Raw genomic sequence first — 263431 nt, forward strand, 5'->3', positions numbered from 1 at the left:
GAAGGACAAGCTCTTCAGGGGACCACAGACTGTCTAAGGGGATGGAAATACCTGGAAAAGCCAATCATAGAAGCCACCCTGTGAGAAGTGTGAAGAGGGGGTGCAGATACAGCACTTCATACTAAAAGGCCGTTCAGTCCTGATGTGGACCTTAGCCTTGGGTTGGTTCACAGAGTCCAGGGAAAATGTAGCAAACAGGGTGTCTCTGATCCGAGGTGGCCGAAGTGAGGCAGAGATGCAGGGTTCTGTGTGTAAGTGAAGAAATTTAGATAGATAGATACTTTATTAATCCCAAGAGGAAATTCACATACTCCAGCATTTATTTAGTCGGGAGTGCATGGAACCGCTGAACAGCAAAGTGGCAATAGCGGCCGCTGAAGAAGCCAATAGTCCTTTCCAGAGCCACACACCACCCATCTGGTGTAAAGTGGTCGATTCCATTCCTCTGTCTCTTGCACCCTGGGGTCGTTCCAATATATTTAAGTGCATCTCTTGATTTCCTGGATGTCTGCTTCAGATTTATAACCACAATTGTGCACATTTGTTTCTGTTACGAGGTTTTAATCTCAGGGTTGATAGCCCCTCCGATCCAGAATGGCATCAAGCAGGTTTACTAACGCCTGGTTGGATCTGAAGTCAGGGCAGCACTCCTTTCAGGTAACAGCCAAACATCTGTCCACTTCACATGGTGCCACTGCAGCCTCAATAGGATAAGCAGATGGAAAGTCAAGTGACATCCAAACCGAAGTGACTTCTGATAAGCAGACCGCGGCATGAACGATTAGCGCTTTGCATCGCGGGCATTTTAGATAGCTTAAAAGGGGAGAACAATCCTGGTTTTATGACTTCACACGCACCACACATGGGAGTCGTAATTTCTAACCTCTTCACTTGTTAGTCGAGGTGAAGATAACCAGATTGAGACCCCCAGTCCTTACGGAAGAAAATTGCCTACTGGCTGCAAGCAAGGCAAACTTGTCGCCACGGCAGCCCTGCGGAACGGAGGTGAATCTCCTCTCCTTCTTCTTTTCCCACTTCTGTGTGGGGTCGATGTGCTTGATTCTCCTTCTCCATACAGCTCGAATCTGCATCTCCTCCATAGTCAAACCTTTTTTCTTTTAAATCTCCTTTTACTTTCTCCGTCCACCTCCACTTCGGTCCCCTGGCTTTCTCTTCCCCATTCCCATCACTCTTTTGCCCACATATTCCTGGTCTGTCCTAACACACGTCCATACCTTTTCAATTTACTTTCGTGGAAGACTTTCCCATTTTTGTTTTGTTGCACCTCTGATTCGCCTCTGCTCTCAATGAACTGACAATCCAAGCGGATTTTAAACCCCATTACGTCGCCGTCGTGCGCTTTTTCACTCTAAACACACCCACAAGCCTTCCAATCCGAACGCCGCCATTGGAAGAGACGACACCAGCACCCCGCCCACCTGTTGTGGATAAAAGCAAGCGCCACATGTGACCACACCCACGGTGACGTGTCTCAGCACACCCAATCCGCGCACACCTTACTGCGCTTGCGCTCAGAACCCAATGGCAGTCTACGTTATTCAGGGGTGGGCCTGGAAAGCAGGAAGGAGGAGGGGACGTTCTTGGAGAGTCAATGAGAAGGTTCGGCGCTGCGGACCGAAGAGCTGATTGTCGTCCTCCGACGCGCTCCAGCTGAGCTTTAGGGAGCCGCCGGTGCTTCCGCAGCTGCTGCCGCCTTCGTCACCCCCACCACTTAAGCCTGAGGCAGGCTGAAGAGCCGACGCCGGAGATTTGCTGGTGCAGACGCAGCCCGAAGGACTCCTCGTCCATGACAGGTAGGATTCCGTAGCGGAGGACTGAGCAGGGCGTCTCTTCCAAGGGTGCACCGGCGTGTTGATTATTCTACAGGGCTTGGCTGATGATTGCCACATCTTCGCGTCTTTGGTTACAGGTGTAGCCGTGTCGTCCATACCTGTCGCCAGGTTTACGCACAGGGTGACAGATGAGCTCACGTGTACATCCCGTGCCACGTATGGGCCTTTTAAACACCCCGAGTGTGGACACAAGCTGGCCAGTGCGTGCACTTGAAGAAGTAAAATGCGGTGGGGACTGGACGAGCCGCCTGAACCGCCTGAGTACGGTGGCTTCTCCGGCAGTGAAGCCCTGATTTGTACTCATAAACTGAGGACGCTCATTGACTTTGCAGTGTGGCACCTGTCTTTTCAGCCTCCACGTAGTGCTGTGCAGTCTGGGGGGAGCGGTAAACTGGGAGTCACGTGGAGCCAACTGGGCACGAAAAGGCTGTAATGGATGACGAGTGAGGAAGAGATGGGCAACCAAGGGGGCATACCAACAGCGGGCATGGGAAGATCAGCCAGTTGTTAGCAGGACTTCCAGATTCACTAGAGATGGTGACTTCGTTTGTACAAAATCTTAATATTGTAGCTGATGATTTGTATTTTTCCATTTTAGAAATGCTTTTATTTTCTTGGCATAACTTGTGAAATAATGCAAAGTAAATAGTCTTTATGTGGTGCCTGTCCTAGTGTTTACGCTGCAATGCACTTTGCAAAGCGGGTTACTTTTTCTCTCTAATTTGGCACAGAGTTAGCGAATGTGGCTCAAATGCAGGCAGCAAAAGGTAATGGTGAGGGGAACTTTATTTTAGATTTAGGTGCTTGCAAATGGTGGCCAGCAGAGGTCATTGCTGAGGCCGCTGCTCTTTTTAATATACAGTACACTCACTGTGCAAATTCTGTCCTAATACTGGGCAGGGTCTCTCTTTCCCCTCACTTCCTTGTTTGATGGACTCTGCAAGATGTCAGAAAGTTTCCTCTGAGATTCTGGACCATGCTGACATGATTGCATCACATGCTTTCAACAGATATGTCGGCTGCATGTTTATGCCACTAATTTCCAGTTCTGCCACATTCCAAAGGTGTTCTACTGGATTCAGATCTGGTGACCTGGAAGTTCATTGAACTCATTGTCTTGTTTGTGAAACCAGTTTGCGTTGTGGCATGGCGCATTATCATGCTACAAGAAGCCATTAGAAGATGGGTAAATTATGGCCATGATGGGATGCACATGGTCAGCAGCGATACTCCTTGGGCCGTGGGATTCAGGTGATGATTGGTTGGTATTTAATGGGCCCAAATTGTGCCAAGAAAACATTCCCACACCATGACACTGCCACCACCACCAGCCTGGACTGTTAACACAGAGCGGGATGGCTTTATAGATAACAACATTAATTTCTATACCACATTTTCATACAAACAATGTAACTCAAAGTGCTGTACATGATGAAGAAAGAGAAAAAAGACAAAATAGATAAGAATTAAAATAAGCGAACACTAATTAACATAGAATAAAAGTAAGGTCAGATGGCCAGGGAGGACAGAAAAAATCTGCAGGGGTTCCAGGCTACAAGACCACCCAACCCCCTCCAGGCATTCTACCTAACGTCAATGACCTCAATCAGTCCTCATTGTATTCAGGGTTCTCATGGAAGAACTTGATGATGTTGGTCATGTGGACTTCTGGCCATGTAATCCATCAATGTAAGGACATCACGGTGCTTTGAATAGGTGCTGGTGGCGCAGATCACCACCACAGAAAACCAGAAAAAGAACAGACGAGAGACAAGGGGTTAGTACAGATTTTGAATCCAATGAATAATAATGAATTAATTGAATATACAGAGCATCAGGATTAAACTAAAGTGAAGCTATGAGAAGCCATGTTAAAGTAATGTGTTCTCAGCAATGTTTTAATGTCCTCCACTGTGTCGCAGGTTATTCCAGACGTTAGGTGCATAACAGCAGAAGGCCACCCACCTCACCACTTCTTTTAAGTTTAGCTCTTGGCATTCTAAGCAGGCACTCATTTGAGGATCTAAGGTTACGATTTGGAGTGTAAGGTGTAAGACATTCTGAGATATAAGATGGAGCAGATTATTTAAGGCTTTGTAAACCATAAGCAGAATTTTAAAGTTATTTCTAAATGACACAGGTAACCAGTGTAGTGACGCTAAGACTGGTGTGATGTGCTTGGATTTTCTTTTCTGAGTTAAGCTTCTGGCAGCTGCATTCTGCACTTGTTGTAATCGATTGATGTCATTTTTTTGGGTAGTCCTGAGAGGAGAGCGTTACAGTAATCTAGCCGACTGAAAACAAAAGCGTGAACTAATTTCTCCGCATCTTGAAATTTTATAAGAGGTCTAACTTTTGCTATATTTCTTAAGTGAAAAAGGCGGAGTGGTGGCTCTGAGGCTCGGGATCTGCACTGGCAATCGGAAGGTTGCCGGTTCGAATCCCGTAAAATGCCAAAAGGGACTCTGCTCTGTTGGGCCCTTGAGCAGGGCCCTTAACCTACAATTGCTAAGCGCTTTGAGTAGTGAGAAAAGCGCTATATAAATGCAAAGAATTATTATTATTAAAAAATGCTGTTCTAGTAATCTGATTAATATGTGATTTAAAATTCAGGTCAGAGTCAATAGTTACCCCTAAAGTCTTTACCTCCGTCTTGACTTTTAATCCTAATGCAAGTTTATTTCTAATAACTTCATTATATCCATTTTTTGCCTATCACTAAAATTTCTGTTTTGTCTTTATTTAGTTTGAGAAAATTACTACCCATCCATTCAGAAACACAAGTGAGACATTGTGTCAGTGAATCAAGCGAGTCGGGGTCATCAGGCGCTATTGATAAGTATAGTTGTGTGTCATCAGCATAGCTGTGGTAGCTCACGTTATGCCTTGAGATAATCTGACCTAACGGAAGCATGTAAAGATTCATGCTGTTGGAGCAAACCATCCATGTGCCTCAGCAGAAATCAAGATTCCTCAGACCAGGCTACATTTTTAACTGTCGAGTGTTGGTGACCATGTGCCCACTGTAGCTTCAGCTTCTGTATTTGGCTGACAGGAGTGGAACCCGATGTGGTCTTCTGCTGTTGTAGTCCATCTGCCTCAAGGTGCGACATGTTGTGCATTCTGAGAAACATTTCAACTCCCCACAGTTGTACAGACTGATTATGTGAGTTACTGCAGCCTTTCTCTCAGCTCAGACTAGTCTGGCGATTCTCCTCTGACCTCTCATCAACAGAACTGACATTCACTCACTGACATTTTTGTTTTTCTCGCCTTTCTGAGTTAACTCTAGAGACTGTCATGCGTGAAAATCCCAGGAGATCAGCAGGTATAGAATTACTCGCACCAGCCTGTCTGGCACCAACAATCATGCCAAAGTTCAAAGCACCAAGATCACATTTTTCCTCAATTCTGGTGTTTGATGTGAACATGAACTGACACTCCTGATATACATCTGTGGTGTGAATGAACAGGTGTACAGGCGTTCCAAATAATTTGTTCAGTGAATGTAAATCAGCAGTCTGACAAGAATTTAATGAACAAGCTGGTTAAGTTCGCAGAGGATCCCATACTGAGTGGAAGAGCACATATTGGAGAATCTGCTAAACTGTTATAGAGGAACTTGGACAGCACATATCCTTGGATTGGGGTTAGTGAAGGATGACATTTGATGTAAGGAAATGCAAAGTATTGCACATAGGAAGTAGAAATGTTAGATTAGAATACACGGTGGGTGGTCTGACACTTTATAGTACCCCTTATGAGAAGGACCTGGGAGTCATAGTGGTCTGGTCACCATCTACAGTACATCCAGACAGTGGACAGAAGCGATCAAGAAAGCAAAATTGGTTGTTAAGGTATATAGCGCCTGGATGTGTGGAGTACAAAAAAGTTATAATGCACTAGTGAGGTCTCACCTGGAGTACTGTGTGCAGACCACCCAGGCTGATTCAGGGCTGGGCTGAGAGGTCTTGAGCTGTGAGGAGAGACTGAAGGAGGTAAGCTGTTTTGGCATAAGCAAACAGAGAATAGGAGTGGACATGATACAGTAGAAGTGTTCAAAATTACAAAGGGAATTAGTTCAGTGGATCAAGACGGTGACCTTAAAATGAGTTCAATAAGGTTGGAAACTTGTTAAGGATAAAATTCACACAAATGTTAGAAAGTTTTGTTTCATGCTAAGAACCACAGAATCTAGAATAAGTGCACAAATAGTAGGGCGGACAGGAGGACTTTAGAGACCTTCAAATCTCAATTACCGTATATACTCGGATAAGTCCGGCCTTGATTTTACTGTGTGATTTCCGGTATTTTATAATGTTGGTCGTATAAGTCCAATGCAGAAAACTCACTCACTATTTGTCCAGGAGATTACGATATGCTAACGGCCACTTGTGAGAGTCACTACAGAGCAAACTGCCTTTTTGTTCTATGTATTGTGCCTACGTGACCACACGGTGATACCCAAACTATTCCGAAGTGATGTTTGCACTGATTTGTGTTTTTGATATCTCACACACTCATACACCTTTAAGAGCATCCCTTATCTACGATGGAGCGTTCGATCAGAAGAAAATATGAAGCTGGTTTTCAATTAAAAGTTGTTGAAGTGGCGAAAGAAATTGGTAACAAAATTTGATGTGTCCGAGAAACTGGTGGGAGATTGGAGGAAGCAAGAAGTGCCATATTTTTTGAACGGGCGTATAAGTCGGGGTCTGATTTTTATGATCAATTTTTCAGGTTTTAAGACCTGAGTTATACGTGATGTCGCAATAACGAGACATCAGACAGAAAAAGGTTTGGGGCAGCCACCCGTATAATGAGGTATCCTGGCTGCAAAGTCGTATGATCAAATAAAGAGCACTGATGTGCTTACAACAGAGTCCACAACAAGACTGACACATAGGGAAAACGGTTAGACTTTTAAAGGGGAAGACAGGAAGTGAGGTCATATGGGTCTGGCTCAGGTTCATCTGCCATTGGTTCGAGCCCGGAGGTGTCATCACAGGGGCCGGAGCCGGTAAGGTCTTCTTCCATTGGCTTGGTCCCGGAAGTGACATCATGAGAGCCAGGTGAGATATCCTGGGATTGGTCTACAGGCAAGGGAAAAAAAGAATCGGTGCACTCTGCCACATCCCGACATGCCTCGGAACTGCCTTCCCTCGAGCCCTTTAGCTGCCTCCCATGCGCACGTGTGACAGTGAGTATATGCGGTAGATGTCCATCTTATTCACCTGATTATCCCAAATAACAAGTTCATTAGGCTGAAAGGCTGGTCCTTGTCACAAATTTTCTAATGTCCTCGTGTGGCCCTTCTTCATGTCTGATGCTGTCAGGAAAAGGTCCAGCCCTGTGATCTGAGCTGCATTAAGCAGGTTCAGTAATCAATGAGTAAAACACGTTTGGCTGACGCCTTTACTCAAGGCAACTTAAATATTTCAGATACAGTTGGTTCCATTTCTTTTGTTTTTCCAGTTAGAGCACAGGCAGGTGAAGTGACCTGCTGAGGGTCACACAGGGTCAGTAGTGGGATTTGAACCCACAGCCTCACACTGCCTGTCTGCCACTTGTTACTCACAATGTGCAAGTTACAGGTGATGAAAGGGTTAGGGAAGCCACAGTGTTAAATGAATGGTCTATGGCAGGGGTCACCAACTCTGGTCCTGGTGGACCACTGAGTGCCACTGACTTAATGAGTGCCCTGTTTGTGCTACTAATTAAGTTCTTGTGAAGTCATTTTAATTGAATTGCTTTTCCAATATTTATTCCTCTGAATTGCTTCATTTGTTTCCTTAAATGGCACCCAAACAGAAATGAAATATGACATGAGGGAGCTAACAGAAGACCAACTAAGTGAGGGCCTCAAACTCCAACCAATTTCACTCCAACCAGCTGCTTAATGATGTGCCAATTCTTGTTGTTAATTAAACCCTTTCTTTAATTCCATGGCTTGTTGCTCCTCTCATGGTGCATTAGCCTGGAGTCCTTCCATCCTTCTATCTACACTATATGGACAAAAGTTTTGGGACGCCTGACCATAACACCAACAGGAACTTTAATGACATTGCATTCAAGTAAAAAGACTTTGTAAGTAAATGGACGCTTGGTGGCGCTATTGCCCACCTTTTCCCCAACAGATAGATGCTCTGAACACACATTTAAAAGCACCAAGAAGTATTTTAATGTTCTTCTTAAATAGTGCCTCCAAAGCACCCAGCCACAACAAACAGGTAACACAATAATAAATCAACACAATACTTTTCCTCCTCTCCTCCCAGCAGCTCTGTCACACTCCGTCCCAACTCCGTCCCATAGACATAGAAGTACCAGACGCCTCATGACCAGCAGCATCGTACGTCAACATCGCCGCCATATTGCGAGTGGCACTGCTGTGTAGTGAAGTAATGGATAAAGATGCCTCACACATGTGCTGCTTGGGATTGTACAAACCGCTGTACGCTCCAAACCAGATTACAGGGATTACATTTCATAGTTCAGGCTGAGCAATTGCTTTGGTTATATTTGGCCATTAGAAAATCCTGTTTTATAATCTTAACTTTAGCTACGCCAGGCTAAGCTAGCAAAGCTATGCATTTATGTGCTCAACTAAGCCTCCAAACAACGTTTTGGCTAAACGTATTTAGTTACTAACTATGTAGATTGTTGTTAGCTGTTAACATTTCTCAAAGTTTGAAGGTTTCCCAAAGAAATCCACCTCAGGAAGCAGTGGGAGGTCAGGAAGCCCTTAGACGGGATTTTGAGAAAGCTGTCCTGGTGATGTGTGCCGTGCTAGTTTGGTAACAGATGCTGTACTGCCATCATATGATCAATGCTACCACTCGCTCACATTAAAAAACAAAGGAGGTTTGATGATTCCTTCTGAGGGTTCAGTCGAGGTGGTCAAAGTAGCTGAGCGTGTTATCCTACAGTCGACATTAGGACAAGCTGTCAGGGTATCTTTGATCAATCAGTTTGTTCGGGTTGAGATTGGTTCAGATGAAGGAGCACATTGAGGAAACACAGTTTGAAATTGACAACCATCATTTCATGCTACTGTCTTTAGTTGTGTCTGTCTTCCACAAACTAAGGCTGCACCAAATTGCCAGACTGAATACTCGCAAATTACAGAGTGGCAACACACGGAAAAAGCTACAGTGCATCCGGAAAGTATTCACAGCACATCACTTTTTCCACATTTTGTTATGTTACAGCCTTATTCCAAAATGGATTAAATTCATTTTTTTCCTCAGAATTCTACACACAACACCCCATAATGACAACGTGAAAAAAGTTTACTTGAGGTTTTTGCAAATTTATTAAAAATAAAAAAACTGAGAAATCCCATGTCCATAAGTATTCACAGCCTTTGCTCAATACTTTGTCGATGCCCCTTTGGCAGCAATTCCAGCCTCAAGTCTTGTTGAATATGATGCCACAAGCTTGGCACACCTATCCTTGGCCAGTTTGGCCCATTCCTCTTAGCAGCACCTCTCAGCTCCATCAGGTTGGATGGGAAGCGTCGGTGCACAGCCATTTTAAGATCTCTCCAGAGATGTTCAATCGGATTCAAGTCTGGGCTCTGGCTGGGCCACTCAAGGACATTCACAGAGTTGTCCTGAAGCCACTCCTTTGATATCTTGGCTGTGTGCTTAGGGTCGTTGTCCTGCTGAAAGATGAACTGTCGTCCCAGTCTGAGGTCAAGAGCGCTCTGGAGCAGGTTTTCATCCAGGATGTCTCTGTACATTGCTGCAGTCATCTTTCCCTTTATCCTGACTAGTCTCCCAGTCCTCATCCCCACAGTATGATGCTGCCACCACCATGCTTCACTGTAGGGATGGTATTGGCCTGGTGATGAGCGGTGCCTGGTTTCCTCCAAACGTGACGCCTGGCATTCACACCAAAGAGTTCAATCTTTGTCTCATCAGACCAGAGAATTTTCTTTCTCATGGTCTGAGAGTCCTTCAGGTGCCTTTTGGCAAACTCCAGGCGGGCTGCCATGTGCCTTTTACTAAGGAGTGGCTTCCGTCTGGCCACTCTACCATACATCCCTGATTGGTGGATTGCTGCAGAGATGGTTGTCCTTCTGGAAGGTTCCCCTCTCTCCACAGAGGACCTCTGGAGCTCTGACAGAGTGACCATCGGGTTCTTGGTCACCTCCCTGACTAAGGCCTTTCTCCCCCGATTGCTCAGTTTAGATGGCTGGCCAGCTCTAGGAAGAGTCCTGGTGGTTTCGAACTTCTTCCACTTACGGATGATGGAGGCCACTGTGCTCATTGGGACCTTCAAAGCAGCAGAAATTTTTCTGTAACCTTCCCCAGATTTGTGCCATGAGACAATCCTGTCTCGGAGGTCTACAGACAATTCCTTTGACTTCATGCTTGGTTTGTGCTGTGACATGAACTATCAACTGTGGGACCTTCTATAGACAGGTGTGTGCCTTTCCAAATCATGTCCAGTCAACTGAATTTACCACAGGTGGACTCCAATGAAGCTGCAGAAACATCTCAAGGATGAGCAGGGGAAACAGGATGCACCTGAGCTCAATTTTGAGCTTCATGGCAAAGGCTGTGAATACTTATGTACATGTGCTTTCTCAATTTTTTTCTCAACTTTTTCCAAGTTGTCATTATGGGGTGTTGTGTGTAGAATTCTGAGGAAAAAAATGAATTTAATCCATTTTGGAATAAGGCTGTAACATACCAAAATGTGGAAACAGTGCCCATTCATTCTGTAAAGCATTTATGAGGTCAGGCACTGTGATGTTGGACGAGATGGCCTGGCTCACGATCTCGGTCCACTCCAGTTCATTCCAAAGGTGTTTGATGGGGTTGAGGTCAGGGCTCTGTGTGGGCCACTCAAGTTCTTCCAGACCAAACTTGTCCCACCGTGTCTTTATGGACCTTACTTTATTTTCTGGGGCACAGCCATGTTGGGATAGAAAAGGACCTTCCCCAAACTGTTTTCACCAAATTGGAAGTATAGTGTTGTCCAAAATGTCTTGGTATGCTGAAGCATTAAGAGTGAGAGTAAGATGCCTGGCCCAAACCCTGAAAAACAGCCCACACCATTAGCCTTTCTACTCCAAATTTCACAGTTGGCAGAATACAGTCTGGTAGGTAACATTCTTCCAGCATCTGGCAAACCCAGACTCGCCCATCTGACTGCCAAATAGAGAAGCGCGATTCTTTACTCCATAGAACACGTTTCCACAACTCTATCCGACACTAGGCATTGGACTTGGAGATGTCAGGCTTGTGTGCAGCTGCTTGGCCATGGAAACCCGTTCCACAAAGCTCCTGCTGCTTTTATTAGTGCCAGTGGATGTTTGGAACTCTTCAGCTATGGAATCAGCAGGGCGTTGAAGACTTCTCAGTTGACCCTGCTTTGTGACTTTAGGTGGTCTTCCGCTTTGTGGCTGAGTTGCTGCTGTTAGTAAACACTTCCACTTTCCAATAAGACCACTCAAAGCTGACAGTGGAATATCCAGCAGGGATGAAATTTCACAAACCGGTGGCATCCTATCACAGTACCATGCTTGAAGTCGCTGAGCTCTTCAGAACGACCCATTTTGTTTCACAAGTGAGACTGCATGGCTAGCGGCTTGATGTTATACACCTGTGCCAATGGGTCTGATTGAAACGCCGGAATTCAGTAATTATGAGATGTGTCCCAATACTTTTGTTCATATACTGTATTTTGTAACATGGTTGTCCTCTCCATGGTCAGAAGCTGTCGGTGTCTCACAAAGGTGGATGTTGAGAGCCAACCACAGACAGGGAGGGTGCCAGGCCACAGCACGGCACCCTTAATACACTGGGCCTATTTAGTAAAGAGCTCTTGAGAAATGCAAATCCGTAGGGACCTGCGGTTCTTACATAACACAATGCCAGGTGGCCACTTAGGCCTCGTTACATTAATCACATGAAACACGGAGGAAGATTTGTAATAACAATAAGACTAATTAGCAAAGAAGTGATCATTCATACAGCCATTCATTCAAACATCTGGAGGCCCTGGCTTTCGATTTTCTTCTTCCTTCTCTTGTTGTGACAGGCTGAGCAGCTGGTTTTACTGTTTTTCTTGATTCTTTCAATATGGATGAAGGGTATGTTAATGGGCATCTCTTTTTTAACCTAGTGCCTTCAAGACGAACACTACCTCGGAAGGCTTTACATGCGCAGTGGGCAAGAAACTGAAATTCTGTCTATCATATAGTGCCTTTCACATCCACCCATCTGTTGATCAGTCGTTGTTTTCATAAGTTTACATACCCCTTTTAAAAATGAGTGGTCAGACAAAACCCCACTTTCTATTAAGGAACAGCGGTCAGATTCAGGTATTTATCGTCACAGAATTGTGTGTGTCCTTCAGTAATCGTCATGATAGCTAAAATCACGCAGATCTAAAGTTTAAATCCCCTTGAGCTTTTGGCCCGATAACATTACAGGAAGATGAAACATACGGGTTGTGACGGCTATGAGGAGTGCTGTAAGTATCGACACCTGTGCCTCGTTGGATTGTCATCGCTGGCTCTGTATAAAAACCGAGAGCCAGGCCTTTAATGACCTCGTGGGCATGGCCATCAGCAGTGTGTCTGTCTGCAGAGAGAGTGTCGACCTCGTCATTGAGGGGTTTACTTACCTGGGCAGTGACATTCATGTGACTCTTTCTATGAAGTCAGTAGATGGAGTGGGAGAGCATGGGGGGGGTCATGAGGTCACTGGAAAGGGGTGTGTGACGCTCCTGATATCTCAGCAAAAGGACGAAGGTCCAAGTCTTTAGTGTCCTGGTGTTTCCTGTCTTGCTATATGGTTGTGAGACATGGACGCTATCCAGTGACCTTTGAGCTGCATTATTTGTATGAAAATCCATCCATCCATTATCCAACCCGCTATATCCTAAGTACAGGGTCACGGGGGTCTGCTGGAGCCAATCCCAGCTAACACATGGCGCAAGGCAGGAAACAAACCCTGGGCAGGGCGCCAGCCCACCGCAGGGCACACACACACCAAGCACAATTTAGGATCGTCAGTGCACCTAAGCTGCATGTCTTTGGACGGTGGGAGGAAACCCATGCAGACACGGGGAGAACATGCAAACTCCACACACGGAAGCGAACCCAGGTCTCCTAACTGCGAGGCAGCAGCGCTACCCACTGTGCCACCGTGCCGCCCCTTGTATGAAAATGTGCTATATAAATAAATGTTGTTGTTGTTGAAGACTGGACCCCTGTGTCTCTCTGGAGAATCCTTGGGTACCATTGGTTTGACTTTGTGTTGCTCACGGAGTCCCGAGTGAGGCACATGACATGACGTGCACCGTGAGGGAGCGTCAGTTCCGGAACTACGGCCACGTGGCGCGTTTCCCCCAAGGGTGATCCAGCACATAGAATCCTTATTGTTGGGGACTCGAGTGGTTGGACCAGGCCAAGGGGACGCCCACATAACACCTGGCTGTGGAGGGTCATTTCCTGGCGGGTGGGACTGGACCGCGTGTCTCCTGGGAGGTTGCCAACCGGGATCCTGAGCTGATCCTGAACACACTGTAGCGGTGCATGCTCCCCAACTTGACTTGACTTGACTCTTGCCCTATGTGTATTCAGCACCTTTCCTCGGTGTCCTCACATATTTAAAGTTCTCTTCATTGCCACTCTGTCTCTCGAGCGAGTTCCCATAAAGCCTACTTCTCAGACTCTGTTGTTGTTTTTGCGGTGACTTTCTCGCCCGTTTGCTTTTATACTTTCCATCCTTGATGGTGACCCTCTCAGCGTGGCTCCCATGCTGTTTCTCCTCCTTGTGTGTCTCACACTCGCAAATCCTCTTTTGTGTCACCAAGTTGTGTCACCAAATTTAAATTAAGCAGTCGGACTGCACACACCTTAGTGTTTTATTATACAGTAGATAATCATGGATAATAGAGCCTTTGTTGTAAAGCACCATTGTGAGCAAGATCTTTTATTTTTTAAATGTACAGGAAATGCATAACTTTAGAAAACAAGTTAACACGGCAAGTGCACATTTACTAAGTTTGAGAAAGAAATAACTTGATACCGAACCCATCCTTTAAGTTCAGATTCTGATTCTCCGATATTCAAAGCATCGAGAAAAGGTTGATTTTAGCATGATGTCTGTATGTTTGTCTGTGGAAAATCAAAATTGATTTTTACATCTTAAAATTACAATTTTTTGTCAGAAAGCATGCTTTTTTTATTGCTTTATGTAGCGCCCCTGGATGACTACATCCTAGCAAAGAGATAATAATTTAGAACAAGTGATTTCAGAGATTTCCTCCCTGAATGCCGAGACCTACGTACAACAATACATTCTGAAGAAATTGACCCACCTCCTTCAATCAAGTCACATCATGTTTTTCTTGTTATGGGGTCCCAGTCCAATTGTTTTTAGTCCACTACTTATCTCCATATCCCTCAGAAACGGTTTGACCAATGTCCAACGATAACTTCCTCGGGGCGAAATGTTCAGTTTAACCAGGATTTTTGCAGTCTACTCCTTTCAGCCATGGGACCAGGCCTATTGATTTGCAGAATTTCTGCACATATCCATAAGAGAGACATCATTTATTTAAATGTCTGTTGTGAAAGATCAGCCCGGACATGGACAGAGTCGCAGACTCACAAGTCCCAAAGCACACGTTTATTCTTCTTTAAGGCTTTACAGCACCACACAATGCACAAATTACCAATCACGGCTCAGTCCTTTTTCTCTCTTCTCTTGCTGCCTCCCGACTCCGGCTCCTCAAATGGAGTGAGGTGACCCCTTTCATGTTATACCCGGATGTGCTCCCTGACGATCTTCCTGGTGTGGTGGAAGTGCTGCAGTCCAGGGTTCTGGGATTGTCCAGGCGCCCCCTGGCGGTGGCCTTGTGGCCCCACAGGGTTGAGTTTGTAAGCTCTGCTCCCATGGCCCTAACACCAACCAGGGTGGCTGCCCTCTCGTGTCCCAGGGGAGATATTGCTTCTCTCCGGTCCTTCCACTCTCCAGGCGTCCACCACAATGTGTACTGTACACACATATAGAGGCACATGCATACACTCAAAGTAATATACAGTGGAACCTCGGTTTGCGAGTAACTTGGTTTACGAGTGTTTTGCAAGACGAGCAAAAATTTTTAATAAATTTTGACTTGATAAACGAGCGATGTCTTGTAGTACGTATACGCTTTGTCTGCTGAGCGTCATGTGATCACAACTGAGCCAATGGTGGTTCTCTCTCTTTCTCACTGAGGGATTGTGGGGAATCGTCTCCTATTCTCCATCTGAGTCGGCATGCCTCACTCATATAGTCAACATCCGTATAAGCGTATACTGTTTACTACAGCATTAGCATTGTGACTGTGTGTGTGCGCGCGCGCGAGCGTTTGTGTGTGTGTGCTCGTGCGCGCGTGTGTCCTGTGATGTGCAAGTCCCCATCTTGCACCCTAAAACTCGAAGCTGAGTCTCAGTACTTTAGCAACACCAACTTTATTCATCCTGAAACAGCAACAGCGCGGTTATTTATTGTAGCGGAATCTGCCACTCTCCTAGACACAGCAGTCAGGCAGGGCCCTGCACATTTCTAATGTTTCTTGTTCCTTGTATCACCATCCATCGATGGCAGGCGCTTATAGCATGTCCGCGATCTTTTTGGATTCGGTTTTACAGCGAACTGCTACAGTGCTGGGAGACTGTGATTGCTTTGGGATTCTCTTCCGCGTGTCGTCCCGTTGGGTGGAATCCCACAAGAGTTTAGAAACTCACTCGCACCAGCCAGGATTCTTTTCAAAGGTAAAGTGTAGGTTAATTTGTTTTATGTATTTTTACTTTATATTTTGTATTAATCATTTTTATATGAATAGTTTTGGGTTGTGGAACAAATCATCTGAGTTTCCATTATTTCTTATGGGGAAATTCACTTTGATATACGAGTGCTTTGGACTCCGAGCACGTTTCTGGAACGAATTATGCTCGCAAACCGAGGTTCCACTGTATACATGAAGATAGCCGACAAGCTTGTTTGTCCTATGGGAGCACATGAAGACAAACAAATGAAAGCACACACCACAATAGATCTGTAAAGGTCGACATGCATTTATCCTTCCTGTACCAATCTGACCTTCCATGCATGGTGCAAATGTTAACTCAAAGTTTAAAGGGCCCTTGCTTCTTCTTCTTCTTTCGGCTGCTCCTGTTAGGGGTTGCCACAGCGGATCATCTTCTTCCATATCTTTCTGTCCTCGTCATCTTGTTCTGTCACACCCATCACCTGCATGTCCTCTCTCACCACATCCATAAACCTTCTCTTAGGCCTTCCTCGTTTCCTCTTCCCTGGCAGCTCTATCCTTGGCATCCTTCTCCTAATATAAGAGACAAAAAAACCTACGGGACCCTGTGAAGTAATAATAACAACAAAAGACTTATTACTGGTTACAGTTTACTATTTCTATCATCGTGATGGAAGAAACAAGTGCAAACCATCTGCACAGATCAGAAAAGGATGTGCCAGCAGCATGAAGCTCCATTTTTGGAAAAACTGCTGTGTGGCATGGCAACTTTATTAGAACTCTGGGAGCTCAATGGCATATTTTGTGGCCATTTGTTGGTGGCAACTTCAGTACAGAAAGTATGACAGCCGAGAAATGGCTACTTCTTCGGCTCCACTACCGCTTCTTTCACTGCTTCTGATGCTCTGTGTAAGAAAGGACAGAGCCGGTTATACTTCCTTAGAAGGCTGGCGTCCTTCAACATCTGTAATAAGATGCTGCAGATGTTCTATCAGACGGTTGTGGCGAGCGCCCTCTTCCACGCGGTGGTGTGCTGGGGAGGCAGCATAAAGAAGAAGGACGCCTCACGCCTGGACAAACTGGTGAGGAAGGCAGGCTCTATTGTAGGCACGGAGCTGGACAGTTTAACATCTGTGGCAGAGCGACGGGCGCTGAGCAGACTCCTGTCAATCATGGAGAATCCACTGAACAGGATCATCTCCAGACAGAGGAGCAGCTTCAGCGACAGACTGCTGTCACCGTCCTGCTCCACTGACAGACTGAGGAGATCGTTCCTCCATCAAACTATGCGACTCTTCAATTCCACCCGGGGGTTAAACGTTAACATTATACAAAGTTATTGTCTGTCTGTATACCTGTATTGTTAACAATCTTTAATTTAATATTGTTTTTTTGTATCAGTAAGGTGCTGCTGGAGTAAGTGAATTTCCCCTTGGGATTAATAAAGTATCTATCTCTCTCTCTATCTATCTGTCTATCTGTCTATCTATCTCGTTCTGTGGCTGGCAGTGCCGTCACAAGTATGTGATACACAAAAGGCATCTATCTGACCTTTGTGGCCTGTTTCGCAGTTTCCAGATCATTATTACCTTATATTTTCCTATAGTTCACTGCCTTAAGTATGAATGGTCTCAACTCGGTCAGCCATAAAGAGGCGCATAATGATATTAAATTTAGGGGGCAATCACTTTTTCACACGGGTGATACAGGTGTTGGTAAGCTTTTTGAAACTCATTTAAAAACTTTTGTGTTTACGCAGGTTGTCTTTTTTGTGTTCTATTAAATTTGTTTGGTGATGAGGACTAATTAAGTGTTATGAAGGAGCAACAATGGGGGGAATCAGGCAGGGGACAAATGCATTTTCACAGCACTGTGTTTGTCTCTCTGTTATTCAAACCGGTCTCATGTTCAGTCCATAATATCAGGCATTTTGTGATCTCCATGAAAAACATGGGATTCATTTTTTATTTTTTCTTAGCCATCACAACAAACCACGTGTGGTAAGTAACATTTTCAGGTGCAGCATTCCTTTACAGGGGTGGGCAAAGTCAGTCCTGGAGGGCCGCAGTGGCTGCAGGTTTTTGCTCCAACCCAGTTGCTTAATTAAAAAAACAATCTTTGCCAATAATTAAATTGCATGGCTTGTTGGTACTTTAACTCTGCCATGTCAGGCCATTCTCATATCCTAGATTTTTTTTCCTTTCTAAGGATATCATCCAAAGGATTTGAAGTCTAAAATGGACTCAGTCTTTCACTTTTTTCTCTTCACTTTCCTTTCAAATGTTTAATTAAACCAAATAGCGCATGATAAATAAACACAGGTGTAAATGGTAACAAGCTAAAAGGGGAAATGCTGGTTTCTTTTGTCATTGGCATCTTATTGCTAATAAGGCGCCATTAAAAACTAAGAAAACAGTTGTTTAAGACTAAAATAAGCAATAAGGGTTCAAAATCTTAACGACTGAGGCAACTAGAATGAAGCAGAAGTGTCACTTAAGCAATAAGGGCTTCTTATTAAGCAACTGGGTTGGAACAAAAACCTGCAGCCACTGCAGCCCTCCAGGACTGACTTTGCCCACCCCTGCTAGGATCTGCTTATTCTAACAGACAGCGTTCTGCGTAGTTCATTTTTGGAGCATTTTTGTAGTACCCAGAAGTAGAGCACAGATGGGACCCCCACAGGGTATTTCGCACACGCTGATGTGGACCCTCTCCCAGTAGCACCTCAGGCTGGATTGTCACTCCGCGTAGCGTGTAATGGGACTGGTGTGCTGGGCAAAGAAATGACCGCACCAGAGATGCTAACAGAAGACAGGTGTGGCAGCCTATAAAAGAAGTGACATGCAATAAAGGCAGGGACTTCGGGGACACAGATGACAAGAACCTGTCATCGGACTGGGAGCCACCAGATAGGGTGAGGCCAAGGAAGTTAGTTGTCATCCGAAACAGACTGTGGTACTTGGAAAATATTTGCTGAGAAAGCCATTCATCAAGTGTCCTGAGAAGAGGAGGACCAGCGGACAGAATGACGTGCGCAAGGTGGCAGCGAGAGTGACTCCTCCCCGCGGTGTGCTTCACCTGTGTGTTTACACGCGTGTCCGCGGCGATCGAGAACTTTCCAGACCGGAGCGGGCCGCGCGCGCGCTCGAGGTCTCCTATCCTCCAGTCACGTCTCGTCTTGTCACCCGCAGATTTGGCGCGCGCGGTTACTCATTTTGTGGCTGGCCGGTAAGCGCGCGAGCGAGTGGCGCGGCGCATGCTCCGTGCGGTCAGCTCTCGGGAAAAGTTCGCTTTGCCAGACTCGTTACATAAACGGCTCGTGCCGGCTCGTGAGCAGCTGCTGCTGCGGCAGTCGTGAGTCCGTGAAGGAGGAGGGAACGTGTGTGTGGGGGGTGCGTTCATACTGCTGCTGCTGCTGCGTCGTCATTGAAGTCCAATCCGCTGCTGTCGGAAGGAGAGCGAGCGAGGGAGCGCTGACGTCGGCGTGTCCGTAGAGGGGCAAAGAGGGGGCGAGCCAGGATTATGGAAGACCCGCTGGAAAAAGCCGAGGAGCCTGGAGGAACAGGTGAGGAGGACGCCCAGCACTCGGGGATGGTGTGGAGATGGCGGCACGAATGTCGCCTTTGGGGCGCAGGTGAAGCAAGAGGGTTCGCTGGAATCGAGGATGAAGGAGAAGCCTCGGTGCTCCGTGATTTGCCTGCGCTGCCCATCTGCCTCATTCGCGTTATCTGCTAGTCGCGCACGGTGTGAAGTCATTGGACTTTGAACCAACAACCTTGAGATTGAATTCCTGCCTGTCAACCCTGAGTGAGTCACTCGACATGCTTGAGCTCCAAAATAATCGGTAACTGTCGGGCTGTAAGTCGCATTGGATAAGCGTGTCAGTAACCCTAATTATTCGAACGAGGGGAGTCCCTCAGCCGTCAGCTCCTGTGTGTGTCATTTTCAAGAGCTTGACTTCTTTAAAGCCTTTGGTTTCATTTGAGTTCTTTCCCCAAACGTGACTTTTGTCATTTGCACAGGCCAGTTTATTCTTGTTGTGATGCTTTGCTGTTCATGATGCTCAGTGAAGTGAAGATTGATTTAATTGTTTGGCTGGCTGTTGGCTTGGGTTCACTTGTCTGAGGACAGTCAGTCAGTCATGGGTGTTTGGAACAGAAAGTGCAGAATGATCGGGTTCAAGGGGTGCATTGTGGTGGTGGTGGAAGGGATGGACTTGAGTGAAGATCTAAAAGCGGACAAGAAGAAGAAACCCATTCCTGTTAACTGAAACAACAACAAAAAGGGAAGTAGCTCAAAATGGAAATAGGTTAAAGAAAAATGAATTCGAAATTAATAGGTGTATGAATGAATACATGAAAAACCAAAACTTTATAGAAGTTGCATTTTAAACCATTTTAGTTTGGATTTCTGTTTTTTTGTTTGCTAATCACACAAAAATGACTGAGACAATTTTCACCAAATTTTGCATGTGCCTTGCTGTTGGTCCAACTTAAAACACAGGCTATGTGCCATTTTGGGGTAATGTGGGGGCAACTCAAACCACAACATTGCAAGGACTATAATTCCCATCAGGCAGCAGGAGCGATCTGGGATGAGGGTGTTGACTTGGGCACACACAAAGTTTTCTAGGGGCCAAAGCAGAAGGTACATAGTAGTTTTTAATGGTTTTATGTTTAACAGTGTTGAATTTCCAGAAGATAGTTTTCCCCCATTTATTTATACAGTGATACCATGGAACCCAAACTTAATCCATTCCAGAACCCTGTTCGAGTTCCAAGACAATTTTTCCCCTTTAAAATAATAGAAACTGAATGAATCCATTCCTGGGTCCCACAAACTCGAATTTTCAAAATGATTTTAACAGTAAATATACTGGATTTTAAGGTAAAAAAATTAACAAATAATAATACTATTTAAATATAAAATTTAATTAATAAATAAAAATATAAAAACCTGTATTTACCTTAAAAAGGAATGATGATGGCACATGTGGAAGCTGGAGGAGGAGAGAGATTATTGCTTGGAAGGCTTTCCTCTTACTCTTATTTTCCTCGCTATACTTTTTAGGACCCATGGCGAATGCACTAAGTTGTTATTATATATAAAAAATAACACAAAACAGGCACAAAAGCATAAAATTAGCAGTGAAAATCGCATGAGATGCTTTCACTACAGCTTCTGACAACAAACTGAACGACAAAGCATATGGGTGGCCCCAATCGCTGGGGAGACGTAAGCACAAACACACACAAACAACGTGTTGACCGTTCAGATTCTGGGGCAAAATTTGCTCAAATTTTTCGTTTGGATTCCAAGTTGTTCAAGTTCTGGGGCGTTCAGATTCCAGAGGCAATACTGTACTTGGTTAATGTCAGGTACTTTCACTAGTAGTAAATAAGAATAAATTCAAGTTCAAAAGATTTTAGCTTGCTCAATAAACAGAAGTGATTTGTCATTCTATTCTAGGATACTGTGGAAATGCAAAGACATTTTAAGCTGTGGAGCTCCATGCTTGACAAGAAACTTATGGCCTCCATGTGAGCTTGTTTTTGTCACATTGAGTGAGATGACACTCCCCAACTCTAAACTTAACTGTAATGTGACCATGTGCCTGATCTGAGTTGGCCAAAAACACAACCTTAGTCTTAACCATAGTCTCATCCGGCACATTGCAGAACATCACGATTTTGAGTGTGGAGGTCATGGTTCTAGTGTGGACCTTCAGACTTTCCATTGTACAGTGAATGTTTCCTGTCTAGTGTGGGGCTCCACACCTTGCAGTAGCTGCAGCCAGACACTCTTGGAAATGCACAAATGCCGACTTCTATATGGATGGTCCGGTGTCATTACACACATCTGACATTATGGGGAATTTTACAAACAAATGGCATGGAAACATCAGATGCTTTTGCTCTGAAATGGCAGGTCCCTGAGTAAAACAAAGATGCTGTTGTGGCATAAAGTTAAATATTTTCAGTTTTTTTCAGATGGTTATAAAACAAAAAAACAAATGTTATTTTTAGGTTCCTTGATTTCCAAATCCCCCCCAGAAAGATGCATACATTTAAAATTTTCTTTAATAATAATAATAATTCTTTGCATTTATATAGCGCTTTTCTCACTACTTATAGCGCTCAGCAATTGCAGGTTAACGGCGTTGCTCAAGGGCCCAAAAGAGCAGAGTCGCTATGGGCATTTACGGGATTCGAACCGGCAACCTTCCGATTGCCAGTGCAGATCCCTAGCCTCGGAGCCACCACTCTTTGAATGGAACCCACAAAAAAATTAACAAAAATTGCCGATGGTAACAGGTGGCACACCTAAGGTCAAAATCAACAAAAGTCACGGTGTGATAACAGAAAAAAAATAATAGGCACAAACATGAAGGGCAAAATAAATTAAATTCTATGTGGTTCAAAACTCTCAAATGATAACGTCTTGTACAGAATTAATATTCTATATATCTGAAAACGTTACTCCAATTAAAGAAAAACTTGGCTATAAATCCAAATTAAAGAAATTGAATGCAAGAATAAAAGAGGGCCAGTGTTTAGTATGGTGACAATCGGCACAACTGACAAAACCCAAATAAAAGACTTTAAAAGCAGGTTGTTGCTGCAAGATACGAGTGTGAAGAGAACTGAGATGGGACAAGGCGACGAGTTGACATCTCCTGTTTAATAGCAACAGAGCTAAATTAAGTTGAACAAAAAAGAGAAAGGAGAGGCCAAAATAGTTTGTGGCTTCCAAAGTGGGTGCTTCTGCGGGCTTGTGTCGCTTCAGTAGATCGGGGTCCGAATGTAGACTCTGATTTCTGGTCATCTTGTCCCTTTATATAGTGAAGCAACTGGATGAGGCAGGACATCAGGGGAGGTCCAGAAATGACGGTCTTGCTCTTCTCTGGGCTCATCCTCCACTCTAGGAAGACAAAGGGAGGTTAACAACCGCATTTCATCCGAAGCCTTTTGCCATTTCAGCTCTTGTGTAGACCCTCTAACAAACTCCCATTGCGCGTATGTGTGATACAAATTTGTAGGAAAAATAGGTAATGGAGATTCTTGCTTTGTTGTAAATTCAATTTCTATACTGATTTTTTTTCCCTGCATAAACAGATCATTGGGCAAAAATATGCACCTAATTTTTGTTTTTTTTATATGAAGACACCAATCACTCCACCCATCCTGTTTGTTTAGGTAACCATTACGGCAGACGATATGGCTTAAAGGCTGTGTGGCTGGACACACACACAACCTATAAAGTGCCTTGCTATACTAGAAGATCCCAAGATGATCCATAAGGGAAGTACATAAATGAATACAGTAGCGGGGGCAGTGTTTATAGTGGGCCAGCGCCTTTTTGATTTTGTCATTTTGAGTGCTGCGAGTTTTTCTTGTGTACCAACAGTGTTATTTTTTTGTCCTTCTCTAAAACTCCGTGCTGGCAGATCTCATAACCTCATGTTACTTTAATGCTTCAGTTGTTAATCACCTAGTAATGTAGCAAGGTGAACCTGGACAATCCTTGTTCTTTAATTCCATGCATTTTTCAGGCCGTTGGGGGGATCCATGAATCTTGAATCTATGGGTGTGCGATTATAATACGTGTCCATTCACCTCAGTTTGGCTTATGAAACATTAAAGTACTGAGTGCTGCCCAAGGTGGAATAAAGTGTAGCTACGGTCACAAAATAAATTTCCCAGGAGGATGTCTGGCAAAAAAAACCCCAAAAATTTACTTGCTAAAATCACTGTGGCGAGTCTACAAATGCCCCTGGGTATTTCCCTAATAAAATGCTGGTGCAGCCAAATTTCTGAATGAAACGTAGCCCGTGGTCATCCCATGTGCAAGTGGGGGAGCTGTGCAAAATTTGGTGCAGATTGGATTAATGATGTGGATTTGCATGCTGTGTACTGTATGAGGAAGTCGGGAGTTGCAGAGAGGTATGTGAGGGTGGTGCAGGATAGTGTGACTGCGGTGAGAAGTGTTGTAGGAATGACCGCCTGCTTCAGGGTGAGAGTGGCATTACATCAAGGATCGGCCTCGAAACCCTTAAATGTTTGCAATGGTGATGGACAGGTTGACAGAATTCAATTCAATTCTTTATTGTCATGTGTATAAGTACCATGTACAATGAAATGCTTGCTTGCTTGCATGTGCCCCTGCAGACAGTGAACATTGACCAAAAAAAAAAAAAACCCCACACACAATGAATAAAATAAGTAAATAAATAAAATCAGAATCCTAGGAATACAATAGGAGACAGTGGCAGAAGTATATGTGCAGGTAGCAGTGGAGGTGACACAAGGCTACTGATTGTTCACGAGTCTGATTGCAGTTGGGTAGAAACTGTTCCTGCACCTGGAGGTGCGCGTCCAAATAGACTTTATTTACTTCCCTGATGGGAGGAGGGTGAAAGTGACAGTGCAGGGTGGCTGGGGTCCTGCCTGATGCGGTTCACTTTCCTGAGACAGCATGTAGTGTGGATGTCCTGGGTCGGAGGGAGTTGTGTGCCCGTGATCTGCTGTGCTGTATTCACCACCCGCTGCAGACCTCTGCAGTCCTGAACTGAGCAGTTGCTGTACCAGGATGTGATGCATCCTGTCAGGATGGATTCCACAGTACACCTGTAGAATCTGCACAGGGTTGTGGGGGACATCCAGGCTTTACTCAGTCTCCTGAGGAAGTAGAGGCGCTGTTAGGCTTTCTTGACTACAACCGCAGTGTGACTTGACCATTTAAGGTCATCAGTGAGGGTGACACCGAGGAACCTAAAGCTGCTGACCTGCTTCACAGCCTCACCTCCGATGTAGATGGTGCTGTGCTCTGTTGCCTGTTTGTGGAAATCCACAATCATCTCCTTGGTTCTGCTAATGTTGAGGCAGATGAGGTCAGACAGGAGTCTCTGTGGACTGTGATGTTCGCTGATGACATTGTGAGCTGTAGTGAGAGTAGACAGCAGGTTGACATGAACCTGGAGAGGTGGAGGTACGCACTGGAGAGAAGGGGAATGAAAGTCAGTAGGAGTAAAACGGAGTACATGTGTGCGAATGAGAGGGAAGATGGTGGAAGGGTGTGACTGCAAGGAGCAGGGGTGGCGAAGGCTGACGAATTTAAATATTTGTCCAAAACGATGGAGAGTGTGGCAGAGAGGTGAAGAAGTGAGTGCAGGCAGGGTGGACTGTGTGGAGAAGACTGGCACAAGCGATTTGTGATAATAGAGTAACTGCAAAAGTGAAAGGGAAGGTCTATAAAACGATAGTGAGGCCAGCTATGTTGTATGGTTTGGAGACGGTGGAACAAGTTGAAGATGCCACGTTTTTCACTTGGAGTAACGAGGGTAGGCAGGATTAGGAGTAAGTATATTGGAGAGATAACACAGGAATGACAGTTTGGTGACAAAGTGAGAAAGGCGAGATTTCGATGGTTTGGACACATGCAGAGTAGAGATGATGGGTACATTGGGAAAAGAATGTCGGGGATGGAACCGCCAGGCAAGAGGAAAGGAGGAACGCTAAAGAGGAAGTTTATGGATGTGGTGAGGGAAGACATGAGAATGATGTAAAAGACAGGGATAGATGGAGATGGATGATCTGCTGTGCCGACCCCTAAATGGGAACAGCCGAAAGAAGATGATTTGCATCCTGCGCAGCCAAACACACACACACATCTCCATTTGTTATGAATTGATTTGGGGCTTTGTTAAGCAATGTGCTCCTGGGTAGGCAGGAAGTCCATGGTGGCTGTTGAACTGATTACCTTGCAGTTTAAAGTCTAAGGCCTAAGGTGCAGCCCCTGTCAACTTCATTACCTAACCAAACACGTTTGATGGATTGTATGATCTCCTGTTATACGGTTCCTTGTGTTTCTTGTAGTTCTTGAAGTTGTCCGTACACTCCCTGCCGCTAATTTACTGTGTAATTCGGAGAGATTTAACTTCTCGTGCTCTGTCGACTCTGTTATAAATTGTGAGACACTTTGTATGAAAATGTCAAGACAGTTAATAAATTTTATTAACTTTAGTGTAGATGTGTCACTCTGTCTCATTTAGCTAATTCATAAAATGAGCTGGGTGCCGTGTTTAGTTGTGTGACTGGCCATTTATTTCCAGATTTCAGTGCACACACTGGAGGCTCCCGTTTCAATTCCATGGTTTTTGCATTTCTGTTTTCCTGTTTTCTTCTAGTCGAGGATTTTAAATGGTGGTAGTCATCTGTCCAAACTACAGCTCCAGTAATAGCAGCTATCTTCCTTTAATCGCTTACATTAAGTGTCTTGAGCATGAGAAAGGTGTTATATAAATAAAGTTTATTATTATTATTATTGTTGTGGTTCATGCATGCAGGTGAACTTGCGTATGAAAGTCAGCCCTGCAGTGGCTCACGGCCCCATTCTGGGCTCTTCTCTGCCTTGTGGTTGATGTTGCTCCAGGCTTTGTCTTCAATTCAGCCACAGCTCTAAAATGAAAAGACAGGGATGGATGGCCACCAGGTAAGCGCCCCCTGCTGACCTCACCAGCACCCCTTCCGGCAGCAACCCAAACCTTTCTAAGATGGTCTCCCATCCAAGTAGTGGCTGAGCCTAAACAAGCTTAGCTTCAGGTGGCTGACCTGTTCTGAAGTGCTGGGTGCTACGGCTGCTGGCGTATTGTCTTCATGGTGTCACTTTAACATTGCTTACAAATTCTGTCACATTTGCAATATTTTAAGCCCATTTGACATCTGTTGACATAGTAACTCTTTCTCTGCCTATTGTTGTTTGATAGAAAGTCAGTGAAGTGTTTTAACAGCTCAGAAAAATTCACCTTTTTTTTGGTATTTTTTTGGATTGTAGAATATAACGAGGGCCGTACTGCTCCCCGAACCTGGATACAGACAGACGCTGGAGGCACAAGTGCAAAGTACACCCTTTCATTTTCCTCATGGGGCAGCTCTGAGTACAGTACACAATACAGAGCACTTAATACTGCTCAGTCCCTTCTTTCTTCTTCCTTCTTTTCTTCTCTCTCTTTTTTTTTTTTTTTTACAGCCTCCACACAAGCTTTATCTACCTTCCCACCCGACTCTGGCTCCCTGAATGGAGTGAGGCGGCCTCCTTTATAGTGTACCCGGAAGCACTCCAGGGTACTCTCTGATCCTCTTCTGGCAGCACTTCCGGATATGGCGGAAATGCTGCAGTCCAGGGCTCTGAAACTATCCAGGTGGCCACGGGCCTCATTGAGCTTCCAAGCACTAAGCCCACAGGCCCGATGCAATCCAGGGGGACTGCCCTCTCGTGTTCCGGGGAAGGCATTGCAGTGCACCTGTCCTCTCCCCTGGTCCTTTTATCACAGGAGTGCCCTGGCCATCCGCCCGCCACAGAATATTGAGTGTAATGTGTACTTATTTGTTTTAATGCTGTTCTGTAAGGCAGGTTTTTGTCTGTGTTGTGTTTATTTGAAATGAAACTACTGGGATTTGGTGTCCAAAGTGAACCAACAGCCTCCTCGTGCAGAGCCGTTTGTTAACAATAGAACACAATTACTGACGTGAGCATGGCTGCTTGGGTCTCTCCTACCCATAGCCTCCTTAGTGTTATATTTACCCCTGGAAAAACAAGGTGTAAGAGCCATTTCCTAGTTATATACGATTCATAAATATTTTATTAAGATGACAATGCATAATCTATGGGAGGTTCCTATAACCCCATAAGTAGAATTGTATTGGTATATTCTTGCCATTTCTAACAGCTCTGACTAAACATTATTCTTTGTTAGTGACCAGCCTTGCTACGTGTAAGGCGTAGAGGGCACAAGGTTTTAAACCATGCCCATGCCCACGGGCCTTTTGAGTGTGTGAAGTAACTCTTAAGATAACAGTGCTTATTTAAGTGCTGTGCTGTATGTTTAAAGCATACAGAAGAAGCTAAGAATCTTTAAATATAGAAGAAGTAAAGAACTTTTAAGTACAGAAATATCTCAAGAAAAGCTAAGTTTAGAGAAGATACATTTTTCCTTTTTTTTGTCTTCTACGTGTGTAACTACTTTTTTCTTTATTCTTGTGTGGATATTATTTGAATATTCACAATTTTTTTGCTGCATAAAGTTATTTCATCCACTAGATGGCAGCAGGATGTCATCTCGAATTATTTGGGCTTTACACCATAAAGGAGATCATTAAACGTCACCCTGACACTGACTTGGGGTTAACCCTGATAACACAGAACTTCCACACCCAGGCTTAACACCAAGGAGGTTAATGTTTGGGAAGGCAAGTAAATTATTCATTTCTAAGATCTTGAGAATCATTTTGATTGTGAGACAGTTGGTTTGAAGGTGAGCTCTGCAGCATATCGGAGAAAGTGACCTTGAGTTTGGCAGTGAGGGAGGACGAGGAGGGGAAGGCAGGGCGCCATTTGCTGCCTGATCTTTACAGTCTTAAGGCTGCAGTGTCCTTGAGTCCTCCTCTCTGGCTTCGACATCTTAGGTGGATGAAAGATGTCCTCCATGACAACAGCACTATCGAACTGCATGGCTTATGATGACGGCAGTGAATGTGTGTTCGTCTCTCCTCCCTCTTTGCACTGCTCTGTTTGCCTTTTCTCTGTTTATTTTTTTCTCTCTTGCTCTTTAGCATTTCCCACTCTGTCAAATAAAGAAAATGTATGAATTGTCAGAAAATTTATCATGCAGTTTCTGGGGAAAAGCAGGCCTGCCTGTCTGTGAACTGGTGAGAGTTGACTCTGTCTTTGTAACTCGTGGCACCCCTGATGCTAAGATACATTCAAACCTCACAAAAACGTCGAGAAATACGGTCAGAAAATGAGCAGGTTTTCACAGCAGCGTGGGTCCCGAGTGTTGGCTTTTTAAAAAAACAGAGATGCAGTCATATTTGGCAGCTCTCCTGCTTTGTTCTCGCTGTTGCACTTTGAACTCAATCCATTTTAGAAATGGAACTTGCATGCTTGTGTGTGCCAGGTGAGCCTTTCAGCATAGATTAGGCAAAACAGCCTTTGTGTCTCTGCCAATGTCGACAGTAGATGGCTGCAAGATTAATACACTCATGTTATGCAGGCAGGGTTAGTCAAAATGTGGTGAAGAACCTACAAGTACGCTGCAAAAATGGCTCTGATATCAAATGCCTGAATAAAGTCATCGGGTGGTAGGACTGGCCCTGGGCTTGCTGGAGGTGGCAGCAGAAAAGAGGGCAGAGGCAACGGTAACAACGACAGCTATGAGGACGTGTCGCACATTTTCATATGTGAAAGTAGCTCAAAGTGTTTTTAAATATGAATAGCTACAAGTGATTAATAAGACTCTCACCTATTCTGTTTCTCTTCTCGGTACTCAAACGTGGCACTTGGTGCCACGGCCCACCTGCCAAATTGTTTTGCCTGCCTAAGGTAAAGTGGTCTCTGATGGAGGATCGCAGGAATCGTGGGGTAGAGGGGTCCTTTCATCAGATTGGCTGGCCCAGCGCTGACTCAGCTGTGGAATGGCCAATAGAGGGAGGCAGCTTGATGGCTGAGGTCTCCAGGACTCTGAACAAATCCAAATCATATTATGGGATATCATCTACTATTAAATTCTGCTCCGTACTTGTAAAATTTTTATTTTTATACTGTATTGAGGATTTGTTCTGTTCTGTGTATTGTATTGTATTGTATTGACACGCCTTTTTCTTTTTGATACCCACTGCACGCCCAGCCTACCTGGTAAGGGGTCTGTCTTTGAACCACCTTTCCCGAGCTTTCTTCCATTTTTTCCCTATAAGGGTTTTTTTTTGGGAGTTTTTTTCCTTCTTAGAGAGTCAAGGCTGGGGGGCTGTCAAGAGGCAGGGCCTGTTAAAGCCCATTGCGGCACTTCTTGTGTGATTTTTGGGGTACACAAAAAATAAATTGTATTGTATTGTAAAGAATTGTTTTTTATGACACAAGAGACTCCTGACGTTCATTATCATTATAAACCATAGTCAGGTGGCCTTTGAGGACAGGAAGATAAACCCCAGTTGGTGGGATGTTGTAGAAATTAAACCTGTGGGGTTCCAGGGTCAAAAGGCTTCCCAGACCCCCCTGGTTATTGGTCTTCAGCCTGAAAACCATGAGAACGGATTTAGAGGATTTATGTTGGGTAGAACGCCCAGTGGGGGCTGGGTGGTCTCATGGCCTGGGAACCCCTGCAGATTTTGTTTTTTTTTTCTCCAGCCCTCTGGAGTTGTTTTTTTTTTTTTTTTTTGTTTTGTCCTCCCTGGCCATTGGACCTCACTTAATTCTTTGTTACTTAGTGTTGCCTAATCTTATTTTTATATTTTTCTGTTTTCTTTCTTCATCTTGTAAAGCACTTTGAGTTACAGCATTTGTATAAAAACGTGCTTTAGAAATAAATGTTGTTGTTGTTCTATAGTCCATAAACGTGTTAGAATTGACAGGATAGCATCTCGGGTGGCTACGGGGCACTTGGGCCAGGGGGCGGTGGGACATACTGTAGCACCACCAAGAGAGTACCGGAAATAAAGAAAGCGTGAGTAGCCTATAACATGGAAAATAGAATTGAATTTAACAACAAGAATCCACGTCGTCCTCCTCCTGTAAGCATGAAGCAGCATTGGTGACCACGGAAGTGAGATCAGAGAGCTGCATTGTCAGTAGTTTAGTATGTCAAATGCTGCCCATCTGTAATAATCTGGGTCTTTTTTTCCAATTTTTTTATAGACATTTCTTGGCCTTAAAGTAGATAGATAGACAGATAGATAGATACTTTATTAATCCCAAGGGGAAATGCACATACTCCAGCAGCAGCATACTGAGAAAGAACAATATTAAATTAAAGAGTGATAACAATGCAGATACACAGACAGACAATAACTTTGTATACAGTAATCCCTCGCTACTTCGCGGTTCACTTTTCGCGGATTCACAACTTCGCGGATTTTATATGTAAGCATATCTAAATATATAACACGGATTTTTCGCTGCTTTGCGGGTTTCTGTGGACAATGGGTCTTTTTACTTCTGGTATTTGCTTCCTCAGTTGGTTTGCCCAGTTGATTTCATACAAGAGATGCTTTTGGCGGATGGCTGAGAAGCTACCCAATCAGAGCACGCAGTTAAGTTCCTGTGTGCTGCTGATTGGCTCAGCGACGGAGTGCTGCATTAACCAGGAAATCTCATCTCGCTCATTCAGCATTAACGTGCTCTTGCTACTGCATTCAGGGGATTATCACCTTCATCGTCATCATTTTTACTGCGCAGCATATTCATCACCATCATCATGTCATATATAGCTACGTGTACTTCGCTATACAGTAAGTGTAAACTTATCTACCGATTTCATATTGCTTAATAACAGTATTGTCCCTGTTATTAATAGAGTAAAGGGTGGGTTGTAAACAATACAGGGAGGGTTTAAAAACGTCCAAATACACATTAAATAATTAAATAAATATGGTGTCCCTACTTCGCGGAAATTCAGTTATCGCGGTCGGCCTTGGAACCTATCTCCCGCGATAAGTGAGGGATTACTGTAATTTTTTATTACCCCGCTGGGTGGAATTGAAGAGTCGCATAGTGTGGCGGAGGAACGATCTCCTCAGTCTGTCAGTGGAGCAGGACGGTGACAGCAGTCTGTCACTGAAGCTGCTCTTCTGTCTGGAGATGATCCTGTTCAGTGGATGCAGTGGATTCTCCATGATTGACAGGAGTCTGCTCAGCGCCCGTCGCTCTGCCACAGATGTCCGACTGTCCAGCTCCGTGCCTACAATAGAGCCTGCCTTCCTCACCAGTTTGTCCAGGTGTGAGGCGTCCCTCTTCATTATGCTGCCACCCCAGCACAAAGTATTGTATTGAAGTATTGTTAAGCTGCAATTTTGGGGTTTCTGAGGTTGCAGAATTCCGTGGTTTCATTTGTTTTTCATTTTGATGTGTTTTTTCTGAGCATTTCTTTTATTTATTTATTTATTATTTTATTTCCTTGTCCCGCAACACCACATTGTTTTTTTTCTTATAAACACTGACATTTTTGTTGTGCAGTTGCTAGGCTTAATGATCCGATATGTGCATCTCATGAAATCATTCCTGTAACGTGCGTAACATTTCCGAATATTCAGATTACTTGCAAGAACTAGTTTGATCTCTTGGTTTTGACTTGTTTTTGGTTTCCTGTTTTCAAATCTTATCGCACATATTGGCTAATAAAAATTAATTGGCTTTCCTGGATCCTGACCTTCTTGCTGCTTCCTTTATGACCCTGATTTCTGCTTCACTGTTTGGGCTTTGTTTCAAATGCTCATTTCTTTTTACTCACTCACGTTGACCTTAGCTTGCTTTTCTGACTTCATCTCCTGTGCACAGTGTAGGAGGAAAATGGGCATCATGGCCAGGAGGGAGGACCCAGACAGGAGGCCCGAGTGGAACGTCAGATGGATTGGTGAGCTGGATGGAGAAGCAGCTTTGTGCCGGCCCGGTATAATATAGTGGATGGATAAGTAGAAGCCGAGAGTCTGGAGCTGTTCCATCCCCTATACGCCAGATGGTAGTGGTCCACATAGGGAAACCTGCAGGGGTGCTTGTGAGTTGGAGTCCAGATGTGCAGCTGTCTCAGGGTCCCTGGGTGATGATAGAAGGTGCTGTCAGGGGAGACATCTCCCTGCTTTGTGTATGGCCCAGAAGTGCTTCCAGGGAGACCCAATATATCACTGGAAGTATTCCTGGGTCTGGCGTAAAGGGAGCCCGCTGGCTCACATCAATGAGTCAGAGTAAGGAGGCATTGGGCAATACTCAATAGAGGACAGAAGGAGGAAGAATGGGCTTGATTTATTGTCATTTTGCATAATCTTTAAGAAGGGTGATTTTGTGAAGGTGTTGTGGATGAATAAATATCCTTTAGTTTATTCTACAAGTGTGTCGGATATTACTGTCTGTGGTTTGGGGCTCCGAGCCCCCTGGTGGTTACAACAGTCATTACACCTTCTTCTCCATTTTGTAATTGGCCTATAGCACCTGTAACCACTGACTCACTTCAGTAGGGTGTTCCAGAAAGCACTGTTGAGGCCTAAAGCCATCAGACTGTTTAAGGCCTTCCTTCTTCACACTAGCCAGGACACATTGGGACTGAGGACAATATCTGCTTCTTATCATTGTGTTGTGTTCAGTTCTGGGACTTATGCTTACGCATTTGCATTTGGTTGTACTGTTTTGTTTTGTCTTTGTTTTCTGTCTATCTGTACCTGCATCCAACTGTACTTCATGGGAAAGGCGCTATATAAATAAAACATTATTATCATCATATCTCTCTTATAGTCCAATTCATTTTAACAATTAAATGGCTTTCTGTTTACATGACATTGGAGGTTCAGATGAATTAATTGATTGTGTTAAAGGTAAAATGCGGCTATCCTGGGAAAACCCCTAAAATGGCTGCTAAGATGATGATGATGATGATGTTATAAGTGTTATGTCATTTTACAGCTTTGTCACACCTTGGCTCACACTACTAGCACACATGGGGGATTTATAAACATTGGTGCAGAAGAGTTTTAATTACGCCTGATTCAGGGGCTTCACCATGTGTGGGGACTTCCAAGCCTAGCTTAGTGCTGCCTCCCTGGCCTTGAATTCCAGTTCCACAAGTGTTTAGTATACCCTAGAGATGTAGTCTGCGTTTGAGCAAGTAGAGCTCTCTTACTTGTGTGGCTTCCTTTCTTTGACATTCTCTGTTTTAAAATGTCACTAGTGTGGCATCACCCAGGGCGGCACACCTACTCTCTCCCTGTCTATCTGGTTGTCCTCACTGAACCCAGGATGCTGGAATCAGAGCCGCTATTTCTTTTTCTTCTCAGCTTAAAAAGGATCTCTGCTAGCAAGTTGAAGATTTGGCTGTCGTATGTTATGTTAACTTGCTATCGGAGTATTTGGAGCTCTGAGTTGTGACGTTTCACCTTCTCATTTCAGTGCGTTCTTATGAGTTTGTGGTCGAGCTATTTGCAGAAATGTGAGGTTGCTGTTGATTTATTACCTGGACTATAAAAAACAATTTGAAGAATAAACTGTGTTGTGTCTCTCTCCAAGTGGAATTGAAAACCTAGCAGGCCCAAGCAGGGGCAGAAATAAAAGACAAAGAGTAGAAGACAAAGTAGAACGTTGTAAAGAGGTTCAAAAACATTGGCGTAATACACATGCAGAGCAAATTAGAGGCAATGAAAGTACTAAAATTCAAAGGTCTCAAAAAACTGATAGTAAAGATCGCATCGGCACTAACAAATGGAATTATTACTAGGTGAACAGAGGAAAGAGATCGAATATATGGACATGGGTGATATGACAGAGGTATGTAGATATTGTTTGGCTTTAAAGTTTAAGTCGGAGACTTGTAGATCGTCTAATTCGTGTTGTCATCAGGGAAAGTAGTGTTTCTTCCCAATGAAGAGGCGTATCTGCGAGAATTAAAAGTTTTGTTGTTTGGTGAAAGTGAAATCCACAAATATTAGATATTCGTTGATATTCGTGAAATCCACAAATGTTCCTCCCCCAAAATATGCGACTCTTCAATTCCACCCAGGGGGGTAAACGTTAACATTATATAAAGTTATTGTCTGTTTTTACCTGCATTATTATCAATCTTTAATTTTTTTTTTTTTTTTTTTGTATCAGTAAGGTGCTGCTGGAGTATGTGAATTTCCCCTTGGGATTAATAAAGTATCTATCTATCTAATCTATCTAATCTATCTATCTATCTATCTATCTATCTATACACGATTCAGGACCATATGCTATGAGAATCTGTAGTCCCGCAACAATTTAAGCTATGACAATTTTAATTTCAAAGAAACCACAATTCAGTCAGGTTTATATTTATGATCACAGAGAAGCGATGCAGCATGGAATCCAAAAAGTTAAACGATCGTATGTATTACAATTTCTAAAGCCAATAATGGATACAAATCCATACGTCCAAAAGTATCACACTTTACACAAAATGTCTGAAAAACACGGGCAAAGAAGTTTTCTTGGATTTCTATATGAATTGGAAAGATCACGCTCACATATATAATAAACCAACATGTGACGAATTGTCAGCGATAATAGTTTCGAAAGACGGAGATATCAAAGACAGAGTTGATATTCGTGTTTATCCAAAAGCACAGCACGATTCGTCACAAGCGACAGATCTGGGAAATGACTAGTGGGTAGGGCCCGCATCGGGGTTGCCGAGCAGGGGGCAGAGCCCCCTAGTATATATAAAATCTAATGTCTGTCTGTTTTTCGCGAGAGAACTACTTAGCAAATTTAGATTGTTTTTTTTCTATAATTTGCTTGAACATTCTGGTTGATTTTGTGATTTCTCTCATCACGTTAAGTATCATAGTTTGCTTGTAGGAGCGATTTATTTGCGGTAATCCGAGACTGCAGGCCAAGGGGAGTGGGAGGCATGACGTCAGGAGTGGGAAGGCGGGTGGGGCCAGCCTCTGTTCAAGTCACTGTTCCTCTCGCCACATTTTGGAGAATACCATGCGCACTCTGCCACCCCCTGGTCCAGCATGGAATTACCTTCCTTCTAGCCCTTTAGCTGCCTTCCATGATGTGCATGTGTGTGACAGTGGGTAAAGCCAAGATGATTGCCATCTTTATGCTCTAATCTTATTTTTATTTCATATAAACTTTTCTTCATCTTGTAAAGCCCTTTGAGCTACACCATTTGTATGAATATATGCTATAGAAATAAATGTTGTTGTCATAATAGAGGAGGTGTTGCTTTTAGATTCCTTACTGTTGACTTGGACCTGTCCTGCCATTATTGCTACTGGGTGAGTCTATATGGATCAGTGGAAGCAGTATAATCTCTATCATCTGTATACTGTGTGTTTAAAGTAATTGGTGACACTTTAATTTAGCTTGGGACGGATTATGGGAATAACATAGCGAAGAACAATTAGTAACGAGGATTTGAGAGAAAAGACTGGTCAGATGGCGCTAAGTGAAACGGGCATATCAAGAATGATAAGATGAGCAGGACACGTGTGGCTCATGGACGACTCAAAGACGGGAGGAAGAGTGGAAGGAGAAGAGCAGGAAGGCCAAGAAAGATAAGGAAACACACTTGTGGCCCGAAGGATAAATAAGCCATGACCCAGTCCTTCCAGGTGTCCCGGCCGGGTCTGACCCCGAGCCGCGTACTATATATATATATATATATATATATATATATATATATATATATATATATATATATATATATAATAATACACACAGTGGGGCAAAAAAGTATTTAGTCAGCCACCAATTGTGCAAGAGAGGCCTGTAATTTTCATCATAGGTATACCTCAACTATGAGAGACAAAATGAGAAAAAAAAATCCAGAAAATCACATTGTCTGATTTTTGAAGAATTTATTTGCAAATTATGGTGGAAAAAAAAGTATTTGGTCGATAACAAAAATTAATCTCAATACTTTGTTATATACCCTTGTTGGCAATGACAGAGGTCAAACGTTTTCTGTAAGTCTTCATAAGGTTTTCACACACTGTTGCTGGTATTTTGGCCCATTCCTCCATGCAGATCTCCTCTAGAGCAGTGATGTTTTGGGGCTGTCACTGGGCAACACGGACTTTCAACTCCCTCCAAAGATTTTCTATGGGGTTGAGATCTGGAGACTGGCTAGGCCACTCCAGGACCTTGAAATGCTTCTTACGAAGCCACTCCTTTGTTACCCGGGCGGTGTGTTTGGGATCATTGTCATGCTGAAAGACCCAGCCACGTTTCATCTTCAATGCCCTTGCTGATGGAAGGAGGTTTTCACTCAAAATCTGATGATACATGGCCCCATTCATTCTTTCCTTTACACGGATCAGTCGTCCTGGTCCCTTTGCAGAAAAACAGCCCCAAAGCATGATGTTTCCACCCCCTTGCTTTACAGTAGGTATGGTGTTCTTTGGATGCAACTCCGCATTCTTTCTCCTCCAAACATGACGAGTAGAGTTTTTTTCATCTGACCATATGACATTTTCCCAATCCTCTTCTGGATCATCCAAATGCTCTCTAGCAAACTTCAGACAGGCCTGCACATATACTGGCTTAAGCAGGGGGACACGTCTGGCACTGCAGGATTTGAGTCCCTGGCGGCGTAGTGTGTTACTGATGGTAGCCTTTGTTACTTTGGTCCCAGCTCTCTGCAGGTCATTCACTAGGTCCCCCCGTGTGGTTCTGGGATTTTTGCTGACCATTCTTGTGATCATTTTGACCCCATGGGGTGAGATCTTGCATGGAACCCCAGATCGAGGTTATCAGTGGTCTTGTATGTCTTCCACAGTTGATTTCTTCACACCAAGCTGCTTACCTATTGCAGATTCAGTCTTCCCAGCCTGGTGCAGGTCTACAATTTTGTTTCTGGTGTCATTTGACAGCTCTTTGGTCTTGGCCATAGTGGAGTTTGGAGTGTGACTGTTTGAGGTTGTGGACAGGTGTCTTTTATATTGATAACGAGTTCAAACAGGTGCCATTAATACAGGTAACGAGTGGAGGACAGAGGAGCCTCTTACAGAAGAAGTTACAGGTCTGTGAGAGCCAGAAGTCTTGCTTGTTTGTAGGTGACCAAATACTTATTTTCCACCATAATTTGCAAATAAATTCTTTAAAAATTAGACAATGTGATTTTCTTGATTTTTTTTCTCATTTTGTCTCTCATAATTGAGGTATACCTATGATGAAAATTACAGGCCTCTCTCATCTTTTTAAGTGGGAGAACTTGCACAATTGGTGGCTGACTAAATACTTTTTTGCCCCACTGTAGATAGATAGATATAGATATATATAGATATAGATATATAGATATAGATATAGATATATATATAATCTATATATATAATCTATAATCTATATATATATATATATAATCTATATATATATATATCGCAGTACTGATTAAATATATACTGTATTTAAATTTACAAACCTAAATACTTAAGAATGCAATACTGAGAGACCCGCGTTATTCTCACCCACTTATTGACGTACGCCACATTGTGTTTTTTTGTTTTGTTTTTTCTGTCCTCCTATCCATCTGACCGTACCTTGTATTCTTGTTACTTATTCTTTAATATTTTTGCCTAATCTTAGTTGTTTTTTTTTTTTCTTGTAACTTTCTCTTTGTCATCTTGCAGAGCACTTTGAGCTACATTGTTGTATGAAAATGTGCCATTAAATAAGTGGTTTTGTTTGCTGATGCTTTGTTAACGTCTTGTTACGTAACAGTGTGTGGCTAAAACCAGCGTTGCATTATAGGGGACACCGAAAGTGAAGTAAATAATCCCAATGTTTATGTGTATGCATTATGATATTAGGACTTTATAATCACATTTTACCTGTGGATTTTATTACAGCTCTCCAAGCTTGTAGTTCTTGAAGAGCGCTACACAAAAATACGGCAAATTGAATGGAGTTAAACTTCTAGAATGCAACGTCCACAAGCAGGATAAACGCAGTAAGAGCTAAGCACGTGGGGGCTGGACAGCATTTCTCTTGTAATAACCCGATTAAAGAGGAAAGAGAAATCATTAAATAGGCATGAATGCAAACAGTGTCAGAGTAATGGAGTGTTCGGCCAACAGGGGAGTTTGTAATCTGTTGTGCGTAGCCCCGTGCAGCACACTAATTGCAGCCGATTTTCTGCGTCTCTAATCTGTCATGGGAAACTTTAAGTCCCTGCACAGGCTCTTTCGAGTACACGCTCACGCTCGCTTCTAAAGATATCCCTGTATTACCGCATTTTCTGTTTATAATCTAATCATTGTAGTAAGATGAATCGGTGAGCCACTAGCCACTTCATACCCGCTGTTACTGCTGCATTCTGAAATGGCGCCTCAGTTAGAGGGGCTCTGTGTGAGGTGGCACGGACCGCTGCTCACAGCCGTGTGTGGGTTGTGCTCCAGCTGACTTAAACTACTGCTTGAAGTCGGAATTCAGCCTCATGTTGTGTTAAACAAGAGCATCCGAGGCCACAGTGAGCCACACTTGGCCATTTATATCACCCAGAGGGTGACGCATCTTTTTAAGATCCCCCTCTCAGTTCAGCGGAGCTACGGTTGCCTTCCTCAGTGTGGTTTGTGAAGCTTCATTTCCGACTCATCTGTTTGGCTGTTGATGCCATTTGCTACAAAGTCACTGTGCTCTTGTTCTATTATGACCCCCTTGGGATATTCCAACTTTCACCTGCTCACTGTTATGAGCTTCATAGGGGGGGAAAAAAAAAAGCTCATCCCGAACGGCAAAAAGGAAATGGACTGGGAAATGAAGAACAAGCCAGAGGGATAACAACAAGAACAGTCATGGGGCAAGCAAAGGGCAAAGAGGAAGATAAAAGGATTTTCACATTCAAAATGTTAAGCAAAAGTCTAAAGTCAAAGTAAAACTCCTGACGATTTTAAAGTTTGTTATCCTAAATAGCTGCAGAGCCTTTAAGTTTGAGATATTCCATCCATCCAATTGTCTGTCTTACTCGCTTATCCAGGGCAGGAACGAGGGGCAGGTGGAGCCAATCCCAGTAATCATAGGGCACAAGGCAGGAACAACACCTGGACGGGGTGCCAATCTGTCGCAAGGCGCACGCACACACACCGGGGCCAATTAAACAACACCAAGCCACCTAGACTGTATGTCTTTGGATTGTGAGAGGAAACCAACATGCAAACTCCATGGGAGGATTTGTTTTTCTTTTTTTAAGAAATAAATCCTAAAATGCCACTGGAGTAATACTGTGAGGGAAATCAGAAAAAATAAGAATGTGTGTGAATGAGAGGAGTGGTGAGGATGAGGGGAGTAGAGTTGGCGAAGGTGGATGGGTTTAAATACTTGGGATCAACAGTACAGAGTAACAGGGATTGTGGAAGAGAGGTGAAAAAGAGAGTGCAGGCAGGGTGGAGTGGGTGGAGAAGAGTGTCAGAAGTAATTTGTGACAGGGAAGGTCTACAGGACGGTAGTGAGACCAGCTATGTTATATGGGCTGGAGACGGTGGCACAGGAGACAGAGCTGGAGGTGGCAGAGGTAAAGATGTTAAGATTGGCATTGGGTGTGACGAGGATGGACAGGGGGAAATTCTTACCTGCTTGTTTCCCACAGAATGGTGAAGACAGTTTGATACCAACAGCAGACACTGAATACAACACCACATGTTAATGTCAGCTCTGCGTCTTTATTTACACACTTGGAAAGATGCAAGAAGGAAAATGTCTGGACTTGGTTTTCTTCAGCTCGTACAACAACAGGCAAAATTAACCAGACCTGCCATCCATAGTCATGTTGGTTCACAAGTGAGTGAGCGAGCGGTGTGGGTGGTGAGTGCAGTCAACTCTATGCATGGAGTGTGAGTTATGAAAATGCACAGACAGAAACCCCACAAACATCTGCCGTCATGACACGGTTGCTCCATCACAATTCCTGTGCGACTGCTTGAGGGGCGAATTTGAGTTGTTGGCCCGTTTTCTGCCAGGATGCCTAAGATGAGCTGTGCTTTGAAAATATAGGTAATTTGTGCATTTACACACTGCATGTCAGACACAAGCAAAACAGCACATCTCCGGATTTCTTGTTCCTTCCCTTCAGCTTTAACAGTGCGTCTTTGGGCAACTTAAGCCTTATTAACACTTACTCAACGCGCACACACAGACATTGACCAAAATGCATTTATACTTGTGGTGGCCCATTCATTTGGCGCATCAATGCAATACAATACACAATACAATACAATTTAGTTTTGTGCATCCCCAAATCACACAAGGAGTGCCGCAATGGGCTTTAACAGACCCTGCCTCTTGACAGCCCCCCAGCCTTGACTCTCTAAGAAAGACAAGGAGAAACTCCCAAAAAAAACCCTTGTAGGGAAAATATGGAAGAAACTTCCAGAAAGGCAGTTCAAACAGAGACCCCTTTCCAGGAAGGTTGGGGGTGCAGTGGGTGTCAAAAAGAAAAAGGGGGTCAATACAACACAATACACAGAACAGAAGTAATCCTCAATACAATATAAAAATAAAAATATTACAAGTACAGAGCAGAATTTAACAGTAGATGATATCACATAATAGGATTTGGATTTTCATCACTACATACATCAATACTCTCCTAGTCAGTAGGTGGCAGCGTTTGATCAGTGTCACATTCCTAATAAATTCAGAGCAGAGGAAGTGAATTGTTTACATGATTGTCCTGTAAAAGATGGCTGTGATCGATCAGACTGCTGATGGAAGAAGACTTGTGGCTGTTATTACTGGCTTATAAGCGGCGTATTGTAGGATGCGTGGCACCCACCAAGTTGGTTATTGGATTGGTCTTCTCTTGCACCTACAGCTTAACACACAGACACCCGATCCACACGAGGACGTGTGAGTGATACCTGCATGATGCCTACGTTACTAGCCACCCTCCGTGATCCGGTTTCTTTGCTGTGAACGACATGCAGTTGTGTCCAAAGATATAACTCAGCCCAAAATGAGGCTTTGGTCCCCAGGAATATCCTAGACGCACAAAGGCCGAGGCACCCTTTGGTTATGTGCTGCTTACTAGCCAACAATGTCTTAATTCTAAGGGCTTGTTTATACTTCACGCTCAGAATGCATACGTGCCTGCGTCATGGCTGCCACATGTTCCCAGCATTCATTTTGACATGTCCTCTGAGCAGGTCCTCAGAAATTAATAGGGGGGTTTCTCAGGGGCCTATATTACCTGAATTCTGCCATCAGCCTTTCCTCAAAATTCACCATTTTGGATACATGATGCCACATAGTCAAGAAAAATTCCAAATGCAGCACACGGCAAAACCCCCGAGTAGTAGTAGTAATAATAATAATCCATTTTATTTATATAGTGCCTTTCCCATGTTCAGTAGAGCCGTGTGAGGAGGTGTGTGTGTCCGTGTCTGATGAGGAGTTTGTGCAGTAAAATCGACGAGTATAAGCCAGGCTTGACTCTCTCATGCTGGCTTGTGTGTTGTCACACTCCATGCGGAGGTTTTCTCTTCTCGTACTTCGATGCTCCCTCCTGCCTTTTCTATCCCAATGATGTGTCTTGGAATGAGTGAAAAGCCACAGAAGTGTAGTTAAGATCATGAGGGTAAATGGGGGATTGGATGGCAAAAGAAAAATAGCAAGTACAGGGGTTATTCAAAATGAAAGAGCAGATTTCAAAAATGTATTTCAAACAAACTGTATAAGACAGGAACACATTCCGCACATCACTGGATAGAGGAAAGTTCAAAGTTAAAAGGCCGTCTAAAAGTACCAGTGAATGCCACCAAGCGTTGACTTCATTTTCATGCCCCGCCTCATTTCCACTTGGAGGTCCGACATCACCTGAACGACATCATTCCAGGACGATGGATTGGAAGAGGTGGACGATAAGATCTTGCTCATCATCGATGGCCTCCCAGGTCCCCAGATCTTAGCCCCTGTGATTTTTTTTTTTTATCTATGGGGGTACATTAAAGAGAGAATGTTTGCTCCACCTATGCTTGCTAATCTTTAAGATTTGCGACATTGAATTGAGAAAGCTATGAATTCAGTAACTAGGGACCAGTTGACTCGTGTGTGGCAAGAAATGGTCTACCATTTTGACATTTGTCTCGCTACACATGGTGCTCATGTTGAGAGCATGTGACCTCAAGGACCATAGGACCAAACTTTGAACTTTCCTCTATCCAGTGATGTGTGGAATGTGTTCTGTCTTATACAGTTTGAAATACATTTTTGAAATCTGCTCTTTCATTTTGAATAGCCCGGTATTTTATGGATCCCGGAAGGCAAGTTGTCTTGTTCCATCAACAGCACAAAACATAAAATGTACTGCAAAGCTGTAAAAAGGTGCAAGAACATGCAGTAATTAATGAACATTTAATGATAGTGGACAATCCAGATTACTGGGGGTTTTATCTCATCAAGGGTTCCTCCCCTGGCTGACGTTCAGATGTCTCATTTTTGTCTATATTTTCATGTTTTATGCTACCAGTGTGGATTATTTTGTTTTTGTGTGTCAATGTGTATTCTACTGTGCTCCTTGTGTTTTGAGGGTCGTTCCCTAAGAGGTGGGGTCACCTGTCCATCACCACACGGGACTGCTCTCAGCCCTATTAAAGCTGAGGAAACCCTACAGTCCCTTGCGGTTCATTGTGAATGCACTTGTGGTGTGGTGAGTATGTTTCTCTTGTGGTTTTTCTGGATATTTTGAATCTGAGCTCTGTTTTTTGACTACTCTTTGGATTTGTGATTGGGACTTGCTTGACTTGGATTACCTCTTTCCCTTTGTGTGACTCTTGGGGGTTTTGATGGGGGTACCCCTTCTAGCGGGCACTATGAGTATTTTTGGGACTTGAACTATTGTGAACTTGCGCTGGATCCATTGCTATAAAGGGCTGAGGCCCTACAAGACAGGCTTTACTGGCCAGGAGGCCTTCACCCTTCCTAGGCTTATGCCCCACTTCAGGTTTTTGGCCTAGCAGACCTTACAGGGTAAAGGCCCTTAACTGTTTCAATAACTTAACAACAAACAAGAGGGAAGTTTGACAGCATGCACTGATACAGCGTGTTGCAGCACCCACGATACGACAAACAAACTTGGGGTCCTAAATTAGGACCCAAGCGAAGAACTGTTAAAAACTTCGAGATTGTAACGGGGAGCCAAAGGAAATTTTAAAATGAAGGAATTATTAAACCGAATAAGAAAATAATATGAGAATCAGCACTAAAGAGCTAAAAGAGACAAAAAGGTATTGCCAGAAGGCGAACCGGGGCAAACAAATCCCAATATTTTAATCTTAAAACGACATCCTTAGTTCAAAGGAAAATGGTCAGCAAATCCAGAAATTCAAATGAAAAGAAAGCAATACTCACGAAAGCAGCACCAAACCACGAGAGCACAACGACTCTGCCGAGTGCTTCTTGACATTCCCACCTTTATAAAGGCCAATGGAGGACTCAGCAGCTGGTGAGGTCACGGTGGACCAGCCTGTTTTGGCTCCACCCAGAAAATACATGAAACCTAAGGAAATTTAAAGGGTCAGAACATAATTAATGAAATAACCGAAATAAAATAAAAATGACTTGTCGTAATTCATAATTAACAATAATACCTACGGTTTCTGAAGAATTCCCCACATGCGGTGGACGATCATTTCCGAGATTATTATGATGCCCTTGGTGTGTCTACCTGGTTTTTGCTCGCTCTAGTGTGCATTTTCGAGTATTTTGGAACGTGTGGGGTTGAAACCTCTTCAGTTCATAGCAAATGGAATTTGAAATAAGAAAAATAACACAAGTGGGTCCTTTGAGGCTGTTCATCTACTGAGGAAAGTTGGTGGTTAACAAAAATTCAAAATTTATCTGTAATTTAGCTTAGCAGCCTGTGCTGTTGGGAACGTATTGGAGGAGTGTGATGATGAGTTCACTGGACCCGATTCTTTTTATACCTTTACGATGTCCAGTGCATTTATCGTTTAAGCAATTGTCCTTAGTCACACAGGTCACATTGGTCCGCTGGAGTGTAAGCCATTTGGCTGACTTGCTCAGTTTAGGGTGTGCGTAGTTGCTACAAACCATTCCTTATTTTAAAGGGAATTTATACTAATCTGTAAGCATGGGAGTGAAGCGGCTCAGCCAGTTTGTTAAATTATCCTCTGTCACATTCATAGATATCGGTATCTTCAGGGCACACCAGCCATCTTAACAGAATCGCTCCATTTGGAAAGTGTGTGCACATTTAATTTTGTTAGGATGGCTGTCCTTACTTATTTCTATAAATCGATCCCTTGATTAATAGCCGGCAAGTTTATCGACCTGCTGGGGTAGCACTGCCGGTATCCCTGCACTCTGAGTTAATCTGCCTCTGATGTCACTTTAATGATCTTTCCATTTTGCCAGCATCCAAGGACAAGTAGAAAAATGAGAAGAGTGCACAATTGATTTTGTACAACTTCATGTCACTTTAAATATTGGGATTGCAGATCCTGTCTTTCCATAACGGTGCTTCCTGCTAGTAGAAGTACTTTTTTTAGAGGAAGAAATGGCAGGCCTCTTGACCTCCTGTGGTTTGAAAATATTTAGTGAAAGCGTAACCTGGAGCTTTCTTCCAAGGTGACCCTTACAAGGTTTTCCATATTTCTGCTTGTGTATATTGCACTGATAAAAAAAAGAAAAAATATATGCAAAAATTGCAATCTATAATATTATATATAGTAATTAAGCAATATATTAAAATATCAGCAATAATGAGAAAAATAGCTAAAAACAAGAAACATTTAACAAATAATAATTCAAAGCCAACACAAATATCAAATGAACAAAAAATGAACTTAGGCCAGGGCCGTAACCTGGGCTGAACCACTTTTTATGGGCTGAAGGGGCTCCAGGGGCCGAAATTCTCAGAGTCCGGGTACAGACTTACTCACCGTTATCATCGGCAGTGGATGTGGACGGGTGTCTTAGTCCTTCTTCCTGCTTAACTCTCTTTAACCATTTTGACAACCTCAGTCCACTCATAAACACTCTGCTTTTGGTAAAACACTTGCACGGACAGCCTTCTGTGAATTTTTGAACCTGGTATACTCTCAGCCCATAAAAAGAGGATCACTGCTCGCTGCTCTTCTTTGGTGCAGATGGAGTGCAGAGTGGTTGCTTATATGCCTAGAAAACAACAAGATGATTGAAGTGTTTAAAATTATGAAGGGAATTAGTCCAGTGGATCGAGACTGTGATTTTAAAATGAGTTCATCAAGAGCATGGGGACAGTTGGAAACTTGTTAAGGGTAAATTTCGCACAAATATCAGGACGTTTTTTTTTTTACACAAAGAACGATAAACACTTGGAATAAGCTACCAAGTCGTGTGGTGGACAGTAAAATTTTAGGGACTTTCAAAACTTTGTTTTGTTTTAGGAAGAAATAAGTGGATAGGACTGGAGAGCTTTGTTGGGCTGAATGGCCTGTTCTCGTCCAGATTGTTATAATGTTCTAAAGAGAATCTGACTGATTAAGGTTGAAGCTTTAGCACTGTGACCACAGACTCCCCATGTTTGAACAGGTGCACAGGGAAAGCTGTACAGCCAAACCTAGACTCTCGAGGTCAGACGTAATTCTCAAACAAGAATACACATCTGGGGGCAACTTGTTAAAAAAATTTGTAGTGAATAGCGTCACTGGAAAGGCTCAGTGCTCAGGGCTTGTTCCTAGAACACCTGCTCCCAATTCCTCCAGTCTGTGCACTTTAAACCACTGGGGTTGCAAGGAGAGAGCAAAAGAAACTGATAAAAAGACTTCACTCTGTGAGAAAATAAAAAGCTAAAATTGCTGTTATCCTTTCAGGAGCTCAGTAGTGCAAGGTAACTGAAGGTATTAAATAATCTGTACATGGTTGTGAGCGCGGTGACAAAAGAGACAGACACACGTAGACAACTGGAACTACCTGGCTCCACAAGTTTGAGATATGCTTCTGTCTGCTACAATATCTTTCTGTCATTTTGACTACTGCATCACTATATCACATAAGAGCAGCAAACAGAGTTTAGTTAAACATTGTGATCTATGTACACCGATCAGCCACTGCATTAAAACCAACTGCCTAATATTGTGTAGGCCCCCCTTGTGTCACCAAAGCATCTCTGAACTCCATAAGACCTTTGAAGGTATCCTGTGGTACCTGGCACCAAGATGTTAGCAGCAGAATTAAGTCCTGTAAGTTGTGAGGTGGGTCCTCCCATGGACCGAACTTGTTTGTATTTGTTTGATCAGAAGAAAATATGAAGCTGGCAAAAGAAATCGGTGACTGCGCTGCTGCAAAAAAATTCGATGTGTCGGAGAAACTTATGAGCCAGATTGGAGGAGGCAAGAAGATGAAAAAAAAAAAAAAAAAAAATTAAGTGTCGTATTTTTGAACCGGTGTATAATTCGGGGTCTGATTTTATGATTGATTTTTTGGGTTTCAAGACCCTACTTATACGCAAGTATATACAGTAATAAAAATGTTAATTTTTTAAAAATCAAATAAGATTTCATACACTGCGGTGGGTTGGCGCCCTGCCCAGGATTGGTTCCTGCCTTGCGCCCTGTGTTGGCTGGGATTGGCTCCAGCAGACCCCCATGACCCTGTGTTTGGATTCAGCGGGTTGGAAAATGGATGGATGGATTTCATACAAGCAAGTCAGGTTTAACAAAACTAGGTTCGAAACAAATCAACTTCCACCCCATGAGAGAGAGAGCTGGGCCAGCAGAGCAAAACTGTAATAATAGTTGAAATATGTAAATAAATAAATGAATCAAAATATACTATATATATATATATATATATATATATATATATATATATATATATATATATATATATATATATATAATATTCATGCCATTCGTAGTCTGAATCACAATCTGATTGTATGGGTGGTTACCTACCAGGTAACGCTTGTGTTTGGTCAGCAAGTTGGATAACATCTGCCACGAATGTCATGAATGTAATTACCCCGATCTACATGCTGTCAAATGAACGAACCACATGCCGTGGCGCAACGTTGGGGGCTTTGCCTCTAGCGCTGACGTCCGAGCTTCGATTCCCGAGAGGGAGTGCAGTGAGTGTGTACGCCTGATGAGCCCAGAATTAGGGCGAAACATGTGTCGTGTACTCTTTGCATTATTTGGCAGTAAAACTATTTTCAACCATTCTATGATCTGCTTCTCGCAACTGAAAGAGGGCCCCGTGGCAGATATTAGCCGGCTTGCTGACCAACCACAAGCGTTACCTGGTAGGTAATCACCCATACAATCAGATTGTGATTCAGACTACGAATGCCATGAATGTAATTACCCCGATCTACATGCTGTCAAATGAATGAACCACACGCCGTGGCGCAACATTAGGGGCTTTGCCTTTAGCGCTGACGTCCGAGGTTCGATTCCCGAGAGGGAGTGCAGTGAGTGTGTACGCCTGTTGAGCCCAGAATTAGGGCGAAACACGTGCCGCATACTCTTTGCATTATTTGACAGTAAAACTATATATATATATATATATATATATATATATATATATATATATATATATATATATAAAATACAGTGGAACCTCAGTTTGCGAGTAACTTGGTTTACGAGTGTTTTGCAGGACGAGCTAAAATTTTTAATAAATTTTGACTTGATAAACGGACGAGGTCTTGCAATACGAATAGTATGTATACGCTTTGTCTGCTGAGTGTCATGTGATCACAACTGAGCTGATGGTTGTTCTCTCTCTCTCACTGTGGGATTGTGGGCAATCGTCTCCTATTCTCCATCTGAGTCGGTGTGCCTCACTCATTAAGTCAACATCTATACGAGTGTATACTGTTTACTACAGCATTGTGGCTGTGTGTGTGTGTGCTGTGACGTGTGAGTCCCCGTCTTGCACCCCAAAACATGAAGCTGAGTTTCAGTTCTTTAGCAACACCAGCTTTATTCAGCTTGAAACAACAACAGCGCAGTTATTTACTGTAGCGGGATCTGCCACTCTCCTATTCACAGACACAGCAGTCAGGCAGGGCTGTGGCCAAGTAGTACTGTGCCCTGTGCATTTATAATGTTCCTTGTTCCCAGTGCAGGATTTACGTATAAGCTACACAAGCTATAGCTTAGGGCCCCCGCCTTCTTGGGGGCCCCCAAAACAAATTGTCCGAGTGAGCAATTGTCATATATACTTAAATATACTACAGCATTATTTGTCCCAATCAGGCCCGGCCTTAGGCATAGGCGAAGTAGGCGACCGCCTAGGGCTCCTTGGTCTAATTTTCACGCATTTCACAGAGCTTCCAGGGGGGCTCCGCCCCCCCTCAGGGGGCCCCTGGACCCCCCTTTCGCCTAGGGCCCCATAATACCTAAGACCGGGCCTGCTTGTTCCTTGTATCACCCATCGACAGCAGGCACTTATAGCATGTCCGCAATCTTTTCGGATTCGCTTTTTCGGCGACCTGCTACAGCACTGGGAGCCTGTGGCTGCTTTGGGACACTCTTCCGCGTGTCGTCCCGTTGGGTGGAATCCCACAAGAGTTTAGAAACTCACTCACACTAGCCATGATTCTTTTCAAAGGTAAAGTGCAGGTTAATTTGTTTTATGTATTTTTACTTTATATTTTGTATTAATCATTTTTATATGAATAGTTTTGTGTTGTGGAACAAATATCTGAGTTTCCATTATTTCTTATGGGGAAATTCACTTTGATATACAAGTGCTTTGGACTGCGAGCACGTTTCCAGAACGAATTATGCTCGCAAACCGAGGTTCCACTGTATATATAAAATCCTAAGCCTAAAAGTGCAATGATTTTGTGCAGTGATTTTATGTGACTTTTTTGTTATGCTTTTAAATCGGCCTTATTTTAAAACCTACAAATACAGTGGAACCTCTGGTCACGACCGTAATTCGTTCCAAAACACTGGTCGCGACCCAAACTAATTGCCCCCATAAGATTGTATGTAAATACAATTAATCCGTTACAGACCATACGAACTGTATGTAAATATATATTTTTTAAGATTTTTAAGCACAAAAATAGTTAATTATACCATAGAATGCACAGCGTAATAGTAAACTAAATGTAAAAACATTGAATAACACTTGAACAACAGAGAAAACTAACATTGCAAGAGTTCAAGAGTTTTAAGCACAGAGAAAAAAATGAAAATTTGAAAAATCCTTAATTTATACAAAAACTAACCATAAACAACCAAGAAAACTAACCTTGCATGAGGTAAATAATTTCTTTCTTTAGATTTCAGTTTTCTTCTAATCTTTCTTCTCACCAACACTACCACTCTTCACTTGCTTAGAGGCCATGGTTAATTGCAAAATTAACGCAAAAGCACACGAAATAGAGCACAGAGTTCACCGCGAATGCACGCACATCTGACTGAGAACAACGTACAGGGAGAGACTGAACACGTGCGGAAATCATCGGCGCGTACGAACCGGAAGAGAAACTGGCTGGCTGCCAGTGTTTTTGTTCACCACCCGAGTGTCTGCTCGTGAACAGATGTAAAAGTTTTGCGAAGTTTTTGATCGTAACCCAAATTGTACATGTTCCGAAACGTTCGTAACCAGAGGTTTTACATATATATGTTTGGTATCATTCTTTTCAGAATTTATCAAACTTTAATGTGATGATGTTAGATTTTCAGGTCCTTCTTCCATTTTTAAATTATAAACTAAAATATATCAAGAAAGTTGTGTTTTTTGATATCAAGAAAGTCGTGGTTTTTATTTTTGATCGAGTAAACTTCTTTCACAGGAACAAACTATAAAAAAAAAAACGATCTCTTCATAACATCAATGTTTGTATTTAGGTGATTTAGTTAGCTGAAGGCCAAGTTATGATGATCCATTACATACCACTTTAGGTTTCATGTGATTTTTTCCTGTTATTTAAATGAGTCATTTTTAAAAAAAGTTTTTTTTTTTATCTCTAAGAATGTCAGTTAAAACGAATGGATCGTTTATTTAGTCTCTTATAAATACTCAACGAGCATAGTGGACCTCAGTTTAACGGGAATACTCCAATTGGTAAAAGAATAAATATTTTATTCACATTTCATGATGTTTACTCCGTTAGATAAAAATTAATTTTTCTTTTACATATTTATAGAATTTCATGATTTTTGACTCCAATAATAATCATTTTTTCTTTTGTACATTTACAGATTTTACTAATATTCTGGCCACAACTGGGGGCCTTGCCTCCCTAGTAAACAGAATAAAAAAGAGGGGAGAGAATCCACGTCCTCAATTTAAATGCTTATTCTATAATTTTATTGATCAGATCCTGCCAGGTTTTGAAAATGTTTTGTACAGATCCTCTAAGTGAGAATTTGATTTTTTCCAATTTTAGATAATATGTAACATCAGTTACCTGCTGAAAAAAAAAAAAAAAAAAAAGAGTTAGGATTCTTCCAGGTGAGCAACACAAGTCTACGTGCCAATAGTGAAGTAAAGGCCATTACAGTTTGTTTGTCCTTCTCCTCTGTAAGCCCCTCTGTGAGCCCACTAAACACCAGCTGTTAGTGGGTTAGGTGGGATTGGGACGCCAAGGCTGTCTGATAGGCATTGAAAGGTTTTGGTCCAAAACAATGTTAACGAGATGTCTTATTTTCTTTTCTGTATATTTACTATTGCTCTTAAATAAAGCAGAAGTATTTCTTCTCCAATTGCTCGATTAATCGATGGAATACTCAGTAGAATACTTAAATAATCGAGTGCTGCAGCCCTAGACGCATCGTTTCCTTTGACTTCCTATCTTGCAGTTCCTATTGTCACAGCCGCCAATTCTTTCAGCTTTTCTCCGACTCTAAACACCAGAGAGCAGACACGGCACCCGTGACAACGCATCATTCACTCGTCCATTGATACTCTCAAATGCCAATGCACAATCTGATGTCACAGAAAGGTCAAAAAACTAAAAGCAACAAGAAGGTGCCAGCGCCTTGTTAGCTGAAGAGCTTCTAACCCTCAAGGAAAAGGAAGTACTTGAACCTGCTGGGTTACCAAAATCATACTTGCAGTGTTTCATTTTTCCTGTTGACCACCCCCCGCCCCCAGACATATTTTGTGAACATGTACTTTGCCAGCTCTACAGAAGGCAAGTGGGACTGGCCAACTGGTTTCACCAGATCACACATTTCTGAAGTGTCTGTCCACTTGCATATTTGTGTTTTTCCCGTCTGGCTTTCACACAATATGTCAGCTGAAGGAATCCTGTAGCTGTGATATTCTAGGAAAAAAAGCTGTCAAGTTTTTAAATTTTTTTTGACTCTTCTTCTCCATTCATTCTGCTGCCATTGCTGTCTGAGAGAGGATGGTGTTTTGTCTTGGTAGAGTAATATATATTGCTCTACTTTCCCCTATTGTATTATTAATATGTAGCCTTAGAATGCCTAATCTCACAGACTTACCACTGTTTATAAGGTATTATTGTATATAACTTATCCCCACCTTCCCTTCTATATCTATAACCTTAGGCAATTAGATGTAGGAAAAGACAAGCAGAAGTTAAGTTACAGTTTAAACAATGTATTAGTATTATTGATAATATTCATAAATAATAACAAAATGCAAAGTATATTTGAATATTGGCAACCATACAACCTGATTAAATGATGATATGTAGTTCAGGTGGCACACAGTCTTGTGGTTACTTAAATGTCTCTAGTTAAGGCATCATTGATGCTCAGCTTTCAGCCACATGTCTGTTCAAAATGGCTGCTGAGCTGTGCTGTTCATTGTGTTCTCTTCATCATCACAGGTTAGCAAGAGAGATGCTTCTTCATCATATGTTGGTTGGTAAGAGAGAGATACTGAAGTTAAACACATACATTTATAGATGTTCTGTCCAATCCCGAGAGCCAATAGGACATCATGGTACTTAAAGGTCTCTGAGACAAGCCAATTCCAAACAGCCATATCTCAGACCAATGGGGAAATAGAACATCTTAACACCTGCCACCCCCCAAACCATATGTTAAAGTACACCTTAGCCCATTTGCGGGGGTAGAAATGACTTTAGCAAGGAAACACTTGCCAAACTGGTTTAAAACACACATCCCCCAAATCCTGTCATAAAATTCAAACAGACCCATTCTTAAGGGGGGGGGGGGTAAACACTAAATTACATTGCTTTGTCTAAATTACAAATAAAGATATACAGTACAAAATATTCATCAAGTTATATGTAAAATCTCACATCACAACAGATGGTAAGAGACTCGGGTGGCAAAGCGCATGCCCCTTCATGCCAAGATCGATAAATCTGAGTTACCACCAAACCTGCAGGCCCGCCTCTGAAATGGAGGCTGATATCCCTTTAGCATTCCGCCTTCTCCGTTGAGTGTTGCCCACTGCCTATCGACTCTGACGCCCCTGATGTGAAGCAGTGGGCTCCTTTTAAGCCAGACCTGGGAATGCTTCTAGTGCTACGCTGTTTCTCCCTGGAAGCACTTCCATGCCATAAAGAAATGAGGGAGGTCCTTCCTTGATAGTGCCCTCTGTTGGTACCCAGGGAACCTGACAGAGTTGCACGTCCAGACTCAACTCCCAAGCACCCCTGCAGAAGTCCTGATTGGGATGCCACACAAGGACCACTGTTACCTGCTGTATGGGGGATTGGAACTGCTACCAAACTCCGGCTTCTGCTGGTCCATCCATTATTTTGGGTGGGCAAAAAGTTATCTCTTCATCCAGCTGGCCAGTCCACCTCTCTCTTCACCTTGTGCCTTATCTCCTTGTACTCTTGTCTGCTTTCTGCATCTCTCTGACTATCCCACTTCTTCTTTGCCATCCTCTTCCTCTGTATACTCTTCTTGTATTTCCCCATTCCACCACCAGGTTTCCTTTTCCTCCTTCCTCTTTCCAGATGTCACGCCAAGCACCCTTCTTGCTGTCCCCCTTACTACATCTGCTGTAGTTTCCCAGCTGGCTGGTGACTCTTCACTGTCACCCAGTGCCTGTCTCACCTCCTCCCTAAACTCAACCTTGCAGTCTTCCTTTTTCAACTTCCACCATTTGATCTTTGGCTCTGCCCTCACTCTCTTCCTCTTCTTGATCTCCAACATCATCCTACAGACCACCATCCTATGCTGTCTAACTACAGTTTCCCTTGCCACCACTTTGCAGTCTTCAATCTCCTTCGGATCAACTCTTCTGCATAGGATGTCATCTACCTGTGTGCATCTTCCTCCACTCTTGTACGTCACCCTATGTTCCTCCCTCTTCTTAAAATACATATTCACCACAGCCATGTCCATCCTTTTGGCAAAATCCACTATCCTCTGACCTTCTTCATTCCTCTCCTTGACACCATACCTACCCATCACCTTCTCGTCTCCTCAGTTCCCTTCACCAACATGTTCGTTGAAATCCACTCCAATCACCACTTTCTGTCCCTTGGGTACACTGTTCATCACTTCATCCAACTCACTCCAGAAATCTTCTTTCTCATCCATCACACACCCAACTTGCGGTGCATATGCACTAACAACATTCATCATCACACCTCCAATTTCCAGCTTCATAATCGTTACTCTGTCTGACACTCTTTTCACCTCCAAACACTCTTGACGTACTGTTCCTTCAGAATAACTCCTACTCCATTTCTCCTCCCATCCACACCATGATAGAACAATTTGAATCCACCGCCGATACACCTGGCCTTACTCCCCTTCCATTAAGTCTCTTCACGCACAATATATCAACCTTCCTTCTCTCCATCATATCAGCTAACTCTCTCCCCTTACCAGTCATACTGCCAACATTCAAAGTTCCTACCCTGAGTTCCACTCTCTTTACCTTCCTCCTGCCTCGTCTCCCCCCTCTTCTTTTCCTCCTCCTTCTTCTTCTTCGGCCAACAGTAGCCCAATTTCTGTGAGCACCCTGTTGGCTAACAGTACTGGTGACGGTCGTTGTTAACCCGGGGCTCAACCGATCCGGTATGGAAATCTGTATTGTTGTCCGCATATTGATTTGGCAAAATTTTACACATGAATGCCCTTCCTGATGTAACCCTCCCCATTTATCCGGCTTGGGACTGGCACAAAGAAGCACACTGGTTTGTGCATCCCCTATGGCTGGCTGAAGCCACTCATGAACCAAAAATCATATTACAGGTTAGTGGACTCTGAGGGCACAAGGAAAAAGATTTTGTGGTATAATGAGACAAAAATTGAACTCTTGGGGCAAAACTCCAAAATGTTATGTCTGATGAAGGTCAGAAACCACTCATCACCTGCATAGTACCATTCCTATGATGAAGCATGGTGGTGGAGGCAGCATCATGCTACTGTATGTGGGTGCAGGGACAGGGTGACTAGTCAGAATTGAAGGGAAGGATGAATGCAACCACATACAGAGAGGCCCCTGAATGAAAACCTGCTCCAGAGTGTACACCACCTCAGACTGGGGCGACGGTTCATCTGTCAGCCTACAGCCAAGACTTTGGGGCAAATCTTTGAGTGGTCCTGACAAAACTCAGACCTAAACCCCATAGAACATCACATGAAGAGACCTGAAGATGGCCACGCACAGTCGCTTCCCATCCAGTCTAACAGAGCTTTAGAGCATCAGCCAGGAAGAATGGGATAAACTGCGCAAATCTTGGTGTGCAAAGCTCGTGGAGACAAGAAGACTCAAAGCTGCAAATGAGGCTTTTACTGAAGAGCACTGAATGAAGGGCACAAATTCTTCTATGAAGGAAAGATTTGAGGTTTGAAGTTGAAAACCTTTCTGAAGACTTGTTTTCACATTTGTCTTTATGGGTGATGGAGTGAACATTTATTGGGGAAAAAATTTGCAAATGAACTGTACAACATAATCATGTGAGTGGAAAGTGAAGGGGTCTGAAGACTTTGTGAATCCGCTGTGTGTGTCTACTTTATGGATTTCCTGATATTGTTTTATTGTCAGATGTTCTGAGTAATCTTGACTTGACATTCATTTGATATTAAGAGGTGCTCTGTTTGCCAAGAAAACATGACAAGAAACCTTCCCTGTTGACACGAGAAAAGATGAATCCATGGGCTCATGCTGGTTATGCCATATGCTGACTTTGCCCTGTGCATTTTTTTTTATCAAATATTTTTATTCATTAGAACAGGCAACACATTTTTTCATTTGTCCAGTTTTGGAGATCATGAACTCCTCTGCACCCTTCCCATCCCCCTGTTGCTATTGCCCATCTGCTTCAAGGTCCAGCCCATGGTGCCTTTTGTAGCCCATTGCTGTAAAGAGCTGCCGTTTGTGCCTTTAACTGTTAAACCTTAGAAATGCTGATTTGCGTTCGGAAGGTGCGTTGTGTAGTGATGATGGATTCGTTGTTTTTGAAGAACGCTTTGACAGCGAAAGCACGGTGGGCACTGGACCAAGCCATGTTGCCAACTGAAAACTACAACGGATCGCCGATCAAAGGACTACTTGGCTGCCTCTACCTCACGCAATGATTTTGAGAAACCGGGTAGTTAATTTGGCTCACCCTGTATGATGTTTTGTAACTAACTCCAGGGACCGTGTGTTCCCCCAGCACACTGAGTGGCAGAATCCCTCTGGTGTACCACATGTTTGGACACATGCAGGGCTATGTGGGAGAAATGATGGATCGGTAATACACTTTGGACTTCAGTATTGATTCCTGCTGACCTCATTAACTATACCAGGGGTCTCCCAACACGTCGCCCGCAAGCTACCGGTACCTCTTAACCCCTTTCCAAGTAGCTCGCCAAAGGGTTAATGAATCCTACATAAATTTGAAAACTTGATTAGTCAAATTAGGTGTGGGCGATCTTTCCAAAAAATCATATCACAATCCCTTTAACACAAAATCACGATCTACAATCTGAATTATAATGTCTCTTTTCAACGTGGCAGACACTTAAGGGAATATCCGGACTTAAACTCATCAAGACCTAAGTAACACTTTATTTTAAATATCAAACAAAGTTGAATTCAATTGTTCTCTTGTTCACTAGCTAAGCAGAGTTAAGGACCATGCCCTAGAAACCTCAAACTACCTACACCTGAACACCAGCAAAACCAAGGAGCTGGTGGTGGATTTTAGGAGGACCAGGCCCCTCATGGACCCCGTGATCATCAGAGGTGACTGTGTGCAGAGGGTGCAGACCTATAAATACCTGGGAGTGCAGCTGGATGATAAACTGGACTGGACTGCCAATACTGATGCTCTGTGTAAGAGAGGACAGAGCCGACTATACTTCCTTAGTAGGCTGGTGTCCTTCAACATCTGCAATAAGATGCTGCAGATGTTCTATCAGACGGTTGTGGTGAGCGCCCTCTTCTATGCGGTGGTGTGCTGGGGAGGCAGCATAAAGAAGAAAGACGCCTCACGCCTATACAAACTGGTGAGGAAGGCAGGCTCTATTGTAGGCACGGAGATGGACAGTTTGACGTCTGTGGCAGAGCGACGGGTGCTGAGCAGACTCCTGTCAATCATGGAGAATCCACTGCATCCACTGAACAGGATCATCTCCAGACAGAGGAGCAGCTTCAGCGACAGACTGCTGTCACCGTCCTGCTACACTGACAGACTGAGGAGTTCATTCCTCCAACACACTATGCGACTCTTTAATTCCACCCGGGGGGTAAACGTTAACATTATACAAAGTTATTGTCTGTTTTTACCTGCATTGTTATCAATCTTTAATATTGTTTTTTGTATCAGTATGCTGCTGCTGGAGAATGTGAATTTCCCCTTGGGATTAATAAAGTATCTATTGATCGATTGATAGAAGCTGACGAGTGAGTGAGGAGAGACCCACCTCGGCCCACTGCGTGTCTCTTGGATTCGCGCAAATAACTCGGTTACCACAAGCAAACTCTGATACATACCGAAATGAGAGAAGTCGCAAAATCAACCGGAATGTTCAAGCAAATTCTAGAAAAAAACCTGATCTAAATCCGTGAAGCAGTCCTCTCGTGAAAAGTGGACAGACAGAGAGACATTGGATTTTCTATATTATATATTAGTAAACCTTCAAAATAATGTGCAGTTCAAGTCTCAACATCATTTCTGGAGCTTAGCAGAGCGAGATAACTATGAGAATTTTCACCAAGTTGCTGTGAAAATGTCTGCTTTGTTTGGGTGTCCATACCTCTGTGAGTCTGACATGAATGTCATGAAATCAAAGTTCAAAACACGACTGACAGACGAACATTTAAATGACTCCAGAAGAGTGAACCTGAGTGGCTCCACTCCACCACACACCTCAGTGCCAGTCATCTGACTAACTAAAAACACATCAGACATGCGACTGGACCTGTGAATAAAGTAACACAGTGACATGTGACAAAATGACTTATGAATATGTCATATCTGTGTGTTTGGAATTGCATTGTTTTGTTTTGATTCGATAGTGTGAGATACGCTAGAAAATGCAGACAGACGTACAAATTTTTTGTGATGTTTTAATGCAAAATGTGAGTTGTGGACACCAACTTTCTGTAAATGTTCAGGCAAAACGAGCTTACTCAGTTTGTTTGGGTTGAAATAAGTGATGAGAATAAACGTTAGAACACATGAGGAGCTCTCGGCCATTTTCATTTTGTAAAAGGAGCTCTCATGGGGGGAAAAAAGGTTGGAGACCCCTGCCCTACTCCAAAGTAGTAGTGAGGCAAATGATGGATAACTCCTGTCCCAGTCTCACTCTGACCTCCATGGTCTGCCATACGATTGTGCGCCTTCCTTCCCTGCCACACTGCGTCGTCAATACATGGAGTGGTTCTCTTTTGGAGTCCCCAGTGCTTTGAGGTGGTTTTTGTTGTTCAGGTGTGAAGTTGGTCTCCCCGCTGCCTGTGCCGTCTCCAGTAAGTTGGAAAACAGAAGAAGGAAGACCGGAGTACGATGTCTTTGAAAGTTATCGTACCGAAAATGCTGGTACCAGGCCATTTAAAAAAAAAAAATGTTGGTATGCCACACAACCCTCTCTATAGTTCTGAAGGGCAGCCTTGGTGAGGGTGCTGTTGGGAGGAGGCTTCTTTTACTACAGTGCTGATGCACAGAAAGTACTTCGAGATCTGGGTTTAAAGGAGCCCACCTCACCTAAGCAAGCCGCAATCTGGGAGGAGAAGGACAACATTTACTTGGGAAGAAGTGGTGGAGAAAAAAAAAGGAAAGGAAAGATAAAGATGTGTGGTTTTGAATTGGATAGATCAGGGGTGGGCAAACCTGTTGGCCCAGGGGCCACATTGACTTTTCAAATTTGACAGACGGGGGCCGGGCCAGCACTAGATGCATACATATCATACATAAACATAAAAAGGCATTACAGTGTTAATATTTACATTCACTTTTAGTGGGCACAGTGTTGTTGATCACCCTTTTTTGCAAGTGCATCGAAGTCTGGTGTTAGTTTTGTTGTGGCAATTCTCAGAACAGATCTGAGGTGTTCATCGCTCAACTGGGATCTGTTGGGTGCTTTGCTGGTGCTCATCACACTAAAAGTCTGTTCACACACATACATAGAGCCAAACAACACCAGCATCCTCTGTGCCATCTTCTGGATGTTTGGAAATCTGGCTGCGCTTAATGAAGCATAAAACTCATCCAGTTTAAGAGAGTTGAACTTCTCCTTTTAAGTCGGTGTCACATTGGAGATCAATCAGTTCCAACTGCAACTCCTCTGGTGCCGTTTCAGGGTCCTGTGTGAAGGGACATGACACCAGCTGAAGTGACTTGTAAATTTTTCCAAAATCAGAGTTCTCCAGTGATTTCCTGTATTTTTTCACAAGTCCAGGGGCCTCTTTCAGCGTAGCCAGTGTGGGGAAATGAGCGAATGAGTTGTTTGACATTTGCTTTGAGAATAAAGCTAGCTTGGTTTTGAAGGCTCTGACGTTTGTGTACATTTCATGCACAAATTGGTCTTTCCCTTGCAGCTTCACGTTCAGCTCATTCATGTGTGTCAGTATGTCCGCAGCAAAAGCTAAATCACAAAGCCAATCTGTGTCACTCAGCTCAGGAAAATCGTCAGCTTTCTCAAGTAGCTCCAAAAATGAGAGAATCTCCTGTTTGAGCTCCCACACTTGTTGACATGCTTTCCCCAAACTTAACCAGTGGACATTGGAGTGGTAAAGCAAGTCCTGGTGATCGGCGTCAATTTCTTCAAGAAACGTAATAAACTGACGATGCTGAAGTCCCCTCGCTCGAATAAAGTTAACGAGTTTTACAGCTGGCTTCACTACGTAGTCAAGCTGCAATACGGATTTACACGGTGCTTCCTGGTGGATTAGGCAGTGTAAGAAAATTACCTCCTGCTCAGGGTTGTCCTCCTTCACCCTCTCCTGGATTCTTTTGAGCAACCCAACGTTTTTTTCCAGTCAGATTTGGCGCTCCATCTGTGGTAACGTTGGTGAGCGTACTCCAAGGTAGCTTGTGCCTATTTATGACCCCCGACACGCTGTCATACAAGTCCTCTCCCCGCGTTTTCCCCTTTAGGGATTCCATGGCCAAAAACTCCTCCGTTATCTCAAAATTGTCATTAATCCCTCTGATAAAAATTAAAAGCTGAGCGGTGTCCTTTATGTCATTACTTTCATCCAGTGCCAAGTCGTCAGTGGGGCAAAAAAGTATTTAGTCAGCCACCAATGGTGCAAGTTCATCCCACTTAAAAAGATAAGAGAGGCCTGTAATTTTCATCATAGGTTTACCTCAACTATGAGAGACAAAATGAGAAAAAAAATCAAGAAAATCACATTGTCTGATTTTTGAAGAATTTATTTGCAAATTATGGTGGAAAAAAAGTATTTGGTCAATAACAAAAGTTCATCTCAATACTTTGTTATATACCCTTTGTTGGCAATGACAGAGGTCAGAGGTTTTCTGTAAGTCTTCACAAGGTTTTCACACACTGTTGCTGGTATTTTGGCCCATTCCTCCATGCAGATCTCCGCTAGAGCAGTGATGTTTTGGGGCTGTCGCTGGGCAACACGGACTTTCAACTCCCTCCAAAGATTTTCTATGGGGTTGAGATCTGGAGACTGGCTAGGCCACTCCAGGACCTTGAAATGCTTCTTACAAAGCCACTCCTTTGTTACCCGGGCGGTGTGTTTGGGATCATTGTCATGCTGAAAGACCCAGCCACGTTTCATCTTCAATGCCCTTGCTGATGGAAGGAGGTTTTCACTCAAAATCTGACGATACATGGCCCCATTCATTCTTTTCTTTACACGGATCAGTCGTCCTGGTCCCTTTGCAGAAAAACAGCCCCAAAGCATGATGTTTACACCCCCATGCTTTACAGTAGGTATGGTGTTCTTTGGATGCAACTCACGACGAGTAGAGTTTTTACCAAAAAGTTCTATTTTGGTTTCATCTGACCATATGACATTCTCCCAATCCTCTTCTGGATCATCCAAATGCTCTCTAGCAAACTTCAGACGGGCCTGCACATGTACTGGCTAAAGCAGGGGGACACGTCTGGCACTGCAGGATTTGAGTCCCTGGCGGCGTAGTGTGTTACTGATGGTAGCCTTTGTTACTTTGGTCCCAGCTCTCTGCAGGCCATTCATTAGGTCCCCCCCGTGTGGTTCTGGGATTTTTGCTCACCGTTCTTGTGATCATTTTGACCCCACGGGGTGAGATCTTGCGTGGAGCCCCAGATCGAGGGAGATTATCAGTGGTCTTGTATGTCTTCCATTTTCTAATAATTGCTCCCACAGTTGATTTCTTCACACCAAGCTGCTTACCAATTGCAGATTCAGTCTTCCCAGCCTGGTGCAGGTCTACAATTTTGTTTCTGGTGTCCTTTGACAGCTCTTTGGTCTTGGCCATAGTGGAGTTTGGAGTGTGACTGTTTGAGGTTGTGGACAGGTGTCTGTTATATTGATAACGAGTTCAAACAGGTGCCATTAATACAGGTAACGAGTGGAGGACAGAGGAGCCTCTTACAGAAGAAGTTACAGGTCTGTGAGAGCCAGAAATCTTGCTTGTTTGTAGGTGACCAAATACTTATTTTCCACCATAATTTGCAAATAAATTCTTTAAAAATCAGACAATGTGATTTTCTTGATTTTTTTTCTCATTTTGTCTCTCATAGTTGAAGTATACCTATGATAAAAATTACAGGCCTCTCTTATCTTTTTAAGTGGGGAGAACTTGCACAATTGGTGGCTGACTAAATACTTTTTTGCCCCACTGTAAATTACTGTAAATTACTCCGCTTTTTTGTTTAACTTGCTAGCTAAGGCTTCGTCAATTAGCTCAACACGGCGAGTCGCTGTCCTGCGTGATAAGCTAATTTTTTCAAATTTGTTCTTGCTCTCAGGACACAAGATACCTGCTGTCTCTACCATGCACTCTCTGAGAAACTTCCCTTCGGAGGAAGGCTTGCTGGTCTTTGCTAATTTGAATGCCAGCACATAACTTGCCTTCATGCTTGATTCTTGGATGGCAGTTTGTCGGAGCCTGCAGACTAGCTGCCAACGTTCTTGCGTTGACTGGTTGTTAACGTAATTAGCATGCTTGGTGGAAAAGTGACGGCTGATGTTGTATTCCTTTAAAACCGCAACGGTTTCTTGGCAAATAAGACATACAGCCTTTGACCGGACTTCAGTGAAAAAGTATTTGGTTGTCCATTCCTTATTAAACACTCGGCACTCACTGTTGACTTTTCTTTTCTTTGGCCCACTCATTGTTGCAGATGGGTTCAGAGCAGTAGCTGAATAATAAGAGAGAGTAACCCGTCAATGTATCACTGCGCCTAATGCGCCACCTGGTGGAATGCCAGGCATTACAGGACAAGGTCAAATGAATACAGTCATAATTATGATAAGATTTGATTTGGGCAATTTTGTACCAATCTTTGGCGGGCCGGATTAAAAAGACCAACGGGCTGGATGTGGCCCGCGGGCTGTAGTTTGCCCACCCCTGGGATAGATAGATACTTTATTAATCCCAACGGGAATTGTGGAAGAAACCTGTCACACAAGGGGTGTTAAGTAATACAAAAGTTAATTTGAACCCGGGACTGTCTTTTTGGCCTGGCTCTGTCTGTGGGTTTTGGGTTTCTGCTGCGGCCCCCACAGGCCACCCCTGATAACCTTGGACAAAGCAGGCAGTTTGACGGCAGCTGCACTCACTTGACCAATTTTAATGAAGGTGGTGACACCGCGCCAGGCACATTTGGTGTGGGCATTGCTCACAAACGTGGTGCCAGTCAGACACAAGTGGCGTAACGAGCCGGGTTTCTGCGGGGCTGGTTGATCTTTTCCGCTCGCTTTCCTTGATTGCTCCTTGATTTAATTTAAACCTGCTCATTTTGTTGTCAGCCCAACAGCTACTTGTTAGCTTTTCTTGTGCCAAGCTGCTCATTATGCGTTTACCTTCCTGCAATTGGGAGCTCAGCAGGGAGGCCCTTTTGCTCTTCAGAGAAGAATCTTCTTCTTGTTGTAAGCCCAAGGGGTGGATGTCGGCGAGGTCGGGGCCAGGCGTTGGCCACCCGGCTTTGCCAGTTGGTCGCTGGTTAGAATTGTTGGCAGCGCATCTGCTGTGCCAGCACCTCTCCGGTCGCCTATGTAGTTTACTCACCCTGAACCACCTTGTGTTTGCTTCGGCTTGCGTCTCCAGTCAGCGGCGGCTGGCCTTCCTGTCGAGTTCCATTCTTACACCATCGGCAGGAAATGAAACGACACTTTCTGTTCGTTTTCTGTCAAAGTTGAAGGAATTTGTGAAGACAAAACTGCGTAATCTCTGCCTCCTTCCTGTCATTGTTGTGCTGAGCCTTGTGTTGCACTTGCAGATGCTGAGGCGCCAAGATACAGCACACTTGAGGCGATTGCACGCCTGCTTCCTAATCCTCCAAGACGGCCCTCCAAGCATTGCATGATTTGCATTTCTGATGTGTCGGCAGCTTGCCAGGCCCATTATCTGAGCAGAATAAGCATCCGGGCTTATTTTTTAATGGCCCTTTTAACTCCATATCCTTAATCTCTGCTTTGGTATCAAAAAGGCTTTACGTTTTGATTTTTATCTGGCAGCAGGCAAATGAGATTTTAAAAAGCCAGAGAGCACTGGGCCCGTGCCGTGCAGGCTAATGTTGGCTCGGCGGCAAGAGATGGAGGGCCTCAAGTAGGTGACGCTTGACTGCTTTGTTGTCATTGGAGCGTATCGTCCTTCACGCCACTTGAGCCTCTCAGAGTGTGGGTTCCTCTTCTTCTATATTGTCATGATAATTAAATGTAGTCTTGATGTAGTGCCTTTCACAGCGAGTGCCACCACAGAAAGCTTCACATAGAAATTTTTGACACAGCCAGCGAGCATTGCTGTCTTGGTGACTCAAGGCCGTGGGGCCTCTCCAGGATTTGGATTAATGGAGTCTTTGGGTTTTCCTCTTCCCCATCCTCATCTGGCCATAGCTGTTAATAAACAGTGTGGCAAGCGGCTGGTGGTGGCACCCAGCTGGGATGCCCAGAAGGACCGGAGGAGGGATTACGCTTCCTCCAGACCATGAGGGGGTGACCACCTTGGTGGCTTTGGCGTCCACGGGAACTGAGCTTGGAAGCTCAACCCTATAGGGGCCCGTGGTCACCGTTGGTCGCGCCCCCTGGTCCTCAGACACCCGGAAGTGCTGGGGGGAAGACGACCAGGGACACCCAGAGTGCTTCCAGATGCGCAGCTGGTACTTCCGCCACATAGGGGAGTGCCGGCGGAAGATTATCGGGAGGCACCTGGAGCACATCCGGGTGTTTATTAAAGGGGCCGCCTCTCACCGTTCAGTGGCTGGAGTCGGGAGTGGAGGCGGTGAAGAAGGCAGTGTGAGAAAGGCCTGGACTTTTGGGGGAGTTTTGGGGTTGTGTGACCTTGTAAATAGAAATATATTGTAAATAAATGTGTGTGGGTTTGAACCAACGATGTCTGCCTATCTGTGTCCAGGCCGAGCTCCACAACAGTAAACTGATCACTCGGCCATATTGTCCCAGTCTTGTTTGTGCTGCATGTCTTATGAGGATCTGCTTCTCAAGGGGGGATGAGAGTAAAGGAGGCACCGAAAAAAATGGAAAGGCGACAGACAGGAGAAATACCAGAAGTAGTTTAGGAGAAAGGGAAGTAGATTGTGTCCCCCGAGTTAATCCGCGTGCGCAGCAAAGACGTACATCAGGCTCTGGATCAAGTAATTATTACTGGAGGACCTCTGTAACTCTTATGATGGAATTTTGCTGACATGGCGGTTGACACTGGGGATTATTTTGTACTGCCTTTTTACAGAAGTTAATTTTTACCGAGACGTGAACGCACAGTCCACGAAAAGTTACTGACATGGGAGAATTGGATGGGGCTAAAATTACAGAGGTTCTCTGGTAAAAAAATAAATGACTTTACCCCACCTCCTGGTGTAAAACTAATCCCGTTCAAATAGGACTTTAGTGCTGCAGCATCTACTCATCTTATTCGTTCTGGTTCTTCGTCACTTAATCACCTTCTCCAGTTTGATTGACACTCAGCAGGTGTTGCTGTTCTTCTTTTTCTTACTGCCATTATTATAACGTTAGAACAATCTACCGTATATACTCGCGTATTAGTTTGGTCTTGAAATCTGAAAAATCGATCATAAAATCAGACCCTGACTTATACGCCCATTCACTTCATTTTTTTTTTTGTCTTCACATCTTGTTGCCTCCTACAATCTTGCAACAGTTTCTCAGACACATTGAATTTTGTTGCAGTAGCCCAGTTACCAATTTCTTTCGCCACTTCAACGACTTTTAATTTAAAACCACCTTCATATTTTCAAAAGCTCCATCATGGATAAGGGATGCTCTTACGATAAAGGTGTATGAGGGTGTGAGATACAAAAAACACAAAACAGTGCAAATGTCACTTCGGAATAGTTAAGGGTATTACCGTGTGGTCACGTAGGCACAATACATAGGAAAAAAAAAAAAGGCCGTGTGCTCCGTGGTTAACGCTCTCTCAGGTGGACCAATAGCGCGAGTTTTCCGCATTCAACTTATACGACCGACATTATAAAATACCAGAAATTATACAGTAAAGTCAAGTCCCAACTTGTCCGTGGGAGAACTTAAACGCGAGTAGATATGGTAGTCAGCCCAACATAGCTCACCAGTCAAAATATCAGCAGCCCTGGCACTGCCCCCTGCTGGACATCACCTTTAACGTTAACCAATTCTGATAAGGTTCCTCGCACCCTCACCCTCTGCTTCCTGTTTCTGAGCCCATTCTGTACCCACCTACAAACACCGCCCTGAACTGCCACTTTTTCTAGTTTGATGCCAACCCTTTCATTGTGGCACCTCATCAAATGCTTTCTGAAAGTCCTGATAAATAATCTCATCTGCTCCACTCTGGTCGTATCGTTTTGTTGCTTCCTTGTGGAATTCCTGCATGTTAGTAAAACACAACCTCCCTCTTCTGAGCCCATGCTGACTGTTCCTAATAACCCCTGTCCTTATCATGTGCTCAGAGAGTACGGGGTACAAGGCTCGTTGCTACGTTGTTCCTGTACAGGAGGAGCAGGAGCTTTGGTCCACATTGCCGGTATTAAGTCGGACTTAATAATAATAATTCATTACATTTATATAGCGCTTTTCTCAGTACTCAAAGCGCTATCCACACAGGGAGGAACCGGGAAGTGAACCCACAATCTTCCACAGTCTCCTTACTGCAAAGCAGCAGCACTACCACTGCGCCACCTGTGAGGACTTGTTTCCTGTTGAGGTTGGACTCCGCCAGGACTGTGCCTTTGTCACCGATTCTGTTCATAAGTTTTACGGACAGAATTTCTAGGCGCAGCCAAGGAGCGGAGGGGGTCTGGTTCGGTGACCTCAGAATCTCGTCTCTGCTATTTGCGGATGACGTGGTTCTGTTGGCAGCACCTCTAAATCCGAGGCCATGGTTCTCAGCCGGAAAAGGGTGGAATGCTCTCTCCAGGTTGGGAACACATTACTGCCTCAAGTGGAGGAGTTCAAGAGTCGACAGATGGATTGGTGTGGCATCCGCAGTAATGCGGGCTCTGTAACGGTCCGTCATGGTGAAGGAAGAGAGAGCTGAGCCAAAAGGTGAGGCTGTCAATTTACCAGTCGATCTACGTTCCTACCCTCACCTATGGCCATGAGCTTTGGGTAGCGACCGAAAGAGCAAGATACAAGCAGCCAAAATGAGTTTTCTCCGCAGGGTGGCTGGACTTTCCCTTAGAGATAGGGTGAGGAGTTCAGTTATCCGGGAGAGACTTGGAGTAGAATCGCTGCTCTTCCACATTGAGAGGAGTCAGTTGAGGTGGTTCGGGCATCTAGTCAGGATGCCCCCTGGACACCTCCCTGGGGGTTGTTCCGGGCATGTCCCACTGGGAGAAGGCCACGGGGTAGACCCAGGACACGCTGGAGGGATTATATCTCCCGACTGGCCTGGGAAGGCCTTAGGGTCCCGCTGGAGGAGGTGGCTGGGGAGAGGGAGGTCTGGGCTTCCCTGCTTAGGCTGCTGCCCCCGCGACCCGACCTCGGATAAGCGGTGGATAATGGATGAAATGGATATCATGTGCTGCTCAATCTTCTCCTTAATAATTCCTTCCATTAATTTTCCTGTGGTACATGTTAAGCTTACTGGCCTATAGTTGCTCTGATCTGCCCTGTCACCCCTTTTATATGACAGGATGATATTTGCTATTTTCCAGTCCTTCAGAATCTCACCAGTGTGCAGTGACTTCCTAAATATGTGTCAAGGGTTTATATTTGTACTCGCTAACCTCCTTAAGAACTTGATCCTGGTGATTTGTTTGATTTCAGCCTGTTTAATCTGAGCTGCTCTTCTCCCTTTACAAATCTGGCTTTTTTTTTTTTTTGGCTTTAACCAAGTCTTTTCTTCTGAGTATTTTTGAAATGGTTTACGGAAAAGTCGCCCCTCACATTTCGCCCCCCGCCACATTTCGTCATCCACGATTTGCCCCCTGTACATAATGAGTAGGTTACAGAAATGTAAATCGTGCACCTATTTTTTATATCTTTTAATTTATTTTGGTTTAATAAATGTGCATGTTAAAATTATCAAAAAGTTAAACACACCGTTTGCAGGTGGAACGTTTTTCACAAACTCAGATTCCATGTTGTTCATCTACCGTTCTCTTTGAAAACACGTAAATGTGGTTGTCATCATCTCCCAGTTTTCTTTTGTCTCTTATTGACGGAACTGTCTTTGCCATTGTAAATCTTTATAATATTATACGTCGTAGTGTATATATTGATATTGCATTGTCTGCAATGTGCTGCTTGTTCTTTAGCATCGCAGATAGTCAGGCAGCGAAAACAGCAAACACGCTGTGTTCGGACGCATTCAATTGTGTAACGGTGCTGATGAAAAAACACTGTGAAATCCAGTAACTCCAGTTCTATGGAATGCTATTTCGATATCTCTCTATTATGAAAGGAAATCCTGAGACGAGACGTTTTCAGAGAGATAATTTCAAGTCCCATGAGACAAGACTTTGGCCATGATATTTTTCAAGTCACGCCCTCCTATCAACCATATTCACCCACACACACGGCCCTCTCATTCGTGTGGATACTTTTGACAGACATGAAGAATTTCATCACAAAGGGTTATCAACAGAAGAAATGAGTACACGGGCAATTTTAGCACCGAGAAACGATGAAGTCAAACAAATTGTCGATCGGTTACATGTCAGATTGGTTAAATGTGTATCAATAGACTCTTCTGAAACAGTTGGTGGTGACGGTGCGGAAGATAAAAACATCAACTTACAATATCACGAAGAATATCTACAAACGTTAACACCGTCTGGTCTTCCACCGGCTGAATTACTTTTTAACAGAAGGATGTATCCAAGAAAGGTAATGTAGTCCATCTTCAGGGGTAACATTAGACACCAAAGGAGATCTTTATATGCCATTCGTATTAAAATGTTTACAGTTTCCCAATAGAATAGCTTAGGCAAAGACAATAAGCAAATCATAGAGACAAACATTCGAAAAAGTCCGTTTATTTATTAGAGACAAAATAACGAAATTCACTCACAGGCAGTTATATGTTGCGTTGTCACGATGAAAATCCAAGCACACAATCAAAATTCAATGCGATATTGGCGAAAAGTTAATTCAAAAAATTGTTTTTACTGAAGTTTTACAATAAAAGTGTAAGTTTAAAAAGTTTTTTTGTGTTAATTTCAAATCCAAACAGAATGAAATCGTATAACGCAATGAATACCTCTAACGCAATATGAAACAATTTTCTTTTAGCTTATTATGTTTTACTATTTTTTGGTTAATTACTCACTGTAATGTGAAACAGTTAGTTCTTTTATCCATATGTAACAATTCCCATGTTTAAATTGTACATCCGCATCCCCATACATGAGCGGCTTGAACCGGAAAGGGGTTGGCGAGCGAAGCAGGCAGGGGGCAAAACCCCCTAGTTTTAAAATAAAATCAAAATTAAAAAAAAAAAAGAAAAAACAATAAAATACAAGTAATATTATTTTTTTAAAAAAGTTTAAATGATCCAGGTAGGTGATAGGAAAAATATCTGGGACAAAGTGTGAGGAGCGAAATTGTATGATTGGCGAAATGTGGGGGGCAACTTTTCCAGATCCCCTTTGTGATAGCCTTGCTACTCATCTAGCATCATAACATTGGCTTGACTTCAAACATGGCTGCTCTTAAAGTGTTATGCGTTATAATAGGAAATGGGGGTAACATTGAGAGATGGAGACCAGAGATCTGTCCCATTGTTCGTCAGAACAAAAATGCTAATCAAAGTATCATTGTCAGGAAAAGAGAAGCAATAAGACAGGAACTGAGAATTCTGAAACTCTTGAATTACACACACACTACACACACACACATACACAAGGCCATTTTTAAACTTGGATGATGACATATGTGATCTGCTGTTTTTGTAGTCTTGCATTGGTGACATTAATTGCATCACTTTGGAGACATACTCTGTAGCAACTGATACCATGCTGTGATGACGGCTTCTCAAAATGATGACAGAAACATTTCAATTTAACTTATCTTTATATATAAAATGCTAAGGGTTGTGTCTGTCACGTGATTACTCCCAGTCCACTGAGGCTGGCACCTTGCTCTTAGTGTTAATCGAGAGCTTATAACATAATACATGCTAGTGAAGCAAAAAATTGGGGTGGCTGCAACCTCTGCAAAGTGATCAGGGTTTGCGTCATTCTCATGGCAAACTGCTTGAAAGGGTGACATTATGGAAACAAAAGAAAAGAACAGTGGCGACATCTGCTGAGCATGAAGCGCATTGCTGAGGCTGATCATAGGAAAAACAACAGCAGCACCATCTGTTGAGTATCAAGAATGCACGTGTCTCAAAGACAGACAAACGCCTGAGCTCCTGCCCTGACTCCGAATTGTTCGTTCATGCTCGTAAAATGCAGATCTTCGCACCCTGGTGGTGTCGAAAAAGAAATGCAGTGGTGACATCTCCCGAGTGTCAAGCCAAAGACGGGACTGAGTGGCTGGCTCTTCGACATTCCAGACATACTGCATGATACAGAATGCAAGAATCTCCATGACAGGCAAATGTATGCCGACAAGTGAGGAGGTCATTAAATACTCTCAGCTTCTGCACATATGCAAACATCGCTTTACATCCTTATGTCACTGCCAGCTATGGAGCTCTACTTACGAAGGCTACATTGGCGATGCACTGACTGTGGGGCGGCATTTTTCATACTGAAAACGAATGTTCAGCTTGCTCTATACTAACCATCTTTATTTGAGGACCACGTGTACTGTTGCCCCTTTAAACCCAACAGACAGACACTCAGGTCACAAGGTAAAAGCATGAAGAAGTTCTTCTAATTATTTTCTTCACAGTGCTCTCCAGTCACCATAGCCACAATAAACAGGCAGATAAACAAGCACAACAATAATCCCAGTATTCTCTCTGTCTCTTTCCTCCTCCACACCTCCATCTCCTCCCGACTCCGGCTCGCTTGCTGGGTTCTACAACAGTCCTTTAAATAGTGCCCGACCTGGAAGTGCTTCTGTCCTTCGATCCACATGACTCGCCAGCACTTCCAGGTCAGATGGAGACCTTGAATTTTCTTCAGCCCGGAAGTACTTCTGTGACTTGGTAGTACTTCCGGGGTTTGAATAAGACATGACTCCACCCCCGTTCTCTTGCAGCATCCCCTCGGTACCCAGCAGGGCTGTGTTGTTAAACTACCTGTCCCATGGTGCCCTGTGGGAATTCGGGGCACCATGACACTGTAGGGAAGCTGCCATCTAACGTCTTGGGGAAAGTGGTTGCCTTCTCCTATCCTTCCACTCTGTATTCGTCCCGTCCATCTCTCTCAATAGTTAATAAATGAAAACAATATTAATGGTAAAGAATAAGTTCAAAATACTGTATGATGCAACACCTCAGGAAACCCAGAGTAGGAATAGCCGTAAATGAGAAGAAGCTGAAATGAAATGCTTTTAAAACACATAACTTGACGTTTATTTTTTTCTTTGTCTCCTTGAGGGCTGCACAATCTTTTCAACGTAATCCTCTGTATCTGCACAACTCTTGCTGGTGTGTTCTCCCATATTTTGCTTTGCTTTGTTTCCATGCAGATGAGACCCTCCTGGATACGAGGCCCCTGGACCTCCTTTTAGGAGTGACAACAGACGGCCCTCTCTTTGTGTTGTCACCGGCCTGGTAAAACCAGATTTACAAACCGCCAGAGGCAAAGCTGCTTTGTCGTTTTTTTTTCCATCCGAGTCGTGTCAAATGGGACGCGTTCCACCAGCGTCTCTCCGTAACTGTCCAGTGGATAAGTGGGGTGCTTCAGAGCATTCACGCCTCCAAGTGTTGAATCGCAGAGCGTTTGCTTCTCGGGATCACAGACGCCTACAGGTGGTGAGGGCTTCGTTCCACTTCGCTCCTCCGAGGTCGAGGTTTGTGGCCTGAAGGCCGGCCCGTGTTAATCAACCACGGTACATAGCAAGAGCTTTTCAATCCATGCCCAAAGCCCTTGTGAAATGTCACATTAGAGAGAGATGTGGATTTACATGTAAATACCAGGATGACGAGAATGAGGCCGGGGTTTTACAGTCCATGAGTGGTGCGGGGTGACTAATGCTGCTGTCATGTTTCACAGTCCTTCAATTGCGTCTTTCTGCCTGCAGGAAGCTAAACGGAGCACTCCAGGATGATGCTGGGGTCCGAGCGTGGAGTCGTGGAAGAATGGCTGTCAGAATTCAAGGTAAACCTGAGGCGCAGAATGGAAGGATTATTCTTTTACGAAATGCACGCTCTGCCTTGGCTCCCTTTCTAAGCGCCTCTGTCCATTTTATGCTTGCAGGTGTTACCTGAGTCTCAGATTTCCAGCTATGCTGCAACGCTTCATCACAAGAAGTCTCTAGTTCCTGCCCTGTATAAAATCATCCAGGACCCAAATAGTGAGGTAAGAATTGGAGTTCCGCTCTGGTGTCGGGTTGACAGGTGCGGCTCGCCCACTTCTGGCCAGTAAAGGGTGTGTTTGTATCGTTTGTGTGACCTCTGACCAGGAATGGCAGGGCTTGAGGTTAATGTCTTACCGAAAACAAGGAAATGCACCTTTTCATTTAGGGGTGCACTGAATTTTCGGCCTTTGAAAATATTCGGCCATAAATAGCAAAAACAAAGCGACCCATTTGAAGATGTAACAATGCTGAATTTTCTGGCCTGAATGTTCGATGCTGCTGGTTAATGCACATTACGTTCAGACAAGAACCCCCCCCCATATTCTGCTGAGTTTTGCTGTAGGGGTCAAATGCAAGAGAAGCAAAATGTGGCCGACCGAGCTGGCTGATCATCCTTCCACACGTCGGATTTTGCTGCCTTCATAGACAGAAATAGAAAATGCGGACGGACAGAATTAGGAAAATAAGGAAGAAATGATTGGAAGTGTAGGTTTGGTGAAAAGCATTTGTAAAAAATGACTGACAACAACAACAACATTTATTTATATAGCACATTTTCATACAAAAAGTAGCTCAAAGTGCTTTACATAATGAAGGAAAGAAAAATAAAAGACAAAATACAAAATTAAAATAAGACAACATTAGTTAACATAGAAAGGAGTAAGGTCCGATGGCCAGGGTGGACAGAAAAAACAAAAAAAAAACTCCAGACGGCTGGAGAAAAAAATAAAATCTGACGGTAGATTCAGAAAGTATTCAGACCCCTTTACTTTCACTCCTCCCACTTTAACCCACAATGACAATTTGCAAACAGGTTTTCGGAATGGTGTGCACATTTATTAAAATCAAAAACAAGACATTTCTCATTTCTAGAAGTATTCAGACCCTTGATTCAGTACTTTCTAGAAGCCCCATTGGCAGTCGTCTTGGGAAAGTCTCTACAAGCTTTGTACACCTGGATTGGGTCAGATTCTCCCATTCTTCCTGGCAGATACCTCTCAAGCACCGTTAGATTGGTTAAGAAGTGTCAGTAAACCGTCAATTTCCCGTCTTTACACACACGTTCTATGGGGCTCAAGGCTGGGCTTTGATAGGGGGCCGCTCAAGGACACTCAAAGACTTGTCCTCAATCCACTCCAGCATTGTTTTGGCTGTATGCTGAAAGATGAACAGTCTCCACAGTCTGAGGTGGTGTGCACTCTGGAGGAGCTTTTCTTCAAGGACCTCTCCATATTTGACTGCCCCTATCATTGAGCAGCACCCCTGTGTTTCTCAACCACTGAGTCGGGTCCCAGTGTTGGGTTCCATGCTGCTGCTGGTGGGTCACTAGTTGCTATTGTTTATAATGGTAGTTGGTCACAAGTGGGTTGCTCAGGTAATCAAACTCAATTTCCTCCGCTTAGATGATTGCAGTGGCTAACCTTCATTTTTGGGACCCTGAAGTTTGAACTGTTATGGAGGCCTTTCCCAACCAGCAATGATGTCTGGGTAACCACCATTCACTTCTTCAGCGGAGCAGTTCCATGTCAGATCACCAGAATTTTAAAAAAAATGTAATCGATACATCTCAGGTGTTGATTAAAATTCTTACATTGAATTACACTATGTTGTTAATAATATTAATATATTAATAGGGTTTGGCTCTGAGCCCTTTCTTATTTGCAATGGTGATGGACAGGTTGACAGACAAGATTAGAGTGGAGTCCCCATGGACTATGATGTTTGCTGATGACATTGTGATCTGTAGCAAGAGTAGGGAGCAGGTTGAGGAGACCCTGGAGAGGTGGAGATCTGCTCTGGAGTGGAGAGGAATGAAGGTCAGTAGGACCACCAGGACAGAATACATGTGTGAAAATGAGAGGGAGGTCAGTGAAATGGTGAGGATGCAAGGAGTAGAGTTGGCAAAAGTGGATGAGTTTAAATACTTGGGATCAACAATACAGAGTAATGGGGATTGTGGAAGAGAGTGCAGGCAGGGTGGAATGGGTGGAGAAGAGTGTCAGGAGTGATTTGTGACAGACGGGAATCAGCAAGAGTGAAAGGGAAGGTCTACAGGACGGTAGTGAGATCAGCTATGTTATATGGGTTGGAGATGGTGGCACTGACCAGAAAGCAGGAGACAGAGCTGGAGATGGCAGAGTTAAAGATGCTAAGATTTGCATTGGGTGTGACGAGGATGGACAGGATTAGAAATGAGGACATTAGAGCGTCAGCTCTGGTTGGACGGTTGGGAGACAAAGTCAGAGAGGCAAGATTGTGTTGGTTTGGACATGTGCAGAGGAGAGATGAGGGGTATATTGGGAGAAGGATGCTAAGGATAGAGCTGCCATGGAAGAGGAGAAGAGGAAGGCCGAAGAGAAGGTTTATGGATGTGGTGAGAGAGGACATGCAGGTGATGGGTGTGACAGAGCAAGATGACAAGGACAGGAGGATATGGAAGAAGATGATCTGCTGTGGCAGCCCCTAAAGGGAGCAGCCGAAAGAAGAAGAAGTTAATAATATTAATATAATAAAAATAATGTTTTTAAAACCTCTTCTCGTGGACACCCAAAACTTTTAGGAATGTGGACTGAAGTCTCTTCTAGGACCCCTCCAGGATTTTAATAGTATATTCACCCCTGGAAGACTTTGTTCGATTTACAAAGGGGGGACCACCTCATCCCCCACTCCTGGTGGGTCACAACACTAGAAAGGTTGACAAACACTGCCCTATAGCATGATGCCACCACCTCCAAGCATTGTCATTAAAATGGTATCAGGTTGAGTGCCTTCCTCAGACATAGTGCTTGGAGTTCTGCCCAAAGAGTTCAAATTTTATCTCTTCAGACTGCAGAATCTTTTTCCTCATGCTGTCAAGAGTCCTCTAAATGCCGTTGGCAGACTTGAAGCAGGAGTTCGCCACTCTACCATAAATGCTTGATTGATTGATTGAAATGTTGCTGAGATGGTCTGCCTTCTGACAGGCTCCCCCGTTTCAACATTGGAATTCAGAAGCTCTAGTAACGTTTTTGTTTTTGGTCGTTTCCCTGACCAAGGTCCTCCTTATCCAGTTACTGAGTTTGACTGGACAGCCAACTCCAGGAAGTCCTAGTAGTTCCCAGTTTCTTCTATTTCACAATTATTCAGGCCACTAGGCAGCCGTGCTCCTAGTAAAACTCAGAGCTTTAGAAATGGTTTGACCCCCTTGCCCTGATCTGTCCCTCACTACAAGTGTATCTGCGTGGACATCTTCAGACCTTTCCTTGGACTTCATGGCTTGGTTTGCAGTGTGAATTCTGAGACCTTCAGCTACACGTGTGACTTTCTAAATGATGTCCACTCAATTTAATTTGCCACAGGTGGACTTGGGTCAAGTTCTGAAAACCTCCATCCATCCATCCATCCTCTTCCGCTTATCCGAAGTCGGGTCGCAGGGGCAGCAGCTTGAGCAGAGATACCCAGACTTCCCTCTCCCCGGCCACTTCTTGTAGCTCTTCTGGGAGAATTCCGAGGCGTTCCCAGGCCAGCCGGGAGACCTAGTCCCTCCAGCGTGTCCTGGGTCTTCCCCGGGGCCTCCTCCCGGTTGGACGTGCCCGGAACACCTCACCAGGGAGGCGTCCAAGAGGCATCCTGATCAGATGCCTGAGCCACCTCATCTGACTCCTCTCGATGCGGAGGAGAAGCGGCTCTACTCTGAGCCCCTCCCGGATGACTGAGCTTCTCACGCTATCTTTAAGGGAGAGCCCAGACACCCTGCGGAGGAAACTCATTTCAGCCGCTTGTATTCGCGATCTCGTTCTTTCGGTCACTACCCATAGCTCATGACCATAGGTGAGGGTAGGAGCGTAGATCGACTGGTAAATTGAGAGCTTTGCCTTACGGCTCAGCTCCTTTTTCACCACGACAGACCGATGCAGAGCCCTCATCACTGCGGTCGCCGCACCGATCCGCCTGTCGATCTCACGCTCCATTCTTCCCTCACTTGTGAACAAGACCTCGGGATACTTGAACTCCTCCACTTGAGGCAGGACCATGGTCTTGTATTTGGAGGTGCTGATTCCCATCCCAGCCGATTCACACTCGGCTGCGAACCGATCCAGAGAGAGCTGAAGATCACGGCCTGATGAAGCAAACAGGACAACATCATCTGCAAAAAGCAGTGACCCAATCCTGAGTCCACCAAACCGGACCCCCTCAACACCCTGGCTGCGCCTAGAAATTCTGTCCATAAAAGTTATGAACAGAATCGGTGACAAAGGGCAGCCCTGGCGGAGTCCAACTCTCACTGTAAACGGGTTCGACTTACTGCCGGCAATGCGGACCAAGCTCTGACACCGGTTGTACAGGTACCGAACAGCCCTTATCAGGGGGTCCGGTACCCCATACTCCCGGAGCACCCCCCACAGGATTCCCCGAGGGACACGGTCGAATGCCTTTTCCAAGTCCACAAAACACATGTAGACTGGTTGGGCGAACTCCCATGCACCCTCCAGGACTCTGCTAAGGGTGTAGCGCTGGTCCACTGTTCCGCGACCAGAACGAAAACCACACTGTTCCTCCTGAATCCGAGGTTCGACTATCTGATGGACCCTCCTCTCCAGAACCCCCGAATAGACTTTTCCAGGGAGGCTGAGGAGTGTGATCCCTCTGTAGTTGGAACACACCCTCCGGTTCCCCTTCTTAAAGAGGGGGACCACCACCCCGGTCTGCCAATCCAGAGGCACTGTCCATGATGTCCATGCGATGTTGCAGAGACGTGTCAATCAAGACAGCCCTACAACATCCAGAACCTTGAGGAACTCCGGGCGTATCTCATCCACCCCCGGGGCCCTGCCACCAAGGAGTTTTTTGACCACCTCAGTGACCTCAGTCCCAGAGATGGGGGAGCCCACCTCCGAGTCCCCAGGCTCTGCTTCCTCATTGGAAGGCATGTTAATGGGATTGAGGAGGTCTTCAAAGTACTCCCCCCACCGACCCACAATGTCCCGAGTCGAGGTCAGCAGCTCACCATCCCCACCATATACAGTGTTGACACTGCACTGCTTCCCCCTCCTGAGACGCTGGACGGTGGACCAGAATTTCCTCGAAGCCGTCCGAAAGTCGTTCTCGATGGCCTCTCCAAACTCCTCCCATGCCCGAGTTTTTGCCTCAGCAACCACCGAAGCCGCATTCCGCTTGGCCTGCCGGTACCTATCAGCTGCCTCCAGAGTTCCACAGGACAAAAGGTTCTGGAAACCTCTCAAGGAGAATTCAAGCAAACAGGAGGCACCTGAGCACAATGTAAGAGTGTCACGGCAAAGGGTTTGAATACTTCCAAGAATTAGAGATAATCAGTTTTTGATTTTTAGTAAGTTTGCAAACCTTTCTGAACACATTTGTCATTAGGGGTTATTGAGTGTAAATTAGCATATTTATCTGTTTCAAGTTAAATGTATAACAAAATGAAGTGCAGACGGTGAAGCACCCGGGAAAACAGTTTTCTACTCTGGATTCAAATTTAAGATGAGTTTAGTCCGATTCCTGACACGTTTGAAATAACGTGTTGGTGTTAATATTAAAACACCTTAAAATTAAGTAAGCTGCTGTTCAAACATCAGAATAAGTTGGAATAACGTGAGTTTTGCAAAGAGATGTAAACTAAAATTAAATGACGAGCTACACAAGACTTTCAGGTATACAAAAACTGGATGCCATTCCTATAAGATTGTGGAGATTTTGTAACTTTAGAAACGGAAGCTCTTGAAGGAAAAGGAACTGCGCTTGCACGAGTCATAAGTTAAAGCTGCAAATGGACTTATTAATCATATATTTTTGTTTATATTATCATCAGATGAATGGTACTGGCCAAGTTCATTATTGGATTGGTCATCTCTTACACCTTAATAATAATAATAAGTTACATTTATAGAGCGCCTTTCATAAACCCCAGGTCGCTTTACATACAGAGTAAAAAAAAAAAACAAAACAAATTACACAGAAGACAAACGTTTATAGAAGAGGAAAGTTTTGAGTTGAGATATAAAGGTGGAGAAAGAGGAGCAAACTCGGAGAGACTGAGGAAGAGGGGCCATAACACTAAAGGAGCTGAGAATCTGCTGCTTGGGAAAGTAAGGAGATGACTGCGTGAGGACCTGAGAGAGCGACAAGGAGTGTATGGAGCTGAGTGAGGTAGAGGAGGGCAAAGGTTATGTAGGGCCTTGAAGGTGAGAAGCAGAATCTTGAATTTAACCCTTGAGGGAAGCGGTAACCAGTGAAGTTGGGAGAGAGCAGGGGAGATGTGAGCAGAACGCTGAGTTTGGCTGCGGAGTTCTGAACGTGCTGAAGCTTCTGTGTAGATTTTGCACGGTGGCCGATGAAGAGGGAATTACTGAAATCAATACGAGACATTCTGAAATATTGAACCAGAGTTTGAGCATCATTAAGGGAAAGAAATGGACGGAGGTGGGCAACACGACGGAGATGATAGAATGAAATTTTAGAAAGAGACCTAATGTGTAGCTCAAAGTTAAGTGATGAATCAAACAAAACACCAAGATGTCTGACAACAGGAGCGGGTGTGACAAGTGTGCCATCAATAGAAAGAGAGTTGTTGGATGCCTTAGTAGGTAGGGAGTTCAGGCCTATCAGTAACACTTCAGTTTTATTGGCATTAAGTTTGAGAAAGTTATTGTGCATCCATAGGTTAAGATCAGAGTTCATACACACACTCGGACTATCCACACAAATGTTGATTATAACTGATACTTGCACAGCCCATCACTTTTCACTTCACACAGGGACTCGCTTACGTCAGTGTCGACAGCAGGTGTTCTGGGATATAACCTAGAAGGTAAAGGCTACCTTGGTCCACGAGATTTATATACCTTGGTGAAAACCGTTTACCAACCAATGATGTTTTACTTCTACCGAACTGCTCCTCTATTGGGGTACTCCAATTATACCCGATAACCCTGAACGAAAAGAAAGTGGAAAACTCCCCTACAAAACGGTGCCCTGTGTTTCCTTAATATCTTCAGTCACTCTAGATGGAACGTGGAGACATGTCTCCAAAGCAACACACACAGCTGAAGCTCCCTACGCCAAGCGCACGGCAGCATGATTAAAGGTTATATGGTATGTTTCAAGCAACGGGGTAAAGCAGTGCAAAGAAATTTGAAGAGCAGCACTTCCACTCTGCCCTCTTTGTGTGGGGTGAGCAGTCACAGGAGTTCCATATTGTCCTTACGGCTTTCAGCAAATGAAGATGCGTATGAGGATTTTAAAAACGACGCTCTGGCCTGGTGCACACGCAGGGGTACGGAAGCTTAAAAAGAGAGCTCTGGGGGAGTGCCGGTTCTGTTTAGCCATAATTCAGTCCCCTGGCCAGGATTAGCCTGCTTTTATCCCATGTGTCTCCAGTTTCAAAGGATACACAGATGCCATTAAGTCATAAAGTTTGTCTGTTTACCTTGCCCCTTGTGAACTTTATGCCATCCATTTGGCTTCTGATCCTGTATGGCACATGTGTCCTTAAAATGTCCCTGGCCCCTTTCTTCATCTTTCAACGTTGTGATAAAGCTGTGCCCCACTTCTGTTATTATAAGACAGATGGCATTATTAGACTGGAAGCAGCACTAGAAGAGCTTGCAGAAAACTTTGAAGGGCAGCAACGTCCAGGCGACCCCATAAAAAAAGGATTAGCGGCACGAAGCAGAACTCTGTCTTCATGGCAGTGAAACGGTCTCAAGCCCTTCTTTGTTTACTGAATTGTGGAAATCGGTGAGTGCTTCAACATGGGATAAGGGCTGAAACACCAGAGCGCCTTAAAGGGAGGGTATTGGCATACTCTGGGACCGTTACACCAGAGCTCATTTGTTCACCCGCAGTACTGTTTGTGGTTCAAAAATGAGAAATTTGACTTCATCTACAAATGTGAGATTACTGTTGTAGTCAAATGTTTTCTAGGGGTGTGGGTCATAGAGTTGGGAGCCACTGGTTTAAGAGGAGAGCAACTACAGTCCATTCAAATGATCTGGATTCTAAAAAATAAACTGAAACCACAAATACTGAACCATTGATACCATTGGAAGAATGGGGTTAGGTTCTGGTGGGCCCTTTTCACCACACACTTTTGCCATCTGTTACCATAAACACACAACTTTGTGTACCAAAACTCAATGTGTTTGGGCTCAGCACCCCGCTTTCTTAGCACTATGCTTCATTGCCTTTATTGAAATTTAAGAAACTTATCTGATAAACAGCATAAAACACTGAGAACATGTGGGAGATTATCATAACTTTTAGAGCTTTTAACACAACAGACAGCAACAGATTGTGGGTGTTGTGAAGTGGGTCATGGAAGCAAATAATCAAATCCACTGGAATGGCATCCACGGATAGTGAAGATTTATTGTAGGCTGACTTGGGGCCACGGAGAGCAAGAAAGGAGGAACGACTGGGCCTGTTAGTTCAAGTAAATGACAAATATGAGGTGAACAGACTGAGATGTTTAAATTACGAGGGTGAGTCAAAAATTATCTGCACTCCGGCTGTAGAATTGATTTTAATCAACTTTCAGAAATGACAAATCTATCATTTATCGACATAATCTCCCTGCTTTTCAATACACTTTGTCCATCTGTCAGCAAGCTTTAGTGTTCCTTCATTAAAAAATGGTTTTAGGCTGAGCTGCGAGCCACGAGTGCACCACTGTCTTCACCTCTTCATCAGACGTGAATCTTCATCCTCGTAGGGCTTCTTTCAGGGAAATAAACAGGTGATAGTCCGATGGGGCGAGATCAGGAGTATAGGGAGGATGCTGTAACGCCTCAAAACAAAGTTTTTGCAGTGTCAGCAGTGTAGGCAGTGGTGTGCGGACGTGCATTTTGATACCAAAACACAATGTCCTTGGATAACAGTCCTTTCCGTTTTGCCTGAAGATTAGGCTTTAGCTCTTCAGTTGTTTCGGTACCCATTTCGCACAAACTTTTCAAAACCCAAGTCTGTCGTGGATTATTTCATAGGCAGAGTGCTCTTCACTTGGCTCTTCAACAGAATCATTTCACGTGCATGCTCAATGTTGTCATCTGTTTGTAGCGCACCCCCAATTTCTAGTGAGCATGGAGGTTGCCACCAGATTTACGTAGCAAGGAAACCGCTATGCTTTTAAAATGAGGGATGGATAGAATCGGGCCAACAGCTAAGACCAACCATATTTCCACCCTGCCACCCAAATATTAACAACACCCAGGAAAATGCCCATAAAGATTAAACACACCAAACACACAAATATATAAAATGTTCCTTATTTGCTAGAATAACTACTTACAAAAACAAAAAGTACTGAAGAAACCACCACACGACGATATTTACAGTCCTGAAAAAAGTCCTTACTGTAAGTGATGGAAGTGATTCTGGAAATGGAAACTATGGTTAAATGATGGAAAGAAGTGTGGAACGCTAACGTTCGATAAACTACTTCCCAGACCATGGATAGTGAAATACTGTCCTACCACCGGAGTCCAGAAGAATAGTCTTCGGAGGCGCACCTCTTCTCCAAGAGCATCCAAGGACTGGATTGTAAGGAAAAAGAACCCACCGCATCCTTAAATCTGGTGGCCAAACACCATCATTCTCCGCTGCTACGAGTGTCCAGTAACTGAAAGGTTTAGGAGCTGCTGTTGATTGGAAGATGGCACAATCAAAAAGTCCTGCCACATCCTTCTCTTCCGGTTTTATGAGTACAGTGCATACAAACCATAAACTACAAATCCCACAAACCCCTCCACTTCAGTACAAACCTGTTTAATGACACCAACCCCAGTTTACAAACAGGAAATGATGCAACCAGTGTTGTTATTGACATTTAACAATCACTCAACAGGACATGTTTACGTACAAATAAAACCCCCTGTGTGGCCCTGCTACAAGACATGGGTGGGTCTCCAGCCCCTTCTTCATGGCTGACACTTGTGCGACTTTCCTTGATCTTCCCTATGCATTCATACACACTTCTCCATACTGTCCACAAAGTCTTCGATAAGTAGCACACCCTCAGACTAGAAAAAAACAAATCACTGCACGTTCTCTTCTTTCAGGCAAGTTACAAGTGCGGCAGCCATTGTTTCTTGCACTGCAGTTACAAATGATCTGACGTAATACATTCACAGGGATCTCATACGGAAAGTGCTGATAAGACAGTGCTGCCAACTGAAGTTTTTATATAACCAGAGTGTGAATAATTTTGACTCACCCTCGTACAAAGTGGGTTTTGTGCAGTGGATCCCTGCTATCCATCCATCCATCCATCCATTATCCAACCCACTATTTCCTAACTACAGGGTCACGGGGGTCTGCTGGAGTCAATCCCAGCCAACACAGGGTGCATGGCAGGAAACAAACCCCGGGCAGGGTGCAAGCCTAACGCAGGACACCCACAACACACTAGGGACAATTTAGAATCGCCAGAATTTGGACTGTGGGAGGAAACCAGAGCACCCGGAGGAAACCCACGCAGACATGGGGAGAACATGCAAACTCCACGCAGGGAGTACCCGGAAAGCGAAGCCGGGTCTCCTAACTGCGAGGCAGCAGTGCTACCACTGTGCCGCCTGGATCCCTGCTATTATTTTAAATTTTACTGTATATGCTCACGTATAAGTCGGGTCTTGAAACCCGAAAAATCGACCATAAAATCAGAACCCGACTTATACGGGTGTTCAAAAATATGACACTTCTTTTTGCCACCTCCAGTCTCGCACCAGTTTCTCAGACACATCAAATTTTGTTGCAGCAGTGCAGTTACCAGTTTCTTTTGCTACTTCAACGACATTTAATTTAAAACCAGCATCATATTTTCTTCTGATCAAACGCACAATCGTAGATAAGGGATGCTCTTACGATAAAGGTGTATGAGGGTGTGAGATATACAAACGTTGCTTCGGAATAGTTCGGGTATTCGGGCACAATAGAGAGAAAGAGAGAGAGAGGTTAGGAGCACACGCTGATACAGCGAATTGCCGCACCCACATAGAAACAAAAGGCTGTGTGCTCCGTGGTTAACGCTCTCTCAGGTGGGTGTTAGCATATCATAATCTCATGGACCAATAGAGTGAGTTTTCCGCATTCGACTTATACGACCGACATTATAAAATACCAGAAATTATACTGTAAAATCAAGTCCCGACTTATCCATGGGAGGACTTATCTGCGAGTATATACGGTAATCCTGCTATTTAAACTCAGGAACACGGCCAAATTTCACACAAATTCTAGGAAGTTTTCTTCACATAAAGAACCACAGACCCATAGATTAAGTGACAAGGCAGTGTGGTGGACAGGGGGGCTTTAGGGTCCTCCACATCTTGATCCCCATGTTATATGTATAAGATTGGTGAGCTTGTTGGAATGAATGGCCTCTTTCTCATCAAAATTGTTCAAATAATCTGTTCAAGACCTAACTAAAAATGACAGTCCACACAAAGTCCTGAAATGAAATGAATCTAAACTCCGGTGACAAATAACATGCAACTACTTTGACTTTGTCATTAATTAAGAATCAAAAAGGTAAGGTGGTGTGCAGAAGTGTCGTTTTACTGTTTTGTACTGTTCCTTATGTTCTTTGTTGTTGCTGGATCAAGTGAGTTTCCCTCCAAGGATCAAGATTTTATGGATGTAGAAATCATGTGCAAAATAAGTAGTCCCCATGATTTATGAGAGACACATTTAACAGCATCATTTTCTCTGCTCATCTGGTATTGTATGAGGAAGTCGGGAGTGGCAGAGAAGTACGTAAGAGTTGTACAGGATATGTATGAGTGAAGTATGGCCGTGGTGAGGTCTGCAGTAGGAGTGATGTACAACATGGAGGTGGGATTACATCATGGATCGGCTCGGAGTCCTTTCTTATTTGCAATGGTGATGGACAAGCTGACAGATGAGATTAAACAGGAGTCCCTGTGGACTGTGATGTTTGCTGATGACATTGTGGTCTGTAGAGAGAGTAGGGAGCAGGTTGAGGAGACCCTGGAGAGGTGGAGATATGCTCTAGAGAGGAGAAGAATGAAGGTCAGTAGGAACAACACAGAATACATGTGTGTGAATGAGAGAAAGGTCAATGGAATGGTGAGGATGCAAGGAGTAGAGTTGGCAAAGGTGGATGAGTTTAAATACTTGGGATCAACAGTACAGAGTAACAGGGATTGTGGAAGAAAAGTGAAGAAGAGAGTGCAGGCAGGGTGGAGTGGGTGGAGAAGAGTTGTCAGGAGTAATTTGTGACAGACGGGTATCAGCAAGAGTGAAAGGGAAGGTCTACAGGACGGTAGAGAGACCAGCTATGTTATATGGGCTGGTGACAGTGGCACAGGAGACAGAGCTGGAAGTGGCAGAGTTAAAGATGCTAAGATTTGCATTGGGTGTGACGAGGATGGACAGGATTAGAAATGAGGACATTAGAGGGTCATCTCTGGTTGGACGGTTTGGAGACAAAGTCAGAGAGGCAAGATTGTGTTGGTTTAGATAGATAGATACTTTATTAATCCCAAGGGGAAATTCATAAATGGAATGTTTGGACATGTGCAGAGGAGAGATGAGGGGTATATTGGGAGAAGGATGCTAAGGATAGAGCTGCCAGGGAAGAGAAGAAGAGGAAGGCCTAAGAGAAGGTTTATGGATGTGGTGAGAGAGGACATGCAGGTGGTGGGTGTGACAGAGCAAGATGACGAGGATAGGAGGATATGGAAGAAGATGATCTGCTGTGGCGACCCCTAATGGGAGCAGCCGAAAGAAGATGATGATTTTCTCTGCTTGTCTTATTAATTGCATTGGAGGCAATGCAAGTACATGGTGACCACGTGTTTCAATAGGTTTATTCTTGGGTTTTCCTTTTTCCTCTCTCAATGTAACCAACTCCACTCTATCCACAGTTCTTGGAGCCAGTATGTCACCAGCTGTTTGAGCTGTACCGCAGTTTGGAAGTGAAACTCAAACGCTTTACCTTGCAATTCCTTCCGGAACTTATTTGGGTGTACCTGAGAGTTACCGCCAGCAGAGATCGTCAGAGTAATGGCTGCATTGAGGCGCTCTTGCTGGGTATCTACAATCTTGTAAGTATTGCATAGGGCTTTGAGCATCGGGCATCAGATACTGATGTTCAGTCTGTTTGAATTTAATGTTGTTCTCATCAGGAAATTGTGGACAAGGATGGAAATAACAAGATGCTGTCTTTCACAATCCCTTCGCTGTCCAAACCCTCAATATATCACGAGGTAAGCGGTGTTGCAGGTCCTTTTTTCCAGGCCTGCTTTGTTTTACTTTTGTTATTCAACATAAGTTATTATTATTTTTTTTTAATTTCAGTTCAAGCCATATTGTTATATCAAGTGTTAAATGTAAGTCAGAGACTGCAGGTGTAGCAACAAAGTATTCTTTTGCTTTATTCATAGTCACTCCAATGTGACAGAGGCAAGCATGGAGTGCCCCTAGAACCAGGGTTAGGTCCTCTCATTTTTCTCTCTGTACTTCTCCTCACTAGGCCCCGTCATCCAGTCCCATGGTTTCTCTTATCAGTGCCATGCCAATGATACGCAGCTGTGCTTGTCGTTCCCTCCAGAGGACCATGCCGTATCAGCTAGAATCTCTGCATGTCTCACTGATATTGGATACTGGGTGAAGGAGCACCATGTCCAGCTAAGTATAGGCAAAGATGGACCTCCTCGTTATCCCAGGTTGACTATATTCAACACCCCAGATCTGTTTAGCTTAAGTTATTATCGCTAACACCCACCATGTCAGTATCCAACCCTGCTGTAGTGATCCATGACCAGCCATCCTTCACTGACCATAATGCAACTGTCTGTCAGTCTCTGCAGATTCCTTTTGTATTCTTAACGCTGTATCTGATGGAGTATCCAGTGCAGCTCCTGGTCCAGACTTTGGTCTGGTCAGTTCTGGATTACTGCAACTCTCCACAGGCACAAATACTGGATGTTGCAGATGATTCAAAATGCAGTGGCACGTCTGGTGTTCATCGAGGTGAAGTGGGCACATGTCACTCCCCTTTTCACATCACTACATTGGCTCCCTGTATAGTAGCACATGTTAAATTCAAATGCTTGGTGCTTGCTTTCAGTCAGTGAGTCAGTACCTGTGTAGAGACTTGTAAGGTCCTCCGCTCCTTCTTGGCCACTCAGGTCTGCTGGTGAATGGCATCTGGTGATGTAAATCTCACTTCAGAGTATTTTGATACTGTAGATCCTAGCTGGTGGAATGAACCGCAACACCTCTATTCAAAGTTCTGACTCCCTCGGTGTGTTCAAGAAATGTTCAAAGACTTTTGTTTTGTGAATTTCTGTCTAACAGATTATGGATTGGATGTGGTGGTCTTAGTAGATAAGAAAATAGTAACTAGCCTTTGTGGTGTGGAGCTCTTCACTTGTGATGGTCATCTTTTCTCCTAAACAGTCTCCCAGGCTGATGTTCACTCAGTTATATTGTCCTCTTTTGTAAGTGGCTTGGGTTAAAAGCATCCACTAAGTGAATAAATGCAAAGGTAATGTAGGTGATTTCTTTCTTGTGTTTTCATTCCAGCCATCAAGTCTAGGGACCATGGCTTTGACTGAAGGTGCTCTGAGCCAACATGACCTCATTAAGGTGGTCTACAGCGATCTGCACCCCCAGAGGGAGACATTCACTGCTCAGAACAGGTACAATAATGCATATAGCCGGGCTTTCTTCATGTGATGCTATCCTTTAGACCGACTGGTGACTGCGTTCAGCTGGAAACCTGTCTGAGGTGGTAGGTAATTGCGGTGCCATGAAGAAGTATTTCCTCCTTTCCTACATTCTTTTGTTTTTGCTTACAGTATATTACACCATGAATGGCCTCAGACCTTTAGATAAAATGCAATATTAGTGAAAAGGAGCCTGAGTGACCACACAATGCACTTTCTAAATCGGGCTTTATTTGTTCAAGGAACAAAGTTATCTGCATCAAAAAATGTTCCCATAGTTTGAAAAGTTTAGCACCCTTTGCCACAATAAACAGGGCCTATAATTTGACCTTAGTCTTTCGTATTGCTGTTGAGGAATTTTATCTCACTCTTCTTGGCAGGACTGCTTTAATTTGGACACATTGGTAGGACTACTACCATGAACTGCTCGTTTCAGGTCCTGCCACAGGGTTCAAGTCAGGACTTTGACCAGGCCTCTCCACAACATCTGAGCCATTCAGATGTCGACTTGCTTTTGTGTTTTGGCACCTTGTCCTTCTGCATAACCCCAATGATGCTTCAGGTCAGGACAGATGACCTTTACAAGAATATTCTCAAGGAGAATATTTAAATTCCTGGTTCCTTTGATAATGGCAAGTCTTCCAAAGCATCCCCATACCATCACGTTTTCTTGTAGGTCTTGTGTTCTTGCTGTCGAACGACAGACATAGTGGGGGATGTCTCATCTACCTTTGACTTGTCTATCGTTATTCCAAAAGATGATGAGATCATTCTGGTGTTTCTATGCACTGATGTTTCTGTTGGATAGCAGAAGTTCCCCCCTTTGCTCCTCTCCCATTTGTTCTGTGTTTTTGTTTCTTATCATGGAGACCTGAACACTGACCTTAACTATGATTGCTCCTCTGGGATCCTCTGTGACTTGCTATGCCTGGGACTGGCTGATCTACCCTGAGAAGTTTTCCCACAGTTCCAAATGTCCTCCATGTTAACATAATGGCTCTCCATGTAATGCACTTGAATTCCAGAGTGTAAGAACTGGCTTTGTCACCTGATTGACAAGTTTGAACGTCATTTTTCCTCATCTCTTCAGGAATCTCCTTTGATCGAACGCCTCGTGTTCTTCTAGAAGCCTTGTGGTGATGACTGTCATGGTCAGCATCAGTATATGGTAAGGTGTAGAATCAACAGTGCTGGTTGTGTTCAGCCAACTGAGTCGACTTATCAATGAATTTGGGTCAGCTGTGTGAGGGGACTGTTACCTATTTACATGGTCATTCCATTTATTGAAACATATGAGGTGGCAGTTTAGAAATGGCGTTCTACTCTGTCTCGTATTACTTTTTGTCTAAAGATCTGAAGCCATTCGTTCAGACAAACTCATAAAAACAGAGGATATTAGGAAAGGGGAAAACACTTTTCCTTTGCACTTGTGAGGTGTGACGACAGCCCTTCTAGAAAAGCACAATATAAAATAAGTAGGCTTCATGTGCAAGTCTGAAGTTGTTCATGAGATGCTACTCTCTTGAGACTTTAGGCGTCTGCTTAAAGTTTATTTCTTTATGTCTTTTCTTGTTTAAGGTTTGATTGGTTGTTAACATAATTTAGTGCTTTCCTAGTGGACGGCCCTCCCTTGCAATGCTCTCCTTGGGCTCAATTGCATACAAGTTGACGATGTGTGTATCTCTCTTATGATCAGGTTTGAGGTGCTCTGTTTCCTGATGGTCTGCTACAACTCTGCCGTGATTTTCATGCCAGCCTCCTCACACCAGGCAGCATGTCGTATGTGCTCCAGGTAAGGCTCCATGTTTGGTGCGGCCATTTTAAAATCGCTCCACTTTATTTACAGCTTCATGGATGGCTGGGCTCATTGCTGTCCAGAGGCATTCACAGCCGTGCCTGCTGTTGTCTTTCTGTCGTAGACTCTGCGTGTGTGGATTCCCTCGACAGCAGCAGAAGTCCTGGAGTGAGGCTTGTGGTCGTGTCATCCTTGACCCAGAGTTCATGGTGCAGATGCTGACAGCTGTCTACCATGCAGTGTAAGTGTCCTAAATCTATGCTTACTTTGAGTACAGAGGCCTACTGGTGGGCTTCCTCTGCACACTAGTCATCTGCTCCTTACAAAGAGAAGCACTGCAGTTGACAACCCTGCCATTTTATGATAAAGCAAACATGACAGATTTATCTTGTTTCTCTTTTTGGAAGCATTTGCAAGCTCTTGTTTCCTCGACCAAACACAATTTTATGTTTTTAAATCTTGGTGCGTGTTATGATATGCAATTGTTCTTATTTTACCTGATTTGTTTTTATGTTTTTTTATTGCATTTTGTTCTGCTCTTTTATAGTTTTGAATTATTCCTAATCCAATTATGGAAATTGTATGCACCTGAATTCTAATTAATAGGTCTAAATATGATCACGTCTTCAGTGGTAGGCCTGCCATGTTTGTTTTGATACAGGGGCCAGCATTTTGTGGTTGTAACTGCAGCTTTGCTATGCATGGATGACCAGGAGTGTGTGATGAGTAAGGTCACCATCATGGCAGTACAGCACTCTGTGGACTTGGTGTTTTTGTTTTTGCTTTGAATGTTCCTGACTGTAAATCTTGTGCTCTTCGACAATGGTTTAGGTTTCTGTTTAGAGCATAGGTGTCGAACTCCAGGCCTGGAGGGCCGCAGTGGCTGCAGGTTTTTATTCTACCTGTTTCCTATCAGTGACCAGATTTCAATGTTAATTATCTTCTTTTCCCTTCATTCTAATAGCCCTGTTTTTAAGGATTCATTCCCTGGAATTGATTCTTTTCTTCATTAAACGACAGCCAAACAGAAATTAAACGTGAAACGTGCCGACAGATGACCAGCTAAATCAGGGCTTCAAACTCCAAGCAATTTCACTCCGAACAGTTTCTTAATGAGAAGCTGATTCTTGCTGTTAATTAAGCCCATTATTTCATTCAATGGCTTGTTGCTGCTCTCATTCTGCCACAGCAGACATTTCCAAAGCTGTTGATTTTCTGTGTTGTCTAATAACATTGTCCAATAATTTTGGTGACCTGAGAGATCAGCCTTACCAAGAACTTCACCTTTCTTTATTTTCAGATATTGTGTGACGGGCACAGGTGAGCTGGTCACGTGGCGGCTTGTTTTGTGTCTCATTCTTGTTTGGCTGCTAGTAAAGGAAAAAGAAATAACTAAGGGGCCTGAGTCAAGTTAATTAAAACTAAAGAAGTTAATTAGCAGAAAAAAAATGGTCCCTAATTAAGAGTTTGAATGAAAACCTGTAGCCACTGCGGCCATCCAGGGCCAGAGTTCGACACCCCAGGTTTAGAGCTTCACGCTTGGTTCATCTGTCTTTTCGGTGGCAGACTTTGGCTAGGCCTCTTGACAAGTATCTTATCTTTGGGTCCATTTATTTGTTAAACTGCTCTCTTCAAACTCAGGCAGAGCAGTACACTTGATTTATTTCTGTCTGTCATCGGAAGAAGATCAAATCTTGATATGTCCACATATGTTAAAAATGAAGCGATGATTTTTTTTTTCTTGTATAGCCCAAAATTACACACAAAATACCTCAGTGGGCTTTAACAGGCCCTGTTAGAGTAAAATAGAACATTTCATAGGGTGTACTTGCTAACTGTCAAAAACCCCCAGAAGAGGAGAGATTACTGGCAAACCCTGGTTCGTGAACATAAAGCCAACAAACGATCTCTATAAAACAAAGATTTAAAATTAAGCAAAAATGTTTAATAGAGCATAGAAAAGGCAAAAGGTTTTACCTAAAAAAACAATTTCAAATACACAAGCCAAAAAAAAATAATCAAAAAACCAAACTTCCAAACAGAAAACAATGCTTATCAATACTCAACAATAAATGAATGATCTTCGGCTCCTGAGCCTTCTCAGCTGACTTAAATAACCTGAGGAGGGGGGTCTCACGAGAGGTGATGTCAGAGTGGCCCTGCCTCCTGGAGTTCCACCCACAAAGAACAAGGAGCAGCAGAATGTTTCAAGAGACAATACATAAGTAACCAACAATAAATTAAATTAACATAAATAACAAATCTGAAAAACAGTAATGCGAAGACAAGAAAAACAACGATAAAACACATAAATGTCGACAGTCTGCCCAGGCTGTGATCTTCGTGAACAGACGGCCATCTGCTGTTGAGTTTCCTTTTTGCCGTGTTTTACCTCCCAATCAACTCCAGAGTGACCTGTGCCTACACATTTTCATTTTGCCTTCTCAGATTGTCCCGTTAGCCCTGACAGTACGCTGAGCAGACGATGCATTTCCGTAAGACAGAATTGGGATGGCTGTTAAACTTCTGTACAAAGCTGAGTGAAACCGTGCTAATCGGTGATGATAAATGTAATATTGGGATTAGGGGATCCTCATAATGGTGCATTAAAGTGCTCGACTGTGTATGTGTTGGGAGGCTTTTTAATGGGGATGTTTGCAAATAATCTTGACTGTGCCAGCTCATTTCAGGCTACACACTTGCCTTACATTTCCCAGTCAAACAAAGACGCTTCTCCATTTTTGTTTTGTCATTTTATCCATGGTAAAGACTTGGAGGTTTTTAATCCTACTTATGCATGAAAAGTCAGACTAAATTCTAAATTTCCAGCTTAGCTTTGGCTTAATACCAGAGTTAGTTGTGATATTCTACTTGTCTTTGTTTTTAGGCATTATATTCCATCCATCCATCCATCCATCCATTATCCAACCCGCTGAATCCAAACACAGGGTCACGGGGGTCTGCTGGAGCCAATCCCAGCCAACACAGGGCACAAGGCAGGGAACCAATCCCGGGCAGGGTGCCAACCCACCGCAGGACACACACAAACACACCCACACACCAAGCACACACTAGGGCCAATTTAAAATCACCAATCCACCTAACCTGCATGTCTTTGGACTGTGGGAGGAAACCGGAGCGCCCGGAGGAAACCCACGCAGACACGGGGAGAACATGCAAACTCCACGCAGGGAGGACCCGGGAAGTGAACCCAGGTCCTCAGGTCTCCCAACTGCGAGGCAGCAGCGCTACCCACTGCGCCACCGTGCCGCCCGCATTATATTCCAAATTATGAAAAAAAAAAAAAAAATTACGACACATAAATCAACAATCGAACCTGCCAAATTATTCAAAACATTAAAAAAAAAATCAAAGATCGACTATAAACAAGTCAGAAAATGTCCGCATGGCATTACATTTATGTGCATTCTAGGACTTAGTTGAATATTATGAAAGTTGGAGTATTTTTAATGTTTTTATTTACTTAATCAAACAACTAATTATCACCAAGGCCAGACAGTTTGGTGGTGTTCTGAAGGCTTTGGACCTCAAACCCTGAGGATGTGGGTTTGAAATCCCACTGCTGACACCATTGTATGACCCTGCACTCCAATTGGAAAAACAAAACCGATGGAACTGATTGTTTCTCAGATGTTGAAAGTCACCTTGAATAAAGGTGTCCACTAAAATGTGCACATGGAATTATACCTTTTTGTTTGTGACAATTTTTATGTAAATGTGTAGTGATATTAAAAAATAAAATGACAGCAATAATAGAATATACAGTGGAACCTCGGTTTGCGAGCATAATTCATTCCAGAAACGTGCTCGCAGTCCAAAGCACTCGTATATCAAAGTGAATTTCCCTATTAGAAATAATGGAAACTCAGATGATTCGTTCCACAACCCAAAACTATTCATATAAAAATGATTAATACAAAATATAAAGTAAAAATACATAAAATAAATTAACCTGCACTTTACCTTTGAAAAGAATCATGGCTGGTGTGAGTGAGTTTCGAAACTCTTGTGGGATTCCACCCAACGGGACGACACACGGAAGAGCGTCCCAAAACAATCGCAGTCTCCCAGCGCTGTAGCAGTTCTCCGTAAAAGCGAATCCGAAAAGATCGCCGACATGCTATAAGCGCCTGCCATTGATGGGTGATACAAGGAACAAGGAACATTATAAATGCGCAGGGCACAGTACTACTTGGCCACGACGCTGCCTGACTGCTGTGTCTTTGTATAGGAGAGTGGCAGATCCCACTACAATAAATAACCGCACTGTTGCTGTTTCAAGCTGAATAAAGCTGGTGTAGCTAAAGGACTGAGAGTCAGCTTAGTGTTTTGGGGTGCAAGATGGGAACTCGCATGTCACAGCACACACACACACACACACACAGAACAGTATATGCTCGTACGGATGTTGACTATATGAGTGAGGCACGCAGACTCAGATGGAGAATAGGAGACGATTGCCCACGATCCCGCAGCGAGAGAGAGAGAGAAGAACCATCAGCTCAGTTGTGATCACATGACGCTCAGCAGACAAAGTGTATACGTACTACTTGTACTGCAAGACCTCGCTCGTTTATCAAGTCAAACTTTATTAAAAATTTTAGCTCGTCTTGCAAAACGGTCGTAAACCAAGTTACTCACAAACCGAGGTTCCACTGTACTAGGATATGCCAATAATTATCTGGATGGTTGTGCTCATATTGTTTGGATTGGCTATCCCTGTGCACATGTGGAAACTGGGTGTGTTTGTGGTCGCGGTGGTAAAGCTTCAACTTTTATTTTGTAGGAGTAATGTGACTGCTGCACTCTCCATTTGCACCAAAGAAGACTGGTGATCAGTTATCTGCCTTTAATGGGCTGAAGGTGTAGCAGAGGCCGAAATCTTTAAAAAAAAAAAAAAAAAAAAAGGTTTTCTGCACAACATGGAAATGATATTTTACCATGGCAGAGTGTTTAAAAATAGATGGAGAAGATTAAAAAATGGACAGACAAGCGATAAGCCCAAAGAAAGAGAGGGACACCCATCTACATACATCCACTACCAGCGACAAAATTGAGCAAGTCCATGCCACGATTCCGACAAACTGACGAGGATTTAGTCCCCTGGTACACCCTCAGACCATAAGTTGCTTGCAACTCTTCTTTGGTGCATACGGAGTGAGGAGCGGCCATGTTTAATCCGGGAAAACAACACGCTAAACTGACTGATCAAGGTCGAAACTTTACCACTGGGACCACAAACACACCCTGTTTCCAAATGTGTACAGGGAAAGCTGAAACCCAAAGAAAATGATCACAAAATTGCTGATAATTATTGTCTTGACCTTGTAATTACATACGTTAGTAGAGAAGGTGAAGTGTATAGGTTTCAGTAGCATTATACACATCATGCAGTTAAAAATGAGCTTAAATGTGTAGCAGACAAAAACCCAGCTAAGATTCACACCGGCGATAGGACGGTGATTTATTTATTTTTAAGGTGGGGATCCCAGGAATGCTCCCTGGCGTTGGCCCGACTCACACACACTCCCTCGTAGAGACAAAAAAAGCAGCTGGTAATGAAATAGAAGACTGTATTAAACAATAATAAACAAAATATAACTACACACGCTACAACAATCCCACCCCAGTTCCCTTTACGGTGATATGCAATAAACATGAATTCAAGAATAACAAACCACTAACAAAAAGCACACACGATGAAGTCCATGAAAAACAGCAAATGATGAAATGAAATGATGGCGGTAGATGGTAAAGAGACCAGCTCGCTGTATGTGAATGTAAAGGTCAGTTTTACCGGGATTTCCTGATGAGATGGTGACATGTGAATGGGATCAGGATGACAACAAATCCTCAAACAGTCCTCATTCAGCAGGAAGACACCAGACAGTCCGTACACCCAAAACAGGAGACAATCCTCGACAAAACAAGAATCCACAGGTAGCCAAACGGGAAGGCAAACAAACAGGCAACTCCAGACACAAAACACACAAGACTTCTCCTTTCTCTTTAGAACTGGCCTTCTTTTAAATCTCACGCCGCCTCCTTGTCCCCAGCAACCTCTGCACTCTCAGCAGACGACCAATCAGAGCCACTGCAGGGACTGCTGGGAGTTGAAGTTTATTTACCCAGTAGCGCCGCTACAAATGGGCCTTTAGTGGCATGTGATGGCCCGGGTTGGCTGCAGCTACCATCACCTCCTTTGACGACGGGGCCATTGATAGCCCTGTATGATGATGAGCCAACCAATGAGGACATGTAATAAGCAGAGGCAGTGAAAAGTGCAAAAGTATGTTTTGTGTTTCTTCCAATAAATAAATAAATAATCTGATTAACACTAGAATTACCAGAGCCTACGAAAAAACTCGTAGATCCGGCCCACCTTAAATCGCTTCTTAAAACCGTTCTCACCTCTTCGCCAGCGTCTTTTGTCATCTAAATGTACTGATAAAGACATGCTGCCAGCAGCCGGCTATTCCATTCCCCCAACGACTTAGAACGTAAATGAGCTTTTCCCAGCTCATGCCTTGATTGATTATCTGGGAGTGAAGTGGAGTTTTAGAGTAGAAATAATAGATTGTTATTTGGAACACACGCATTTCATATGTGTTGCATTTCTACAGCAATCTGTGTAAACACATTGTTAAAACAGAAACGTTTTATATATTCTAGTAGCAAATGACAAAATGTAGGCATAAACTATATAATGTATGAAGCCTGAAGTCCAAATATCAAAGAAACACTTTCACAAAAGGTACAAAAAAAAAAGCCACCGCCAAAAAAAGCTGCCTTAGTGTGAGACATTGACACGCATTAGCTGTCACTGCTTCCGTGGCGCAACAGTATCAGTCGCTGCCTGGGAATCAGAAGGTCATGAGTTCGATCCTGCACAACTCCCTTTTGAGAAGTGTTCTTATTTTCACTATTTTAGAATAAAAAGATACATTTGATTTCAGTCTGTAACAGCCGGAGTAATTTATGATATTTGTAAAGGTTAGCTTTATTTTTTTTTTTTTAATTCACTTTTCATTGTCTCAGTCGCGTTCAGGATACTTCCCTACCGCCCCCCCACCTGACACTGCTGTTTTCACATAAAGACGCTCTATAGTTCTGCAGTGTATCACGATACATACGACCGCGTGTTTTTTCCCCCAATATTGCCAGTCCCCACGTGTTGCTGTATGCTGTTTCTTTTGTACTCCAGGACATGCAGAGGAAAGCATAGTAAAGAGCAGTAACTTCAGCGCTATATGCAATCATCAGACACTCCCCATCTGATACTGCTGTTTTCACATAAAGACTCGCTAAAGCTCTGCAGTGTACTTGTGGCTGCATTGTCGCACCAATGCTTGCGAACTGAAGTGTCTGCACGTACTTTTCGTGGCATTACACGTGTATTTTTTGAGTATGCCCATGTATCTCAAACACAGGAACATATGTTGATGTAAAAGTATAACAAAACAAGTGCACTTTTATTCAAGACTATAACCGAAGAAAAAAGAAAGCAAGTTACAGTAGGCGGTTGATATGACAGCTTGCGTGGTGCAATGCTAAGAACTGCTGATTTCCATTCTGTGCTATATAACTGTTAAAATTTGAATCTGATGATTGCATATAGCGCTGTCTTATTCAGTGTGCACAAGAACATGCAGGTGGCCAGTTGCTGAGTGCTACAACGCACATTTTTAAAAAAGAAAGAGACAAATATATGTGACGTTTTGAAGAAATCATTTTATGACGCGAATAGTACCAATAAGAAAACATCGTCGAAGTAATGCAATATTATTTGAAAACGAACAGCGTCAGATCGGGTGTGAAGTTATACTGGCTTTGTTTGAGTCAGATCAGAAGCTGAAAAAGCTCCTGTTCTGACTCTTAAGTAAAAAAGCATGAATTAATCAACAGAAATAACCGCGATTGACATTTTAAAGCTAACGATTTACAGTGCATACCAATTTATAAATTTAGTGTCCGTTTGAGGAAAAAAAAAACACTTTCTTCAAAGCTGAGAATCGAACTCAGGTCTCTGTAGCACGGTAGGGCAGCTGTGCTTCAAGTCAGCAAACCGTAGCGTTAAGCCACGGAAGCTGCTGTATCATCCTTGAACCTTTTGTGAAAGTGTTTATTTGATGTTTGGGCTTCAGGCTTCACATATTCTATAGTTTATGCCTACATTTTGTAACATTTATTACTAAAATATGAAAAAGTTTCTGTTTTAGCAATGTGTTTACACAGATTACTGTAGAAACTGAACACGCATGAAATGCATGTACAGTAATCCCTCCTCCATCGCGGGGGTTGCGTTCCAGAGCCACCCGCGAAATAAGAAAATCCGCGAAGTAGAAACCATATAGATAGATAGATATGTTTATATGGTTATTTTTATATTGTCATGCTTGGGTCACAGATTTGCGCAGAAACACAGGAGGTTGTAGAGCGACAGGAACGTTATTCAAACACTGCAAACAAACATTTGTCTCTTTTTCAAAAGTTTAAACTGTGCTCCATGACAAGACAGAGATGACAGTTCCGTCTCACAATTAAAAGAATGCAAACATATCTTCCTCTTCAAAGGAGTGCGCATCAGGAGCACAGAATGTCAGAAAGACAGAGGAAAGCAAACCAATCAATAGGGCTGTTTGGCTTTTAAGTATGCGAAGCACCGCGGCACAAAGCTGTTGAAGGCGGCAGCTCACACCCCCTCCGTCAGGAGCAGAGAGAGAGAGAGAGAGAGACAGACAGAGAAAAACTAACAGTCAAAAATCAATACATGCCCTTCGAGCTTTTAAGTATGCGAAGCACCGTGCAGCATGTCGCTTCATGAAGCAGCTGCACAGAAGGTAGCAACGTGAAGATAATGTTTCAGCATTTTTAGACGAGCGTCCCTATTGTCTAGGTGTGCGAACAGCCCCCCTGCTCACACCCCCTACGTCAGGATCAGAGAAAGTCAGCGCAAGAGAGAGAGAGAGAGAGAAAAGTAAGTTGGGTATCTTCTCAGCCATCTGCCAATAGCGTCCCTTGTATGAAATCAACTGGGCAAACCAACTGAGGAAGCATGTACCAGAAATTAAAAGACCCATTGTCCTCAGAAATCCGCGAACCAGCAAAAAATCCGTGATATATATTTAAATATGCTTACATATAAAATCCGCGATAGAGTGAAGCCGCGAAGCACGATATAGCGAGGGATCACTGTATTCCAAATAGCGATCTATTATTTCCACTCTAAAACTCCAGCAGTTCAGTCACTCCCAGATAATCAAACAAGGCATGAGCTGGGAAAACTTAGTGAACGTTCTGTGACGGTGGGGGATGGAATAGCCGGCTGCTCGCTGCTCCTCTTAATCGGCACATTTAGAAGACAAAAGAGAGGTGAGAACGGTTTTAAGGTGGGCCGGATCTACGAGTTTTTTCGTAGACTCTAGTAAGAGTAGTGTTAAGCAAGTGCTGAAGTGGTGGCCAATAAAAAGCAATAAATAATCCATAAGTAAAACGAGTTTTAAAAACACTGGAAGAAGTCATCCTTTTAAATGTAACACAAGCCACCATCCTTCCAGTTTAAAATTGCCATCTCCTCTGTGTACCCTTTGGGGTCCCTGCAGCGAGAGGAGACATCCGCTGATAGGTGCAGTCATCCATTATTTCTGGCATGGGTTCCTGCCACCATTCTGGGCATTCAGCTGCGAGCCCTGCTCCTCATTCCCACCACCTTCTCCCGGCCTTCAGCTGAGAGTCCACTCAGAGTGGTGGTCCCTCCTACACCTTGTATGCTCAGCAGGACTGACCTTGCCCCATTTATATAAAATACTAAAGGTTGTGTCTGTCGGTCTGTCACACGCGATTACTTGCGATCCACTGAAGATGGAACCTTGATCTTCATCTTAATAGAACACTTGTAAAAAAAAAAAAAAAAAAGTTGGCCAAGGGTCTCAGGTGGCCTAGCAAGCAGATGCAGGAGGCCAGGGGTGACGTGTAGTTATAAAGTTTTCCCTGAAATGCACTTCCTGCTACTAGACTTGCCAACTGTTATGAAATGGTGTGAGGCCTCCAAAATTAAGCCAAGAAGAAAGCCAGGATCATCACTAACCTGTCCAGAAGTGGCTCACCTGTACTCGGTCAAGCCCCAAAAACTACCTGCAGGCTCCTTATGGAGTAGGCCTCTAAAATGTAAAGCTAGCAAAACAACTGCAAATATACAACAATATAACCAAAGCCCCCACAAGAGGAGGGATTACTGCCAAACCCCGGTTCGTGAACATAAAATCCAAAAAACAAACAAAATTAAGCAAAAATGTTTAATAGAGCATAAAAAAGGCAAAATGTTTTACATAAAAAGGCAATCCATAAAATACAATTCCAAATACGCAAGCCAAAAAAAAAATGCAAGAAATAATCAAAAAATCTGCGGTGGGCTGGCGCCCTGCCAGGGATTTTTTCCTGCCTTGCGCCCTGTGCTGGCTGGGATTGGCTCCAGCAGACCCCTGTGACCCTGTGTTAGGATATAGTGGGTAAGAAAATGACTGACTGACTAATCAAAAAACCAAACTTCCAAACAGAAAACAATGCTTATGAATACTCAACAATAAATGAATGATCTTTGGCTCCTGAGTCTTCTCGGCTGACTTAAATAGCCTCACGAGTGGTGATGTCAGGGTGGCCCTGCCTCCTGGAGTTCATCCCAAAAAGAACAAGGAACAGCAGAATGACAATACATAAGTAAGCAACAATAAACTAAATTAACAGAAATAACATAAAAATATGAAAAACAATAATGCGAAGACAAGAAAAACAAAACGCATGAATTTTTCGATAGTCCGCCCAGGCTATGATCTTCGTGAACAGACTATCCTTCTGCCGTCGAGTTTCTTTTTTTGCCGTGTTTTACTTTCCAATCAACTCCAGAGTGCCCTGTGCCTATCTATACATTTTCATTTTGTCTTCACGTATTGCGCTGTCAGCCTTGACACTACACTGAGCAGACGATGCATTTACAAGAGACAGAAATGTCAGCAGACGTGATACACGCTGGTGAAGGAAAAAAAATGTGGCTATTAAGATAAAGGATGATGGAGTAGAGCCCTGTCCGGGGATTGTAACCGCCTGGTGCCCAGTGCTTACTGGGATGAGCTCCAGCTTCCCTGTGACTCTGCTCAGCATAAGTGAGTTCAAAAATGGATGCACAGATGGATGGATTTCTACTTTATTTTTCCTTTTTAAACAAATTCACTTTTACTGAATGTGAATGCTTGGATCCTGTTGCCCAGTAGTAGGCAAGGCAGATAATGAAGATGCACAAAGGCGCAGTACTTTGTGGCAACTAGAAATCCTTCCAAGCACGGCCTCTCGGCCTGAGAGATCACACCACGCTTCCTCGTATAATTCCTAAAAATAGCCTGATGTGTCTTCCCTGTCAGCACAGTGGAAGGTGCAAGCGTGCGATTATATGACTTGCTGTCATTGTCATCGTGTCATCAATTTTTAAAAACAGCCTGCTGATCAGAGATTTGATTCCATTTAATGGGGAACGAGTGTCTCTTTGACTAACCTGCTAACGTCAAGGGTGCATCAAGCTGTGGGAAGTGAAGTCTTAGAGGGTCTTCTGGGCAGCAAGTAGGGATTGTCGGGGGGGCTTTCTGTGTTCTTCTTACATATGGACGGTAAAACTCATTTCGTACTGAGCCTTTTCTTTCCCTGCAGTATGTGGTCATACAGACTCCATAGTACCACATTGCTTTGCCTGATAGCCAGAAATGAAGAATTCTTTGAAATCCATCTGAGTGGCATCTAGTACAGGGCTGCATCATTCTTGGGCACAATGAAGACCAGGGTAGGTGAGTCCATGTGAGCCTGAATTGAATGTGGAGTTATGAGATCACACTGCGTCGAGCCAGTCCTAGAAGTGCAGCTGTGGTCAATATTATCGACACCCTTGCATTTTTGGCCTCAGGCACACTAATGTCAGGAATAATTGCACACACACCAGTTTTTGTTGTCCATAATATTTAAATAGAAGGCATACAACAAAGCTATGGCTACTCAACGTACATCTAGAAATTGTGAATCTCACCTGGACAGTTGGAAACACAACCTACTCCCCCATCCAACCCCCTTCACTAGTACTTGGTTGCATAACCCTTGCCCATGATGATGGCCTTCAAACATTTCACGTAGCTACTTGATAGCTTCTTGCATTGTTATGCTAGTCGTTTCTCTCTTTCTTCATTTGAAATTTGTTCTCATTCTTGAATGTTAGCAAGATTCATTTTCTCAATTGCAGATTTCCCGTCTCCAAAGGTTTATAATCAGACTGATGTCAGGGTTCATTGCTGCCCGGCCTACCACCGTCAGTTTTGTGTTTTTTGTTGTTTTTGGGTTCCTATCCACCTGGAGGACTTCAGACCTTCAACCCACACCTTGTTCTGTCACACTGGGTAGCACACGCTACTTTAAAATGACGTAGTAATCTGACAGTTCCCTTTCACGATGTTATGTTTTTGAATTTTATTTCTTCTTGCAAAAGCTTCTTCCTGTTGTTGGGGGAGCGTGGTGCCTCAGTGGTGCCTGACTTTATCTGAGCTGCGGATTCAAAAAAACAAAGCCTTTGCTGAACCTATTGTATTCATTTCGTGTTTTTTGTGTTGATCTCTTGGGTTCCTGACTTTTGCTTTGTCACTCTGACCTCGGTTTGCATCTTGCTGTTTGGTTTTCTTGTTTCGTCACTTATCAATCTCCCGGTTTTGACCCTTTTCCTTTTTATATCCATCTCCTGGTTTGCCCTTTAAAAACCTTGTTGGTTTTCCGACACAACACATAAGTTCAAAATGTTCAGTACCAGAAGCAGCAACTCCGTCCCATAACATTATGTATTTCATTGGATGGAGTTTGTGCTGCTCTGCATTGTCAAAGAGCTCTACTTTGGTGTTGTTGGTCCACAAGACATATTTTCCCAGAAGGATTTTGGCTTCTCTGGGTAGGTTTGGATAAAGATCAGCTGTTTAGGTTTGGTCCTAAATGGTCCTCCTCACTTTAGTGTGCAGGTTAAGGTTGTGTGGCACACCAGGCCTGGAAAAGTACAGGAAAAGCCAAATTTTTAGATGGTGCGTTACCAGCATTTTGGGATATTCAGTACCAGAAATATACGTTAACTTTGCACTTAAAGTCCATCCCAGTCCCCCAACCCCTATCAGGTGGGAAGTGGTGCAAAGTGTGGCACACAATTGTCGGTGGACCAAGAAGGCTGGGGGGGTTTTGGAATTATCCATTATTAATTTGGAACTGTTTTGGTATCCTTATTAGGGTCTGAAAGCTGGTATGAAAATTTTAGTACCATTGCAACAATAGTGCAGAATGACTACAAATATTCATCTCTTAGAAGTCTTCACATTTCATTTAGCTTTTTGACACTGATCAACAGAAAGACTCTTTAATGTCAGTAAAAAAAACGATCACTGCAAAGTATAAAAATAATTGATAGCATTCACGACTTTTAATATGACAACCCTCTGTCTTCACTGGTGCAGCCCATTGGTTTTAAAATCCCATCATTAATTCAGTGGAGGTCTTTCCTGTCTGGGGTTTCCACTGATTGTATCTAGAGGGTCCAGCTTCTGGTGAATCCGTATGGTGGTCCAACCTACTCAATGAAGACAAAAGAAGACACCAAGCAACTCCATGAAAAGCTCAAATCAGGTGATGTGGACAAGAAAATATCCAAGCTGTAAATCTGCTAGAGCAGACCATTGACAAAAACTGATGATGATGAGTGAGGGATGCCATCAAGAGACCTCTGAGAACTGTGAAGGAGTGACGAGCTCCAGTGGTTGAGACTGAGCAGACAACAATGGTGCCCATGTTTTTCTCCAGTCGCACCTTTATGAGAAAGGTGTGGTGCAGGGTGACTCTCCTGATTCCTGTACGGCCGCCATTTGTTCAGTTTCGCCAAATTCAGAAGGATATACATATGTAGTCAGGTCATCAATTACCTTCATGAGTCTCAGAAACCTCAGAACTTGGGGCTTTTGGGTGTGTGGGTTTGGCTCCTGGAATGGTATTTTGCCTGTTTGGGCACCGTCATGAATCCAGAGACCTCAAAAGTCCAGAGTAGACTATTAGGCTGATTTGCCGTGCACTGGACTATGGGAGGTGACCTCTTGTTATGTCTGCACCTCAATGGAAGTCTGGATGGAAGATGTGGTGCCAGTGTTTTTTTAGTGAAGAAAAAGCTGCCATATTCAATGAGCCAACTGCTTTCTGCCAACTATGAATGTTCTATTGGGACTACAAAGGGTTTTCCAAACGTGTAGCCAGCTGTGTTCTGAGCCCCTGATCAGGTGACCCCATCGGTGAGGACAGTTATAATGGGAGTAACATGCATGTTCAGCAACCCATGTGGAAGAAGTGTGAGCAGATGGCCCACAGCTTTTATTTTATTATGTTTTCTTTTATTCCCAGTAGTTATTCATATGTGGGAAGTGGGGTATAATTTGATTAGCGCATGTGTGTTTGAACTCCCAGATGCCCTCTTGTGGTTAAAGCAGCAGGACAGTTCTGCATTGTTTAGAGGCCTGAAACTGGTAAATTGCTTCAAACCAGGAAGTTGGTTATCAAGTGATGTGTGAAAGGAAGATTCCTAAAGGCCACAGATATCATTTGGCCATGTTCATACTTACATGTTTACTGCAGCGGCGTCATGGAGGTCACCTGGAGCTAGTGATGAGACAGAGAGACCACAATTTACATTGCAGCGAGTTTTAATTTGTAACAATCGCCCGATACGGGACGTGATTACTACGCTTCATGAGTGGGAATTGGACAATGTTTGAACGATACAATGTGAATTTCCCCTTGGGATTAATAAAGATCTATCTATCTATCTATCTATCTATCTATCTGTCGGTCGGTCGGTCGGTCGGTCGGTCGGTCGGTCGGTCTGTCGGTCTGTCGGTCTGTCTGTCTGTCTGTCTGTCTGTCTGTCTGTCTGTCTGTCGGTCTGTCTGTCGGTCTGTCTGTCTGTCTGTCGGTCTGTCTGTCGGTCTGTCGGTCTGTCGGTCTGTCTGTCGGTCTGTCTGTCGGTCTGTCTGTCGGTCTGTCGGTCTGTCTGTCTGTCTGTCTGTCTGTCTGTCTGTCTGTCGGTCTGTCGGTCTGTCGGTCTGTCGGTCTGTCGGTCTGTCTGTCGGTCTGTCGGTCTGTCGGTCTGTCTGTCTGTCTGTCTGTCTGTCTGTCTGTCTGTCTGTCGGTCGGTCGGTCGGTCGGTCGGTCGGTCGGTCGGTCGGTCGGTCGGTCGGTCGGTCGGTCGGTCGGTCGGTCGGTCGGTCGGTCGGTCGGTCGGTCGGTCGGTCGGTCTGTCGGTCTGTCGGTCTGTCGGTCTGTCGGTCTGTCTGTCTGTCTGTCTGTCTGTCTGTCTGTCTGTCGGTCTGTCGGTCTGTCTGTCGGTCTGTCGGTCTGTCGGTCTGTCGGTCTGTCGGTCTGTCGGTCTGTCGGTCTGTCGGTCTGTCTGTCTGTCTGTCTGTCTGTCTGTCTGTCTGTCTGTCTGTCTGTCTGTCTGTCTGTCTGTCTGTCTGTCTGTCTGTCTGTCTGTCTGTCTGTCTGTCTGTCTGTCTGTCAGTCAGTCAGTCAGTCAGTCAATTAAAATATTTGGTCCTTGGCCCATCTTCTCCCCTGTACACTATCCCACCCCCCCTCCCCAAAACTTGAAAGAAATCAGACGGAATTTGTAATCCAACGTTGATACGTTTACATGCCTGGTGACTGAGTGCTCATTAGTGATCCCTTTTCCCCAGCTTCCCTACTACCAGCGGCCAAATCTTAATTCCTGGTTTGAAACACACATAAAGAAAAAAGATCTCAAAAAGAGAGAGATTAAACACAGTCCGTGAAATGGCGAAGAATCCTGTAGTACAGTTCTTACTATATGATGGAGGGAAATAAATAACAGTCCTCAGGCAAAAATGGCTTCCTGGCTGGCTATCCCAAAGAACGTAGACATGAGTCCAACTCACCAATGGGAGCACCCTGAGAACATCAGGTCCATATACCACAACCCCTGTGTTTTAGTTTGGGAAAATGGTTCAAAGGTTTTAACAGAAAATAAGCAGGCAGGAATCAGAGAGGAAAGGTCCAATACTTCAATTGTTTACTTGTTCAAATATAGTATCAGTTACATACAATATAATAGCAATATACATGCAAATATAGGAATTGTACTATTGACTTACAGTAATATATATATATATATATATATATATATATATATATATATATATATATATATATAAATTATACTATTGACTTACAGTAATATAGATATATGAATTATACTATTGACTTACAGTAATATCAGATATATGAATTATACTATACTTACAGTAATATCAAAAGATATATGATTTATACTATTGACTTACAGTAATACAGATATGTGAATTATACTATTGACTTACAGTAATATCAAAAGACCCAGAGCCATCATCCTAGACCAGTAGACTGAGGGAGCCCGCGTGTCAGTCTCGTCAGAGGATCAACTCGTGAGCCTGGTCCAATACCGGGCAGTGTGCACGTTCTCCACGGTTGAGCTTCCGAAGAAACTGAGGGCGGAACCTTCCCTTATATACTAATTAAGTGTCCTTACCCAAAATGGCTTACGTGTAAGCAGTGTATACAGAAGTGATCAGTTTCAGCACACACCCTTCCACGGGACGCGGCATTGTTTTTTTTCTACTTGGCCCTCACTGAGATGGTGCCTAGTATCAGAAGACACACAATAACAAGCGTTGCTTGCAATGAAGCCCCTCGAAGTGAAAAACAAGTACATAGCCTTGACTGTATTCCCATAACATTCTGAAACTCTTTATGAGAAACAAGTTTTTGCACATTCTTTCGCTATCATCCCAAACATTCCAATCTTTGTAGCTGGTTTTGCACTGAAGCGACCACCCCCCCCCCCCTCTTACTCCTTTATTTCATCCCTTCTCCTGTTACAGAGAAAACCTTTTTTATTACACCCTGGCATCTTCTCAGGGATTCGCCTCACTGTTTCAACTTCGGGGTGGCTATCCACAAATAGCAAACTTCCCAGGGTGAAGTCTGATCATGAGATTCTTTAAGTGTAGATATCCACGCTCCTTGCCTTCTGCTTTCACCTCCTCCTCCTCGATTCGCCATTCCCCTTCAAAAGAAAAGTTTCCCGCCGAAACATCCTTTCCCTGCTTTGATGTCATAGCAACATAACGCCGGTAACTGGCAACTGGAAACCTTATCGGATGGGGTCCTCCCAGAACTTGGTTGTCCACAATTGTGCCTGAAGAGATCTTTCTTAGACACCCTCCCAGCCATATAACAGAGTGACGGCCAGTCCAGAAAGCCAACCTGCTTGTCGTGTTATGTAGCCTTGCTACAACTTTGCAAAAAATGTTGTCAATCTTTGGTGGTTTAGCATCAGCAAAATTCTGAAGATTGCCACAAGAAGAAAAGGTGTTTAGTGCTTGTATGGGAACCTTCCCAGGCACCCTTGCAAGTGATATGACCATCCCCACTCAAGCCAATCCAATATGCCAGTCAACAAGGGTGAAGTGTAAATGCCCACTCTGTCCTTCAGTGGTGTGTCACATAATGCCTCCTTTGTTATGCCTTTAGTAATAAAGGCAGAAATGGTTTCAAACAGGAATCAGAACATGAAATCAAAGTGTAAAGTGAGCGAAAGTTCGTACCCAGAAGTCAATCCTATCCTTTAGCAAAGCCCAATATCAGAAATCAAAAAGCATAGGCTAGGAAAAAAAAGTCAAAATGAGTATAAAGCAAAGCACACCACATGAAACTTGAAAGTGTTTTTCACCAATTTTTGTAACACAACAGTTTTTTCAAAATCCATAAGAAAAGACGAATTTCATCTGTTATTCCAGATCAACTAGTATGTTGCCCACTACTACAGCATGTCGTATGCCCTGCGCTTCTGTGTGGTGATGTAAAAGGGAAGTCACAAAACTGAACTGATTTTACTGCTGTGTAGTGGATAGTGATGAGCAAAACAACAGAGATTAACTTCACATGAAGTTTTGAAGTTTGCAATCATGAAGCTCACTAAAAAGAGGACAAGATAATAGGAAGCAAGAAAAATAAATCACAGGAAAGTAGCGAACAGAAAGCATGGTCGATCAATTGGCTTTAAAGGTTTCTATTACCGTGAGATATGAAATTCAGGTACAAACCTGCATCTGATCCTATACTGTCAAACTGTCCGAAAGAGCGTATTCTCTTTAATTGAATCATCTCTAAATAGCAAAAACAAAGCCCAATCACTCACGACATGTTTAATTTGCTCTTTATTTTCACAAAAAATATACAAAATACAGTACATAAAAAAAAAGCCATTAAACAGACAAAGTTCGACTTCAAGCATTTCCCTGAAAATTAATTCACGTGAATGCACTCTTAAGTGGGAAGGAAAAATATCAAAACTCCGAGCTCCACCTACTTCAATAGCATGTGAATGCAGCATATCCAGGACAAGCTGGAGGTCATGACTTGTGATGTCACTGAATAGAGGGTACAAAGCAAAATGTGATTTTCTGTTGGTGTTTCTCTACCTAGATGGTCCCGTGGCCTAGTTTTGTGTTTTCAAGTTAATTAACAATTCACTACCTTCAGTTGCAGGCCTTTCCCATTGTTTTAAATGAGCACAATTGGACTCCTCCTCTGTGAAACTAGTGCGACTTATTGGCCCCTCAGTGAAAACAGCATATTTGAATAAGTTTGAGATCCCCCTTGGTGACACGAGCGTGATTTTTAGAGTGGAAAAGGAAAAAATGGATTGCACAATTGTGGGGGAAAAAAAGGCTTATTTACAAATGGGGGAACATGTCGCATAGCATTTTTGACCACTCTTGGCCCATCACTAACCACTTGCAAACCAATGACCGCAAATCCCAACCCATAAGTGGGCCATGACTTAGTGGTGGAGAAGCAGTCCCTTAAAGGTAATGCCTTTGTTTTTGATGTGGACAATAAGGGGCGTCACAGGCCTCAACCGCAGACTATAACCTTTAGGTCAAATGGTGCCCCCTTAGAATAATGACGTATGTCCTTGGCATCTCTCTCTGGCAGCACCAAGGACACCTAGCAGGGCTTCCCAATGGGTCTACTGGTTGTCCTGTGGGTGTGCACATGGGTGATGCTGCCACCACCCCATTGGAGGGAGAGTATTCAGCCCCCGTCCTTCCATTTCATGAACTCGTCCTGGGCATTAACTCAACTCTTCTTTTTCTTTTCTGTTACAGGTATAACGGTGAATGGGATTTAGGCAGGGAAGCACTGGAAGACATCATCTACAGAGCACAGCTGGAGCTATACTCCCAGCCTCTTCTGGTGAGTGTAGTGAGGCTCATCCTCCACTTGCTGTGGACAATGGGGTCAACAGAAGTGGAGGTGCATCATGGGAAGTGCGCGTCTGACAGGCTTTCACACTTCTTATTTCTGATTCATCCTTATTTTGTTCCACTTGTCATTTTTTGTCTTAATGTTGTTTGTACTGTTGGCTGAGAATATCTTTTTAATTGATTTCCTGGAAAAAGGAGATCACATAATTTCTGATACAATGCGATTCAATAGCTTGAAATACAGCAAACAATACTGAAACAACCGTGAACTATTGGTAACATGGTAACTAGTCAAATGTCACAATATCCAAAATGTGTGTTTTGGTCAAAACATTGTTAAATAAATCAATTCCAAACAGTGCTGTCATGCAGGACAGAGAGGTGTGTTCAGGTGGCATCAACCTGACTCCTCCTGCCTTCCTTCATTGGTCAGCCCTGCCCAGTTAAAGGTCATTTATTGGCTATCATGGCTCTTTGCATTATATCAGCACTGCTGAGTGCAGCCTGAGCAAGGTTTTCTGCGATATTTGCTCTGAGGATGTTGATGGAGAAGTTTAGAGAAGGCCAGGAGGAGTTGCATTGTGTTTTCGTGGACTTGGAGAAAGCAAATGACAGGGTGACTGAGAGGAGTTGTGGTATTGTATGAGGAAGTCGGGAGTGGCAGAAAAGTATGTAAGAGTTGTACAGGATATGTACGAGGGAAGTGTGACTATAGTGAGGTCTGCGGTAGGAATAACGGAGGTGGGATTACATTACAGATCGGCTCTGAGCCCTTTCTTATTTGCAGTGGTGAAGGACAGGCTGACAGACGAGATCAGACAGGAGTCCCCATGGACTGTGATGTTTGCTCATGACATTGTAATCTGTAGCGAGATTAGGGAGCAGGTTGAGGAGACCCTGGAGAGGTGGAGATATGAGAGGAGAGGAATGAAGGTCAGTAGGAACAAGTCAGAATACATGTGTGTGAATGAGAGGGAGGTCAGTGGAATGGTGAGGATGAGGGGAGTAGAGTTGGCGAAGGTGGATGAGTTTTAAATACTTGGGATCAACAGTACAGAGTAATGGGGGAGTGTGGAAGAGAAGTAAAAAAGAGAGTGCAGGGAGGGTGGAATGGGTGGAGAAGAGTGTCAGGAGTGATTTGTGACAGACGGGTGTCAGCAGGAGTGAAAGAGAAGGTCTACAGGACGGTAGTGAGACCAGCTATGTTATATGGGCTGGAGACGGTGGCACAGGAGACTGAGCTGGAGGTAGCAGAGCTAAAGATGTAAAGATTTGCATTGGGTGTGATGAAGATGGACATGATTAAAAATGAGGACATTAGAGGGTCAGCTCAGGTGGGACAATTGGGAGACAAAGTCAGAGAGGTGCGATTGCGTTGGTTTGGACATGTACAGAAGAGAGATCCTGGGTATATTGGGAGAAGGATGCTGAGGAAAAGAGCTGCCAGGTCAGTGGAGAAGAGGAAGGCCTAAAAGGAGGTTTATGGATGTGGTGAGAGAGGACATGCAGGTGATGGGTGTGACAGAGCGAAATGTAGAGGACAGGAAGATATGGAACAAGGTGATCCACAGTGGCAACCCCAAACGGGAGCAGCTGGAAGAAGAAGAAGAATTAATTTGAAAAACTTTTGAATTTCTCTCTGAAGACAAAGAAAGCATCCATCTGTCCATCCATCCAGCTGTGGTGAAAAATTAAAGAAAAGCAAGTGAAAACACGACCAGGTGGACAGTAGGCCTGTCAGTTTAGTGAAAAACCTGCAGGAGATGCAGTTGTGGCTTAATGGCTAATGAATGGGGTCGGAAGTGGTAGGGGGGATTTATTTTTTTTCCCCAATTCAGAAGCTTGATATCTGGTTGAATGTGCTTCTCTCTTGTGCACAACAGCGCTGACCCCTGTGTTTGGGTCTTAGTGATCATGCAACAGGATGCCTGATTGTTAAGGTTGACACTGAAATGTAACCAAAATAAATGGGGATGACCAGGAGAAGAGTCGTAAAACAAGGAAGGGATTGTAAGAAGAAGGCGATTAGAAAAATTTTACCGTAACCCAGAAGTTGTATTAGAATACAAAGTATATAAAAAAATACAAAAATGTGAAGGAAAAGTCAGAAACCAAGGGACCATTAGAATGTATATTTTTTTAAGAAGGAAAACTAGCAAAGGTTTGTTTGGGATCATTCAAACCTGAATAGTAACAGTTCTGTCACGGTGAAGACATACTGTAATTCTTGAAACTTACAGATGTATGATTTGCTGCTACGTCACAAAGTAGAGGAAACTGAAGGTGATTAATGAAATTAATGAACCATTTCAAAAATAAATAATATACCATATATCCTTGCATTTAAGTTCTCCCGCAGATAAGTCAGGACTTGATTTTACTGTATAATTTCCGCTATTTTATATTATGTCGCTCGTATAAGTCTAATTTGGAAAACTCACGCTATTGGTCCAAGAGATTACGATATGCTAATGCCCACCTGAGAGAGTAACCACTGATCACACTACTTTTTTGTTCTATGTATTGTGCCTATGTGACCACACGGTAATACCCGAACTATTCAGAAGCAACGTTTGCACTGATTTGTGTTTTTTGTATCTCACAACCTCATACACCTTTATCATAAGGGCATCCCTTATCTATGATGGAGCATTCGATCAGAAGAAAATATGAAGCTGGTTTTAAATTAAAAGTCGTTGAAGTGGTGAAAGAACTTGGTAACTGCTCGGCTGCAACAAAATTTGATGTGTCTGAGAAACTGATGTGAGATTGGAGGAGGCAAGAAGATGTTTTAAAAAAAAAGTCATATTTTTGAACGGGCGTCTGATTTTTATGATCGATTTTTCGGGTTTCAAGACCCGACTTGTACGCGAGTGTATATGGTACATATGTAGACGAAAAACTTAATATAAGGAAAAAATAAAAACATGAGCCTGTAAAAATCATGACACAGCATCTAAATGAAATGCAATGCTTTTCTCAGCCATCACTGCAAATAATGGAGGGTTAGAAATGGTAAATATCATTTTGGGTGAAATATTATTTAGACTAAAACATTGGCCTTCTTAGTAATGCCATTTACAACAATTTTAGTTCAAACAAAATGACTAAAATCAAATATATTTATCAAAACTGTTTTAGAGATAACTTTACTGATTGTTTTCTCTTGGTGTAGTTTGTTCCTCCTTCATCTCAATGCATGTGTATATTTGACTAAATGTTGACTCTGAACTGCACGGGGTGATTAAGTGTGCCCTGTAATGGCCTGGCACCCTGTCCAGGGTTGGTTCCTACTTTGTGCCTAAAGCTGCTGGGCTAGGAGCTCCCTCCCTGTGTTCAAGAAAACAGATCACCCAGGCCCACTAGTGAACACTTTGCTTAACCTCCTTAGCATTTTGAAATGAGACAAAAACACACATTTTTGTTAATAATAAAAAATGTTATTGCATAGAACAGAAACACGAAATGACCAAAACATCAACTTCAATTTTATTAGGGGCATGTTGAGTGTCCACGGCTGTACTGATGCAGATGTAGTACGCGTACTTTGTGTAATTTGTTTTCTGTCACCAGCACACAGTCTGACGGTTTCTTTCCATGCTTTTCTTATACATTTTTTTTCCCCTGATGATTGGAGATGAGAGAGTTGAGTGTCAGTACCTGACTCACCCGATCAGCACTGACCTTTGGGTTACAACCTACCAGGTTGTAAAAACATTAACAGTTGCTGCATTGTGAACACGTCTGGGGAGGCTAACATCTTTCTTGTCCTTCCTCTTGATTGCAGTCATTTTGCCTTTTTGCCACATGACCGAGTTAACCAGGCATATCACAGCGGTTCAGTTGTACAGTGCCATATGCATCAGTTTCACTGTATCAGCATCTGATGACAAACTCACATCATCATCTCCATCACTTGATTCAACGTATGGCTCATTTTCAGTTTGTCCTAAAACTGGCTTTGCAGCTTTTCAATTACATACCATTGTGTGTTTGAGTTGAAGGCTCTGCCCAACTCATGACTATTGATGACTTACCACAGAGTGGCAAAATGCAAAGAAATATTTATGATGCAGCATGATCTTATTTATTTTACCCACTAGATGGCAGCATTGTACATCAGATCGTTTTTTACTTTGAATTCCAAGCCCAGGAGCTGCTCTGAGTTAATGCCAAGGAGGTTAAGTGCTGTATTGAGTCATAAATGGGCTGGTGGTATTTGTATATCAAACAAACAATACAATAAAAATTAGCATGTGATACTACAACTGTATAGACAAAGGATTTCAAAGTTGAATTTCTACCTGCACAATCCAAGTTGTCACATCCAGCACTGAGCCACATTGACCACGTAACTTAGTGACAGCTTTCTCCCTTCCATAATAAACCTGCTCTTCAGACATTGGTGTGAATAACTGACTGTTCTTATTTATTACTTTTTGATTTTGTATTTTATTGTTATTGTTATTACAGTACATACAGTAGGTATAGAAAAGAACCCCCCTTTGAAAAATTCCCATTTTTTTTTTTGCTTTACAGCCTTAAATGAAAACTAACACAAAAAATATTTCTTCCCAACTTTACTTACTCAATGCGTCCTATAACATCCAAGTAAAAGATATCACAGCTACAGTTCAAAAAAATTATAAAAAATCAAAAACAAGACCTACTGAGATTAATAAAGGATCACCCCCCCCATGTGAATGTCATTTTGTTGACCCCCCCTTTTGCTTTAATGACAGCCTTGAGTCTGTTGGGATTCTTCTCTATCAGCTTTGCACATCTAGATTGTGTAATATTTGCCCCCCCACTCTTCTTTACAGTTTAACTGTTTAGGTTTAATCAAATTGGATGGTGAGCGTTGGTGGTCTGCTATCTTCAGATCTTTCCACAGATTTTCACTGTGATTTAGGTCTGGTCTCTGACTGGCCACACCAGGACATTCACTTTTTTCTCCTTCAGCCAATTTTGCTGTGTGTCGTCGTCGTATTGAAAGGTGAACATTCTGCCCAGAGGGCATCAGGTTTTCCTTCATATATTTGATGGTACTGTATTTTGCCCCATCCATTTTTCCTTCTACCCTAACTAGAGCCCCAGGCCCCCCACAACAGGATGCTGCCCCCTCCATGCTTTACTGTAGGTATGGTGTGATGGTGAGCTGCATTGGTGTACCGTTTGGTGTTGAGGCCAAATAGTTTGATTTTGGTCTCATCTGACCATAAGACCTTTTTCCACTTGGCATCAGAATCTTCAAGGTGCATTCTGGCAAAGCTCAAACGAGCCTTAATGTGGCCGTTCTTGAGAAGTGCGACCCTCCAGAACAAGCCACAATTGTGGAGATCTTGTGAAATTATTGTCACATGCACACAATGACCACTCTGTGCCATCAAATCCCGTAACTCCTTCAAAGTGGTCATTGGCCTCTTGGTATCCTCTCTTACCAGTTTCCTCCTTGCTCTTTCATCCAGTTTGGAGGGTCCTAGTAGTACCAAACACTTCTTTATGATGGACTTTACTGAGCTCCTTGGGATTGTTAAAGCCTTTGAGATGTTTTGGTCTCCATCTCCTGCCTTATGTCTGTCCACAACTCTATCCCTGAGATCTTTTGAAATTGTCTTGCCACCCATAGTCAGTTGTTTGCTGTCAGTTGCACTACCAAGCAAGGGAATGAATGAGCCAGGAACAGCTTCACTAATCACACTCATTACAATTGAGCACAGCCAGTAACCGCAATGGAAATGGTGGGCATTGACACCTGATGGAGTTTAGGGTGGGGGGGATCCTTTATTTATCTCAGGATTTCTTGTTTTTGATTTTTTATAATTCTTCTGAACTGTAGCTGTGATATCTTTTACTTGGATGTTATAGATTGCATTGAGTAAGTAAAGCTGGGAAAAATATTAGTTTGTGTGTTTACATTTAAGGCTGTAAAGCAAATAAAATGGGAATATTTCAAAGAGGGGGATTCTTTTCTATACCCACTGTACCTCCTCCTTCACCTGTCTGAGGGAGACCTGCCAGTAAGAATATCACTGGACTATGTGCACATGACAAAGTGAAAACTTGAAAGTGGAAGGACCAAATATTCTTATTAATTATTGTTTGGCTGACTTGGATTTTTGATACAACTGGTTTTATTTCTTTTGTTTTTCCAGTTGGAGCACAGGCTGGTGAAGTGACTTGCTCAGGGCCACGCTGTGTCAGTAGCGGGATTTGAACCCACAGCTTTAGAGGTTACTTAACCTATGCCTAAATGCCGTGCTTCACCGGACCTTTTAAAATTCCCCTCGGGGATTGTTAAAGGGCATCAAATCAACTCAACATCAAAACACAGTGCAGATGCCATTTTGCTGGCCCAGATCTTCCCAGGACATTACGCCTCGTGCTGCTGTTCTGAACTCCCACTCTCTTTCTTACAGGTGGCAAACGCCATGAAGAGCTCCCTCCCAGCTGATGCTCCTGATGGCTGCCGAGGGAGGAAGGTTCTTCAGGTGGAAGTGACCCCCACCGTGACTCGAATCTCCCGCACTGCCATAACTACTGCATCCATCCGACGGCACAGATGGAAGAGGGAAGGTAAGCGTGCCAGGTGTCTGAAGGAGTGGACGAGTGCCTGTGGTGCGTTTCAGTGGCAGATAGTTTGACGTTTCCCTTCATGCTCAGTGCACACAGTTGTCTTGACAGTGATCACTGATTGGTTATTTATGTCACAATGTAAAAGTCAGTAATCATTTAAAAACTTGGGTCATCACTCGCATCTTCACAGCCTGTTTTCTGTTTCTGATAAATGGACGCCGATTTCTTTCATCTGCCCAGAGGCCTTGCTGATTTGTGTTTGTGGTGCATCAGCAGAAAACTGAGTTGTCATTTCTTCTTAGGAACAGCATCTTGTGTAAGCCTTGCAGTCGGGAGACCCTGTTTCTAACAGACCTCCAAATCTCCTGCCCAGACCAAAAAGTGCATCTGGTGTATTGTGGCTGTCCGTCTGACTGTCAGTCATGTTGTGCCTTTTGAGTCTTGTCTGTCTGTCTGTCATACAGTGCCTTTAACATTTATCTGTCTTTCAGTGTATTGGTGTCTTTCATGTGTGTCTGTGTTTCTGTCTGTCTGGTCTACATTTTTGTCTAATCAATCTGTTAAGCACCAGGGAGCTTTATTAAAAAAATAAAATGATCTTCAGCCACTCAGAGGCCTTTCCCACCACAGGCAATTTAGTGTCCATTCGTCTTGGTTATTTCAGAGTTTCTAAAATGGTGATAACCCAAACCCACAAGTCATCTGATTTTCACACCAAATGACTTGCGTCTCCTGGCTGACCTCATAATTTGATTTATTTAATTTTTGTTTTAGACGGTGCTTTTCTGAGTATTATAAAAATGAGGTTGCAGTGCCCCACTATGCCGAGTATTGCAGCATTTGAGCAAAGGCACATATAGTTTTGTTGTCAATGGTGACCAATAGAAAGAGGGGAACGGCAGAGAGTCTAGGAGAGAAAAGCTCAAAGTAATGGATTACATTTAAAAGAAGTGGAGTAAAGAGCTGAAAACCCGGAATCTGATCAGTCCTCCTGCGCACGATGAAGGAGGACAGAAAAGCATGTTGGCCATCTAAGCTTGGAGGGGAAGAAAAGAGTCTGCAGCAGACTCGAAAAAGACAAAGGGAGGGAGAGAGATGACACTTCCAAGGGGGAGATTTCACTTCTTACAGAAGCTCAAGAAGTATTAGAACAAACAGCCCACCGTAAATACACACGAGACTTGTAAAAAGAGATGGAAATGTCTGACATGGCTCATGAGAAGTCCCAATCCCAGTGAGGCATAACACAGACATGTCACTGTTTGTATCATGGAGCCCCAGTCATGTTTCTTGACACACTTGTGCTGAATAATTTGTTGGCTGAAAGTGTGTCAAAGAGAGGATTTGCAGCGTTGTTCATAATGGCACTCAGTTTTGTCTTCGGTATCTGCTCCCTCCAGCAGGTCCAGAGGGCATTCCATAACCACATCTTTGACTTACATTGAAAGAAAAGCCGATTTAATGAGTGCAGAACATTTCATTTTGTCCTTTAATTTAGTCTGGGCATACGCTATGTGACTTTTAACCTGACTTGTGAGCTCCCGAAATTGGCATAAAATCATAAAGAAGTCGTTCAAAGCCATAATGTGGCTGGCTGGCTGCCTGCAGATACATTCTGAACCCACCTGAGTGGCTTGTGGGCTCCCAGTACAGCCATACCACATGCACTTCAGAACAGGTCATCTAATGTATATTCAGGCCTGGCCAGTACTTGGATGGGAAACCAGCGAGGAAAAGCTTCGGTAGATGCTGGAAGAGACGTTGGTGAGGCCAGCAGGGGGGCACTTACTCAGTGGTCGGAACGTGGATCCCGATTGCCCCAGTGCAGTGATAGGGACAATGTACTGTAAAATGGTGCCATTATTTGGATGAGACATAAAATCAAGGTCCTGACTCTCTCTGGTAATAAAAGGCCCTTGGCCATCCTTTGTGAATGTTCTGGCTAAATTGCCCACCATGGTCTAGTCACTCTGACTCCCTAATCATTCCCTGTCTCTAATTGGCTAACTGTTTTTTCACCCCTTTACCACCTAACAGCTTATGTGTGGTGGGCATACTGGCACCAAAATGGCTGCCATCACCTTATCCAGGTGGGTGCTGCACATTAGCGATGGTTAATTAGGCTTCCCATTCACTATGCAAAGCACTATGAGGAGTGTGAAAAACACTAAATAACTGTCACGAATTACGATTTTGATGATTATTATTATTAAGAGAACCACCCACTGTATGAGACTTCAATCAAAAAATAAAATGTTTCTGTCAAATAAAAACTACTCCGGATCATTGCCCTGCAGTTGCCAGTTCCTAGTAGGATCGCCTGCTTGTGCTTTTAGCGGATTGTCATAAGTAACGTAGTCCGCTAGCCATTTAAAATACCGGCTAACCAAGCAAATACCGAGAGCACACATAGCTACATTTAGCCTACGCTTGTGCAAGACTCTTCAGAAGGCCTCCAAATTTTCGTGATCTCATAAAATCGCATGGTGTATGCCTGCCGACAATGAGTTAAGTGTGAGAAGATACCCAAACTCCTGATGTCTTAAAATGTGAGAAATATAGCATAGGGTACAAGTGCGGACGAACAGATAGTCTTAAAATTACAAAACTGCTCATATCAATAAATTAGAATCTGATAAGCCAGATAGCTTTACAGCCAGTTTGGGCCTCTTTACTTGTAAACTTGTCAAGCCTGATATATCCCTCTTGGTAAATATTTGCAAACATTTTATTTTGTTACAATTGTGGATTGTAATCAGTCGTTTTCTTATTGTTGCCCCTTGGTATTAGTCGTCTGCCATCCTGCCCTGAGGCCCCTGCCTATCCACTGCCATTGCTTTGTTGTCTCTCTCTGTCCACCTAATTAGCATGCCCACCAATTAAGATGAAGGGGCCTTAGCTGCCTCGAAAGCTTGCATTTGTAATCTATTTAGTTAGCCAATAAAAGGTGACGTTTCACCCTACTATCTCCTGTGTTAATCTATGGCTAACACGGCACAACACTCTACTGCTACGCCAATTAACAGTAACGGTGCAGTCACTTACTTCAAAGTGGCGAGATCTGCGGAGATCCAATAAACAAACCCCACCTGATTACAATGTTGGCTGTGGAGTTTTCACCTGACATACACACATTTGGGTACATTTTCTTCTAGTTTTGAAATTTCATCTTATTTTTGTGCAAGAAAATGCAATTCATTTCTGTTTGGCTGTCCAGGTCTTTTCTGGGTTGGCTGGTTTCAGTGGCCACGCCATATTGGTTTAAGAGCTCCTTGGGTATCCGTTTCCAATACATGTTCTTCCTTTGTGGTCTGATGTGTTACTTATTGTCTGTCTGTCTGTCTTTCTCTCTGCCCCTTTTGCCAACTTTTCTATTCTCTTATATTTGTATTTTCTGTCTCATTTATTATGTGCAGTGTTTCCCCTACAAATTTATATTAGTGGGTGCTATTGGTTGTGGCCCTATGGTGGGGTGGGGGGTTGGCACTATTAATTAACTAAGTAAAGGCAGCAATAAATAAATAATTCAAGGAACATCTTTTTACAACATAAAAGAATTACAGTTATCCCTCAGTCAATGAACTAGGTGTGTTATGTGATTTAGTTTGTTATAAGAAATTGCATTATTGGAGATAGATGGACCAGTTGGGCATGGGGATGGTGATTGTGGGTGTCCCTGGGCTCATGCCATCTGGCATCTCGTTACTTGGCCCATTCACTTCTGGCACATTCACACCTTGCACCTCATTTGGGTTCAGTGACTCTAACTTCTTGCTCACTTTCTTCGACTCTGTGAGATGATCCAAGTCCGGATCCTTAAAGAGACTTGCCAGTGGCCTACGCAGCCAGACAATTGGGCTTTAGTAACAGAGTGGCATATCCCAAGTGCTCGTAGGTCAGTGCTCTCTATCACACCTCCTCTTAATTGATCTGCCCTGACTTTCATTGACGGTTTTTAACCCCAGTGATTCTGCTGCATTGTGTTTCTTTACTCCTACTTCTGTCCTCTTTGTAATTTGCGTTTTAGTTTCTAAAGATATTGCTTTATGTTTTTGCACATTATATCCAGACCTGCAGCAGAATCGCTGGGTCTAGAAGCCGGCCATGAAAGTCAGGGCAGAGCGTGTAAGTGGGTGCTTCTATTCCTTCATGACAATTGAAATGCTGCTCTACGGTAAATTCAAGTAGAAGTGTTTGTTTTAAGCAAAACATTATGCCACGAAGGACAGAATCTTATCTTGCAACGCTGGAACAATGGAAACTCTGAGGGCACTAGTAACCTGGAACATGTACCACTATAAGTGGTGCAGAGAAAGGAAAAAGAAATGATATATACTGTACTTTTACCTATGTGGATCTGTTATAGCACAAAAATCGAGAGTGCGCTCCCCTCGAGTTTCTCATATTCTGAGATAGAGGAAAAGGTTATCAGAGCCACTTCAGCTGTGTAATATTTCTCAGATATGATATCTCTACGTTTCTCTTCACAACTAATTGATAATATCGATGCACAATCATTTATCTCTATTTATAATCAAACTTTATATTAAAATGATAATTTCGCACTTAGGAAGTTGAAAACGGTGGTGGAATTTTTTCATGATTACGTGCGCATTACCTCGATTACGTGCAAAGTAAAAAGAGTTATAATCACCTAAAAACATAGAAAAATTGCTAGTATTATATAATGCAGTAAATTGCTGTAGGTAAAACTGCATTTAGCTACATTTAATTATGATAATGATGGCAGAAATAAAAAAAAAAAAATAATAATCACAAAATTAGATGTATTACCAGGAACACGACGGGACATAGCAGCGTATTGTTCCCATTACATCTTTATATTTACATGGCATGTTCAATATTTGCACGTTATTGTTAAACTGATAATGTATAAATTAAAAAAAATTTGAATGTTGAAATAATATGCATTATATTGTGTACAGTTTTTAAATTCGTGTACATATTTATATTTCCGTGATAGAAAAATTTGGATGGCTGTTTAAATAAAATACTTCTTCCAGCTGAGTAATATTTCTCTAATTTCATATCTGTTTGCTTTTTATCATTATAAACATATATACAAAATTTGAATTATCTGTCTGTAATTGTAACCATTGTGACAGTATTCAGTTAAAGTACCACTTCCAGTTACCAGAAGTGGCCCAAAAGATGATACGATTCCTTATGTTTGATATAAAGCAGGTGTATAAAATCTCATCGACCAGGTCAAAGTGTTTTCAAGTTATCGTGTTTACACACAGAATTTCAAAAATTGTATTTTCGGACTCAGGAAGGTCTAAAATGTCAAGACTCGTCAAAATCTCGAGGTTGAATTTTTTCACGATTTCTATACTTTCTATACTGTGTTTATCAACGATAGACCTTGAACTTGCACATTCGCTGTGGCCTGTTATATGACGACTTTGTTATAGCGTCACTTTGTTCTCAAAGGATTCCGAGGTATTACTGCACATGCACATACATGTTTTTAACTGAATTACAGTAAAAGCGTACACACAAAAAAGGGACGCGCACACAATTTAAAGTGAATGCCATTCTTAAAACAGGCCTGCACATTTTGAACTGAATCCCATTTTCTGCCTTGTTGTAATAAGTAGGAGGTCAGCACATTGTTGTTTGCGTTACATTATAAGTTTAATTACTCAAAGGGGTTGGGAATTGTGGTAATGAATTCGCTTTAGGTGTAGGGCTAAGTAAGTAAGTAAAATTAATTTATAAATCGCATTTCACAGACGAGAAGTCACAAAGCGCTGCACAGTAACAGAAAAGTAAAGATGAAGTTAGGCAAGACGTAGACACTTCAAGGTACATAATAGAGTTAAATCTATCAGATACATTAAGTATATTAAAATAGAGTAAATAAAATAAAAATGAAATTAGTAAATTAATAAGACTATAAGCAAAAGCCTGGTTAAACAAGAAAGGTTTTAACTGTTTTTTAAAAGGTGAAGAGAGAGATTGTTCCAAACATGTTTTTAATCTCACACGTGGAACAACTAGCAGATTTTGAGCTTGAAATCGAAGTGTGTGAGACGCAGTAAGCTTGAGAAGGAGATTGGAGCTTAGCAGTTCAATGCTCTATCAACAAGTACCAGAATTTTTAAACGAATCCTAAAATCCACCGGGAGCCAATGTGAGCAGGATAAAACCGGTGTAATATGATCGCTCTTTCTGGAGCGCATGAACAACCTGGCTGCTGCATTGTGTTTAGCTTGAAGATGAGAATGGGGTGATTTGTCCAAGCCAGTAAACAACGCATTACAGTAATCTAAGCCTGAGGAAACAAATGCATGAGCAATTTTTTCCAGCTCTGATGATGAAACCATAGATCGCAATTTTGAAATGTTCTTTAAAATGAAAGTCACAGGAACGAGAAAATTGATTTACATGCGACTTAAAATTCAGAGAGGAATAAAATATAACTCCCAGGTTTCGAAACACTGGGGCTTAGCAGTCAAGTAGAAGGATGCTAGCGCCTGATTAAATTTAGGATAAGTGTCAGGGAAAGCCACGATCATGGTTTTGGTTTTGCTGGAATTTCATTTTAAGTGATTGTTAAGAGAGCCACTTTTTCATCCGTGACTGCACGCCCAACCTACCTGGAAAGGGGTCTCTCTTTGAACCACCTTTCCCAAGGTTTCTTCCATTTTTTTTTTCCTACAAGGGTTTTTTCATTTGGGGAGTTTTTTCTTTGTCTTCTTAGAGAATCGAGGCTGGGGGGGCTGTTAAAAGGCAGGGCCTGTTAACGCCCATTGCGGAACTTGTTGTGTGATTTTGGGCTATACAACAAATAAATTATATTGTACTAGCCAACGCCCGCCGTACTATACGGGGGTGTAAGAATAGGAATGGAAAATGGTGAGAAAGGAATTCAGAAATCAAGAAGAAATAAATACTTCTTGAAAGACGCAGTGTGCATGTAGAATTTCCAGCCAAGCAGGATTACATGTGAAAGTGATAAATAAATCAGGCTTTCCAAATTTACGTACTATGGCCATGGCATCCTGATAGTTTTGTTGCATGTATCTTAGATTCCTGGAAATGTGGACGGTAATATGATCATTTTGCCTACACGTACGTTGTTATTTTCAGCATTTACTTGCAGTGCGTCTGATAGTTCCACGCGCAGATCTTGTTGATGTAATCTGAGATAGAGACGCGCGCCCTCTGTTTTAACATACGCATCTACGACATACTGTTGGAATAGTTTGCCGCTGGGGTGCAAAATACTAAATGTATTCCTCATTGTTAATCTGTACGCTTAAAATTGGCATTGAGTAAGCCTTATTCGCTTGGTGGTTCTTTTAGTGCCAGCCAATGTCTCCGTAAGGGAATAAAAGTGGGTAAAACCATAGGATCGTAATTCATATTGAGCGTGGAAATCTGTTTACAGGAGTTGCCTATGGGATAGATGCAAATGTCCTTTTCGGCAGGCGTTTCGCCATCTTCTCCGACGAAAATCTCTGCAACATCGGTGTGACATGTCGGGGCATTGTATCGTCATAAATCCTGCCTAGGGTTTTCCTTGAAAACCATTCATACAGATGCTGTTGGATTGGACTGAGGGATTACATGCATGTGTTTGTATGATTTAGCGAAGCAGTTGATGGTTCTGAGCATGGAATCTAGCTGGAGAAGTACATTTTTTGCCGCATGCAGAGTTTGCTTTATTTTGTAAGCGTACTTCAGTATCTTGCGCTGTGTCAAAAACATATAACTGTCCATATCCTGGAGAGGTAGAAGTGTTAGCGTATAGTGGAGAGATTTGGTGATAAATTTGCCCCGTGTATTTTAAAACAGTATGGTCCGTGGCCAGGAGGTTGAGTTATCTGTGCACCCATGGAAGCAAACACTAGAGAAGAGTTGTATTCTCGAATGTGTTCACGATAATTTTTAGCTTCTGATGTTTGCTGTGTAAGAAGCTGTTGTAAAGACACAGGTGGCTCCCGCAAAGGTGGTAAAGCTACTTTACCGTTGTGGCAGCACCTCGAGTACTTGTTGGATGGATAACGCTCAGCAGGCCAGTATAGTGCATGACAGTGTTTGCACTGCTGGTCTGGAGTCCCAATGCAGCGTGGGGAAGGGTTTGGAAGAGGACGAATAGGAATCGAGAAATGCCGTGTTGGCTGTGTGTGGGCGGGACCAGTTTTGAAGTGGAAGCAGGACGAACCACAATAATATACAGTGTATATAAAAGTTTGTATTGTAAAATAACAATTGACCAAGGACTGAACCTTGGGGAAGAAAATGTACTCGTACTAACAGAAAAGCTCCTATTTGATAAGTAGGATGAAGACCCGTTGAAGGCAGAGTTGGAAATACCAGCCAACTGTCTGAGCTCATTAAGTAAGATGTTATGATCTACAGTATCAAAGGCTGCAATAAGGTCGAGTTAAATGAGTATGCAATAATTCCCTGCATCAGAAGCCATTAGGAGATCATTATAGACCTTTAGAAGAGCAGTCTATGTGGAGTGCAGCTTTTGAAAATCAAATTGTAAAGGATCCAAAATCTGTAAATTGCATAATAGAGATTTACAGACCACAAAGATGGACTGGTGCTGGTGAAGACTCCCAAGTGAAACAGAAGGAGGTACAAAGAGGGTGAAGCAGGTCTCATATTGCCAACTATTATAAATAGATTGTTAAATTAAATCTGAGAAAACGAAGTAAAAGACTCTGAGCACTGAGTGACATTATCATACAGAGAGGAACTGAGTGGGCCAAGGAATTGTAATCTTGCCTAAAGGCTGTGTCCGGTTTAGTTCTCAAAACAGCTTATGACACATTTTAGATGGTAAGCACATCACATTTGAGGACTACAGTTGCTAAAATATCGTCACTCCTCAGTCACCTTAAGTGAATCACATTGTGTGACTAATGACCTGAGCTTTCATACTCATTGTGAGTAACACAAGGTTTGAGGTCCATTTTGGCAGACAATTGCTGCTGAACTAAGGTCATAGGTACACGCACCATAGATAACTCGGTGGCACTGTGCCTCCTTTGAAAATTCAGAGTGTTTAATTAATTTCATTCCGTTCACTTCAGATTGGATGCCTCAGGTTCCTTTACGTCTTCTCAGAGAGTTGGTGCCTGTGGATTACCGGGGCCGCCTGTCCACTAATTTTAATGATAGGGGAAACACTGGCTAATTGTGTACATTTTTCTCTCTTCCATTCCTCCCCTTCATCCTTTCTACGCCAGTGTCTCTTATCCTGTTTCTTTCACTTCTGAGAAAGTCCATGAATGAGTGGTTCTCCAACTTAAAAACCGGTTCTGTGTGTTGAATCCCAGATTGCTTTGACTTCACAAACGAAGCAGACACGAGCAGCCCCTGCACCCCGGTCCGTCACACCTTCTTGGAGCCAGCGACCAATCAAGAGAGATCGAACGAGGGGCCCGCGGTGCAGCCCGTCAGCCTGCCAGCCACACCAGAGGGTAGGCCAGAGACGAGGCGGCAGAGGACAGTGAGGGAGCTACAAGATGGGCCACAGACCCTCAGCAGGGACCCGATCCACTCTAGTGTGTGTTTCCTGTACCCTAGAGTGTACTAGTCATCCCTCATGTTCAAGCCAGTCATGGAAATGACCACTGCACTTCTTTTTCTATCTGGGGGGGGGGTATCTTTGCATGGTGGGTGGGCCCCCTCCGTCATCCCCTGTCCAACTTGCGTGTGGCATGGACCATTGCATTGTGATGCCATTTCTGTACTGGCATGGGACTTGGCCTGTGGCACGCTGCCAACATCTGCAGTCTTCTCCTTGTGACAGTCGCCTCTGGTTTTGTCTCAGCCAACAGAGTTGAAGGGCCATCTGAAAGTATTGGTAGTGCCCGCTTCATAACAAAACAGACTGGTGAGCATCAAGTGACAAAGGAGTGGAACTCTGCTAGCATGACGGCATGTGGTTATGAGAAGTGAGGGCTGGCACAGGTCATATCCAGGGGGCACCTCCTTCCTCTCCTTGGCTGCTCTTTCTCGCTTTGCTTTTTATAGAATGGTCTGTGCATGGGTTGCAAAGAGGGTGGGACGCTGTCTGCCGAGACCCTGATCTGCTTTGCTTGCAGTACCCACTGAATCTGTTTGATTAGCCTGTGATGTGGTTCCAAAAAGAAAAGGCTTTTAATCCATAACATCTCCACATGTAGGCTGTGTGCCAACAATGGGGAGGCCATGTATTTGCCACACCTTTTCCGTGAGGAGCTGTTCATTACTGAAGACCCCACTTAGGACCAGGTAGTTTAAGTGACCATGTCACCTGCATTCCTGCAGCCATCTTAAGTCTGTGTTAGTAGCACTGAAGACAAGAAGGTGTTTGGTGATGGAACTGGCTCTCTAAAATGTGTGTCTAGTCATCTATGAGTGCTCTTGACACTTTTGGGGGAATTTTGTCGTCTTCTGTGAAAAAAGGGTTGGTGGGGAGCTAGACTGGGTTTGGGGTTCTGTTGGTGGTAATCTCTAAAAGATATCAAATTGTGGAAATTGGGAAGTAAAAACTAACAGTGTCAATGGGCTATGCCCTGTGAGTGGCACTTCTGACATGTAGAAGCAAGTTATGCAACAAAGTCACACTGTAATAGCTGTGACTGCCTGGGGCCCGGTGCTTTCTGTAACAGACTGGGACCCCTTGTGGTCAACAGCAGACGTAGGGGGGTCAGTCAGCTTTAGTTTGTTTAGCTTATCCCGCTTGCAGTGACGTAACTGGACGTTGATGGGCTCTGCTGCTAACTAATAAATTGGGCCCTGCTCATGTGATGTTGAATTCAAATCAATAGAAAAATGAGCATCAGTGAGATGTGTCAAGCATTTAAGCATTTCTGGGAGTGGTAACAGCAGTAAGCTTTTTAGTTAGCCAATAAAAGGTGTCATTTGTCTTGACTTTTCTCTACATTCATGCACCTTGTGAAAAAACAACCATGTAGTCCCATGGAACCCACCCCCCCCAGTGCAAAATTGGCACCCTTATGCTAACCTAAGAAACCATACCCATGCAATCCCATCGAGCCCCCCAGCACTGACGTATTGTATCAGTATCTTAAGAAGTTGAACGCGAGTTTCTCTTAGCTCGGTGCATATGAATGGATTGTATATCTGAGGAAATATCAATGGGGAAATAGAAGAAGAGTATCGATTCTGCACAAATATAGATTTAAGGTAATCTTATGAGTTTCAATAACAAATAAATACTATATACAGTTAACATACATTCGACAGGCTTTTAAGGTGAACAAAAAAAATGCAGTTAGCACAAACTCCATTTTAACAAATTTTTTTTTTTTTGTCCTGGGCAATTTCCTACATAACTACCGTAATATACTCGCGTTTAAGTTCTCCCGCAGATAAGTCCGGCCTTGATTTTCCTGTATAATTTCCAGTATTTTATAATCTTGGTCGTATAAGTCGAATGCAGAAGACTCGCGCTATTGGTCCAAGAGATTACGATATGCTAACGCCCACCTGAGAGAGGAACCACAGGGCACACTGCCTTTTTTTTCTCTGTATTGTGCCTATGTGACCACACGGTAATACCCAAACTATTCCGTAGCGATGTTTGCAGTGTTTTGTGTTTTTTGCATCTCACACCCTCATACACCTTTATCGTATGAGCATCCCTTATCTATGATTGAGCGTTCGAGCAGTAGAAAATATGAAGCTGGTTTTAAATTAAACGTTGCTGAAGTAGCGAAAGAAATTGGTAACTGGGCTGCTGCAACAAAATTCGATGCGTCTGAGAAACTGGTGCGAGATTGGAGGAGGCAAGAAGATATAAAAAAAAAATGTAAGTGCCGTATTTTTGAATGGGCGGCGTATAAGTCGGGGTCTGATTTTTTTCCGGGTTTCAAGACCCGACTTATACATGAGTATATACGGTAATGTTAAAAAAAAAAATTAACACATTACAGCGAAGTCTGTTTTATTTGCAAAATTCATTACAATGAAGTAATTTTTCATAACAAAGTAGCAAAACACGCATATTTTTTCTTGTACTTGGCCCAAAAATTGCGATTCAGAACCTCAGTTGAACAGCCAGCAAGACTGCACATTTAAATCACTTGGTTTACTCGATAGTCGTCCTACACTTGCAGCAGAGCAGAGCTTGAGAAGAGTTACTGCAGGGGCAGAGGCATTATGGGTGTAGCTGGGGACGGGTAACTGTCAGTCAGATTTGACTTCTGCTCTCCCTGCGGAGCTCTAAAGTTTTACCACAGCTCGACCCTTCCGCTTATTTTCGGGTTTCTCGAGGTACAGTTTGACTTTGCTGAGCATGTTGTTCAGATTGTGGGTTCATTTTTGGCTCAACCTTCAGAAAAAGTGCTGACTGCTGAGCTTCCCTCCTGTTTATGCTACTCAACCGGTTTTCAACGTGTTTCGTAAATTTGCTGAGATTTTACCCAATGAACTCAATGCGTCTTTGAATTTTATGCTTGAAAATGTATACATCCAATGATTTATATTGACAGATGTGACCTTCATTTCCTTCAACTTTTTATCAGGATCTTTTTATGTAAAACTTTCCCTGGTTATTTAAAAAATAAATAAATAAATAAAAAGCTGACGCACACAAGAACAGAGGCAGCGCAAGAGAGCCAGCCAGTCAGTGCCATTAGGCATCATTGCCTGAGGTACACCGGTTTTGAAAGTTAAGGGGCATGCGCCATTTATGTAACTCAAGCGGCGTGTGCTCTGGACACCAAGTGAGACCAATGAGGCCCCCTTCCCCCAGATCCTGAAGCCTAATAATACTCAATGTGCACTGTGGACACTGAGGGGCTTCGTTTAAAAAAACTTCTCACAGCTATTGATGCTGGGATGTTGAAAATTGACATTACAAAAGCAAAATGTGTGCGTGATGTCCAATGAAAAAGACACAAATTCAAAATCGGTGCTTTCAGGTGTGTGTTCTCTCTTGACCTTGTAGCTCTTAATGGACTCAAGTCCTGGTTGGCAATCACATGCCACCTTTCTCGGTCAACACTTTTTATGGGAGAGTTGACCGGAAGTTGCGGGATGGAATTTCAGCAGGTTTCGCACCCTCTGCCCAAAGAATGCGTGTTGTTCAACAATGATGCAGTCCCGCACAATTGTGCATCCTTAATAATAATAATAATAATAATAATTATTATTTTTCTCACTACTCAAAGCGCTCAGCAATTGCAGGTTAACCCTTTGAGGGCTGAATATTTATTTCGCAAAACACAGTTTTCTGAAAAACACACAAAGCTATGGTTTCACACAGAAATCAGCATAAAATGTCTGTTGCGGTGGCCACCAGTTCACCAGGAATGCGTGGCAGGCTGGCTGCCAGGCTGTCTTCACACGTCAGGGGCGGTTGCAGTGCATCACAATCTGGTTTTGTACCTCTTGTCATTGTAAGTGGCAAACGTTACCATAGGCATGTTAGCTACACGAACCTGTTGAGCAACACATTTATTTTCAGTCACTTGTATCAAAATCAGAGTCCGACAATTCAGTCTAATTCAGCGATAACATGCAAAAACGTCGCCCATGGAGTATTTTGCTTTATGCATTTGCTTCAATCTCTCGCCAGATGTCGATGCCGTTTTTGCTAGTGTTTACTCCTCGCAGGGAATCTCAGTCAAACCAGTGAAGCTAACTCTCCTTCTAGCAAAGAGAGTCCAACTAAAAGGTAACAGTGGGTTTTTGTCACCGCTTACAGTTGATTACCACCGTCAACCCCTCCTTTTGACAAAAGTCTACATCCGCTATGAAAGAGTCAAGGGCCCAACAGAGTAGAGTCCCTATTGGCATTTACGGGATTCGAACCGGCAACCTTCTGATTTCCAGTGCAGATCCCTAGCTTCAGAGCCACCACTCCACCTAATCCTTGTTAATTTGACCTTTGCTTCAGCAAGACTAATGGCAGAGTGTGACACTGTGAATATCCAAACTACCCATAAGACATCGAGAACATGCTGCATTGCCTCTGCTTCAATGCTTTACAGTTACCGCATAATTTTCAAATTACCTTTACTTTTTTACTTACCCTCGTAGTTTAAACAGCATAAGGCTGCAACATAGCAAGGTGAGAAGAAAATGAAGAAGTCTCAATACTTTCTGAACCCAGCGTAACAAATGGTTTGATTAAACGAGCACATTGCATTGGCTTCCGAAGGCGTGTTAGCTCTTTCTAATGGATTCGACAGCAGCTCTTTTCTTTCTTGCTTGCTCCTGCTGCCCGCCAAGCAAACACAGCACAAGAAGCAGCTTCTGACTTTCCTTGTTTTCCTGTTGACATCGACCCGCCAGTCAAATTGAGCCTGTGCTGCCAATAGAAAGGACAAAGGCAGCCTCAAGTGTAAAGTGAAAAGGATCGGGAGATGAGCATCAACCAAAAATAATAGCAAAAGTGAAAACTTCGAAAGTCAAAAGAAATTGATTGGCAAATCCAAAAAAAGAGCTTAGCAAAAAGTCAAGAAACAGAGTAATTGTAAATAAAAACAGTCGGCAAACTGTTCAGTGTGTATCGACAATCTTGGACAAAGTGTAGTCCAGTGGTGGGCAATGTCAGTCCTGGAGGACCGCAGTGGCTCCGGGTTTTTGTTCCCACCCGGTTGCTTAATTAGAAAGCAATTCTTGCCAATACTTTAATTTCATTGCTTGTTGGTGCTTTAACTCTGCCATGTCGGATCATTCTCGTATCCTAGATTTTTTTTTTTTTACTTTCTGAGGATATCATCCAAATGATTTGATGTCTAAAATGGATAATTAATTCTCAGTCCTTCACTTTTTCTCATCGCCTTCCTTCAAGGTACAGTGGACCCTTGACTTATGAACTCAATTCGTTTGTTGGTTGTAACTCAAGTTGGTTGTAAGTCAAGACTATTTTTTCCCATAAGAAATAATGGAAATGCCCTTAATGTGTTCCGAACCTCCACAGCAACACTTACTTAACTTTTTTTAATAAAAAAGGGTTGTATAATGTGCATAATTTACCAAAAACACCAATAAATTTTTCTAATGTACTAACCAAAAAGTTATAAAAAGTGCCTAGCCTACCAGAAACAACAATTTCATACTGTACTCACCATTTAAGTTGACATCTTTGGCTTGCAGGAAGGAAGGAGGAGAGAATGAAATGGAAGGTGTTTATTGTTTGGAAGGAGCCTCCTTATACAAATCTTTTCTTTGTAAAATTGTCGAGATGGTGGATTTTGACATGCTGTACATATTAGCGAGATCGGTCACAAGAACGCCACTCTCATATTTCCACACAATTTCATTCTTCGTTTCGATTGTGATCGCTTTCTTTACTTTCATTACCTTCGCTTACTTCCTTAGCAATTATCGAAATAAATTATATAAATCACCTCACTGACCGAAATTACGTCCACAAACACACGTATCTGGGCTCCGACTGACGCTTACAAACGCTCTCGGCTGTTTGTTTACAATCGCACAAGCGGATACACGTGACCACATTCAGGTCGTAATGCAAGATGTTGGTCGTAATTCAAAACAAAAATTTTGGCCGTAAACCAAGTTGTTCGCATGTCAGGCCGGTCGTATATCAAGGGTCGACTGTATTTAATTAAAACAAATAGTGTATGATAAATACTCACAAGCTAATTGGAGAAATGCTGGTCTCTCTTGTCATTTGCATGTTATTGCTAATAAGGCTGTTTAAGACTAAAATAAGCAATAAGGGTTCAAAATTTTAACGAGCAGGACAACTAAAGTGAAGCAGAAGTGTCACTTGAGCACTAAGTGCTTCTTATTAAGCAATTGGGTTGGAGCAACAACCTGCAGCCACTGCGGCCCTCCAGGAACGACTTTGCCCACCCCTGGTGTAGTCCATGACGTCGATGATGTCATCACACACGCTCTTCGTCATGTCACAGCAAAAGTTCAAGAAAAATAATGGCGTGCCTTAAAAAACAAATTGAGGTCTCTGAATTTTTAAACACAACAGTGATGGCGCTTAACCTTATTCAAAACCAGTTAACGTAACAAAGCTAATTTGCAGGTTATGATTCTTTCTGTATTAAAACCCACAGTTAACTAACTCTGAGCCTTGGATAAAATTTATAAAAAGAACAAAAAATTGTAAAAGTATTCCACATTGCAACAGAATATCACAGCACTCTGAGTAATATCCTTAAAACCGGCTAACGAGTCCATGCACAGAGACGTTATCTTGAGGACGTGATTTTCTGTCGGTGTGTTAGCATTTCCCAGTTCTTTTTGCATGTTTCTTGATAGGACTTGTTTTACGTTTAAATGTGTTCTGTCTAGTTTTTCAATAACGTTACCAGTAAAACGTCTCTTTCGAAATCCTTTGCGCAAGAAGAATTTCATCCGTCTATCAAGTCCAATGGCGTATCGCCCACTTCTACCCCCAGCCGTCTCTCCTGTTTAGTGTCTCAGCTGATAGGATTGCCAGTAGCTGCCCCTCTTTGCTTATACATCACAGTGGAGTCCTTAGCAGCATGTGCAGTATTAGAAGTGGCTTCCGTGTTTTACAGCCAGTTTAGTGGTCTGGGGGTTATGGGGTGGGCAGGCGGATCAACCTTGACCTCTCCTTTCTTGATTTTGTTTTCCACCTCACTTTTGAGGTTCATAGGTGTGTGTTATTTTGTCTTGAGGGCCAGAGGCTACATTTTCATTTAAAACTGGATCTTCTTTTCTTCCCGTTAGATGCAGAAGGCATGAGTGGAGAGGGGTCAGTCGCCCTGAATGACCCTGACGAGGGATTTTCGTCCGGAGCCTCTAACAACAGCCAACTTAGTAGTGCCCGGCCGCCCGGCTCATCACAGAAGGGAAGCATGAAAAAGGTTTCTGTGGGTCGCAGTGCCAAAGAGAAGGAGCTTCTTTATGCCCCAGTGTCCCCCAAGCTCAGTGGACCCGTCCACGGAGGCCCTCCCGGTCCCTCCCCCCATGTCCCAGCGTCTCCTTAGAAGCGATCGAGTTGTCGCCAATGAAGAAACACCTCAGCTTGCCAGCCAGCCAGACCCTCATCAGAACTGCCAGCGCTACGTCGAGCAAATCCTTTGACTACATGAATGGCAGCCAGAGTGGCGGCGACAACGAGGGCGTCACCAACCTGACGGCCAGCAGCACTCATCGGTATTCCACCATCAGCCTGCAGGAAGATCGACTAGTCAGGGCTGGTGAGGGCAAGGATCTGCTGTCCGCCGGGACGCCCTTAACGAAGGCAGTCTCGCTCCCCAAGTTCAATATGCAAATCATATCCCAGGTGTGATGCGCCGGGGTGAGCGAGAAGGTGGTCAGCCGACCGGAACAGCTCTGCTGTGGACATGGTGCTCGCTGCCCACTCTCCACTTTCCACTTTCCACTCCCCCCTCCCCCCACCCACTCAGAAGGAGTTCACACAGAAGGTACTCGGACTTTGGCGGCTAGAAACTCTTGAGGGAGAAGAAGGTGCCAAGATGGCTGGTTGTGGATGAGAGCCGGCAGCAGTCAGGGAGCTGCTCATCCTCGGGTCTTGTGCCGTCTTTTGTCGGAGTTGCCTTTTTGTGTTTTTGGACTAAGCAGTACATTCTCTATGTATTGTGTGGGGCACCAGAGCTCTCCTGTAACCCATAGTCGTGGAAAACGTGATTGTTGTGGGTCTGATGTAATCTAATCCCAAGAATCATAGAGCACGCATGTGTCACGCACACATACTGCATATTGTATGGAATCAGCAATAAGACAACCGTCGTACACTAAGGCCGTGTGAATTGCTCATGGAGCCGCTGTACAAATGTCACTTTGAATTCCGGCTTTTTCTTTAGGGTGATGTGCAATCAGTTTCTATTGGTCTCTTTGATTTTTTTTTTTTTTTTGTTACTTTGATTTTTCCTGTTAATCTGTGTTGGTCACATCTGCTGGCTTGATCCGGATTAAAAGAAATTTTGTCTATAAGCAATTCCTTATCAATACCTCTGAGATTGAATGAACAAATTGGAATGGACTGGTCTGATGGGACTTGGCATCCAACTGACTGGACGGCAGCTCGGTCCGCCCCCCTGCTCCTTATTGGCTAGCTGGCTGGGACTGAGCCTTCGAACTGATTGGAAGGTGGCACTTCCTGGTCTTGCTCCGGATTGGCTAGTTGGCTGAGCTTGACTAGACTATCACTGACGGATTAATGGGCTGCTCTGTCTGCTCCTGATTGGCTAGCTGCTAGGGCGGAGCCTCTTGACTGATTGGATAGTTGTTTGGTGGTCTTCTTCTCCTGCTCGGTTAGCTGGCTGAGCTTGACTGGACCCTTGTTTGACTCACTTGATGTTGGTCTCCTCTGCTTCTGGCTCGACTGGACCCTTGTAGGTCTTTGTTGTATGTCCTCATTTCTTGGAGAGTGGGCCCATCGCCTCAGTCTTGGTTCTGTATCACTGGCATCCTGTTGAACAGGACCTGCAACACAGTAGGAGGCCAGTGAGCAGGTCGAGTGGAGCTTCTTTAATGGGACTCATCAGGCCCGAAAGTATGATGGCTAACTGGCGGGATACGCACCACTGGTCGATGTCAACACATTCCCTTTTAAACAATTCCCAGCTGGAGGAGGATCAAAAATTCATCCCTGGTGCTGCTTATCCCCTGCTGGGTATTTTGATTGGGTAGGCCGAGCTCCCCATGAGCCGCACTCACCCACACTTTCCTGTCTCATTGGTTAGCAAACCTCAGCCCCACCAATTGAGAGTGAAGGGCCTGCCCAGATGAGTCCAATGGCTGGCATTCCTTTGACGTATCAAATGCTTATCGTCCTCCCCACTCTTAACGCTGGTCTTGTTTTGCCTCGGGGACTTTTGAGCTTGTGCCCACTTGGAGGCCGAGGACTCTTCCATGCTTTGAAACTGCCGTCCTTGTCTTATGTCCGTTAGTTGGTCTCCCTCACCCACACGGTTGCCTCACTCAAGCTGAGCCTCGTGGCTACTTTAGGCCTTAAGACTTGTGGCTGAAACACTAGTGCTGACTGGATGGCCGTCCTGTCTGTCAGTCGTCTTTAGAGAGGGGGGATTGAAGGAATGGGGACAGTCTTACCAAATCATGATCAAAGACTGTCCTCCTCCGCTACCGTCGATTTGACAGATGGGCGGCCAATGAAAGACAGACGCCAGAAGCAGAAGTCACCCCATCCAAGAACAGTCTGACTTTGTCCTTGTCCACATGGTGACCATCAGCCCACATCAATCACTTCTGGGGCAGAAGCGCCACAGATGGCCTAGTCGATTGTGTGTCGTGGGACTACAAGGCTGGGGAGCAAAACACTGAACCCCCCCCCCCCCCCAAAAGGCGATTTAGACCTCAGGCCGGTCAGACATTCCGAGACAGACCAGGCTGGCTGAGGCCTCGCGCTTCTGAGATTCTTTTGTTTGTCTTTTAATGGCATTTTCCATAAGCTCCTTGCATGTGAAGAGATGTCCGCTGACCAAAATGAACGTTACTGTAAACTCTCCTCTTATTTGTCCCGGTAGCCCATTGATCAGTCAGGGCTACAGAGGCTGGAATGTGGTAGAGACAAATAGTATATTTTTGCCAATGTTTATTTTTCCACGTATTCAAACCGGTTTGGACTGGAGAACTTTCCGCTGTGAAGTACTGTAATATGTGCAATCCTGCTAAGAAACGCTGCTACTGTGGGACTGGACTATTGGTGTGGGTGGGGCCAGGGTGGGCAGGTGCCAGGTGGTGGATTCGCATCATCTTTGTGACATGTTGGGCAAAACTCCATCCAGATGTGAACATGTTCTAAATAATAAGTGTCAGTGTGTCCAGCTTTAAATAATGACAAAGTGTCCGTCGTCTTTGGCAGCCATTTTACCTTCTATATCTCCTGACTAACTGACTAAGCCCTTCTCACTCGGTTCCTACCGCTAGGGAGACGAAATGAGCCACCGTAGCCTAGAGTGACTCTGTGTCTGCTGGACCTTTAGGTAGTTGTGAGCAAGATGGCATTTCATGGAGGGGGTGGACACAGGACTGCGCTGTTCAAACATTTGGAAACCGAGGAGCCTCGCGATGGCACAGAATAGTGGATGGTCAGAGGAGGGTGGCATCAGTGATGGACAGTTTGATTGGTCATCTCGAAGAGGTGTTTAGTGGTGGCTGGGTGGGTACGCACGTCACTGTGTGGCAGCAGGCAGCCTGCTTTACATTCCTATTGATCCATCAGTAAGAGGTCTGAGCAGCTTTGGTGTTGCACGCACTGGTCAGTCTGGTGACTGGCTTCCCGACATTTGGACGCCATTTTTGGTGGCTCGAGTCTAGTCATCTCTCGATTCATGGTTATCCTCAGGGTGGTGCATGTCATTCCCTTGGAGTGTTTTAGTTGGTTGGTCTCTACTCTCCTGTGCCCCTTGGCAAGCCTGTGTAAGGCGAAGCAGTCAGTCTCCTTATGATGGGTGGTGTTACTTGTGCCTCAACCTTGACATCTCCTTCGCTTACGATTTTTCGGACTGACTGGCGTGAGGGCGAGATTTCAAATTCCACAAAAAAGTCGCCCTTTGGCACTTCACATTCCAGAGGAGACGGCTTTGGCGTCACATGCCAGTCAGCCTGAATGCGTAGAGGAGGAGAGGCTGGCGGAGGCTTCCATATCTTCACGGCCCTCATTTCTTGCTCTGTATGAAGACGATCTCGTGTGGTGGAGCAGACGCTCGTTTTGTGTAGTCGTTTGCATGTCTGCTCGCAGCTTTATTGGTAATCCCGGCATTACAGCTGCCTCACGGAAAGACAGAAACTGGGATCAAAGAGGTGAAGGGAAAGTAAATGATGATGGATGGCATCGTGATACGCCTGGTAGTGGGTTCAAGCCTTAGCTTAAAAAACAAAAATGAAAACAACACTCATTATTGGGCATCCTGACAACTGGTTTTGATTAAGACACTACCTCAGAAAAGAGAAGAGCCACTCTACTGACACAAAATGTAAAAATATGAAGGCTTCGCGGCACAGGAGGCCTTTAGTTCACCAAATCAGCCCGGCCCCAAACTCTAGAGGCAGGCCTTCACAAGCCCGACACTTGGGGGTCATAGCAGCACAAGAGAAGGTCCAGAGAAGAGCGACCAGGCTGATTCAGGGCTACAGGGGACAAGTGATGAGGAAAGATGAATAGAGCAGAGATTAACGCTTGCATTACGTTTAGGTCTGAAAATCGAAAGTACGCCTCATGAGAAGGATTGAGGAGTCATAGAGGACTCGACACGATCAACTGGCAGACAGTGTTGAGAAGCCATTAAGAAGGCTAACAGAATGTCAGGTTATATAGCGCCTTGATGTGTGGAGTACAAGTCACAGGATGTTCTGCTCAAGCTTTAGAACACACTGGTGAGACCTCATCTGGAGTCCTGGGTGCAGTTCTGGTCTTCAAAAAGACATAATGGCAGTAGAGAAAGTCCAGAGAAGAGCAATGAGGCTGATTCAGGGCTACAGGGGATGAGTGATGAGGAAAGATTAAAAGAGCTGAGCCTTTACAGTGATGAAGAGGAGACCTGACTGACTGAAGTGTTTAAAATGATGAAGGGTATTAGTCCAGTGGATCGAGACGGTGACTTTAAAATGAGTTCATCAAGGACACGGGGACACAGCTGGAAACTTGTGAAGGGCAAACTTCGCACAAACATAATGAAGTTTTTCTTTACACAAAGAACGACAGACACTTGGAATAAGCGACCAAGTACTGTGGTGGACAGTAAGACGTTAGGGACTTTCAGAACTCGACTTGATGTATTAATTTTAGAAGAATGAAGCAGACAGTTCTGGCGAGCTTTGTTGGGCTGACTGGTCTGTTCTTGTCCCGAGTATTCTTATCGAGGACAGCTGAGCAGACGAAGCGGGTGACTTAAATGGCACGTCGGGGAGGGAGCTGCGCAGGAGCAAATTTGGGCAGAAAATCACAAATATATATAAAGAAAAAGAAAAGACTGGGGACAAATAAAACAAATGACGTGTTAAGTCGTGCACAGGATCAGCGGAGAGCACCGTGTGGCACGTGTGAGGGTCCAGAGGAGCCCCCTCAGGGTCGTGCCCACTGTCGGCCTCATGGGCAATTTGTTACAAATAGAAACTTTGAAGAATATGCCGTGAGTGACAGAACTGAGGTTACACAGCAGGGGTCCTCTGTCACGGTCCCGGGGGGCCGCAGTGGCTGCAGGTTTTCCTCCCAGCCAGTTTCCTAAGTAGAACACAGTCCTTGCTGATATTGAAACTTGCCCTTTAGTTACAGTAGATGCCTTGTTGGAGCTTTCATTCATCAAAGACAAACTTATGTTGTAGATCAGGGGTCCTCAATTACAGTCCTGGGGGTCTGCAGTGGCTGCAGGTTTCCACCTCCACTTCTCATTTGGGCCTCATTTCTGTGTCTTGGCTGTTACAGTTCAGAGCCCCGAGTCACCTCGAGTTTTGCAGCTCCATTTAAGTTGGAATTGCTGCCGGTTTTCTTAACCAGACGTCTCTTAGTAATTAAAATGCTGATAACCCACAAACCCGCCGCCCTTCCTTGAAACACAACTGTGCACGTGCGCCATGAAGTATCAAACCATTGTTTAGAAATTGGAAGGTTGTGACGTTTAAATCGGTTTTGGTCCTCGAGACATGCGGCTGACGTTCTCAGAGAGAGGGAGACTCCGCTATCCATTTGGATCTTGGATGAATGGGAGGACTGACAGGCCAAATAGTGAAATTCTGGCTGGAATGAAAACCTGCAGCCACTGCGGCCCCCCCAGGGCCGCGATTGGGGACCCCTGTTATAGAGGATAGTGAAGGAAGTTTTGAAGAGGGTCTCACTTTTGCGCTAAGACAACGACATTCAAGTACGATACTTGGAGCGGAGCTGCTTTTAATTGTGAGTGGGACGGAGGAGACGGTGGTGGGAAGGACAGAAGTGAAGGCGGATGACATGGCGTTATTAGAACTAGAAAGTTGAAAAAATAAGCGACAAGTGTCAGAGTTCGTGTTCTACAGAATTAGAGGGGGGGCCCGTCAGACATCAGATCAGGAGTGTGACCTGTGGGACTTAGTAGTGCCCACCAGAGCGCTGCTTAACACTAGAATTACCAGAGCTTACGAAAAAAACTTGTAGATCCGTCCCACCTTAAATCTCTTCGCACCTCTCCATCAGCGTCTTTTGTCCTGTAAATGTGTCGATAAGCAGCAAGCAGCCTGCTATCACATCCCTCACCGCTGCACAGTTTTCTCAGCTCAAGTCTGTTTACCAGTGTGTCAGTTGCTTGGAGTTGTATAGAGTGAGAAGTCAAGCAAAATGACACCTTTTATAAATACTTTATCGTTATTTGGAACACATGCATTTCATGTGTGTTCCGTGTCTACAACGATCGATGTAAACACATCGTTTAAAACAGAAACGTTTTTCATGTTTTAGTAATAATTGAGAAAACGTAGACATGAAGTGTATAATGTGTGAAACCTGAAGTCCAAATATCAAAGAAACACTTTCACAAAAGGTACAAATATAATGGAACAAGTGCGCTCAGTCGGTCTGTAACAGCCGGTGTAAATGTGTGATACTTGTAAAGGTTAGCTTTGTTTTGTTTTTAATTTTATTCAGTTTCATTCTCTGTCACGTTCACGATTCCACCCTACCCCCCCTCTCCATCTGACACTGCTGTTTTCACATAAAGACGCGCTATAGCTCGCATGTTATTTATTTCACCAACGCTACATCTTCCAGATCTAAACACTAGCGTGGTGTATGTGCCCAAAAAAAGTCTAACTGCGTTCTCGTACCATTGCTCGCGTACTAAAGTGTCGGCAGGTATTTTTCGTGGCATTACACGTGTAATTTGTGAGCATGCCCTTGACGATCAAACAGAGGAAGCTCTGCAGTTCACTTGTGACTTTATGCTGTAGACCTGATGTCCTTTGTATGTAAGAGCTAGATCTACAGCGTAAAGTCTCGAGTGCAGAGCTTCCCATGTACACATACAAAGTGCAGCAATGGCAAAAGTGCATTCTTGATCCGATGTAGAATCGTTGGCATGAGTTGAGTGTACCTCTGTTATAGCGCGTCTATGTGAAAACAGCAGTGTCAAATGTGTGTGTGTGGGGGGGGGGTGAGCGGGGAGTTGGAAACGTGAAAGCGGCTGAGAGAATAACAGAATAGAAACAAACAAAGCTAACCTTCACAAGTATCATAAATTACAGCGGCTGTTACAGACTGGAATCAAATGTATGTTTTTATTCTAAAATAGTAAGAATACAAGCGGCTCAGTTCTCAAAACAGACTCGCCCGGGATCAAACCCACGAAGCTTTGATTACAAGTCAGCAGCTGATGCCGTTGCGCCACCGAATCTCTCATTCCAATTGCGTGTCAATGTTGCACCCTAACGCGGATTGTTTTTCTGCAGTTATATTTTTGAATAAAAGCGCACTTGTTCAGTTATATTTGTACCTGTTGTGAAAGTGTTTCTTTGATATTTGGACTTCAGGCTTCACACATTATACACTTCATGTCTACATTTTCTCAATTATTACTAAAACATGAAAAACATTTCTGTTTTAACGACGTGTTTACGTAGATCGTTGTAGACACGGAACACACATGAAATGCATGTGTTCCAAATAACGATATAATATTTATAAAAGGTGTCATTTTGCTTGACTTCTCACTCAATACAACTCCAAGCAACTGACACGCAGGTAAACAGACTTGAGCTGAGAAAACTGTGTGGCGGTGAGGGGATATGATAGCAGGCTGCTTGCTGCTTATCGACACTGATGGAAAAGTGTGAAGCGATTTAAGGTGGGACGGATCTACAAGTTTTTTCGTACGCTCTGGTAATTCTAGTGTTAATGCCAGTCATGCCATCTCACGGGTGATCTGAAGAAGGAAAGAGGTGGCCATTTGGCAGCAGACTGTGAAACGTGAGATTTGGCTGTGAATTCGGTTTCTGAGGGGCCGACCGAGCAGAGAGAGAGAGAGACGCTCCTCAAAGGTTATTAGGAATCTAAAATGTGAAAATCCGCTGAGAGGGTCCGAGTGGTCGTCGTATGGCATTGGAAGTTCCAGCAAAGTGAACCTTTGTGTTGTGATGGCCACATCACGCGACACTCACAGCCCACCACACACGTTACACGCTCAGGCCAGTCGTACCTCGAGTGCTCCCTGCGTTTCCAAATCTGTGAACGGCACCAGCTGTGCCCCCCATCTGGTCCGCTGAGACTCGAGAGCAGAACGCACAATCTATGCAACACGCAGGACTCGCTCGGTTTGTTTCTTGTCTTTTAAATTGGGAGGCGCGGTGTCGAGATCTTTGGGACCACTGGCCAACACTGCCTTTCAGTATTTGGAGGAAGAGGAGAAGAAGGAGGTCTCCCCCCCCCCCCAATCCCCCAGGCCTGTCCCACCCAGTTTACCGTGCCGCCCGCTTCTTGTCTTGTTCTTGTTAATTGTGAAAATGGAGACTCGTGCATGGTAGCTCCTCCCTAACCTCCATCGCTGTTCTCGAGTAATGGTCAGTATGAACTGTGAACTGTCGTCTCCTGGATGTTGTAAATCCTTGTAAATAAAGATGTACAAAAACTTGATCAGTCTGCAATGCACAGAGAGAGAATCCTCTATATGAAATTTACAGAATAAATAAATAAATAAATATCGTGCTGTTTCTCGACGGACTTGTTTCTGTGCCTTTTGTGTGCTGCGTTTTAATTGACGGCAGGTGAGACCACCTAACATCCCCCTCATGGGAACTGGGTGCCGATCTTTGGAGCAGGTAAGGCTGACCGAGCCGTTCACCTCCTTCAGATATCTTCACAGCCCACCTCTGCTCGTCTGCCCCTCCATTTGTAATCCAGTAGAAGATCTCGAGGAGACCCCGACGGGAACGGGCCGTTCTGCAGAGGGTCACGTGAGCAAGGGGGGGGTGTTGAGTTAGAGACGGCCGAGGCCCTCCAGAGAAAGTAAATTGGGGGCTCGTACCCCAAAGCAGCGGGCATCGCCATTGCATTAAAGCAGGCCAAACGTTATGAAAAGGGCCCGCTAGTCAAAAAGATTTAAGAGAGGCCAGACCCCAAACTGAGTAGAAAAGGAGTTGGGGGGCTTCACATAAGTGGAGATCAGCTGACCACTCACGGTGGTCCGAGACGGGCTCTGTGGAGCTCATCTCTGAACACACAGGATTTGCGGGTTTGAAACGGACCACCAATCTTCACACTGAGGGGCTTTGTGTTGCGAATATTCACGTGTGATATTTGGATAATTGTTAGTATACTAATTGTTTACTAATTTAATAAGAAAGCAGCTGCTCTCATCTTACGGTAGCCAAAGTTCACCTCTTCGCCCCCCGTGCTGCTTTGGGAGGCTCGTCTACTGCAGGGCTTCTCAAAGTCGGTCCTGGGGGTCCCGCTCTGGCTGCAGGTTTTTGTTCCAATCAAATTCATAAGCAGCGACACCACCTGACAGCACTGAGCACATTTCATTGGCTATTCCTCTCGTATTCAACGTTCAGAAAAGCACCGCAGTCTGATTTTTACATTTAGAAGACATTTAGAAATATTTCTACTTTTGCTATTTGATTTAAACACTTGGCTCGCTATCGTTATATTTTGCCTTTTCTCTCTGCAGTTTGTCCCTTCGTTGTGTCTTAATGACGATGGGCCGAGCAGACAGCACTGAATCACGAAAGGCCGCAACTATTTAGCGTCAGTGCCAACAATTATTAAATAATGGATTAATTAAACAAATTGAACACCCGGAAAAGTAGAATGAAAGTCAAGATGAAAATATCGTTAAAAAGAAAAAAATACATTATTACAACATCACTGCTTGGTACATTTTAATATCGATATATTTAACCAAACTTAGTTTTCTAATTTCTATTACACAGAAATGACAACTCACTTCATTAGCCCAGGAGTCCAAATAAAAGCAGAAGCTGCTTGGAACAAAAACCTGCAGCCACAGGGGGTCCCCAGAACCGAGTCTGAGAACCCCCGGTTTATAGCAGGACCTTGGCACAGGCCTCATACCACTTTGGCAAGGGGGGCATCTATGCTGGGAAGACAGGGAGGTCTCGAATTGGAGGCCATTCTGTACCCCCACACCCCATTGGTTCACGAGGGGTGATTGGAATGGCAGATGCTGGTTGCTCCGCCTCCTTCCTCCCTCTCTCTCTCTCTCTCTCTGTCACCATCTTGCCATGAAGAGAAGACCACCACTTTCACTTTCTCTTTCTCTCTTCCCATTTCTCCACAATCTCGGCAGCCAAAATGAGAGGTTCACACACAAACCTCTCCCATATAAAGAATTTCATTTTGCACAACAAACAAATAAAAAAATCATTTTGCGCAATAAATAAAAAATTTTTTTTACAATAAACAAATACACAAAAACATTTCATTTAGCACAATAAACAAATGCAATAAATAAAAAATTCATTTTGTACAATAAACAAAACAATAAATAAAAAAAATAATTTTGCGCAATAAATAAAAAAATTAATTTTGTACAGTAAACAAAAAAATAAATAAAAAAAATCATTTTGTACAATAAATAAATAAAATAATACAATAAATAAAAAATCATTTTGTACAATAAATAAAATAATACAATAAATAAAAAAATCATTTTGCGCAATAAATAAATTAATTTGGTACAATAAACAAAAATAATAACTCATTTTGCACAATAAACAAATAAAACAAATAAAAACATTTTGTACAATAAATAAATACAATAAATAAAAAATAATTTTGCGCAATAAAAAAATTTAATTTGTACAATAAACAAATAAAATAATACAATAAATAAAAACATTTCATTTTGCATAATAAACAAATAATGCAATAAATAAAAAATTAATTTTGCGCAATAAATAAAATTAATTTTGCACAATAAATAAAACAATAAATAAAAAATTCATTTTGCGCAATAAATAAAAAAATCATTTTGTGCAATAAACAAATAAAAAAATCATTTTGCACAATAAATAAAAAATTTTTTTTACAATAAACAAATACACAAAAACATTTCATTTAGCACAATAAACAAATGCAATAAATAAAAAATTCATTTTGTACAATAAGCAAAAAAGTAATGAATAAATAACTCATTTTGCACAATAAACAAAACAATAAATAAAAAAATAATTTTGCGCAATAAATAAAAAAATTAATTTTGTACAGTAAACAAAAAAATACTCATTTTGCACAATAAACAAAATAAGTAAAAAAAAATCATTTTGTACAATAAATAAATAAAATAATACAATAAATTAAAAAATCATTTTGTGCAATAAATAAATTAATTTTGTACAATAAACAAAAATAATAACTCATTTTGCACAATAAACAAAACAATAAATACAAAAAACATTTTGTACAATAAATAAATACAATAAATAAAAAATTATTTTGCGCAATAAAAAAATTAAATTTGTACAATAAATAAAATAATACAATAAATAAAAACATTTCATTTTGCACAATAAACAAATAATGCAATAAATAAAAAAATAATTTTGCACAATAAATAAAATTAATTTTGCACAATAAATAAAACAATAAATAAATAAATCATTTTGCGCAATAAATGAATCATTTTGCACAATAAACATAAATAATACAATAAATAAACTTTTCATTTAGCACAATAAACAAATGCAATAAATAAATAAATAAATAATTTTTGCACAATAAATAAATTATACAATAAATAAAAACATTTCATTTAGCACAATAAACAATAATGCAATAAATAAAATTAATTTTTCAAATACATAAATAAATAATACAATTAATAAATAAATAATACCCTAAATAAATAAATCATTTCATTTTGTACATTAAATAAGTGACGCCGTCTCATGTCGTTTGTTTAATCTCTTTGTTGTATTCTTTTTATGGATTTTGCTTCAGAGGGATTCACGTGTGGAGGAGAAAAATGAAATTAAAAACAAACCAAATCCCCTGGAAGGCCTTCTTCACCTGGGTGTCCCGCGTCATCGGCTGTCAGCAAAGGGCGAAGTTGCGATTCCATGGAAATGTGAAACTGGTCGGGAAAAGCGGTCATGGAGTCGTGTGATCCGCCATCATCAAGGCGACAAGATCAGCAGCCCCAGTCGTTCATTTTGAGTCCCCTCAGACCTGAAGTTACGTAGGGTGCTGCTGGATGGAGACCCCGTCACACGGCCCGAGTTTTCGTAATCTTGCTGAGTCTCGGTGGCTCTCCACTCATGTGATCAGACATCTCCAGCAACTCAGTCCAGCAGGTCTGTGACACAATTGCACAGGTCTGATTTGACGGTGGGCTCTGTGTGCACGAGACATCTGACAACCAATGAATGCCCACCTGGAAGTACAATGCGGTCAACACAACAACAAGGAATAAGGAGCAAACACAGCAGATTTGGACTCTCACAAACAGCAGAGAAGCTCGTCTGTCTGATGTCTCGTGTTGGAGGCCTTCACGTGGTCACCGTCTCCATCAGGCAGAGCGTTGACAGAAAAATATCAAAAATGTGGAACTGCGCTGGCGAGTCGTGTAACTTGACACACCCTGTGAGCTCCAGCTGTGCAATATGACATTCTCACGCCATCAGATCAGCAACTGAAATCAGCGAGGTTGACGTCCCCTCTGAGTGGACGTCGTGTCACCTGACATCAGCTTTAGTAACGGGAAGAAAAAAAAATCACTGCAAATTGAATTTTGGTAAAAGAGATTGGTTTTTAAAAACCTGCAAAACACACAAACCTGCGTTAAAAAAAAAAAATGAAGATCACAGGGTGGCACAACAGGAGCTCTGACTGGGGTCTGTGGTGTGGGGGGGGGAGGGGGCACCCTGTGTGGATGTTCTCCCTCAATCCAAAGACACACAAGTTAGGGGGATTGGTGACGCTAACTCTGACCCTGAGGGATGTGTGTGTCTGTGTGTGTCTCTGTGTGTGTTTGTATTCACCCCTCGATGGATGGCCACCAGGGTTTGACTGCTGGCTGAGGCTCCAAATTCCTCACAACTCTGTTCAGGGTTTCAAAATGGATGGAGGAAGATATGGAGACATCTGATGTGGATGCCACAGCCAGCGGGCAGCAGACCCCGGGGAAGACCCTGAGCTCGCTGGGAGGGTTATGTCTCCGATGTGGTCTGGGAACACCGGGGGGAGCCCACAGTTCTTAACAGTGAAGGTCACATTTCTCTTTAGTGGGCCTCACTGCTAAGACTGTTGCTCCCCATGACGTGAGCAGGTCTCAGAAGATGGATGGATGGATGAAGATCACCATTCTAAAATATTTCAAATCCCACATCAGAACCTGATCGAACCATCAGGGTTTTAACCAGGACACGCATTTAGGTGTCGACCAGCCGGCGAGCAGAAGATGGACGGGCTGCGAATGTGGCGGATTTTCATTTATGGGACGGGAAGCGTCGACGTGTGAGCCACAACTGGAAAATCCAGCAAATCCCAGAAATGGAAAACACCGGAAAAATGAGGGGGAAAAAAAACCAAAGCGTCAGCCAGCGGCGGAGCAGAAGAACGAAGGGCCGGGAGTCCAGCGGGCAGTCAGTCAGCTCCTCGATGAAATGAACGTTCAGACAAAGTGCAGCGACACGTGGAGCTCCTGCCAGACGTCATCCCGCACAGGCGCCTTGAGGTCACCTGCCCGGTGAGTGACGAGGGGGTCCTGAATGACGGTCCGCTCTCAGTGTTTCTGGGACTTTTCCACAAACGTTGTGACGCACAGAAATGAACGTCTCGTTCCCTTCCCCACGAGATGCTTCTGCGTGAACTCCAATATGTCGCCATTTTCCATCTCCTGTCCCGGTGACAATGCGGACAAAAAAAAAAGAAAAAAGACCCCCCACAGCTGCGTCAAAATAAAAGTCCTGCAAAGTCTGTGATTTGAGTCCTTTTGCGGGGGGAGGGGGAGGGGGAGGGGAGGGTCACTGTCACTAACATTCTTGTCCTTTCCATCTGCACTTCTGTCCTGGTGACACATGACGTGACATAAACTCCGTTCAGCCAAGAGACCAGGTGGCAACTGAACGACACCGCAGGCAGTTGACTTGCACTCAGTTGTGATTTTATTTTATTTTTTTGTTAAACAGGGTCCCTCAGGAGGCCCCCCAGCTCTTGAATTCTTCTTCTTCTCATCCTTTATGACATTTATGAAGCCCACTCTCAGAAAATGCTACAGAAACCGAAAAGCGAAGTGAAGCCAAAGCACAACTGGGAAAAGGAAGCGCAGGATTATTTGGGGGGCACACAAGTTGGCAGAACATCCACTCGTGGCCGCCAGTGACATTTCTATTGGTGGTCCGTCTGCCCACTGCACCCTAAAGACCAGCTGGACATCGAGGAGGCTTCTACGATTGCCACGTGGCCTCGGGGCTCCACCATCTGCTTCAGGGTGGTCAACATCAGAGGAGCACTCAGTGAGCGATGGGTGGCCTTACAATGACGAGGGCACAAGGGGGCGCCACTGGGGTCTGACCTGGGGCTTCTGATTCTTCCTCCAGACTTACGGAGCGTGCAGGGAGGTCCGGGTGGTCAGCAGTGGGCCTGCCACATCACTGCCACCTTCTGCAGGAGCTCTCTGTGGTTGGCAGTGAGTTTGGCCAGCTGGTCGGCGTCCTGCCAGGCGGCGGTGATCTCTGCTTTGGGGTCTGTTATGTCCTGCAAAAACAAAAAAAGAGGACCACATGATTATTTTTTATTGGGGGGACCCCGCTGCCAGTGGGCCACGTCAGCCTTTGTGGGTCCCGGCTGGTGGTCAGCATGGAGCGGCGCCTGTTGCTCTGGGCGCTGCTGAGTTTAATCTCCCACCACGCAGGTCATGTGGTGCCCCCTCACCAGCTGAGCACACAGCATGTAGGCCTATTCAGGTAATGTGACCCACCCTTCTGGGCAGAGATCCCCTGGTGGGGACACATTGTGTTGGCATGGACCACAGTATTGTACCAAGGTGGCCACTGGATGGGGGGGGGGGGGGCGCATCATGTTACACCCCCATAACAAAAAAAAAAGGCCCTCAATCCTCCCCCCCTCAGCAACCTCATAACAGACACCCCCAAATATAAAGACCACCTGGGTGGGAGCGTAGACAGTCGACAGGACCTTCTCCATGGGCGCTATAATGGGGTGTCAATGCTCAACATCTTTAACCAATCAGGAGCGGCGATGACACCCACACTGAATGTTACCATGTGGGGGCGCTCTAACGAGGCACATTAAAAAAATAAACGGGGTCTGCACCTGACAGACCAACAACCCGAGGTTCAAATGTGGCAAAAATGTCACATCCAGGCAGACCACAGCGGGGTGGTCACTTGGTGGCACTTCTGGCCAGACACTTACAAGCTTCTTGAGTTCGGCGAGCACCTCGTCGTCCTCCTCAAAGTGAAGGTTGATGGCGGTGGTCTCAATCCAGGCCTCGTCCGTGTTTCTGGTGTCGTCCACGTAGCCCTTGTAGACCTGCGAGAGGGGAGTCGGGTGAGAGGAGGGTCACGCCAAGGGGAGCAGACCCCCACAGTCACTGTGCAGATCATGGACTGGGTGGGCTGGCACACTTCCTGCAATGGGACAAACCTACAAACGTAAGGAAAGAGCGAGAGCATCGAACCTCCCTGCCGTGACTCAGCATCTTTGTGATCTTCTTTTGGAGAAACGAGCCGAGGATCCCCTTGAGCCTCGCGGGTAAGACTTCACCCGGCTGCAGCGGGCCCTGCCGAGACACAAGAGAAGGACAATGACAGCCGTCAGGACCACCACACACTGGCAGCATTTTTGTGCCCTCCTATGCTAGCTGGCATCATGAGACTGTTGAAGGACACCCAGGCACACAATGGGCAATGCCAGGATGGATCCAGGATTGGTAGACAGGACCAACATGGCCCAAGCTGGCATGGCCCTGCAGCATCGCCCTGTCTGTGTCTCAATACTACTGGCCAGCAAACGTGGATGACGTCTGGTCAGGATGGACCCTCAGATCTCATGGACGGCCTACGAGTACAGAAAGTGACAGGCCACTGAATGGGTGGTGTGGCCCCCAAGTGGCAGCGGGTCACCCTCTGTGGGAGGTTCATCCTTCAGATCTGTAGCCGGGTGGTCACCATGACTGACGCCAGGTTACGACTCCTATGGACGCCTTTGTCCGGGCTGCTGCCTCTTTACCATGTGGTGTGCCTGGCTCAGTAAGATGGTGGGCACTGAAGGAGTGGGTGGTGCCACGTGTGACCTGGGGACAGCCACTGAAGGGAAGTCCAGCCACAAATCTGGGCATTCAGTAGTGGAGGGAGGATGTCACATTTATGGGATGTCAGCCATTAGGTGGCATCAGGACTCACTGGCAGACCCGCTGCGTACGTAACGTGTGCTGCTTTTGAACACTAAGGAGGCACCAAACACACAAGGTGGGTCACTGATTGGTCATTGAACCCCACGCAGGAACACAGCCATCGTGTCGCAGGTGTGAGTCGGCATCAGTTCAGTTTCTTTTTGTATGGTGCCCATCACTGACTTCAGGCTCAGGGTGATGCTACAAGTTCACGGGCAGATGCCAATGCAAGCTTTACAAATTACTGACCATGTAATGGGTACGCGTAAAGAAGTGACAAGAAATAAATGGAGCCCACCAACCTGGGGGTCCGCAGCCGGCCAGAATAGAGAAAGTCAGACATGGTCAGAGTCCTCCAGACCTCGGCCAGATGGTCACCATGTGCTGGCTATTCTACTTCATCGGGGCTCGGTGTGTGACACTTTGGACACTCGATAAAGTATTGTGTACCCATTTGACTTCTACAACCCTACTCACATTTGGACATTTAGTGACTCTGTTTTGGACACTTGGTGCCACCTAAACCCAATGTGTGTGTCACACACTGCTGTTTAGATGTAGTGACACAGCCCACTTGGTCAGCATTTACCGTATTTTACACACATTGTGTGACTCTGAGGGTTTTATTGATTTCCTTTTTGTGTCACTTTGTGACATTTACTATTTGTGAACACTTGGTGACATCAATCAGATCCTGGGTGCTGCTTACTGCTCTTTGAACACCACGCAGACTTTGAGCCATCGAGCCACACTGACTGTATTTTAGACCCGAGATGGCATCGGGGCACAGTGTGTTACTTTGGACACTAGGTGGCAACACAACATATTTTTATTTCTACAGACACTAGGTGGCCTCAGAGCCCACTTTGTTACATTTACTGTTTTTGAAGCCTGGGTGGCATCAGTGTGTGTCATTTACTGCGGTGACAGAGCCATTGAGCCACGTTGACTGTTTGTATTCCCTCTTGGACTCTAAACGTGACAGAGACTGGCAGGTGACATTTACTGTGTTTTAGACAGAAGGCGGCATCTGAGCCCACTGTATAAAATGAGGTCTTTTGTTTTTAATGGTAGGTGGCATCAAAGCCCACCTTGTTACATTCACTGTTTTTGAAGCCTGGGTGGCATCAGTCACACACTGTGTGTCATTTATTGTGGTGACAGAGTCATTTAGCCACTTTGACTGTATTTTAGACCTCAGATGGCATTAGGGTGCAGTGTGTGACACTTTGGACACTAGGTGGCAGCACAACATATTTATATTCTTTAGACACTAGGTGGCATCAGAGGTCACTGTGTGACTTTTACTAGTTTTAAACACTCGCTGGCACTGATCACATGATGTGTGTGACTTACCGTTCAATGTACACTACGGGGCATCAGAGCTTGTCTCTGCATTTATTGTAATTTAGATGAGATGGCACCAGGGCTCAGTGAGTGACACTTTGGATGCTAGGGGACATCACAAAGTGCCGTGCAATGTTTCTGATCCTTTTTGGACCCTCTGTGATAACAGGCCATGGTGTGACATTTACTGTAGTTTAGATAGTGGATGTCACCACAACCCAATGTGTGCCGCATACTGTTCTTTAGATGCAGTGACACAGCCATTTACTGCAGTCTAGATGTGACATGGCATCGGTGCTCCGTGTGTGACACCTTCTGTGCGGTGGATGTTGGGTAACGTGTTTTCACTTTTGGACACCAGGTGGCAGCACAGATCCCATGTATAACATTTCGAGTGCTGAGTCAGCAAGTGTCACCAAGTGTGTGGCACTTCATATGCTTTGGACATTCCATAGGTGGCATCAGAATCTACCGAGTGACATGTTCCATCTCTTAGATAGATAGATAGATAGATAGATACTTTATTAATCCCAATCACAAGGACCCTGCTGTGAGTTAGTTAGAGAGCAAAGGTTTTAATCTTCTTTTTAAGCATTTTTGTGACGTCCCCTAGCATCCAAAGTGTCACACACTGAGCCCTGGTGCCATCTCATCAAATTTACAATAAATGCTGACAGGCTCTGATGCCACGTAGCTTCAGTCTGGTTGCTGTGATGCCAGGTGTTCGTAACGTTGTGCATGTGCCTGTGTGTGACGTCATGGCGGTCATCGCCCTGTGCCTGTCATTCCCACCTCGTGGCCAGTGTCCCTAAATGGCCCTTTTGTGTTTGTCGCCCCCACCTGGCCGGACTGCTCCACGCATTTCACCCATGAAGCCCCTCAGCCCGGCTCCAGCCACAATGAAGAGCTCAAAATGGCCGCCCGCGAGTTTTGGACACTGGGAGGCGCCAGAGAGCTGCTGTTGGTGTCGTCGTCATTGCGTTTTTTTGATTTATTTTGTTCTTTTTTCTTCACAGGTTTTATTTCACTCTTGTTAGGATTTTTCTCATCTGCCTTTGCTGTTGGTTTGGTGCTCCCTGCTAGTTTTAATGATGTGGATTATGACTTATTATACCCGTTTAGATGTCACTTGGTGGCACTTGGGCACTCGGGTGCCCTCATTTTTTCAGCATTTTGACTTTGGGGGGACTCCTTTGCCCCCCCCCTTAATTACATTTGACTTTTCTGGCATTGATCTCTGCCAGTCTGACCCCCCTGCACACACCCCCCCTTTTGGCTTCTTTCATCTTCCAGTCCCTTCTGATTTCTCCCAGTAACACCTGAGGGGGTCCAGAAGCCCTCACGAGATTGGAGTCGTATCATTATGGTCCGGTTACTGGGGGGGCCTGATGTGGAGAGGTTTGCAGCAGGGTGGTGCCAGTCAGTGTGTGATAAGGTGGGACCCGTCGTGCCCGTTGTGAAAGGCGCTATATCAGAACAGAAATGTGCTACTCACCCCCGGGAAGGCCCACTGCTGGCACTCCTTGCGCTTTACTGAGAAGAACCGCAGCACCTTCTTAGCGGCTTTCACGCAAACCGAGCCGTCCGAGTTCCTCTTCCAGCTAAAAGTGAACCACAGAAAGACAAACAAAATGAGACCGGAGAGCAGAGATGGACGTCTTTAGAGGGTCCAGATCCAAGTACCACCATGTGGGACGTGAAATCAGGCGGCTTCAGCATCACCTGCCGGACTACAAGGGGGTCCGCTCGTTGTCTTTACTGGACTGGACGATGGCGCAAATCGAGCCTGCTGCCTGTCTCTCTTCAGGCTGTTTTCATGTCTGCTCATTTTTCTTCATCAAACTTGGATTCCTCCCCCCAAATCCCAATTGATTGGCACCTGCCCACTGGTCTGGCATGCACGGGCGTGTTATTATGAAGAAGTGATACAGATGTGGAGGAAAAGGGGTGTGGGGCTTCCAAAAAAGACCCATAAAACAGGCCGGGACCTTCACTGGCCTTCCTAGAGATGGCCGGCCAGAAACTCCACAGGCAGGCTTTGGCCTAAAATGAGGCTCTGATTTTTTTAAAAAAATGTCCATCAGAATAAATGACACTGAAGGGAGAGGAGCCTTCAAACCCCTGGCCTGCCACAAGATGTTCTATTCAGGCCACTGTGATTTTCCAAGAAATCTCCTTGCAGTGAATCCTTTTAAATGAAGAGCCCAGGAGTGCAGACACTGAACCGGGATAAGGCGAGGAACTCGGTTAAGGCGGACGTCTGGACTCTCAAATAAACCACTTATGGTGTTCTCTCCTGGCAAAATGCTCTGACGTCATTAAATCAAAGAGTTAAATGTCCTGGTGGACCCCAAAAACAAGCATGGGGGGGCTGCGTCTCCAGAGTTCAGCACTGTGCGCTCAACGTAAATTTAGCGATTTCTGAAATTATTTAAATGAGGAGAAGGCATCACGCCATCGCCCGAGCGTTTCTCTCAGGAAACGTACATTTGTGGAGGCTTCCACCATTTGCTATCCATGGCTGCTGGATGCGCGTGTGAAGTAAAGCCTGGAAGGAGTTCAGGAAGAACAACTTCAGGATGTCAAGAAGGCCATTTGTAAAGATCTGCTGTAAGTTGAGAGATGTGACGAGCCCGGACCCAGTGATCGTGTGGGCACCTTGGCCACAGACACACGCAGTGGACACGCAATCCGTAACTGCAACCTGGCCGCATAACACGATCCGAAATCTACGTGTGTTCACCCAGTTTCTCAAAGACCAACATCCTGATTTTTTCAACATGGCATTTTAGAAACCGAAGTCGAATGAGCGGATTATTAAAATGCATGTAAACACATTCACTGTGAGCACCTCACCATGTCCAAACATGAGAAGATGGCACATGGTAAGGCCGAGCGGCGGCACCTCTCACCAGGTGAGGATCAGGTCCATGGAGTAGTTGGGTCCCAGATGATGGAGTTTCCCTCTTCCGCTCAGGCCCGTCCTTCCCATGGGATTCCTGATAAGTCAAAGAAAAGGGAAAAAAAAGTGTTTAAAAAGGGGCGTGGCCTAAGTGAGAGAATTAATGTGGGCGGAGCAGGATCTAAGGGAATGATACCTAGGAGGGCGGGGCCAAATGGAAAATGCATCTGGGAGTGGAGGTATAGGAAAAACACACATAGGGGGCGGGGTCATGATACAACACAAGAAGAGGGCGGGGCCACAGGGGGCCAACTGGAGGGCAGGGCACAGGAGCGGGCAGTGGTAGATGCAGTAGACAGAACTTCTCATACCTTATAAAGCATAAGAAGTTCATTCAAAAAGGACCTGAGCAAAAATCAGAGTTGGGCAGCAGCTAAGAAGTCGACCATCGACCGCATCCTGGCATTGAGGGGGTCTCATGAAGCACAAACGCAAATATCAGCAGAGTTTCTTTGCAACCTTGGTCAATTTTCATAAAGCGTTCGACTCAGTTGATTGATTTGCCCTGTGGGACGTGCTGAGGGTTTGCGGGATCCTCTCGAGATTGCTGGATATCATGGCCGGCCTGTACACTGGAACTGTGAGTGCTCTGTGGAGTGGTGGCAGACCCTCTGCGTTTTTTTCCCAGTTGATTCTGGGGGTCTATCACTGGTGTGTTCTGCTCCTACTCTGTTCAATGCTGGAATCATGGACTGGGTGTTGGGCAAGGTCGTGGGGTCCAGCGGCTGTGGGTCATCTGTTGGTGAAGTGAGATTCACTGATCTTGACTTTGCTGACGATGCTGTGATCTTTGCAGAGTCAATGGAGGCTCTGATGGGGGGTCTCGAGAGACTGAGTGAGGATTCTGAGTGTCTGGGCTTGCGAGGGTCCTGATAAAAACCAAAGATCCAGGCCTTTAATGACCTCTTGGGGACGGCCATCAGCAGTGTGTCTGTCTGCGGAGAGAGTGACAACCTCGTCATTGAGAGGTTTACTGACCTCAGTGGTGACATTCATGACTCTGGTGAGTCTTCCTATGAAGTCAGTAGATAGATTGGGAGAGCAAGGGGCATCATGAGGTCACCATAAAGGGGTGTGTGATGCTCCTGATATCTCAGCAAAAGGACGAAGGTCCAAGTCTTTAGAGTCCTGGTGCTCCCTGTTTGTGAGCCATGGCCGCTACCCAGTGACCTGAGACGAGGACTGGACTCCTTCATGTGTGTCTCTTTAGAGGGTCCTGGGGTCCCACTGGTTTGACTTTGTGTTGCTCACGGGGTCCCAAATGAGGCACATGACCTGCATTGTGAGGGGGGTGTCAGTTACGACACTATGGACATGTGGTGCGATTACCCGAGGGTGATCCTCATTGTTGAGGACCTGAGTGGCTGGACCAGGCCGAGGGGATGCCCATGTAACATCTGGTTGCAGCAGATAGAGGGTCATTTCCGGAGGGGGGGACTGGTTTACGTGTTTACCTGGGGGGGGGGGGGTCGCCATCCAGGATCCTGAGCTGTTTCGTCGTGTGGTGGGTGCAGCAACACACTCTACCAGTGCAGGCTCCCCGACCTGACCTGACCTGACCTGCAGCACCTAAATAATTCCAATATAAGGCAAAAGTACGGAAAATAATGACATCGACGGGATGTGGGGTTCAAGAGGAAGACTTCCTAGAATTTACGTTTACTTATCCAAAGTGACTCCCAGTATTTGAGATACAATCAGCTCCATTTCTTTTGTTTTCCAATCGGAGGACAGGTTGATGAAGTGACTTGCTCAGGGTCACTTAGTGTCAGCCTCAGGTTGGCAGCCTCACCCACTGTGCCACACTGCAATGAGGACTGGAACGGCGAGGCCAATTCATTGGTTGTTGCTCTTCACTGAAGACGTTTGGGTTTGAGATGAAAAGATGAATATGAGATGAGAGTTCAGAACTTCAGCTTTTATTTCCTGCGATCGACATCACGATGTGTTGAACGTTACACAAGATTGCATCTTTTGGAGTTCAGGAACAGGTAATCGTAAGACTTGGTTGAATTGCTTGTAACGCCAGCGTCACCCAGCCTGTGACTCTCGACATCTCCAAATGGTGGCCTTTTCTTCTTTTGTTCTGTCTTCCCAGTCCGGTCCTGCTGTTTGTTTCTCTTCAGGGTCCTCTTTGTGTCCAATTGAGTTATGGTCTGGGGATTGACTTGTCCAGTCTAAAACCTGATGAGGTCCTTAGTTGAGTTGGCCGTGTGGTTGGCATCCTAGTCTGGCTTCGTGATGGAAGTTCCTCCCGATGTTATGACTGCAAAGCAGCCATTATGTGAAAAGTGACGAAGAGAGAAACGTACAAGCACAAGGCAAATGGGTCAACACCAGAAAGATCAGAAAAAGTCGCGCGACGAGCAAAAAGGAACGACACAGAAAGTGATAGCCAAGGGCGGCAGAAACGAGACTTTAACATTCACCACGAATCTTCTGTACGGCGATGCAATATGGGCTTTATTTGCAGCTCTGATAGAGAAGGATCACCGCCACCTTTAAATCCATAAAGACGAAATCAGGAACATACCTGTGACAACTACGTGTGCCCACATGACGGGTGCCCAGAATAACGCTGAATATACACGACTCTAAGTGACGGTCAAAATGGCACCAAAGAAAAACAACGATTCCAAATATCAACATAAAATATCTGAATAACTACCAGAAGTTAGAAGGTTTGATGAGCTGGGATGCGTTTCCCTGTAAATTGGCAGACAGAATGGTTCTGTAGACGTTTGATGTCATTCTTCTGCTGCCATCGTGAGTTTCATTAGAACATCAGAACGATTTAGACGAGAACAGGCCATCTGAACCCAACAAAGCTCACCAGTCCCATCCACTTAACTCTTCCGAATGACATCAAGTCGAGTTTTGAGGGTCCCTGAAGTCCTCCTGTCCACCACACTACTTGGTCACTTGCTCCAGGCGACTGTGGTCCTCAGTGTGAAGAAAAACCTCCTAATGTTTGTGTGAAACTCACACAGAACATCCTGTTCCAGAACCAGCCATCCTAACCCAAGCCATGATTCTAACTCCACCGTGCTTGATGGACAAGCTCATATGTTTGGGGACATAAGCAGATCTCGTGTCCCTCCTCACTTTGGACTTCCCATCACTTTGGCAGACGTTCATCTTGGTCTCCTCAGTCCATAAAACTTGTGGCTCGTCCAATCTGGCTTTCTGATTCTTACTACTCTTGTGACATGGCCTCTATAGTTCTGATCTTGAAGTCTTTGAGCACCTTCACTCCTGCCCTGTCACTGTCCCCTGTTTTTGGGCTTTTCTTCACAGCTGTCTCCATGTTTCTGTCTTCAGCTGCTGCTGTTTCCATTGGCCGACTTGGCTGATGTCAGTTATTCAGGACTCCAGTGGTTTCTTCCTTTTTCAGAACATTCCAGATTGTTGGTCCATCGGCTTGTGCAGTTCATCAGACTGATTCTCCGTCGTTTCTCAGCTTTTTGCCCATAGACAGCTCTGTGGTCCTCATGTCGGTTTGTCCCTTTTAACAACACGTGAACTTGTCACCGGTCAAAGAATTGAGAAGTCGCAGTCAGTGGGTTTAAACAGGACACCCCTGGTCCTAGACTAAGACACTGTGGACAGGAGTCTGCTACAAAAGGTGACATCTTCTGGATTGTTGAACACGTCGAGATGTTTATCAGCTGATCAAACCCAAACTGTACAACAAAAACATTTTTTTTGCTGTTCCAATATTTTTGAAGAGGGGGTCTGTACACTCCAGGGAGCCCCTGCACATGCTGTATAGCGCCGTCCATGAGGCAGAATGCTAAGTGCAGTTTGCATCTCAACGTTCCAAGACATGGCACTGGAGGAAGACCAGAGAACATCCTGAGCACTGTGGATTTTCAGAGGTGAGGAAAGAGTGAAGGAGCAAAGGGAGAGGAGATAGGACGCTGTGAGGGGTTAGGGCTCGTTTATACTTCACACACACATCATGGCTGCCATGCGTTCCCAGCGTTCATTTGATGCGTCCTCTGAGCAGGTCCTCAGAAATGAACACGACGCGTGCGTGAGTTGCAGTCCCAGCAAAAAGTCGGGCTGTTCCAGGCAATTCACAACTCAACGAAGCCGAACCTGTTGTCACCGTGATGACATCACACACTGCCACCTGCTGGATTCCTCCAGATTTATGTAACATACGCACACAAGTATAAACAGGACAACGCTTAGCAGGAGCGTCCACTGGAGCAGGCGTCACGTCACGTGTGAAGTACAAGCCTGGCCTTAGGCGCGGGTCAACGGTAAATTTCACACAAATCATAAAAATGACTATGAACAGGTTGAGAGCACCAAACTGGTGCTTTACCTTCTCCACTTGACGATATTGTCACACGTGTCACACATCTCCACACGACTCACCTGTATGTTTGAGCAGAGCCAGCAGCAGCAGACCTGGAGAGATAAAGGTTCACGTGTTATAAAACAAAGAAGGGAGAGAAAGGGCACTTCATTCACAGCCACCACCTGTTTCTTTCTTTCTTTTTTTTTATTTTTATTGATTTTTAGTTAGAAACAGATAATAATAATAATAATAATAATAATAATAATTCATTACATTTATATAGCACTTTTCTCAGTACTCAAAGCGCTCTGCACACAGGGAGGAACCAGGAAGCAAACCCACAATCTTCCACCGTCTCCTTACTGCAAAGATGACATTCCATACAGTCACGACAAATTTATTTATTTATTAACATTTTATTGAATTTATTTACTGCGGTGGGTTGGCACCCTGCCCGGGATTGGTTCCTGCCTTGTGCCCTGTGTTGGCTGGGATTGGCTCCAGCAGACCCCCCATGACCCTGTGTTTGGATTCAGCGGGTTGGAAAATGGATGGATGGATGAATTTATTTAAAATCAAAAACCATTCCATACAAAGCTAGGTTCGAATCAAGACAAATGTAACAAATCAAAGCCTAATTCTGCACATTTTGCCTGTTTCTTCACTTACTGGCCGTTTGGTTCTTCGGTCGCAGGTCCTGTCTGGGCGTTGTATACCAGGGGCTTGTAGGCACTGAAGTCGACCTGCAGGAAGCAGCGCAGACACGTCAGCTTAAGAGGCCACCATACCATGCGGCCCTACACCTGGCTGCGGATCAATATCTATAGGGCACCACGTCAGTCAGCCCCGCCACCAACAGGTATGCCAGGTAAGTAACTATACCTCCCAGGGCACCCTCTCATCTGGCACAGGAAAACGCTTGACACTTGAGCCCGGGTACAGCAGCTGTCTGGCATTCACATGATGGTGACGCTCGGGGACCACCTTCTTGTCGAGGGTCTCTTTCTGCTCCACCTCCTTTCTCTTCCCACCTGCTCAGTAATTGAGAATCACAAAGATGGGTGGCAGAAAAAAACAAAACAAATGGGAGGTGCAAATCAGGGGGCACCCAAAAGAAAAGACCAACAACTCACAGCATGCCAGCTCCCCCTGGCAGGAGCCGAAGCCTTTGGCCGCCAAGGCGTTCACAATCCAGCCTAACGCCTCAGTAGACATTGACACCTGCAAGAGAAGCATAGCGCCAGTGTCAGCGCCACCCAGAGGCCAACATGCCACACCATTTATCTGCCCAAATCTCACCTGCTCCTCCAAGTGAGCCAGACGCTTCTCAATGACCTGCCTGCCATTGTCACCTTCCACTAGTTTGACCAAAATGCCAACCCTGCAAGAATGAGCCAATGTGGTCAAGAGCGAGTGCGGGCATCCCAACATCCCATTTTAACTAAAGAACTGCCCGTCATTAGGGTCTCTCCTAATTCTCATTGTGCCCTCTTGATTAATTATTTCAGATAGACGGCTGCTCCCCACCCCATCTTAATGTTGGTTCCTGTGAGGGTCCTTCATTATGCCCCCTTCAGCTGTCACTGGTGCCCCCACAAGATGAATTATTTCAAATGGAACCCCTTCCAATCTCATAGGTGGTCCCTGAAATAAAACCTGCCCAAATCTTCCTGCTCCTCCCCTATTTACTACACATTGGGGTCTCCTTGTCTACCCCCTTAGTACTGGGCAAGCCCCACTAAGAATGATTTACATTGAACTCCGCCCCCCATTTGCTGATTGGGGTCCCCCCCATTACTGCACACTCCCCACCCCACCTCTCAATACACATTGAGGTGTTCAGTTATTTCATCTTCCTTTTGGGGTCTCTCAGTCAATTCCCCCTTTTACATTCTGTTTGGTGGTCTTTCCAGTTGTCCCCATTCCTTACGTCACACTGATCTCTGCTCTGTCGTTCATGAGGATCAAACCCCATGTCACCATTACTGTACACTGGGGTCTTTCCATCTGCCCCATAATTTCTCACTGGGGATCCCCCCAGATTGATCATTTCCAACTTAACTTTGTCCCCTCCTGGTCTTTTCCATCCAGTCACATTACTGTCCTTTGGGGTCTCTTCGTCTACACCCCAACAGCATTAATTCATTTACATTTACAGCTCACAAGGTTTTCTTCTCTCCAATTTCTGTTTGGGGTCTTTCCATCTACTCTTATTAATCCCATACCCAAACCCCCGATTTCCCAGCACTTCTGCATCACCTCCCTCCATCTGTGGCTCATCAATCCTATTTCTATATATAGGGTGAGCCAAACCGAAGTACCCCATTTCTCAAGGTCATTGTGTGAGGTGGGTTGGGGAGTGTGGGGGGGTCCTTTGATAGGCGATCCCTTGTAGTTTTCAGTCGGCCACATCCCTTGGTCCGGTGCGCACTGTGCTTTCGCTGTTCTTCAAAAAACGACAAATCCATCATCACTACACAAGGCGCCTTCCAAACGCACTTCAGCATTCCTCCTAACGGTGACGACGTCCCAAATCAGAAAAAATTTTTAAATTTAGACAGACGGGTACAACATTGAACAGAAAATCTCCAGGCTGTCCTCGGACTGAAAACAGCCCAGCTATAAGGGCATCCATTTTGCAGTCTGCTAGACGTTCAGCGCACTTCGGCATTTCCAACACGTCTTTGATTTTCCATGAGAACCTTCATTTCCATCCATACAACTCACTGGGAGAGACTGGCAGAGCCGTAGAGAGTTGTGCGCCAACATTCTGCAGAGATGCCATCGTCATGTGACGTCAGCCATGAGGCCCATTTCCATTTGAATGGTTGTGTAAATAAGTGAAACTTTCACTATTGGGCTGAAACCAACCCTGGTGAACTTCATCAGAGACCTCCACATGGTGAGCACACGTGTTAAAGTTTGGGGCGCCATTGCAGAATTTGCCATTGTAGGCTCTTACTTTATTGAGAAACGGGGAGCGACGGTCACCGTCACTTCAGAACGTCACATTGAAATGCTAAAGAACTTTTTGTGGCCCCAACTGGAAGTAATGGATGTGGTGGAGGCCTGGTGTCAACAGGATGGAGTGACAGCTCACGCGGCCTGCGCGGAGATCCATGCAAGTTTTGTGAGAGATGTTTCCGGGGAAGCTGATCTCCTTGCACGGCGATGTCGGGGGGTCTTCACGTTCGTCTGATCTCACTCCGTGATACACAGTTGAAGGGATACACACACCGACCTCAAAACCTTGAAGGACGCTGTTCACCTTGAAATGGCCGAATGAGTCATGCGAGTGTTCAGAAATCGTCTCAAAGAGCGTACTGCTAATGATGGCCACCACCTTGAAGACCTCATTTTTAAAACACCACAAAAAACATCTACTTTGTATTCCCTTTCTTGTGTCGTAATGAAATTGATTTTATCTCGTAGCGTTTTTGTAGACTAAATGTTTGAAATGTGGTGGTAATTCTTATTGGCTCACCCTGTATAAGGGATAGAAGGACCCCCGAATTATTTTTATTCCGATTCAGCTCTGAAAGCAGCCCATGATGGTCACTTCCACCAGACCACTGCACTTTGGGCTTGTTTCAGCCACCCAATAACTTCCAATATGAAGCATTTGGACTTCTTCGAGATCGACAGTCTTCCAACAAACATTCAGCTCCTGATACTTTCCATCAAATGTTCTTCACTGTCTGGAGCTGAGACAGAACACGTGAAGTTCAACGTTACAACTGAGATGACTCAACTCTGTGAAGATCAAGAATGTTTGAGGCTGCTGACCTCACCGCTGCGGTTTAACGTCTTCTCAATGAGGTCGAAAACAGGGACCTGAAGGTCCTTCACAAGCTCCTGGCACCACACATCCTCCACCCTTGTGGGCTTTTCTAGGGACCTTCAGAAATTCCAAGGCTTTATCAAGCAGGGCGAGTTGAGTTAGTTTGTTTAGCTTTGGACAGCGGCTGGCCCTTGGATATGCTGCTTAGGGTCAGGCTTGGGGCCTCACACATATCCCACCGACTGGCGAGCTTTGTTGGGATGAATGGTGTTCTAATGTTCTTCTCTGTCTATTATTCTTCTAAATTGAAGCACGAGCACGAACTCTAGCTATGCCGCTGTGTCTCTGACTGGCCTAAGAGAGAGTTTATTATTTCTGTGCTAGTTGGTGAATCTCCTGAATGGGCATCTTTATGCCAATCAACATCCTAGCAACCAGAATCTGGATAATTGTCTTCCATTTTTGACTACGAGTCTTGGATTTCTCACCATCTGCTGGTCCTTTCGCTTCCAACAATCCTCCACACCCACCCCAGGACAGTGGAGTCTCCGCCCCCAACTCACACCATTGGACAGGCTGTTTTGCTAACTCATGTAAAGACACACCCAACAGTAGGCAGGAGTGTGTGTGGCAAAGTGGGGGTGTATATGAGTGCCCAAATGACAGGAGGGTGCTGCGGGTGACATATTCAATGACCTGAGCCCGAGAAGCAGGTGGCACTCAAGTGTCTGGGTCTGTGTGCCCTCCTACCTATCGGCCAGGTCCTGGATCTTCTGCTCGTTGCTGTTGCTCAGCTTCTGCTGCAGTCTCATCAGGTAGATCTCCTTCATGAAGGACTCCCAGGAGAGGAGCGCCATCTCCTCGCTGTTGGGCAGCTCTTGTTCTGGAAGGCAAGCACATAGAAAGGGGCAAAGCTCTCCCCAGCAAAAAGCATCTCCAGCACTTCCTTGAGTGTCAGTTTAACACCTTGGCACACCTGAACACCCAAAGCAGCACCACGTTGATTTTCAGTCACTGCCCAGTGGCACACAGCCTGGCACAATGCAAGCAGCTCGGTTGTGTTTCAAACTTACTGAACTGCTTGTATCTCTTGTCCTCCTTCCGCTTGGTAACCCGCTTGAAGAACAAGTAGATGTGCACCAAGATGATGAAGGGTGGTGGGAATGTCGGGTGACAGTGGTACTCCTTGATCAGCCCAAAACGCTGGAACTTCCAGATCTGGTCATTGTTGTCCTGTACCATCTGGAAAGTGAAGCTGTGAAGACAAAGGACACCCATTAAGATGATCCCCAAAATGGCCTGGGACAATGGAGAATGGGCACAGCTGGTAAACTGGGCTGGCACAGAGCACTTAGTGAATACTGAAATGATAAGGGAACAGAGCTGGCATACTTTAACTAGCTTGAACTACTGGGGAAGAAGGGCATGTCACACTGAGGTGGCATTAAATAGGCATCTGGCACCCACAGTATACTGTGAAGAAGGTGCATCAGGAAGGAAGCTGGCACTTAGCATCTAATGTCAATAGTGGTGCACCTTGCAGGGGGGCTGTAAAGAGCCACATGGCACCAAGTGCATCCTGTGAGGAAAGGTAAACCACACAGAGGGCATTTAGGTGGGCATGTGCCACTTTGTGTTCTGTGGTCATTTCTACATGTCAGCTGCCACTCTTAAAGCAGATGCAGCTGCACAGACTGCCACCAGAGGTCGCCAAAGAAAACCACAAGCAGGTTTTCTTAACCCCCCTCCCCCCCCCCTTTGCACATAACATCTTCACCCAGTACCCCCCCAGACCCACATTCTGTATTCTACCACCTAATGCCAGTTAGCTTTGTCAGGTGCCCTGCACACTTACTTGAACATGGCAATCAGCAGGTTGAGGAGCAAAATGTTGGCAAACAGCAGGTAGATGCAGACAAGAATGATGGTCAGCCAGGTGGGGAAGGCCGGCTTCCCGTTACTGTCCAGAATGGGGCACTTGGGTTTGGTGGGGTTGGTGCCATTCATGGTGCACTGGCTTCTGTCGTAGTTCACACCTGGAAGAAGACAAAGGAGGGTTAAGTTGGTGGGCCTTTTGGCTTCACTGTGGCACTCAAACACTGTCACATGTGTGTGCATGGGGGGCATCAACAGTGCTGAAGCAAGATAAGCCCCCTTTTCAAATGCCTGAGGGTCTGCATTTGTTAATCTTTCACCTGCAGACCGGAGGACGAATCCCAAGATGAACTGTGATGTCACGACCGGGTTTCGCCCATCACTTCCACACTATTTAAAGAATGACGGTATCGGAAGTCGACATTCAATTTGACGTTCAATTGGCAACCAGCGAACATGGAGCTCCGCGGAATACAAGTCACTTGATCGGGGACAGGGTCACTGTACGGCAGTAGATGATGTTTTGAGATGGCATTTGAACTTTTTTCTTTGCCTTACTTTGTCATACCTTGTTGGTCCCCAACCCCTCACAGTCTCTAAAAATTCATGTCATTACAACGCATACAGTAGGCCTCTTGACCCACCCAGAGTGCTAAAGCTCACCCCTTCACTTCGGACTGCTGCCTGGACTTGAGAGCTGAGGTCAGTGGTGGCCCAGAACCTTCAAAGAGAGATGGCACACACAAAGTACAAGGGGTGGCACTGCAGCATTAAGAGGTGGCACATCTAAAATTCAAGGGGTGGCACTGCAGCATTAAGAGGTGACACGTCTAAAATTCAAGGGGTGGCACTGCAGCATTAAGAGGTGGCACATCTAAAATTCAGGGGTGGCACTGCAGCATTAAGAGGTGACACATCTAAAATTCAAGGGTTGGTGCTGCAGCATTAAGAGGTGACACATCTAAAATTCAAGGGGTGGCACTGCAGCATTAAGAGGTGACACATCTAAAATTCAAGGGGTGGCACTGCAGCATTAAGAGGTGACACATCTAAAATTCAAGGGGTGGCACTGCAGCATTAAGAGGTGACACGTCTAAAATTCAAGGGTTGGTGCTGCAGCATTAAGAGGTGACATCTAAAATTCAAGGGGTGGCACTGCAGCATTAAGAGGTGACATGTCTAAAATTCAGGGGGTGGCACTGCAGCATTACGAGGTGACACATCTAAAATTCAAGGGTTGGTGCTGCAGCATTAAGAGGCGACACGTCTAAAATTCAAGGGGTGGCACTGCAGCATTAAGAGGTGGCACATCTAAAATTCAAGGGGTGGCACTGCAGCATTAAGAGGTGACACGTCTAAAATTCAAGGGGTGGCACTGCAGCATTAAGAGGTGACACGTCTAAAATTCAAGGGGTGGCACTGCAGCATTAAGAGGTGGCACATCTAAAATTCAAGGGGTGGCACTGCAGCATTAAGAGGTGGCACATATAAAATTCAAGGGGTGGCACTGCAGCATTAAGAGGTGGCACATCTAAAATTCAGGGGGTGGCACTGCAGCATTAAGAGGTGACACGTCTAAAATTCAAGGGGTGGCACTGCAGCATTAAGAGGTGACACGTCTAAAATTCAAGGAGTGGCACTGCAGCATTAAGAGGTGACACGTCTAAAATTCAATGGGTGGCACTGCAGCATTAAGAGGTGGCACGTCTAAAATTCAGGGGGTGGCACGTCTAAAATTCAGGGGGTGGCACTGCAGCATTAAGAGGTGACACGTCTAAAATTCAAGGGGTGGCACTGCAGCATTAAGAGGTGACACGTCTAAAATTCAAGGAGTGGCACTGCAGCATTAAGAGGTGACACGTCTAAAATTCAATGGGTGGCACTGCAGCATTAAGAGGTGACACGTCTAAAATTCAAGGGGTGGCTCTGCAGCATTAAGAGGTGGCACATCTAAAATTCAAGGGGTGGCACTGCAGCATTAAGAGGTGACACATCTAAAATTGAAGAGGTGGCGCTGCAGCATTACGAGGTGACATGTCGAAAGCACAAGGGGTGGTACTGCAACATTAACAGGTGACATTTTTAAAATACAAGGGGCAGTACTGCAGCATTATAAGGCAACATGTTGAAAGTACAAGGGGTGACAGTGCAGCATTAAGAGGTGGCACGTCTAAAATTCAAGGGGTGGCACTGCAGCATTAACAGGTGACATTTTAAAACACAAGGGGCAGTACTGCAGCATTAGGAGGCGACACACAAAATCAGTAAAAAGGCAAAAAAAAAAAATGAAGAAAAATGCTGATTGGAGGAAAGATCTGCCAATCATTTCTTAGTGGCAGTTTGAGGGCAGTACCACCCTACCCCCAGCACATGCCAAGCTTACTGTCCATGCTTGAGGGCATCTGTCCAAAGATGGTGAGGTAAGGCTGGTACACGACCCCACGGAATATCCATTCCAGCCTGGTCTCATTCTCAATCAGGATGGCCTGTCTGGCGACTCCATAGGCCACAACCCAAACACCCAGCAGGAAGAGGAAGAAGAAGATGTCTTTGAGCTGAGGAAGAAACACACAAAAAGGTCACAACACAGTGTCCCTTGCAGGCAATGCCCACACATCCACACACACTTACCATGCGCTTCACTATGATGATCTTTGGCCCCAGGTTTTTATTTACAGTAAAAATGTCCACGAGCCGCAGGCAGTAAACGATGAAGCCGATGCTCAAAATGATCCGACCAAAGTACAAAGTGGTGGGGGTCAGCCTAAAATTAGAACAGCCAATGAGAACTCACTTAGAGGGCAGCCCTGCAGGTCTTCTAGAGTGACCTGGCATGCTTCTGCCCAGAAATGTCCCCTGCCCAACATCAGCACATATGCTGAAGCCCTAAGAGCACATCGTGGTCCTGCCAAACAGGGGTGTGGCCTGCAGGGGGTGCACCAGCTCCCTAAACCCAACACAGACAGATGCAGACACAAATTCCAGCACAACACAGGCCCTAATTCCACTGTGGGAAACTCTTCTCCTTTCGTTTCCCACCTGCACAGCACAGTCCAGCCAATGGAGCACAGTTATCTTCTTCTTCTTTCGGCTGCTCCCGTTAGGGGTTGCCACAGCGGATCATCTTTGTCCACATATTGATTTGGCAAAATTTTATACCAGATGCCCTTCCTGACGTAACCCTCCCCATTTGCACAAAGAAACACACTGGTTTGTGCATCTAGCCCAATAATGCGGCACTTTGTCTTCCTGATCTCTCTCTTGGTCTCCATCTCTTGTCCTCCTCTAGCAAGCTTTGTCCTCCACCTTGTTACTCGGGCTCCTGGAGCAGTGGCTCCTGCACCCAGAAGTACTTCCAGTGGCCCGTCAGTGTGGTCTGGAAGTACTTCCAGGTGAGGTGGAAACCCAATAAAGTAGGGGTCTGCTGTCCTTACAGCACCCCCTGGTAGCACCCATGGAACCCAACAGGACTGTGCTGAACTCCAACTCCCATGAAGCCCTGTGGGAATCTGAGGCACCACGGCAACCAAGGGGGTGCTGCCATCTAGTGCTCCAGGAGAGATAAGATAAGATGTGTATATCCTCTCCCCCTGTCCTTCCAGTACGGAGGCGTCCACCATAGGGGGCATCCATGCCCAACGTCACTCTGTCCAGCAAGGCCACCCGTCTCCTCACCAGTCGTTTCTGGTCCTTATGTCCACACACATGGAATGCAGTGAAATGCAAACTTCTACTGCTTGTATGTGATAAATATGTTTGTGCTCACTGCGGGCACAATACCTGCAACACCGCTGGGCACCATGCCACTTCTTATTGTATCCCCACAGCCCTGGCATAGTTTGATAACCAGAGACAAACCAAATCTCTGTGTTGGCACGACCCTCTTGAATTGATTGGTTCAGTGCAGGTGGGTCAGATGTCTCCTCTCCGGCCCTACTGTATTACGTCAGAGTGACGCCATCCTACCCACAGGAGACACCATTACCCCTCGCCATCAACATGATTCTGTCCGGTGAGGCTGACCACCTCCACCCCAGACCCTTGTGTGTCACTAGTTCTACCCGGAGAGGCCACCTGTGCCCATACAGCCCTCACCAGTTCTATCCACAGTGTTCCTGATTCCATTCTTCACTGACACTCCACATCCTTAACCAATCCAGGTGGGCCACATGTCTCCTCCCTTGGGACTTCCTGAGCCCCAATGAGCACAAAATGATTACGACGACAGTAATGGACCCCATAGCAACACTTCAAGTTCACCCACATTCGGTCCAGTGGGGCCACCTGCCACAACATGGATCTGTACCACCACCTATAGGACTGGCATACTGTCCTACAAGAAGGCTTTTAGATCATCCAGAATGGCGATGCCCTGCACTTGCATCCAAACTGCAGTCCCCATGATTGTTGTGGGACACCAAATCTCCAAAGATTGCTGTTAGAAAGGTAAAAATAATCAGGAGATGACAAAAGGTACGAGAATCAAGCAAATGAAGATAACCGCGGTCAACATCTAAAAGAGATAAAAAACGAGACAAGAAAAGCATGAGGGCGAAACAAGAAGTCGGGGACACAAAGAGGTTCAAAATACCAAAAAGAGGCCTGACGCCAGCGCCAACAAGGTAAGGGGGCTAACTGCCCCTTCAGCTTCTAGATGGTTTATAAAAACCAAGAGAGTGTCGTGCAACACACCTGGTGCTGTGATGTAACTGACGTGATGACCTCTGATGTCACATGACGTGTTCCATTCACCGTCGTGTAAGCAAAGAATGGGACGGGAACACAATAAACTGTCCAAAAAAAAAGTCAAAAACCACTTAAGAACTACAAAAATCAAATAACACGCAGAAAATGGGATCATCACAACAAGTTCAGTGGGCCGAGGAGGTCTTCAGACCCCTCACTCTCTGTACATTACATATGATATGGAGGAATGGACTATTTCTGCCCATCAATCTGCACTCAGTAAACTGTAATAACAAAGGGACGACATGTGACCAGAAAGGTTCACAAATTTATTAAAAATCAAAAATCTTTAATTCCTAGAAGAATTCAGACCCTTTGCTGTGCTCAGGTGCCTCCTGCTTGCTTGAATTCTCCTTGAGATGTTTCCAGAACTTGAGTGGGGTCCACCTGTGGCCAAGTGAACTGACTGGACATCGTTGAGAAAGGACCTGCATAGAGAAGAATGTCCCACAATTCACACTGCATGTCAAGACAAACACCAAGCCATGAAGTCCAAGGAACTCCCTGAGGACCCCCACAGACCAGGGCATGGGGATCAAACCATTTATAAAGCTTTGTGTGTCTTATCCTCGAGTTCTTAAGGAGGCTAGCGAGTGCAGATATGAACCCTCGACATATATGTTTAGGACGTCACTGCGCACTGGAGAGATTCTGAAGGACTGGAAAATGGCAAATCTCATCCCATTATATAAAAAGGGTGACCGGGCAGATCAGAGCAACTAAGGGCCAGTAAGCTTAACGTGCATCACAGGAAAGTTAATGGAAGGAATTATTAAGGAGAAGACTGAGCAACACCTGGAAAGGACAGGAGTTATTAGGAACAGTCAGCGTGGGGTCAGAAGAGGGAGGTTGTGTTTTACTAACCTGCTGGAATTCTATGAGGAGGAAACAAAAGGATACAATCAAAGTGGAGCAGATGAGATTATTGATGTGGACGTTCAGAAAGCATTTGATAAGGTGCCACATGAGAGGGTGGGCATCAAACTAAAAGAAGTCAGAGTTCAGGGTGTGGTGTGTAGATGGGTGCAGATTTGGCTCAGACACAGGAAACAGAGGATGATGGTGAGAGGAACCTCATCAGAACTGGGTGATGTTAAGAGTGGTGACCAGCAGGGGGCAGTGTGGGGCCGCTGCTATTTTTAATATCTATAAATGATTTAGATCAGAATATAAGGAACAAGCTGGTTAAGTTTGCAGATGATACCAAGATAGGAGGATTAGCAGATAATTTGGAATCTGTTATATCATCACAGAAGGACTTAGACAGCAGACAGGCTTGGGCAGATGAAATTTAATGTCAGAAAATGTGAAGAATTACACATAGGAAGTCAAAATGTGAGGTCTGAATACACAATGGGTGGTTGGAAAATTGAGAGTCCACCTTACGAGAAGATTTAGGAGTCGTAGTGGACTCTACACTATCCACCACCAGACGGTGTTGAGAAGCCATTAAGAAGGCTAACAGAATGTCAGGTTATATAGCGCCTTGACGTGTGGAGTACAAGTCACAGGAGGTTCTGCTCAAGCTTTATAACACACTGGTGAGGCCTCATCTGGAGTCCTGGGTGCAGTTTTGGTCTCCATAAAGGACATAGCAGCACTAGAGAAGGTCCAGAAAAGAGCGACTAGGCTGATTATGGGGGGCTACAGGGGATGAGTTATGAAGATTGAGCCTTTACAGTTTAAGCAAGAGAATATTAAGAAGAGACCTGACTGAAGTGTTTAAAATTCTGAAGTGAAGTAGTCCAGTGGATCGAGACGGTGACTTTAAAATGAGCTCATCAAGAACACGGGGACACAGTTGGAGACTTGTGAAGGGTAAATTTCACACAAACATTAGGAAGTTTTTCTTTACACAAAGAACGAAAGACATGTGGAGTAAGTGACCGAGTAGTGTGGTGGATGGTAAGACTTGAGGGACTTTCAAAACTCGACTTGATGTTTTTTTAGAAGAATGAAGTGGACAGGACTGGCGAGCTTTGTTGGGATGAATGGCCTGTTCTCATCTAAATTGTTCCAATGTTCAATAGCGCAGTGGCCTCAAGAATTATGAAAAGGAAGAAGTTGGAATCCACAAGGATTCTTCCTAGAGTTGGCCATATGGACCAAACTGAACAACCGAGCAAAAAGGGCCTGGTGACCAAAAACTCAACAGTCTCTCTAACAGAACTTCAGAAGTCCTCTGCTGAGATGGAAGGACATTTTAGGAAGATGGCGACCATCTGAGCAGAACTCCATCAATCACAATGTTTATGGCAGAGCGGCCAGACAGAAGCCAATCTTGAGTAGAAGGCGTTTGAAGGAATCTGAGAGCAAAGACAAGGATTCTGTGGTCTGATGAGATGACAATGGACGTTTTTGGGCAGAACTCCAAGAACTCTGTGTGGTGAAGACCAGGCACTACTCATCAGCTGCCTAATGCCATCCCTATGGTGAAGCACAGTGGTGGCAGTGTCATGCTATGAGGACAGTACAGGGAGGTCAGTATTGAAGGAAGGATGAATGGAGCAAAATACAAAGAGATCTTTGAAGAAAGTGCCCACCACCTCAGAGTGACCTGAAGTATAGAGTGATGACAAAGCTGAAGTGGCTTTAGGACAAGTCTGTGACTATCTTTGAGTGGCCCAGCCAAACCCAATGTGTGGACAGACCTGAAGATGGCCATTCACAGACACTTCCCATCCAGTCTAACAGAGCTTGAGAAGATCTGTTGGGAAGAACGGAATCAACTGCCCAAATCCCAGTGTGTCATGCTTGTAGGGACTCACCAAGAGGGCTTGAAGCTGGAATGGCTGCCAGAGGGACTTCAACGAAGTACTGAGTGAAGGGTCTAAATACTTCCAGGAATGGGAGATTTCAGGCTTTGACTTTTAATAAATGTGCACACCTTTTCCGAAAACATGTTGTCACTTTATCATTATGGGTTATTTCGTGTAGAGTGACGGGCAATAATGACAAACGTCTCCATTTCAAATGAACTCTACAACAGAGAAAGTCTGCAGAAATTGAAGGGGTCCAAAGACTTTATCAATCCACTGTATATATTGGCCCACTGGCCACTTGTCCTTTCGGGTGGCCTCATTTCCAGAAGCTTGTTTGGTGTCCTGTTGACAGTGATTGTCATTGTTAACCTAATGTCACCTTTTAGACCTGAACACCCCTCCACCACAACCCCATCCCATGTGTGATCAGGTCTCCTCCTCGACAGCAGGTCGATTTGACCCTTAATTAACTTAATGTCACCTTACACACCGGAGGCGCTACGTACCTGCAGGCCACTCCAGCTGCAAAGAAGCAGAAGCTCAGCACATCAAATACGTTCCAAATTTTACTGAAGTAAATCTCTGCCTTCCTCAGGAACCCAAACTTGTCCCGACCGTGGAAGAGCTGGGGAGGCATAGAGGAAATGGTGTCAGAAATAGGCTGAGCTGTAGAGCACTAGGGGGGGCACTCCATTCCAACACTCGGCATTTCCCCAACTCCTCTTCCTCACTGCACCTCACCTGTCTGAGCTCCTCACAGAAGAGGGTGCAGACCCACACGTACAGGAGAATCTCCTGCCACACCGGCTGCTTCTGAAAGTTCATCATCAACACGTAGGCGTACAGCCACAGGAAGCCAAAGAAGGAGACGACGTTCCAGTAGAAGACGATCACCGGAGCCGAGTAGAAGTGCTGTAAGCGGCACCAACATGTCAGAGGCTTCAGGTGCATCTTCTTATGGGAGTACCTGACAGAACAATCCAAAAAAATGATATAAAGGAAGAATGGAAACGTCTGACAAGTCAAAGTTCTTCCTTCACAATTCATTTGCCACATACAAGGAGCAATGCCTGCAGTTTCATATCTCATCAGCAGATGGCAGTACTGATTTGTGACTCCCCCTGACACCTTTTGTAGGTCCTCCTCTATCACCTCAGCTGGCGGCAGGTCATTAACTCTTTGAGGAATGATTATTGTTTTCCAAAAATCTCAGCACACAATGCACTGGTTTCACCCATAAATCAACATAAAACATCTGTTGGTGCGTGCTGTGGCTGCTGTGGGCGGCTGTTCGGCATCTCTGGCAGCACTGGCTGCGTTGGGGCGGCTCGATGACATGCACAGCGGGTCGGCTACCTCTCTGTCTTTGCACAGAAGGTGGGCGATGGTGGCAGTCGCAGTGTGATGCAATATGTTTTGTACCTCTTGTCATCATAAGCGGTGGTCCTCCTAGGTGAATGCAGCTGTAGGCGTATCAGCTACACAAACATGTTCAGCACCACGATCAGCTGGGGACCGATCAACCGATGCTGGTCCCTCACTTTCGTTTTTGATATCTCTCTCCAGGGGCCTCATGTATAAATGGTGCGTACGCACAAAAATGTTGCGTACTCCCGTTTCCACGTTCAAATCGCGATGTATAAAACCTAAACTTGGCGTAAAACCACGCACATTTCCACGGTAGCTCATACCCTGTCGTACGCAAGTTCTCTGCTCGGTTTTGCAGACTGGCAGCACCCAGCGTCAAAGCAGTGCTACTGTTCCTGTGTGGTTTCCCTTTCTTTTTTAGATCCACATCCCTGATGCGGCTTTATAAATATAGTGAAACTAGCAAAATACCCGCGCTTCGCAGCGGAGAAGTAGTGTGTTAAAGAGGTTATGTAAACATATATATACATATACATATACATATCTACATATATACATATCTACATATATACATATCTACATATACATATATATACATATACACATCCACATATACATATCTACATATATATATATACATATACATATAAATATAGACATACATATATACATACATACATACATTCACATATATATATATATATATATATATATATATATATATATATATATATATATATATATATATATATATATATATATATATATATACTGTATATATACATATCTACTTATTGGCTCCTGTATTTAGGATATAGCAGGTTGGATAATGGATGGATGCACATTTGTATGCATAGCCCTATTTGCCCGTTTTCGTTTTTTTTCTTTCTTCAGTAAAATTTCAGCAAACCCGGAGCTTGTCAGTTCAAATCCTGGTACTGACACCACTGTGTGACCCTGAGGAAGTCACTTCACCTGCCTGTGCTGCAAAAAAACAAAAGTAATGTAACAAATTGTACCTCAGATGTTGCAAGTTGCTGGAATAAAGGCATAAGCCAAATAGATAAATATGTATTATACACACAGGAACTATTCATTTATTTTCAGTTAAGTCATCTGCAGCAAACTTTTATAAATGAGGGATTCTCCTTTTTAGATAGTGCAAACTGTTTCTTCTTCATTGACATTTTCTCTTGGAGAGCTTTTTTCATTTCATTGAAAATTAAAGCAGCAGCTGCCAAAATATGTAGCTTTGTTATTAATTTGTCAACATTGTGTAAAATAACTTTATAAAGTAACATAAAAGGTTTAAATACTGGTTATCCTTTTACACTAAAATATTACTAAAGAGCTACAAAAAAAGTAAAATGCATGTTTTTTTTCTTTAAGGAGATTAAATATTACTGAAGAAAGAAAAAAAAACTAAAACAGCCAAATGGGGCTATGCATGCAAACTTAAAAGGTTTAAATAAAACAGAAATATATACCTTTATTGTTACTTCCTTAACTTGTGGAGAGTGTATCCTGTAGCAAAGCCCTAACTTTTTTCGTGAAAGCCCGTTTCAGTCAATAAGTCTTAAAAAGAGGTGTAAAGATATTGACAATAAGCTACACAAACCCAGCAAGACATGGAATCGTTTAAATCAAGTATCATTACATCTTCCTTTCTTAAAGAGAAGTAAGGCAGTACTTATAAGCTTACATATATATATATATAGGCATATATATATATATATATATATATATATATATATATATATATATATATATATATATATATATATACTGTATGTATATCTATATATATCTATATCTCTATATCTCTATATACATCTATCTATCTATCTATCTATCTATCTATCTATCTATCTATCTATCTATCTATCTATCTATCTATCTATCTATCTATCTATCTATCTATCTATCTATATATATATATATATATATATATATATCTATAATAATAAAAGGCAAAGCCCTCACTCACTCACTCACTCACTCACTCACTCACTCACTGACTGACTGACTCACTCATCACTAATTCTCCAACTTCCTGTGTAGGTGAAAGGCTGAAATTTGGCAGGCTCATTCCTTACAGCTTACTTACAAAAGTTAGGCAGGTTTCATTTCGAAATTCAAAGCGTAATGGTCATAACTGGAACACACATATATATATATAATACTAGCAAAATACCCGCGCTTCGCAGCGGAGAAGTAGTGTGTTAAAGAGGTTATGAAAAAAAAAGGAAACATTTTAAAAATAACGTAACATGATTGTCAATGTAATTGTGTTGTTATTGTTATGAGTGTTGCTGTGTTTTATATACATCCACATATCAACATATATATATACACATATACACACTCACACACGCTTTATGGGTGATGATTGTTTTACTCTTTTTATGTTTATTTTATTTTATTGTAGAATCAACTCCTATGTGCGCACAGCAGGGCAGCCGTGGGCGGATGCGTATGGTGTATTCACTCCATGTTATCGTGCATTGCGCTGTCAGTGGTATTTTGATAAAAGAATTTGAACAACATATAAGAAGCGTATAAATTATTAAACAGTAAAACATTAAAATTTAAGAAGTAAAGTTACATTAAGTACTACTGCAGTGCCTTCGGGTATACCTCATTTTTTGTTTGCCCATTACATGCTTAAATGTATAAATTTTTTGGTGCACCTACCCGAGAACACGCGACATATAACAGAGCGTGGGAGAAGCATGGATTTTAAACACGCGTTGAGTTCATCTGCTGGTCTCCCTCGTGGAATAACTGGTAATGTTTGACTAAAATGTACAGCGAGTAAAACGACATTACCTCCTATTTTTTTTTTTTACGATCTCTGAGATCTTGCTTTTTTCGGTTCAAGGCTTCATAAGCTCTTTTATGTTGTATGGTGTACTTATCCCAAACCATCATCTTTGAATGTTGCAAGACTTTCGCCTTGTATGTAGATCGGGGGTAATTACATTCATTGCATTCCTAGTCTGAATCACAATCTGATTGTATGGGTGGTTACCTGGCCCTGTAGGGTTGCCACCCGTCCTTTAAAATACGGAATCGTGCCGCGTTTGAGAATGAAATTGCGCGTCCCGTTTTGAATCAATACTGGACGGGATTTATCCCGTATTTTTTTTTATCATTTTTTTTTTAAAGCAGCGTCTCATGCAAATCATCCCACAAGCATTTTATGAAGATGCCTCCTTTCCTAGTTTTGATTGGGTAATACTTGATGTCATCGTTAGTTTGATTGGTGTTTTTAACTGTCCAGTGAGGAGGGCGTGTCTTTTAAGTACAGTCTGCAAAGTGTTGGCACTGAGATGTGGCGTCAGCGCCATAGTTGAAGCCCCTAACGTTGCGGTCAGCAAGTCGGCGAGAAGCAGATCATAGAATGGTTGAAACTGTTGCCCCTAACGTTGCGCCACGGCGTGTGGTTCGTTTATACCTCGTGTCTTCTCATTAAACTTTTATCTCACAAATATGTTATTGCAATCCGCAGCGGGAGCGTTTCTATAAACTTAATTTAAACTTACGTTTTACACCGTGCTTTGTTTCCCTTATGAACATGCTTGTATGCTTAACTCGCTCCGTTCTCAATTGTTTAATTAATTTTTTGCTCTTCGCTGTTTGCGGCTGTTCCTCCATTTCCCCCTACTTCGTTCTTTTATCTCGCAAATATGTTATTGCAATTCTTAACGGGAGCATTTCAATAAACTGATTGAAAATAGTTTTGCATTTACCTTTTTAGTAAAAGGCGAGCTTTTAAGCCTGAGAAATCACCCCGTAAATGCACACGTTTAATTGCACATGTGTTAATATGTATGCTTACACAGTATTAAAAGACAGTCAAAAATTAACGTCATTTACCTTCGTTCCCCGCGTGTGACTCGTGCTGTAAATGTCTTCCTTGTTTTCCGTTCACGTGATTACGTAGGAGGCGTGATGACGCGATACGTGACTCCGCCTCCTCCATTACAGTGTATGGACAAAAAATATGTTCCAGTTATGACCATTACGCTTTGAATTTCGAAATGAAACCTGCCTAACTTTTGTAAGTAAGCTGTAAGGAATGAGCCTGCCAAATTTCAGCCTTCCACCTACACGGGAAGTTGGAGAATTAGTGATGAGTGAGTCAGTCAGTCAGTGAGTGAGTGAGTGAGTGAGTGAGTCAGTGAGGGCTTTGCCTTTTATTATTATAGATATATATATTATATATATATATATAATATATGTGTATATATATTATATATATATATATATATATATATATATACGCATATATTATATATATATATATGTGTATATATATATATGTGTGTATATATATATAAATGTAATGAATTATTATTTATTATTATTATATAATGTGTATATATATATATAATATATGTGTATATATATACATATATTTATATATATAATATATGTGTATATGTATGTATATATATATATGACAGCAACACTCATAACAATGACAACACAATTACATTGACAATCATGTTACGTTATTTTTAAAATGTTTCCTTTACTTTTTCATAACCTCTTTAACACACTACTTCTCTGCTGCGAAGCGCGGGTATTTTGCTAGTATATATATATATAAATCCCCGCGAAGTACTGCTTTTAAATTTTTATTAAGAAGAAAAGCTTTTTAAATTGAGGGAAAATATCCCAATAACAATTTGTTAAGGATCTGTTTTTTTGTGAAGCAGCCTTAACACAGCTTTTCCGCTGTTTTATAAACGAACGCCATATAAGGTCTTCGTTTTTTGTTGCTTCGCCAAGGAAGGAGCCTTTTTATTAAATCCAAGGGTTCTTCGCTTTTTTTTTTTTTCTTTTTTTTACGATTGTTATAGTTCTGTTTGTATACGACGTTGTCAGTTAAGCACTCCGGTTGTAATATGACCAAGCCGTGCAAGCTTACTGTTAAGAATGCAACGTATAGTTGTACAGGAGAAAAGCAATCTTGCCTCAAATCAATGGCAACCTTTTGTAGGTCTATGAACTTAATTTAAACTTTAGGTTTACACGGTGCTTTCTTTCCGAAGTACCTGCACTCATGAATATGTCTGTATGCATCAGTCGCACTGGCGAAGTACCGCTTTTAAATTTTTATTAAGAAGAAAAGAAAACCTTTTAAAATTGAGGGAAAATATACCAATAACAGTTTGTTAAGGATCTGTTTTTTTGTGAAGCTGCCTTCACTCGAGTGATCACTTTGAGCTGACTTGCTGGCTAACCATAAACGTTACCTGGTAGGTAACCACCCATACAATCAGATTGTGAATCAGACGACGAATGCCGTGAATGTAATTATCCCGATCTACATGCTGTCAAATAAACGAACCACACGCTGTGGCGCAATTTTAGGGGCTTCGCCTCTAGCGCTGACGTCCGAGGTTCGATTCCCGTAAGGGAGTGAAGTGAATGGCTGGTTACCTACCAGGTAACGCTTATGGTTGGCCAGCAAGTCAGGTAACATCAGCCACGGTGCCTTCAGTTGTGAGAAGCAGATCATAGAATGGATGAAAATAGTTTACTGTCAGATAATGCAAAGAGTACGTGACACGTCTTTCCCCCTTATTCTTGGCTCATCAGGCATACACACTCACTGCACTCGCTTACGGTAATCGAACCTCGGACGTCAGCGCTAGACGGGCTTTGCAGCGGTGAAGTATTGCTTTTAAATTTTAATTAAAAAGAAAAGAAAACCTTTTTAAATCAAGTCTTAAAAAGAGGTGTGAAGATATTGACAATAAGCTACGCAAACCCACCAAGACATGCAATCGTTTAAATCAAGGCGCGAGTCAAAAAACACCATCCCATAATATTAGTTAACGATTAACACATTTCTATATGTATTGTAAGCATACAATACAACTGATAATATGTTGCGCTTATTTATCTGGTGTACCGACATTTTTGCGCGTTAAACGGCTGAAATCTAATGTGGTTTGTGCCCTTCAGAATGAAAAGAGTTTGCATTTACCTTTTTAATAAAAGGCGAGCTTTTAAGCCTGAGAAATCACCCCGTAAATGCACACGTTTAATTGCACATGTGTTAATATGTATGCTTACACAGTATTAAAAGACAGTCAACAATTAATGTCATTTACCTTCGTTCCCGCGTTTGACTTGTGCTGTAAATCTCTTCCTCGTTTTCCGTTCACGTGATTACATAGGAGGCGTAATACGTGATGACGCGATACGTGACTCCGCCTCCTCCATTAGAGTATATGGACAAAAAACAGGTTCCAGTTAAGACCATTACGCGTAGAATTTCGAAATGAAACCTGCCTAACTTTTGTAAGTAAGCTGTAAGGAATGAGCCTGCCAAATTTCAGCCTTCTACCTACACGGGAAGTTGGAGAATTAGTGATGAGTGAGTGAGTGAGTCAGTCAGTCAGTCAGTGAGTCAGTGAGGGCTTTGCCTTTTATTAGTATAGATTAACTGCTTATTGTTTATTAGTTTAATGCATCTGATTGTAATTAACCAGTAACAATATAATGGTCCACAGAATGGCCAAACTATTCAAAATACCATTGCTGCTTTAGTGTTGTTACTCTCACTGCACCTTCTCCTTCTTCTTTCAGCTGCTCCCGTTAAGGGTTGCCACAGCAGATCATCTTTTTCCATATTACTCTCACTGCACCACTCGGAGTATTTATATCACTGTATCTGAGTGTGGAATCACAGATCTACAGCAGCTGATCGGAAAGAGAATTATCAGGATACAGCATCAAGCACACGCTGCCTCAGCCATGCTGTCTATTTGAACTGCTCTCATACGGCAAACGCTTCAGAGCCTTTCCTGTACGGACCTCGCGGTTCACAAACAGTTTCATCCCAAGAACTCTAAACGCACACAATTAGTCCATCAAGTGCTCCTTGTAGAACTGTTTAAGTACAATTACCTCACTGTAAACTTGCACTACAGTTATAATATTACACAACCTGAGCCACTTTATAAAGCGCATATTTACATATGATGACGATATCATTTTTAAGATGAAATGCAGCAAAATAGGTTTATTATATTATACAGATAAAACTTTAACTATATGGTGCTGCACACTGAAAAAAGTATAACATTGATATTGTTCATTCAATGTAAATTTTCTCTTTCAAGTAATTTAAGATTAGTCATTTAGTGTTGTAACTTGAAATATTTGGTTTCAGATCTCAATCAAAGTAAAATAAAATGTACCAAAGTAAATTATGGTGGAGGGAATAAACATAAAAATCCTATTTCAGTTAACCTAATATTTTAGGTTGTTCGTGTGCTGTGTTGCAATGGGCCGTTTGTATATTCTTCTGGTTGAACTTTCCAGTGTGCTGGCTTTCCAACTGCCAAAAAAGAAGAAGACTTTCCCGAGTGGAGTGGACGTGGTGGCCATACAGCTCTGGTCATTTTCAGCAGCAGACTTTTATAACGGAGGATTTCTGGTAAATAACCCTGTTTCTCAATTGTTAATTTTAAGTATAAGAACTCGTAATAAAACATACTTTCAAGAAAGCTGTAGAAACATTTAATACTTTTTTGTTGGATGTTTAAGATTTACACTGCAAAATGCTTGTGTATTTGCACTAGATTTTTAAATAAATGTAAAAAGTACAGCATTGGAATGTGTTACGTTCATAATATTTCTAATAGCATAATAACAGGTTACGACCAATAAACCATTTTAAATTGTAACAACTTAAAAAAATAGATTAACTTCAGCATAAAACAAATGAATTGCACCCAATCACTCTAAATGATTTGCCTCAACTTAAAAATTGTGGGTTCAATAAGATAAAAAGAATTATATTGGTTCAGATTGAAAATATTAAGTGTGAATCATTACCTTAATTATTTTAATTTGAATGGACGTTATACTTTTTTCAGTGCAGTGCTAGTGAGGAGCTGGCTCTCAGTTCATGGATTGTTCCTGCCTTGCGCTGTATTCTTGCTGGTGCTGGAAGGATAGATGGATAGAATAATTTAACACGTACTACGAAGATATTTTGATGTTCCTTAAAAGTTTTGAAGAATCGGTGTTCTAAGCTTACAGATGGCTTAACGTCTATTACAGAGCTGATTGTGTGGCGATTGGGTATTTGGAGAAAGAAAAGTAAGGACAGGAATTGGAGGTTAGTATGTTTGAAAGAGACAGTACTGCTGTGATAAATTATTTCATCGAAGGTCTTGCATGGCACAGCAAGCATCTTGCATGAGGCATGAATAATCACTGCGCCACCGTGTTCCCATGTTTAATAACATGCTTTAACTCCTATCATCATGAAAATGATATCACGCATACTTCTCAGTATTTTAATTATTCAGAGAGCTCTAATATCACGAATGTAATGGATTCTGTGTCCTGTCGGAGGAAGAGAAAGCCCAGAAGCACGTAGTGATTCACACACACAGAGCACATAGAAGATCAAATACAAAACAAAGCATGTAACGTGCTACTTTAGTTACGATGGGATTTGAGAAACTAGTAAATTAAGCGATTTTAAGATTAAGTTTATGATGTTCTACTTTAATGACAATATAAACTTTGATTAAAGTGGAAATTTCGAGATTAAAGTTGACATTTCGTGCTTTTTTCCCACTGTGTGCCTATTTTTTTTTCTCTGTACCCTAATAAGCTTTCATATGATGCTCAGACGGTGGGCTACAACTCGCCTTTTCATGGCGACTTTGATATGTGACAAGTTCTTTTTTATTTCAGGCACTGTGTGACTTTGTGAACTTGAGCTTTCCAGTTTCTCCGACACACTATGTCACTCGATCAGCTTCCTTTTGTTGTTTATATCACTGTTTAAACCAACAAAGAGTACGTTTTTTCTTTGCCTCCACTTGGTATTCACTGAAATTCTTCTATTTTCCCTCGTGCTTTTGCCATTGTCTTTTCACAGAAGGCTGAGCTTAAGGGCTATTTATATTCATTTGCATATTCAAAGAGGCATAATTCTGGGAGGAGTTGGGGCGGGACAGCAGGCGCGTGCACGTGTGTTACTTTTCACACTGACCGGGATTTACTGTATGTAGCAGAAGAACGTGGAAGTTGGCGTTCGCACAGATTTATGCATCTGGGTTTTTTTGTGCGTACGCATATTTCCACTTTTGTGCCTAGTCATGTTATAGTGTGAGTTCTACGCACGGTGTTATACATGAGGCCCCAGATCTCTGGAATCAAACTCAGAGTCCAAAAAGTCAGAGTCCAATTCTGCGATAATATGTAGTGATGTCCATGGAGTATTTTACGTTGCACATTTGCTTTAGTCTCGCCGGATGTCGATGCCATTTTAGAGGCTGTTTACTCCTATGGACGTGCAGGGAATCGAGGTCAAATCAACAAAGCTACGTAACTTTCCTTCAAGTGAAGAGAGTCAAACTAAAATGTAAGGGTGAGCTTTGTCACAGTTTACAGCCGATTACCATCCTCTACCCCTGAATTTCGACAAAACTCAACATCAGCCCTGAAAGAGTTAAAGAAGAAGGGTCCAGCCACAGACCTCCAATGAACAGCAAATCAGATCATGCCTTTATGTCACAGGTTTTACATGAGCCGGTCATACCAATGCATGCAGGCTGTTTATGGTGATCGCTGTGTTGATGTGAGCACTGCGGGTTGCTGGGGCAAAAGATGCAAAGATGGCGAGGAGGGGACATCTGAATTGTGTGATAAAACAAAGAGGTGACCGATCTGTGACACCATCTGACGAGCTTCACTGGAACGTGTTCATGAACTGACTAAGGATATTTGGCAGGCAGAATAGGAATATTGCAAGAGTGTGTGGGTCACATGATTGCCATTCTTGGATAGTGCAAGGTTTGTGCACCAGGAGTTCCTCGAAAGCTGAGAGACTTGAAATTTGCCTGCAGCTTTTGTTGTGTGACGAGAAAGAAGGTGAAGCTTTTTCTTCACAGCACAATGTCAGGAGATAAAATGTAGGTGCACTGTTATGAACCAGAAAGAAAACGTCAGTCCATGGAATTGAAAAGCGAAGGCCCCAGATAAAGACATGGAGGACAGCTTACCTTCTTTTTGTGACGGTGGGATTTTTTGCCTTCAAGTCGCCATCAGTGACTCCCCGTTGGGAATTTTGCTTGGGCATCTCTTTATCCCACCTGTAATTTGAAAGGGGTGATCATCATCATGAGATGGCCTACACTATGCCACACCCTCTTTGCTCATCCCCAAAGTGTCCACAGATCACACCTGCACACACATATCCAGCAGCTAGACCACACTTCATCACCCAGCAGGATTCGTCTGACCATCCAGAAAGACGTCTGGATGTGGAGATGGCCTGCTGAAGGTCAGGTAAGGTCAGCTGAAGGTCTGACAAGGTCAGGTAGCTCAGGTGAAGGGGAGATCCACCTGTCTGGTCTGAGATTTTAGATGAAGACTTGCAGAACACGACATCTGAACAGGTGATAGCAGGTCACATCATCTATGTGACAACACTATTCCTGCAATCACCGGGCCATCTGTCAGGGTTAGGGACTCAACTTGATGAACTCCCGACTACCTTGGCTGATCCAAGATTTCAGGCCCAGGTTCACCAGTGACCACATTCACAGTGAAGACCTGGATGAAGACATGCAGGGCTGCTCACCTTTTTTTCAGGACGGTGGGATTTTCTGCCATCAAGTCACTGCTAGTAACTTCTAGTCGGGCATTTTGTTTGTTGATCTGTTCGTCCTGCCTGGAATTTGAGAAGGGGGTTCATCATGAGCTTGCCTACACTATGCCACACGTCCCTCTGTCACCTCACAAAGTGTTCATACATCACACACACACCTGTAATTAGCAGATGGCCCACACTTCATCACTGAGTGTGATTTATTTGACCATCCAGACAATAGCAGGTTGTAATGGTGGTCTTTAGTTCTACTGGGGACACCCGTGTCCTCTCAAACAGTTGCCTATCCACCCGATAATAATGAAATTCTGACCTGAAAGTGATGAGTCCAGTGTAGATGAGGGGAAAGAAGAGCATGCAGAGCAGCACCTTCCACAAATGGGTGTCCTCTGCCAGCTGTCCCCACCAGATCTTAGTCAGCAGGGCCTGGGTGGGTGAGACCGGAAACAAAACTTTAAGCATCAAGAGGGGCTTCTTGCCCATTCTCAGCTCGGTTGTCACACCCAGCAGGATTATAAGCATGGAATCCCCTTCTCCCACCCCTTCCCAAATGTTAAGAAAAAAATACATTGTGTCAGAGACGGACCTGCACGCCACCCTGGGCCACAAAGTTCTGGTTGTCCGCCTCCAGTGCCAGTCGCAGACAGGTGGTGTGCCCCCAGGACTTGGAGATGCGGATCAGCAGCTTCTGGGCTCGTTCCTCATCTCTGCGATGGCACTCGTTGAAGACTCCTGTAAATGTGAGGAGAGTGGATGTGAGATGAGCCCACCTGATGATCTTGCATGTCCCCACATTACAGCCACAACCGATCCTATGCTCTGTTACCGATGGCGTGCTTCTCATACTCCTCGGCCAGGTTCTGTATCTCTTCTGATCCATCTGTATCCTCCTCCTTCTTCGCCAGCTCTTTGAGGATCTTTGAGGCTGCAAGGGCAGCAGCCAGGCAATCCTGGCACTGCAGACACAAAGCACATGCAGGTCTTGTCACTGCCAGCAAGCGGGCACAGTTTCACATTTACTCTGGGTCAAAGCTGGTTTGGATTAGGAGAAGGCGGACATGTTTAGACACTTGAACGATGACACCGCTGTCTTTGACAGTGACAGTGTGCTCCTGCCACACATTACGTGCTGTCAAGACCACGTGACTAGCAATGGACGCCACTGCCATGAACAAAATGTCGGCTGTTACAGCCCAGAAATTCGCCCTTGAATTGTGAACCAGCGACGTTCAAGTTACATTAAAAAAAATTGGACAAGAAAGGCCATTAAGCCCAAAACGTTCACCAGTCTTATCACCAAATTTCTCTTAAATGACACAAAGTTCTGGTTTGAAGGTCTCTAAAGTCCTACTGTCCAACCACAGCACTTGGTCACTTATTCCATGTGTTTACGGTTCCTGGTAAGAGAAACTTTGTATTATTTGATTTGTTGTGATTAGCCAGCCAAATAAGATGTACCCAAAAGTGTCCCGGGAGCAAAATCTCCATTGTCCTCTGTATTAAAAATGAAAAAGTGTATCAAAGTCCAAATCAAAAAACTGACACGGCCTCCATAAGACAAAGTACTGAATCTCGGGAGGCCCTCAGATAACTAAGAAAAGAGTTTATTCATAGGACCGGCAAAAGCAAAGCTGCTGAGTGACAGCGGGTGGGGGACTCCATATCCATAATCTCCATAATCCATTATGTGCTGTCACAGACGGACGGGGTCCTTTTCTGGCCAGGACACCTCTTCACTGAGAGGACCGGCCGGGGGAGCAAGCGTGGCCAGAACAGTTCCTCCCCCGGGACACAGGACTCCCGGTGGGGTTCATGGGAGATGCAGTTGGATACAGCCCTGTTGGGATCTGGGGGCGCCGCCAGGGGGTGCTGCAGCTGCTGCTGAGCCTTGGAGAGCAGATCTTCTGCCACACCTGGAAGTGCTGCCAGAATTAGGTCAACGAGCACCTGGAGCACTTCTGGGTGCCTTATAAAAGGAGCCAGCAGCCACTACTCAGGAAGCCAGAGTTGGGAGGAGGGAGACAAAGCTTGTCGAGGAGAAGTGGAAGAGAAAGAGAGAAGAAAAGGTAAAAAGTATTGAGTATTGTGCTTTGTGCTTAAGACTGTGTTGTGCCTGTGGGAAACGAGGAAGGCGTTTCCCACGAGATGAAGAAAAATAAAACATTTGTGTTTTATCAGTGTGCCTCCTGCGTCTGTCTGTGTTGGGTTAAGCGCTGGTATAGGGTGCTGGACAATAGCAAAGGGGAGCCCATAACATGAAATGCCTGGACAACATCTGGGGTCCAAACAAGCTTGAACATTGACACCCAAGGATCCCATATTCCAAAGTACCAGTTACCAGCATGGGAGCCCCACGTTCATGTACATCCCATTACCTGCTCCCATACAATCTGGGCCAGCTCAGTCCTGCACTGGAGTATCGCCCAAATGAAGAGGTCTCGGATGGGATCTTCAAACACTTCCTTCCCATTTCTTTTCAACTACAATAAGACAGAGGGTGCAGGTTAGACATTCTGAGATATACAATAATGGAACTGCACCTACTTAGGACCTCACAGGGCCCCAGAGCTGCCCAGTCACACAAAATGACAGCTTGAGATTCCTGGGGTACCACCTGGCTGCAAAGAGGCAGCTGAAAGACAGCTCTAACTCGCCAGAGAGGCTCACATGTATGAACACTGCAAACTTGGAGCTGCTCCGCTGCAGGTGGTAAAGGGGCTGGGTGAAGTCTCCAAGGAGCTCCTGAAGAACATTGGAGACGTGGTGCATTTGGATCCTCCACTGGCCATGTGCCAGCTCAGGCCCCTCCACCTCCTTTATCAGCATGCGGTAGATCAGACTGCTGGAAGACAAGTTGTTATAGAGCTCCAGCACGACGCTCTTGGTCAGGATCTCTTGGAGGTTCATGCCATTCTCCAGGAAGAGCCTCACAAAATTGGACTTGTCTGCAATCAGCGCCTCCACCATCATTACAGGACGCAGGCCTGTCGACTATAGAGTGGCACAGTTAGGACGGTGCACGGTGACTGGGTCATCCTGTCCCTACCGCCCCTTGGAGGCTCACCTTCAGGAGCCAGTCATCCTTGAAGATCTTGCACTTGGCAATGTCCATCCTGTTCCATGCCACAGCGAGCTTCAGCTGGTGCTCCCAGTTGTCCTGTCCATGATAGTCCACACTCTTGGAAGCTGAAACACAAGGGATGTGACTCAACTGGTAGCACCCTAGTTATATAGCGACTTTTCTTTTCCTTGCATTTGAATTTTCCAGTTCTGTATGTTTTCATTTTGTATTGCTTTGTATTCTTGTTTCATTTGTAAAAGCACCTCATAGTGGAAAATGACATGAAAGGCGCTCTTTAAACATCTTGGGGCTTTCAAGCTGTGGTATTAATTAACACTAAAATCCCTGAAGCCTACGAAAAAACTTGCAATCCTGGACCACCTTAAATTCCTTCGCACCTCCTCATTAGCGTCTTTTGTTTTGTCGATCAGCACAAGCAGCAAGCAGCCTGCTATCCCATCTACCCATCAACGCAGCTCAACTCGGGCAAAATGTTCTGCCAGCTCAAGTCTTGTTTATCGTGGTGTGAGGTACCTGGAGTTGTAGATGGTAAATAATTAATACATCGTTATTTGGAACACAAGCATTTCAGGTGTGCCGTGTCTACAACGATCTGTGTAAGTGTAGGATGACAGGAAATGCGAGACAAGAAATGTTTAACACATAACTAAAACAGAAACGTTTTACATGCTATAGTACTAATGACAAAATTTGGACATGAAGTGTATAATGTGTGAAGTCTGAAGTCCAAATATCAAATAAACACTTTCACAAAAGCTACTAATATAACAGAACAAGTGCGCTTTTATTCAAGAATATAACCGAAGATAAAGAAATCGGGTTAGGGTACAACACTGGCACAACTGCTTTGGTGGTGCAGAGGTAATAACTGCTGACTCGTAATCAAGAGGTTACGGGTTTGATTCTGGGTTCTTCTTGCTTTTACCATTTTGAGTAGTGAGCTGCTCTTATTTTTACTATTATAGAATAAAAACATACATTTAATTTGAGTCTGTATCAGCTGGTGTAAAGTTATGGTACTTCTGCTCCTCATTGTCTGTCTCCAGCCCTCCATCACTGGATGTTTCTACATCAAAGCCAATGGTCTGCCTTTCCCAGTTCCTCTGTACCACAGTTAAAGAAGTTGAGGGCATCATACAGAGGATGAGGCCTTCAACGTGTTCATTGGACCCTTTTCCTACTCCTCTGGTAAAAGCTAATGTATCAGATATAAGCCCTCTTATTGACGATATCATTAATCACTCTCTCCAGAGCGGCTTAGTCCCACCAGCCTTGAAAACCGCAAAAATTAGACCTCATTTACAAAAATCCTCTTTGGTTTTGGAAAAGGTTGTTCTGGTTCAACTTTAGGATCACCTCAAAAAATGTAATCTGTTTGAAAAATTTCAATCTGGTTTCCGAACTTCTCACAGTACAGAGACAGCCCTGGTCAGAGTCACCAATGACCTCCTGATGGCTGCTGACCAGGGCTCTCCATCACTCCTTATCTTCCTGGACTTCACAGCTGCATTTGATACGGTAGATCATAATATTCTCCTTCATCATCTTCACTATATAATTTGACTTTCTGGCATTGCTTTGGAGTGGTTCGAGTCTTATCTTCCTGACAGGGCTGAGTATGTGGCCTTGGGGGATGCTAAGTCTCATACCCACACTCTCACCTGTGGGGTCCCACAAGGATCAGTCCTTGGGCCGACCCTCTTTAATATCTACATGCTACCCCTGGGTCACATCACCCGCAAGCACGGAGTTTCATTCCATTGCTATGCCAGGGCACTGGATTTTACTTCTCTTACACCTCCATTAGCTCTTTCCTGCAGCTAGGATGAGATTGAGGCCTGGATGTCCAAGAACTTCTTCAAGCTGAACAGCACTAAAACTGAAGCTCTTTTAATTGGCACCCCCATCAACTTCGTTCTTCTGTAAATTGTATTTCCTTTTCTGACAGTACCATTACCCTCTACTCTTCTGTTACAAATCTGGGTGTCAAGTTAGACTCCCATCTGTCATTTGATACACATGTCCATCACCTTTGTAAAATTGCATTCCTTCATCTCCGAAACATAGCCAAACTCCGTCCCTACCTCTCCCTCTGTGATGCTGAAAAGCTGGTTCATGCCTTTGTCTCATCCAGACTGGACTATTGTAATGCACTCCTAATCGGGGTCCCCAGCAAGAGCCTTCAAAAAGCTCCAACAAATTCAAAATAGTGCTGCAAGAATCCTGATGAGGGTGTGGAAATATGAACACATCTCACCAATCCTTCGGTCACTTCATTGGCTCCTTATCCATCTCCGTATCGAATACAAACTCTCTCTATTTAATCATCAGTGTATCCATGGAAATGCTCCACAATATCTTAAGGAACTCCTTATACTACAATCCACTACAAGAAACCTCCGTTTTACAAATATCCACCGCCTTCGCCCCCCTGTGACCAAACTTCATACAATGGGTGACTGAGCCTTTATGGCCGCTGCTCTACAGCTCTGGAATGTCCTACCAGAGAGCCTGAGAACACAGCAGATTGTAAAAAACAGCTAAAGACTTTTCTATTTAGGAAAACATATTAACAAGAATGCTATAATTGTTGTTGTTTTATCTCTGTTTTTATCTTGCTTTGCCTTTGTTTCAACTTTTTATGTAGCACTTTGAGATTTACTACTAATGTAAAGTGCCCTATAAATAAAATGCATTATTATTATTACATTTTTTTTTTAATTCAGTTTTTTTCTCTCAGTCACGTTCACGCTCGCCCCGATCTGATACTGCTGTTTTCAAATAAAGACGTGCCATAACAGAGGTGAGCTCGGATGAGGATGAGGAGAAAGAGGACAGAAGCTCTCCCTGCAAGAAACGTCCACTCACATATAAGAACAACGCAGCTGCAGCAGGCGTAAAGGTGAAAGATGGCACTGTTTGGATGCCAGTCAGTCTGCCCCACACCTGTCCTTCAAAGAAAAAGCCACGGCTTACAGAGCTCGCCAACGTATCGTGCAAAGTCCAGTTTGTGATTATGTTTTGTGATGGTCTTTATATGAAAAACATTCATATTAATATAAAAGCCAGATCGAATGATCGATTTATGTACTTATCTTCCTACAGCGTAAAGACACAAGTAGACTGCAGACCTTCCTCTGTTTGATCGACTCGGGCACGTTGACACAGTACATGTGCAATGCCACTCCTTATTTAGGAAATAATCAGTTACATAAAGTGTGACGGTAGCTTCCACCTGCAGCTCCAGACACTTCAGTACACAAGCGACTCTCCACGCTCATGTTTAGATCCGACAGTGCCATGTGTTGGCTTTATGTGCAGTGTCTGACTGCATTCTTGGTACCATTGCTCGCGTACTGAAGTGTCTGGAGCTGCAGGTGGAAGCTACCATCACACTTTATGTAACTGATTATTTCCTATATAAGGAGTGGCATTGCACATGTACTGTGTCAGTGTGCCCGTGACGATCAAACAGAGGAAGCTCTGCAGTCTACTCGTGTCTTTACGCTGTAGGAAGACAAGTAAATAAATCAAGGTAAATGACATTTGATGTGGCTTTGAAATAACTAACATGTTTTCATGTAAAGACCATCACAACACATTTGCAAACACAACTTTGCACAATACCTTGATGAGCTCTGTAAGCCATGCTGTTTGGTTGAAGGACACGTGTGGGGCAGACCGACTGGCAGGATGATGCCTGACCTCATCCTGTATCCAAACGGTGCTATCGTTCGCCTTCACGCCTGGTGCAGCAACAACAACAACAACATTTATTTCTATAGCACATTTTCATACAAATATGTAGCTCAAAGTGCTTTACATGATGAAGAAAGGGAAAAAAAGACAAAATAAATAAGAATTAAAATAAGGGAACACTAATTAACATGGAATAAAAGTAAAGTCCGATGGCCAGGGAGGACAGAAAAAACAGAAAAAACTCCAGACGGTATTCAGGGTTCTCATGGAAAACCTTGATGATGACAGTCATGTGGACTTCTGGCCTTTAATCCATCAGTGTAAGGACATCACGGTGCTTTGTTCAGGTGGTGGTGGTGCAGGTCGCCACCCCAAAAAAAAAAAACGGAAAAAGAACATAAGAGAAAGTAGGGGCTAGTACGGATTTTGAATATGAATACCATGAATAATAATGATAATTAATTGAATATATAGAGCATCAGGATTAAACTAAGATGAAGCTGTGAGAAAGCCATGTTACAGTAATGTGTTCTCAGCAGTTTTTTAAAGTGCTCCACCGTATCAGCCTGGTGAATTCCTATTGGCAGGCTATTCCAGATTTGAGGTGCATAACAGCAGAAGGTTGCCCGCCTCACCACTTCTTTAAAGTTTAGCTCTTGGAATTCTAAGCAGACACTCATTTGAAGAACTAAGGTCACGATTTGGAGAGTAAGGTGAGAGACATTCCGATATATAAGATGGAGCAGATTATTTAAGGCTTTATAAACCATAAACAGGATTTTAAAGTCAGTTCTAAATGGCACAGGTAACCAGTGTAGTGACGCTAGGACTGGTGTGATGTGCTCGGATTTTCTTTTCCTAGTTAAGATTCTAGCAGCTCTATTCTCCACTCGTTGCAGTCGATTGATGTCTTTTTTTGGGTGGTCCTGAGAGGAGTGCGTTACTGTAATCTAGTCGACTGAAAACAAAAGCGTAGATTAATTTCTCGGTATCTTGCAATGTTATAAGGGGTCTAACCTTTGCTATATTTCTTAAGTGGAAAAAAGCTGTCCTAGTAATCTGATTAATATGCGATTTAAAATTCAGGTCAGAGTCAATAGTTACCCCTAAATTCTCTACCTCCATCTTGACTTTTAATCCTAATGCATCAAGTTTATTTCTAATAACCTCATCATATCCATTATTGCCAATCACTAAAATTTCTGTTTTCTCTTTATTTAGTTTGAGAAAATTACTATTCATCCATTCAGAAACACAAGTAAGAATTTTTGTCAGTGAATCAAGAGAGTCGGGGTCATCAGGCGCTATTGATAAATATGGCTGCGTGTCATCAGCATAGCTGTGGTAGCTCACATTTTGCCCTGAGATAATCTGACCTAACGGAAGCATGTAAATCGAAAAGAGCAGCGGACCCAGGAGAGAGCCTTGTGGAACATCATATAGAGTATCGTGTCTTTGAAGTATAATTACCACAACTTACAAAGAATTTCCTACCTGCCAGGTAGGACTCAAACCAATTTAAGACATTACCAGAGAGGCCCACCCATTGCAGCTGCGTTGTTCTTATATGTGAGTGGACATTTCTTACAGGGAGAGCTTCTGTTCTCTTTCTCTGATGTAGGACCCTCATCCTCATGCTCTGTTATAGCACATCTTTATTTGAAAACAGCAGTGTTAGATCGGGGTGAGCATGAACGTGACTGGGAGAATAAAACTGAATAAAAAAAAAAAAAGGTAACCCTTACACGTACCATAAATTTACACCAGCTGATACAGACTCAAAGTAAATGTATGTTTTTATTGTATAATAGTAACAATAAGAGGGGCTCACTACTCAAAATGGTAATTGTAGGAAGTGCCCGGAATCAAACCGGCGGCCTCTTGATTACAAGTCAGCAGTTCTTACCTCTGCACCACCCAAGCAGTCCTGTCAGCGTTGTCCCCTAACCCGATTTCTTTTTCTTTGGTTATGTTCTTGAATAAAAGCGCACTTGTTTTGTTATACCTTTTATGAAAGTGTTTTATTTGATATTTAGACTTCAGTCTTCACACATTTTACGCTTCATGTCAGAATTCTGTCATTATACTATAACATGAAAAAAGTTTCTGTTTTAGTTATCTGTTCAACATTTCTTGCACTTCTCACATTTCCTGTCATCCTACACTTACACAGATCATTGTAGACACGGAGCACACCTGAAATGCTTGTGTTCCAAATAACGATGTATTAATTATTTACCATCTACAACTCCAGGCACCTCACACCACGATAAACAAGACTTGAGCTGGCAGAACATTTTACCCAAGTTGAGCTGCGGCGGTGAGGGGATAGCAGGCTGCTTGATGCTTGTGCTGATCGACAAAACAAAAGATGCTAATGAGGGGTGCGAAGGAATTTAAGGTGGCCTGGGATTACGAGTTTTTTTGCTGACTTCAGGGATTCTAGTGTTGATTAATACCACAGCTTGAAAGCCCCAAGATGTTTAAAGAGTGCCTTTCATGTCATTTTACACTATGAGGTGCATTTACAAATGAAGCAAGAATAGAAAGCAATACAAAATACAAACACTCAGAACTGGAAAATTCTAGTGTTAGAGGCATTGCACACTAACTAGCTGCTTGGCACAAGAAACCTGGCATGGGGCAGAGGTGCTGCTGCTTACATAGAACAACAGTGGACACATCAGAGAGTGACCAGGCGGAAAGCCCAACCTGTCATGTTCTGGAGGTCTTGTGGGCACAGTGAGTTTTAACAAGACTCTGCCAACTCCAGTAAGAGCAACACCAACCTCAGGGTGGCCAAGAAGGGTGCATATAAAGTCAAGATTAATGGCTATTAGAAAACAGGAATCTTGCTGAGGGACAGCAGACTGCAGTAGGAAGCCAATAGAGGACTCAATCACCTTTGAGCACAGCCTGCAGGATGGCCATGTCCAGTTCCTTGTTGACCTTCTTGTCCATTCGGAAGACCGTCAACAGCTGGGGCATTCTCATGATGTCCTGGATCTGAAAAAAGTGAAATTAAAGGTACGCAAATCAGGCAACAGGATAACAAAAGGGAAAACTCGTAAAGCTGGATTTGTACCTCACCTTCTTCGTCCATTCGATAATCTCATCCTCAGAGAAACAGTCAAAGTCCTTGGCGAAGAAGGTCTTAAGGTGTTTCTGTACCTGTTCCACTGTGATCCGGGAAAGGGGTAGGGTGGCAACCTCAGCGATCACATCGGCAACGTGACCCGAGCCCTCCAGGATCACACAGGGTGTGTCGTTCTGCATGGCGTTGTAGATGGTCTGCAAGGAAAGTGGACAGTGCAGCTCATCTGAATGAATGAAAGGACAGACCAGGCCATCTCACGAACCATCTTTCCACTGCCACATTCTCACTGGCCACACCCCACCTCCAAGAATTCATTGGTAAAGAGCCTCTATGGCACACTGTAAGCTCGATGATGACACCCCTGACTCTAATGACCACACCAAAGTAAACTCTCAGAGCACTTCACTAGGCCTTCAACACCCTCATGACCTCAATGGCCACATCTACTATGGCGCATTGTGAACGCCACTATCTCAATGGCCACACCCACAAACTCTATAGCCACACCCTCATTGTCTCACTGATCACACTTCTAAGGTTTCCCATCCCTATGAGCTCAATGGCCACACCTATCAAGGTATGCTGCGAACTCATTGGCTAAACCTCCTCTAACCCAATGGCCACACCCCCATTAAAATTATTGACCACACCCCCAGGCTATCCCAGTCCCTATAAACTCAATGGGCACACACTTGAGGACACCATAACACGCTTACTGCCCCACACGTCTATCTCTTTACAACGCAGCAGGACTGACCTCCACATCACCACTTCCTGCTCTCCGGAAGCTAAGATGGTCAGACCTCAGTTCACAGAGAAAGGACATCACGTCAGAAGGCAGACACTGCACTGGCATGAAAGGAAACCCTTAAGTGTCCAATCATTAAGGAAGGGGGTGTGGGGGGGCAGCATCAGCTCTGAATCAGACGGGACGATGTAAGCTGGAGCAGCTCCCACAGCAGCAGGCCTATGGGTGACCTTTTTCACCTCTTTTCTCTACAACAATGTAATATAAATGTAATGAATTATTATTATTATTATTATATAGCGCCTTTCACAGTAAGTATTAACACAATATTTAATAGCGTTTCTCTGGGATTGATGGGGCTGCTCTGTATTCCCGGGCCAAGAGCAAGTCAATCCAATACGTGACACAGACAGCCACCTAGGGCACTGTCAACTGAGGGGCACTGTTTATGAAAATTAAGGGGCACAAGCTGTGTGGGACCCCGCTCCACCCTTGAAGTCTAAAAATAGTGAATGCACTATTGACACCGGGGGTGCCATTTTAGTAACTCAAGGGATGCACGCACCGCACACCGAGGGGAACCCCCCCATCCAGCCTAACTCCATGACCTTGTAGGCTATCCTCATAAGAGGAACGGGATATCCTAGGACCCCATTGTCCCCTCTCTCCCACTTTTCCAGCTTTGGTCACTGACATTTCAGGAGGCTGGCAAAATTTGTGTCCACCAAAAAGCAAAGTCTGCCCATGCTGAGTGTCAACAGGAAAGACCCCAACCACGATACACCTGACTAAACATCATACTCACGTCCAAGGTGCCCGGGCCGCCCCCCAGCACGAGGCACACTGCTGGGATGTTAATGCCAACACCTGGCAAAAAAGAAAATAAAATTGTGAGAGCCTTAGGTGGACCAGGCTTGTGGTCAGCTGCAGGGAGTCATTAAATAAAAAGCCTCAGTTCTACTCATAGGGTAGCTGTGGGCATCAATAGTGCCACACTGTGCCATATTAATGTGCATTAAAACCTCCATTCCTTCATACAGCATCTTCTGAAAGGCACTACATAGAACACCATGTGTGTAATGGCTGACCACTACTGGAAGGATCATGTGACCACAGAAGACACTTGGTTAAGCCAGTGGAGTCCAGAAAGAGTAGATGTGACACATGAATAATGACAGTGGTCCAAGTGTGCCACCTGATTCCTCCATTCACTCTCACCACCCTACGTCCATCATGAATATTCTGGTGAGGATAAGTCCAATAGTAATCAAAGTGTAACTCACTCTTCCCTATGGTCTGTTTGGCTATAAACTTCTCCAGTTTAGCCCTCAGCATGATCTCCACCCCATAGATGCCATGGGTGCCATCGTCAACCAGGATGAAATGCGAGTGGTTGTAGTCCAGAAAGGACAGCCGGCCCTGCTTTCCCTCATTAATGGCATACTCTGCTGGCAAGCTGCTCTGAAAGATGAAACATACGGGCAGATTACTGGTAGTGGTGCCCTGTTTTGGAGCCAAATGACAACCATACAGCAACCAAGGGCATTATGAGATAAAGATCTTTGTGGTGCTACTCAGGGACTTACCCCTGGCCTTCTGATCAGACTTTCCTGATTATACACAATCCCCCAGGTGCCGATGCCAATGGCCACAATCTTTCCATCTTTGGACGTACTGCTCAAGGCAGAGTCTCGCATTGCCTCCCCGACATGCTTCATGACACCGGCATGTGAGCCACCCGTGATAATCCAGGCACCTGTGGGAAAAACGGGCATTCGTATGAAACACTTGAGTCACCTCAGAATGAACACCCTAGTAATCACTGGGCAATCCAGTTATAAGGTGGCACCATAGCAGTATGGCACAATATGCAAAAAAAAATCATTCTGGTTAAACCCCAGCAAAAAACATCCCAGTAAAGACAGCAACTCTCACTATAGACTGGCATCAAACTGGTAGGGCTGGTCAAGTGTTTAAACAGGGGCAACCCATTTAATAATGGAGTCCCAACAGTACACAAGCACCTACTTGGGCAGTGAGGGGCATGCCCGATATACAGTGGCATCATACCACCATGCCAGCCTCAGTGAGCAAATCGAACCACTCTTGTTAAATACTCAAGTGACCCCAGGCACGGCATGTAGGTGGTGGTCAACTTTTAGACTGGCATCACCAAGTATGGCAGCCCAGCAATGACAAGGAGGAAAACTTCTGTAAGTACTGGGATGGCCCCAGAATATGAGGCCCAGTAAAGACACCTGGGCAAACACAATACTGACTGGCATCACTACTGTAGTGGGCAAATAAGTGAATCTATTATAAAGTGCCACCAATTCCACAAAAGGAACCCCTCTCAATAATATTGAGGTCACCCCTGTAATCAGTGGCACAATCCCATCACAGACTGGCATCAGTCAGCCACTTCATTGCAGCGCCACTCTAGTCCAGCAGCCACTGCATTCCTGTCACACAAAGCAAAAGGCTCACCTGTGGACTGTGCCACCTTGATCAAGCCCCGGCGGAACATATTCCTCAGCTGTGGCTTCATAACAATGTTCTTAGCACCTCCGGTAACTGAGATCAGCAGGTTGGGCACATCGAGCTGCCAGCAGGATGTCAGCAACTCAAACAGCTTCTCGGGGGGAGTGTCGACGGAGACTCGGACGTACTGGACAGAGAGAAATGACAGTTGGTCAATGGTCAGTGTGACGTGAGGGCAAGAATGACTGTTAGGAGAACAAGACAGAGACCACCTGTACCTGGCCAGTTAGTCACAATTAGGGGAAAAACTTCTGTGGCATTAACATAATAATAGTGAAACATTGTGAGAGTCCAGTGTTTTCATTTACTTATTTTTGTTCAAATACTGCAAGTTAGTAATTCTGTATCAAGACATCGTTATTGCAGAGCATTAAAAAGGAGGAAACCCAGCATCTGGTGATGTCCAGGAGTTCAAGACTTCAGGCTGTCATTGCCAGCAAAGGGTTTTCAACCAAGTATTAGAAATGAACATTTGATTTCCAGTCATTTCATTTGTCCAATTACTTTTGAGCCCCTGAAATGAAGGGATTGTGTTAAAAAATGCTTCAGTTTCCTCACATTTTTATGTAATCATTTTGTTCACCCCACTGAATTAAAGCTGAAAGTCTGCACTTCAACTGCATCGGAGTTGTTTCATTTCTATCTATCTATCTATCTATCTATCTATCTATCTATCTATCTATCTATCTATCTATCTATCTATCTATCTATCTATCTATCTATCTATCTATCTATCTATCTATTATCTAGTGCCTTTCACATCTATCTATCTATCTATCTATCTATCTATCTATCTATCTATCTATCTATCTATCTATCTATCTATCTATCTATCTATCTATCTATTATCTAGTGCCTTTCACATCTATCTATCTATCTATCTATCTATCTATCTATCTATCTATCTATCTATCTATCTATCTATCTATCTATCTATCTATCTATCTATCTATCTATCTATTATCTAGAGCCTTTCACATCTATCTATCTATCTATCTATCTATCTATCTATCTATCTATCTATCTATCTATCTATCATATAGTGCCTTTCGCATCTATCTATCTATCTATCTATCTATCTATCTATCTATCTATCTATCTATCTATCTATCTATTATATTGTTCCTTTCATTTCTATCTATCTATCTATCTATTATATACTGCCTTTCATATCTATCTATCTATTATATACATCCTTTCATTTCTATCTATCTATCTATCTATCTATCTATCTATCTATCTATCTATCTATCTATCTATCTATCTATCTATCTATCTATCTATCTATCTATTATATACACCCTTTCATTTCTATCTATCTATCTATTATATACATCCTTTCATTTCTATCTATCTATCTATCTATCTATCTATCTATCTATCTATCTATCTATCTATCTATCATATAGTGCCTTTCACATCTATCTATCTATCTATCTATCTATCTATCTATCTATCTATCTATCTATCTATCTATCTATCTATCTATCTATCTATCATATAGTGCCTTTCGCATCTATCTATCTATCTATCTATCTATCTATCTATCTATCTATCTATCTATCTATCTATCTATCTATTATATAGTGCCTTTCATATCTATCTATCTATTATATACATCCTTTCATTTCTATCTATCTATCTATCTATCTATCTATCTATCTATCTATCTATCTATCTATCTATCTATCTATCTATCTATCTATCTATCTATCTATCTATTATATACACCCTTTCATTTCTATCTATCTATCTATTATATACATCCTTTCATTTCTATCTATCTATCTATCTATCTATCTATCTATCTATCTATCTATCTATCTATCTATCTATCTATCTATCTATCTATCTATCTATCTATCTATCTATCATATAGTGCCTTTCACATCTATCTATCTATCTATCTATCTATCTATCTATCTATCTATCTATCTATCTATCATATAGTGCCTTTCGCATCTATCTATCTATCTATCTATCTATCTATCTATCTATCTATCTATCTATCTATCTATCTATCTATCTATCTATCTATCTATCTATCTATTATATACACCCTTTCATTTCTATCTATCTATCTATTATATACATCCTTTCATTTCTATCTATCTATCTATCTATCTATCTATCTATCTATCTATCTATCTATCTATCTATCTATCTATCTATCTATCTATCTATCTATCTATCTATCTATCTATTGCAAGCAATCTTTGCTTCCATTTGGGAGACGGGTGTCATCCCATCTGACTGTCCTTCCTACCTGGATTGACTGGATTGCAGCAACTACAGGGTTACACAACTACACTGCTCCCGGTGCCGGGTAAGGTCCTTCCTAGGGTCGTCTTCAATAGGATCTGTGATCACTTGCTCACCTACCAGTGACCGGGGCAGTCTGGATTTTTGCCCAAGAGGTCTACCATCGACCGCATCCTGGCACTGGGAGCTCTACTGGAGCGCAAATACGAATATCGGCAGAGTTTCTTTGCAGCCTTTGTCGATTTTCATAAAGCGTTTGACTCAGTTGATCGAGCTGCCATGTGGGACATCCTGAGACTTCATGGGATCTCCTTGAGGTTGCTGGATATCATGGCCGGCCTGTACATTGGTACTGTGAGTGCTGTGCAGAGTGGAGGCAGACCCTCTGCATTCTTCCCAGTTGATTCTGGGCGGTCCATCAGCGGTGTGTTCTGCTCCTACTCTGTTCAATGATTGCATGGATTGGGTGGTTGGCAGAGTTGTGGGGTCCAGCGGCTGTGGGGCATCTGTTGGTGATCTTGACTTGGCAGACGATGCTGTGATCTTCGCAGAGTCAATGGAGGCTCTGATTGGGGGTCTCGAGAGACTGAGTGAGGGGTCTGAGTGTCTGGGCTTGTGAATGTCCTGATAAAAACCAACATCCAGGCCTTTAATGACCTCTTGGGCACAGCCATCAGCAGTGTGTCTATCTGTAGAGAGAGTGTTGACCAGGAGACCATAGGTGGTCATGAGGTCGCTAGAAAGGGGTGTGTGGTGCTCCTGATATCTCAGCAAAAGGATGAAGGTCCAAGTCTTTAGAGTCCTGGTGCTTCTTGTTTGCGAGTCATGGATGCTATCCAGTGACCTGAGATGAAGACTGGACTCCTTCACATGTGTCTCTTCAGAGGGTCCTGGGGCTCCGCTGGTTTGACTTTGTGTTGCTCACGGAGTCCCGAATGAGGCACATTACCTGCATTGTGAGGGACTGTCAGTTATGGCACTATGGCCTTGTGGCGCCATTACCCAAGGGTGATCCGGCTTGCAGGACCCTCATTGTTGAGGACCTGAGTGGCTGGACCAGGCCAAGGGGACACCCACGTAACACCTGGCTGTGGCAGATTGAGGGTCATTCCTGGATGGTGGGACTGGACTGCGTGTCCACTTGGAGGGTTGCCAACCAGGTTCCTGAACTATTTCTTCGCGGGGTGAGTGTGGCAATGCGCTAACAGTGCATGCTCCCCAACCTCACCTGACCTGATCTGGTAGCATGGTGGTGCAGTGGTAGTTTGCATTCTTGATGCTCCCTGTGTGGGGTCTGAATGTTCTCCCCATGTCTATGTGTGTTTGCTTCGGTTTTCTTCCACAGTACAAAAACATGCAGGTCAGCTGGATTGGCATTGCTAAATTGGCACAAGGGATGGACCATCCAGGTGTTGATCCTGCCTTGTCCCCAGTGATTGCTGAGAGAGGTTCCAGGTACCCTGCGACCCTGCCCTGGATAACAAGTGTTAGAAAAATGGATGGATGGATGGATTATATATTAAACAACTGCTCCAAGTTTGTCATGACACACACTCACATCTTGCTGTCTCCACTTTACCAGCAGCCTTTAAGTCTGCATGTTTCTTCATTTCTGCACAGGCTCCTGAAGGCCCCTTAACTTGCCACCACTAACACCAAGACAGCTGCCATCTTGTCCCTCTTAAATGGCACAGAGTGAAAGTTCACCCCGCCAAACATGGCGCCCCCTGCAAGCCAAGGAAGTTGACAACAGAGGAAGCAGGGCTGACAGATGGAAGGACACCCTGATGAAGGATTCAAACCATGGATGAGAGGTCATGTCGTGCAACACCTTCTAGGCTCAAATGGGACTTTACAGCTTCATGGATGGGGGCAGCACTCACCCAATCCAGACCCCTTGAGCACCACACATTCATGGTACACTCACCTTGGCACTGTTTTTCCCCAGATTAGTAAAGTTCATGGTCCCAAAGGCATCAGTGGGCACTTTGCGGGTGTGTGTCTTTGGGTGCCAGTCATCACTGTGTGGTCCCACATAGTTGAAGGCCTCCGCACAGTGAATGCTCTTCGTGTGGCCACACTTGCAGATTTCTGTCCTAAAAAAATTAAAAAACAGAGTGGAGCTGGTGATGCTGATGTATTGTGGGTAAAATGTGAACACAGGATGGCTCCTTAAGGGCGGCAAGTCAGCAATGAGAGCACAACAGCTTTATGGTATAGTGCCCTCCCAGCCTCTCTCTCTGCTGATCGCCCTATCAAGCTGCTCTTCACATACAAAGAGATTGGACAAATGCATTTTCATCCATCCATCTCCTACTGCTTATCTGGTTCCAGGTTGCTGAGGCATCAGTCTAAGCAATGTGTCCTAGACGTCCCTTTTCCTCCCTAAAACAAAGTGAAAAAGGATGCTGAAGACAACACCAAAAAAAATGGAAAAAAATACATTTTGTTGCTATCCGGAAACTTGGACAATGCAAGATGTGCAACACTGTCCTTTAATATCGTCTGTCTGACACACAGGCAACTGCAAGGCCACGGTATTTCCACCTCTGAACATGTGAGGGCGCTGTTGGTAGCACCTTCTTCTGTTTTACTTCCATGACAGGCCAGCCTGCTCGGAGAGCAACTTCTCCTAACCATCCAACAACAGTTTGGTGACCAACATGAGGGAGCACCGGGCCATAAGGCAAAAAGTGCCAACTAAGCAGCTCGGGGAACAAAACATCGAAATTTGGGGTCCATGGCCAGGAAAACTCCCCAGACCTCAATCCCATTGAGAACTTGTGGTCAAGAGCCGGGTGGACAAACAAAACCCCACCAATTCTGACAAACTCCAAGCATTGATTCTGCAAGAATGGGCAGCTGCCATCAGTCAGGATTTGGCCCAGAAGTTGATTGCCAGACAGCCTGCCAGGGCGAATTGCAGAGGTCTTGAAAAAGAAAGAAGGGCCAACACTGCAAATATCGACTCTGCGCCACATAAACTTCATGTCATTGTCAATAAAAGCCTTTGAAACTTCTGAACTGCTTGCAGTTCTACTTCAGTACACCACAGAAACATCTGACACAAAGATCTAAAAACACTGAAGCAGCACACTTTGTGAAAACCAACACTTGAGTCATTCTAAAAACTTCAATCTTTACTCTTCTTTGTGTGTCTCACGCTTGCACTTCTGTTTTCGATTGCAACACCAGTGCCAAAATGACCAATCAGTTTGCTTGGGGGGACGGGACATACACACACACACACACACACACAGACCTTATAAGGCATTTCATTATATAGCAGATATTCCCAAAATAGCAAAATATGAAGTGTTGGTTATAATCAGAGACCACCAGGTGGTTCACTGTCTTATCGGTTACTCTCTGGTCTGGGTTGGTCCAACGTGGACTTTGATCCAGCATGACTGGTCTGAATGTGGCCACAGAGGGAGGTGGTCTTCTCCTCCTCCATGGATGGAAAATGGCAGGGAGAGACTTTCTTCGCTACGCTGTCTTTTTCTTAGTTCAGTTTCCTGGCCATAATTCCCAGATCAATGGACTATCATAGTGCAAGGCGACTCCCCGCTTCATTCCAGTCTTGTTTCAATGCGACTCGGCCCCCATTCTCTCCCTAGCCAGACTGCCCTTTCATCTCAGCCCACCTATGTTCCCTCTGGCTAGCTGGCCAGTCAACTGCTGCTTTGTTTTATTTGATAAATGAACTGGTTTAAGCATAACATAGAAGTATGAAGACAATTTTACAAATAAAAACAATCTATCATGTTAAGAATCATGTTACACACACTAAGAATTCAAGAATTTTAATTTAATCAGGTACCCCCAAATTATAAAACCAATCACAGAAATGGATTCCACATACTCTGAAACTTCTATAAAGAAGAAGACAATACAGAAATACATGTACCGTATATACTTGAGTATAAGCCGAGCTGAATATAAGCTGAGGTACCTAATTTTACCTACAAAAACTGGAAAAACTTATTGACTCGAGTATAAGCTTAGGGTGGGAAATGCAGCAGCTACTGGTTAGTTTTAATAATCAAAATAAACACCAATAAAATTACCGTAAATTAATTGAGGCATCAGTAGGTTAAATGTTTTTGAGTATTTATTTCAAAGAAAAACAGTAAACTAGTTCTGTAAGTGGAGAAGAGGGTCAACAAAAACAATATGGTATCTCTGTCACTCGCTCTCTCTCTTGCATGTGTGTGTTTAGGTTTAGGTTTAGGTTTCTTTATTTAGTCATGTTTACACAGGAAAACATGAAATTTGCCTTCTCAGTTGCATCTAATAACAGGTAACAGACAGAATGAAATAAAACAGACAAATAGAAATAAGAAAGGTTAAGGTAAGGCAGTTAGATAAAACATATTTATACCAAAAAAAAAAAGGTAACAGGATATATATCAAAACCTTAAACATTATCTCCGATATTTCTTAGTGAAAAGCCGTATGGCACTAGGAAGAAAGGAGTTTCTGGAGCGATTTGTGTGGGTTTTCAAAGTGTGTGTGTCTCTTTCTCGCGTGTGTGTGTCTCTCTCTCTCTCTCTTGCACAGTAGTGTCTCTTGTGTGTCTCTCTCTCGCGCTCTCTCTCGCTCATGTGTCTCTCTCTCACGCGTGTGTGTGTCTCTCGTGTGTGTCTCTCTCTCACGCGTGTGTGTGTCTCTCGTGTGTGTCTCTCTCTCTAGCGCGCGTGCGTGTGTGTGTGTGTGTGTCTCTCTCTCTCTCTCTCTCTCTCGTGCTCTCTCTCTCTCGTGCATGTGTGTCTCTTGTGTGTCTCTCTCTCACGCGTGTGTGTGTCTCTCGTGTGTGTGACTCTTTCTCGCATGTGTGTGTCTCTCTCTCTCTCTCGCTCATGTGTCTCTCTCTCTCGCACGCGGGTGTGTGTGTGTGTCTCTCATGTGTGTCTCTCTCTCTCGTGCATGTGTGTCTCTTGTGTGTCTCTCTATCACGTGTGTGTGTCTCTCTCTCTCTCACGCGTGTGTGTGTCTCTCGTGTGTGTCTCTCTCTCACGCGTGTGTGTGTCTCTCGTGTGTGTCTCTCTCTCTAGCGCGCGTGCGTGTGTGTGTGTGTGTGTGTCTCTCTCTCTCTCTCTCGTGCATGTGTGTCTCTTGTGTGTCTCTCTCTCACGCGTGTGTGTGTCTCTCGTGTGTGTGTCTCTTTCTCGCATGTGTGTGTCTCTCTCTCTCTCTCGCTCATGTGTCTCTCTCTCGCGCGCGTGTGTGTGTGTGTGTGTGTGTCTCTTGTGTGTCTCTCTCTCGCTCGCTGCACAGAGAATGCACAGGGAGAGACTGAACACATGCGGAAATCATTGGCGCACACAAACCAAAAGGGAAACTGGCTTGTTCGTATACTGTGGGGCAGCAGGACCTGACTTGAATATAAGCTGAGGGTGACGTTTTTCAGCACATTTTGGGTGCTGAAAAACTCAGCTTATATTCGAGTATATACACGATAATAAGGTCAAAGAAAAACATAAAAAGTTCATATTCATGACATCTGTGACCCCAATTTGGACTTACCAGGTTTAAGAATGTTATGAATTAATAGCACAAGGCAGACTGTCAGACCCCTTGTATGTCTCTCATGTGGGGATGCCGGCCAGCAAATCAGAAGAAGGAAACAGAAGACTGCACGCAGCAGGGGGCGCCACGTCTCCCTTCATTTTGCACTTCACAAACTGACAGGCAGTCACTCATTAAAAATATGCTCCAGACCGCCTGCAGGGGGTGCACTATACTATAGGCTGCTGTTATAACTGTCAATATTTTATATAGCGCCTCCCATGGATGACACGGCAAGATAACAGACGTGTCCTTAAAACATTTTATTACATCTGTGTGTTGTGCGGCCCATAACTCTCTGAATATGTCCTCACAGGTGGCGCAGTGGTAGTGCTTCTGCTTTGCAGTAAGGAGACTGTGGAAGATTGTGGGTTTGCTTCCCAGTTCCTCCCTGTGTGGATAGCGCTTTGAGTACTGAGAAAAGCGCTATATAAATGTAATGAATTATTTATTATTATTATTAATTTCCCCTTTAAGACCCTGAACCCATAAATACCCCTCCCTCAAATTTCCCTCAGTTGAAACAGAACTTCCCAAAATGCTTTGATTTTGACAACTCAGCCATACACCCTATGCTTTGTGCCTTTAACCATGAAAGGCACTATATGAAGGTGCCCTGACGCAGTCTGCTCTTCTGTGTTTATTGAGGTGACGATGCCATCGATGTGCTGCAGCTGGACATCTGTGGAGTTGGACGCTTGTTAACTATACATCCGGCTGAGTTCAAGTTTATGGACCTGGTAAGAGTAACCAATTGTCAAAAAAGTTCCCATTAACATCCACCATCCCAAACTGAAACTTCCTGACTGGACTGTCTGGTCTCCCAGACAAAAGCCCCTTTAGCTTGCCATCAGGCTCCTCAGACATGACAGCCGTGCTGACCCTCCCTGGACTTTCTCCACAAAAGCCGTTACATACCCTTGAGTGGTCGCCACCTGCAGATTCTCCACATAGTAGATGCACTGCTTCTTGCAGATGTTCTCCACGATGAAGGCAGCATTGTTGTATTCCTGAAAGAAGGAAGTCAGACGGGTGCCCTTTGAGAAGGCGGTGTGCACCAGCTGGCTTTCCACTACCTCCTTCTCCATGGCTGTCTGTCTACTAATCTCCCACCCTGTGCTCTGCTCTTCTAATGCTGAAAGTCGGGCCAAAATAACACCAGCACGATGACGACAGCAGTGGCGGTGGGCGGTCAGGGTGGAGTGCATCACTCCGGAGCTGCCTCTGCTTTAAGTGGTTTCTGTCTATCCTGCTTATAGGTCTGCCAGAATCCCATTAGTGAGCGAATTAGAGCTGCTGGTGTCTTTATTACACATTATGGCTCCCACCCGGACCGCCCACAAATACCAAGTATAATAAGTAGTTTGATTTTCCATGTAACATTAATGAAGCCCCTTTGAACTTGGTCAGTGTTACTGACCTGCAGGGAGTTTGTGGATTGTTTCGAGAAAGAAATGAGCCAGGCGAAGACTGATAGATAGGAAAGGCACACATAATGAATGGAAGTGACTGGGAGAGGGTACAACCAGAAGTGGAAACCAGGAATCAAACCTGCCGTCTGTTGTCAGATCACAAACCGCAAGCCTAAGAAACAGAAACCAAAAGTCAGGAACTGGGAAATCTAAATGGCAACAGTACACACACACACACACACACACACACACAAAGGGGTTTTATTTAATCATCTGCAAAACTTGGATGTTGATGCATCTGATGCACCGGTATTTATAATGGCATGCCAATGATGTTCATTGGGGCAACCTCTGTAATCGTGCTCTGTAACAACGATCATTGTGTCTTGATGACAGCAGTGCAGCACAGCAGCACTCTGGGAGAAGAACATGGCAAACTCTCCTAGAAAAGCCATGTTGCTCATCACTTCTGAACCACTTGCAGTAGATCAGTGTTCTAAATGCCCTACAGAGTGTTTCTCAACCACTGGGTCTGTTGCCGGCGAGTCGTGAGTTGCTATCTTATATGTAAACGTCTACACGTGGAAGTGTATGTATGTCTGTCTGTCTGTCTATTTGACTGGCCCGGATGTGAGAGTTGGAGTCGGGGTAAGGACTCCACCTCCGAGGATATTCAAGCGAGGCGAGCAATTCAGCAAAATGAAACATCCGAAGAAAGACTCACTCGCTTAGCCACTAATACAGAAGTGGGGCGAGCACATTGGCAAAACGAAACCTTGGAAGAACGACAAAGTCGCTTAGTCGCTAATAACACAAACGACGCGAGCACGTCAGCAAAACGAAACCTCCTAGGAGAGAGATGTTCAGAGTAGTTCCTTTCAATTGCCTGACATCTCTACATTTCAGTTTTTTTTCTGACGATTTCAATCGTTTCTAGGACCCCGGGCTTTTTACAGCACGGGCCTACACAGCTAGTCTTATATATAAACGTCTACGTGTGGAAGTGTGTGTGTCTGTCTGTCCAGCCCGGAAATGAGAGGTGGAGTCGGGGTAAGGGCTCTACCTCCGAGGATATGCAAGTGAGGCCAGCACATCGGCAAAATGAAACATCTGAAGAGAGCGTCACTCGCTAATCCGCTATTACACAGAGGAGGTGAGGATGTCGGCAAAACGAAACCTCCGAAAAAAGACAGTCTCTTAGCCGCTAATGCACAAACGATGCAAGGATGTGACAAAACGAAACCTCCTAGGAGAGAGAGGCCCAGAGAAGTTGCTTTCAATTACCTGACATCTCTACATTTCAATTTTTTTTTCTGATGATTTCAATAGTTTCCAGGACCCTGTGCTGCTTACACAGCTAGTTGTTTATACTGGTAGTGGGATGTGATGGCTTGAAAAGTGGGTTGTGGCAAATTGCGGCAATTCGATTCCCATTCAAAAGATTGTCACCAAGGGGGACCCAGTGGACAACGCTCTGATGACCATGCTCAATTTGTCAGGTGGGTTGCAAACAAGTTCATATGGGGAAAAAGTGGGTCACGACACCAAAATGTTGAGAAACACTGCATTGAAGTACACCACCCAGTACTGATGTATTGTCACTCACAGGCCCCCAATTCATGTAGGTCATTCTCTCCAAACTCTCCAACAGTGACTATACAGTCTCTCAAACACCCCAGCAGAGACGCACGGTCCTTTAGATGAGCCCATTCCTTACTTAAAGAGAGGGCTATCATCCTACACCCCCACCACTGTCCAGTGGTCCCAGGCAGATACACACATTCACTCACTGTGATGATTCAATGGATTCTAGATTATCTGCCAATTCACCTAGCTTGGTGTCTTCTGCAGACTTAACCAGCTTGTTACTTACAGTTGTGGGAGATATGGGTCCCTGTCCCCTATGGGTTCTGACACCAGGAAAAACATTAGAATTAATTTTAATTCTTCCAATAATGTGCACAAAGTACCTCCACCTCCACAATACACACAAATCTACAATTATAATGACACTAATAATCAATCACAATCCTCCACTCCCAGCAGCTCCGTTACACACCCTCCCAACTGCAGCTCTCTCTGCTGGGGTTTCCCATAGTCCTTTTATATTCCTTGACCCGGAAGTGCTTCTGTCCATCATTCCATGTGATTTCATAGCATTTCCGGGTCAGATGAAAACTTCTTTTCTTCAGCTCAGAAGTACTTCATTCCTTCCGCCCTCGTGATTAGGGAGTACTTCCGGGCTATAATAAAAACATTCGTGCCTCCCTGCAGCAGCCCCTGGCAGCCCCCACGGTATCCAGCAGGGCTATGAAGCCGAACTCCATTGTCCATGATGCCCTTCTGGAATTTGGGCCACCTCCATGTTGCAGGGAACACTCCATCTGGCGGTGTGGGGGTATTGGCTGGGGTAAACTGCCGGCCATATATCACACAGTGTATATTCCTATTCATATCATTTATGTATACTAAAAACAGAAAAGGCACTAGCACTGACCCCTACTGGATACCACTCTGAGCATCAACCAATTCTAATATGGTTTCTCACACCATCACCCTCTCTTTCCTGTGTCTGAGCCAATTTTGCACCCATCCACACCCTGACCTCCCACCTATTGGTGGTTGATTCCCAGCCTCTCATGTGGTCCATTATCAAATGCTTATCTGGTCCAGGGGCCTCATGCATAATGCTGTGAGTAGAATTCACACTAAAACATTGCGTACGGACACAAACGGAAATGTGCATATGCACAAAAAAATCCAGATGCATAAATCTGTGCGTACGCCAACTTTCACGTTCTTCCACTACATAAATCCCAGTCAGCATGAAAAGTAACGCACATGCATGCGCCTGCCGCCCCACTCAGACTCCTCCCAGAATTACGCCTCTTTGAATATGCAAATCAATATAAATAGCCCCTTATGTTTTGTGTTCTGTGAAAAGACAATGTCAAAAACACAGGGGAAAATAGAAGAATTTCTGCGAATACAAAATAGAGGCGAGGAAAAACGTACTATTTGTTGGTTTAAGCAATGACATAAACAACAAAAGGAAACTGATTGAGTAACAGAGTGGCAGAGAAACTCAAAAATTTAAGTTCAGAAAGTCACAAAGTGCCTGAAATAAATAAGAAGTGGTCAGATATCAAAGTCAGAGTGAAAAGGCGATGTCGTAGCCCACCGTCTGAGTGTCATATGGAAGCAAATTAGTGTACAGAGAAAAAAAAAACAAAATAGGGACACAGTTGAAACAAATGTCCAAATGTCAACTTTAATCTCGAAATTTCCACTTTTATCACGTAGTTTATTTTGTCATTAAAGTAGAACATCATAAACGTCATCTTAATATCGTTTAATTTACTAGTTTCTCAGATCCCATCATAACTAAAGTAACACGTTAAATGCTTCGTACTCTATGTGTTTTTTTATGCGCTCTATGTGTGTGATCACTACGTGCTTATTAAACGGGGTTTCTCTTCATCCGACAGGACACAGAATCCATTATATTCATGATATTACAGCTCTCTGAATAATTTAAATATTAAGATGTATACTTGATATCATTTTCATAATGACAGGAATTAAAGCATGTATTAAACATGGGGACATGGTGGCACAGTATTAGCGATGAGCTGGCGCCCCATGCAGAGATTGTTCCTGCCTCCCACAAGATGCTTGCAGCCCCATTTGCGACCTTCGATGAAATAATTTATTGCAGCAGTACTGTCTCTTTCAAACTTACTAACCTCCAATTCCTGTCCTTCCTTTTCTTTCTTCAAGTAATTAATCGCCACACAATCAGCTCTGTAGTAGATGTCAAGCCATCTGTAAGCTGAAACCACCGATTCTTCAAAACTTTTATGGAACATTGAAATATCTTCGTAGTACATGTTTAATTATTCCATCCATCTATCCATCCAAGTCGCGTCAGTTCCAGCAAGCACACAGTGCGAGGCAGGAACAATCCCTGAACGGGGTGCCAGTTCATTGCTAGTGCTACGACACCGAGTCCACACATTTAATTGCTAACAATATATATTATTTAAATGAAGTTTAAAATTTATCTTTATAATGTAATAAACATACTTTACTGCATTTCATCTTAAAATGGTATCAAGAGCTCCAAGAAGATAGTGCTTGGAAATCTAAATCGACTTAGAAGCCAGTCGTCATCATCTGTAAATACATTCTTTATAAAGTGGCTCAGGTTGTGCAATATTATAACTGTAGTGCAAGTTTGCAGTGAGGTGATTGTACTTATAAGTACAAACAGTTCTACAAGGAGCACTTGATGGACTGCTTGAGTCCGTTTAGAGCTCTTGGGATGAAATTGTTTCTGAAGCACAAGTTCCCTGCAGGAAAGGCTCTGAAGAATTTGCCATACTGTGTGGAAGAAGTTCAAATAGACTGTGTGCATGGCTGAGTCAGCGTGTGCTAAATGTTGCATTCTGATAATCCAACCAGCTGCTGTAGAGCTGTAATTCTACACTCAGATACAATGGGTTAAATACTCAGTGGTGCACTGAGAGTAACAACGCTAAAGCAGCTATAGAGTTTGGCCATTCTGTGCACCATTATATGGTTAACAGGTTGATTACAATCATATACCTTAAACTAAAAAACAATATGCATTAATTTCAGTGTACTTGATAAAGCCGCGTCAGGGATATGAATCTAAAAAATAAAGGGAAGCCACCCAGGAAGAGTAGCACTGCTGTGACGCTGGGTGCCACCAGTTTGCAAAACCGAGCAGTGTTTCAAAACCGAGCAGAGAATGTGTGTATGCCAGAGATTGAGCTGGCATGAAAATGTGTGTGGCTTTACGCCATGTTAGTTTTTATACATCGTGATGTGATCGTGGAAATGGGCGTACACAACATTTTTGTGCATATGCACCATTTATACATGAGGCCCCTGGTGATTTGTTTGATTTCAGCCTACTTAATCTACGCTGCTCTTCTCCCTCTACAATTTTCAAATCCCTCACTATCACCTTAGTAGTCCCTGTTACCACTGGGAGGTTATTTACTTCCTCACATGTGAAGACCACAGAAAAATGTGAGTTTAGAGCATCTGCTGTTTCACTGTCTGTATTTTTTAACTCCCCTTTACTATTCCTGATGCACTTCACCTCCTCCTTGACTTTTCTTTTACTACTAAAATCTCTTTGGCTCATCTTTCGCCTTATCTGCCATATTCTTCTCTAACTGCCTTTTAGCTTCTCTAATATCCTTCTTAATGGTTGCCCTCATGTGTTTAAGTGCCCCATAATTAACATTGGAGTCATCAGTCTCATATGTCTTATTCATCTGTTTTTACCTTTGTAACCTCTTTTTAACTCTTTAATAACCCGCTGTGGAGTTTTTTTTTTTAAATCCTACTAATTCCAAATTTAGGTATTTACCTGTCCAGCATTACATGTAATACATCTTTAAACCTGTTACACTGCTCCTCAAATGACTCCGCACTTAAAAGCTTATCCCAGTCCATCCTTAGATTTTTCTGCATCTGCTTAAAATTTACCCTTAACCATTTCAGTCTTAACATCTGCACTCTTCCAAAACACTGAGAATTGTATTATATTGTGGTCACATGACCCTATTAATCCAATCTCCACAATAACCTCAATTCTATCCTGATTATTACAAATACTAAACACAAGCAGGCTTCAGCCAGTGTTAATGCAGTAGTTAGCTAGGGGGTCTTAATACTCCAGTTTTTGTCTTCCTCAGGTGCTTTGGCAGCCTCTAGATGTTTGAAGGTGGAAGGATACAGAGGTCCTCAATTCAAAAGTCCCAGCAGCTGTGGTGCTCCAGCGTGTCTGGAGTCCAGCAGTTGCAGGACTCAAAATGCCTATTTAAGATAATATTGTTTTGGTACAATAAACCAATCAGATTTTGACTAGGAGCACCAATGTCACATATATCTTAGAAAAAGTTGTTGGGGACAAAACTTGGGCGGCACGGTGGCGCAGTGGGTAGCGCTGCTGCCTCGCAGTTGAGAGATCTGGGGACCTGGGTTCGCTTCCCGGGTCCTCCCTGCGTGGAGTTTGCATGTTCTCCCCGTGTCTGTGTGGGTTTCCTCCGGGCGCTCCGGTTTCCTCCCACAGTCCAAAGACATGCAGGTTAGGTGGATTGGCGATTCTAAATTGGCCCTAGTGTGTGCTTGGTGTGTGGGTGTGTTTGTGTGTGTCCTGCGGTGGGTTGGCACCCTGCCCTGGATTGGTTCCTGCCTTGTGCCCTGTGTTGGCTGGGATTGGCTCCAGCAGACCCCTGTGACCCTGTGTTCGGATTCAGCGGGTTGGAAAATGGATGGATGGATGGATGGGACAAAACTTTATTAGCATTTCTCCTGGTAGAGCTCAACAAAAAGTTTCTCATAGTTGGAGTATAACAGGAGAACAAAACCCAGAAGAGAACAATGAGGCTGAATGAGGACCATAGGGAGCAGGTGAGGAGGAAAGGCTGGAGAAGATGAGTCTTTAGATTTTAAACAGATGGAGATTATTATCTATTATATAATACAATGCTACTGTCCGTGTGTTTGTCCAGTCCCTCCAAACAATCTGATTGGTCAGTTTGGCTTTGATGGCTCAGTGGTAGGGAGGATGACATGATACTTTAGGGGGGCTAATTTCAATTCCTGCTTGTGACAATTGTATTTATTTTCACAAAAAAGAGCTAAAATAGAGCATTTCAATGACAACCATGTGAATAACTTAATAAATGACTATGGGTCACTAAATTTAAGTGAGGTGCTATCTGAGTTGCCTTCAAATACAGGAAGTATTTACAAGAATACCAATGATATTTTCATAGCAGATACCATTAGTGGACATCAAAAAATGGACAGAAGGTGACCAAGAGACATGACAAAGCTTAAGAAGAAGGCTTTATGACATCGGGCTTGAGAGAAGGAACTCCAGGCAAGAGCAACTCAGACACATGAGGATACTGAGGAAAGGTGTAGGAGGAATGCTGAGGGCACATGTAGGGCAACAGATATAACAAATGTTATTAAGTTTATTCTATTCCCTGTCTTTGATGGGCAAGCATAGCTAGTTATTTATAAAATTAAACTATTAATTAGTACAGTGGATCTCAGTCATTACTTTAAAATAAATTCTTCAACACAGACATGGGAACATGGTTGGAAATTTTTTAAGGACAAATTGTGCACAAATAAGCAAGGAACCATACATCATGAAATAAATGACCAAATAGATAGATAGATAGATAGATAGATAGATAGATAGATAGATAGATAGATAGATAGATAGATAGATAGATAGATAGATAGATAGATAGATAGCATAGTTGGCAGGATTAGATAGATAGTGTAGTTGGCAGGATTAGATAGATAGATAGATAGATAGATAGATAGATAGATAGATAGATAGATAGATAGATAGATAGATAGATAGATAGATAGATAGATAGATAGATAGATAGATAGATAGATAGATAGCGTAGTTGGCTGGATTAGATAGATAGATAGATAGATAGATAGATAGATAGATAGATAGATAGATAGATAGATAGATAGATAGATAGATAGATAGATAATGTAGTTGGCAGGATTAGATAGATAGATAGATAGATAGATAGATAGATAGATAGATAGATAGATAGATAGATAGATAGATAGATAGATAGATAGATAGCGTAGTTGGCAGGATTAGATAGATAGATAGATAGATAGATAGATAGATAGATAGATAGATAGATAGATAGATAGATAGATAGATAGATAGATAGATAGATAGATAGATAGATAGATGGCAGGATTAGATAGATAGATAGATAGATAGATAGATAGATAGATAGATAGATAGATAGATAGATAGATAGATAGATAGATAGATAGATAGATAGATAGATAGATAATGTAGTTGGCAGGATTAGATAGATAGATAGATAGATAGATAGATAGATAGATAGATAGATAGATAGATAGATAGATAGATAGATAGATAGATAGATAGATAGATAGATAGATAGATAGATAGATAGATACTTTATTAATCCCAAGGGGAAATTCACATACTCCAGCAGCAGCAGCATACTGATAAAAAAACAATAAATTAAAGACTGATAAAAATGTTGGTATAACAGACAATACCTTTGTATAATGTTAACGTTTATCCCCCCCGGGTGGAATTGAAGAGTCACATAGTGTGGGGGAGGAACTTCAATGTTGTACTTCAAGACCTGACACAACAAGTATCGCTTGTGGGCCTAACGATTAATCTGGAAAAATCAAAAATCATGCTAATCGGTGCATGTGTCCCACAATGATGGCCTACTTAAGATTCCAATAAAATAACAGTGGGAAGTCGGGCTTTTCCTTATGGGGTCCCAAAGTCTTTCCTCTGCAGGGCCACAAAACACTAAAGACTAGGCACTTAATCTTCTGTATACTTTACTGGAAACTTGTGCAGCATTCAAACATTCAATTCCATTTAGTTGTAATAGAATACCGTTAACATTTGTGGCTCAGACTCTAATGATATAATGGCACTTATTATTACCCTCACTCTCTAATCATCACTTTAAAATTTAAAAACTGAATACTAACTTTTATTATTTATATTGCACATAATGCAGCCTTCATTTAGATTAGATTAGATAAACTTTATTAATGCCACAGGGAAATTCAGATTTACTGAAATTCAATTTTACTGCATCATGCTGCCGGGCAGCCCACTTACTGATCACCCACACACCCGAAGGAACTGCTTCCACCAGTAGAGTGGAGCTGCAGACCACCACAGCTCTCCTGTGTTGACGAGCCAATCAAACTGCACACATCTGACGACTTGTAGCTCTCCGTCATGTTATATGACACACCCAGTCATCTGCGGCCCATTTCAAGGTGCACCAGGTATGTCCTTCTCATAAATTAAGGCTAGAGCTGTGCGAGGGTGGGAGCTGTAGGAGACCCATCCCGGAGCTTTTCCTATTTAAATCATGTGACATAAATATGCAGTCCGATTTGCTGTTGTCCAACATGCAAGACTGGAGGGAGCTTTTTGGACTCTTATGAAGTAAGAACCCAGAGGAAAGAAAAGGTGTGACACAGTCATGTACTAAATGAATAGAGGAAGACCCTGCTGATGGACACTGAATTCACTTCTGTTTTGGATTGTGGAAGCCCCATCTGTTATGTTTCAGTGAGGATTTTCACCTGACTGGGGTTTCAAATTTCTCATTTATGTCTCTTAGTTTTTTCATTTTTTTAATGTTAACTATTATGAGTTTGAGAGTTCCCAAGTACACAAGTCCAAAACAATTACACAACTAGCGCACTAGAGGGAGAAAGACCAACAAAAAACCCAGTCTAGTAACACAGAGGGCCACATAGAATCTTTATAAATAAAATGATTTATTAACACAAAATCTGCGGTGGGTTGGCACCCTGCCCAGGATTGGTTCCTGCCTTGTGCCCTGTGTTGGCTGGGATTGGCTCCAGCAGACCCCCGTGACCCTGTGTTCGGATTCAGCGGGTTGGAAAATGGATGGATGGATTAACACAAAATTTATTAGCACAAAAAATCAGCTCTGTGGAGCACAAAGGCAAAAAGCAGTTGTCAGCAAAGGCAATACAAAACAAATAAAGCACAATTTGAAATCTAAAGAATGGTCATAATACAGAGCACAGAGGTCAAAAATCCAGTAAATAACAAAGCACAAGAAAATCACAAAACCAAGAATTCATCACTCCCGAGCACAATCGAATGAACCGTAAGGGACTCTGGGTAGCCCCCACCTTAATAGGGCTAGAAGCACTCCCTTGTTGTGAAGGGACCACACACAAAACACAAAGAACATCATAAAAAACTCATAAACAAAAGAAACTAAATAATCAACAATGTAAACATAAACAATGAAAAAATGCACATAAAAATGATGTTTGAGGGGAGTAACCCTTGCTGAAATACATTAACAGTGTTGATCATTTAGTTTCGATATGTCTCTGTAGGTTTTTCCATTTTCTTTGTGTTTTGTGATTGGCTACCCAAGAGGCGGGGCCACCTGCCCATCACCATCAAGGGCCTTCTCTCAGCCCTATAGAAGCAAAGTAAGCTTCTGTTGTAACTTGTTACTGATTGTCAACCATTCATTGCATTACTTTCCTTCCTGTAATGCGCTGTCATGTCAGGTAAGCACTACCACTATACGGCAAGAAGGGGTTCTGTTGCTAACAGTATCCTCTCCTTTTACCACTATACGGAGAAAACACACAGTGAGGACACTTCTGTGATATCTGGAACAAGGCCCGCCTCTTCCGGTCATTCAGCCATATAAAGCAGCGACCCGGGAAGGTGGCGTCTCGTAGTTGACCAGGACCTGAGTCTGTTAAGAGCAACAAAGCCAAGGGAGAAGAAAGAGCCAAGATTGCGGGAGGGACTTTTTGAATTAAAGACAGTGCTCTTGACCAATGAATGACAGGAGAGGCGGGTCTTATAGTCAAAAAGCCCTTCCTGTGAGTCATTGAATTTATTGTTTTCATAGCTTATTATAATTCAGGAAAATAGCACTGTAGCAAACATGACTGTAAGAAACATGTGGATTACACAACATGTAATGTGAGATTTTTTTTTTTGCATGGACATTTTTTCACAACATTTGCCACTCACCAGGGTTAGCCACCCATTGATCCCATTTAAGCAAATCACTCTTATTTACTTTCTCCAAGAAAGGATAAGATTAAACATTTTTCTCAGCCACCACTATGAAGTACATGCGTTAAGTAACATATAAGCAAAAAAATCCTTTTTGGAGTTCAACTCCATGTCTTGGTAAGGTTTTAGTAGATGGGTGACTTCACTGGCCTTGAACTTCCAAATACTGTAAATGTTTAATTAATAGATTATACACTTTCAATCACATACAAATTCAAATTCTCATATTTTTAAAAATGCTAACTTTAAAAAGAAATAAAAATTATATTAAATTTCCAGTAACACCATTTTAAAATTATTTTGCTAATAGATAGATAGATAGATAGATAGATAGATAGATAGATAGATAGATAGATAGATAGATAGATAGATAGATAGATATGTAAGGCACTAGATAGATAGATAGATAGATAGATAGATAGATAGATAGATAGATAGATAGATAGATAGATAGATAGATAGATAGATATGTAAGGCACTAGATAGATAGATAGATAGATAGATAGATAGATAGATAGATAGATAGATAGATATGTAAGGCACTATATAGATAGATAGATAGATAGATAGATAGATAGATAGATAGATAGATAGATAGATAGATAGATAGATAGATAGATAGATAGATATGTAAGGCACTATATAGATAGATAGATAGGTATGTAAGGCACTAGATAGATAGATAGATAGATAGATAGATAGATAGATAGATAGATAGATAGATAGATACCAGCCCAGCACACCATAGCATGCAAAATAGATAGACAGAACTTTATTTGTTCTCAGGGGGAAATTTGGCTTTTTAGGAAAGCTCAATAATTACGTAAATAAATAACATTATTATGGTATAACAAACAAAAAATTCCTTTCAAATAAGCACCAGAATGACTACCAAGAAAGAAAACTAAAAACAAAGAGATCTTCCGACTTGGCAGTCCCAGTAAGGCGCTATACAGGCATATTGCCGCTGGTACAAAGGACCCGCAGTTGTGTTTCTTGACCCAGTTCTGCTATATAATGTGTTGGCTGAAAGTCCTCAATGTTGGTGTGTCACAGGGAGGATGTGCAGGTTTATTCATAATGGCACTCAGTTTTTGGCTTCATTGTCTCCTCCTTGACTACCTCCAGCTGGTCCAGAAGGTGTGCCATGACTGACACTACCCTTTTGATAAGCGTGTTGAATTTGTGGGTTCTCACTTGAACTGATATTACCAGCCCAGCACACCACACTGCCCATCCCAGATTTGCAGAACATCTCAAGGATGTCACTACCCACATCAAAGGGCTCATAAATAAAAAGAGTCTGGTCTGCCCTTTCTTCTGCAGTTCATCTGTTTTGCAAGGCCAGTCCCACCTGTCACTGATGTGGATCCCCAAGTGCACCACCTCTACATCCACTCCCTGAATAGTGAGCAGACACAGAGGTGAAAGGAGAGGTTGAGGAGAAAGTCAATAGCCATTCCTTTGTTTGTGTTGGTGTTAAGTTGCAGACAATTGTCAAAGTTCTCCACCTGACTCCACTCTTCTGTTTCATCTGCTTTGTCAATACACCCCATAAGTACATAATCATCAGAAACTTTCTGCAGTTGACACAAGCTGATGATTTATTTATAGACTGAGGTGTGCAGAGTAAATACAAAAGGAAACAGGACTATTCTTGAGGTGCTTCAGTGTTGCTCACAAACTTGACCCTCACAAATGTTGGATTGTCCCACAGATAGTCCATCATCCAAGACACCACAGGCTCATCCATTTACACATCTCGGAGTTTACCACTTAAAAGGGGTGGCTGGGTGATACTGAAGCCACTGGAGAAATCAAAAAACAGAAACCAGCTTTGCCCAACCTTGTGGAGCAGACAAATAATTGCATCCTCCACCCCAATCTTTGTCCAGGTGGTGTACCACAAGAGGACTCATATAGTCCCGGACAAACCTCTCACAGGTTTTCATTCTGTGAGGTGTAAGCACCACTGGTCTGTAGTCTTTAGGTGAAGATGTGCTTGCCTTTCAGTGCAGGATGTTTTCCACAGAAGTGGCACCATAAAGGACACCACAAAGCTTCCCACAATGGACCTTAAGAACTCAAGGACTGACTCAGTCTGAACTTGTGGCTTATCCTGTGTGTAGAATCCTCAGTTATCTCCTTACTTGGTTTTCACTTATGGACAGCCCATACTGATGGTGGACTCATCACTGGCCCTTCCAGCTGAAGTTGAAGGAGTTTTTGATGTAGTGGGGATGGTGTATGTGTATGTGTGATTGGGTTGGTTATTGGAAGAAGAAGAGGGAAGGAAATCTATTAAAACATTGTTTCAGGGTGTAATACCTGAGCCCTGGATGTCTGGATTCCAGTAATTCTGCTCAGTTCATTCCAAACATCCGCCATGTTATTCGGAGTATATTTTCCGTTTTAGGTTTGTAAGCTACCTTTCAGTTTCTCAGCTTTTTCTATAGCACTTGCAGGATAGCCTTCAGAGACTCTGTCACCAGATCTGAATGCTGTCTTCTTCTCATACAGGAGGTGTTTTTTGCTCCTTAGTAATCTAGGGTTGTGGTGTGGAAAGCAGTGCATGGTCTTTAAGGGCACTACAATTGTGACACTAAAGTTCATATCGTCTGTGATGCAGTGACTGTGCTCCATGTGACTTGCATATCATTTCTCAGTCTGTTCTTTGGAAGCAGTCATTCAGAGCCATTTCAATCTCAAGGTGCCACTTCCTCATCATCCTGGTGGGAACAGGTTGCCGTCCAGTAATATACATCATTCTACAGAATTTCTGTGACAGACATTTAACCTGGATTGAACACCTGGACCTTTTGTAATGAAGAAATCGACACAGCAGATCACCTATTTTATGCATACAGATTTGCTAAAATCTTTTGCAATGACATATATCATTGGTTATCATCAAAGATATTTGGATCGGAAGAATTCGGTGTGGAGAGTAGCCTATCATTATAAAAGGAAGTACACTCAAATTGACTAAACAATTATTATTTTCGGGAAATTATTTTACATAAGGCCAGATTTATGAAAGTTAAGCCATCCTATACTGCCTTTGATAAGGAACGGTGTCAGTTCTGTGTCCGAGTGCTCATTTTTACGGAGTTCCTTAAGTATTTCAGTCAATGAAATTGAACTGTAAAAACAATCACTTTCCCTGTCTTTCCTACGTCCATCCATCCATCCTTTTCCGCTTATCCGAGGTCGGGTTGCGGGGGCAGCAGTTTGAGCAGAGATGCCCAGACTTCCCTCTCCCCGGCCACTTCTTGTAGCTCTTCCGGGAGAATCCCGAGGCGTTCCCAGGCCAGCCGGGAGACATAGTCCCTCCAACGTGTCCTGGGTCTTCCCCGGGGCCTCCTCCCGGTTGGACGTGCCCGGAACACTTCACCAGGGAGGCGTCCAGGAGGCATCCTGATCAGATGCCCGAGCCACCTCATCTGACTCCTCTCGATGTGGAGGGGCAGCGGCTTTACTCTGAGCCCCTCCCGGATGACTGAGCTTCTCATCCTATCTTTAAGGGAGAGCCCACACACCCTGCGGAGAAAACTCATTTCAACCGCTTGTATTCGCGATCTCGTTCTTACGGTCACTACCCATAGCTCATGACCATAGGTGAGGGTAGATCGACCGGTAAATTGAGAGCTTTGCCTTATGGCTCAGCTCCTTTTTCACCACGACAGACCGATGCAGAGCCCGCTTCACTGCGGAAGCCGCACCGATCCGCCTGTCGATCTCACGCACCATTCTTCAATCACTCGTGAACAGGACCCCGAGATACTTGAACTCCTCCACTTGGGGCAGGATCTATGTATTTATGATGTATCGCCTTTCCTACGTTCTTCCTGTTATATCATTTATGAAGTACTTTTCATACTTTATGCCAGATAATTATCGAAACAATCAAAGTTTCGAGCTGCCCATTACACGGAACTGACGAAACGAAGATAATAGCGAGTTGGATTGTGGGAATAGTAGTTCTAAAAGTTGTAACTCGAGAGACTCGGGGAAAGAAGACAATCTCGCATGGAATTGTGGGCAATGGGGTTCTTGCTGCGTGATCCAATTGGCTGTTCAGTTGCCCTTTGCCCCTTTGGAACGTCCACTGCGGGCGGGAACTTTTCATGCTTTTCTGCACGAGTGGGTAGAGAAAGAGGGATGCGCGTATGTCAAAGTGAGCCAGCAGAGTGAGCATGGAGGTGCGGAGTGAAAGGGCATCTCCACGGAAGCGTCATCTCAAGAATGGAGACAAAAAGTCGCTTGCATCTGAGGGCGATGAAGCGGTGAGCACCGGCGTGTTTTCGGAATGTCACGAAGAGCGAAGGACGCGCGTATTTCAGTTTATATGGCGGCTTTGAAAAGTAAAACATTTTCCGAGGTTCTTTAGAATGACGGCCTTTTGCTTGTTTATAACTGTTTTGCACTTTTGGTGCGTTGTCAGGGTTAGGGTTACAGTGAGTTAGAAGCGGGGATGGATTTAAAAGTCCAGAGTCGTACTTACTGATAATGACATGAAACTGCTTGACGCGCCGAAGTATTCTGGCAAAGTGCTTCGAGAAAATGTCCATTTCTCGATGACTCGTGTAAGCGCTACGCCATCTGGCAGCATTATTATTACTTGCTTATCCAAGGCGACTTAATTTTTGAGTTACAATTGGTTGCATTTTTTTAATTCAAACTGAGCACATGTTATGGTCACACAGAGTCAGTGCCAGGATTTGAATCCACAACCTCTGGGTTTTACATTCAAACTCCGAAGTCTTAACCAGTGCACCATACTGCCTGCCCGGCCGGCCAGCATCTATGACCAGAAATACTATAATCCAACTCGGGGATTTGGCATTTCTCACCCGGCCTTCTACACATTGTCAAAATTACAAATAAATGAAAATCTTTAAGTTTGTGTTCTTTACTGAGCTTCTATTTGTCTATAAATAATACAAAGTTGACTAACTGACTCATTCACTCATCAAAAACGGTATTTCCTGTTTATTTCTAAAGCTGAAATTCTGACAGAATGGATCCTATTTATATATATATATATCTTATGTAAGTGTGCATTATTAATGTTTGTAAACTATTTATTCATTATTTTTTACCTACTTTTAATTTGTTTTTGCTTGTAACTACATATTTATTTCTTCAACATCTTGTAAAGCACTCGGAGCTACAGCCTTTGTTTGAAAATGTGCTGAAGAAGTAAAGTTGATTTCTAGGACAGTAGGTCTTTATCAATATTCTGGAGTAACAAACAGAAAATCTAAAGATGGATAGAACTTTATACAGACAGGCTTTTTACAGAAGCTCTTTAAATAAACAAATACATAGATCGGTAGATAAATACATAAATAAGTACACACAAGCAATAGTCTGAACACACTCACCAGAATGACTATAAAGCAAGGAAATTTAAAAAGAAAGAAAACTTCTAACTTGGCTGGCATGGTCACAGTGTGTCATTATACAGGTGTATTTGCCATTGGTATGAAGAACCGGCAGTCGTGTTTCTTGACATACTTCTGCTAAGTAGTTTGTCATCTGAAAGTCCTCAGTGTTCGTGTGTTAGAGAGAGGATGTGCAGCATTGTTCATAATGGCACTCGGTTTTATTTCAGTTTTCTCCTTTGCTGCTCCCTTCAGGATGTCCACTGTGTGTTGTATAACTGAGCCTGCCCTTTTAATTAGCTTGTTGACTCGGTGGGCCTCGCATGAAGTCATGTTACCAGCCCAGCCCACCACACTGGCCATCACAGAGTTGTAGAAGATGTGAAGGATGTCACTTCCTATATTAGAGAAACACTGTCCTAAGGAAAAAGAGTCTGCTCTGCCCTTTTTTCCATAGTTCTTCTGTGTTCTGAAACCAGTTCAACCTGTCATTAATGTGGACCACCACTTTATCCACTCCTTCAATAGTAACCTAACATTGAAGCTCTTTTGTACCGTGAAAGTCAATAAGCAGTTCCTTGGTTTTGCTGATGTTAACATGCAGAAAATTCTCTTTGCACCAAGAAACAAAGTTATGCACCCCAAAATCACAAAAAGTTCTTTGACTAATTTGATGGAATTTGGATGACATGTTAGATTGTTAATAATTGGTTTTCATTTGTTAATATTTATTAATGTTACACTAAAGTAGTGTTTCTCAATCACCACGTGATGGCCATTTTATTGTATATAAATGTAGTGGGTTGAGGTGTGTTGCCACTCAGATGATCATGCTGGATACGCCAAGGGGGACCCTGCTGCAACAATAGCGTTTGAGTCACTAAGAGGAAATTGGTGGGTCATGAAGAAGCTTACATGGAGGAAAAAGTGGGTCACAGCACCAAAAAGGTTGAGAAACACTCTGCAATGTGCTGCACTGGCAGGGGATGTGTTTATGTAACCCAGGTTACATCTTTGTTGGGAAACAACAATTTCTTAACTTTATAAGGGCAGAGACCTTTTTTTTTTATTTAATACAGTAATCCCTCGCTATATCGCGCTTCGCCTTTCGCGGCTTCACTCCATCGCGGATTTTATATGTAAGCATATTTAAATATATACAGTAATCCCTCGCTATATCGCGCTTTGCCTTTCGTGGCTACACTCCATTGCGGATTTTATATGTAAGCATATTTAAATATATATCGCGGATTTTTCGCTGCTTCGCGGGTTTCTGCGGACAATGGGTCTTTTAATTTCTGGTACATGCTTCCTCAGTTGGTTTGCCCAGTTGATTTCATACAAGGGACGCTATTGGCAGATGGCTGAGAAGCTACCCAGCTTACTTTTCTCTTTCTCTTGCGCTGACTTTCTCTGATCCTGACGTAGGGGGATTGAGCAGGGGGGCTGTTCGCACACCTAGACGATACAGACGCTCGTCTAAAAATGCTGAAAGATTATCTTCACGTTGCTATCTTTTGTGCAGCTGCTTCCTGAAATGACATGCTGCACGGTGCTTCGCTTACTTAAAAGCTCGAAGGGCACGTATTGATTTTTGCTTGCTTGTTTTTCTCTGTCTCTCTCTATCTTTCTCTCTCTTTCTGTGCTCTTGACGGAGGGGGTGTGAGCTGCCGCCTTCAACAGCTTTGTGCCGCGGTGCTTCGCATACTTAAAAGCCAAACAGCCCTATTGATTTTCCTCTGCCTTTATGACAGTCTCTGCTCCTGACGAGCACTCCTTTGAAGAGGAAGATATGTTTGCATTCTTTTAATTGTGAGATGGAACTGTCATCTCTGTCTTGTCATGGAGCACAGTTTAAACTTTTGAAAAAGAGACAAATGTTTGTTTGCAGTGTTTGAATAATGTTCCTGTCTCTCTACAACCTCCTGTGTTTCTGCGCAAATCTGTGACCCAAGCATGACAATATAAAAATAACCATATAAACATATGGTTTCTACTTCGCGGATTTTCTTATTTCGCGGGTGGCTCTGGAACGCAACCCCCGCGATGGAGGAGGGATTACTGTACTTTCCCTTACCTTACCTTGCAAAACGTATTCCCACCTTGTAAATAATTTTGCTTCTCCCAATGTTTAAGTGGGTCCTCCAGCTGTGCAGTGTGTTGTTTGCATCTCCATAGTGGTGTCTGCTATAATGTTGTGAGTTTTTAATGGTATTGTTAACATGACTCTGCCAACTCTAATCTGAGATGTATTCCCACACCTTATCAGCGAATGCAGTCATTATTCAAAGACAACATAAGGCCAAAATTCAAAATGAACATTTACTTAAGGTTGTAGATTCAGCCTCTTGTGAGGTAGATTGTTGTGGTAAATGTATTTACTCTTTCCTTATTATGGCAGCATACTCTGCAGTCAGTCTTTGACTTCATTTCTCTGGTGTAGACATCTGGGTACAACTTACTAAAAAAATATGTAGTGAATAGTGGTGAAATGTGCAGCTGAAACGGCTATACTGTACCTATAGTTTTTTCTTTGTAAAAGTCCGCTCCCAATTTCCTCCAGTCCGTGCACTTTATATGGCTGGGGTGCAACCGAAAATGGAAGCAAAGCAAATTGAAAAAGAAAGTGAACAAAAGATTTGAGATGGAAAGAAAATAAAAGGCTAGTGTTACTGCTGTCAGTTAAAAAGCTCAGTAACACAAGCTAACTAAAGCTTACAAATTCATGTATATAGCTTTTTGTCATTTTGACTATTGCATCACTCCATGTTATGACAACAGCAGGCCGTGTTTAGAGAGGTACTGTGGTCTATATTTACAGAGTATATAAAGGTGTTAAAGAATTGCAACTGCAGTATATGCTGGAATGGCATGTTTGGCATTTACAATTAAACAGGTTAACTTACTTTAGTTATTTGTGTAGACTGCGCAGCCTTGTTCGCAGTCTGAGGTAATGCTAGAGTGTCGTTCGGCACATTAACTGTTTCTAGTGTACTGTGTATCGAAATCTGCTTCTCTTGTAGCTCTTCCTTATCAACAGCAAAAGACCCATTAATGGGACCTCTTTTCACCTCCTTTTTACTCCGTGTGATGGTTGTGTGGTTGTCTAGAATTAAAAACTGGTAGTCCCAGGCATTTGGACTTCCTATTTGGCTACTCCTGAATTACATAAAATAAGCGATGCTGCTTTCTGCATTCCTGTTTGAAATGGGCAGACATTTGAAACCAGGCTGTCAGCCTTGACCTTGTGCCTGATGTTAATGGGAGAACTGCACTGGCGTGTGTTCGTTGGAGAGTCTTGATAGACACCACAGCAGAGTGGCATGAGCTCTGTGGAGTCCACTGTGGAAGGCTTAAATGGGAAACTAGCAGATCTAAACTGAAGTGGATAAACTAATAACATTTTCTAATCATGTCTAGTCTTTCCTAGGTGATTCCCTTATCTTTTCCTAGTTTGATTTGCACGTCGTGATGTTTTTTTTCTTCTAGAATATTCTCCTTTGGTCATGTGAACTAGCCTCTGACCTAGCCAGTTCGACACTCCATTGTATGGCTTACCATTCAAGGACAGCTCATAACTCTCTCTAGTCTGACACAAAGCCAGGCATATACTGTAGGACATTCGTCTGAAGACCACCATGAGTAAATTTAGCTTAAATTAAAGAAAATTTAAAATTGAAAAAAAAAAAAATTAATTTAAAAATCACGCCTGGACAAACTGGTGAGGAAGGCAGGCTCTATTATAGGCACGGAGCTGGACAGTCTGACATCTGTGGCAGAGCGACGGGTGCTGAGCAGGCTCCTGTCCATCATGGAGAATCCACTGCATCCACTGAACAGGATCATCTCCAGACAGAGGAGCTTTAGCGACAGACTGCGGTCACTGTCCTGCTCCACTGACAGACTGAGGAGATCGTTCCTCCACCACACTATGACTCTTAAATTCCACCTTTGGGGAGAAATAGTAACATTATACAAAGTTATGGACTGTTATACCTGCCTCACACTCTCCACCTTGCACTTTTTAACTTGCACTGTGTTTTTATCACTCTTTAATTAATATTGTTTTTATCAGTATGCTGCTGCTGGAGTATTAATCCCCCTTGAGGATTAATAAAGTATCTATCTCTCTATTTCTCTATCTCTCTTTCTTTATCTCTCTCTTTCTCTCTCTAAAAGTGGGTGGGAACAATTAGGTGGCTAACAGACTGACATTTCAAAACCAATCTAATCCCTTGTGAAGATGGAGCTCAATGTAGGGGCTGTGATTTAAACCACAAAGCGCAATGTCAGTGTCATCCAACTGATAGCAAGCCTGTGGTTATGATGGATAATTGGTCTATGGCTGGAAAGCCTCCTTAAAAGGTTCCAGTTAAAAATAGAAATGTGCGCTGTACAGGTGGACAACATGTTAAAAATGAACATAACCCTGTGGAAGGAAAAAACATTTTGTAAAACCAGATTATTGTTAAGCAGTTGAAGACATCATTGGGCTAGTGGCAAAAGTGATTGATGCTCTGCTGCTGGCTGTATGTGCTCCGTGTCTTATGGCTAAACAGTCAGAGTCAATGCTGCTAAAATAATTGGCAGCTGTGAACTGTCTATGAAAAGATGAGCTGTAAAATATGCATTTGAATTAAATGGTGAGCTGTCATGCCCAGTGAAAAAGGATATGAAAAGAACTGCCGAGTTGACAACAGAGATGCAGATTTCAGTACTCAATACACCTGAAACTTTACATGTGCCTAATGACACCGACACTCCAGAAGTAGCAGAGTACAGTGGTGCCTTGGTTTGCGAGCATAATTCGTTCCAGAAACGTGCTTGTAATCCAAAATCAAAGCGAATTTCTCCATAAGAAATAATGGAAACTCGGATGATTCGTTCCACAGCTCAAAAATATCCATATAAAAATGATTAATACAAAATATAAAGTAAAAATACATCAAACAAATTAACCTGCACTTTACCTTTGAAAAAAAATCATGGCTGGTGTTAGGGAGACGAGAGAGAGAAGGAGGAGGGTTATGGTGTAGGACGACTTTCACTATAACTAACGGAATCCCTGCTGTCTGTTGGCTCACTGGAATCTTCTTCTTTTTTTGCGATTTTAACAAGGAAACCTATCCAATGATAGTTGCTTTTGCCTCCTTTTGAGGATTTCATGGAAATGTGACATTGTATTTTGGTTAGGGCTGCAACTAATGATTATTTTGGTAGTCGACTAATCGTTCAATTTTTTTTTTCAGTTAGTCACGATTATTTCATGCCTGACTATTTTGAAGCCTGTGGTTGCACATCCTGTTCTGGGCTCCAGTGCCTGTCTTACCTCATCTGCTCACGTCTGTCCACCTGTGAATGTCACCCTGATGTCTCTGCATTAACACAATTAAAATTAATAATAATCAAATTAAAATAACAACCAGTGAAACATATGAATTTGAAAATAATCAGATGTTTTTATATTAGTTTGACCATCACAATAAAAAAGAAATACATTAAACAACACTGGGGCGGAGTGGTAGCTCTGAGGCTAAGGATCTGTGCTGGTATCCAGAAGGTTTCCGGTTCGAATCCCCATCACTGCCAAAAGAGATCCTACTCTGCTGGGCCCTTGAGCAAGACCCTTATCCTGTAATTGCTCCAGGGGCACTGTACAATGGCTGACCCTGCGCTCTGACCCCAAGGGGTATGCGAAAACGAACAAATTCCTAATACAAGAAATTGTATAAGGCGAAATAAAAAAAAAAAAAACAAACTAAAGTGCACGTAGTCTTTAAACAACAAAAGTGCATTTAACTTAACCAAAAAATACTTCATTAAAACAGAAACGTTTTTCATATTTTAGTAATAAATGACAAAATGTAGACGTAAACTATATAATGTGTAAAGCGTGAAGTGCAAAGATCAAATAAACACTTTCACAAAAGGTTCAAGGATGATACAACAGCTTCTGTGGCGCAGCGGTAGGAATTGCTGACTTATAATCAAGAGTCCCCCGGTTTGATCCTGACTGGCTCGTATATTTACCGTTTTGAGTAGTGAGCTGCTCTTATTGTTAATATTATACAGTACAGTAATCCCTCCTCCATCGCGGGGGTTGCGTTCCAGAGCCACCCGCGAAATAAGAAAATCCGCGAAGTAGAAACCATATGTTTATATGGTTATTTTTATATTGTCATGCTTAGGTCACAGATTTGCGCAGAAACACATGAGGTTGTAGAGAGACAGGAACGTTATTCAAACACTGCAAACAAACATTTGTCTCTTTTTCAAAAGTTTAAACTGTGCTCAATGACAAGACAGAGATGACAGTTCAGTCTCACAATTAAAAGAATGCAAACATATCTTCCTCTTCAAAGGAGCAAAAAAATCAATAGGGCTGTTTGGCTTGTAAGTATGCGAAGCACCGCGGCACAAAGCTGTTGAACGCGGCAGCTCACACCCCCTCCGTCAGGAGCAGAGAGAGAGAGAGAGAGATAGAGAGAGAGACAGATAAAAAAATCAATACGTGCCCTTTGAGCTTTTAAGTATGCGAAGCACCGTGCAGTATACTTAAAAGCTGCACACAGAAGGTAGCAACGTGAAGATAATCCTTCAGCATTTTCAGACGAGCCTCCGTATCGTCTAGGTGTGCGAACAGCCCCCCTGCTCACACCCCCTACGTCAGGATCACAGATAGTCAGCGCAAGAGAGAGAGAGAGAAAGAAAAGTAAGTTGGGTAGCTTCTCAGCCATCTGCCAATAGCGTCCCTTGTATGAAATCAACTGGGCAAAACAACTGAGGAAGCATGTACCAGAAATTAAAAGACCCATTGTCCTCAGAAACCCGCGAAGCAGCGAAAAATCCGCGATATATATTTAAATATGCTTACATATAAAATCCGCGATGGAGTGAAGCCGCGAAAGGCGAAGCGCGATGTAGCGAGGGATTACTGTAAACACATACATTTGATTTGCATCTGTAACAGCCACTGTATTAAATGTATAGGACTTATATAAAAGTTACTGTTGTTTTTTTTTTACTTTTATTCTCTCGGTCACAATCACGATACATACTAACCCGACCTTGCCCAGTCTGCACAGAATTCCAGGACATGAAGAGGAAAGAATGTTCCTCTGCAAGGTGAGCCATGAATGCTCTTCTTTTCTTAGTGGACCCCGTACATGCCTTGCACAGTACATGTGCTTTGATTGCCACCAGGTCAAGTTTGTTATAGCACAAGCAACCGGCCACCTGTGCGCTCCAGCTAGCACTGACTAAGCTCACACCTTCTGGTGTCTGTGCGCAGCATCGGGGGGGAAAAAAGAAAGAGACAAATATATGTGACATTTTGAAGAAATCATTGTATGACCTGAATAGTACCAATCAGAAAACATCATCGCACTAATGCAATTGGGTGTAAATGTGTTACTTGTAAAAGTTAGCTTTTTTCACTTTTATTTTCTCAGTCTCGTTCACACTCTCCCTTCCCTCCTGAACTGACCCTAACTAGCTAACTAACAGCGCCAGCATAAATTCTCAAGAGACGGCGGCATTACAGCTCCAGGATGCTTGCATTTCTGATGGTCATGCATTGTGGTGGTGCTGCCGTGAAAAGAAAGCTCCGCTTTGCATAATCTGCATTCAGCTTTTTTTCTTTTTCGGTGAAGTGCTCCCACTTTTTAGAAAGTTTCTGTCTCAATTTTTTTCCATCTCCTTCCCCCTCCTTCCGACTGGCCATTGCAACCATGTTTATTTTCCTCTACATTCTTCTTCTCCTCAGATGTTCTTTCTTCATTGGTAGGACTGTGTGCAGTCTTGACAAACGATACTTTCCCCAGACGTTCATGTAGTTCATTGCAGTTACTTAAACCAATGTGGTTCTTTGTGACTGGAGTCTCTGTTGAAGGTTCTGTTTATGACGCGTCGACAATAAAAAATCCGCGTCGACGATTTTTTATAGTTGACGTCGTCGATTATGTTGACTAATCGTTGCAGCCCTAATTGTGGTTAAACAGATCCATCACTTGCAGACAAAATAAAATTTGCTTTACGCGCACACACATGTGGTCACAATGCTGTAGTAAACAGTATACGCTCGTACGGATGTTGACTATATGAGTGAGGGACTGAGACAGAGCATGGGAGACAATTACCCACAATCCTGCAGCAAGAGAGAGAGAGAAGGAGAAGAACCATCGGCTCGGCTGTAATCACGTGACGCTCGGCAGACAGAGCGTATACATATTACTTGTATTGCAAGACCTCGCTTGTTTATCAAGTTAAAATTTTTTACAAATTTTTGCTAGTCTTGCAAAACGCTCGCAGACCAAGTTACTTGCAATCCAAGGTTTTACTGTACTTCAAAGGGGCCTGTAATTTTTCTTTTCATCACAAAATATTAACAGGGGGCAGGGGACCCCTTTGGTCATGGTGGAAGTGGTGTTCTGATTATTGATTGAATGATTATGGAGAGAGTCAAAGAACCTTAAAATGTGGTGTTGAACAACTTCTTACTGCACATGTACGTCTTTGGGCCGTTGGGAGAGATCATATAGTCACAGGAAGAACATCCTGAGATTTGAACCCTGGTTGTTGGAGCTGTGAGGCAGCTTCAGTAACCCGCAACACCACAATGTTGCCCCTCCATTTGTTCAGGTTGGCAATTTTTCCTATGCAGCATCTTTCTGTTGACTGGTGCAACATCACTCTGCTTCTGCAAGGGGGGAAAAAAAATCAGAATCTGTACATGATTAATGTGGTTTTTTTTGCCTTTCTCAATAGAAGGAAACATTGCCATCCCGGTATCCTGTGACAGCTAGACGTGTCCTGGAGGTCCGTTTTGTAGGAGACGAGAATGTCATCGATCACATTTTTGATAAAGAGAAAGGTAATGTCACTGTAGTAGTACTGATGGCAAGGTGAAGTGTGACAGTCAAGTTTAGCGTTGTTTATTGAAATGAAAGGAAGGTTGTACGAAAGATTGTTTCAAGATTCAATGCAGTCCAACGTGTTAACTATGATGAAATGCAATGCATAGGCAAGTAGGACATTTGATTTTTTTGCATGGTTTTATCCTGTTAAAGACGTATCAACTGAATGATTGGTTGCTTTTCACTGCATCATGCAATTTTCTTGTCTATAAGGTTGGGGTCCAGGAATGTGCATTTAATAAGTCTGTGCTGTGCTTCCCACATGATAGGAAAACAGTTGTCTTGGGCACCCTGGTTGACCAGACTGTTAGGAAAGCTTTAATGTCATCTCATTGTCTAGTCCTACACTTTCGTGTCTCTGTGGCTGGCTGTCACAACTCTTTTATGTTTATCAGGTCTCCCACTGAATAAAACTGCTGTGAATGAATTCCATGCAGAAGAACAGCTGAATGAAGAATTCGGTTCATGTGCATATGATGAACGTGAATACCTGTCGGCCCTTGGGACTGGTGCAGCAGGTGAGTGCACAACAATCATGTATGTGATACAAGGTGAGACACAAAAATAACCGGATTGGTAAAAAAAATATTTATTGATAATTTTAACATTGTCACCTTCTATATAGTCCCCCTCCCAATCTCTACACCACTCCATACGTATCTTCCATTAATTGAAACAGTGATGGAAGTCTTCTTGGTTGAGGCTCTTCAACAGGCTTGCTGTTTTTGTCTTCACTTCATCCATTGAAGAAAAATGTGTTCCCTTCAGGTCGCTTTTGATTTTCGGGAACAAGTAAAAATCACAGGGAGCTAAACTGGCCGAATAGAGAGGATGATCGAGGACAGGAATGTTTTTATCAGTCAAAAACTACTTTACGGAAAAAGAGAAAATTCACGAGAAATTTGATGTTGATTTGCTGTTCGTTTTTTTTTTTTTTTTCCACCCGACATTTTCACGGCAAATCATGTAGCAATTGTTGTACAAAAACTGACTGGGCTATTCACAGGATCTACCTAGGCAGTCAGCAGTTTGAGAGGGCGTATAGGAGGGGATATAGTTCTATGGTTTACGTCCGGCTGACCTCCAGATAGTTTTCCAGGAAAGCGTCAAGCCCAGTCTGGTTATTTTTGTGTCTCACCTCATATATTCCTTTATTTCAAGTGATTAATTCTCAGCACATGTGGCAGTAGCAATCCTCTAAACCTATACTGGTATGTCCTAGATCTCAATATTTGTATGTATATACTGTATATTAAAGTTAAGGAGAAAGAAAGATGACCCATGGCATTGGAGAGTGCAGATGTGTTGCGTTTTTCTCATGTAAACGTAAATTTTTGTGTGTGTTTGTGTATACAGTAATTGTTGTTTTTGTTGTTTGTACTGACTGTTATCATGAATATTAACTATGATTAAGAAGCTCCTTTATATATCAACGTAAATACAGTATTTAGTATTCAACTGATGCGGAACTATCACCATCAGTTATACTTTGATAATTCAGTTTAATTCAGTTCATTTTTATATAGTACTCTTCAGGGAGTACAGACACAGGGCACTGTGACAAGTTCTCAGATAAAATGCAAAAGCAAACTTTGCTAATTACACAATGAGTACATAAAGACACAAAGTAGTTTGAAACTGATTAACGTAAAGCATATCCCAGCACCTTCTGTCCATTAATTAATTCTTGAATTATCACAACATGATCCCACGTTTCCACTAACAATAACTGGATAAAGGCATCTTGGAAACTAGGATGAAAATTGGCTGATTTAGACTGGCGGCCAATCAGTTGGAGCATCCCTAGTTTCAATAGTGGTACTGAGCTTCAAAAGCTGGCATTGAAACTTCAGTCATACCATTATTACTGCTCCAACACTAACTTTAGGTCTGGTGCTCTGTCCAGTTCATAAGCAACTTTTCCATATCTAGTTTGAGTCCCAGTCACTGCTTCATTAGCTGGTTGCCTTGAAGGTAGCAAACTCTTTCACACCTTTGAGAAACTTGCATTTATCCTTGAGAATGGTTGAGGTGCTGGAATGGGTCATACCTAACCGGTGTCCTGTAGTATTAATGTGTTTCCTTCTTTGTGTTGTTTTATTACTTTTTTTTTAAAAAAGTTTCAAAGTCTGTCTCTTTCCTTTGTGTCTTGGGAGCTCTTATAGAACTTGTTTGAGGGTGTTTGGTGGCTGTCATGCACTTCAATAAAACAGAAATAGCCACACTAGATAGAGAGGATCTTACCACAACTGTGTTTGTTTATACACTGTCAACCACATGATGTGCTGGTTGCTATGCAGTTGTCCTTAAATCTGCGCCAGTCAATTTGATTTACAGGAGCTTAGTTGTTAAAGCAACCATTCGGTAGTCAGAAGGGCATTCTAAGCTGCCTGTCTGTGTATGAAAATGTTAATTTGTTTGTATGTGTCAGTAAATGCAAGTCCCAAATAAAGAAATGTTGGGGCGCCAACCTGATTGTACCCATGTGCTTCCTTTAACTTTGAGCGAAAAATACAAGCACCCAATGGCACAGAGGCCACCAAATAAAACAAAACAGCACTAGACCTCCTTCATACTGTTGATTGTAATTTCAAATTACTGGGAGTTCTGTTGCCATGCCATGCAGAGTGGTGCCTTCTTCCACCGACCCCATGATTTATAGCCTGGAAACCAGAAGGAGAAGAGTCAGGTGCCCTCACTAGGCATATTCTCGCTGTTGTGGAAGAAATTAGAGAGGAAATGGATAGCGACAATGCCTCATCTCGACCAGGGGTGGTATCATATACCTTGGAGGAGCCCTGAGGATGATCTGCAGACATCGATGTGTGATACACACACACACATAATCGTGATGTAATAATATAAATATATATATATATATATATATATATATATATCTATCCCTCTATTATATTGAAAGTTTTCCATTGTGTCTGCGTTATTCAGCCTTGGCCACTCCCCTCCACACTACTAGGCCAATCATTACTCCTACTGCACATTAGGGCTGCAACTAATGATTATTTTGGTAGTCGATTAATCATTCAATTTTTTTAACGATTAGTCACGATTATTTCATGCCTGCCTATTTTGATGCCTGCAACCTGTGGTTGTACATCCTGTTCTGGGCTCCAGTGCATGTCTTACCTCATCTGCTCACGTCTGTCCACCTGCGAATGTCACCCTGATGTCTCTGCATTAATACGATTAAAATTAATAATAATCAAATTAAAATAACAGCCAGTGAAACATGAATTTGAAAATAATCAGATGTTTTATATTAGTGTGACCATCACAATAAAAAAGAAATACATTAAACAATACAAACTAAAGTGCATATAGTCTTTAAACAATAAAAGTGCATTTAACTTAAACAAAAATGGCCACTGGTTTGTCTTAAAGTCCAAAAGTTTAAATAAAGCTTCATCCATCCATCCATCCATTGTCTCCCGCTTATCCAAGGTCGGGTCGCGGGGGCAGCAGCTTGAGCAGAGATGCCCAGACTTCCTTCTCCCCGGCCACTTCTTCTACCTCTTCCGGGAGAATCCCAAGGCGTTCCCAGGCCAGCCGGGAGACATAGTCCCTCCAACGTGTCCTGGGTCTTCCCCGGGGCCTCCTCCCGGTTGGATGTGCCCGGAACACCTCACCAGGGAGGCGTCCAGGAGGCATCCTGATCAGATGCCCGAGCCACCTCATCTGACTCCTCTCGATGCGGAGGAGCAGCAGCTCTACTCTGAGCCCCTCCCGGATGACTGAGCTTCTCACCCTATCTTTAAGGGAAAGCCCAGACACTCTGCGGAGGAAACTCATTTCAGCCGCTTGTATTCGCGATCTCGTTCTTTCGGTCACTACCCATAGCTCATGACCATAGATGAGGGTAGGAACATAGATCGACTGGTAAATTGAGAGCTTCGCTTTGCGGCTCAGCTCCTTTTTCACCACGACAGACCGATGCAGCTCCCGCATTACTGCGGATGCCGCACCGATCCGCCTGTCGATCTCGTGCTCCATTCTTCCCTCACTCGTGAACAAGACCCCGAGATACTTGAACTCCTCCACTTGGGACAGGATCTCGCTACCAACCCTGAGAGGGCACTCCACCCTTTTCCGGCTGAGGACCGTGGTCTCGGATTTGGAGGTGCTGATTCCCATCCCAGCCGCTTCACACTCGGCTGCGAACCGATCCAGAGAGAGCTGAAGATCACGGCCTGATGAAGCAAACAGGACAACATCATCTGCAAAAAGCAGTGACCCAATCCTGAGCCCACCAAACTGGACCCCCTCAACACCCTGGCTGCGCCTAGAAATTCTGTCCATAAAAGTTATGAACAGAATCGGTGACAAAGGGCAGCCCTGGCGGAGTCCAACTCTCACCGGAAATGGGTTCGACTTACTGCCGGCAATGCGGACCAAGCTCTGGCACCGATTGTACAGGGACCGAACAGCCCTTATCAGGGAGGCCGGTACCCCATACTCTCGGAGTACCCCCCACAGGATTCCCAGAGGGACACGGTCGAATGCCTTTTCCAAGTCCACAAAACACATGTAGACTGGTTGGGCAAACTCCCATACACCCTCCAGGACCCTGCTAAGGGTATAGAGCTGGTCCACTGTTCTGCGACCAGGACGAAAACCACACTGTTCCTCCTGAATCCGAGGCTCGACTATCCGACGGACCCTCCTCTCCAGGACCCCTGAATAGACTTTTCCAGGGAGGCTGAGGAGTGTGATTCCTCTGTAGTTGGAACACACCCTCCGATCCCCCTTCTTAAAGAGGAGGACTACCACCCCGGTCTGCCAATCCAGAGGCACTGTCCCTGATGTCCATGCGATGTTGCAGAGGCGTGTCAACCAAGACAATCCTACAACATCCAGAGCCTTGAGGAACTCCGGGCGTATCTCATCCACCCCTGGGGCCCTGCCACCAAGGAGTTTTTTGACCACCTCGGTGACCTCAGTCCCAGAGATGGGGGAGCCCACCTCTGAGTCCCCAGGCTCTGCTTCCTCATTGGAAGGCATGTTAATGGGATTGAGGAGGTCTTCGAAGTACTCCCCCCACCGACCCACAACGTCCCGAGTCGAGGTCAGCAGCGCACCATCCCCACCATATACAGTGTTGACACTGCACTGCTTCCCCTTCCTGAGATGCCGGATGGTGGACCAGAATCTCCTCGAAGCCGTCCGAAAGTCGTTCTCCATGGCCTCCCCAAACTCCTCCCACGCCCGAGTTTTTGCCTCAGTAACCACCAAAGCCGCATTCCGCTTGGCCTGCCGGTACCTATCAGCTGCCTCCAGGGTCCCACAGGACAAAAGGGTCCTGTAGGACTCCTTCTTCAGCTTGACGGCATCCTTCACCGCCGGTGTCCACCAACAGGTTCGGGGATTGCCGCCACGACAGGCACCGACCACCTTACGGCCACAGCTCCGGGCAGCTGCCTCAACAATAGAGGCACGGAACATGGCCCATTCGGACTCAATGTCCCCCACCTCCCTCGGGATGTGGTCGAAGTTCTGCCGGAGGTGGGAGTTGAAGCTACTTCTGACAGGGGGCTCTGCCAGACGTTCCCAGCAAACCCTCACAACACGTTTGGGCCTACCACGCCTGACCGGCATCCTCCCCCACCATCGAAGCCAACTCACCACCAGGTGGTGATCAGTTGACAGCTCAGCCCCTCTCTTCACCCGAGTGTCCAAGACATGTGACCACAAGTCCAACGACACGACCACAAAGTCGATCATCGAACTGAGGCCTAGGGTGTCCTGGTGCCAAGTGCACATATGAACACCCCTATGCTTGAACATGGTGTTCGTTATGGACAATCCGTGACGAGCACAGAAGTCCAATAACAAAACACCGCTCGGGTTCAGATTGATGGGGCCATTCCTCCCAATCACGCCCTTCCAGGTTTCACTGTCATTGCCCACGTGAGCATTGAAGTCTCCCAGCAGAACGAGGGAGTCCCCAGAAGGTATGCCCTCTAGCACCCCCTCCAGGGACTCCAAAAAGGGTGGGTACTCCAGACTGCTGTTCAGTGCATACGCACAAACAACAGTTAGGACCCGTCCCCCCACCCGAAGGCGAAGGGAGGCTACCCTCTCGTCCACCGGGGTAAACCCCAATGTACAGGCTCCAAGTCGGGGGGCAATAAGTATACCCACACCCGCTCGGCGCCTCTCACCGGGGGCAACTCCAGAGTGGTAGAGAGTCCAGCCCCTCTCAAGGAGTCCAAGCTGTGCGTCGAGGTGAGTCCAACTATATCTAGCCGGAACCTCTCAACTTTGCGCACTAGCTCAGGCTCCTTCCCCTTCAGAGAGGTGACATTCCACGTCCCAAGAGCCAGCTTCTGTAGCCGAGGATCGGACCGCCAAGGTCCCCGCCTTCGGCCACCACCCAACTCACACTGCACCCGACCTCCTTGGCCCCTCCCATAGGTGGTGAGCCCATGGGAAGGGGGACCCACGTTGCCTCTTCGGGCTGTGCCCGGCCGAGCCCTATGGGTGCAGGCCCGGCCACCAGGCGCTTGCCATCGAGCCCCACCTCCAGGCCTGGCTCCAGAGTGGGGCCCCGGTGACCCGCGTCCGGGCAAGGGAAAACGCCGTCCAAAATTGTTTTTCATCATAGGAGGTTTTGTTTAACCGCTCTTTGTCTCATCCCTCACCTAGGACCAGTTTGCCTTGGGTGGCCCTACCAGGGGCATAAAGCCCCAGACAACAGAGCTCCTAGGATCATTGGGACACGCAAACCCCTCCACCACGATAAGGTGGAATAAAGCTTCAATACAAATAAAATAAAACAATAATGTACAGTTTATTAAAGATTCAGTTCATATATTCCTGATTGCAGTGCAGGAACGTGAGCATTTCAACATGCTCTGGTGTGAGGCTGGCTCTCTTCTTTGAGACGATGTTTCCAGCTGCTGAGAAGAGACGCTCAGAGGGAGTAGAGGTAGCAGGAATATACAAGAATGATTTTGCAGACAGGTGTTTTAATCATCAAATTCTGAAGGAAAAGTGTTGTAGTTTATCACACCATGTACTATATTATGCCAAGATAAAAAAATAACGAACTGAAATATATAACAAGCTAATTACTGATATACTGCAAAACGCAAGTTTCCTTATGTTAGTTTACTATTCATATGAACTCAAATATTATACAAAAAAAAAACTAGGACGGCTCAGCTACTCCTATTCACTCATTTACTATAGCTCCAAACACGTTAGCAAACATAACTGAAATTATATTCACTTAACCCTTAAACCACCGCAACTTGCTAGAGTCGGTTTCCAGTACAATTTGGAAGCACGCCGAAGTCAAATATATGCGGCGACATACATTCATTGAACTCCGCAACCAGCTAAAGTTGTTTCTCAGTGCAATTTGCCAGCACGCAGGGGGCGAGTATATTCAGCGACGTACATTCATTGAACCCCGCAACCGGCTATATTTGCTTCACAGAGCAATTTGGCAGCACGCCGGAGCTGATCAGTCAGTGCCGTACATTCGTTGAGCAGCCAGCTCATGAGCACTGCCGGCCCTGGCAGAACTGCAGCAGCACTATCTCTGGGATTCAGCCGGTGCACTAGACGAGCCTGCAATCATCAGCATTTACCTCTGTGTGTTTGCATGCAGGCCAGCCAGTTCAAGTGCAGTTGGCTCGGTGATTTACTGAATTTCATCAATGACTTCAGTTGCACCTTGAACATATAATAATAGATTGTTGCAGTAGTTTTTTATAGTTTTTACAGTTCATGTGCAGTATGTTAAATGATTAGTGTTGCAGTAATTGTGATGCTCTTTGCATGAAAAAAAAAATGTGTGTTCCATTAAAATTTCACATTTTCTTTGTGAATTGTGACGTTTACTTAAAAAGTGCAGCTAAAAAGTATTTGGCGTCCAGGGGTGCATTAACCCCCAAGTATGTGTCAGTTTAAGGGTTAACTATCATTGTCGAAACCTTGATATACACATTATAGTACAAACAACAACATTAACATGTGACACTAACTTTACTCGCTAAAACAGCTTTTTCGGTGAACTGCTCCCGCACATTAGAAAGTTTCTGTCTCAATTTTTTTCCATCTCCTTCCCCCTGCTCTATCCGACTCTCCATTGCAACCACGTTAATTTTCCTCTACATTCTTCTTCTCCTCAGACGTTCTTCTTCGTTGGTAGGACTGTGTGCAGTCTTGACAAACAATAACAAACGATACTGCCCCCAGACGTTCATGTAGTGCATTGCAATTACAAAAACCAACATGGTTCTTTGTGACTGGAGCGTCTATTGAAGTTTCTGTTTATGACGCGTCGACAATAAAAAATCTGTGTCGACGATTTTTTGTAGTCGACGTCGTTGATTACGTTGACTAATCGTTGCTGCCCTACCGCACATCCTCTCTCTGCACCACCCCTTGACACTGTGTGCTGCTAACTCGCCCTTCAACGCAGTCAGTTATAATTTGCTTTTCTGCCTTGACATTATCTGTTCAAGAACGTTGAAATTTAGATCGCAATAGAAAAAGAGCATCAAGAGCTGATAATGAACATCGAAAAAAAGAAAATGATCAAAAAAGAGCTGCATATAGTAAAAATCAAGAACAAAGTGAATCGTTCAATAAACGAAAAAGAGAAAAATATCCCAAACATTACTGTATGTGAATAGAAATGCAAAAAAGTTGTGTTTATAGAATGTAAGTTAGAAGATAAGGTAGTTCATAATATTGTTTTTTACATGGTGTTAATGTCATTTATTTTTTTATTTACTTTTTATTACCTTTTACTTTTTTTACCTCTACTTTTAATTTTTTGCTTTACGCCCTCTCCCACCATAACTTTCATCTATGGGGGAGGAACGAAAGCTTTAAATTTATCAAAAATTTCAATCTCCGGTTTTCAGTGGATCTTGACGTTTTATGGTCCCTTAATACCAAAAACATTGATATTTCGATGATGGGTGTGTATGTCTGTGTGTCACAGTTTCTTGAGGAGGGTCTACAGCTAAAACGGCTGGACGGAAAAATACCAAACTTGAAAGTTAAGCCTGTTATGATGATGATGATGATGATGTACTGGTTAGTTTTTGAGCCAAATCACGCAAGAGAAAGAGGCCCTCTAGAGGAACACTTAAATACCGTAATTCTGCAATTAATTATGAATTCATGTCGTCATTTGCTATCGTAATGAACTATTTTATGATCAGAAAGATCAACATCACAGTGGTAAATAATTACTGAAATGTTATAAAACATTTTGGGTAACTTGGTTCTTAGGGTGCAACGCCTACTGATGCTCAAGTCCAAATTTTAACTTTTACTTTTTACTACATTTTATTATTCATTGGTATTTAAAATAGACAGTTGTAGTGAAATATTCAATTAACTGGTTTTCCATCTATAATAAATAAGGACCAAGCAGTCTTTTTCCCATGCCCCGCATACTCTTCTATATACCATCTCTTTAAATACAATCGCTCTCTCTAATGGCGGAGTGCCCCGACACCTTTGAGCAGCTTAGCTACGAGATAGAGGGCACTTGGTAGCACCTCAGAGCATTTTGGCATGTAGCAGTTGTCAAGATGACCTGCTGAAGTTCAAACCAAGCATCAGAATGGCTTAAAAAGGTGAGTTAAGTGACTTTGAACGTGGCATGGTTGTCGGTGCAAGACGGGCTGGTCTGAGCTTTTGAGAAACCTACCGGAATTTTCACGCAGAACTCTAGGGTTACAGAGAATGATCAGAGAAAGGTAAAATATCCAGTGAGCTGTTGTTCTCTGGGAAAAAATGTCTTGTTGATGCCAGAGGTCAGTGGAGAATGGCCAGACTAGATCAAGTTGAGAGAAAGGCAAGCAGTAACTCAAATAACCACTCATTACAAGTGACGTACGCAGAAGAGCACCACTGAACGCACAACACGTCGAACCTTGAAACAGGTGGGCTACAGCAGCAGGAGACCACACCGGGTGCCACTCCTGTCCGCTCAGAACAGGCATCTGAGGCTACAGTTCACACAGGCTCTCCAAAATTGAACAATAGAAGATTGGAAAAATGTTACCCGCACTGATGAGTTTAGATTTCTGCTGCAGAATTCGGATGGCAGGATCAGAATTTGGTGTCGACATCATGAAATAATGGATCCATCCAGCCTTGTATCAATGGTTCAGGCTGGTGGTGGAGGTGGTGTGATGGTGTGGGGCATATTTTCTTCACACACTTTGGGCCCCTTTAGTAGCAGTTGAGCATCGTTTAAATGCCACAGCCTACCTGAGTATTGTTGCCGACCATATAATTTTACACACAGTGCTGCAGTCTATACAGTATATACATTTTGTGTGTATTTGTTGGTTTTATATTATTGTCTGCTGTTTTGATAAGACATAGAGGTAAGTGTTTCATTGTACTGTGTGCATGACATTAAACCTGATATGTACAGAATTATCCCAAAATGTAATGAGGAATGCTTGACTCTGAGATTAAGTTTTTAAAGACCGAAGAGATAAGCAGTATATCCGTGTCGATGCTACTGCATTTTAAGGCCTTAATTTTTTCAGTTGTTATTCCTATAACTGTTATAACAAACGTTATACTGTACATTCAATAGGAAATGTTAACTTGTTGCATTTCAATTTACCTTCATTTAAACTTATTTTGTGTTGCTTTGTGCTTTTCTAAATAAAACATTTTAACATTAACGGGGCTTAAAGATTAAAGGTGGAGGGGATTAACCCAGGGCTATTATTGAAGGGTTACACAGTGTTAGGGATGAGAGCTGCAGGGCAACAGGGGCTTCGGATTTACGACAGGTAACCACACTTGTAAAAAAATCTCATCGCTGGGCGATTGGTCCAGGAGTCTGGAACTTTGCGTGAACCTTAAGGGCCCTAAGGTCACCTGTAATTCCAGGTGCTTTCATTTCTACTCCTGATAAAGAGAGACTGATACCCTGAGTGTCCCCACAGGCCTACGTCTAGACAGCAAAGATGACATTTCAAAATAATAGGGGTGTCAATAATAGTTGTCATACAGTGCATCACAAGTATCCTCACTGTTTTGTAGACATAGTAGTGAGTCTGAGGCTTGGCTTTGGCTCCATGGCCATCTGAAATGTGGTGGTCTTAACCTCAAAATAAATGCATTTTTAGTTTATTTAAATAATTTGTTTATCTCAACAAAAATCTGTGTTTTAATTAACACTTTTGCTCTATTTTGCAGAGGATAATGTCTGTGGCTCCCCAGGGACTGCTGGGGCTGAGGTCTTTACCTTTCAGCCAGCAAGGCGGACTAACAAGATGTCCCAGCTGGGTATTGCATCTTTATTCTTTTTCACTAATTTAATGTACACTTAGTGTATGTGACCTCACTATGGGTATGATGCTGTCTGGTAGCATTCAGTTTTGTTTTTTTTTTTTCTTCTACTCTTCTGAAGATAGAACTTTGGCTTTTTACAGAAGCTTTCTTAATACATATGGAAATAGATACTCTGTGATGTGAGCACACACCAGAATGAATAAAAAGGAAGAAAGATTTCTGACTTGACAGCCTCCATTGCAGTGAGGCACTGTACTGGCACATTGCCACTGGTATAAAGGAGCCTCTGTAGTTTATTTGGATTATCTCATGCTATTCCTTGTGATGACGTGTTTTTTTTTTTTTTTTGTGTGTGTGTGGACTATGCCGATATCTTGTTTGCTTTGTACTGTCACTTCTGATAAAAGGACGTATATAAGAGATTTATTAAATTACTTGGAGGGGTGTGAACTCCTGCCCTTTTGCTAGGTTTTGTTCATAAATTCCAGTTCACCTGGATACCTTGAACTTTAAGCACTGCCCCTAGCAGGGCTGTTCAAGCTATAAAGTGATGGATGTCCATTTCCATGGATTTTGCCTTCTGTTGTGGTTTCCCAACAAACCTGCCCTTGCTCATTTTCATGGTCTCCCCTCTGTTCATGTGTTTTACCAAACTGTATCTAACTGTTTTCCAGCTTCTGAGATGGCTGAAATGGCAAGGACCCCCAGCAGAAACGTCCGCTTTAGTGACCCACATTCCTCTGAAGAATTAGGCAGTCCCCCTAAAGTCCGCTCACGTGAGTATCAAAAGATTATCTTCAAATGGGAGAAGATCATGAGACCCTGCAAGATGAAGCCCCTTATTCCTTGTTCTTTCCTCACTTGAGTCATATCGGTGCTTCCCAAGTAAAATATCTATTAGTGCTAGGCATTGCTGGTAAAGCAAATAATAAGAGGTCATGCTTAAGGTATGTGATACACTGGTAAAGCCTCATCTTGAATACTATGTACAATTTCATTTACATTTAAAATGTATTTGTTTGGCAGATGATTTTATCTAAAGCAACTTAAAACAACGTCAAAGTAATCATTAATAGTCTTGTGGACTGTTTGGGAACAAGTGAGACAGAACAAGGTGACAAAATTGACCACTACAAGTGAAGAGCTCATTACAGGTAACAATATGTTACAAAACCTAACAGCTAATATGAGGTAGACAGAAATTCACCACACAAAAGTCTTCAAGCGCTTCTTAAACACATTAAGGGAGTCCAAATTTTGAATGGAAGTTATGACACTTGTTCCATCAGCCAAGAGTCTGGACTGAGATTTGATTCCATGCAGAGGTGGCATTACCAGATGTTGTTCACTGGCAGACCTGGGTGGTCAGGTAGGAATGTAGGATTTCAGAAGTGTCTCCATATATATATAGGTGCTGGCCCATTGTCAAAGATCTGAACTTAATACATGCCACAACAGGAAGCCCATGTAGTGATCTGAAGAGAGGACTGACATGTGCCCTCCTCAGCTTGTGGAACAATAGAAGTGCTGCTGTATTTTGAATCATCTGTCGGTAGGTAGCAGCTTGATGATTTATGCTGGTAATTCCTGCCAGCAGAGAGTTACAGTAGTCCAGATGTGGCAGGACCAGGAGTTAGGAGCTGCATACTGTCGGATACGGTCTGATCTTGTGGATATTGTACATACTAAATCTGCAACATCAGTCATCTATCACCACCCCAAAGTTGTGTGCTGACTTGGTGGTTAATGATAATGAGCTCAGGTAAACATAAGTGGGGTGCTGAATAGATGGACAAGCTGGGACAACAAGAGGGTTTGCCTTTGCCAGGTTGAGCTAGAGATGTTCTTTCATCCAGGTTGCAATATTAGTGAGACATTCAGAGATTCTAGCTGATACCATGTGGTCATGGAGGGAATGACAGATACAGCTGCGAGTCATCAGCATTTCAGTGTTCATGTTACAAAAAAAGACGGAGCAGTACTAGAGGAAGTCCAGTAGGAGAATGATGAGGCTGATTTCACGACTGAGAGGTTTAAGCTTTGAGGAAAGACTGAAGATGTTTATCCTCCTCAGTTTAAACAAATGGAGATTAACAGGTGATGTGGACAGCATGTTTAAAAGTGTTAAGGGTTTTAGTACAGTGGACTCCATCTACTTACTTTACTTTAAATTAACGTCAGCTTGGTTTCGTCCGTTTATAGGAGATGGACGCCTGAAGCAGAGCTCCGCTAGCAGCGGCTTTATTTTCCCACGTATTTCATATTATTTAGAGGTATCCTGTATTTAACCCGACCAAGGTACTTCCTCTACAACATACAAGCATGAGTAACAAGAAGAAAAGTCAGAAAGAACCAGAAAAGAAACTTAAAGCTGCATCAAAGTCCGGACAGACTTCCGGCCTGAGTGCAAGTGTAAGGTATGGCCTCACGGAGACTGACCTGGAACAGGCAGAAGAGTGAGCAGAATTCCTGGGACCCCGCTCCATTGTATCGTCTCCAGTCGAGAGTGAAAATGGGAGCGAAGGCGCAAGTGATACAGGTCGCGAGGGATCGCCGATATCTGAGGATCATTCGAGACTAGAAAGGGCTCTGCAGGACGTGCTCTCATCTACTCATCGCGAGCCTGTAACAGGAGCTGCATTTTCACTTGCGGAGCACGAAAACCGAAGCGAACTGTCCGAACTGAAAGAGATGATCGCTACAGTCAACTGCCATGGTTACGGCCATGAAGGAGCTTAAGAAAGATAACACAAATGATCTTAAGAAGGTGGCCATTGAGGTCAAGAAGGATAACAAAGATAAGGAAACGCGTTTATTTAAACGTTTTGACGTGAACTTTAAAGCTATGTTGGAGAAATTAGTGGAACACATTAAAGAAACTAATTCCAAACTGAAAAGGCTTGATGATCATATTAATGACGTTTCAGATCAGCTGGAAGACGTTAAGCAGGGACTCACGGCTCGAGTGGAAACAGCGGAACAACTGGCATCTAACGCCGATGAAAAAGCCACAGCTGCGAACTCGGAATGCAAAAAACTTGGAGACAGACTTGCAGCCCTGGAGGACGGGTGCAGAAGAAATAATATAAGAATTGAGGGTATACCTGAGAAACGAGAAAGCTCAAGCCCAGTGAAATTTGCAGTAGAATTACTGTCTAAAATAATTGGAGATGACTTTAAACTCGACAATGAGATAGCCACGGCTTATCGCACACAGATACCAAGCGCCTTCAAACCTAGGTCTTTTATTGTCCGCTTCGAGCGACTAAGATGTAAGCTTGATGTGATGGCACTTCTCAGACACAAGCAAGAGATTATATTCGAAAATAATCTTATTCGTATTTTTCCCGACTTCTCACCATCAACAGCTGCAAAACGCAGATCCTACATCGACATTAAAAGGATGCTACGGGAAGCCGATATCAAATACAGCCTCTTGTATCCTGCCAAACTGAAAGTGGAAGTTCAAGATCGACATTATATTTTCTTCAGCAAAGAAGAAGCTGAAAAAGAATTAAAGAAGCTGTTTCCAACACTTTTTTGAAAGTTAATTAAAGAGCCGTATTCTATCAAGGCACGGGAAGGACCTATGATCTGATCGCTGGATCCATGTTTAATGAGACTGGTATTATAATTATACATACCTTATTTTCTTTTTTTTTTTTTATCTGGACTTTATATGTTTATGTTTTAATCAGAGTTATAGAGTTATAGACGTGAGTGTGAAAATGTGGAAGTGATTAAAGTAGGATTCGTTTTATTTTTTATTTATTTATTTATTTTTTTTATTTTTTTTTTTATTTTACTATACCTTAAAGTAGACTGTTTAACTTCATACCCTTGGTTTATTGCTTGTTCCACTATTTATATAATTACCATTATACTATTACAGTAGGAATTACCAGGTTTATCCTAGACTAGTTTTTAAAATCATTCCCAGGGTTGTTTTTTTTTTTTTTTTTAAATCTTAATATCTTAACTTAAAAGCGCTGAAGATTATTTCAAGCTTAAATATTGCTAATGAGAACATTTTCGGCAGATAGTATTAAGAATTTAACTGCAAAAGATATCTCTGTTTTAATTCTGTTACGCCGCTGCAGGGTGGGGTTTGTTCTGTTTTGGACGTGCTCTGTCTCTTCGTATGTCAGAGGACTGGAACATCGCGAAGTGGGATCTAGCCTCATGTGGGGAGGCAAAATGGGGGGCTGGGGGGATAAAGGGGGGAGAGAAGGAGAGCAGGTTATATCTAATCTATTCTTGTAATTCTTATAATTATAAATATCAATGCAACAATAGGCTAAAATGCAATAACTCATGGGGAATCTTGAAACTAAGATTAAAAGTGCCATATTACCAATTAAAACTATAAATGACATTAAAAACTCAGAATCAATGTCTCCATGATGGGACAGTTAACTTTGTGAGCTGGAATGTTAAAGGCCTGAATCACGAATTAAAGAGAAAGAAAGTATGCTCTCACCTAACAGGCTTAAACGCTAAAATAGTATTTCTACAGGAGACCCACTTACTAACCAAGGATCAGTTCAGATTACAAAAAGACTGGACTGGCCAAATGTTCCATTCTAGCTTTATAAAGAAAACTAGAGGGGTGGGAATTCTCATACATAGAACAGTTCCATTTGTAGCATCAGAGGTAGTGTTGGACCCTGAAGGGAGATATGTGATGGTCATGGGCAACTTATATAACAGTAAAATGATTTTGATAAATGTTTATGCACCCAATGTTGATGATAAGGAATTCATGCAAAATCTATTTGCATCCATTCCCAATGTGAACACTCATAAAATTATAATGGCTGGGGACTTTAATTGTGTTTTAAATCCACTCTTAGATAGGACTCCTGTGACAGGGGGGACGACATCTAATACTGCAAAGATAATTACACAGTTTTTAAATGATCACAACTTATCAGACCCCTGGAGGTTTCTTAACCCAAACTCAAGAACATATTCGTTCTACTCACCAGTGCATTATAGCTACTCAAGAATTGATTATTTTTTTATAGATAATAATTTCCTGCCTACAATTAAATCATGCAAATATGACACAATTGTTATCTCTGACCATGCCCCTCTAGTCTTGGAGCTAAAATCATTAAGCCCCTCACACTCACCTCGCAGATGGCGTCTTAACCCTCTTTTATTGGCAGACGAGAACTGCACAGAATTTATATCCAAACAAATCAGCTTCTTCCTAGAGACAAACACGTCCACAGAGGTTTCTGCAGGAACACTCTGGGAAACTTTAAAGGCCTTCTTAAGAGGCCAGATTATTTCATATCTTTCCCATAGAAATAAATTAGAAACCAAGAAAGTGTCAGAGCTAAGAAATGAAATTACTAGAATAGATGAAGAACAAGCCAGGCGTCCAAGTGAAGCTCTTCACAGGAAAAGGCAGGCCCTGCATACAGAACTTAACATCTTAACAACTAAAGAAACTGAACAACTTATTTATAAGTCTAGACAGCATTACTATGAACACGGAGAAAAAGCTAATAAGCTTTTAGCTCAACAAATTCATAAACAAGAAGTTCACAATGCAATACCAGTAATCACCAACAAGAATGGAGAAGAAATCATCGACCATAATAAAATAATGCACACATTTAGAGATTACTATAAGTCTTTATATTCCACCGAGCCCAAAGAAGACAACACGCAATCTAATGCATTTCTGGATAATTCACAAATACCACAAATAGATGCTTTAAGTGCTGAGGAACTGGATAAACCTCTAACGCTAACAGAATTACTAGACGCTATAAAGTCACTACAAAGCGGGAAATCATCAGGCCCTGATGGTTACCCCGTAGAGTTTTATAAGAAATTCTCCACTCAGCTAGCTCCACTCTTATTGGTAACATTTACAGAAGCTAAAGACCACCAAATACTACCTCAAACATTTCGACAAGCATTAATCACCGTCTTTCCTAAACAAAATAAGGACTTGTTACAATGTGCATCATATAGACCAATTTCACTCCTGAATAATGATGTTAAGATACTCTCAAAAATCCTAGCTAGAAGGATGGAGAAAGTGCTGCCCTCGGTAATATCACAAGATCAAACTGGATTTATTAAAGGCCGACATCTATCTTCAAATCTCCGACGCTTGTTTAATGTTATATATTCACCAGCAAAATCAAACACCCCAGAGATATTACTATCATTAGACACAGAAAAGGCATTTGACATGATCGAATGGAATTACCTTTTCACTGCATTGGAGAAATTTGGGTTTGGCCCGAATATTTGTGCTTGGATCAAACTACTGTATACCAGTCCAGAAGCTTCAGTTTGTATTAATAACATTTGCTCAGACTACTTTAAACTAGAACGTGGTACCAGACAAGGATGTCCCTTGTTGCCACTGTTGTTTGCAATCGCTATTGAACCACTGGCGGTTCACTGCCGAAATTCTTATCAGATAAAGGGGATTGTCAGAGAAGGACTGGAACAGAAAATTTCTCTATATGCAGATGATATGGTCTTATATATATCGGACCCAGAAAACACTGTCCCTGCTGTTTTAACAGCACTAACAGAATTTCAAAAGATATCTGGTCTTAGAATTAATCTGAATAAAAGTATACTCTTTCCAGTGAACTCACAAGCATATAATATTAAATTAGACACCCTACCTTTTACCATAGCAGATCAGTTTAAATACCTAGGGGTAAATATCACAAGTAAACATAAAGCTCTTTATCAACAAAATTTTGGCGTCTGTATGGAAAAAATTAAGCAAGACTTGCATAGATGGTCAACCCTTCATCTCACTCTAGCCGGAAGAATTAACATTGTTAAGATGAATATCCTTCCTAAACTTCTCTTTTTATTTCAAAACATTTCAATATATATCAATAAATCGTTTTTTAAACAGTTAGATTCAATAATAACCTCATTCATTTGGAACTCAAAACACCCACGTATCCGAAGAGCGACCCTACAAAGACCTCAGGCAGAAGGTGGCATGGCTTTACCTAATTTTCAGTTTTATTACTGGGCAGCAAACATACTAGCCATAAAAACCTGGACACAAATAAATGCACATACACAGGCTTGGTCCGCAATAGAAGTAAAATCCTGTAGTACTTCTTTATATTCCCTGCTCTGCTCTCCAATAAATGAAAGTTATCGCAAATATACTAATAACCCAATTGTGCTTTACTCACTCAGAATATGGAACCAAATTAGGAAGCATTTTAAGATGGAAAATCTTTTATCAGTGGCACCTCTGCAAGAGAACCACCTCTTTCAACCTTCGCAAGTATATCCAGTTTTTAATAGCTGGAAAAGTTTTGGGATTAAAATGCTCAGAGATCTTTATATAGACAACATATTTACATCTTTTGAACAATTACGTTCAAAATTTAACCTCCCAGCTACACATTTCTTTTACTATCTTCAAATTAGAAATTTTGTTAAACAGAAATTGCCCAATTTCCCCCACCTTGCACCCTCCACAATGCTGGAAAAAATACTGCTCAATTCCGAGGAAACAAACACTATTTCCGCAATATATAAAATCTTATTAGAGTCCCTACCTTTCAAAGATCCAAGAGGACATTGGGAAGAAGATCTCTTAATCAATATATCAGAAAAGGAGTGGAAGGTAGCAAAGCAGAGAATTCACTCGAGTTCTATATGCGCAAAGCATAGAATTATTCAACTAAAAATTATATATCGAGCTCATCTGTCTCGCTTAAAACTGTCCAAAATGTTTCCAGGCCAGGATCCAACCTGCGAGCGCTGCAACCAAGCTCCTGCCTCACTGGGTCACATGTTCTGGGCCTGCACCAAACTAACATCATTTTGGACAAAAATTTTTAAGTGCCTCTCAGACAGCCTTAGTATCACAATCCCTCCTAACCCACTAACAGTTGTGTTTGGTGTCCTTCCAGATGGACTGGAATTGGAGAAGGACAAGCAAACGGTGATTGCATTCACTACACTCTTGGCACGCAGACTTATTTTGTTAAATTGTAAGAATCCTAATTCTCCTCTTATAAATCAGTGGGAAACCGATGTTTTATATTATTTGAAATTGGAAAAAATCTAATTTTCAGTTAGAGGATCTGTACAAAATTTTTTCAAAACATGGCAGAATTTAATCAATATTATTTTAGAATAAGAGAAATAACTATTATTGCATTTAACTCCCTTCTCCATCTCTTATTTATATAGATATTTACTTCTCCCCTTCTTTTGTCTAATGTTGCCTTATTAAAAAGCTTAAAGAAATTTTCCTTTAGCTAAGCTCTCCTTCTCAGGGGTGGGGTTTGATTTGTTTTCAAATTTGTTGGGTTATAAATTGATCTGTTTGTATGGAATGATTACAATGAAAATTAATAAAATAAAAATATTAAAAAAAAAAAAAAAAATTAACGTCTCTAACAAGAAAATGGAGACAGATGGAAATTTAAGAAAAGATTTCAGACAAGCATTAGAAAGTTTTTCTTCTCACAAGGAACCACAGACACTTAAATTAAGTGAGCAAGTAGTGTAGTGGACAGGAGGACTTTATAGGCCATCAGATCCTGATTTGATATGATGTTGAATAATTATGGTGGATAGGATTGGCATACATAACTTTTAAATCATGTTTACAAAGTGCACTCCTACAGAAAGCACTGCTAAATTTTAATTAAATCCCATTTTCTAATTTGTCATGAATGGGAAGTCAGAGCTCAGTTGTTTGCTTTGCATTATAATTTAAATTGTTTAAAGGGGGTTAGAATTGTGGTAATACATTTACCCAGTGTGTGGGCATGTTATTGCCTAAAGGCAGTGTTAGGCATAAATCGCAATGAATTTTACACAGAAGGCTCATCAATCCCATTTGGGACTGTATCTGCTAAACTCTTGTCACTTAAATTGCATTGCATGTCTTCAGAACAAGATGGTTTCCAAGTGTTTCCGTAGATTCTAAGATGTGCATTGCCTTGCCTATGTAGCTCAAGAGGCTATATGACAAAAAGATACTAAGAACTGGGGCACCTTGTGAAACTGAACAAATGCACGACACTAACAACTCGATCTCGGGTTGTCCTCTTTGAAAATCCTCAGTGACTTAAAACGACTTAATATTTGAATTCAATTGGATGCCGCAATGCCTCCATTGCCCAGTGAATTACTGGGTGGATGATCGAGCACATGCTGTAGATTCAGGGGACGGGGAAACACTAGATATTTTAAGAATATGTTCGTATGTAAAGTCATAATGCAAGAAATTAAATGGAAAGACAAGCTCTGAAAACTTTGCCGGAGCTTTTTAATATTAATGAAAATCAATGTCATGTCAATGATTAATACAAGATGGGAGACACTGTCCTACAGAATGCAACCTCTGAAAAGGATTTAGAGGTTTATGTTGACACAACATTTTCATAATGTAAATAATGTGCAGAAGCAGCTATAAAGGCAAATAAAATGTTAACTTATAGCAACTATAGAATATAAATTGAGGGATATTATTCTGAAACTATATAACACATTACTGAGACCTTATCTGGAGTATTGTCTGCAGTTCTGGTCACCAAATTACAAGAAAGACCTAGCAACACCTGAGGCTGTGCAGAGGAGAGCAACCAGGTGCATCCCTGGACTTAACCGCCATGGCCTACTGTGACAGACTCGAGAATTAAACCCATTTAGTCTTGAGCAGAGGAGACTGCATGGAGACAGGTCTTCACAATTCTCAAAGCATTGATAAAGTAGATCTAGTAGAAATCTTTCAATTTAAGAGTTAATCACATACTTAAAGACATCATTGGAAATAAAGGAGAGGTGCATTTTAGACTGAAGCCATGAAGTACTTCTTTACTCATCGAGTTGTGGGAGTCTGAAACAAACTACAGAAAAATGGAGTTGAAGCAGAAATCTTGACAACTTTGAAGAATGATCTTAATGAGATATTGGGACACCTGAGCTATTAGATAAACAAATGAGTGACAAATGGACTGAATGATCTCCTCTGTTTTGTCAAATTTCTTACGTTCTTATGCTCATTGAGTTCTATTTAAATTAGCTGTTTCAGTGGAAAAATCTGGTAGTGGATTAGAAAATGTGTAACTGGATAGAAAAAAATTACCGCATATACTCGTGGATAAGTCAGGACTTGATTTTGTGGAATAATTTCTGGTATTTTATAATGTTGGTTGTTTAAGTTGAATGTGGAAAACTCGCGCTATTGTTCCAAGGGATTATGATATACTAATGGCCACCTGAGAGAGTAACCACGGAGCACACGGCTTTTTTTTTTCTATGCGGGTGTAGCAATGTGCTGTATCAGCGGGTGCTCCTAACCTCTCTCTCTCTCTCTCTCTCTCTCTCTCTATTGTGCCTACGTGGCCACACGGTAATATCTGAACTATTCCGAAGCGATGTTTGCACTGATTTGAGTTTTTTGTATCTCACACCCTCATACACCTTTATCGTAAGAGCATCCCTTATCTGCGATGGAGCATTTGACCAGGAGAAAATATGAAGCTGGTTTTAAATTAAACGTCGTTGAAGTAGCAAAAGAAATTGGTAACTGTGCTGCTGCAACACAATTCGATGCATCTGAGAAACTGATGCGAGATCGGAGGTGGCAAGAAGATGTAAAAAAAAAAATTTTAAGGGTCGCATTTTTGAAAGGGCGTATAAGTCGGGGTTTGATTTTATGATCGATTCGACTTACATGTGAGTATATACGGTAGTAAAAATTAAAAAAACCTACGGTCTGACCTCTAAATGTTTGCCTGCTGGAGTTACCCAGCTTCAGATCATGGAGGCTATGGTGTCCACACTCATCGTTTAGCTAGTTCTGTCCCAATGTTAGTTTGACTTGGCTTCAGCTTTAGCAGTAGGTGGCCATGCTTTGCCAGTTCTATGTATATAATAGTTATGAGAAGAAAGAATAATGAGGCACTAGGAGATAAGTGGGAAAGGGATAGCTTACTAACATGTTTTATGTAACGTAAGTTGGTTCAGGTGTTTAGGGAAACAGAGTCTATCACGGAAGCACTATGTGCAAGACAGAAAGCCAGTTCATTATAGGGCCCAGTCCTCAAACACACACCATGCTCACGTGGGGCCAGTTTAGATTTCAGTTACCCTGATACACATCTTTGAGGTTTTAGGAGAAAAACCCACGCAAATATGGAGCGACTCCACATATTTGACTTCAGGCAACACTGTGCAGCCCACGGACTTTTCACAGATTAGTATCCATATATATAATATAAAATTTTCATATGTTTTTTCTTTCAGGGCCAACAAAGCAGAACAAGACTCCCTCCAAGGTGAGTTGCATTTAGCTCCAGTCCTGAGGTTGTCTCTGCTGAATGTACTGTATTTGCAGAAGTGTTCTGATGATGTCTACTTCCTTGATTCTTTCCTTATACAATAATCCCAGACTAAGGCTCACCCCAGACTGCCTTTTTTATTTTTCCTTTTAGAGCAAAAAGCCCACATTTGTATCCACCACACCCCACCGACTACGAAAGAGACTCTCTGGTAAGGATCTTGGTCTTCATTGACGTTTTGAAATGAGCGAACATGTGGCTGCTAGTGCAGGGAGTTTGCTGTTCACTGTTCTTTGTGGTTGAAACTGGCAATGGTCTTGAATCATTCATTAATCTTTCATTTGTCAGTGGCATCTGCTTTGAATTCTAAATCTGAAATGATCAAATCAGCTGCACACTGTGTTGTGTCTTTGGTACCTGAATCCCATGATCCTCTTTTACACTTCAAAATGTTGAAGGGGAGGTTTCAACCCTGCATATGTCTAATAAACCCATACCAGCCATAAACACATTTTAGAGGAACAACTAATATATGATTTATATTTCAGTTTATTGCCACTGTAAGGCATAAGGGAACTGAATTTTTTAACATCTAGTGTGGAGCTAAGCCTCAGTTTGGACTCCGGTTCTGTAAATATTAGCATTTAGATAAAAAAAAACTCCTGCCTTAAGTGGGTTGAAGAACTGGTGGGTGTACTTAATGCCATTAGAGATTTCTGAGATGCTTAGGGATGCTGACAGTTTGGGGTCCATTTCTTCAATGCTGTTGGTATTGTGCAGTGCTGCCCTCCATTAAAACACATCTAACCTCACGGGTTCAAAATCTCATGCCTAGTCACTGTCTATGTGGACTGTGCATATTCTCTGTGTGTTTGGGAGGGGGAGGGGTCTACAAAAGCTTTCTTGACATGCAGGTCTTTAATTTACAATTCTAATTTGGTCCAATTTGAACGTGAGTATGGGCACACACCTGTGTGTATCCTGTGATAGATTGGTGTCCCATGCAGTTTTGCGACATCTGGTACATCCCACATAGGCACTGACCTCCTGTGTACCTGACCTGCATTAAGCAGATATAGGAAGGTGTTTGTGTGTGTTTGCTGGCTGTTGGGCTTCACAAGCATTTAGTGAACTGAGTGCTATGTGGTAATGGTTGTGTGGTAAACTGGTTGTGGGTGGAATATGGTGGCAATCTCTGATTTGATCAGGTGCGCTAGCCTCATAAGTGACTTCTCTACTAATCAGCTTTTATTTTGCAGCTCCCAATTTAAGATCAGACAGTGACAGTGAACTCTCTGCCTCCAATTCCGAAGAGGAGTTGGAAGCTACTGAATCCAAGCCTACAAACAAGCCGTCCTCTGCAGACATCAGCAGAACGCCAGGAAAGAGAACGAGGAAAGCTGCTGAAGTGAGTCAGTGTTCTCAATTGTGTTGGCAGTGGACACTGTGTTGGGTGGTGGGAATGGGGGATTCAAAATGGTTGCCTATTTTTAGAATGCCTGGCATTTCCACTCATCAGGTGCTTGTCTACCCCCTTATCTCTCTTCACCATTGTTGGAGCTACGCAGAATGCCTAAAACAATGCTTTAATTAAGATAGCTGGCAGGCAAAAAAATCAAAATCCACAGAGAGGTTTTCCTCCTCCTCCATGCAGAGTTCTTGCAGCTGTTTGTTGGGTGCATGTCCTCTGTTGGGTTAGACCACTGGTTCCCAAACTTGGTCCTGGGGACTCACTGTGGCTGCTGGTTTTTAGATTAGATTATACTTTATTTGTCCCCAAGGAGAAATTAAAATTTTATTGAAGCTCCAAAAAAAAAATGATAAAAAAACAAACTTCTTGGAAATTTCTAACCAGCTTCTGTTTTTAATCGAGAGCTGTTCTCATTTCTGTGTTTTGGGGTCAGTGTAGAAATTACAAAACTAAGTTAGGTAAGTTCTTATTAAAATATACTAAGTAGTTACAGTACATCCGGAAAGTATTCACAGCACATCATCACTTTTTCCACATTTTGTTATGTTACAGCCTTATTCCAAAATGGATTAAATTCATTTTTTTTCTCAGAATTCTACACACAACACCCCATAATGACAACGTGAAAAAAGCTTACTTGAGATTTTTGCAAATTTATTAAAAATAAAAAAACTGAGAAATCCCATGTCCATAAGTATTCACAGCCTTTGCTCAATACTTTGTTGATGCACCTTTGGCAGCAATTCCAGCCTCAAGTCTTGTTGAATATGATACCACAAGCTTGGCACACCTATCCTTGGCCAGTGTCGCCCATTCCTCTTTGCAGCACCTCTCAAGCTCCCATCAGGTTGGATGGGAAGCATCGGTGCACAGCCATTTTAAGATCTCTCCAGAGATGTTCAATCGGATTCAAGTCTGGGCTCTGGCTGGGCCACTCAGGGACATTCACAGAGTTTTCCTGAAGCCACTCCTTTGATATCTTGGCTGTGTGCTTAGGGTCGTTGTCCTGCTGAAAGATGAACCGTCGCCCCAGTCTGAGGTCAAGAGCGCTCTGGAGCAGGTTTTCATCCAGGATGTCTCTGTACATTGCTGCAGTCATCTTTCCCTTTATCCTGACTAGTCTCCCAGTCCCTGCCTCTGAAAAACATCCCCACAGCATGATGCTGCCACCACCATGCTTCACTGTAGGGATGGTATTGGCCTGGTGATGAGTGGTGCCAGGTTTCCTCCAAACGTGATGCCTGGCATTCACACCAAAGAGTTCAATCTTTATTTCATCAGACCAGAGAATTTTCTTTCTCATGGTCTGAGAGTCCTTCAGGTGCCTTTTGGCAAACTCCATGCGGGCTGCCATGTGCCTTTTACTAAGGAGTGGCTTCTGTCTGGCCACTCTACCATACAGGCCTGATTGGTGGATTGCTGCAGAGATGGTTGTCCTTCTGGAAGGTTCTCCTCTCTCCACAGAGGACCTCTGGAGCTCTGACAGAGTGACCATCGGGTTCTTGGTCACCTCCCTGACTAAGGCCCTTCTCCCCCGATCGCTCAGTTTAGATGGCCAGCTCTAGGAAGAGTCCTGGTGGTTTCGAACTTCTTCCACTTACGGATGATGGAGGCCACTGTGCTCAATTTTTTTGTATGAGAATATGTGGAGATATACAGATATAGATATAGACATACATAGATATAGATATATCTATCTCACACTCTGAAGCCACAAGTAAACAATTTGTAACTACATATGTATAATGGTGTACTTGTCCAAACCTTTAATTTTTCAAAGCCTATCCTTAAAACAGTTTTGTTTACTCCTCAGCATGTTTCCTGCCTTTTGTTGCAGTTGCACTGTTTTTATTTATTTGTTTGTTGCTGATGCTTTTTTGGAATAAATCAAGTACATAGATTGTCATACTAGCTTGTTACAGGGGTGGGAACAAAGCCTTTGCGGGGTGCCCTGGGCACGGGCAGGAAACTGCTGTTGTCAGGGCTTAGACAGAGTTGGGCACACACACCACACATACACATAACCTATTGTTTGTCAGTTGCTTTTTTGTCCTGGGTGGCCGTCATTGAGGTTCAGACACATGAGACTCGCTCACAGTATAATTTGGCCCAAATTCCTCCAACCCCCCCCCCCCCCTTTATAATCATGCTTGCTTCAACACCCCACAACCCTCCCCATTCCCCCAAGTGGGGTATGGTTAAGCAGTACCTTCAAATCAAGCATAGTTTAGAGTCCTTCAGAAAATGTCATTCTCAAAACTGTGATCAGAGCTAGACACGAGCTTTGTGCTTAAAGATATACAGTATTTGGTGTCTTTTACACACAGCTGTGACTTGTAGTATAAATGACCAGTCATAGACAACTTTATATCATTGGAATGTGGTGAACGTCAGCTCTTCAATGGCACTGAGTCTTACACCGTTATATGTCACGACGTAGGTGAGATCTTTGTTAAAAGCAGAAAAACACAGCTGTGACACTCTGGTGGCCTTGTCATATGCGTGTGCAAGTTGCATATTTTACAAATCAAAGATAGCAGACAACATTGAAGCTTATGGTTTTTTGAAAGAAGACACCATTGAGTATGTAAAAATGTTGCTGTTTGACTTGTGCATTTATTACAACATACACAAACAACTTTGAAATACAGTATGGCCGATGGCAGGATACCTCGTGCATAAGTGGTTATATTTTGCAGAAAACACAGACTTTTGATACTTTTGCTCATGCAAAGTCAAATCAAAGAGGCAGCTCTTTCATTTTGTTTTTTTATGCCTGGTGCATTACGAGTGTAAACACATCAAAGAATTTTTATTCTTCTGTTTGTCTGTACACAAAGTTGACATTGTGACAACAGAAATTCTAATTGCCGCTGTCCTTGAACTCCTGGCCGTACAGAGAGTCTGGTACAAACACAATGGCTGGCTGTCTCCACACCGCACTATGTATTTGTAAAGTCCATCAACGTTGTGAATGTTTTGCTCAGCAACTTGTGTTGGAGTCTTCAAACTCACTCAGAGTCTTTCCTGAATGGTACAGCATAGCTCAGTAAAGCAGGCCCCCCACGGGTGTGCAGGTGTTACGTTTATGAATGATTTCATTTCTTTTTGAGTCTCTTAAATGAGTGCCCTACTTGGTCATTTAGATGTGATTGGTGTGACCTGTAAACCTTTCCTGACTCCAAGTCTGCACAAATACTCAAGAGCTTGATGTTAATGGACTCATCCCAAATTTCCCTTTTTTCTTAATTTTAAAGCCCAGTCTGGTTGAAGAATACTTTGAAGCGCACAGCAGCTCTAAAGTGTTGACATCAGACAGAACTCTCCAGAGGCTGCAGACTCCCAAACTGGACCAGGTATGCTCGTCTTTGTAGAAATTCATGTGGTGAGGCCTTTTTAGAAGGTATTAGGAAATTTGGAACTATCCATACAGGGCTGTAGAGATGCCACAGTAGTGTGACTAGGGTGCTAATGGTGATCAGCTTATTGGTTTTGGGGCTGTTACCCCACCATTATTTGTCCAGATGCTTCTGTCTCGTGAACGTGTGAGAATGAATCGATGAGCAGAGAAGAGGCATCTGACTAGATAAATACGTACCTGACCCCAGAGGGAAATTAAGATTTGACCTTGCATAGACTTTGATGTTTCCTTAGAGGCCTGAGGTACACTATGTTGATTTCACAGGAAACCCTATGGAAGCTCCTGGACGGTGCCAAACCTGTGTTCTCTGCAGAGCTGGCTTCACTAAACCATGGGCACAAGCAGCTCTTCAGCAAGTGGATGCTTCAGTTACAGTTAAGTCATTCTACTCCTTCATTTTACATTTATGGAGCTGCAATGGCCACTTGGGTGGAGGTCAGGTCTGGGCTACATGTGTAGAAGTCAAGAGGTGGGCCCTGTTGATGTTTACACACTGTTGTTTCCTATTTGTATTCTCTTTGTTTCACCTGTCAGTCAGTCAGTGCCTTTACAGTGACAGTGCAGTTTTGGTTTCCAGGCTACAAAAAGGACATAGCAGCACTAGAAAATGTCCAGAGAAGAGTGACTAGGCTGAGTCCAGGGCTACAGGGGTTGAATTATGAGGAAAGATTAAAAGAGCTGAGCCTTTACAGTTTAAGCAAAAGAAGATTAAGAGGTGACATGATTGAAGTGTTTAAAATTATGAAGGGGATTAGTACATTGGATTGAGACTGTTATTTTAAAATGAGTCCATCAAGAACACGGGGACACAGTTGGAAACTTGTGAAGGGTACATTTTGCACAAACATTAGGATGTTTTTCTTTACACAAAGAATGATAGACACTTGGAATAAGCGACCAAGTAGTGTGGTAGACGGTAAGACGTTGCGGACTTTCAAAACCCGACTTGATGTTTTTTTGGAAGAAATAAGTGGACAGGACTGGCGAGCTTTGTTGGGCTGAATGGCCTGTTCTCGTCCAGAGTGTTCTAATACAATTAAGAACATCAAAGGCAAAGCTGTGTGGCCTTTGACAGAACTTTTTGTCACCTGCATTTTGCCTGTTCATAAATGTAAGAATCTGCCCAAAATCTGGCAGTCTACATGATGGCTTTCAGTCCACCATGTGCTGCTACTTAAAAGCATATTAACAGTTTCACCTCTCACTTCTATTGCAGGTTTGGCTTTAGTATCGTTCTGTACGGCCTGGGGTCCAAAAGGGCCCTGCTGGAGAGTTTCCGCAACTCTATGCTGACCAACATGGTTCATCTGGTCATTAATGGCTTCTTCCCTAGCATCACCATTAAATCGGTATGTATCTTCAATGATTTTACAAAAAGGCCACTCCGTGCTGTTCATTCTTACTGGTGTGCCTCCATCTCTCTCTGGCAGATTCTCAGTGCAATTACTGGGGATGTTCTGGATTATGAAGGCAGCTTTCGTAACCCTCTAGATCAGGCAAGCTTCATCTTGGAGGCACTGAAGAAAGGTGAGATTTGAGTGGGGAGTGAAGAGGTGCTGATCCCCTGGCTATTGATAGACCTAATATTGAGTGCATATTGGTGAACACCTTAAAGCCTCAGTCTTGTTACTAACAACGTAAGAAATGTTGTTGATGATGATGTGCTATTAAGAGACTGTTGTTCTTCATCCTGTACTTATGCAGAGAAGGAGGCTTATGGGTGCATGTGGAGAATGGCAGAACTGTTTATCTCTTCTTTTGCCTCTTCTCTGTGCAGATCCTGCTCTCCATATTTTCCTGATAATTCATAATATAGATGGGCCAATGCTAAGAGGGGAGAAGACACAGCAAATCCTGGCTCAGCTTGCTTCTGCACCCAATCTGCATGTCATTGCCTCCATTGATCACATCAATGCCCCCCTTGGTGAGTAGTGGCAATCTCTCATCACCAACTCCTTCCATTCTTCTCAGCTAAGCGCTTAGGATTTCCATCGTCCTCATCCTACCCCAAGTGACTCTGGATTCTTGTATGTTTAACAGCTTGGGACCAGTCCAAGATGAGCCTATTCAACTGGCTGTGGTATGAGACCACCACATACAAGCCTTATGTAGAGGAGACATCCTATGAGAACTCTTTGCTTGTACAGCAGTCTGGTGCCCTGGCCCTCAGCTCACTGACTCACGTCATGCGCAGTCTGACACCCAATGCACGGTAAGTTTGTTTGGCGACACGGGACTGAATTTTAAGTGACCTCTCTGAGATATGTGGTTAGCTACTTGGAAGGCCTCAGTATGTTACAGTACCCATCTGAAAGTAGTCCTGTTCTTGTACCTCTGCTGTGCTCCATCTCTTACCGAGTAAAGGCCAGTGACTCAGTTCTAAATGGTCTTTACAGTGTCTTTCAGAGTAAGTACAGATTGGCATAAAATTGGCTGATAAATTGATCTAACAGTGTACCCAATCACATTTGGTAGGCCCACAGTCACAATTAAAAGCAAAGGGGTGACAAATCTATCTTACTAAACCACAGTTAATTTATGCACGGCGGATGCACCAAGGCGCATGCGCACTGCGGCCTTGGCGCCCGCCCCAGAGTCAAACGCACGCATGCACACTGCGGCCTTGGCGCCCGCCCCAGAGTCCAGAGTCAAACGCAGCAGCTTCCCAAAACGTGGTGGCGCCCACCCCAGAGTCAGGAGGTGGCGCCCAAATAACACAACGTGCTGTTCCGTGGCGCCCGCCCCAGAGTCAAACGCGGCGGCTTCCCAGAGTCAGTAGGTGGCACCCAGACAATACAACCTGTGAGCGCCCAAACAACACAACCTGTACAGTCATGGATACAAACAATGAACGAAGGCGCCCACACAAAGAAACCGCTTTAGTTCAAATAGGGTTAGTGAATTACATGGAAACCTTACCATGCCTACGACCTGTGAACTACACCTGAGGTAAAGCGTGCATGCTAGGTTGTACAGCCGCCTGGACGCGACTGCCCACACCACCGCATATACAGTACCCTCCATGATATTTCATCACGCAGTGGCTTCCCACCGAGGTGCATATTGCACCGTGGCGCACGCCCCAGAGTCAAACGCAGTGGCTTATCAGAGTCCGTACTGGCGCCCAAACAACACAACCTGTTCACTACACTTGCTCTAATCCACTGTGCCAGTAATATAGATCCCAGCAGTCGGTGTCAGCAAAGGCAACAGAATCACGTCTCCACAAAACGAAACTGCTTTAGTACAGATATGCGTATTGAATTAAATGACATTTCCCCAGACGCACCCACCCTCCATGATATGTCATCCATCCAGATATCGGACAGAACAGAAACTGATTGCCATTCTTGGATTTCCGATTCGCTAGCGAATCGCGGGCTTACTTGTGAACTCCTAATCCAATTGATGGACATGCTATCAATGCCAAGACATCAATTTCTAACTTGTCTTTCTCCCTGTCTTCCAGGGGAATATTCCAGCTGCTGGCAGAGTTTCAGCTGCAGAACAAGAACAACCCATCCTACACAGGTAAGCAGCTTGTGGACATGGGCTCACTCGCACATACCACAAGTCTCCCTGGTGGTTCTAGTCATCTCCTCGGCGATCTCCATTTATCCTCCAACCTTTCATTCAGTTCTGTTTTCAGTACTACTAATAATGAGGTGTCCCTCAATGCTGTTCTGCTTTGCTGCTTTCATTCTCAGCCGTGTAAAAGTAGGAGATTGATTTGTACCTATCGCTCAATTCATAGAAGCCATTGGTTTAAACCTCACTCAGGCTTCCACTTGTTGCAGGTTTGTCTTTTCAAGACTTTTATCAGCGTTGCCGTGAGGCGTTCCTGGTGAACAGCGACCTCACCCTGAGGACGCAGCTGACGGAATTCAGAGACCACAAACTGATCAGGACCAAGAAGGTGAGTGGTGCCTAGGAGTTGAGATCAGAGGAGGCCTGAGGAGGCATTGCACTCATTTGCCTGATTTCATTTCATTTCAGGGTGTGGATGGTGTGGAGTACCTGATTATACCAGTGGATGCTGCAACACTAACCGATTTCCTAGAGAAGGAGACTGAAGACTGATGGACTGGCTGGCCTGAGGTGGCACATAGCATGGCCTGGCACTTTTTACAGTTTCACAGTGTTCCTGATATACGGTAGCAGGCAACAACATTGAAACTGCTTGTCTGTATTGATGGTAACTGCAGTGTTCACGAAGATGTAGGATGTGAAATCTGGAATGGTGAAATCATGAATCATGTGACTGGAAGATTCTCACTTTGTAAGACTTTCTATTTTTATAGTTAAACAAAATTGCAAAAGTTTCCTGTTTTTTGCATTTGGTTCTTTAGAACACCTGCTAAACTGGGTGAACTCCCTCCAATGGGAATGAAGCTCATTCTGGAGAAAAATGCTTGGGAATAATAGGTCAAAGTTCACCTGCAACAAGCTGGTTAAGCTGGTGTTACACTAAATAACTTCTAGTCGGAGGGATGTCAGTTTTGATGTCTGCAGTTGCCGATCTCCTTGCCAAAGGAGGTGAGCAAAACATTTGCATGGGGTAGAAATTATGAACATAAGAAATCTTGACAAATGAGAGAAGACCATTCAGCTAATAGCTCTACTATCGCAATACCTCATCCAGATCCTTCTTAAAGGTTGTCAAAGTTTCAACTCCAAAACTTGGTAGATGGTTCCAGATTCACTCTTTGTATAAAGAAGTGCATCAGTTTGAAGTGCAGTTTCTTAATTTCCACCGATATTGTCAAGTATGTGATTTGTCATTAAATTGAAAGTATTCTGGAGGATCTACTTTAGTACAATACCCTTTGAGGATTCTGAAGACCTGTGTTAGGCCCTCATGCAGTCTCTTCTGCTCAGACTAAACAGGTTTAATTCTCTGAGTCTGGCAAGTAGGCCACGCCCTTTACTCCCATGATGCCCGTGGCTGCTCTCCTCTGCACAGCTTCAAGTGCTGTTATGCCTTTCTTATAGCTGGAGACCAGAACTGCACAAAATACTCCAGCATAACGTCACATGATTTACATTCAAGAGTTTTTATGATAAAACCTGATAGGCTATTTGCCTTTTTAATTGCTTCTGTGTATTGCTTAGATGATGAAACATTTTGTGCCACCATAAATACCAAAAGTCTTTTCGGAGAATTTAGGAGTCCTGTAGGTCAGTGTCTCCCATCGTGTATTCATAATTGATGTGCCCGTTGCTCATGTGTGACACTTTGTACTTTTGAACATTAACCTCCAAGTATTCACCCAGTTCTGAAGCTCATCCAAGTGTTCTTGAATTGTTTTTGTGAATTCCTCAGTGTCTGCCTTGCTGTTGCTCCAAGTTTAGTCTCCCCTGTGAATTGCACAAGTTTACAAATGATGCCAGAATCAATGTCATTGTTACAAATGAAAAAGTAACGGACCAAAGACAGGGACCCTGAGGGACCCTGCTGATGACCTCATTCTCTTCTCATCTGTCCTGCTGGTAAATCAACTTGAACTCCAGTTTTGTAGGTGACCTCTGATGCCTGCAGCTTCTAGTTTCAAACTGAACCTTCATTGTGGGGCGACTGAGTGGACGGCTTTGTGAAAATCGTAATACAGGAAGGACACACTGTTGTTTATAAATTAGACTGAAGTGTGGTGACTAAGTGATTTGTTTTACATATGGATATGTCCGTTTGTTCATAAAGCTGAAGGACAGAGAGGTGGACAATAAAGCTTTTTGTGTAGGCATGTGATTCAAGAAGAAATCTGCTTGTGAAGGAATCAAGGAGCACCATATTTGGATTCATGGACCTGAAATGATACGTCAAAACAACCCTGGCACACAATTCAGCCCAACGATCCTATTCAGTTAAACATCACTATTGGAAGACCCTCAGAGACTATTTGTCTACCACACAAGTTAGTTGTTCTGGATCATTTTTTCAAAGTTTACCTTGAAGTTTCCATCTGTGCCTCTATGCTGAATGCAGTGTCAAACTCAAGTCCTACAGATTTCAGGAATTCTCGCAGTGTATGATGGGCAATACAGTCTGGAGTGACAGGCCAAGGACCACTAAAATGTAAAATTAGTGGTCTTCACTTGCAGAAGAAGCAGTGCTGGTACTGAAGAAGTGAGAAAAAGCAAATGAAGAAATGTGTGACACTGGTGGGATTTGTGACCATCTACCAACAGGTGGATTGTACGGCTGGGGCTGTACAAGGTAAGTGCTTTTAAGACAACTGGAAGTTCTTACTGTAAAGGCTCATGGAGTTAAACCAGAAACATGGAGAGCTTTAAAAAGTATTCAGAACGTATACTGGGGCAGCTGGGTCATTGGCTAACTAAATGTGGGTTTGTAAATTTCTTGCATTCTCCATTCCCACAATCTGCAGGGTGCTTTCCACGTTAGATGCCACTGTTGGACATTTTCAGCGCCAGATGGTGATGGAAAGGTTCGATGGGTTAAGTCAGGGAACATGTCAGCCTTACTGCTGTCCTCACTTTGAGATTACTGATCTGATGAGTAGATAACTGAAGGCTATGGTGGACTGTGTGATTCCATGATGAATTTTTAAATTGTGTGCTCGCTGCAGTCTGACAGCCAGTTGTTGCACTGCCTGCCGGTGCTGTACAAAAGCATTTCAGCCAGGGCCGGTTCAGCCTTTATATTTTACTTTTTCAGTTCTGTTGTGATAAAACAAACCTGAACCGTTGTACAGACGAGCCTCTCTTACATTTGCACAGACAAAACACCCTCTTTCCTTTTTACTGCTTGGCTGCAATGAATGTATTGTAGTTCACTGGTTGTCGGCTGTCCTGCCTCCACAAACCCATCGATAAAACAAGACAAAACCGACGGTCTGCCTGACTGGTGGGGAATGTCAAACTACACGACTTGCGGCAGGCCCTACTTACCCACAACTCCCCAAGATTAGGTAATAAAGTCTATGACTAAATATTGCTGGAAATGTTGAGTAGCATTAGAGGGACTTGAAAGGCATCTGGTCTGTATTTGAATGGTGCCACAGTGGTGGGCAAGTCAGGGTGATTATGGAGCAGGGTTTTCTGAACAAACATCCACGCATCAGAGCAAGTATGAGAGAACGTGATGTGATGGCAGCAGTGAGAATTTGCATAGAAACACTGGGCTAAACCACAATCCTTTTGGAATGACGACAGATGTGTCACAAGTAGAAATCTTTGGACGACAATTGGCTGACCACATTTGCCACTTGCCACACCTGTAGTAAAACATGGGGGAAGCTGTGGAAGCCTTGTCATTATTGAAGGGAAGAGGAATTCTGGACTTGACCAGAACATCTGTACGACCTGAAACCGAAGCATCATTGGGTTATCTAACAGGACAAGCACTCAAAATGCAAGTCAACAACTGAATGGTTTCGGAGAGGGTGATGCAGTGGCCTGCAGTGGGAGGACTGGAAACAAGCAGTCGACGCTCACAAACCTATGAATGT

General features: G+C 43.4%; 3 protein-coding genes and 1 long non-coding RNA gene across 10 annotated transcripts; 3 read left to right on the forward strand and 1 right to left on the reverse strand.

The window, feature by feature from the left end:
• Positions 1 to 1564: 1564 nt before the first annotated feature.
• On the forward strand, positions 1565 to 133241 carry LOC114655297 (protein FAM126B-like). Of its 5 annotated transcripts, none has more exons than XM_051930657.1 (12): positions 1565 to 1814; positions 71253 to 71329; positions 71429 to 71530; positions 84410 to 84589; positions 84671 to 84751; positions 86073 to 86188; positions 87912 to 88007; positions 88135 to 88251; positions 107303 to 107390; positions 113821 to 113977; positions 123298 to 123525; positions 130658 to 131062. In XM_051930657.1, exons 2-12 carry the CDS (start codon positions 71276 to 71278, stop codon positions 130915 to 130917), a joined length of 1479 nt encoding a protein of 492 aa, XP_051786617.1. In that variant the 5' UTR covers positions 1565 to 1814; positions 71253 to 71275; the 3' UTR covers positions 130918 to 131062. The 5 variants fall into 5 exon arrangements, with proteins under 5 accessions (XP_051786617.1, XP_051786621.1, XP_051786622.1 ...); XM_051930661.1 differs by having other exon boundaries at positions 1566 to 1814; positions 123298 to 123441; XM_051930662.1 differs by lacking the exon at positions 123298 to 123525 and having other exon boundaries at positions 1570 to 1814; positions 130658 to 130844; positions 130877 to 133241.
• A 12228-nt stretch (positions 133242 to 145469) lies between these two features.
• On the reverse strand, positions 145470 to 203147 carry LOC114656470 (transient receptor potential cation channel subfamily M member 2-like). The gene is made up of 32 exons (XM_051930461.1): positions 202978 to 203147; positions 198416 to 198584; positions 194173 to 194353; positions 193272 to 193441; positions 192969 to 193146; positions 192491 to 192552; positions 190931 to 191131; positions 190744 to 190846; positions 184124 to 184245; positions 183674 to 184050; positions 183435 to 183531; positions 181886 to 182015; positions 181646 to 181791; positions 181373 to 181485; positions 179020 to 179040; positions 177060 to 177090; positions 169779 to 169949; positions 169544 to 169662; positions 164161 to 164293; positions 163913 to 164084; positions 161510 to 161690; positions 160728 to 160909; positions 160405 to 160537; positions 157173 to 157254; positions 157007 to 157094; positions 156756 to 156904; positions 156543 to 156616; positions 151515 to 151601; positions 150098 to 150203; positions 146512 to 146643; positions 146220 to 146423; positions 145470 to 145595 (listed from the first exon to the last, which is right to left on the reverse strand). The coding sequence occupies exons 1-32, from the start codon at positions 203145 to 203147 to the stop codon at positions 145470 to 145472; spliced, it is 4410 nt and encodes a 1469-aa protein (XP_051786421.1).
• Positions 162274 to 163253, forward strand: LOC127528935 (uncharacterized). 3 transcript variants are annotated; one of them, XR_007935559.1, is made up of 4 exons: positions 162274 to 162350; positions 162395 to 162437; positions 163052 to 163139; positions 163228 to 163253. It is a non-coding gene; the product is annotated as an uncharacterized LOC127528935 (long non-coding RNA). The 3 variants fall into 3 exon arrangements; XR_007935558.1 differs by having other exon boundaries at positions 162280 to 162437; XR_007935560.1 differs by lacking the exons at positions 162274 to 162350; positions 162395 to 162437 and adding an exon at positions 162865 to 162963.
• Positions 203148 to 218245: 15098 nt separating the features above from the next.
• orc2 (origin recognition complex, subunit 2) lies at positions 218246 to 260285 on the forward strand. The gene is made up of 17 exons (XM_051930640.1): positions 218246 to 218441; positions 228309 to 228414; positions 228853 to 228975; positions 239663 to 239752; positions 240433 to 240534; positions 251036 to 251067; positions 251224 to 251281; positions 252330 to 252478; positions 255799 to 255897; positions 256227 to 256336; positions 257179 to 257311; positions 257393 to 257489; positions 257740 to 257886; positions 258003 to 258174; positions 259432 to 259493; positions 259760 to 259878; positions 259959 to 260285. The coding sequence occupies exons 1-17, from the start codon at positions 218352 to 218354 to the stop codon at positions 260040 to 260042; spliced, it is 1773 nt and encodes a 590-aa protein (XP_051786600.1). The 5' UTR covers positions 218246 to 218351; the 3' UTR covers positions 260043 to 260285.
• The last annotated feature ends 3146 nt before the right edge of the window (positions 260286 to 263431 follow it).

This window comes from Erpetoichthys calabaricus, chromosome 8 (assembly GCF_900747795.2).
Source record: "Erpetoichthys calabaricus chromosome 8, fErpCal1.3, whole genome shotgun sequence".
NCBI classification, from domain to species: Eukaryota; Metazoa; Chordata; class Cladistia; order Polypteriformes; family Polypteridae; genus Erpetoichthys; species Erpetoichthys calabaricus.

Bases quoted from the DNA above. Each gene is read 5' to 3' on its own strand.
- LOC114655297 (XM_051930662.1), top strand. From the start codon at position 71,276: ATGATGCTGGGGTCCGAGCGTGGAGTCGTGGAAGAATGGCTGTCAGAA. The intron at 88,008-88,134 runs GTAAGGCTCCAT...TTTCTGTCGTAG, and splicing joins GCATGTCGTATGTGCTCCAG to ACTCTGCGTGTGTGGATTCC. The intron at 88,252-107,302 runs GTAAGTGTCCTA...TTTCTGTTACAG, and splicing joins ACAGCTGTCTACCATGCAGT to GTATAACGGTGAATGGGATT.
- LOC114656470 (XM_051930461.1), bottom strand. From the start codon at position 203,147: ATGGAGAAGGAGGTAGTGGAAAGCCAGCTGGTGCACACCGCCTTCTCA. The intron at 161,691-163,912 runs GTAAGCTTGGCA...GTCTTCTTCCAG, and splicing joins GATGCCCTCAAGCATGGACA to GTGTGAACTACGACAGAAGC. The intron at 150,204-151,514 runs GTGAGAGGTGCC...GTTCACTTTTAG, and splicing joins ATGGACCTGATCCTCACCTG to CTGGAAGAGGAACTCGGACG.
- orc2 (XM_051930640.1), top strand. From the start codon at position 218,352: ATGGAGGTGCGGAGTGAAAGGGCATCTCCACGGAAGCGTCATCTCAAG. The intron at 239,753-240,432 runs GTATTGCATCTT...ACTGTTTTCCAG, and splicing joins TAACAAGATGTCCCAGCTGG to CTTCTGAGATGGCTGAAATG. The intron at 259,494-259,759 runs GTAAGCAGCTTG...CACTTGTTGCAG, and splicing joins GAACAACCCATCCTACACAG to GTTTGTCTTTTCAAGACTTT.